General features: G+C 38.4%; 2 protein-coding genes across 4 annotated transcripts; one reads left to right on the top strand and one right to left on the bottom strand.

The window, feature by feature from the left end:
- Positions 1 to 72,050: 72,050 nt before the first annotated feature.
- On the top strand, positions 72,051 to 282,365 carry LOC136347682 (lachesin-like). 3 transcript variants are annotated; one of them, XM_066297903.1, is made up of 10 exons: positions 72,051 to 72,226; positions 84,824 to 84,970; positions 218,477 to 218,601; positions 247,260 to 247,467; positions 264,927 to 265,097; positions 269,321 to 269,449; positions 270,858 to 270,996; positions 274,976 to 275,124; positions 281,924 to 281,977; positions 282,037 to 282,365. In XM_066297903.1, the coding sequence occupies exons 2-10, from the start codon at positions 84,874 to 84,876 to the stop codon at positions 282,141 to 282,143; spliced, it is 1,179 nt and encodes a 392-aa protein (XP_066154000.1). In that variant the 5' UTR covers positions 72,051 to 72,226; positions 84,824 to 84,873; the 3' UTR covers positions 282,144 to 282,365. The 3 variants fall into 3 exon arrangements, with proteins under 3 accessions (XP_066154000.1, XP_066154002.1, XP_066154001.1); XM_066297905.1 differs by lacking the exons at positions 72,051 to 72,226; positions 84,824 to 84,970; positions 218,477 to 218,601 and adding an exon at positions 238,016 to 238,211; XM_066297904.1 differs by lacking the exons at positions 72,051 to 72,226; positions 84,824 to 84,970; positions 218,477 to 218,601 and adding an exon at positions 238,016 to 238,229.
- On the bottom strand, positions 154,004 to 160,074 carry LOC136347681 (carboxylic ester hydrolase-like). Its single transcript, XM_066297902.1, has 11 exons — positions 159,969 to 160,074; positions 159,777 to 159,911; positions 157,624 to 157,788; positions 156,626 to 156,755; positions 156,379 to 156,573; positions 156,108 to 156,319; positions 155,911 to 156,055; positions 155,690 to 155,859; positions 155,502 to 155,631; positions 155,319 to 155,451; positions 154,004 to 154,313 (listed from the first exon to the last, which is right to left on the bottom strand). The coding sequence occupies exons 1-11, from the start codon at positions 160,017 to 160,019 to the stop codon at positions 154,121 to 154,123; spliced, it is 1,659 nt and encodes a 552-aa protein (XP_066153999.1). The 5' UTR covers positions 160,020 to 160,074; the 3' UTR covers positions 154,004 to 154,120.
- Positions 282,366 to 288,358: the final 5,993 nt, after the last annotated feature.

The raw sequence follows: 288,358 nt of genomic DNA, 5'->3' as shown, positions 1-288,358 counted from the left end.
AAATTCTTGTTTCGTGAAGACAACGCACCAGTTCACACTTTCGTCATCGCGATGGCCGATTCGAACTTTCCCTTCATCCACCCTATTTGTCAGATCTAGCCCCCTCAAATTATTTTCAATTTCCAAAACGTGCAAAATTGGCTGGGTGGAAAGGAATTAGCCGATAATGAAGAGGTGGACTCAGGTTGATGCCTATTTTGAAACATTTGAAGTTTCTTACTATAAACGAAGAATCTGAAAAACATCGCTGGGAGAAGTGTGTCAATCTCGGGGGAGATTATGTTGAGAAATAGTATGACATTAATTTTTTTTTATTTAAGTGTTAGCTCGGGTACTTCTGGGATTGCCCTCGTATGTGCGTATACGAGTCGATACTCCCCTATTGCCATTTATTCGAAAAAAGTAATTTTAGTTAACGGTTATTCGCAACAAAAACGCTTCTATCATTGTCGGCGTTCTTCCACTACTTCTTTCTTCAATTGTCCAGTTTATTTTACGACTATTTATGCTCAACCTCGTTCCTCGTCCATCCCCAATAATCAGTTCCAATTTGCGGAACGATTGCTGAGCAGGTTTGTTGGTGACTTGCACGTAACGACACCCCGAATAAAAGACGCTTGTCAGGTACTTCCTGACAGCTGTCAATTTGGACATATGACATAAATCTGCTTTTGTTCAATGACAAGCACAGCTTCTTCGAAATGCTCCATTTCCGCACTTTAAAAAGGACGCCGGTAGCCGCACGGGCATTTTAAAAAACGACGAAAATTAAATTAAAAAATCAAAAATCAAAACGCGACTACGCTACACAAGCCCGCAGCGTAAAACGAGTTACTTCGGCCTCGGTTCATCAAATGAACTTACACGGTCCACTTTTGGAAAGTCCGAGAAGTATCCAAAGTGGAAATTTATGTCCACTCAAGAATGAGAAGATTCAAACCGGTCTAAGGCGCTTATCTAACACTGCAGATAAAAGTTTGAAATAAAACTCCCACTTAATAAATTGGCTCGATGGCTCCTATCGACATAAAAAAAGGCCAGTCAAGGCATTGATGTCGGTTTAAGTGCAGAGCGAACAGTTTTCATCGGAGCAGAAATTTCTGATCGTTGACGGGGATAAAAATTACAAAGTTTTAATGAAATTTTCTGGCCACTGATTTTTCTCGCCCTTAAGCGTATTTTCTCGGGGAGGTTCCCTTAACTTTTAATTATGAGTAAAAGTAATTCCCGACCATGCAATAACGTTCTTTGGGACAAATAACAATATCTGTTTATACGTCTTGGACATTGCAGTGTTATACATCACCCCGATGACACGCTCGTGCATTAGCAAGTTAATTATTACTGAAAGTGACAGGAGCAGATTTGTGAGCTGTCTACAAGATCTAGCTCAAAGATAATGCGACTCTAACTCACTTCACCGATGTCGTATGTCATTTAATTATTACTCGTCGGGGATGTCAACCTCATAGTAGTAATTGCGAGCACTTATTAATGGTTGTCGCCACAGAACTTTACTCAATTTTTTCCGTAACCATTAAGATAACGAACAACGCGTAAACCCCCGAGAAAGTACCGAAACATGCCCCATTCTAACCGAAATTTAGTAACAAAAAACCGAAACTTCTTGAGACGATAATTAGTCATTTTAATTACCACATTACGCCCCCTTTCACTTTGCGCGTGAGGTAGGAATTTATAATCTCCCTCAGGAATGGGGCTTCCTTCCCGAGTAGGCCGATCATTAACATAAGGCTAGAAGGGTTTATGACGTATGGGATGCCTAAATAATATGGAGTCTGCTGCTGTTGCTAAGAAAATTAAAGCGATAGCAGCAAAAACTTAAATTAAGCCTCAGGATTTAAGCAGCCGTTTTGGGGAGTGTTGAAATTTCTTAAGGGGAAAAATGAAGTTGGGAGTAAACTTGCCGGAAGGGGGCAAGTGCGGGGGGTTTTTTGGTTCTCTTGGGACCGTGAAAGATGTTTTGGACAACTTTCGTTAAGCGATTATTAAAGCTGGAAAGGTCGCGACTAACTGCTAATTAATCACGTGCATGTAACGCACGTAGCGGTAACGTTTACAGTCGGAAACGACGCACAGTCTCATAATCATAATAGCGTTAACGGGATGCTAATTTAATCATATCAAAATCTCTCTCTAATATTAAAATCTCACATGGCAGTAACATAAACCATAATTTTTCTTCCTGAATAATTTCTCTTAACGCAATTAAACCCAGTTGCCACCCATTTCTCTCCACAGCTGAAGGGGTTTATTTGGAAAGGAACAAAACTAGACATGTTACAAAGTGAACAAAAACAATGGCTGCTATGTAATTTCGCATTTGCTCTTTCTCGGTTAATTCTGTTCTGTAATCCATAAACCCACATATAGGGTGGCTAATCCCTGAAAGTTGTAAGAGAGGAAAAAAATATCGCGCATATCCCCACTGGAGGAAATCAATGATTTCAATGGCTTCAGGGATTAGAGATGCTCAAGGATTTATTTTTTAAGTTGAGTAGGTGTTTATGTTTGGCGATGGCCGGGTGACCAGTTGGGTGGCATGAATAATTTATTGCACATCGTGTCCAATCATTTGGCTAGCTCACTCGATACCTACGAGAGAGCTTACCGCTTTAGTTCGCGTATTTTATTAGATAGCTTCAATTTAACTCCCTTCAGAGAAATAATATATTAACGCTTGCTGTGTTGAATACGAATAAACAGACACGTCTATTCTGCAACGTTACATCGCTACATAATGTTGAGCGAACGTGAAATGCGCTACGCGATAATTACATAACCATAATAATGAGGCAAAGAGTCAAGTTGAAATCGTATTATTCACTCCCCATTTAGTGCATTTGACTTTCGGGGTAGTTATATGAGCTGATATTTTCCGCTTGGCTACTAAGTTAGCATAACTACAAAAGTCAATTGATTGCAATGTGTGATGGATCAGATTAGAGGCACTTGAAATTTTAGGACTGCGTATTTCACAATTTTCGCATTAGCGATTTGATCGGTACATTATTAAAATGTTTCCATTATTTCCATAATTTACATTATTTACATTATTTACATTATTTACATTATTTACATTATCTACATTATTGACATTATTTACATTATTAACTTAATCATGTTACTTACTTTATTTACGTTAGTCGCATTATTGCCATGTCATTGATACCTTGCTACATTTGAACGGCATACCCAGTTGGCCATTTAGCCTGACAAGTCGGACTACCTCGATGCTAACGCATTGCGTTGAAGAAGTTCCAAACCGGGATTTATTTATCTCGAAGTGGCCCATCACGTGACACCAAACAGATCTCCCTACGTCCACTGCCCGGTGGTGTGGCGGGGGCAGCTTTGAAACTTAAGCGACAACCCCCCTTTTTTTATTACGGATTCGGATCCTACGAGGAAAATTGCGTGGGGTTTATCCGAAACTTTCTTTTCGATCCGATAATCAGAAAAATATCATCCTGATTCCGGAAGAGAGTATCGCATCATTTGTTTTTTTAATGGAAACGTGTTCGTTTTTTTGTGCATTCGACAAAATTTATAGAGTGAAATCCGTCTGTGAAAAATAAACTTAATTTCACTTATGATTAAGTTTACAAATTAACTTTTAAATTAATTTTTTATTTCAATAAACTCAACACATCAAACAATTAATGAACGAAGAAGTGCATATCTAAAATGTCTACCATCTCCATAACTGTATGTAGTTTCTTGAGCGCATCTGTAATGCTCACCGAGTGGATACTGAAACTTCGGGAACGATAGATGTATAAGCATCCCTAATTACTTTTGTCATACTCTCACTCATTGGAGATACCGTTGCATACACTTTTTCTTTGAGATATCGCCATAAAAAAAAGTCGAGTGGAGTAAGATCAGACGATCGTGCTGACCAATGAATAGGTCCACCGCGTCCAATCCGGCGGTGGAATACTCACGACGTAAAGTTTCTCTGGAAGCTAAGGCTCAACGAGCTTGGCAACCATCGCGCTAAGCCCACATCGAAGGATGAGGTTCCAAATTAATGTTTTGTGATAATTAGGGAAGATCTTCATTTAACAAGTTTTGATTCCTTATTTCATTTAATCAACCATCAATGAAATATGGACCAATTATTTCATTGTCAAGCATACCACGCCAAATGTTTTGATTTGTTGTTGATTAGCCACTTACAGTGTACAGTGAGGATTTTCCGTAGATTAGTAGTTCGCATTTCTTAAATTTACTGGTCCATGATTCGTGAAGCTGGCTTCATCCGTAATGAGAACAGATTAAAAAAAGAAGATTTTCGCTCACTTTTTGCAATGCCCATTCTCAAAATTGCATACGAGGGCCATGATCGTATTGGTTCAGTCTTGGTGTAACGAAATGAGGTAAGGACGATGTTGAACATTGCAGAGAATTCTCCATGCATTTGTTCGCCATATCCTTGAATCTAAGGATGAACTTCACTTTTAAACATTCACCGATACAGAACAGCAATTCCGCTGGTTTCATGAATAGCTGCTTTCGAACGGTCTTTTTTGGAGGTTTCAAATTTCAAACCTTTATAACGCAGTCAAATATGGAAGGGGACGGCATTTCTCTATTAATAAGCTGTTCCTCTTAGTTTCGATAGCAGCTTGACAATCCAACGACGCCCTACATGTAAAAATTATATCAAATCTCGCTTCATTAAATAATTCACTCATGGTGAAAATTAATACTCGGTACTTTCTTCCGGAATCAGGATAAAACGTGTTTTTCTGATTACGGCGCCATCTGACGCAGAATCGAAAACAATATGTCAGGCAGCCTCCATGTTGTTTTCGTCGTAGAATCCGAGTCTGCAATAACAAATGAGTTGCTAGGTAAGATGTCACAGTTACCCCCGCTTCACCTCCCAATTTTGAAATCGTCAGTTATGCCGCAACCTCGCGGCATGTCACATGTCGATCTTCCTTGGTGCGCTCGCGCAGAGCCTCGACGTTTTCTTGAGGAACTGCCGCTTTTGGTTCATCTGCCCGTAGATTGTCGGTAAGACTTATCCGTCTAAGTTCGGATTTTCCATACGAACGATGTATTGTCGACTAATGTGGCGCTCTATTGTCGCGAACAGAAACCAACTCGGCGAGGTGTTCTTGTTGAAATAATTCTGTTCAAAATAAAAAAAAATTGCGCGAAAATTGCCTCGGTTTAAGTCCATTGTTTGAACAACTTGTCAAATTTGACAATCGCTGTGTCTACAACACCATACGCACTGCACTGAAGATTTAGGTTGAGGCCGACTAAAGATTGAAGTTAAGTTTTATTAATGACGTTTGAGTAGCGTCGCCATCTATGTCCCTCTAAGCAAAACACAAAAGACAGCCTTCGTGTTGCGTTGAACAGGCCAGAAACTGCTGTAGATGTCTGACTCAGTAGTCGTGTAGGAAGTTACAGGCAGCAGCCTAGTAGCAACGTTTTAGGTGCGTTAAAATCTGGTAATCCTCCACCTGAAAAAGCGTCGTTAATGCGCTTGGAAAATAAAACCTGTTAAGAAATTTTCAGTAAAAAATTTAACTCCACATGTTCCAGGAGAAGATTTAATTAAGAGCACTGTAGACGTATGCCAGCCAGTATAATGATATTCTTCGTTGCGTATCTCTCACAAAACGTTAATTAAAAATCCATCAAATCGGCAACAACAGGCTCCTTTCGCCCTTACGACTCGCAAAACATAATTTGGTAATACGTCACAATATGAACTAATGATAGGGGATAATATGTCTTGCCAAGAACACAGGAGCCATAAAGCGTGTAACACTTATATTTCAGTGCTTGTACGTTTTATGTCTCCCACCAACAAAAAGCCTGTAAACAGCCTAACCGATGCTGAAATTGCTTATAAAGCCTCTTTAACAAAGTTGAATTAAAAAAGTTTGGGCTCTAATCTCCGTTTAATCAGATTATATTGTTTTATTATAGAAGTTGCCTGGCCCTAAAGGGTCTACTTAGGTCGGACGGCCAGACTTCAAAAGTTATTTGCTTATCTTCTTTTCGCATTCTGTATTGTGTTGCGGAAGTTCTGACAGTTGCTAAACTAACGAATTCGAGGGTTGGTATTGTTGAGTTTTGGCCTTCGTTTTAGGACAAGGTAATCAGCAAGCTTGAAAAAATTATTTGAGTTAGTGAATGAATCTCGGCTACTAGCAGAATTACGAAGACGAACTGGAAAAGAGAGAGAAAAACACGGAGAAAACTCTTTTTTGTAAATTTTTTAAGCTCTTTTAAACTCCTAGTTACCCGAACAGGAATAATTCACTCTGGAAAAAAGAGTGTCATGCAGTAATTCGAATCGAAAATTGTGCAATTTTCACGTCGCCAGGTCGTCGGGAGGCGTCGTCCCTCCCACAGCAATTGAAGTTGAGATACCTCGCTGTAGGCGCCGAAAGATGTGTCTCCTCTCTACGGCCATTCGTGCATATAAGTAAACACAAATTTAACCGGATTTATTCTTAAATTCACAGAATGACACCAGTCATCAACAATTCGGAGGACTCTCGCCTTGGAGACGTTGACCTTAATTCGTCGCAAAGCACAGAAAGGTCATCAGCTAAGAGCTTCGCTCGTCTCGCTTAGTAAGTGTGCTGACAAAATTAACGACACATCAACAAAATGAGCAGAATCGCTACAAAATCGATAGTTGAAACTTATCGAGAAAATGTGGACATTTTCGAAGAACGTTCAAGTAAAAAAAAAAAAAAAAAATAGGGCCTTGGACTACTCGACGAGACGTGTTTCTGCCTATTGGTTTCATCCGGAGTGCAGGCGTGACAATTCCAAAACTTACCATGAATATATCCATGGAAGAAAATTTCTGGAATGGTCAGATCTGGAATGTCATTGGGTTAACCACTGCGAGGTTCGTCTTGGCAGCTCGCACAACCGCATTTCAGCTCTACCACCGAATATTTTACAGTGGTTAACAAAGGACCAGAGTTGTCTAAAGTAGAATCTAACTGCCTTTTGATGTTGGATGAACTAAGGCCTTTCGAATAAAAGCATTGAATCACGTATCGACGACTAATTTTCTCCATGCTGACGAGATCGCTGAATTCGTCCACTAAAAACGGCTCCAAAATACGAACAAATCAACGTGCCACCCTCAAACGTTATATATAAGTATTTTAGGGTCAGGTTTTGAAAATATAGGCAATTTTTTAACCAAACAATCGCCATCTACCGGGTGATTCTAGATAAACGGGCCATGCAAATATCTTGAAATCGAGAATATCCGAAAAAAAAAGATTGATAAAATTTTTTTTTTTTTTTTTTTTGGAACTCAATTTTTTATGCTGTCGATTTTTTTCAAAGTCACCTCTACCTGTTTTTTGGTCTCAACTTCGCCTTTTTAGATGGAACACTCAATTTTTTTCGAACCTCGAAACCTTTGTTGACAGTCGAAATGTTTTTACTTGGACCGTTTTTTGCTTTTTGTTGAAAAATGTTTCAAGTAAAAACATTTTCCCTGTTAACACAGGATTCGAATCTCCAAAAAAAGAATTGGTTGTCGCATTCGAAAAAGCGAAGTTGACACCAAAAAACAGGCGGAGGTGACTTTGAAAAAGAAAATTGACAGCACGAAAAATTGTGGCATCGAAAATAGAAAACACTCTTCGACCCTTTTTTTTATCTCGTCGATTTCGAGATATTTGGTGGTCCCATTTGTCTAGAGTCACTCTCTCCATGCCAGATCGTGTGCTTCTGGGACCATCCTCGTGTATCTTTTTGGTCCCCCTTCGAAAACATACAAATCGGTTCAAAGAATTTTTTACATATTTTTTCGTTCCCCAGATATAGTCATCGTAAGTTTTCAAATTGTCATCTTCTATGTGCATACAAAGTATGTGCACACAAATTATGCTACGCATGTCCAACGACATGCACACGATGCTGCTGTGGTCTGGCGAAGATGAAAAAAGAAAGGACAATGGAAACAGGCAGGCAATTTACAGCAGTTGTTCGAAGTTGTCACCCTATTGCTGAACACAAAGTCTCGCTCGACGTATCCAAGTATGCATCACGTGCATTACCTAAGCCCAATTGTTGTCGCAGCGGAGCGATCCAGGGGTGTTAGGTCGGGTGACCGGGGAGGCCACAGGATAGGACTGGCAGTCCATCGATTTCCAACGGCTTCGGTCAGATGCTGGCAAACTAAAGCGTGGGGCTGGACCGTCTTGTGATAAACGCACGCTTAAAGAAATCTGTCCTAAGAGGTCTTGCAAATAATTTTGCAAAAAAAGTCATTATCGGGTTAATCGATTTGGCAGCGTAAAAGGGGCATTTTGCCTCTATCGTTAATCCAACGCAAACTTTTATCGTAAATCGATGCGCGAAATAATTCTTGAATACATGAGGAGAAAAGATAAGAAACATAAATTGATAATTAAATTTTAAACTCTTAAAAGTTAAATTATATGGCTTCGAAGCCCCTTTACGTTAACGTTAAAATGATTCTAAGCTGTTTATTGAGTCAAAATGATCTCATTCACCCTTCGGGCCTCATTATGTGCGGTCACACAATGGCTGGACGATTTTTATATTCCTTCATGTAAATTAGGAGAGCGGGTCGGGAGATAATGACAGAGATTCCTTATTGGCTCTTGTTGATTTGTGCTCTAATGCGGATATTGAAAGACGGCTGTGTCACGCTGTTGATTAATGCGTTGCTCTGTGTCAGACCATTTGAAAGACGACCTCCGCAACTTATCTTTGGCTTTTGAATAGTTTCACCGGAATGTTATCGCGTTCTTAGAGCAACTTCGCCATATAAAAGCATAATATTTACCATCCTTTTCGGATCACAGATTTCTCTATTTGTCATTATCCTGAGAGGAGGTAATTTTCTCCATAATCGGAGCAGGACTAATCGAAAAAATCCAAGAGTGAACCTTTCTTGAGTGTTATTCCTAACGCGTGACGCCATTTTCTTTCCCAATTTTAATCCCGGCTCGCAATTGGCCGGGACCAGCTTCCCGAGGCAAATGGATTTAAAAGTGATAGTATTTTCGGGACCATTAAGCCCAGAATTAGCGCCAAAAATTCCGGATTGCACTTAGCACGAACCAGTAAAGTGATAAAACGAGAACGACTGGAATTAGTTCACGTTTCAGTTTATTTTCAATGATTTTGCATTGTTAGACAGTCGCAAATAACCCGTTCTTTGTTGAAGACCCTCGGAGCTCGGTATGCTCTAAAGTTGGTAATAAGTTTCTCAGTTTCCAGGCATCTAATTCCAGGCATTCGGGTCAGTGAATTGGTTTTGAATCGTCCAGCTTCGTCTATCAAATTCTCTCGATATACTCGAAATATTGAATCCATCCTCTGTATGTTCCAATTTTTCTCTCGAATTTACACTTTGATTTGTTTTATATACGAGCAATTTCTTTTTCCGGTTCATCCCGCTGTACAAAATCAATTTCGGACCTTATTGGGTTTAGTTTCTTTTATTCGATTTGTGCGGTGTTTCTGCATTGCGCGTCGACTTCACTGCTCGTCGGTGCGTCCCTAATTTTTCGATCGAGCTTTTTAAAGTTTGAAAATCTGTGGCAGCAAAAGGCTGCGGTTAAAGTCTCAAGGACCAGTTCATGCATAAATTAGCATTCGTTTGAACAGTCAGATTTAATTTACCATGTTCCATTTCACGACTTCTTGATATCTCCATTTTTCTCCTCTGACTAATAACTGAGCAGCTTCCATCACCGGTATTAACTATTCCGTGTTCATCGACCTATAAGGCGAAGTGCTTGGAGCTGTCACATAACTAAAAGTCGTCGTTGCAGCTTTTGTCGATCGGCAATTAAATTCGATTTGAGGTTGCTCATTCCCGCAGGAGTGTGACTTTCACGAGGGAATGACGCCCGTTATATGTGAGTGCAACGCTACGCCTTGTACGCGGTGAAATATCCCCACTTTCAGTGGGTTAGCTAATCGGGGCCCTTGGAAGGGGAGAATATACTAATTATCGGTTAACCTCGGCGACGTCTGGGTTTAAAATTTCCAACCCCGCTCGTCATGACGAATTGTCGTCTTAGAACATTAATAGCCATTATTCCTTCGCGTAAGCTTTATAGCAATCAGTAGCACGTACCAGGTCACCCCGGATCTCAGTAGTTAAAAGAGATTTTGCAAATCTGTTTGCGTAGGAACATAGAGCGCATCGGGACGACTAATTTCAGCGATTCTTCAAAAGTAATTATTCCACGTGTTCCCGAAATTTTAGCTTTCCAAGCTTGAAAACTGCCCAAAAATGGGTCTCCCGCAATTTAGATATTTTCAGAAAATTTTCCGCATTTTTGATCTACCGCTCTTTGATTTAACGTAGTGACGTGGGCCCCATGTCGACTCTTAGCACCTCGATTGAGGCTCTGGAGCTTGGAAAAATCACTTATAGAGCATATTCATTTTACAGATCTTCAAAACCGCAAACCAAAGGAGATTGCGCAAATCCGTTTGCGCAGCTACTTTTAGCTGAGTATAGCGTGCGATTTCATCGCTGCAATAACCCTTACTGAGGAATGTATACTGTTCCTTTGTTTTTTAATGGAATATCTTACTACTACAGTGGCTGATAGCTTCTTCCCAATGTTGAAAAAATCATGGAAATTTCGACGTCCTCATTAACACGCTTTAGGATGGATTGCCCCACCTTTTCTAGGCGGAACTGGAATTCAGCTTGGTGTTTCACGTATCGAGCCGTAGAAATCCCGCCGGACTTTTGAAGTTCTTCGAATTCCGGCTGCCCTTCATCAAAGAACTTCACGAACACACTCTACCGGATGTAACATACTATCGTGATCAAAAAATAAGGTGAATTTTTCACTTAAATGTTTAACTTTAAACCTTGCGGATACTACAAAACCATCAAATTGCTCTTTTTGTGCGGTTGGAAGCTCTGTCTGTGACACTTATGCAAAGTGTAAATTCAATATGTTCAATTGCTGCGGAGCTCCACGTTTTTTGCAAACATACAAAAGTGAGTTTTTCGATTTTTTTCTACACCTGATTTTTTAGAGAAAAAAAATTTGCGTTAAAATTTGTTTGCGGAATGAATGTTCTGCTGCGGAAACGTTGAGGCATTTTATGATGCCATTGTGTCGCAAAAAGAGACTTATAAGGGACACGAGGGCTTTAAAAGGGGCAGAAACGGAGTTGAAGACGGACAGCGCGCCGGACGGCCGCGAACATCGACCGATGAAAGCCACGTTAAGAAAATCAAAGATTTGTTACTCCGAAATCGGCACAATTCGAGATCTCGCTGATACTACGGGCATTTAATTTGCATCAAGCTTTTTTTGAAAGATGTTTTGACGGAGACGTCAAATTTCGATTCGTTCAAAAAACGCTCAATTTCTTGAAAGACGAGACTCGGATCTGTGCGCACGAGCCGAAAACAACCGACCAATCGCGCGAAAGATGCAAAAAAGTTGGAAAAATTGCGTCAAAGTTGTGCAAAAATCAAGGTCAAATTGACAGTATTCTTCGACAATCGCAGTGTCGTGCGTTAAACATTTCTTCCGCCAGGCGGAGCTGTTAACAAGGAATATTGTTTAAGCGTAATGCATCGTTTGCGTGAAACTATTCGCCTCAAGTGGCCCGAATTACGGGCAGACAGTTCTTGGTTTTTGCACCACGATGATGCACCGACCCATACCGCGGCAGAGAACGTTTTGTCGAAAACTCGATCAATGTCACTGCGTAACCACCGTATTCGCCTGATTTAGCAACGTTGGACTTCTGACTGTTCAACGAGATTAAAAAACCGCTGCAGGGATGTCGTTGCGACTCGACTAAGGGGATAAAGGCCGAATCGAAGGAGGTAATGAAGGCCATTCCGGAATAAGACTTCTCTGACTGTTTTGATGATTGTAAAAAATGATTGGGCACGCGTATTGTGTCGGACGGGGAATAATTTAAAGGCGATGAAATTTATTTGAAAAAAAGAAAAATTCTATTTATAAACAAATTCACCATCTTATTTTATCACAGTGATATATCGTCTAAAAATTAATCAAAGCCCGTAGATTGCCGAGGCAATAACTGCGTTTCATTCAATTAACCTACTTACCTATAAATCCGTTCACCCATCTTCTAACTTACACATACCTAAACCTCCAAATGTCCCCATAGATCTATGTCGAGTAGGTATATCACGGAATATAACATGGGGTAAGTTTCAGATAAATAGCATTAGTTGGCCCCGCTTGCGACCAAATTAAGCTTCCGTGTCGGTCGCAACTTTAACGTTGCCATGGAATTTGGGGAATGTGTCAAGGTTACCATGCCAGATTTACAACTTGTATGAAAACTATTTCCATTGCTACCATAAAACTTGTCCAGACGGCCGCTGGAAGTTCCTTTACAAGAAATTCTAAAGAATCTTAATGTAGCCTTTTCCAACGTTCGATAACAGACTCAGCATGAGCTCATACAAAATCAATAGATTCTTAAAATTTGCCGGCAGGTTAAATATGCGGCCTTTAAACAAGACGGCTTGAAATTTGCTCAATGGGAAATTATCGCGACACCCTGTAGAATGAAACCAAGCAATTTTGCGTGAGGCAAGCTTAACTAGATTGTTCTATTTTTACTCTCTAGCGCCGAAAATACTCTTTTGTCCCTTTTTTTAAGGGCACCTAGTAGAAAAAAAGTAGCAAATCTCATATAGGGTGTTTCAAAACATGTGTGCGCAAATGAAGGGCGTGATTCGTTGCTTATTGAAAGGAAAAAGTTCTTATTAACATGGGTCTGCACAACCACCGTTAGCAAGATACGAGGGTAATAAAAATGAAATTTTTTCAAGCTTTTTGACGACATTCCGGGAACCGTTTGAGGTACACAACTCAGCTTTTGTACACATGCTATTATACAGGATGTTATTGAACAAGTGCCCGATATTTTATAAGGTGATTTTTCAAGCAGTTTTGACTTGGAAAGTCTTGATAAGCTTGAGCCCTGCCTCGATTAGTTTTCGAGATGCCAAGTGTCAAAGTTGAAAAAATAAATCACATGTTCATTGATATCTTTCGATATCTTCCAACTAATTTTGCGAGTTAATGAATTGCACCCTTCCTTTGCGGACACACGTTTCGAAATACCCTATATATTTATTACATGGAAGCTTTAGGCTTCTTTTCATCATTTTCGCTCAACAATTCCTGCAAAACAAACATTTTGTCCATTATTTTGGAAAAAGACACGAATTAAATCTGTATAGAAAGAGAGGATCCGTACTAAATCGGCTCGAAGTTAACCGTTTTACGGATAGTTATCCTGCACATTTGTTATAGTTAAACACGTAGATTAGTATAGGTAGAACACACGGTACATTTGCACCAATGCGTACCTATGCAGCTTCAAAGCAGTGCAAGGTACCATACGGCATCTTGGTGTCACGCTAAAGGTGAGAATCGAATTGCCAATTTTTGACTTGAGCGCGAGAAGCACAGTGGCTCGAATTCAGACCAGTGGCGCGCTTACAAATTCAGTTTTGTAACGAACAACAATTGGCTTTGTTTTCCTTTTATATGTCCAGTTAAAACTAATTGAGATAACCTTCGCTCTTTATTAAGGGCTCGCACGAACGTTGAATAACAAATAACAGCGTGGCCGCTAAAACAGTAATAAATCTGTCAAATAAAGACTTTTCGGAGGCAGAAAGTATTGTTCTTTCTAAAGACTTAAATAAATCTGTCACTTTCAAACATATTTCTAGGCTCGACATCATCTTAGGTATAAAGGGAGTAGCTCTAAGCTGACCAAAGGACCACCAACGGAGAGTTTAGAATTTGATAATAGTTAAGTTTAATTTTTTTTTTTTAATTTTAAGCCAAAATCAAATTGACTTGTCAATAGCCAAATTCTTCGCGTAGAGATAATAATGGTCAAGCCCTTACAGCAGACCAACGTGACGTAATAGCCATAATGGAGTACGTTATCGATGAGCAAAAAACGTCATCTAAATATTGGGAAACAAACTGAATTAAGCTAGGGCCGTACCAAGCTGTTAGAAAAGTAACTTTGTAGCACACCTAAAACACAATAAAACAGTTTCACGAGTGTGTAAAGATACAAATTAACATCTCACAGTATTGAATAATATAGTTTCATGTTTTCCTTTTTTCATATTTTACCAGGCGGACGTTATGCACACTTTCCTAATCCATGTAGTTATGAAAACGTGCGGAACACACGCATGCTTACATGATATGTTGTTGTCGACAGTTTACAATAGCCGATTTCCAGATTATCATACTAGTGCGTTTTTGTTTATTTTGAAGGCAGAAACGGTACAAAGCATTTACTTCAATATAACTAAAGAAATTGCCAGAACTTTTAGGTATTCACAATGTCCCGATATTAGGTGTCCAAGTTTAAACGACGAAATATTCGCAAAGCCATTCATTACCAAAATACCATGTTAAACTATGAGGTTTTCTTCGATTCTCTTTCACAGTCCCTTCAGGTTTTGACACGAAGTTCAAAATTTGCTCGTTACAACTCTTATGATCACGATTCACATTTCTTCGTCAGAAATGGTGGGCAGGTACTTTTTGGCGGTCAAGATTTTTCACAGCGACAGCCGGTTTTCTCAAGCTCCTTTGTCTTGACCGCAACTGCAGACTATACAAGGATGCACATTTTTATGACGCTTTTGTGTTGGACGTAGGAACTTCATATCGGTTGAGTTATCTTCTCGGAAATTTACCAGTGTATTCATGATAATAACTCGTCGGGAACATATCGAAGTTGGAGGAACTTCTGAGTAAACGAGGAAGTGCAGGTGGCTGGCAGTTCAATGCGGTCTCAACTAATGCTATTTAACACAAAGTTCGACCGTTCGACTATGCAAGATCGACTGCTTTCCCACGAGAGATTATGGTCCTATTGTTTCTCGGCGTGTCCACCACTTTCAAGCAGGAAATTAAAAACTAAGCATGTCCGAGCATGTCTAGTCCTGGACCACTTAGCAAGCCAATTTCATTGTAAAACCTGTCATTGTAGTTGGTCCTATAAAATTCCGGATGATCAATAAAAATCTCTCCAAAGATTTTAGAGCAGCAGCAAATGGATTGCACACTTTGACCCATACAGTCGGTTTATCAGCACTAAAAATCGTCACATGCATTTTAGTGCCCTATAAGAGACGAAGCTCAAAGTTAAACGCCCATAAAATCATGGAGCTTAATAGGACTGCAAAACGTTTTAGTGGAGGGTTCACAGTCTGTTGCAGTTGTTGCATACGAATATTTGTTTTTCCAAAACCGGAATTTTGATTATAACACAGGGGAAATTGCGTGCCCCAACAAAAGCCGCTTGATACACAAAAGACGATTTTTTTATAATTTGGCGAAGGCGGGAATAAAAAAGCCAGACGTAGAAACAAAGGATTTAATAAGGGAAAGGTAGATTTGTGCGACAATACCCCATTCTATCTGCTATTTAATTAAAGGCGAGTTGAAGGAAAATCCTTGACTTTCTGGAGGGTTGAAGATTACAGTGCGCCGTCGGGAGTGAGTGGGCAAAAATTCCAATTAGTCGCAAGTCGCCGTCGGTAAGCTACAACCAAATCTATTTACCATAGAGTGCTATTCTTTGCTGCCACTGAAAAATAATTAAAAAGTTACTGCGTAATTAATAAGAATTAAATTAAATTAATAAAAATTAAATTAATAAAAATTAAATTAATAAAAATTAAATTAATTAACAATCAAAACATTTACGCGGTCTAATTCCTAATCTAGTATCGTTATCTTCGCACGACTATGTTACACCTACGTGCATCCCATTGTCTGAATGCGCTGCTGCCTCATTTTCGAACCTTTTGCATAGAGACATGCACATTTAGCAGTGATTTGTTGAGGATAACATCCAGGCTAGCCTGGCCCTCAGGGGCCTTCGGCTCTCGGAACAATATTAAGGGGTTCGGGTTTTACAACATCCAACGTTCTCTAATATTTAGAGCGGTTAAGTGTAAAAATCCACAATTTAACAATTAGTAAAATGGAAAAAATGAAGCGGTTAACAAATGCGACAAACAAACTAAATCGACGTATACGAACAACAGAAGAGATTGCACTAAGGTTAATCACAAAAATAAGACACTCCTTTACGTAATCCACCCGTCCAATTACTATACGAACGCGCGTACATGGCAAAAATAGCCGAGAGACTCCGACAATGTCAGAAGAAACGGGAGAATAATCTTTGCAACTTAACAATACCAAATCCACTTTGCTTAACAAGACAAACAAGAATTTCCAATATCTGTAACCCCAGTACTTATATTTTAATCTTTACGGGGGTGAATCATGAAAAGTTCCGAAAAAGGGTTTTATGGGAGAGAAACTTTAAAATTCGTTGTCGGGCGTACTTCTAAATTTTAAAGAACTTTTCGTGATTTTCAAATTTTCCCCGTGTGATCGAATTTTCTCATAAATGCGAATGAAAAAATCCCACATGTGTATATCGTATGCAGTATGTCCACAGGTAGAGGGCTCAAGAGGACAAATGGAGAAAAAATGTCGTTTTTCGACAAAAAGTCATTCTTGATAAAAGTTTCTGCTTCTCGAAAAAATACGATTTACGAAGATACTTTTGAACTTTTTTATACAGGGTGCCCAAAAACTACGAACACATTAAATACTATCAAGAGTAAACTACCTTTATTTCCCATTTTGGAGCAAAATGGTAAATTAAAAACAGATTTCAAATCCTACCCGAAGTTTACATACAAAATTTTAACCGAGTATTCCATGTTTTATTATAATTTTTTTAATTCAAACAATTTCAAATTTTATCTTTTTCACCTCATTTCGCGTATTTGCAACTAGCACGACAACAAATGTCCCAATATTAATTAATAATCTCGTTATGAAAAATAATTTCGAAATGTTAACTTTTGAGCAAGAAATATTTTTGGTGCAGTGTTATGGAAGTGGCGATAACCCTTACAGATATGCACAAGAAAGATTTGTCGGAAAGTTTCCGGGAGTTTCTGTTTCATTACATGGAATTCGTCATTTAGTCAAGAAATTCAAGGATACTTCAGAATTCCTTCACGTCGCCAATATTTCAAAAAAAAATAACGTTTGGTGTGGAATTTCGTGTTATGGAATAATGGGACCATTTTTTTTTAAGGTACATGCAATAGGAATTCACACTTGGAAATGCTGAAAACTTGTCCTTTGGACAAGTTAAACGAGTCGCCATTACAGTACCGAGGACACTTTCAACAAGACGGGTGCCCGGCACATTGCGCACGCGGATCGGCCGCGTACGGCCCAGTTTTGTGGCATGCAAGAAGTCCTGACCTCACTATTTCTGACACATACCTTTGGTGCCGTTTGAGGCAATTAACGTTTCAGCAACCCATTGTAATAACATCGACATTTTAAAACTGAGAATTTTAGAGTCAGTTCAAATGATTTCACTCGAGGAGATAAGAAGAAGTTATAATCACATTAGGCAGCAGGTGGGAAGTGCGTCGAATACGGGGGAGGTGTGTTTGAATAAGTAATATCTACTAACTTTTATTTTGAATTGCTTATAAACTATTTTGGAATGGTGGAATTTTGTATGTAAACTTCGGGTAGGATTTGAAACCTGTTTTTAATTTACCGTTTTGCTCCAAAATGGGAAATAAAGGTAGTTTGCCCTTGATAGTATTTGATGTGTGCGTAGTTTTTGGGCACCCTGTATAAAAAAATTAAAAAGTATCTTCGTAAATCGTTTTTTTTTTATATGCAGAAACTTTTATTAAGAATGATTTTTTGTTGATGAATTTTGTCCATTTGTCCTCTCGGGCCCTCTATCTGTGGACACACTGTATAAACACGTTTTATCGTGTGTTTTTACTTCTGCACAACGTTGGTACGCGAAAATTACATTTTACGCTGAAGATATTCGCGTCAACTCACCCTTTTTAAATAAGGGCATGGCGTTCTCGCGCCATTTTCGAACACCCTTTTTGTTCCTGAGGGTTCAATAATTTAAGGTTTTTTTCCCTCGACCGGCAACGAATCGAGGTAATTAAGTAGAAACATATTAGTGCAAGATGAAGTAATTGTCACTTGTAACCAATGCCGTTTGTGTCTGGTTAACCGCAACGCCCTTTGCGTTTTGTTAAGCGCAACGCTATTTGCGATTGGTTAAGCGCAATGCCGTGTGTGTATGGTTAAATGCAACAACGTTTGCGTTTGGTTAAGCGTAACGCCCTTTACGTTTGTTTTACAATGATATCTGTATTTGCCTCAACAACAATGATAGTTCGTTAGCTCGGCGTTCGTTACATAAACAAGCATCAGTTATTAAATCTGCAACATATTTTACCGATATATAACAACTGCTGGTTCTAATATAAGCTCTTCTACATTGTTCGGGAAGCGAAAATTCCGCGAAATAGTTCCATAACTTCGCTTCTCCCTTTATTTAAGTTTTGCCACTGCAGTAACGCCTGAGTTTCCTAATTTAGAAGCTCGTAAACAAAGGCGCCAATATTTTGCGAATACACGTATATATCCAGTTTTAATGTGGTCTGGAAAGTTTTTACGATGTCCAATTATTCCTATTTAATACGCCAAATTTTTCCACGTTCCCAGTGGCCCCGTGACGTAGAAGACCTCCTAAATCAGTCGTTCCTCGTTATTCAGTTTGGAGATGAACCCGGGAAGTGCTAAGCCACATTTAACATTCAAGCTTCATACCTCCTGTAAGTCCTCTTAAACACGAAATAAAAAAGCTGAAACCTCGCGGACAATATTTTGCGCAAAAAAACCGTCTTTACACTTTCGAAAGTCTGTGCGAGGCATAAAAACACATATTTCATGCCTCTTTTTAATCTGAGCGAGATCAGATATGTTTCGTCCCGGGGTGGTTTGTATGCACAATCATATCTCGACCCAATATATCTTCCAATCGCAAATTTATGTACTTATTTAAATATACTCGATGTGGTTTAGCGATGCATGTGTTGGGATCTTGAAAACCATAAGAGGTGCAGGAAAGGTTTAGAAGAGGGTTTTATCCATCGAACTGTTTCCGCGCCTCTTGCAGTTTTCAAGGTCCCGAAGCTCACACTGGGTAGTTATTAGGTGTATGCCTATGACTCCGCGTTATTTTAAGCATTTTCAACTGCTTGAAACTGTATAAATTTATTAACAATGTTGTTTATTAAAAATAATTTCCACCGTTAATGACAACATTTTCCCAGAGATTGGGCAGTTTATGGATTCCATCGTGAAAAAAATTCGTCGGTTTCGAAGCGATCCATCCATCAAGCCATTCTTGGACTTCTTGGCGACTCTGGAAGCGCTGCTCTGCCAAACCGTGAGCCATCGAACGGAAAGGAGGAAAAGGTGACAATCCGACGGGGCGATATCTGGCGAGTATGGCGGGTGCGGTAAGACTTCCCATTTGAAATCCTTCAAGGTGTTCATGACTGGTTGAGCGACATGAGGCCTCGCGTTGTCATGAAGCAGTATGACTTTGTCGTGTCGTTCCGCCCATTCTGGCCTTTTTACTGCGAGTTGGTTACGCAACTGCACTAGTGGTTGGACGTAACGATTGGCAGGGACTGTGTCGCCATGTTGGAGAAGCTCGTAATACAGTATGCTGCGCTGGTCCCACCAAGTGCAGAGCAATACCTTCTTCCCGTGGATATTTGGCTTTGCGGTCGAAGTTGTTGGCTCACCCATGATTTTTTCCTCTTTGGATAGTCGAAGTAAAGCCATTTTTCATCTCCGGTCGCGATACGATGTAGAAAAGACTTTCTTTGATAACGTTCAAGCAAGATCTCACACGTCGTTTTTCGTTGCTCTTTGTTCCTTTCCGTCAATTCATAAGGCATCCATTTTCCTTCCATTTAAATTTTTCCCATAGCGCGAAGACGAACCGAAAGCGTTTTCTGCGTGACGTCAAGGGAAGATGCGAGCTGTTCTTGCGTTTGCGCGGCGTCTTCGTCCAACAAAGCCTGCAGTTCTTCGTCTTCAAATTTTTCCGATGGCTTACCATGCTCCTTGTCGTTGAGGTCGAAATCACCTGATTTGAAGCGCTGAAACCATTGTTGGCAAGTTCTTATAGATGCAGCATCATTGCCATAAGCCTCAACGAGCATTTGGCGAGCGGCAGTGGCGTTTTTCTCAAGACGGAAAAGGAAGGGCAAAGCTTCCCGCAAATGATGTTTATTCGGCACAAAATTGGACATATTTAAACGTTAATTGAAAAGTTTTAAAAGGTCATATAGCAATTATCATATATAAATAGAAAGCTGGTAATACGGAGCAAAAAATTAAATAAAATTCTTTAAATAAAAAAAATTTTTTCAAAGAAAATAGAACTAGAAATAGAAGCGCGGAGTCATAGGTATACGCCTAATGCTTACGGGTGTACTTGCTGGGTGATGATGTTAACGATAAGAAAAATATCTGCTTTTGTCGAATTATCGGAAAACTGGGCGTCTCAGCGGTATAATCGAATTTCAATCTGCTTTAACATTCATTTTACAGCAATTATCTTCTAAACTCGATCAGCAGCGAATGGGTTTTATTCGTTAGAAATTTTCGAGTTAGGTAGGCATTTCGCTTTTAGACCTTTTTCTCCCATTTTTAGGGTCGGAAATTTCCACCGTTGTTCGAAACCAAAAGAAACGACAAAACTTTCTCACTTATTCGTGTCTTGTACCTCTCCTAATGGCGCAAATAGGGACGCGGAAGATTCGCTCGAGTATCACACCCTGTAGCACACTTTTATGGCTATTTTTTTTGAAAATCGAGAAATACACATTTGCACGCTACAGTACGTAGTTCACGCAAACAATTTTAAATAAAAGAGGAATAATACTCTTAGTTTCGTAATTTGATAAAAGCCCATGTTATTTTATAGCTTTCAGCCAAAGTAGGACTGATTCGCTGCACCAACATTTTCATATTTTGTACCTCCTGCTTACTTAACTTTTCGCATATCGAAAATCCCCTTCGGAAAATTTTGGTGAGTCAAATGGAAAACGGGATAAAAATAATTGGCTTATTATAAACATACGGCGCGCCCCAAATTGGGTCTGCATCCATAGTTCTTGGTTTTCATCACAGAAGCTATCATGGTCATCATGCAAATCACTTAATTGAACGAAGTTTTGGAGAATTTTCTCAGAAGCTCATTTCGATTTTACGAATTGCTTCAGGTTCTTCCATTCTGCAAAAGAAAAATGAAAATGAAATGTATTGTTAACTTTCCAAACCGAGGCGAAACTGATTTGGAAGAGAAAAGCTTAGTGGGGCGCCTTGTTACGCAGAATGCGATGACGTACAAAAAATATAATCCTATCGTCATTTGTTTCCGCGTTCTGTGTAGGAACTTGGTAAGTTTTTTCGGAGACCCCCTCGAATTTTAGCATTTCCAGAAAGCGCTTAAATAAGCATTTCCAACGATTCACTTGTTGAAGGCATTATTTCACGTTTAAAGTGAAAAATAAATCTTAACAAATTTTCGTCGCGGTAGGCTTTGCACGGTTTTGACCTCCGTCACGCAAAACAAAAGATAGTTGTTTCTGTCGTAAATGTCAAAGATAATTTGCAAGCGGAGTGCAAAACAATTTACATGGTCGAACTCTGTCAAAACAAATAGAAACGCAATCGCGGCAACCGTATATTTGCAGTGTACAGAAAATAAATACATTATGTAATTAATTGTAGTAAATTATGGCGTACATGTTGTGGCTGCTGCAATTGTTTTTCTGATTAATTTGAATGGTTTTATTATGCAAATTATGTGGCACTTCAGTTGCAAATTGACTTTGACATTTAGGACAGAACCCGACTTTTGTTTTGCGTGACAGAAGTCAAAGCCGGTCAAAGCCAGCCATGACAACAGGTGAATTAACGAAAAGATATTTTTAAGCTCTCTGCAAAGCTGAAAAAAGTGCAAATGGTTCAAAAGTCGAACTAAAGGGATGTCCACACGTCAAAATATTAATTCAATGTCTGAAAAACTGTCCTGTAAATTGAAAACTGTTTACTTTCGGACGAGACGAATTTAGGTATTAACCACGGGTATGGTTTATTTGGGACGCGATTTGTGTTAGGGACTTTAAGCTTTTAAGGTTTTTTGTTTGTTGCTGTTGTTAATTTTGGTTTTTGTTATGTTTTGTGTTTTATCCCTTAAGTTACGCCTATGTACGGCGATACTTATTCCGAGAATACCATCTGGGTGCCAGACCACATGGCCCATCAGGCCAAAACTAAGGGTACGTTTCGGCTGGGGAATATGCCACTAGTCAAAGGAAGCTTTCTCGGTCGGGACTATTACCATGACGGGCGATTTGTTGGGCCTGCAACATTCCCAGGAAAGCGACTAGTATGGATGTTCCCCAGATGGCCGCGATTTATGGAATCCGGCGAAGCCATAGCCCGTAAGGGTCCTTGGTGGTGGTGCGCCCCTGGTTGGAATTCCTCGGGTTTAGTACTTAAGGGATAATCGAAGTAATTTTCTCTCTCTTTTTGCTTCTCTTCGTGTGGAAGCTGCGTCGGTGTCGGGATGTGATCGAAATCACAGTGTGTAACCCGCCCAATTAAGCATTCTCCCTCTTCCTGCTCAGACCAAAACTCTTTCATTATTTGATATAAGTGCAAGTTAAGTACAATCCGTTTTATGTAAACCAAATTGGCGTTTTCGTGGTTTCATTTATCGAAGGAACCCCTTAACACTTTGTTTTTGCAGATGATATTCGCGGATGAAGTTCGTCCCACTTGGCAGGTGCCAACCTGTGGGCATATTGTTCTCGTTCACCAGTAAACTGATACTTGTTAATTAATTAACTGTTTACAATCAAGTGTTAACGCATACCGTTTTGTGGCCTTTCGCTGATGGGACCGTTTTGGATCTTAAGGGCGACAGCACCTAACTTACCGGGACACAAATTCGATTTGTCAAATCCTCCACCACCGATCCACCACCGAAATACGAAAATGTAATTTTCTTTGTTCTTGATGGGCATTATTCTGACTCCTGTCCCGGTCCTTCTCTGCAGAAATAAATTTACCTGAAATTTGTTATGGAAAATGCCCCTCACGGTTTATCCCCATGGAGCGTGGGATCCGCAAATAACAAATGGAAATTTACGATGGGTTTGTTCAGTAACTTTGCATTGTTGCACAGTAAACGGGTTGTGTAGGGACGGGATTTCTAAATTTATAGCAATTTCCTTTAAACTAACTTTTTACGTATATGGAAGACGTTGAAAGAGAGACACACAAACGTCGGATCAAATTTGACGATCCCTGCTTAAGGAACGGGTCATTACGTATTCCTTTGGAGACGCTCGATGGACGGAATGGAAAAAACAAAAATAAATTTGGAAGACTTCTACTCCTACTCGTTCAAAACTATTTACTTATTTAATGAGCGCAATGACAAGAGTTGCATATCTGAAGATAATCCTTGGACAACCCCGCTTTGGCAACTTACAAAATAGTCCCCACGTGACGGCCCGAAGTTCATCCCTTCTCAGCCAAGTTCAGTATCAGTTTACCCTCCAATTTAAAAATTGAAACCTAACAAAAAGTAGGTGTCTCTCTTCTTTTGGAAATTTTCAGGAAAATTTCGAAATTCTTGAAGTGCCCTTATTTGACATCGTGGAGTTATGCGTAGAGCACCAAGAGTCCCGTATAAAAGCGTCAAAAACTGAGGAAATTAGTTTTTTTGAAAATGCTGAAACCCTTTGGGTTTATGTAGGACTAGAGAGCGCGTGGAAGAGTTTGATTTGGGATTTTTTTTAAGCAATTGCTCCGTGTGGTCCTGAGATATCATAATTTTAAGTTTTAAAGCTGGTAAAACTAGGTGCCTCCATTCTTTGGAAAAAAGTTGAAATATTTCAGATGTCGTTTTCCGATTTGATGGAGTGATATCGACCCTACGTCGATACTGAGCTTCTCTATTGAGCAATCAAAGTCCGCATCACCCAAACCTAAAAAGGCGTTGTAACTCTATTTATATGGGATGGTGGAACCGAGCAAGACGATTAATTTGAGCTATTTTTTAAAGCGTTTTAATTTGACCGTTTATGTGGGCGCCAACAGAGAGATCTATGTTTACGAGAGATTTCTCATACTTAACGAGAAAATTTATTTTTTTTGTTACTTCGAGGATTTTATCCGAAAACTATCTCCAATGTACTCATTTCGAAGATAAACAGGGCCGAAAAAGAAAATATCCCTTATTCCTTTTAATAAACAGAATTTGCCGAAAAGCTTCCCCGATCCGTAAATAAGGCATGCGGCTTTATTCGGGGTAAACGTTTTAAAGTGATACTAAAAGCAACCGCAGATTATTTTTTATCAAGACCGGAAAAACTCAAAAATTCGCCTTAAGGAGGGCCCATCTTTAACCGCTGACCCTTTCAATTTTCAAAGGATAACCTCGCTTAAAGAGGTTGAATTAAACATGGTTTGCGAAATTTATTTTGAAGATTGTATTCGAGCCGAGAATAATTGAAGATTTCTCGTGCGTTTCACCAAAATAATTAGTACTATACGGAGGGTAACGTGCGTTAATGTTTAAGATCGCGGATTTAATATCTATGTGGAATATTTAGCACGAGATTTCTGAATTTATATTCATAAAGTTGAAAGGATAAAGCTGGAGCCAGCAGCGTAAATTGGCAAATAAGAAGTGGAAAAAAGCCGCGCAAGAAAGTAATAAAAGGACCTCCTAGGCGCTTGAGGGTAGTTTAGGACATTTTTCATTCTTATAAATTGCAGTTGTTATAAAAAAGCGATAACCAGGCACCCGCACTTGCTTTCTTTTGTAGGTAAGTACACCGTATGGCTCTAAATTGTCACCCTCCCCCGTATGCGAGGAGTAAAATTTAAAGCAAAATAATTTTATTTATCTTTTTATTCTTTTTTTTTTTTTTTTTTTTTTTTTTTAACCAAAGGCTGTGCGCGAACACAAAATCGAACCAATTTTCTAGCAACAACCAATTTTTTTTCTCCGTTTTTCGTATTATTTAAGTGAGTTCGTATCGCATTTTTTACCAAATTTACGCCTGCTTTTCTCAAAAACCAATCCATAGATTTTCAATCGCGACACGCCACTAGGATGTAGTGTTGAAAGACCGTTAATTTGAGCAGTCACTTGAGGACCGTTTCAATTTAAACAACCGGCCGTTTTGCACCGCTGGTGACTGAGGCAGCATTCAAAGAAATAAACGTCAAAGGTCCAACACCCCCCCCCCCCCCCCCCCCCCGCCGAAATAATGCCTGGCGGCGGTTCTGGGGGAGGGGGGCATTCAGGGGAAGAGAGGAGGGCTTCAGTGGGTAGGCGTCCCATTCAGGGACGAATCCCATATAACCCGGTCGCTCGAACATCAGACCGGGTACCTTTTGAAGGTTTCCCTCCTCTATAAAAAAAAAAACGTCAAAGATTAGTATTTTTTGTCACATTTAATATCGCTTTTGTATTAAAAAAAATTTTTTTAAAGTTCGTGGAGGGACAATTTAGAGCCGCACGGTATATACGGAGGTAACATCTGCCCCGTAAACGTTTCAGCAAAACTTACTTAAATGATCCCTAAAGTTGGCTTAAACGTTTTTTCCCATGCCACGCCCCATGCTTTTCTCGTGGAAAGGCCGAATTTAAACTAACTTAAATGTTAAGCAGCAGGAGTTACTATCGAAGACGAAGGGATCGTTGAAATTTTCAAGTGAGAACCTGTCAAACCCTGGAACGAACTACTTACATCGATATTTTCCTTATTGTTTCCAGCGTCCAAGAGTGGAACGCGCAGTTTAGTACACACTCGCAAATGCATTTTTTCGAAATGTTCATTTAATGCTCAGCGTCGCCATACAAAGCGGATAATTCTCACGGGATGATAAATGGCATTTTCTGGACTCTTAGTGAAATACGATTAACAAAGACTGCCTATATCGCCTGCTACTCTTTATTAACGAACCGTACGTAAATCGAATTTTGCAGAAAACATCAAATTCGATCAACAATATTGCGCGAAACGCGTACGGACTTTTCATTTTAATTCATTGTCACGTTCACAACACACTGTATAACCAGCCCGAAGCGAAAAGTGCCATTTTTAACACTAGTTATGCAACAGTCTGTTAGCTGAAGAAAATAAACTTTGACGCTTTGAGTGCGATAGGGTAAGAACGAATCTTCCTCCTTCGTTTAAACTAGTGAGGTAAATTAACCTTACTGGATGTTACGTAGAATATTCCTTCTCGCAACAAAATAAGTTTGGTAAAGTGCGCTTTTCCGCGTGCAAATAGAAAATTATCCAGAAAAGCTTACGAGGGAGAAACCGATTTCCATGTGTTTATGCAAATCGAATTTTTCTTTTGTTGCGAAGTACAACTTACTGTTGGTTTTTTTCGCCCTCAACTATATGAATAAACCAAGAAATTGTTCGAAATGTCTAAATCGTGACGATAAAAGAAAAACAAGGACCCTTTGGAGGAGCCTCTTGCCTACATTAGATTTTGTATTTTTCGGGTACTTAAGCAAAGTGCTCCCCTCGGGATAATTCCCAGATATATTTTACACATACGTTTCCCCGAGTTTCCTGATATCTTAGACACTTATAGACTGTGCAACGGGAAATGTGATTTATCCTTTAGCACCTCTTATAAACTGAACCTGTTTGTGTATTAAACGAATGTTAAAGCGAGCAAATAAATGGCTAACAATAAATTGTGAGCCAACGAAAAAATGAAGAGAAAATTTATCGTCCCTGGGTGCATTGTTTCTCGAAACCTTTTCAACAAAAGCCGTCATAAATATCCCACCAAAATTCAATAAACATATATCATAATCTAGACCGTATATCAGAGAAAGGTTTTCTTTTATTTAAATTTCGCTTTCATATCCGCGGAAATTGGATTATTGTTTACCAAAACCCTTTCGGGTTTAGGGCTCCTCGATCCAGCCAATAATTCTTAGATATAATTAAAAATAACATCCCGGAAATTTTCCTTCCTTCCCGCCTGCCTCTTCCATTTATTCTTAAGCCAATATGCATGTAAGTCCTCGTACACGTAAAGCTGCGTTAGCTGAGGCTGGCGCATATACAGGGTGTCCCGAAATTATCCGAATGATTGCCAGCGGAAATTAATCTTATGGAAAGGTTGCTGGTCCTCATTCTCTCACCTCCCACATCTCTAACCGTTTTAAAGATATTTTCAGCCAAAGGCTTGTGATAAATATTTTTTGTTGCCTTTCATTGATAACAAAGGAAACTGGAATACCTTGAGTATACCGGTTAATAGAAATTTTTTGGAGAAAAAAAAATCATGTATTAACGTCAAAATCAATGTAAAGATTTAGTGTAACGAGGTATTCTTCTGATTCTGCTAGAATCGCAACGAATAACCAACTCAAGACGTACGTTCATATCTCCATCTTTATTCAACCCATCTAAGAAGACATGCATATTATATCATAATTGCTAGAAAACGTGCATTTTATATCTCTCTCCTTGTTATTTGAATATTACGTCCCCCTCGCACACCCTAGACACGTGCGAGGTTCCTAGTTCGATACATGCGCCAAGCTGCAAATTATACCTGGAAACCCCCGGTGCATGGGGAGGGGGGGTTGTTGGTTGGCGGGTATATGCAACAATTAACTTGGAGGGTAATAAAAGAGAAATTGTTTTAAAATAATAATGAAATCACTAGTATTTTTCCCGTACTCTCTGGTGTCGTAGTAATTTCCATAACAGAAAACCGAAAAATAAAAATTTCGATGTCGTTGTTGGGCTCGCACGACATGAAAGTTTAACGAAAGGCAAACAATAGTCATTGCATATTATCGACTTTACCTATTTATATTTAAATAAACAATAATCAGTGGTATTGAGAACTCCTGTTTACGTTAATTACCGCAATTATTATACACTGCGCCCAGTGTAGGGGGGACCAATATAGGAATCTCGGCAACGGTAGGAGATAAAGATTTCGTCGAAGGGGAAACATTTTTAGGCTCGTTCGACACCTTATGACTTCAGTTAAGCTTTGCCAAGACGACCCTTGCGTATTTAGACATCTATAAGAAGTACGAACGCCTCATCAATCAATTTCTTATAGGTAACTGTCATACACGGGGGTCCTACCTAATTTAACGTATAAAGGAGTAAAGTGTCTTGATAGGCCAACAAGATGACGTCTAGAACTACGGGGGCCCCAATTTGAACTCCTTGAATCATACCGCTTTTTTCTAACCGAATTTCACTCACGAAGTTTACGTGGAAAAATAATGCTCTTTACCCAAGCTTCGTATGCCTGTAGCCCAAAATCCCCGTGCGCCGTTGATTGGTACAGCGCAACAATAAAATATCGCATAATGTCAAGGCGATCGGCGCAGCGCAACAATAAAATGCCATTTTTGTATAATTGTCATGCGCACAACAGAATATAACACCTTATTATTGCCTTATCAATTTGCTCGAGACTGTCACTGGTTTATGCGAATATAGGGTGCAAGCCTGATATAACATGACACATTTGTTCGAAGTTTGAAAAATAACAGGAAGGTATACTGCATCGATCCTTTTTATTAAGAGTTGACTCGAAACTATATACTCGTGCAGATATAGCATACCCAGGTAGAAGTCATCCTGTGAAAGTATTACTTTTAAGTAGCGTCTTATCCACTTTCCCGTTTTCTTTCCCGAGGGACGCTCCGAGTCCCGGTTCCTCCTTAATAATATAATTTCCCTTCTTAATATTAATTAAATGGCAAAAGTAGGATGGAGATTTAATGTCATACAAATACTCGCCCCCTTATTAAATTCTCAATGTGCTCTTTTAAGGGATAATTCTTTGGTTAAGGGTAGCGGTTACTCGAAATTAAAATATAAACGTAGCAATGACGACCTACTTGTTTTCTTTGAGGCTCTTTTGCGGGAGGGTCAGAAAAGGAACAACACCATTGCAGACCTCCCCCTTGATCAAGTGACCATGATAAATGATCCGGAGAATGAAAGAGTTGCTGTCTAATGCCACTTGACTCTGAGCTGCGCAGAAAAACTTGACCCTACTTGTGAAAATGTTTTTTTTTGCGGTTTGCGTGGCTAGCAGTGTGAAGTGGCCTTTAAGAGGTTTTCTCAAGTGCTTCACTTCAAATTTCTTTATAATGGGCCGGGACTTTGTACATATTTCTGGGCACGAATTCGTGGGGAAAAAACATTTGTTCGCCGGTAGCAGGTCCACGGACTATACAGGGTGAGTCGGGAGGATCGTGCCAAACTTCAGGAGCGTGTTCTACATGAAAAATAAATGTGAAAAAACTCAAATGTTGTTATCCGATTTTCGTTTGTTTACAAGTGTAGGATCCGCTAGTCAGAACGCTTAATTTTCTAAACAATCAATACGGTCTGATCAAGTCGAGATGCACGCAGGGAAAATTTGTGTGTTAGATTAGATAGCATTAGTTAGAGGAGAATAAGAAGAACGGGGGGGAATAAAAGGTGACGTACGTGGGTTCTGCCAGCAACATCCTAGAATTCGGGTCACGGAAAAAACCCAAAAGGCGAACATCTCTTTGTTTGAACCAAGGAATAAGGGCTCAAATAAAGAATGGTTCGTGGTGCTGGCTCGCAGCAGCCAGATGTGGTAACGGTCGCAAGCCTCTACTTCGGGTACGACACTGTTTCATTACCCCCAAGGGGGGGCACTTAAGATTTGGACAAGGAGGCTCTCTCTCTGGTCGGGAACGGGGCCGAGTGAACAGTAAACTAAGTAAGGCGAGTGTTTTCTTTCATCTAATTAAGTTACCATTTAAGCCTTTAATTGTTACCTATCCGAATTGTAAATAAACACCCTAGACAACGAAAAGAAAAGCCTACACAAGTTATAGCGTAAATAATATAAAAACATAAAATTAAAAAAATTTATAAATTTCATAAGAAATTCCATAAATGAACGTTCGGATATCATAGTAAATGTTCAAAAATATCGCCATTAACTTCTAAACATTGTCGGCTTCGTCCATGAAGAGCAATCGTTGCGCTCCTGATTGTTTCATGTCTTCCTTTAATGGCAGCTGCAGCATTTCTAATGCGTTGAATTAGTGCATCTCGAGTGTCCACTTTTACTCTGTACACTTCAGTTTTAAACCAACCCCACCAACAATAGTCTAGCGGTGTGAGGTCTGGAGACCTTGGAGGCCAACTAATAGGGCCACCACGACCAATCCAACGTATTAATTTATGGAATTTTTTATGAAATTTAGAATTTTTTAAAATTTTATGTTTTAATTTTATTTACGCTATAACTTGTGAACAAGCGAAAATCGGATAACAACATTTGAGTTTTTTTACATTTATTTTTCATGTACAACACGCTCCTGAAGTTTGGCACGATCCTCCCGACTCACCCTGTATATAAAAAAAAAAAAATTTAAGTCTATCCGACTGGAGGTTGAATCTCCTCGGAAAATCGTTGTGTATCACCCGGTATATTCCAAGAAACTGCGCCGGGTCCGCTGGATCTGCCGAAACTTTTCTAGTTAGAATTAGTAACGAAAACACCGTCACATTTTTCAGAAACCCGAACAAATTAACTGCATAATTAGTTAAATTTCGCAAGATTCCGAAGTGCCAAACTTTAAAATTTCTTTTCGGTCGACGAAGTTTTTGCGATTTAAGGGAAAAGTTACTTACAGGGCGCGGAAATTATTTTTCATATTTTACTTCGGGAAATTGGAAACTCGGCTCCTAACTCAGCGCATTTTTCGATAAGTTGTTATCTTTTTCGGGTCTTTTTTAATACAAGAGAGAAAGTTTTCGGGGCTGTTTCAATGAACAAAGTTTGGCACATCGACGCCTTTAATATTTAATAACATCTATATTCTTCAAGGCAACACTGACCAGAAGTTTTTCACAGTTTTGTGCGTAATCAGCTTTTTCACTTAGTATCTTTCAGCTTCCCAAGAAACTCTGTGAATAATAAATTGTAATTTGAAATATTCATTCAAACTCTCCTTATTATAAAATTGTGCAGCCTTTTAATTAGGCCGGAAATTCGAAACTTTATGGAAGAAAAACAAAGTCACATCTTCCCAACTCTAGAAATAAGTTATTAGCGGCATAATGAATAGCATTTTTCGGAATATTAAAACTTTTAAATTTAATTTCACTGGCTAAAATTAGCGCAGTTTAAATAAAACTTTTGCAGGAAACTAGGTTGCACGAGTCAAGCACTTTTAATGGGGTTTCGAATGTTTCAAGCTTCTAATGAGCATAAAAAGGATTGAAGTTACTTTCTGCAAAAGATCCCGATATTTTTCCTCACTAGAACACGGTTTCAACTAATAAATTATACGCTTTGTCCAAAACCACAATTAGAAGGAAAAACAAGGTTCAGTTCACCATTTTGTCATGAACTATGAGCAATTTTTCACGTGGAGCGTGCGAATTTACGCACGTATTACATATACGTTGTCTGGTACTGCTTTCAACCTCGTTCCCCAAGCCATTCACAAGGGCCCATGAATGAGAATATATAAATAAGTAATTTCCAGAATAACAGCTCCTTTTCTAGAGGTAAATAAAGTTGACTGAGTGAAAAAGACTTAATTAAAGCTTATTTGTGCCGAAGTGCACTGAAGTGAACGAAACAATATAGAATAAGGGACAACTACCTTATTTACTCTGTTATCAAGAGTATTCTTTCTGCTTCCAATTATACACGGTGTCATCGATATACTCGGCATGAGTTCAAGGGAACATTCGCTTTTGGAAATGGCCTCTTTAAATAAATTATCGTTCGAATTTTCTCGAACCAAACCTGGTGGGTAAAAACACTTTTCGATTGATTGCCTTAAGGGTGGGGACACCAATCTTGAATGCTCACTGACTTTAGGAGTAGACTGAACTAGAGGGAATGAAATCGTGGCGAGTGGGAGTTTTGCGACTTTTTCTTAACAAAAAACATTAGGAAGGGTAATCATGATCCATTTTCGCATATCGCTTTACCCGGAGACCATCCGCGTTATACTTTTCATTTTGAAGCGTTAATTAATTTGCCACGCGCCCGAGAAGTTCGCTTTCCCGGTTTCTTAGTGAATTTTCACGGTTCGCTCGCTCGCTTGAGAAGCTTCGCGGCGTCGTCTACGGCTTGACTTATGGCCCGCGATTGCCACCTTTCCTCAGGATTTTTAGCCAGATATGATAGAAAACCTTCACGGGCGAAATACTTTCTATACTATATCTTGTATAATTTCAATTTTGTGCGAGTATCTGCCTGTAAGGCCCAAAATTAGGGGGCTAAAGTTAAATAGGTAGAATTTGAATTAAAAGTATCACTTGCTTGTTATATAACATGTGTCCTAGAAAGTCTTCGTGTTAGAAATATAGGGTGTTTAAATTTCAGATAAAAAAACTGCACAGCTCTTTCAGTTTTTGAGATATGCAGTTGAAATACTATACATACACGATTCGTGTATGTACTCGAGTACGTGCACGAGTGTTGGACGTATGATGCTCCTCATAACCTGTCTGGATATGATCCACACTTTGTTATCAAACGAAATTGTTACAAGATTTTGTAACCTAACTTAATTTTTTCTATATTTCATGGATTTGGTTATTTAGATTGATATTTCATGCAGAGGGAAAATCATTCTTTTTATTTTCCAAGCACCGGGCCTGACTTAAGTATCATATTTATTGGATTTCGTGCCATCACTAAATGAAAGACTCAGCAAATGCTCTTCTCAGCAGAAATTTGTATTTATCCACACAATTTGGTCTTATGTAGGACATTTAATGGAATGTCTGTAAATCTAGGCATCACCTCTTGGGGTTAATTACGATACCGACCACCCTTCAAGTATCATCGCTCTCAAGACATCCTTATTGACATCGTCGAGATTATTTTCTAGACATTGTACTGTCCAAATCATTATTATCACCTTGTTGAATAAATCAAGTGTAAAGCTCCAAGAATACCATGGGTACGTCCGATTGGGGGCGTGTTAGAATGGGCAGTGCAACTCATAGCGCCAAACTTAACAAATCGCTATGTGAAAAGTGTGCACAAGACGAACAAAAACGGCGCCATGAGGATGTTTGAAAGGAGTGTTTAGTGAAGTTTCGCAGTAGCAAAGCCGGATTTTTGCGTCAATTCGTAATCATGGAGGAAACATGGGACCGCCATTTCGCACCTGAAACGAAATGGCAATTTAACAATGGACTGAAACGGGAGAATTGGCTCCAAAAAAGGCGAAAACCGTTCCCTTTACGCTCAAGGTCATGCCGTCAGTTTCTTTGGGATGCATCTGAAAGAAAAAGAAAGGATCAAAGCAACACACCAGTCCACGCTTCCGTCACCACCATGGTCAAAATCAATCAATTTGGTTTCGAACTTTCCCCTTACCCACCTTATTCGCCGGATTTAGCCCCATCAGATTTTTTCTTATTTCCAAACTTGAAAAAATGGCTCGGTAGGAGGAGATTTGCCAATGATGCGGAGGTGGAGACCGAAGTTGACGCCTATTGTCAGACATTCAAAGCCATGTCATGGACCATCGCCGGGAAATGTATGTTAATGGCAAAGGAGACTATGTTAAGAAGTAGTGAAATATTCTCCATTCTTTCTTTCTTCAAGCGTTAGGTCTGATATTTCTGGGATTAACCTCGTAATTGAAAGCGCAGATATAGACGAAGGAAGCCAGATGTAGCAACTTCGAAAAACGCAAAATTGCTTTATTAAAGAAAAAGTTAATTGGTAGATCTATTGTCATTCGACTTAAACGTGAAAAAGTGCCACTATGAGAAAGACGTTCAATAAATTTTACCGACTGCCGAGTGGGTGAAAAGAGAAAACTCTTTAAGGAACAGCGAAATGTCCTCTCCCCCTCACCTCCGAATTACCATCATTTGTAAAAAGCCGGTATAACTAGCTTTTATTACACTCTGTTGGACTTTCTTTAACTAGATTAGTTTCTATTCTTAAAGAAGAAACTCTTCCCGGGCTTTTTGTTAGCCTAACGGGCCAAGTTTTAAGCAGTTTCTCAACTTCGCCGATATATACCCAACGGACTAACCGGCCCTCTATTTGACTTGCAGTCATTATACAAACTAGCTCAGTTTCGATTTCTTCAGAGAGTTCTTGGGTTTAATAAAACATTTTTCGAGATTAATTGAATTTTATTGTTAAACTCAACCGCATTATGCTCGGCCCATAACAGTTCGACCGAAAGTTCACCTCTAATTAGCCAGGAGCGAATAACGCTGGTTACGTGACTTTTGCTGACCCATTACGCCCAATTTATCGGTGTTTGATGCAATCAGGTTTAATGTCAAATTTCCTCTAACAACCCTTAATCACCTACGTTTTTTTTAATCGTTATTAGATACACGAGACATAAGAGCTCAGAATCTGAATAGTCTTGTTTCTTGGAAATTGAATTACGAATATATATCCCCAGCAATAACAGTCGAAGTAGGTTCTTACAGGAAAGTTCCATCATTAAAGTTTCAATAATAATGGTAAGATTCTACGGTTTGAACTGCAATAAAGCGAAATCTCATCAAACTGCTATAAATTCCCCCATAATGGTGTAACAAGGGGCCGTGAGTTAACTTTGTAGAATCTTCCCTAATTTACAAGTTAAGTTGCAGGTTGAACAAAGTGAAATTTATTACACTTCCAGGTAACTCTAGCTATATAACATTCACGCGATAGGAAGCGGGCTAGTTTAAAGGCAAAAACACCAAGCTAATATAGCGTCACCAAACAAAATGTCTACATGAAATCAAATTTAATCCTTCCTAATCTCGATTTTGGCTTAAGATGGCTCTCCCATCCATGCAATTTGTATTGATTTAGGATGCGGACTTTCGGACTTAATCCCAATAAAGTTGGGTAGAGACATTACACTCGAGAAAAACTATAATGAAGTAAAATTGGAATACTTATAAGGGATAAGTGTTGCTTGGAGGGCATCTGAGACAAAACCTAATTTGTCTAAGCTTTAGCGAGCGAGTTTGCTGAAGAGCTAGATTGCTAGATTTAATGGTTATAGTAAGAGGGAAGCCTCAGCGCTGGCGATTTTCTCCGTCATGCTGTACGCGACACCAGAATGGCAGGACATACTAGAGTATCGGAAGCGTGAGTCGCTACTAGAACGAGTGAACCGCTCACTGGAGATAGGGATAACGAGTACTCATAAGCAGGTGATGACGGAATCTGTGACGGTGCTAGCCCGGATACCGCCAATCGGGCTGGGAACGGAGGAGGGGAGGCTTGCGGGGGACAATGCGAAGGGGAGGAAGGTGCGTATCTCGGAGAAAACCCTCAGGGGATTGGAGAAAATATGGATGCGATGTACCGGATGGAGGAAACTTTTAGTGTCGCACCTGGGCGAAATATACAGAGTAGTTCACGTAAGATGGTCCACTACCTCAACTCAAAAATCTTGAGGTTTAGGTTGACCAGTTAAAAGCAAAAGGTCATTTTACCGGATTATATTTTAATTTTTCGAAACATTTTACACAGGACGTGAGAAAAATCCAAACTTTTCGCATTTTAAAAGCATTAAACTCGATTTGTTTTAATGAGACGCTTTTTTTTTAATTTCCATGAATGTTGATATCGATGGACGATTTGATAAAATCTACTTTTTTTTCACTTTCAAATGATATATATCGACAAGACGGTTTCGGTCAAGGACAAAAGGGGCGGTGGTTTTAGTGGATTGATGGGGTTATCTCAAATTTCACACGGCGATTGTGACCAAGCTATCTGTAGAAGACACCAAACTGCCTCGCTTTATCCTATCTTGAACATGCAATAAAAGGGCTTTGAAATGTTCCAAGGGGCGAAATCCAGACTGAAGTTACATTTGGAAATGGCTTTGAACTAGACTGAGGATCAAAGACGTAAAATTTCGGTATACATAATGACTTTTTTGAGATGTTGAAAACACGGGTTTAGATGGGACTCGCTAAAGAGCTGCTGTGCTGGACTGTTATGCTGAACAAAATGATCATCTATAATGCTCTAGGTTCCCTGAACGTGGATGTTTTCCAAGAAGTGCCTTATCGGGGAACGGTACGAGAACAGGCACAGAAGTACTCGATCTGTCATACAGATGGGGGTTTTTTTGTTAGAAATTTGGAGGAATCTGGTCCTTCGTTAACAACTGTAAAATATTAGGTGACGCAGTGTAAAAGCCCTTGTACAAGCTTCCAAGAGTGGTTGACACTCCAGATCTGGCTATTCCAGAAATTATGGTGAACATTCACAAAACTATACTGGAAAACTGTCGACTAAAATTGCGGGATTTACCCGACATGACAGGCATTTCAAAAAGTACTGTACGTCGCATTTTGACCGAACGACTGAATGTGAGAAAACTGCTCGCAAGATGAACAAAAATGGCACCGTAAAGATGTTTCAATGGAGTGTTTGGCAAAGCTTCGCGGCCATAAAACTGAGTTTTTGCGTCGATTCGTAATCACGGATGAGACGTGGGTCCATAATTACACACCTGAGACGAACGAGCAGTCAAAACAATGGACTCAGTGGAGAGAATCGGCTCCAAAGACGGCGAAAACCATTTCATCTGCAAGAAAGGTGATGGGGTCAGTTTTTTCGGATACATGTGAAAGAGAAAGAAAATCTTGCAGTCAACACTTTCGTCATCGCATTTACCAAAATCAACGAATTTGGTGTAGAATTTTTTTTCTCGTCCGCCTTATTCGCCGGACTTAGCCCCCTCAGATTATTTTCTATTTTCCAAGTTGAAAAGAGATTTTTCAATAATGCTGAGGTGGAGTCCGAGATCGATACCTATTTTGAAATATTCGAAGTTTGTTGTTATACCATGGATCATCGCTAGGAAAATTGTGTCACTCTGAACGAACACCGCCTTGAGAAAGAATGTAATATTTTCTAAATTTATTTATTTATTTTTTTTTTTTTTTAGTGTTAGGTCGGGTCCTTCTGGGACTATCTTCGTAGGCGGCTAGTAAAGATATTCCCACAGGCTTAATTGGCGGATCTGTAAGTGTTTTCTACATTCGACCTCAAACTATTGATTTCTTATTTTCTTAAACTGCTAGTGGAAGCTCGATCCCAGTTTTCCTTAAACATCCACGATAATAATGATGCCGGATCAATTTAAAATTAGTGACTTTCCAAATCGCTTCATTTGATTTCGCTGTTCGTTCGCCATATGGCACCAGTAGGCTTCAGATTTTCTTTACGTTCCTTATTGACATGTATATTTTAATAATTCCATTAAATTAAATTGCCTTATAACATGTAACTTGTTTTAATACGAATATATTTATGGCTGCCGTTGACGGAAATAACGTGTAATCAATAATATCAAAAATCCGTATTCAAGAGCTCGTCTCCGTTTATCGCTGTTAAATTTGAGCAAAAGCTGGAGAGCGTTTACTTAGCATAAAAGTGCTCTGATTTCACGTGTCTTCGCTCTAGACCTACGGTTAAATTTGGAAAATAATTTTCTTCTTAAATAAAAACGTTTTGAGCCTACAGGGAGTCCCCGCTCCAAAACGCAACGGTTCATCTTGGGTCAACAAATAACGCACCAAATATCAGCTATGATAAAGATCGTCAGCCTGAAAGGGCCTCTCCTTCACATTATTCTTCTTTGATATACCATAAAGAAGATTATTATGAGTTTCCCCTTTGTTATATTTTATTGATGGGCGGTGAAAGAGTCTTCACGAAAACATTATTTTCCACTAAATGACTTTCCGTCTACATAGTGCTCAATATATTCAATTCCCCCAACGCCTGGCAGCGAGGATTTCTATTGTCCTCTTAATCTGTGCTGGATTTCAATGTCTAGACTTTTGGATACTCACTTCCTAGGGAAATCTCGTGGAATTGAAATTGACGTTAATATATGATGCTCGATTTAATAAGATTTCACTTTTTAGAATTTTAATAAAGCGGACATGAAAATTCGTTTTCAATTTTAATTCAAAGAGAGCAATTACACGAAATCCTCAATTAACGTCACATCAGGTTCAGAACTTTTTGCTGCTCATCTTAACATTTTCTGGAAAGAGCGTATATCCTCTCTATAATAAAGGAATTAATCTAAAGCCGGTCGACACTTTCCCAATTAATTGTTCAGCTGGTGGCCTAGTAGATGGCCTTGTCCCTGCTCCCTTGTCGGATTTATATTCCAGGAAGTCCAATAATTGATACAATTTCCGACGATAAAGTCGCCTTTCTAATAAACTGGATCCAGCTTAAGAGCATGATCTTAAACGATTTTGATGGCTCAAAACATAATTTAACATTCATCTTACATTTATTTGATCAATAAGCATTAGGTGGGAATGGACGAACGTAGTGGGAAAAACTTAGTCCCGTCAATGGGAATTTTATAATATTACTCGTTTTGACTTTGAGGTTTGACGTTTTGACTTTGACGTTTGACGTTTTGACTTTGACGTTTGACTTTGACGTTTGACTTTGACGTTTGACGTTTTGACTTTGACGTTTGACGTTTTGACTTTGACGTTTGACGTTTTGACTTTGACTTTACTAAGGATATTTTGATATACCTTGTAGCTTCGCACTTTATTTCTGATGTAGTTTATCGATGATTAGGGGACCCAAATTCTTCGACTAATGAATTATTATTTCTTTTGGCGACGTCAACGAATTTATCTTCTGATGGCAAGGGCTATTTAACAAACATTTTCAATTTTGAAAAGTCTTCACCTTATTCTTACAAATACACATCATATTGTTACAGCAATTAAATTATTCTCCCAGAATAATTTTCGGTATTACTGATTAGTTCAAAAATAGAAATTGGGCCAAAACAGGAATCATTTTGGCGACTCGTATATTGCTATCTCATAAGCAACCCCGAGCAACACCCCTCGAAAATCCGTTTCGGCAGCTTCATTATGCTGCTCGAAACTTTCAGTTTATTTGTTCGAGTGTCGGCGAATTTATTTGTGTTTGTCTCGAGTAAACACGATGTTCAAATTTTTAAATTAGAAGGCTTTGCTATGCTTATTTGATTTGCTCCATGTTTCAGCTTTTTTGATACAGTATTTTGACCCACAGTGAAGTTCAAAGTGAACTTTAATATTAAAGCAAACCATTTTTGACAACATGTTTGAAAATCTATAATTTATGCCCCGCTTTAACACTCATATTAGCAACTGATCTTCTTTAATGCACGATGTTATCATAGGCAGCCAAATATCCAAAATCCATAAGCACATTGTAAAATTCACAAGCACGTCCTATTTGATGCCTATATAACAGACAGAGATAGGCTATGAGAGAGCAAGCTCTGTCACATGTCTTGCTATTTTATTTTATGGTTCTGTCACTGTCATCGGAATGGATTTTTTGAAATAGGCAACACTTCTAGCACCACTCCGATTAATGGCGCGTCGCGTTTATGCGCCACTGTTAGATTTTTCGAGAAGCGAAATATCTGCATTAGTTGATGGTAGAAGACCATAACTATGGCCGAATGAGAGATGCGAACTGTGCCCATAGTGATTCATTTTTGATCGATATCCGCTATTGAGGTCATTTTCTCGGAGATTCTCGGCTATTTCATGAGGGACTGTCGTTGACTGCGGTCTTGATCTCGTTTGGAATGAAATTCCAGGCGTACTGAGAATCATCTCATCTCACGCTTGATCGTTGCAAGAGATGACAAAAACCGGAACAAAATTAGATTGTTCGTACTCAGAATTTACTTTCTTACATCATATTGTGCTAAGAACAAGGTGACATTCTGGCCTTGAAGTCTGCATTCGTGCGGTTCTGGTATCCATACGGAACCATATTTAAAAAGGTGTAAAAGGCGTAACTAGCCATCGCCAAGTGGAATGGACCGCGAAGGAACCTGGATGATATTACTGAAGGAACGACTGATAACTGTCAAATCTTTATGTCATCTCTCAACTATCAAATTTGCGTTATGGAACCTTTCAGCTTGCTTTTGACGTCACTTGCAGACCATGATGTTACATTGTTGACGGCGACATATGTGTACTAATGCTCTGGAATTACACTCCATGAAATGAAAGGAGGGAATGGAAGATATAAGGTTGAAATAATATTATTCACGGTGTGTTGGAAAGTCCATAAACTCGTCTAATTTATACTAATCCCGAAACACCTAAAAGGTGAAACTTAAACCGTAAACCAAACACTCGGTTGTTTATGTTCGCAGAGTAATTTTGGTCAACCCAGCCGTCTCAGTCGTTAACTTTAAGATAAATTGAGGGCAAACTAAAGATCTATTACTTCAGAGAAGTTTCCCTTTATGCATTATATCTTGAAGGTGATGTGAGTGTAAGTGTTTAAAATGGATGGAACTCTTTCTGCTTAATATACCCCACGTGCTCTCGAAATATGAATATGTTTTCCCCATCCATTTTAATAGAGACAAACGGATTTGCTTTTGCCGTTCAAAACCAGGGTAATGGACTTGTCTCAACGTCAAACACATTTTTCCGGAAAACCCATTACTCATACCCAACACGTACACGCCTCATACGTTACATTACAAATAAAGCTCTTATTGATATCTCCGCATTTCTCTTTTTCTTAAATTACTACCATGCCACGTTCCGGTTTCCATTTCGCATTATTCAATCTCATGTTACCATATTTAAGGGAAAAAAAATATGCCGGGGGTGTCTGTTGGTAATGGAAATGGTGGAACGTAATACTAATAATTGACAAATGGCAGTAATCAGCGGGGAACGCTCCCAGTAATGCACAAACGATATTTTTAGAATATATACCGGATGCTCCAATAGTGCGCTCGAGCAGAATGTGCGAGCATTGCGTGGATGCACAATATACAGGGTGGCCCGACGAAAACTTTGAATCTGCAAAAATTTGCAAAGACGCGTGGGATTGTCGAGTTTCGATTCAAGAGGGGCAATTTTCTGTTGCGCCTTCAACCCTCCGACTCCCGAACGGAGGTGGCGGTCACCCCTAAAAATTTTAATGGAAAGGGGTATCGCGTGATACCTCGCTCTGAAGGCGGCCAAACCTTGATTATAATCTCGATGTTCGAAGTGACCGCCATTATCCCTGTCGATATGACAGCTTGTCAAGATTTGTGGGGAAAAACGCTTTTAGTTCACAATCGGTTTATCACAGTGAGGGCTGCAGGCTTGAAAATGAAGGTGGGAAAAAGTGAGACGTCACTGAATCGTTGTTGTGAAATATTGTGAAACTAAGATGAAGAAGTTCAAATTGTTGTTATATCTCTCAAGTAATCGTAGCCTTCTAAATCTTCATACTGAATCATTTCAAAAACTGTTAGGGTTAAATAGGGAATATGATTCATATAAATTGCGAACAATCACCCAGGGAATATACGTGGAGAAAAACACTGTTGGCCTCGAGAAAAATGATTGAGAAGTTGCACACATTTTTGAGTCACCCCGTATACGCATCGACAAATGTTTTGCGCCCCTCACTAGCCACTACAAAACATTTTAAAATTGTTACTCAATATGTTTCCTCGACCCCACAGTAAGCGAGAAGTTCTATTTACCCGCTTTGGTGGATCACCCTGTATGCGGGTTTCTTCGCATTATTATAGGTAGATGTAGATATTTCACATTATGCACCAGCAAAGCAGTAGTCAAATTCAGAAAAGCGATTCCTTATTTTAAATTGTACGATAGCGACGGGGTGTAAAGTAAACGCAATAAAACTTTTGGGGAAACTTTAATATAACTTTCTAGGGAGGTCTCCTAAACTCCAAGTGTTTTACTTCTGGAAGTATGTATTGAAATAAATCTTTTGCCGCAGTTTTGTAGGAGTAATGCGAATAAAAGAGTCCGAACTTTGACTTTCCACTCTCCACAAGATAGATTGTTGAATTGTTAAACTAAATTATTTGCATAAAGTTTTACATCGTATTTTAGATAATGAAGGACCAACATTGTATTTATAATTAGGTGCCAGACTTCGAACCTCTAACTGGAACTCGTCTTGCCTGCTTAATATTTTAGAAGATGAGCACAAAATGAGCTACAGAATGAATCTTTCAATTAGGTGGTCCAGTTGGAAATTTCGACCATGGCTTCAACCAACCGACCAAATATTACATGTTGTTGGTAAATATCAGAACGTCACTACTGATTAAAGAAAAAAAATGAAGTAATGAAATTTATCTTCTTGGAGAAATTGCTTGGAGATGCGAGACCGAGGCTTGACCATAACATTCAGTTCAAGACCTGTAATTTGGAAAAGTCTACCTGGTAGAATGCAAAAGTTGATGGACACAATGTACTTCCGATTATACCGGAAATAAACATTATGTATTTTATACAGGGTGGGCCACGAGTAACGCCTCGGAATTTCATGACAAAGCCAAGAGACTTTTAAACTGTTTCTTTTTTGAGTTGTATACAGACTAACTAGAGCTACATTTTAAAATGATTTTCAATGTATACAGAGTGTCCCAAACACATGTAATTGATCAAAGTTGCATTTTTTTAAATGGGATCCCCTGTATATTATATAAATTTTGAACTCAACCATTAAAATAAAATTAAGTTGTATTAAGGTTTATGGTATCTAACTAGCAGTTTTTGAAATTATTCAGTTTTGTAAAGATGCAAGATAATTTTCAACACCCATTCTCTCATCCCATATTTAAGTTTTTAAAACAAAATTTTAATAGGAAGCCATCAAGGGACCAAATTCTATTCTGTAAGTTTCAAAAAGTCGGCGAATTGTACAGGGTGGTCTGTACAAAATTTGGTCCCTTGATGGCTTCCTATTAAAATTTTGTTTTAAAAACTTAAATATGGGATGAGAGATTGGGTGTTGAAAATTATCTTGCATCTTGACAAAAACTGAATTATTTCAAAAACTGCTAGAGTTAGTTACCATAAACCTTAATACAATTTAATTTTACTTTAATGGTTGAGTTCAAAAATTATATAATATACAGGGGATCCCATTTAAAAAAATGCAACTTTGATCAATTACATGTGTTTTGAACACTCTGTATACATTGAAAATAATTTTAAAATGTAGCTCTAGTTAGTCTGCATACACCTCAAAAAAGAAACAGTTAAAAAATCTCTCGGCTTTGTCGTGAAATTCCGAGGCGTTACTCGTGGCCCACCCTGTATAGAACATACTGATATTTTTGCATGTTTAAATTTAACGTAAAATTCCATAAATAACGTCATACAATTTCAAACAATTTGGAACCATCGGTAAAGCCCGGTGAAGGAAGTCTTAGTTTGGGGATGTATGGCGAACAATGGGGTAGCAAATCTGGCCTTTATTGATGGGATAATGATGGCCAGGTATTATATCGACATACTGTGCGGTAATTTAATACCAAGTGCTGTTAAATCAAATATTGAAAATACTTTTTTTTTTACAAGACAACGACCTCCAACATTCAGCCAAGTCCGCGAACGACTGATTATTATACAGTGCGATCCACGTAAGGAGGTCCGCTAGTTGACCTCAAAAGCCGCGGGGTTTAGAAAAAAAAGTTCAACACAAAGGTTATTCAGTTTTTCACGAATGTTCATGTCTTACTATTTTCAAAGTTACAGGATGGTCCAGAAAACCGTGCAGTGACAAAAACGCTTTTGTTCAAATGGAATATCCTATATCTTGTTGCGAATACTAATTCTGAGCGCACTTACAAGTATTTTTTGTTATTGCAAAATCTGATTTTTTTTTGTAATTTGTTAGTTAATCTGATATAAAGTAAAGATCGAACGGAAAACAAGATTCTGAAAATTCCCATTAAATTCTCTAAGTATTAATGGAATCGATTGAAAACTTGTCCAGATAAAAAAAGGGTGTTTCCACGAAGTGTGTCTGTGTATTCAAGAGCATAGTGATAGATGATCCAAATATCCAAAACTGCACATTTTCTTAAATTTCGTTTTTTCAAAGCAGTGGAGGGGGTCACACATTCGTTGATTACGTACAACTATTAGCTCATCTGATCTTTGGAAAATATGCATGGCGCGTTTTCCAAAATTGCTATATAGGGTGGTTTTTTTGGTCTAGAAAAAACCCACGCAATTTTTCGGAGACGGATCTGAATTTTTTGTGGTCTGAACACGTTATTCTACTCATGCCCAGCGGCGTGCTGTTCCACCAGAAAATGAAAAAAGCGAACTGGCATTACAAAATGATAGTCAAAACCCATTTTTCGACAAAATGCAGAGAACTCTCTGTATAATAACAGAAAAAATGCCAACAACTTTTTAATACGCATTCCATATCGTTCTCAGTACTTCCGTTCCATGGTAGAAGAATGTCCAGTCCCTCGTGACTCGCCCTATATTTAGAATAATAAGAATATGCAGTAATGCCTCTTCGACTCAGGTATGTAAACGCGCTGTAGATGGGTGGCTGAGAGTGAAAATGATGAATGGTTGAAGTGGAAGGTACCTTTGGGCACTTTTTAGAATGCGCAGGCGGTCTTATCTGCGAACTTTTATATCCAAGGGAGCACGTAAACAAGGTCTCTTTATTGCTCCTCCTTGAGGTACAGTTTTCTTCCAGCAAAAATTCTTCCTTGGAAGTTGTAAAGGAGTTGTATCGACCGCAGATATCTCGTGAACGAAACCGAGTTGTTGAACATTTTCGAGAATATGAGTACAAAATCGTGCGATATTGATCGATATAATTAATATAATTAACAAACTTTGCCTTCCTAAATTTACAAGAGTAAAACCCCAGTGTTATCTTGCTGTAAAATAATCAGGTCGATGTTCTTTATTCAGGCAAAATTTGTAGTTTTCTATTGTTCGCTTAAAGTTTTGGCTTTCTAACACTAATTAGGACAAGTTTGGCGTCTGGGGAACAGCAGTGTCTACATTAATTAAAACAACTGTTTAAAGACAGCACGTTTGTTATATGTAGCTTTAGCGGACGATGGTGGAATTCGCCTCCTAAAAGAAGTGTTCGAACAATCATCCTTTCAATTCCAAGGGCTTTTCCTCATCGGATACTTACGAGGAAAGTATTAAAATAACTTCCGAGACAAATAAACCTAGAACGTGCATCTAGAATTGGAATTTTATTATAATCTGTTCTTGCTGGAATATAGATTGTTCGCAATGAAGAAAACTTGTCCTCCGAAAAGGTAAAGTTTGAGAACTTATTGTTACACGCTGATTTTAGAGGATTCCCCGCTTTTAGTTTTATGATTATTCCGATTTGATGCAGGCTATTGCCATCGATACCTCGATTGATCCGGCACTGTACCGGGTGGTCCATTTGAGCTGACACATCGGAATGTCTGGAAAATTGCGCGTCGGATCGAAAAACGTCGAAATGAGATTTGGAAAGCGGAGAAATATATTTCTTCCTGATTCGCGAAGAGAATATGGCATTTTTGATTTTTTGAATGGAAATCTCTCCGCTCTCTGGCGCATTCGATAGACTTCAAACAACAGAAATCGTTGCTGGAGGATAAATTTAATTTCACTTATCGTTAAGTTTACAAATAAAATTTTTATACCCATAAACACGACCAATCAAATAATAAACCAACGAAGAAGTACATATTCAAATTATGCACCACCTTCGCCGATACACTTTCCTGAGCACGCCTGTGACGCTGGCTGATCGGACACTAAAACTTCGGGGACAATAGCGGCATAAGCATCCCTAATTCTTTTTGTGAACGTACACTTTTTACATACACTTTTTCTTTGAGACGTCCAATTAAGGAAAAATCGAGTGGGATAAAATCAGGCCATCGCGCTGGCCACTGAATAGATCCACTGCGTCGAATCCATCTATTGGGGTATTCACGATGTAAAATCTCTCGGGAAGCTAAGGCCCAACGAGCTAGGCAACTATCGTGCCGAAACCGTATCGAACGACGGGTTTTCAAATTAATATCTTCCGATAACAAGGGCAAATCTGCATTCAAGAAGTTTTGATAGTTCATTCCATTGAATGATCCATTGATGGAATATTTGACCAATTATTTTATTATCAAGTATCCGACACCAAATATTTATAGACCACGATCGTTAATTAGTCACTTGTAGTGTACAGTGAGGATTTTCCGTAGATTAGTAGTTCGCATTTCTTAAATTTACTGGTCCATGATTCGTGAAGCTGGCATCATCCGTAATGAGAACAGATTAAAAAAAGAAGATTTTCGCTCACTTTTTGCAATGCCCATTCTCAAAATTGCATACGAGGGCCATGATCGTATTGGTTCAGTCTTGGTGTAACGAAATGAGGTAAGGACGATGTTGAACATTGCAGAGAATTCTCCATGCACTTGCCCGCTATATCCTTGAATCTAAGGATGAACTTCACTTTTAAACATTCACCGATACAGAACAGCAATTTCGTTGGCTTCACGAGTAACTGTTTGTGAACGTTGTTTTTTTTGGAGATTTAACACAACCAGTTTCTTTGAAATCATTTACAATGCGTTGAAATACGCAAAGGGGTGACTTTCTCCATTGGAAAGGCGATTCCTAAAATTTCTACTGCAACCTGACAATCCAAAGACAGCCCATGTGCAAAAATCATATCAATTCTTAATTCATTAAGGAATGCACTCATGGTGAAAATTAAAATTCGATATTTTCTTCCGGAATCCGGATAAAACATATTTTTCTGATTACGGCGCCATCAGTTGCGAATCGAACAAGAAGTTTCAGACAAGCCCCATGTAATTTTCGTCGTAAAATCCAAATCTGCAATTAAAAGTGAGGGGTGCCATTGAAGATATTAAAATTAACCCCCACCTCTAGGTGATAGGTTAGGGGATTTGTGCATGGTTTCACGGGGTGGACCCCTTGGAAGCGAACAAGTGTCACCTGGAACTTTTTTCTAATAATTTCCGTTTTGCCAGGTTAGACGGACCACCCGGTATTGTAATAATGATGAAGACGTTGCCTCTTAATTTATGATTTTTCGAGGCGGAAAAAGTCAGTCCTGCTCAACTGCTCTCGGTCAGCTGGACCCGGCCGTTATTTTGAAATAACGAACCTTCTCTGCACCCACGTACATGGACCGCTTTAATTGTGTTAATATTTCAATACTACGTTGATAATAATCTTCCTATCATAAAGAAATGTGCTCTGAAAATGCCTAATACATAACGCTTAAAGCAGAGTTCGAGGAATCAAGAAATCGCATAATACGTGATACGAAAATGCGGAAATATGAGAAATGCCAGGCTTCTCAGCAAGATATTTATTTGTATGATAAGTCGGGAAACGAACGTATTTTTGTGAAGCTATAGCTGGAATGTTTATCGATGGAATTTTCTGCAAACAAGATAAATGATTTTTTTAGGAAAATCCCATCTGCACTTTGATAAATGAATTGGCCAAGAAAATATTTCGTCGAAATACTGCGGAAACGTGTCAGTTTAGGCAACGTTTGGGACCATAACCAGTTGGGGCACGTAATTGAAGCTATTATCGGGATTGGTTCTTGGGGTGCGTTCCCTTGGGTAATGAAAAACGAAATTTTTCAAAACTTTTGTGACGTAATATTTACAGGTTTTGACGTAAATTGGCGCCTTCATCAGTATATTACAACAGCGGGAGCATCGGCTGAAACTCTGGAACCCATAAACCTCCATTTCGAGGTACTCTTAAAATCGCGAAAAATAATATAATTGTTATTCCATATTTCGGGAACAAACAATTCGCCCAGTGCAGGCTAATAGAAGTCATTCGGGCAATTAATTTGATGTGTTTTTAATGCAATTGCTCGTCGGGCCCCCAAAAGAAGGACGCCAAAACATTGAAAAACGATTCAAAATGAAATATCCGGACCCTTCAGTAATTTTCAGGAAAATTTCGAAACTTTTGAGGGGATATTTATTGTCTTCGTCGACAGACTAGGGCATCCTGGATTCTTGCATTGATGCCTTGGAACCTTAAAAATGCAACTTGAAGCACCTTCGTTTCGAGACAGTTTCAGATTCGAGAAAATCAATATCACGGGGATATTCATCCGAATCCATTCTTTTACTTACCAATGTTTCTGACAAACCCTGTATAAAATTCGAACTAGGCCAGACTTTCATAAAGTGGTCGGTCAATATTCTTTCCTTACAGACGCCATTTTCTCTTGACACATTAGCACAGATGTCGAAACGGAAAATGTGCCCAGACGGCATTTTTTGAGCTTGCTGAAGGTTGACGCCACCAGTTGGAGGACTACAGCTTTCTAATCGTTAAATTTTCCAACAAGACAAAAATCCCAAGCGTGCAGCCAAGATTTTCGTGAATAAATTCTATGTAGTATATCCAAGCCGCTCCATTCGCCTCCGCGGTTGCCAGATTTGAATCCCATCGAACTTCTCTGAACCGGGTTGGAGAGAAAAATTAGGAAAATCCATATTGCCAATAAAGATCCGTTGAGAAAGGCATTGAAAATTTTTTGGATGGAAATATCACCATTAGTAATCGAAATTTAGTATTATCAGTGTCAATGAGCCCGCAAGCGGTTTTTGGTGCAAAAGAGGGGCCAAAAAAGTGTTAATTATTTATACAGGTCTGAACCAAACACAGACACAAACGTTGTATATGTGCGCATGTATACATAGACTTTGTGGGGAAGAATTTTTTAATTTTTAACTCTGTTCTGAACTGGAATTCTAGCAAATACTTTTTTTTGTAGCAAATTCTGTAATTTATTACTTTTCAGAAATTTGTTGGGTCTGTGTAAACTTTTATGCCTGACTATGTAGCAACAATCTAGGCACTACATGTGAGGGAGCCTCAAATTTACCATCAGAAAGTGCTTACACCGGACTTTGATAGTGCCCGGGAACGAATTAGAATCGTTTCTACCCAGGAATAGCTCTTCCTTATAGCTTGCATTTCTCTTGGATGCACACAGGGTGTTTGAGAGCAATGGAAAGTTTCATTGGGAGAGAGATGGGGTAATTTTGAATCAATACAACGATATTTATCTTCATACAAAATCTCATCGTTTCTAAAATATAGGCCAGGGGGCGAGAGCAGGGAGGGCAGAGCAGAGGAAAATAATTAATAGCAGTATGGTTTAAGCTAGAACTAGCGATATAAGTTTCAAAGTGATTAACACTTATTTAAATTTAATATCGCTTGTTTTCTTGTTGCGAGTAATATTTCCTTTTAGTTCACTTTTGTGAACTACAATTTTGTCATAATGCCGTATATCGCTTGAAAGAATGTGCTGCAGAGACGTTTTTGAGCCATTTGAATTTTTTTAGCTAGCACTACATTGGAGAAAATTTCGTTCAAAATGGACGAATCAGCGAGAACCAAAGTATTTTAACACATTAATTTGTCTACGTAATTATTTTATTAACAACCGTTTTTATTTGATTATTGCGTTGCTTTGTTAATACGCATACTAGGGATATTAAAAAAATACATTTACGAATGTGAAGTGTACATGTTTAGTACTAAAAAATGAACCCAATTGCATCAACTCAACTATTTCGTCTAAAAATTTGAAAAAGTTCATTTTTCAAAAAATATGGGATTTTGCATGGGGATAAATATGGTTATATGCACTCACCCACAAAAGTCATGGTACGGCAGTTTACTGCATTAAAAAGTCCAAATATTTTCCATATGTGAAATCAAAACTTCAATTTATTTACATAGAAGTAACGTGTAATGTGTCTATACCAATGGCAATGTTATAAATATTTACAAAAACTCAAACTTGTTCTGATAAAAATCAAATGTCGTTTTCTCACAATAAATGGATTCCACAAAAGTCTTGTTACAGGTAAAACACTCGCTATTATTCGTAAAAAAAGAAAAAAAAAATTAATACCGAGTGGAGTACCCTTTTTGTTTAAGGACTTCCCCCAAACGATTTGGCATTGATTGAACCAACTTTCCTGTAACCTCATTGGATATTTGCGACCATTCTTCCAAGATAACCCTTTTTAAATCTTCTTTATTATGAATCATATGTTTTCTAATTTGTTTCTCCAAATAGCCCCACAAATGTTCAATTGGGTTAAGGTCGGGACTTTGTGGAGGTGTTTCTAATAGATGCGGAGTATCGTATATCAACCACTGGCGTACCGTATAAGACTTATGTTTAGGGTCGTTATCTTGCTGGAAGTAAAAATTTTCCGCCAACCCCAATTTTTCCGCACTTCGTTTCAAATTTGCCCTTAAAACGTTGAGGTATACTTGTTGGTTCGTGATCTCATCAATTATTACTAAATTGCCTACATCAAAAGATGACATACAACCCCAGACCATTAGTCCACCTCCTCCATGCTTTACGGTTGGAATTGTATTTTTTGGGTTGAAAGCTTCCCCTGGTTTTCTCCACACTTTCCTTCGTCCGTCTGGTCCAAAAAGATAAAATTTACTCTCGTCTGACCAAATAACTTTTTTCCAAAATTCGCTTTCGATCGCTCTGTATTTTTCGGCAAATTCAACGCGCTTCTTTCTATTTACGGCACTTACATAAGGTCTTTTGCGCGCACTACAGCCCTTACACCCTCTTTTATGAAGCGTTCGGCGAACTGTTTCTTCAGGAACAACAGTTCCAAAATGTTCCCTTAGGTCAGAAGCCAACATCGACGAGCTTTTCTTCGGGCCCTTCTTGATTTCGTTAAGAATGTATCTTGTTTCACGTTCCGTTAATTTTTTTGGGCGCCCAGTTCTTGGTTTGTTATATAATTCTATTGTGATATTTGAAACGATTCACTATTTTCTGAATAGTAGAGCGACTCCTTTTTACAATTTTTGAAATTTCACTGTAAGATTTTCCTTCTTTATTTAAACGAATAACGATTTTTCTTTCACCCTGACTGAGCTCGGTTCCACCTACTTTTTGAACTTTTAACGACTATAACGCAAATGATACTGACTATTTGTCGTATTTCTGCAAAGAAATAAACAAATGCATTCTTACGTTTTTTAAATAAAAATTCGAATATTTTAACTGCACCAAGACTTCTGTAAAATCCATTTATTGTTGGAAAACGACATTTGATTTTTATCAGAATAAGTTTGAGTTTTTGTAAATATTTATAACATTGCCATTGGTATAGACACATTACACGTTACTTCTATGTAAATAAATTGAAGTTTTGATTTCACATATGGAAAATATTAGGAATTTTTGATGCAGCAACGTGCTGTACCGTGACTTTTGCGGGTGAGTGTAGCTTCAACGTGACTCCGTCTATCTTCCACTGAAAACTCCCTATCGCCCCACCGACCACCTTGTATGTGTTAGTAAGTTTCAATGAAAATATGTTGGACGAACGCAAATCTTTCTAAGTAAAAATCCTTTAAAAACCTTTTCTTCCAAAACCTTTTAGCGTTGAAAATCTTTGTCGTATTTTCCTAGCGGTTTAGGTGGTTGTATGACACGATCAACCGCAATATATGAAAAATAATCAAAATCGACAGACGATATCAGTATTCGACATCACTATCACATAAACTGTCCAAAGATGAACCCTTTCTATGCATAAATGTTGCCTTCAAATGCGAGCAAGAAATCCATAATCATGAAATTGGCATTTTGCTAATCAGCATAATGCATTCCTTCGACGAATCCAGTAAAACACTTTTTTTCTAAGGCCCCTTTTTATTAAATCCCATTAAAAAATGAATTGAGCGGTACGTGCGGACTAGATTTATGGCCTGTAAACAAACAAGACATTTTCTTGTACTACACGTATCCATAAAATTAAACGGCTGTTTCTTTAACCGCAAAGTAAATATTCCACGGCTTTTTTTACCCTAATTGGCTTTACTTTGGAGATGTTTTTTCTGTATTTGTATGAGCAACACACAACAAAAAAAAAGGGTTGTTTATGATCCTAATTTAGTTGTCAGAAGATACCAAAACACAGGGTACGTGCAGCCTTCTTTTTACTACCTGGAGTTGGAGAATCCCTTTTTTTTCCAGAAGGCTTTTTATCCAAAAACAATGGTGCTCCATAGATCAATAAGATTTATCATATTAGAAATGATCGCGGAAAACCATGATTACATTGCATTTTTTACTTTGAACATTCTCTACTCGTTCAATACGTCGCGTGCCTCTTTCGAAGTGCGTTTCGGCAATGTGTGACGCCACTGGGAAGCGTTTAGTGGTACAAAATTATAAATTTAATATTGAAACACACAGTAGTGGTCAAAATTGTAGCAACTTTTGAAAATTTCAAATAATTCAGACTTAACGGCCTAAATTCAAAATAGGTTTTGAAATTATGATTCTACAATGCCTGTTGACGATAAAAGATTATAACAATAAAACAATAATAATTCGTATACAAAAATAAAAAAATATATTCATTTCCACCTGGACAAAAATAGAGCAACTTTTCCAAAATAATTATAAAGACTAACAAAACTTCAACAAATTCCAAAAGAATTGTTCAATAATTAATATTTTGTATAACACCCCCGCTGCTGAATAACTTCTGCACGTCTTCGCGGCACTGACTTTATTAAATTATCGATGTAATTGTTATCAATACCCTTCCAGGCTTCTTGAGGTGCCTGAAATAAATCCTGTAAATTGGAACAAGTATTATTCTGAATCCACATATTCCCACAAATTTTCTATGGGATTGAGATCGGGAGATTGCGACGGCCAAGCAAGAACTTCTATCCTTCCCTCTCTAAACCACCCTGAAACAAGTTTCGATTTATGTTTGGGGTCATTATCTCGTTGGAAAATGCTTCTCAGTGGCATGGTTTCATTCAAGATATGGTTGTAAATGATTCCTGAGGATATCTCGGTACGTTGACCGATCCGTGCGACCTTCTATTTCGTGATGCGGACCCATACCAAAACCGGAGAAACAACCCCGAACCATAATCGAACCTCCTCCATGTTTTACGGTTGGTAAAACGAACTTCTTTTGCAACCTCGCGCCTTTGGGTCGTCTGACGTATGATGGGCCATCGCTTTCGAATAAGTTAAATTTGGACTCGTCGCTGAAAATTACTAATTTCCACTGTTCAGATGTCCAGTGTTGGTGATTCTGCGCACACTGAAGTTGTTCTTCTTAGACAGCAATAGTTTTTCCGCTGGTCGCCTGCCAAATAATCCATTTTCCACTAATCTGCATCTTATGGTCTTGGAACTGATATGAACTAGGCCCGTTTCCTCTAAATGTGATTTCATACGAGTGGATGATAGAAATGGATTTTTTTGAATTATCCATTTATCAGTTCTTTTTGTAGTTTTCCTTGTGCGTCCTGAATTTTTTGCAGCTGCTTCACTTCCAGATTGTCTGAATTTGTAAATAATTCGAGTTAAAATTGACTTAGACACGCCCAAACTCTTTGCAATTTCGCTTTGCCGCTCGCCACTTTTACACCGCTCAATGATAATTTTCCTGATCTCTAATCAGATTGTTTTACCTCGACCCATAATGGAAATCTTCTATAAATCAAGTGAAATTTTAAAATTCCAAAAATTGCCATATTTTTGTCCGGTATTGAAAAAATGCATTTTGACAGTTTCTTATAGGAATTGTTGATATTTCATTTGGATGTATTTTATTTAAAATTTTTAAAAGTTGCTATAATTATGACCACTACTGTATATAATTTTTTAAAGCGCCACGACAGCATATGCCTCCGGCCATTTGCAGACAGAAGCTGTTTTAACAGCAAATACTTTAAGAACAGAAAAGAACTGTAGGCTATGTTCAGAAGCAAATGGTGGATTTTTTGAATAATTGCGATAAATTGGGACTTTTCATTGTAATTGCCGTTTGTACGTAATCTATTTAGATAAGTGCATAATTAATATTTTTATTGCTGTATTGCTGAAAAGCGCTTCAAAAGGGGAACACAACGTATTAAACGGATACAGGGTGTTCCATAGAAAAAAAACAAGTTTTGCCTATATCTGAAAACTGATTAGATGAATAAGAAATCTTATATTACCACTTAATTCTGTGTAAAAAAAATCTATGAGAATTCGTCGACAAGACTTAGTGATTTGAAAAATATAATTTTATTTGGTTTTTCTTTCATCAAAATCCGTTCAGAAATAACTGAATTATAGCTTCGCTCGTTTTTTTTTTGGACGAACCCTGTATACCAAAGCAAATAGCAACTCTGATATACTGGTATTAAAGGGGATTTCCATATTAGGTTTGCCATTTCCTTCTTTTCCTATACTTAAAGTGTTGCATTCCAGAAATAAATATTGTTGTGCAGTGCCCTTAAATATTGGATGCAAGCATGGCATTTTTGCGAAGGGGGCCGTGGAAGGCCATGATGACACATGTCATACCGTCATCAAACAGTTGTAAATCGTATACTTGCTGACAATGGCGGCCGAGGTGCAATTTCTGATTTGTACGTGAAAATTGCAGTGGTTTTACGACGATCTTTTAAAGCCAAAATTTGCTTTGTTCCTCAACTTTACATAGGAGTAAGCCCCCAGACAAACAAGAGTGAGACGTTGCACACTATTCTTCGTTAAAACTAAATGAAAATGACAGTTATATTTTATTAAGGATTCGGACATTGAATAAAAGGATGATAATGATAGTAATTATAGTAACACTGGCGTATCACGAAGGGCGAAACAATTTTGGTTTAAGCCTTGGAAATTTGTTAATGTAAATGATCGACACTTCGGACATTTACTTCAGTTAATTATTTATAATTTTCCAAAGGTGCGAAAAAAGTTTATCTCTTAGTTCACCTAAAAATATTATTGATTTCGTTAAGTGAAACAGACGTTTGTTATTACAGAGCAACTCACGATGGCGCCCCCTGTTAACTACCTCGCAAACTATAATTTTCTTAAAATTCAGAAGCAACGTTGAATAGGACGAAAAATGGTATTTTTTCTCTTTTAATTATTGTTTTGAATTTTGTTAATGTTTCTGGAGAGGAAAAAAGGTCGATTTTTTAAATTCAAACACAAATTGAGTGACACCCCAATTTAGAGGTGATTCAAAACTGCATTGAAACTATCGGTCAGTTTTTGAGAATGCGATCTATAAATAGAAAAATATATGTCGTAAAACTGCAATACGAATTCAGTTTAATACTGCATAAACGGTACAAAAACTTGTTTGTTGATACGAAATTGATTTGTTTACGATTTTATGCTAAAAACAGTTTTGTTTACCTTTATGAATTGTCGAGTACTCTTCAAAAGTGTTAATAATTTGTCAGTTAAGCGTGCGATAGAGAAAAAAGTTGAGGCTCTATTTGTTTTCGCTAGAGCTGATAGAAAAAAAAAACAAACAACAAGGTTTTCGTTACACCATGAGAGGATTTAGTAGAACTCGACGTCGAATTGCAGAAGTTTGCAGATGAACGCGCCCACAAACCTTCGAATTTATTGATAGCTCATATTTTTATCATGAGCAAAATAGTATCCATCGCGAACATTTTATTTAGTCCACAAATAAATTCTCTCACTGTTTATATACTATTAAACTGAATATCTATTGCATTTTTCACATTTTTTTTTTTTTTTTAATTTATAGTTTTTTTTCCAAAGCTAATGATAGATTTTAAATCGCGATTCAGTATTAAACGTAACTTTCAAACACCTTTAATTTCAAGTGTCATCCGACCCATGCCTCAATTCGGAAAAATCGGCTTTTTCGCCCCATTAGCGACATAAACAATGTTTAGAGCTAGAAACAAAAGTCAAACGATAATGTTTTTGCGCTGTTTAATGCTGTTTTTGAATTGTAAGGAAATAATGATTTGTTAAAACGTTAACAGGGGGGGATGGCGCAATTTAGATCCGCATCCGCATCGAATATTACGAACTTAATTGCTTTAAATAATGCTAATAATTGAACAGATATTTCATGGATTTTTTTTTCGTTTTGTTCAATGGACGGAGGGTATCACGAAAACAACATTTGCAAAATACTAGAACTACTCGGAATCACTTAATTGATAATATCTCGGTGAGCGTTAGAGGAGCTCACGTGCAGACATAAAGAGCTATTAAGCGCGAAAGTGATTCTAAGCGAAATGGCCGTATTTTTCCCTTTTTCTATACAAAAGAGATGTTTAAAAGATTTCTACATGAGTAGATTCTCCGGTAATTATACCGTAAACGGTTTTTGCTCCGATCGTTCTGATTTTTTAATATGTTATTCTAAAGGTCATTTTGAACAACTTTTCTAAAGGGACAAGGGCGCGCAAATGCCTCTTTCACACTTTTTTTTAGGTTGAACATTTTTCCAAACGGGATCGTGGAGCGATTAGGGGTGCTGGGTGGGGAAAGATAAGGTGAGATAAGGTAAGGTGAGGTAAGGTAAGGTAAGGTAAGGTAAGGTAAGGTGAGGTAAGGTAAGGTGAGGTAAGGTAAAGTAACATATTTCCATTTTTCATCCAAATAATCATTTTTGAATTTATCAATTCGACAACATTGCTTGATTCTCCCAGCATTCACGTCTCACATAAAAACGTTTTGTTTCGATATTTGTTTTGATATTTTGGACTAGTTTGAAGGGAAAGATGGTTTGTAACGGTTGTGAATTATCGTTAAAAGATTTTATCGTAATGTTAAGTGATAGAAGGCAATTCGTGGATTTTTTAATAAATCATGGACTGTTGGTGAAATATAGCTATTGCAAAACTTGTAAAAAACGATTAGAAATTAACATAAATAGTTTATTGTTTACTTGTGGCTGAAAATACAAGAAAAGTAAAAAAGTTAAAAAGTGTGTTTTCAAAAAAAAAAAAATGCAAAAAGAGGAACGTGGTTTCAAATGTCGAAATTATCGAAAATTTCACTGTTTTGTGGTTACGATTAGGATTTCCTCGACAACAATTTATAATGAAAGAGCTTAAATGCAATTCCAATACTGTTGTAAAGTAGTCACCATATTGCAGAGAAATGTGTATTCAGTGGGTACTTAAAAATTCAGAAAAAAATTGGTGGAATTGGAAAAATTGTGGAAATAGATGAAGCAAAGTTTGGGAAGCGAAAATTCAATAGAGGACGCAGGATTCAAGGAAAATGGATCTTTGTTGGAGAGCATATGATGTTTTAAAAAATGAAGAATATCAGCACTTGCAAATTAATCACTCCCTGCAGTATGTTGATTCTAATGATCCGCAAATCCACACTCAGAATGTAGAGCGTATATGGAGAGATGTGGTGGAATTCCCAGATATGGAAGAAAAGAGCCTCATTTTGTTGGATATCTAGCAGAATTTTTGTTTAAACGGCCATTTACTTTATTAAGCGACATTCATTATTTCTCTATTGGAATTGCAAAGTTGCATCCACCCCAGTAAGGAAATTTATTTCATTTAGTTCAGGTTAGTTCGAATCACCTCAGTAAAGGAAATTTATTTCATTTAGTTTCAATTCTTATCAGGCAATATGTTTTTCATTTACCCATTTTGATCAGAATTTATATTTTTTTTCAATTGCGATTGCAATTAAAATAAAATTGTAAAATTTTTGTGTATCTTTCTTGCGCAGGGGCCACGCTAGTGTTTTAGTCGATTAAGTGAAGTGTCTTTCGGGATTCATGGAGTGAATTGGAGTGCTGAGTGAGGTAATTATCAATAACGTTTCAGATCTTTAAAGCGACAACAAAATATTACATACACATAGTGAAGCAGTTTACCCCACCCAGCACCCCTATTCGCTCCACGATCCCGTTTGGAAAAATGTTCAACCTAAAAAAAAGTGTGGAAGAGGCATTTGCGCGCCCTTGTCCCTTTAGAAAAGTTGTTCAAAATGACCTTTAGAATAACATACACTGACTTTCAAAAAAAATGCAACACCAAGAAGAACGCATTGTATGTATTTGAAATTTTTGTATGATTTTAGACTTGTAAAGAGAAAAAAATGATAAAAATTTCAAGTTCGCATTTTAATGCGATATGAAGTTTTTCTTTACTTTTTTTATCTGTGACGATCGTTCTTTCTGCAATTTTTTTTTACAGGCGGAGAGCTATAAAGGTATTATTGTTAGTACCACATTGAATGTGTGGTAGTGCAAAATGCCTCGTGTACGCCAAAATGCAGTTTATCGGCAGTTAACTCCCTTTGAAAGGGGAAGAATTGTTGGAGTGCATGAGGCAGGTTTACCTTGCCGCGAAATTGCACGTAGATTGGATCGAAACGCATCAACAGCGCTAAGAGCTTGGAGAGATTGGTCTAACGAAGGGTCAGTAAATCGTCATCGTGGTAGTGGCCGTCCAGGAATGACGCGAAGACCGGCGACTTCGTCGTTCAGCGACAGGCGCCCCGTTTGAACCAATTCCGCCTCTTGGTGCTGACTGGGTAGCCACCCTAAATCGAAGGGTCTCCCTTAGTACGATTTCGAAGTTTTGGACTAATTTCATATCGTCCTATGCGTCGGCTTCCATTATCACGAAAACGCAGGGTGGCCCGACTGGAGTGGTGTCGTCTGAGAGTGCAATGGGTGGATGAGTGGAGAAGAATCGCGTTCAGTGATGAGAGCCGATTTTGTTCATGGCGATCTGATGGACGGTTACGTGTTAGAAGGCACAGAGAAGGGCGATTAAATTTGGACTTTTTGGAAAGGCGTCATTCTGGTTCAACACCAGGTGTCATGGTTTGGGGTGCCATCCAGTGTGGCAGTCGGTCTCCTCTTGTTTTCATTTATGATAGATTAAATGCTCAGAGGGACATTAACAGTGTCTTAGAACCGGTTCTTGTGCCACACATGCACGACCATCCTGGAAGCACATTTCAACAGGATAATGCGCGACCACATGTAGCCAACGATACTTTGAGGTATTTGGAAGCTGAAAATTTGGATACTTTGCCTTGGCCAGCTCGGTCTCCAGATTTGTCTCCAATAGAGCAAGTAATGGGTCGGAGACTTCAACGTTTAGTTCGCCCTCCGGAGACCATAGATGAACGCCGCGAGCAGGTGCAGATTGCCTGGGATACAATACCACAAGAAGATATTGACGATTTAATTTTAAGCACGCCGCGTCGCTTACAGGAATGTATTAATTTAAGAGGAGATACCACGCATTATTGAATTATTATTAAATTTTTTCACTTGATCACAATAATTTTCTTTTGATGTTTTGATCGTTTTTGTCTATTACCCAACGTGATGCCAGAATTTCAAACGTGTGCGAAGCGTTCTTCTCGGTGTTGCGGTTTTCTTGAAAGTCAGTGTATTAAAATATCAGAACGATGGGAGCGAAAACCGTTTACGGTACTGCTACCGATTCTCCTTCCTAAAATCAAAAAAAGGGAAATAATTAAATTCAGTTTCCACCCTCAGAGTTTGGGGGAGGGCAGTTTGAAAGGGGGGCCCGTTCCGACGCAAGCTTATGCATTTACAGCCGCATTTTTCGTTAGTTTCACGCTTAAGGAGTGTCCCGCATAATACGCAGTAAATCCCGATTTGTTTTAACTTAATTGAATATCCGATTTTATAATTGTTGTAGAATAGCCCCAAAAACATTGAACGTTTTCAGTTGAACGATTGAAAAACGACATTGTCCTCTAAATGCCGTTATACCACATTTAAATTGTTTTCTGGGGACGCGAAAAAATCTGGTGAAATAATGTTAGTGCCGGCCCATAAGCACGCACATCAGTCATTCCATTGTTTCATTTTTGGACGCAACAAATCAAAAATCGCCCGTTTTTACCAACACCGGACAAATTGACAACGGAAGAGCAATCAGCCAGCATCATCTGAAAAATTTCAATTTAAAAAACCGTTTTCAGCTGTTTTTCATTAATTTTTATACTGTTGCGATGCCAAGCTTTCGCAGTTTTTGAATACAAATGCCAATTAATTATATTGACGATTCCATTATCTCTGGACGAATATTTGCGGTTTGATTCATGTAGGCCACGCCAGGTAGACAAAATCAGTCGGACTTTTTGGCAAAATTAGGAAAAAGGTACACGACGATCGAACCGGAGGAGAACATTTTAATTAACGAGTGCGGACCTTTTTGGTTAAATATAATTAAAACCTTATAGCTCTGCGTATTTCCTTTATAAATCGTTATTATTTTTATTAGGGCCAACCTCATAAGAGGGTCGAATAAGCTTTGACCCGAGAGAGAGGAAATTAGTAGGTGTTTTGTAGCCTTTTTACGGGTCAAATACCAGAAACGCCACCTGCTCTGGAACGCTCTCCGAAAATAAAGGAATGCAATAATGGGCTACAAATTTCACCTTTTATTACCGAGCTAGTTCGGAATTTGTTGTTTGTTTCTTCCTTATTATGTTCCTTGGGTAGTTTCACTCGTATATGTAATGGTTGGCTCGTTTTGCGTAAAAAGAGGCTTCTCCATACTTTAATATATTCGCATTCATGTAGTTGCTTCATAATGCACTCGAAGAGGCCTCTCTGCGGCGAAATACTAACCAACCTCTCACACTCAAAAGAAGTAATTTATATTGGTTTTATCGATTTGGCTGCGACGATTTTGGAAAAACTATAAACTGAAGCAAGATTGTTTCTGTTTATTTGCCTCTGATTAGCAAACAAAGGGCGAAAGGCTCGCCTCCCCCCTCCCCCCTCTCTCACTCTCTCTCTTCTCCTCTTTTTATTAACACAACTTGGTAGAGGTGGATTTCAATGTTCGAGAAACAGAGCGACTGTTATCGCAACGAGAATTTTGCAACAAATTTTATTAGTCACTTTCATTTAATTCTAATACTGTGACCGATTTACCAGAGTTGGTAACATGCCAATGTGGACCATACATTTTTTTGGCGATTCATGTACCAAGCTACCGCGAAACGTACTTTCACGTTTGAAAAGAGAATTGGGGGTGGTTGCCACCGGCAGCCAAAAATCCCCGAAGGGGTGAGAAGACTGTGTCCAATTGACAGTTACGGAGCCCGCGGTGTTGCTTCTTTTCTTTAGGGCTAAGTTATTAATGCGCGGTCGTTTTCAACTCGAAGCTCCTTCCTATAGAAAAATTGAAACAAAAACTGGGTGTTGATTGGATTTTTGGTTTTTACGGATACTACCCAGGTGTTACAGTTGCCAACGCACAAGTAGCTCTGCCCTTGAGAAACGAAAAATAAATCGGAATTTATTCCAGATAACAGTCCTACCCTGCACTTGCAGGGTGGCAGTTTAAGCAAGAGGATGTCAGTTACTTGGACATACAGGATGTTATTTAAGAACGCGGCTAAACTTCAAAGGGTGATTGTTTCAGCGATTCTAAGACGAAAAATTTACGTGGACGTAGGTCTGGCAATGCCTCGTTTTCAATATACAGGGTGTCAATTTTTTTTTTAATTTACATATAAAAAAAACTTAATGGTAAGACGCAAACCAATGTGACGTTAAAACTTGGCGGACATTTTTGATGTAGCAGAAGGAATCTTTTAAGCTAAAAATTGTCTCCTTTTACTAGTGCACGGGAGTAGCACCGCAAATTTAAGAAAAATCAAAGAAAAAAAACGCTTTATTAAAATTAAATTTAAACAAACGAAGCGCCATTAAAAAAATATATATAACGAGTAACACGAAACTTACAACAGTTGCTGAAAATGTTTGTTACCGCATTGGCTCGTCCTAACATTGATTACCGAACACTTTGAAATATTCCGGGTGTATGCCTTATCTGATTGTATGAATCCCGCATCCGTTGGATTAATTCTCCTTCATCGTCGACCGGAGTTCCATAAACGAAGGGCTTCACATACCCCAAAGAAAAAAATCTAGAGGGTTTAAGTCCGATTCGCTGGGTGACCACGGCTGTGCTTAGTAGGAAAAAAATACAAAAAGTTTTAAAGAGTCAGTGGCGCATAAATAACAATATTACTTATAAATTTCGATAAATGCGGCTGAAGGATTATTAAGATTGTTACGAAAAAACGATTTTTTAACAAAAGCTTGACACTCTGTATCTCGGAAACGTAAGCATTAGCGGACCTGCATATAACTATTATATGAACATTTCGCCTAAAAATCAGTCAAAGAATCGTTCGCTGAAGTTTGATCACATACTTAAACGACACTATGTGCGATCTATGTGTATTAGTAGCGGGCAACAATATACGGGATGAAGAAAAATTTCGGGACAAAAAGTAACTTAGCTTAAATACTCGTTACGACGAATTGCGATGTTGACACGTTGAGTTGAGTTTCATAAGTTATTTGGCAGAGGCTCTAACAGGGGACTGTTGTTAGCTTCCTAAAATAATCAAATGTGTTTGAAAAACCGTTTTAGTTAAGTTATGGTTACGTCGATAATCGACTTCCACATCGGCAATGAATTTCTTTCTAAATCCCCAAAATCTCAGAACAACTAGCCCGAGCCGAAGGAAAATCACTTGACGAGCGAAAATATCGAGGGAAAGGAGCAATATGTCTTCATTCTCTGGCCAATTCGTCTTAGGTTAACGACTGAGACGGCTCGGTTGACCAAAATTACGATGTGTACGATAAACACCGGGAGTTTGGCCTGGGTTTTGACCTGTTGGGCACTTCGAGGGGGTTGTTTTTAAGTCAGGAAATCTCCGGCTGTTTATTTGGCACTTTGGGAAGTCGATTCCATTTCGCCCCCACTTCGAACAAAGCCGATATCATTATTTGCTGCTTTGTGTGACGCCTACAATTCTGCGGCATCTAATTCAAATAATACCTAAGAAAGTTACAAGAGCAATTTGAGAAGAATAAAAACCATTACGGAACAAGCGGAAACCACTTACTACCCCTGCATTTCGTAACGGCTTGATTCGGGGGTACTTGAAGGAAATATCCCGAACTTAGTAGACGGAAGCAGGGTGTGAGCAACCGCCGTAGCGTATAGAGTTTCATTAAGTAGACTGAAAAGACTAATTTATGTTACGTTGTACGTACAGGAGTAATGCGGTAAGAGGGAAACTTTACTGGAATTCATATTGAGGGAGTGAGAACCACTGGAGGAACTTGCCTATATTGGGCTATTAAATATAATTGGTTTGGCCTTTTAAAATTTAATGCGCTCTTTGAATAGGTAATTTAGGAAAAAGCGCCAAGGTTAGTAGCAGCAAACCTTTTATGTATTATTAGGGGTTTTTAACTAAATCCAGATATACACGGTGTGAGAATATCCCATATCATTCTTGAACTGCTCTAGTAACATCCAGCAGAACCTTAGCGCCTCAGAAGCGAATAAGTTGATGATAGTTTTGGAGAGCCGAAACGTTGTATCTTGAAAAAATAATTTCGCGTTGGTGGCCAGGAACAAGCTCCATAAGGAGGAGATCTCCATTTTGATTACGTTAAGAGAATAAAAAGAAAATAGCAAGCTTCGTTTTCTCTGGAAATAAATGGAATTTCTTGGTTATTAAAAAAGTGAAATACTCCTCTCATAAAGGCACAACTTTGCCCCCATTTAACCAACTCTGTATATCGTGGAATCTGTTTGCGGAATAATCCTTAAGGATAATGATGATTACTAGAAAAGAACTTTTTCTGAAGGCGTGCGCCAGAAATCGAACCCTACTTATGCTTACTTAGATGATTATTTTAAAGGAACGTTCCCATTGGCCTTCATATTAAGTAATTTAAAATGGGGATCAATGGAAGTAATAAAACGAAGTTAGTGCCAGGTTCATATGAGAAATTAGCGTTCGTGTGATACTGGAAAGACGATGCTGGACAGCCCAGCGACGCACGTTCCTACTTATTCGTTTCAGCAGGTGCGCCTGTGCATAAAGTAGCTCTACACACATACTAGGTACATCCGACTGTATTCGGACATGTGAGTGTAGCCTAAGAAGTATTTCTACAACATTAGCGCTTAAAATTTAAATATTTAAAGAACCCCCCCCCCCCCTCCACTCTGGATGTATTAAGCAATTAAAAAAGAATTAAGAAAATATTAAGAATATTAAGAACTTTCTGTTTGATTAAGGTGTTGTCCGTACAAATTGCTAATATTTCTTTCTATATCCAGCTAAAACCTAGCTTAAGATATAAAATAGCAAACTCATTTACAAGAAGTAGCCCCCAACGACAAAGACATTTTTATGTAAATCGGGTGGTTTTCTGTAAGTGAACGTGAGATTCCTGTGTATTTTTCCGGGTGCTCTTCGTCGACAAAACGTGGATTGTGCTCCTTTGTAACTGCCCCGGCGTTTAGCTCCGGCTTGCATTACAAGAGTACCATTACAAAAGATTCTGCTCATTATGGAAAATGGATAGGAACGACTGAAAATGGCAAAGGTATTTTCTTTTCCAGGGCTTGTCAGCGTCGAGCTCCAAGAGCTTGATAATTATGCAGATGACGGTATTGTGTTATTGTTTAATTTCCTACACAGCAAAAAGGAAATTTTTGAATTAACAGTTAACATATCATTGAGCATTCATAACTTCATATATCCGGAACGTAATATATTTTCTTGAGTTGAGGGTTATTTTTTCCTTTGAGTTTTTCCTACATTTCTAATATTAAATATCATTCATTTGAACATAGGAGTTGCACTCGGGGTCAATTTGGGTCCTTGCTTTGAGCTTTTCCGTGCAAACTAAGGCCTTATCCAAGAAAACTGTCAAAGTATCTACAAAGCCAAATTTTCCGCAATTAGATTAAGGGTTTTCGGACAGAGTCTCGATGATGTCCTTCGGAAGCTCATTTCACCACAGAAATTCTCAGGACCTTTCTGAAACGCCCTCAATAGATCAGGAGAGGGTTTGGTTGGCAGTGGAGCATTCATGGATGCTTTGGTAGTTTCTTTAAATGAGGGCTCAATTTGCTAGAAAAAAGTCAAGCCAAGAGCCCGACTTAAAGCTTAACGTAACTCCTACGTTTCACTCAATGAGAGAGAGAGAGAGAGAGAGAGAGAGTGACAAATTCTCAATTTGAGTAAATATTTGTATGTCTAGTTTGTTGTATGTATATTAGTATTTTTATTTTAAAATGTCTCTTGCAGCTGGTTGAAAAAATATTACATAAAATGAACCCATAAAAATTTGGGTTTTTCATTTAGTAGAAAGATAACTACTGAAATGCATTATGCAAAATTAGATTAGCATAAAATCTGACTGGAATTTAATGGAATCGGGCTGCATGAGAAACTCGACTATCTGAATTTAAGCTAAATTGTGTATAACTAAAACGGTGCTCTGGGACCGTGTTATTACCCTGGCTGCATTTCAACAAGCTGGTCAGCTGGGCCACTCGTTTTGATTGCATTTAGGGGCAGTTTTTAAAGACACTTCGAGGTTTGTAGGGTTTACGATTATTGAGTCAGCAATAATTATTTTAAACATACAAAACATACATGTAATACATTTTTAACCTCAATCATCTATCAAATGCTTCAGTCGCATCTTAGCACTCGAAATTAGACACAATGCTTTACAGTTAAAGAAACTACTATTTAATTATAGTATTTTCAGTATTAATTCATCTCTGGAGTCGATGGATTGAAAATACGCTTTTGCTTTTAAATAACTCCCAACGTAAACATCCATAGGTGTCGAGTCTGTGCTGCGCGGAGGCCATTTTTAGAGTGCCGCAACGTTCGATTCACTTCTCTGGATAATTTTCGTTCACATACACAATTACATCGGCTTGAGCAAAAAATTTATACCCGGGATAGAGATGTAGCTGCTTGCCGGCTGGAAAAATACAATTAACTTAAATGGACACGATTGCCCGTTATGAAATAAATAATACGGAGTTAAATGAATTGTGTCAAATAACGTATTAGATAAACATCATGATATGCCAAAAGCAGACTAATTCATAGCAACACAGCAGCCGTTACAACAGTCGCTAGCGCTAAACAAACGGTAAATTTCCTGTTGAGGCGCCAAGCGAACAAGTAAACTTCGTCGTAAAATCGCTATTTTGCACCCTCTCTAGGACGCACAAAGCTGTGTTTTACGCCTGATTGTATAATAGTATTTTAAGGTGCAAGTGTCATAAAGCAGCTCATTATCGCACAAGTGCAAGTGTACGAAACGACGAGCGAAGCAAGGATTTTGCAATTGGGAATGTGCGACAATGAACCTTATAAAATGTGTGTTCTACACTGTTTTTTTTTCTTTAAATTTAGGTGCAAAATTATATCGGTAATGGAAAATCTCGGGATATATGTATATATGAGGAGGCTTAATATGAGGGTGTCCCATAAGTGTTTTATTATGTTTCAGGAGGTGATAGTACGTTGAAATATAGTGTGGCTCTCCATATAAACTATATTCCAATAATGCTTCATTAGGAAGATACGCGATGTTAGTTTTGTTAAAAAATCCAATTTTAATCGATATCTTCAAAACCGCGTGAGATATGTAAATGAAATTTTTCATGTTTTGACATTAAACGTTAATGCAAAAGGGTTATTTTCAATTTCAGTAATGGCGAAGGGACAATTCTCAGCATATTTTTTTCAGAAAAAAATCATCACTATTTTTTTTTCAAAATAAAAATTATTTTTGGATATTTCATTTCATTTAGAAAAATAATGATCGTTTTACTCTTCTTCATCCGATATGTCGTTTGCCTGTAAAAAAAAAAAAACGTCTACAGGGTGTTACAAATTAGTAGGCCAATCCGCTAGCCACAGATTCTTTGAGCGAAAATAAGTCGACTTTCCTTATGCGATTTTTTTCTTTGGCGTTTTATACTCACTATACAGAGTATTAAAGTTATTAAAAAATTAATTTATTTGGTTAAGAACTTCGGTACTTCTTATCGTATTTTAATGAAATTTTGTAGTGATGCACAGTTCGATGAGGCGTTTTTTTCCTATAATTTAGGTAAAAAAAATGTTAACCGGAGAAGGGAATTTGGGGGTCACGGACACGTACCCCCCCCCAAAAAAACTTTTTTTTGCGCGCGCCAATGGTGAACGTGTTTAATTTTTTGAACTAAATATTCTTTTATCTTCATTTTTTCATTCTTGTAAAAATTTGATTTACCGCTTACTTTAGAAAATATTCCAGCATAATGCCTCACAATACATGGTAATGTGGTGGAGCATCATCCAACTGAAACCACATATTTTGACGCACATTTAAGGGCAAATCATCTAGGAAATCTCTAAATAAACTTCTTTAAAAAAATAGAAATTGTTCAGTATTTAATCGCGGAGTCATGAAAACCGGACCTAAGAGAAAATTGTCAACTATTCCTGCCCAGATATTTAAACGAATATGTGGTTTCAGTTAGATGGTGCTCCACCACTGTACCATGTGGTAAATCAAAATTTTACAAGAATGAAAAAATTAAGATAAAAGAATATTTAGTTCAAAAAATTAAATACGTTCACCATTGGCGCGCGCAAAAAATAGTTTGGGGGGGACGTGTCCGTGACCCCCAATTTCCCTTCTCCGGTTTAAATTTTTTTTAACCTAAATATAGGAAACGAACGCCTCATCGAACTGCGCATCCCTAAAAAATTTCATTAAAATACGATAAGAAATACCGAAGTTCTTAACCAAAAAAATGAATTTTTTAACAACTTTAACACTCTGTGTAGTGAGTATAAAACGCCAAAGAAAAAAGTCGCATAAGGAAAGTCGACTTATTTTCGCTCAAAGAATCTGTGGCTAGCGGATTGGCCTACTAATTCGTAACACCCTGTACATGCATGATATTCTCTAAATGGTTTTAATAATATTAAATGTGTTCTAACTATTATTTGTTTGCCGTGGAATTACAGAAATTGTTCAAATTGGTGGTCATTTCGGTCGAGACATAATTGAGCTCGCCTGTTCATTAATGCTCCTACATGTCGAAATATGCCAGGTGTGTTTTGGATTTGTGTGGATGCAGCCATCACTTTTGCTGGCAACTCCCTTTCACTGGCAACAGGTCTTTCCTACGCTAAACGTTTTCCATCAGCGCCTCGAAAAAAACCAGGAGGGTTCGGGTCAGGGGATCGGGCCGGCCAATTTTCTAGTCCTCCTCGGCCAGTCCAGTGATTAGGAAAAAACCTGATTAAGACGTTTTCGAGTGAACAAAGGAATATGCGCAGGCGTCCCCATAGTGTTGGAACAGCATCTTTGTCTAACATTCAGTGACACCTCATTCACAAATACAGTGCGTATCCGCGAATTGGGCTGGCGTAAACCGAGCCGTTTAAATTAATTTATTAACTTCGTTAAATAAAGTAGCATGTTTAACAAAATATTTATTAAAAAATTTTATTTAATGACAATACATTAATTTTTTGGATAGTCATAACAACGCAGATTATGATGCGTCAGGTCGTTGACGGCGTTATCTGGACTTGATTCAATGTTAGCTTTATTATCACTGAAACTTCCGGATCTGCATATCATTAATGCATGTAGACTGTTATTGTTTTTTTTTTTTACCAGAAAACGATACGTCGGCTGAAAAGGGGCCAGATGGGCACTTTTCTTCTGAATGAAAAGAAATGTTGAAAAATAATTTTTTTGCATAAATAAATGGGTCTATGTTAACTGTCAAACGTGCTAAATTTCATTTACGTACTACCTCACGCGGTTTTGAAGATATTAATATGACACCTATGGGACACTCGTATATGGAAAAACTGACCGTAGATTTTTTTTCGCTACGATATTTGCTGTAACGGTAACTTTTTTTCATACGGAAATCCCAGGTACGGTAAATTCTCTGTTAAATATTTGAGTAGAATTTGGATATAATGGCACTTTGGGGATCATATTCATGTAGTGGTGTTGTTTAATATTCAGAGTCATTCCCGGCTATTGCTTGGCAATCCGTGTGTGTGAAGTGCGAATTTCTACAAGTGTCTTATTAAAAGTTGTCCCTGTCAAACTCTTATAAAGCACATCAGAGTTCTTCCTTGACCTGAAAATAGAGCGATTTCCCTTAACCACAGCATGGCACGAATCCGTATTTTCCATTTCCAGGAAAATAGAAAACGTAGGAAAGTTTTTAAGATTCCAACTCCGGGAGTTGGGATTTTTTGAATTGATTTCCACTTGGGCGAGCGTCGGGTTTCGATTCTTCTTCTTTTAACCGTTGCACTTTACTTTAGTGGGTTTAAGTGTCTGGAATTCTTTTTTCTACGATGATGGATATATTAAATTTTTGAATTACACCCACCACATGCGAGTATAATTTTTTACCAGAAGTGCTGATAAATGAAGGTTGGAAATCCTGTCTGCAGTTAGGAAATGCATAGTTTTATGTAACGAATGGGAATCTGCGGAACGAACGAAGCGCGGTCCCGCAATATGACACAAGTTACTTATTATATTATATATCAAGAGACTAAAGTAAATCTTTCGCTCTCGCCGTGACGTAAGTCTTGGAATGCCGCCACCGGATTGAAGCAAATCGCTACGAGATTAAAAGGCACTTTTGCCTTCACAATGCGTTTTGCACTTCGCAATGCACTCATTCCTCTTATTTTCATGTAAATTAGTGTTGACTGCTAAGTGCTGCTCCTTCATCTACATAATTTTTCCAAGCTTCGCGATATACAGGGTGTTAAAGTTCAAATTTTCAATTCTCACTGAAATTTCCATAATTCCTTAGCTTCTCTCGAAAAATTATTCGATCATTCTTGCGTGTGACTGTTGCCCTCCAATGTTAAATTGAATAATTCGCGATGGCAAGATTTTCATCCATGGTCTTGTATTTTTTATGGTCACCGACGTCCTCACGATTGAACGTCAGAAATGGACGCTCCGTATATGGAGGTCAAAATATTTCTGGCCACGTCTCTTGCAGGTGAGATCGGTAAACACGCAGTCATACACGTTTTCAAGTTATTTAAGAGGGATAAATATACATTTCATATAAACGCCCAATTTAACCTATTTGATGTTGCAGCACCGGTACGTATGTACAGTGTGTTATTTAAGAACGTGGCCGAAATTCAAGAGGTGATTATTTGAGTGATCCTAAGACGAAAAGGTTATATTAACATGTGCTCGGCAGTGCTTTGTTGTCAGGATACAGGGTGTCAAACTTTTTTTCCATCGTTAAATATTTAAAAAAACTTAATAATAAGAGGCAAACTAATGTGACGTTGAAATTTGGTGATAGTTTTTAATGTAATACAAAAGAATTTTTTTTTAATAGAAATCGTTTGCTTCCTTTTGCTAGTTCCTTGCACAGGGACCGCTGGAAATTTAAGAAAAATCAAAGAAGAAAAACGCTTTGCTGAAACTACTTTTAAGTGATACGCCATTAACAAAAAATTACAATAAGTAACACGAAACTTGCAATAATTGCTAAAAACGTCCCTCTCCAACTTCAATGGAAACATTAGCTCATCTTAACATCGATTGCCGAGCACGTTGAAATATTCCCGGCGTATATCTTATCTGATCACGTGGCGCCCGTATCCCTTAGATTAATTCTTTTTCAAAGTTGACCGGATTTCTATGAACGAAGGATTTTACATGCCTCCCAAGGAAAGAGTCCAATACATTTAAATCCGTTGACCTGAGTGGCCATGATTGAGCTTAATGCGAAAAAATATAAAAGCTTTTATAAAATCAGTGGCGCACGAATAACAATAATACCTATAAGTAACTTTGTCAAATTTCGACAAAATCTACTAAAGAATTATAAGGACTTCCTCGAAGAATTTTTTTTCTTAAAGTTTGACACCGTGTGTCTTGGGAAGGAAGCATTAACGGACCCATGTTCGTGTAAACTTTTCGTCTCAGGATCAACCAAAGATCACCCCTTGACGTTCGGCCATGTACTTAAATAATATCCTGTATAATCAAAGAGGCATCGGATATTTTCTCTCACCCTGCAATCTTCGTGTTGATGTCGAATATCTCTCCTGAGGAATGCTCAAGGAAGGTCTGAAACAACAGACTCGAGGCCTCCTGGCCTGAGGAGGTCTCAAGGATTCCTTAAGGAGCAACCATGAACTGTGACCTAAGAAGAACTTAATGCAAACATTTTAGTAGTCTAAAGAGACGCGATTGGACTTGTCAGCTGCGCAATCACAGGTCGGACCCCTATGAAGAATGTATAATTAGCATCCAAGAATGCAGCAACCTTCAACTTTGGTCTGGGGAGCGGGGTGTTCTTCGGAAATGACGTCGAAATTACGCGCCTCTCTTAATATTGAACATGCCGACGGTGTTTTTGTAGACCGTTTTGACGTCATGACAAAACGTCAAAATAACGGATGTCTGTTTGCCTTGGGATGCGCTGACGCTGTTTTATTAGGTCATTTTAACGCCATAAAAGTCCGTTGCAATGACGTGTGTCGTGTACAGAATGGGGCCCCAGGTGTATTCAAAATTACGTCGCCCATTTTGCTCACTCTTGTCGCCCGATAGCACGCTAAAGTAAATAAAGTTAATGCAAGCTGCTGCCTGCATTTAGCAAGGTTAACTGTTGCAAGCTTAACCCAATAAGCCGAAATTTTCACAAATTTCCTTGAACCACCGGCAGTTAGAGGTGAGAGTCGGACGCGAAAGTATGAAATGCGTTCGCTGGTGACTGAAAAATTTCAATTTCAGATGGCATAAAGCTCACCACCCAGTCACGTTTTGGTCATTTTTTGGAGTGCTCGTAAGGATAATATATGACTTTTTTAAAAGTAACCAAATAAACCAGACACTACGTTATTACCCTCCCCGTCCCAGAGAGGCAAAAATCCTGGCTAAAACCATCAGATTTAACTAATGGTTCAAAGTTTAAAAATTAAACCGAACTCTCCTCATTACGCCACTTTAACCCTAACGAACATCGAAAACTTCCTCGACGCCATATATATTCGAAAAGTTCTCCATATAATTCTGTCAGTTGCGCCACATAAAACTCGAAAAGTGTTATTGTTGTCTGTTTCAATTGCCAGAAGTAACCAGAAGTTCCCTTAAGCGTGCGAACGGTGAATTTAAAGAAAATCATCCAAATTATCTGACTTGGAGAGTACAAATTTAACAACCAGGTGAATAAAGCGGATACACAAGTGGCGTAATCCCGGAAACAACACGACATCTCAATACACTCAAACTCGAAGCAATCCCATAATAATATCTGAAAATTCAACAGGAGATTTTTCAGCGGCGATAAAGCGCATGAGCTCGAATTTTGAGCCTCCGAAAGCGGTAATAAGGACTCGATTCTGTGCGACAAACGCTCAGTCGTCGCTCCTTTGGTGTGAGTCGTATCGCGAAAATACGATAATTCTGAGAAAATCTCGCGTGCGAGGTAATTTCGATCGCAGTTTCTTTCAAGTTTGAATTTTACCGCGTGAATTTCTTGTGATAGAGTGTTTCTAGTGGTTTGTGATTCGGCGAGAGGGGAACCGGAGAAACGGTAAGTTACCTTTCGGTTTGAACTTACAGCGACAAACTGCCGGACAGGTCGTGGACACGACCGTCTCCAACTTTGGCCCCCGCGATTACCAGATTTGAATAAACGTGCCGTTTTCTCGGCGGGCTCAGTTATTCGACGCCCGTCAAAATTGAGTAACATCTGTCGAACCGCATCAATAACCGATGTGCCGTAATGAAAAATTGCACTCAATTATTGAGTGGGGCGAACTTTGATTTTCCGCCAAGGGTGTATTTGAGTGCGAGGGAGAATGGGAGCCATTTTGAACAGTTTCTTTTTGCCATTAGGTGGTTGTTTTCATGTGAGTTTGTGAAATTATGCAGTGAACGACACGACGAACATCCACCTAGCGATATGGTTTGTGACCCCTCCTCGCAAAAAAAGAGCCTTGATATCAGTTTGGTTTTTTCTATGCGTGCCAAAGTTAAGCGCTGGAAACTCGTCAATTGCGTTGTGGCATGTAGTCCCAGTTTCGAGGTCTTTCTGGGCAGTTTTGACCAGGAATTTTTTGAACACCTGCACGGACGAAAGCATCGAAATATTCTTAAACGATTCATACTTCTAGTTTTAATAGATTCAAGGAATAAACTCCAGAACACATTGTCGTCTTGTTTGAAACGAACGTGGATTTCAAAGTTCATCGGCTTTGGGGCCCGCCATTTTTAATTAATTTGAGGCGAAACTAAATTGACGCCGACAAAAATATGAGAAAGGAAACATTTATTTAAGAACAAATAAACATTAAGCTATTTCATCAATATGAAGTCGGATAACCTTTTGCCCCAAGCACCGCCTGACATCTTCTATGCATTAAATCCACCAAATCTTGGCATTTTTTTCCAGAAATCTCGAACCATTTGTCTTGTATGATTTCCCACAGCTCGTTTTTGCGGCGGAGATTAATTTGCGTTCTGTGTCGTTTTAAATGGTCCCATAACCGTTCGATGGGGTTCGGGTCTGGTGACTGAGACGGCCGCTTTAATACATTAACGCCGTTTTCAAAAAAATAATTTTTCACAAGCCGTGAAGATCGTCATCGTGTTGCTATCGCCAGGTAAGGGTCATTTTCACCTCGGCCCATGGCGATAACCTATTTTTTTAAATATCCAGACAAACGAACCATAACAATTTGTACGAGGGGACCGACTCCCGATCCCGAAAAAACATCCTCGCACCATGATACTGCCGCCACCGTGTTTTACCGTTGGTTTCTGGTATTTAATGTCGAATCTTTGGCCCACTGGCGTTTTAATGTACATTTTCCCGTCTGAATTAAAGATGTTAAACTCGGATTCGTCACTCCAGAGAACTGTAATCCATTTTTGTGAAGATCAAGTCAAATGTTCATTTGCAAATTCAATTCGCGCCTTTCGGTTTTTCTTGGAAATGAGAGGTTTCTTTGCCGGCAGTTTTTCCCATAAGACCAACAGCATGTAATCGACATCTTACAGCGAAAATTGTGATGTTTACACTGTATTTTTCGCATATTCTTACCTAATTCGTCGCGCCGCCCTTCTGGAGTTCGTAAGCGATGAACGTCTAATGCGTTTGCCGATGTTCTGGGTGGTTTTCCTGAGACGTCCAACTTTTCAAGTTTTTACATTGTCCACCAATGGAAATTTTCCGGTTACTTTGGAGGCAGCATCGTCGCTGATTAGTAAGTTTTTTGCAATAATATTTTGCTTTAGACCTTGTCGATTCAATTCCATAAACTTGTTGCACAAGTCCTCTGAGAAATACCTATTCTCACCCGTTTGTGCAGACGTTTAAAGGCGCAAAGTAAGAAAACTGTGGCAGTTCTGGGATCGAAACTACCGGTGTTGCTTATCTTTCCATACTTTTGTCCGAGGTGTAAATAATATTTATAGCAAAAAAGAGGTACGGCTCCTCATAAATATAAACACGTGTAAAAAACGCTGAATCCATAAGAAACGTACAACATAGTAATATAATTGAGTTCTTCTTCAGTGCAACAAATACAATACAAATTAAGAATCTTTCCATGCTTTTGGCCGCAAGTGCAATTCTATTTTCCACTGGGCAATTCTTTTTTTTGTTTTTTTTTTGTTTCTTTTTGTTTTTTTTTGCTTTTTTTTGTTTCTTTTTGTTTTCTTTTGGTTTTTTTTTGTTTTTTTTTGTATTTTATTTTGTTTTTTTTTTTGTTTTTTTTTTCTCCCCGTAACTACCTACAATCTGCTTACATTTGTAAATCGGAAAGCATTCAGAAGATCGGATAAAACACTAAACTTAAATTAATCTGCACTCGTAGCACGGCTCAGTAGTCGCACACGATTTTTAACGATGCGACTTAACGCTCAATTTCGAACATCGCTAGCAAGCGAAAGTAAGAACAAAACAACAAATAAAACAAAATAATTCTATAGGCGATTCTAGAACCTCTCCGGTCGATCCTTCGGTAGGGCCTTCCGAGTCTCCTCTCCCGATTATCACTTAATAAGTCGGCGGCCGGGGGGTTCGGGTGGCCCTCAATCCTACTTTGCTGCTACTCCAACTAACCCCTACCCTACCTGATCTCCCCTTGGACTGTGGAGACGTTCAGATCTCGATGAACTGTCGCGCCCCTGACGAGCCACGGAGCATTTAACATTCGCCTCAGAGTTTTTGACTGGAACCTTTGTAGAATTTCTAGGTTGCTTGTACTGGCTGCTCCCCAGAGCTCGATGCCGCAGGCCCAGATGGGCTTCAACATTCTTTTGCGTGACAGGGCCTTGTTCTCCAAGCTTAACTTGGATTTTTTCCGTTACATTTTCCTGGATTTCACATTAGGCAATTCAGATTAAAGTTGGAAAATCATGAAATTTTAATTCTGACGCTCTCAAAGCCTTCCAGCCTGAGACGGCCGGTCACATAAGGTTCCCCGCAACTAAAGACACCATTAAAAGACTTCAAAAATTTGTTCGTAGCACGTCGAGGCACTACTGAAATAAAGAGCGTTTTCGAATTTTCCTAAGTCAGGTTAAATCGACGTGTTTCGAGGTCTCGAACACGCACCCGTTCTTTGCAGATTGCGTTAGTAATCACCCCTTGTAATCCGACGCAATAAATTAAAAATTAAATTGTGTAAAGCATTATTACGAGACGGTGAGATTTATTCTTGTTTCCAGTGTGCACGTGAAATTATATTGCCACACTAAAACGATCATAAACCTCAATAAAAAAATAATGATATTATTTTTCATTCAAACTGCCCCCATAAAATACGAGGAAATACGACAATCTAGTGGCACGCAATCCACTTCGGCCTGTACCGACACTGTCCGATTAATTTTTAAAATTCAATTTTAAATTGGAAATTGGTACGTGCAACTAAATATGCTAATGCACGCTAAAGCCAATTACGGTATTATAAATACACATATTTCCTATTAGGTTAAATAGCAGTGAACGCATCCGCGAAATGTCCATTGGATCTGTATGCCTGTTTAAACGCGGCTTTTATAAAGCGGACATATTTCTGTACCACAACAGGACTGTAAAATAATGTTTATCCCGTACACCAAATCGTATTATTACAATGATTTGAGCATTAATTTTAATGAAGTCAGTCTGCTACTACTGATAATAATAATTATTATTAGAACTGCATATCTTCCGCTATTTAAATATTCAGTGGCGCTCTCTTTGTCTGTGGTCTTTTATTTTCATTGAAACCATTTTAAGCTCCTAGTTACTGGTAAAATGATAATTCGTTCAGCAAATTTATCGCTTTGCAACGAGGGGAGCTTCTTTAGTTTAACATTGCCAGTTTCGCCTGCGAATGTTCCAAGCAACATGTTCTTGTTACACGCTGCCCAGGGCAACGTATAAAATTACACGCTGTTGTGTACACGCTGTTTACCCGTTGCCCGTGGCGACGTGTACACGATCGGTCCTTACACGTTGCCGCAGGCACGTGAGATAAGAAAACACAATTACTGTGTGCGTACGTATCTCCCACGCCGTTACTTCGAGGTGACGTTTTTTGGTACCGGACCGGTCGTTGGAAAAGTATTGTTTGCAGCTCTTGCCTCAGATTTATTTGAGGGCCTCGATCGATTTTTCCTCAAAAATGTTCTGTTTCATACATCAAAGCTTGTTGTTTCGCCCACTATACAAGGCGATTTATTAACAACGAGAGAACGGGAAGTTCGAAAGCTCGAGGTTCATTGGCGCAAATATGATTTAACCAGAAGTTGAGAGTTTCGAAAATACACGGTCTGGGGAGTTAAAATTTTAATCGCCTATAAACATGTCCGCACGGCGGAATTGAAGTTTTCGCCTCTGACAATCTGAAAACGTGACATTGCCACCCTGCTAGCATACCAAAATGATGATATAAAAAATATGAAATGAAAAGTCTATAAGGCACGATAGAGAATACACCCAGTGGGTCAAACAAGTATTTGCACACTAATGTTTACTTCCAAATCGTATCAACTTATTTTCTGTATGGATTGGATTTTTTGTTTTTTTATATTAAAGTAGCAATGTTATTGATATCTTGGAGAAATTCGTTTAGTTTAAGCTTGATCGGTCGAAAGATGAGGCCGAAAAAAGGTGAAATTGATGTATCCAAACGTACAAGAATAATTTGCCTTCATGAGAGTTATAGAACAATAGCCAACAGTGTTAATGCGTCATTTTCGGTAGTTCGTCATGTAATAAAGAGGTATGAAGAAACGGGAAACATACAAAATAAACCTTGTTCTGGAAGACCGAACAAACTGAACGCGCGAGAAAAGCGGTTTATAATTAGAGAAGTTCAAAAAGATCCATTTGCTGGGGCTCAAACATCGGCAACTGATACCGCAACAACATCAGGAACAAACGTTCATCCCCAAACCATGAGAAACATTCTACATGGAGCAAACGTTGTTGGAAGAGCAGCAAGGAAAAAACCGTTCATCTCCGAGAAGAATCGTCAGAAACGTTTGCAGTTTGCCAAAGACTACATGGACGAGCCTTCGGAGTGGTGGAGAAACGTAATTTTTTCTGACGAAAGTAAGTTTCGTCTTTTCGGTTCAGATGGGAAACGGTTCGTGTGGAGAATACCAAACACAGAGCTGAAGCCAGAAAATTTGAAACCTACGGTGAATCGTGGGGGAGGAAACGTATTAGCTTGGGGATGTATGGGGTAGGAAATCTGGCATTTATTAATGGGATAATGACAGCCAGGACTTACACTGACATATTGCAACATAATTTAAAACCAAGTGCTGCTAAATTAAATCCGGAAAATATATTTTTCTCCCAACAAGATAATGACCCGAGGCATTCAGCCAATTTGACGAAGGGGTGGTTGTTGGACAACGTCCCTCGCAGACTCATTACTCCACCACAGTCTCCTGATGTGAACCCTATTGATAATTTGTGGAATACCCTTGATCTGAAAATTCGAAAATGGCACATTTCGAACGAAGAAAACCTGAAGACAGCTTTGCTCGAAGAGTGGTCCAAAATCCCCTTAGAATACGTTCAAACTCTCATTGATTCAATGCCCAGAAGACTCAGGGCCATTATTGATGCAAACGGAATGCACACTAAATATTAGAGATAACTTTTTACTAAGTTAACGTGTTTTTTTCTAATAGTTTGATAATGTGCAAGTTAGAGTTAGATTTTTTTGTTAAAGTTTTATTTTTGTGTACGTTAAAATCATTAAAATGACTGCAGGTTTTATTTCTCGTTGCATATTGAAAATAATAGGCAAATACTTTTTTGACCCACTGTGTAAAATATCAAAAAGACATTGGCCCGGTAGAAAAATCCGGGACTAAGGCCCGTTTTAGGTTGTGTAAATTCTCATTTGCATGCGTACATGAAAATTGTTCATCTTTTGCACAAGGAATTTAATATTCTAAAACGGACTTAAGACTTTACCGACCGCATGCATTACGGCATTATTTTGTGCAATTTATCTTACGAAGGTCTCGTTAACAAAACACGAACACAAACTTCTTTTACGTGTGTTTTTGTCTGTGTGCATTTCGCATTCCGTTGGAAATTACGGATTGTTATGTTAAATATCTTCGATTTGCAGCTAAAATACATTTTTATGAATCCCTTCGCTTTTTAATAGAATTTATGATTAAGAAATCAGTGGGAAAATCAGTGAAATTCAAATTCAAAATCGGCGCTCAGAGATAGTTGCCCTCGGAGGGTCATTCGCCGGCGAGTAAATTTTTTTCACTCGTTCTTCATTTGACCAGCACTGATTATTTTTAAATTTATGCGATTTATTCTGGAACGCTCGACGAAAAATAAAAACATTTTCAAATGTAACAAGTTTGAGCCCTCATCTGGATCACAATATATTAAAATGTTTTTTCACCCAGAACGAAACGTGAACATTCGTTGTATACTCAGGGGAGACAGATACAAATGGGTTGAACCAAGGACACAAATTTTCTGCATTTACCTTGACAAGAGGCAACCCCGAAAGTTTCACATGCAAAATGAGCATATATTATGCAAAGCACACGTTCTGCTAAAAAATTGAATATAAATCATGGTATCACCAACATTATGACGGTTATGATGTCGGTGCCATGGCCGTTCTGAATCCACAACTGCGCACGGGGTCAGGATTTCATTTTTTAAACGGACCATCGTCCACTACAGGCATCGTTCAACATGTTGAATACGAATTAAGGCTTCGGGGAATATACAGGGTTATTCAGATTCGATGCTCATCATTGAGATCTCAGCAACCATAAGAGATGAGAGGTGGGTCAAATTGGGGCGAAGTTGTGCAGTTTGGAGCTCAATAAGATGCCCTTTCAAAATTTGGAAAATTCCGATTACTTCCGGAGATATCCGTAAAAAACCGAAATTTTGAAAAAGCGTTTCTTTTCTTTCCTGATGTTATATGGAAAGATAATTAAAAACGAATGGCACGTTATAATTGCCACTTTTCATCTTCTACAAAATAGTGAAATCATATTTGAAATTTGACGTTTAGATTTCCGGCAATGTAACATAGTAGGCCCCTTTGTTTACGAATGTAATTTAAATGGAGCTGCCTATTTGACTATTTTACAAAATTACTTGGCGAATTACTTAGGAAATTTGCCACTTGGGCAGCTTCGCACTATTTGGTTTCAACAAGACGGAGCACCTCCCCACAACCTAAAGGGGGTACGGGATTTCCTTAACAACGAATCTCCTGGTCGATGGATTGGAAATCGTGGTGTAACAGAGTGGCCCGCGAGGTCACCTGACCTATTGCCCCTTGATTTTTACTTATGGGGAACGTTAAAAAATAAAATTTACTCCGAACCCACACAAGATTCAGAAGACTTGCGGACAAAAATTATAAATGCATTTGCAACATTAAGACGGCGTGACATCAGTAGTGCTATTAATAATGCTGAACGACGTGTTCGTTCGTGTATTGGACAAGAGGGGGGCATATTTGAACATTTGTTGTGACGTTTTATTTATTTATACGTTTAAGATTATTTTTAAGTTAATAAATTTAAGAAAACATTTATGTTTGATACATAATTTCATTAAAATTTAAAAAAAGTGGCAATTATAACGTGCCATTCGTTTTTAATTCTTTTCAAATAACATCAGAAAAGAAAAGAAACGCTTTTTCAAAATTTCGGTTTTTCACGGATATCTCCGGAAGTAATCGGAATTTTCTAAATTTTGAAAGGGCATCTCATCGAGCTCCAAATTGCACAACTTCGCCCCAATTTAACCCGCCTCGCATCTCTTATAGTTGCTGAGATCTCAATGATGAGCTGAAGAACCCTGTATTGCAACTTTGAGCCCTTTTCCTGAGCTAAATTTATATATTAAAGTTATTGCCACATTTAAAAAAGCTCCGGTGATTTATTGCAAGAAATAAAATGAATCCTCGCTGGCCCAGAAGTAGAAAAAAATTACAATTATATTAAGGATGAAATTTACTTTTGCCGTATCGCCATTATTCATGAATATAGGCAGATTGCAACATGCAAATATTTCAATATAAATTGACATTTTAAGTTTCACATTAATTGCAATTTGAAAGTAGATATTGAGGTTCTACAATATAATTCCGATCATTAGTGTCAGTCGAGTACGCTGCATTGAGATTTCCTAATGACCCGGACTCGCTCTTAATTAAAGTGCCTGCTAACAAGATGGAAATCTGAGTACAATTTTATGGAACTTAATTAAACTCTGATAGATTTCTGAAATTTAAAGTTAGTTAAACAACTCCGTCTATTCGCTGTCGATGTATAAAGTTATTAGGCGAAGAAACGGTTATTAGAAAATGTACAAAATAACTTTTTTTGCCGTTGAGTAAAAATCCAGCAATTTCCCCCCGCGAGTAACATTCCAACGGGGAAAGGTCTGGTAAGTGTGCCGGCCGACTCACGTCCCCACTGCGTGAAATTATGCCGCAGGGATATATTTCAGACAAACAATCAGCCCCTTTTATGGCGTCATGTGGCGTAGCCCCATCTCGTTGGAACTACAGGTTATCCAGGCGACTTAGACGAATGTTGTTATCGACGCAACCCGCAAGTTAAGTTTTTAAAAAGTGCTTCAAGTACTCACGTGAGGTTAAATTGTCTTCGTAAAGGTATGACGAAATGATCGTATCGCCAGGTGAATTTGCATTTGCAGGTGTTCAGCTGTTGCTGTCGCCATATTATAGTGGGTAACTACGAATAAATTTCAGCAATGATGCATTCATTAAAAATTTATTTATAACTGACACGGGCCGGGAAAGGGGTGAACCAAAGCCACGGCCGAGCTTTAACATATAGCGTTGTCGTGCAGCCCTTATGCAAGGAAACACCCTGTGTTTGTATCATTTCCCATTCGTAAAACCTTAATGCAAATCGTGAAATTGAGGTTACCAAAGCCGATAACAACATTTCAGGAGTCGGTGACTTCCGTTTTTACAACAGGCGATTCCACAACTCAAGATGTTACCCCGAAAGGGCGCTTTCGTGATTTAGGCAAATTGGTTTTCGAAGTGGAGGTGAATTTTTGATAACAATTTGCATCAAATGAAGTGATTTCTCGTACACGAGAGGGAAGCAAACAAAGGGTTCCTGAACGTGAGACCACGATTTAAAGCTGTAGATTTTTGCCAACAATAATCGAGCTTTTTTTGACATGTCAAATCAGGTGCTCGAATCGGCCATGGGTTCCGCTGTCACATCGCTAAATTAAGGGAAAAAGTTTATTACCGTATGAAGAAAATCAATATGGAGGGAGTGGATGATACGCCCATGGCATTGTGAACCTGGCACTATGCAACTTCAAACAAGGGCGTACGTTGTAATTAGTATCATAAATCTAGCTATTAATAGAATTCTTGCCCAGATTTTCTCTAGATTAAAAACACGCCAAGTTTTGTGAATAATTAAAAAATTACTGGCTGTTATTAATTCGTTTTAGTTACACCAGACTGGCCGTCTTTAATTTATGTTTATTAAAAGAAATTTTCGGCATTCTTCTTGGAAGCAATTCACGGCCTTGCCCTCCCTGCGTCTTAATTCGCAGAACGGCTTGAATTCGCCCTTGATAAGGAATATTTCGATACTGGTATGGGATATCGTTCAAAATCCCATGGCATGTTGACGGTCATTGAATGACGAGAACGAGATCCGTTTCTGGAGCAATCAGCTCAGATGGGTTCGGATTAGCCCGAATCGGCCTTCGTTCCTCAGAAAAAACGTTACTTTGCGATTATTACGAATTTAATTAGAATTAACGGACCTCTTTCGTTTATCTAACAGGTGGCCATCTTCTTAAGGTTTTCGCTATTTAATCATTTATTACTTCATTTTATTCTACGCGAAACGATAAACATGTACTAGGTGCGCCAAGTAAGTGCGCACCATTGTCAACCTTGTCATTGGCAGGGATAGACTCCAGTTCAAATTGCAGTCTTGTGTTTCCTTGGGCAAGCCGCGGCTGTGATACTAGAAAAACAATTGAACATAGCTTGGTGAACATAATCAAAAAAAAAAATTTTTTTTTAATAGAACGCTGTGTATATTTATTAACGAAATTAGAACTAGTTAAAATTCATACAAAAAACTCGGTACGTTTTTTTCCAAAATGAATACTTTTCATCATGTATTTTATATGACATGTATGTGTGCACGATTCTAACATATCGCATTGTTCTTCGTGTGTAAAGCACATTTTAAAATGTTTTTACTCATTTACTATACATTTGCATATATGATTTAGATTTGATATTTTGTCAAATTAATGCATTATATTTGATACGTTTTACTTTTAGCCACTCAGCGTTGGCCAGATTGAATTAATTTGATTGATTGTCGCTAGCAAAATTAGACATAAAAATTGCCCAATGCGCTAAAAAGTGTTAATTTTCGAAAAGGAAATGACTGAAGTTTTTCGTATAAAATTGAATCCATTTTAATGCAGTTTATAAATATACACAGTGTTTCGCTTAGAAAAAGTGTCGATCAAAAATTGTCTTTTCGACTAAAGGCTCAATTGTTTATTTAATACCACCAACGCAACGTGCCCAACAAAGTACCTCTCTTCGTAATTTAAACTAGGGTTATCCCTGCTACTAACACAAACAAAATGAACAATGGCTCCCTCGTAACTTGGTGCACCCCGTATATTGACCGTACCATCTATGATTTCTGTGCGCATGCCCGTCAATCAGTCTCTGGTGGCACAGTTACTCCCTAGAAATTAATCAGTTTTTGGTTAGTTAGCGATTAGAGCGATGCATGAAATTAATTATCATTACATTTTTGATATTTTTAATTATTTTATTGGAGCCGAATTGATGTTGGTTTATACAAAAGTTTAAGATATTTCGATTGGCACCGATTAATAAATAAAGAGCGTTGCTTGTCATTATCGAACGATTTGAATCATGAGTATTCTAATATACAGGGTGTTTCCTAACATACATAACTTCGGGAGCGTATTCTACAGCTAAAATGAAGGTGATTTTATTACATAAATTATAGCCCAAAAATGCCTCGTTGCGGAAATACAGGGTGTGAAAATTTCTTTAAAAAATTACAATTTTTTAAATATTTCCCAAAGCTGCCCGAGACATTTTAATGAAAGTTTGCAGGGTTGGAGAGTTATTATTTTACGCTGAAAACAGTGGCTGTTGTGTAACCAGTGGCGCGCGGGCAGGACAATTGCTGGATATTTTTAATGAAAAATGCGGTGCTGCATTCGTTCACGAATAGTACTTGTCACATTACGGCTTTTTGTTTATTTACCCGAAAACGGTGCGTCCTGCGAAAAAAAGTCAAGAGACCTTTTTCCTTCCACATCGAACACATAATTAAAAAGGGAACAAGATATTGGAAAAGAACAGTAGCGCACCACGCGAACTAACTCTCAAACCCTGCAAATTTCATTAAAATGTCGCAGGTAGTTTCGAAAATATTTAGAAAATTGTAATTTTTTAAAGAAATTTTCACACCCTGTATGTCCGCAACGAAACAGTTTTGTGATATAGTTTATATAACAAAGTTACCGTTATTTCAGCTGTAGAATGCGCTCCCGGAGTTATATACCGTACTCAGGAAACACCCTGTATATTACCTATTTACGTGAGACTTTAATTTTGCATCTACAAGGCGCTTCTTCGGTTTATAACCTAACACCACTGAAACCATAGCTGTTTTTATATGATCAATTAGTTTCGGAGTGTAATCCGCAGGGGCTTCAAATGCGTCTTCTGTCAAGGGGCTTGCGTGAGCCACTGCTAGAAGGTATTAATTTTGTCTCGTGGTCCATACATGGCAACATGTAGGATATCCCACAGTGTACGTTACGTCAATCTAGTTAATACCGCTCACGCGTTACAAACGAAGAAAATCTTGGTTTTTGAGTCCTGCTCCTATGGTAACAGTTCCCCATATATTCTGCGTTTCTAAAGTTGAACCATTAGAGCGCGAAAAAGTTGCGCAGTTCGAGGTTTAAGAATATAAAAAAAAAACGAAATAATTTTTTTTTTGTTCCAGCAACCCTAGTAAGACAGATCGCTGATCATAGTCCGGCGAAGTTGCTTAGCAATAATATTACAGTAGCCGGGACTGTAATACTTGGTTTACCGGCCGCAGCATCGAGGCTTGGTCTTTGAACGTCAATAAAACTTCCTTGTTTTGCTCGAAGCTTAACATTATATTGTACGCGCAGAACTTAATAGTCATTAACTTTAAGAACTTCATATAAACTTGTTTCGATCAACTTCCAACAAATGGGTAAACTTTTATCAACATAAAAAATAGGAATAGAATCCTGTTGCATTAAACTCAGCAGTCAATTTTAACCTCCTCAGCTGTAGAAACCGAGTTTCTAAGTACAAGAGAATTTATATTAACTTTTTAATGGAAATGATATTAAAGTTTGCTATCGTTGGAAAGTTTATATACCAACAGAGATACGGCCCTGTCCACGACCAAACCAATAAACAAACCCCGGTCGAGGCTGTTAAAAACTTTTTATGAAGTCTGCTTTATTCTTATTTAAACTTTGGAAGTAGCATTAGTATTACAAATATTTTTTTTTTTTTTTTTTGTAAAAGTTGTTTTTCAGCGTGTACTTATTCGATTTCAGGGATGTGGGAGCTTGGACTATGCGAAGAGTACTGCGGAAACTGAAAGACAATGTGGGCCGCGTCATTATTATTTTCAATTGAAGTGAAAATGGAATTCTGTTTATTGTGGTTGGCACTAATAGTAGCAGTTTTGGAGGCCTCCCAAGGTAAGACAATGACAATTTCTGATAATTTCTTATTCACGAAGATGCTAAAATTGAATGGAATAAAAATTAATGCCGTGGAGGTTTATGTAACGACCCCTATGAAGTTTATCTTATAACTTTTGCAATTTATAGAAGAGCCGTAATAAATAATGCTGCAGACTGTAATTGGATCTCGCTTTATAACCCCTGTAATATTCTTTATTACAATTAATGTTTGCCAACCTCGACGTTTAAAATGGTTATTTCGCTATTTTCTATAAACTCTTATGGCGAGTGTACACATAAAAATCAGAGTTTTATTATATGCGCTTTAATTTAACAACATTCAACAATTTACTTTACACTGAAGAGAATGATTAATGGAAATCTCGAGTGTCCCGGAAACTATTCCAATGGCTGTCACGTGACTTCCGGGTCAACAACGGCAGCAACAAATCGAAATTGGGTGAGCGCTTCGAAGGGAATAATTTTTTAGTCTCGTCAACAATCGGAAAGTGCGACTGCGCACCAGGTCTACCGGCATGAAATCAGCGCTATTTCGTGAAAATAAAACACCAATTTTAACGAGGAAAGAAAAAGAAAATTATTCAGCATGTTGACCGTTGCTCTCTGCACATTTCGTTCACCTATCTGGCAATTCATGGATACCACGCCAATAGACATGTGCCTCTTCGGCAATTAGACACCCAATATTCTACTTCTTCGTAGGAATAGAAGTGCTGCTCGGCCAATGCGTGTCCCTTCGATGAAAACAAATGGTGGTCCGAAGGAGCCAAGTCTGGTGAATACGGCGGACGGGGTAGCAACTCCCAGCCAAGTGTTTTGATGGTATCCTGAACCGGTGTTGCTTTGCGTGCCATGGAGCAAAATTTCCTTCCCTTGTCATTCTGATCGTTTTTCGATCAATGCATTGTTTAAATTAATCGACTGCTGTCGGTAGCGAACAGTATTAACGGTTCTACCAGGTTTTAAAAGCTCGTGGTGCACCACACCTTTCTGATCCCACCAAACACACAGCATTGCCCTCTTGCCGAATCGATCAGGCTTTGCAGTCGACGTCGATGGTTGTCCCGAATCAACCCATGGTTTTTTCCATTAAGGATTTTGAAAAAAATCCATTTTTCATCTCCAGTAACAATTCGATGCAAAACTGATTTTCTTTCGTGCCTTTGAAGCAAAATTTCACCGGTGTTTTTCCGGTTCTCCATCTGTCTTTCATTCAGCTCATGCGACACCCATTTTCCACACTTCTAGATCTTCCCCGTAGCTTTTAAACGATCAGAAATTGTTCGTTGTGCAACATTTAGCATTTCTGCCATTTGCTTTTCACTTAAAGTGTCCTCTTCATCCAATATCGATTGCAGTTCGGCGTCTTCGGACTCTTTTGGTGGTCTACCACATTCTTCATTTTGCACATCAAAATTGTTATTTCTGAATCGTTGAAATCATCTTTTGCATGTTGCTTCTGATGAAGCATAATCACCATATGCTTCGACAAGCATTCGATACGACTCTGCAACACATTTCTTCAAAAAAATTAATGCTTTCCGCAAATCATCATTTTGTGGTACAAAATTCGACATTTTTGGCCCAATGAAATAATGTATTGTTATTTGTTCAAGGACTTGATTTGTACTAAATATGGTTGTCAGTTTGCATACCAACCAAGCAAACCAAAAAAATGGTTTGTTTACAACGAATGCCCTATATCGAGACGTTTATATCCTGACGCTCACTTCATGCCAGTATACCTGGTAGACGTAACTACATTCAAAACAAAAATATGAAACACTTTACGGCCACCCTGTATAGTATAAATTGCATTCAGCCAATTCGCCCGGCTCGTGACCTTTGCATTTAAATCGTTGTTTCTTTTCGAGGTTTTAAAATAATAATTTCCGGACCAGAAAACTGGCTTCGGGCCATATGGCTTCGATATACAGAGTGCCCCCAATTGTTGTGGTGTATCGGTAACGTTTCTTGTGCGGGGTGGTTCATTTGCAGCGGCGTACTAGCCAAAATTAGGAGAATAATTTAATTTTTCTAACGCACCTCGTGTAATAGTTACAATTACCGATTTTGCCCTTAATTTTTTTAATTTGTTTTCGACGAAGTTATTTCGGTTAAAGAGTTTTGTGTCCAAGAAGACGTTTGATAATATCAATTGGCCTGCAAGTCGGCTCGCCTGCGGAAGCAGTGAAGAACCTCAGGGTGATGTTCAAAAATTCACAACACATTGGAAAAGAATCCTGACGTAAATTTAAGCCATCATTTTGGACGTTTTCGGCGAAAATGCCCCTCTCGAGCTGCGACCCCAATTGTCAGTCAATGGACCTCATCTGGCTCCACTACTACCAATTACATCCAATGCTTCTCGATTTGCCCTAGTTGTATCAAATGGTATTTTCAATTAATCGATATAATCGTTGCAGAAACGCAGAAAATCTTAAATAATCTCTTCCCAGCTTATTTCCCTAAGACACATGAATATCCTGTCCACAGCCACGACGAGGCTCAAAGATGGATGCGGTTATTCGCTCTCCGGGCCTCTAATCCAGCCACTGTAGTACTTCATTATAATTAAACAAAAAGCAATTAATCCTGACGATAGAATGTGGACTAACCGCACAGCTCCTGGTATATTAGTTTAACTAATACATGGGTTTAATTATGGAGAGCCAGGCCCTAGATCTATGTCGTACGTCTACTTAAACAATAACTAATTGCTATATTACATAATTCAATTCCTGTGGACGAAGCTGAAATTCACGTTTGTGAATGAAGCAATTTAAATTCCATTCTAGGTATTGTCCTTACACGCATTTTCATCAATACCTTTAGATCGTAATTATGACAATGGAGAACACTCTTATGTGGATCGAGGTGTCTTCAAATTCTTTCGTATTATTTATGTGAAAACACCGTTTCTGAACTCTCTTTCCCTTGCACATTTCCAGGGAAACGGGGAATCCACTTAGCATGCCTGAGAACTGAAAAGGCATTAGAATTCATCGTTTTACGTCTATTAAGAGTGGAGTTGAGGAGTTGTTGGCGTCATTAATTATGGCGACAAACATACCTGCCTCGGTAATTATGACAAGAAATCTCTTATTTGTGGAGTCACGTACTCTGGTTAGGATTTATGGTCCTGCATTGAGTTGGATTTCTTCGGATTAATTGCTGGTGGCAAAAAGAACTTCTGCGAGTGCGTAGGGGGGGGTGCAAATCGACTCAAACTAAACCGAAATCCAATAATTCGCGAGGACGGTCCCTGAAGTACCCGACCTAACACTTAAACAAAAAGGAAATCCTTCGAGATTGACAGAGTTTTCCCCGCGATGTTCTGTAGTTCCTATGCCCGGTTCAACAACAAGTACGTACCTTGAACTCCGCCTCTTCGTTACTAGCAAAGCTCTTCGCAGCTAGCCATTTTGTCGATTTCGGACACAGAGAATAATCCAAGAGGGCTAAATCTGGCGAATAAAGTGGACGAGGGAGAAGTTCGAAACCAACCCGACTGATTTTGACCATCGCGACGACGGAAGTGTGGAGAGGTGCCTGGTCGTGACGAAACAAAACTTTCTTTTTTTCATGTGCATTCCAAAAAACTGACGCCATCACCTTTCCTGCAGGCGGAACGGTTTTCACCCCCTTTGTAACCGATTCTCCTCTTTGAGTCCATTGTTTTGACAGCTCTTTCGTCTCAGGTGTGAAATGATGGATTCACGTTTCATCCATGATTATGAGTCAACACGGAAACTCGGCTTTATTGCATTGGATGCACGAAAACGTCCCCACGGCGTTGTTTTTGATCATCTTGCACGGCTTTCTCATGTTGTTCGGCCAAAGTGCGATGTCCAGTACTTTTTGAAGTCCTAATTCGCGCAATCTTAGCCGACGGTCTTTCAGTACAGTTTTGTGGACGTTCACCACGATTTCTGGAGTGGTCAGATCTAAAGTGACATGCAGTGGACCACTGCGGAGTTCGCCCTGGCGGCTTGTGCGACCGCGTTTGAACTCTACCATCGAATATTTTGCAACTGTTAATGAAGGACTAGACTCCCCCAAAATAGAATCTAACTCTACTCTGACGTTGGATGGACTAAGACCTTTTTTCCTATGTTCTCAAAATCTCCAGAACCGTTCATTAGAAACGGTTCCAAAACGGACACGTCAACGTAGCTTCCTCGAACTTCAGACATAAGCTCAAGGTTAAGTTCCCGTCGTATAAGTCAATTTTTGACAACAAACTCGCCATCTATACGTCCGGTTAGGTACTTTTGATATTATCCTCGCGCCATCTTTCTTGCCGTTAACCTACATTCGACCTTATTTTTCCGATGGAGAAAGACAGAGAGATATCTGTTCGTACGCTCAAGTTGGAATGAAAGTCCATTGTGTAAACGCAGCATAAAATGCTTCCACAGTTACCAATTCAAGTACGTATTAAAGTAAAAAGGAAATAAAATAAAATTCTAAAGTTTGCGTGAGTATTTTCACCATCAACAAAACATAATGAAACGTTATTAAAACTTTGAGTACTCTGCTCCTTACGTAAAAAGACGTAATTAGCAGCGAATAATGAAGACTTAAGTTCCTTTCACGGAGGAAAACTTATTTATTCTGCTTTGCTTGAGTTACTTTAAGGAGAAAGCTGCAAAAATTAAATTAAATTATTAACCCCCTTTGCTTTGCTCTCAGACGGGTTTAAATAATGAATTTATCGGGATGTTTTAAAGAAGAAAACGCAATTTGATTCAGCCTGTAAATTGATAGTGTCGCTTAAATGCTTAAGCTTACAATTTTGGGAAACAAGAAAATCCATCCACCTCTACGTATTTCGGAGATGTTGCACCGCTGGGAACGTCCACAAAAAGGCGACGGACAATTAGTAATATCTTTGTAATAGCTCCTGTTAGCGACAAAAATGTCTGGCAAGAAACTCCATTAAAAAAGTAATTATGTTTTTACCTGGAAACACAGTGGATTTGAAGGGAAGTATTTTCCAACGACATGGTTGAATGGATACTTTCAGGTTGAAAGGCCGGTGTGCGCCTTTGAAGGTGAAAAGAAAGCAAAGTAAATGAGCGAAAACCGTTCGCAGTTTTATAACGAATGTATTTCATTATACAAATAAGTCAGTTCGTTGAAATTCTCACATTTTAAAAATTTAAAATACATCTAATTCTGACTGGAACTGGGAAGAGGACAAGTTCACTGAAGACCTTTGAGGTACATTTTTACGAAGGCAAGTCTCCTATAGAAAAAAAAAACGGGCACGTTTCTATGTTTTCGCGTATTCTTGGAGTTTTTCCTGGCATTATCTCAGCAAAATTTTGCGACTTTGTATAAGGCAAAAGTTGCTAAGGATCGGCGCCAACCTACCTTATCCGAAAGTTGATATTACGGGAAATATACAGGATGTTGAAAAGTTTTTTCGCCACTATTCGGAAAAAATTTTGGTGAGAAATGTACAATTTGCGACATTGTAGGTCGTCAGGCGATGAACGAGGTGCATTTTGCACGTACAGGGTAAACATTTGTCACTAAACCTGTCGGTGAAGTGAGTACGTGAAGCGCCCCCTATGACAGGAATGTTTCAACAAAAATTCTTGACCCCTCATTGGGGATTCCCTCGTGACAACCTAAACCAGACACTTTCGAAATAATAGCAAAACGAGCAATTGAAATTTTCACTTGAACACCCTGTATGCCAAACGACGCTAACGTCAATGTTCACCATTTGACGCGCGTATGCTCAGACATTCTACCGTAATTCATTAATTCTCTGTAATCGTTGCTAATCTGATCAAGCAAATAGCAACAATAAAATATAGATGAAAATCAATTAAGTTGAAAATATATTTAATCGAAGTAAGGGAAGAATTTTGTCATGATTATCAATTATTGTGTAGGGGCATGTCACCAGTGCAAAATCTCCACTCAAGGAATATTTCAGGAAAATTGGAATTTTAGGAATTGATTAATGAAAATCATTAATCGATTCCAATAATTTTTTTTTTTATGAAATAAGTCTTACAGGGATGACATTGGCGACCCTTCCAATAACCTTCGTAGGCCCGACAAATACACATCCTCTTTTTCAACGAAATTTTCAGTGAGGTTCATGAAATATCTCTTGGCCGTCACGTGACAGGTTTTGATCCCTGCGAATCTGTTCAGTGAAATGGGCGGCAAGTCAGCTGCAATGTGTTAGTCAATTTTTATTTCCTACACTATACACATAGGTATGTACACGTCTGGTGGGGGATGATTGATTGTTTTTCGACTACTTATCAGCTTTTTAACATTACCGGGTGATTTAGCACCTGCTATTTAAAGTCTCCACAGAATGATAGCCTGGTGTAGACCCTTGAACACAAGATGAAGAATTATTTTTCACCATGATTGCAGTCAATCGAAAATCCATTATTACATTCCATTCCGTTGTTTATAGGAATATATTAGGGAAAGAAGGATTGGCAGTGACGGATTTATCAATTGACCGGCTACATCTCCGGATTTAACCCCTCCGGATTATGGGCTTTGAGGACGGATCAAACAGGATATTTAGCATGAAAAATAAATTTGTTTGATGAATTGACCCGTCACATAATGGCCAACATTAAATAACTCGGTGTGCAACATTCTCGTTCGAGTTAAGAATTGTAGTGAAGTTAATCGCAGGAGTTTTGATTGAAATTTCTGAAAATGACCAGTAGTGTTAATATTTAATTTGACCTTTCCGCTCTGAAATTGAAGTTTTTCAAACTATTTGCAAGTTCGTGGAGAGTTTGCAGCAGGATCGGGACCTGGCTGTGGCAATATGGGATATAGATAAGTGTCTATGACACCTTCATGCCATTGAACATACGTCATTTTCCAAGTGTGCAGAATTATCCGTAGTATTGCCTAAAGGAGGCAGATGATCGTGTAATTTCTTCGATCCGGGTCGTTGCCCTGAATTGTTAGTTTAGGCTTTTGAAGAAAAAATGACAATGAAATATGCGATAAAAAGCGGCAATGAAACAAAATTTCGGGCTGTAAAGTGTTGCTTTTAACGCTTAGGTGGTAAAAATATAATTTAACGTCTCAGATACTAGAAGTGTCTCTTTACAGTGGGGTACGTCAAGCCCATTTTATTTGCAAACCTTTTTCAAAGAGCCAAAGGGTTGTTAAAAAATTTATTCACACTCATCATTAAAGGTGGTGGAAAATAGCACAAGTGAGTTTTCATTATTATTTTTTTTTTTACCGCGAAAAAAAGGAAAAGGATTATGCCTAATGAACGACAAGTGTTCCACGAGACTCTTGCTAAATTTTTTAGATCAAACAGTATAATTTTAGGCCTGACAAGTAGGTAAACGAGAATATTAAATTTTAATGAAAGGGTCGCCCAAAAAGCTTTTTCCTAAATTTTCCTAAAATTGTTTCATGAATATTAAAAAACGTCCATTTACATAACAAATTAATTACGGCGTAACTGAATATATCCGTAATTTATTATGGTGCTTTATTACAACGCCACCAGTCCGAGCAAACGAAATTACATAGGATAACTTGTGCTGTAAAATATTTTTTTTTTTTTTTTTTTTTTTTTTTGTAGTTTCTCAGTTTGTGTCGAGAAGGCCACGTCCCACAGAAAATAAAACACGTCGGGACATGTCGCTGAATATTCTTTTTGCACTTGCTGTGTTCTTCATACGTAGCACGCTAATTCCTGATTGAGTTGCTGGTGCTCTCTTAAAAAGTTCACTTCGCATACATGCAAAGAGCGCCTAATTACTACGTGAGCCTCAGTTTAATTCAATTCAGTTCGCTTTCATGGTAACGTTCTAAAAAATAAATAACTCTCTTTGGGAAATACCCTGCTCATTCAAGTCTTCACACCGACACAACGTTTTAATTAGTCTGAAAGTATCCAAGTTTATGGAACGTGACAGGCAAGAACGCCAAAGAGGGAAATTTTTGTCGGGCGTGATTTTCAAAAGCGATAACGAGCTTATTGTAACGGTTTATGACTTCACTTTCAATTGGACAAATCATATTTTTTGCTCTCAAATGATGGAAAGTATCCCGTGATAAGGTGCGAATAACTCATCAAAATCACGTTGTGGAAGATGTCGATAGGAAGGCGACGCAGTGCGTGAAATCGCCTTTTGCACCCGCTCATATCAATAGACACGTTTATAGTTTATAGTCATTGAAAGTTTCAATAATTCGTTCTTTGGGGTTTCACCTGGGGGTAAAAATTTTCCCCCGCAGGTTCCCCCGGGAAGGATTCTGGGTAAATCCCGGGAGGTGAGGACTCTCCCGGGGGAAACCCGCGAGGCTAAAAATCGTTTAAGTTGAGAAGAAGAATAGTTTAAGAGTTCAGGGGAAGCCCAGGAGATTTCTCTCGGTTGGTAAGAGCACTCCCCGGAGGGTTTCCTTGGGGGGTGAGAGGTAAGGATGGTGAGCGTTAAGGGGTTATTCCGTGAGGAGAATTCTTACTCGCGGAGAGAAGCACTTGAAAGAATTAGTTAAAACTAATAATGAAAGAATTTCGAAAAAAATTGCCCAAAAGCAAATGATTAAAAGTTACACTGGATGTGAACTACAAACGTGCACAGTGATAGAGAGAATCTCGGAAAGGCCTTTTCAGCCTCTCTGTATGCAGCTTCTGCAGTTCTCTCTTTTTTCAGAGGGATCAGTCTCCCTTAACTTTGTCCTCTTTCTGGAGGTTCGGACCCGGTTCTAATTGATCCCCATATTACGACTTTTATTCCACGTCTCAATGGTAGCCGATGATGATTTGTGTGATATCCTGTTTGCGGGTTACGCGTCCTCTTGAGGCCCTGGAGGTAAATTGCCGAACGTGTTTGCTCTAAAGGATGCGGCTGCGAAGGAGAAGTGAAGCGCAGATGCTTCGGGGGTGTGACTTCTCCATTGTTATTTGAGTTTTATATTCCAAGTTAATATCTCAGCTTTACGTATCGAACATGGGCCAGTGCCGATGAGGCTCATGTGCGATAGGCTGGGCACATCTGTCGGGATTGAAACCGGCACTTCCTTCCAATTTCGGCGGATTTCGGGGCACTTCCATTAAACAGGTTTAATCGACTGATATTTTGATGGCTTAATAAAATGTGGTTTCCCAGATGAATAAACTGAGCAACCGCCACAAGAACTCGAGGCAATCTGAGCAAAAACTGTCTTATTACCAACTTTTATAACTGATAGCGGGAAATGTTTACCTAAAATCCTCAATGTCATTACGAAATATTCCCGGTGGCGCTCTGCTTTTATAAAACAGGGAAGTTTCACTTCTTTTTGCAGTACAGTCTCGAAATGAATTCATTAAATTATTCTAGAAGTATAAATTCCTGCATCCCATTTAAATTTATTCAGATTTTCTCCAAGATAGCTTTGAAAACGTATAATAAATTTAATTTTACTGTTAAGAATTTATATTATCCCAATGTTATATGTTTACCTAAGATCACTCGGTATTCTCAGTTTTCATTAGATATTACACTCAAAGATGAGTCTTTCTGTATATACGGGGTCCGTCACATATATGGAATGAGGGCAATAACTTTTTAAATCATTTTTCCACCAGAAACGTTTCAAGTAGAAGCTGCTAATTGTTATTTGATGTTCGGAGCATTTGCCCAAAATGTCCTTCGTCGTTATCCAAACACGGTGCGATTCTTTGCATGAGCGATTTTCTCACCTGAACATACGCATCTTGTCTGATCGATTGCATTTCACCGACAATACGGGCCCTCAAGTTATCTACGTTATTTGGACGATCCCCATAAACTCGATCGTTTAAACGACCTAAAACGAAAAAGTCGCGACGATTCAAATCCGGCGGCCGCGCTGGCCGCTCAATTTCACCGGGCAGAAATTGGTACTGCTTGTCTTTAAATTAAACATTCGAATCTCGGGAATGCTCCTTTATATTAATAAAATAGCTAAGTGGGGTAGAATTCGATGAAATATGCCCATTTTCAAACAGCTATACACAAAAATAACATATTGTTTCCACAGCCGCATAAAAGCTTACACGGAAATCTGAATATTTTAAAAGGAGCTGTTTTGTTCTAATCTTGCAAAAGCCTGGAATGCACTTAATTATATTCTATTGCAGAAGCAATATTACGTTTCGCATTTAAATTATTTGAGTGCGCGGCAAAATAACACAAAACGTCGGCGTTTTGAAAATTAAGCTTAAGGAAGCTCCTGTTGTTTAGAGTGTTGCTAACTTGGATTTTGCTTTTGGGATAACAACGTGTTCGCAAGTTTTCAGCAAGTGACGCGAACGCTGAAGGAAGTGTAAAGATTTTGAGATTTGAGCTTGAAAGTTGAGGAAAAGGATAATAATTAGATTCTGATTATATTTTGATATGGAACTCTGCTAGGAAATTATGACTAAAGTCTTATGTTGAGGATTAGTAAAGTTCGTACATGTAGACGAAAACGCAGCCAGGTTTACTCTACGTTATGCTGAGACATAATGACCCCAAGGCAATTTTTCATGTGACAAGCAAAAAAGACCATTAACCCACCATTAAGGGAAATGTAGATAAGAAATCTTTCTGTGTAAATGTCGATTTAATGAGGAATTTAGAAGTTAGCGTAAGTAATGGTATATGCGATACAGGTAGCAAGAGTTGTAAATTTTAACCCTCCCTTAAACTCTTAAGTTGATGTGGATTTAGAATTTCTAAAACTGAATAATGCCTAGAATTTTCTCTAGTGTCAGAATAATTTATTAACGAATGGAAGATTGTTCCGCTTCCCTCGATTTGTTCTTTTTTCACGTTGTTGGGTTTCTTTTGATGCCACGAAAAATAGAAATTTGATCCGCGTGAGGCGTTTCAATGTCTTGGTTTCCTCTTCAATTCGCCGCTCATGCCTAGCAGTCCGTCACAGATGAAAATTAAGAAAATTACAATTAATAAAAAAATTTGATAAATTAGCCCGAAAAATTCGCAACTGATAAAAAAAATTGTGTCACATTGCTCGATTAATTCGCCAATTTGTCATGTTCCGGGAGATACTGACTATATCTATCATCGAATTTGCGTGCCTCTTCTCCAAGACGCTCGAAAGTCCGAAGGCTGCAGTATTCCAATAACCAAATTGATTCGAAAACATTTTTAACCCGTTAGCTCTTTAGAGACTTGTAAAATGACTCAACTTAATACTTTGTATTTTGAAATGTTTTCAAAGTGTGCACTACTAGTTGAGGAACCAGGTGCTTTTCGAGAGGAAGGCAGGTAGGTTTTGACCGGTAGAAGAACAGAAGCATGAATTATCTTGACCTTTTAGATGTAGCTTTTAGGCAAAAACGTTTCTCAGCAAGTCAATTTGCTTGCAAAATTTTACATCGTGCAGACAGCACTGTGTTGGTAAAGATTAAGAAGGTAAAATGCGCAGCGTGTCACGGATTCGGTTCTGAGCGTCGGACTTGTCTCTTTCAGAGACGTTTCCTTGCAGATGTAGAGTGTTCCAAAGCAAAAACCTTTAACTGATTTACTGTGGAATTGTCAAAAAATATTGGAATTCTGACCGTTATTCCCGTCAATCAATCATAACTAACCCGAGCTTCGAGATTACGTACGTCCACGAAGCACTGGCATTTAACATTAAATATGCAATGGCATTAAAGAATTTTATAGGAGAGCTTTGATACAGGTCACTTTTGGAGTTGCCATGGTGCTGTTTATTGTTTTACTTTTTCGCAATTTTCGAATTTCACATCCCCGAGTTTTGGAGATATCAGTTGATACACGGTCAGCGGATCGCCCTGTAGGTACCGGAAAACCAGATAGAAGACTAACATATTGCCGCGTCCTGCGTTCGCGGAAGATCGCAGCCGTTGCCGTCACAGGACCCATTCTTCTGCCGAGTTATGACGTGAAAACATCTGGGTTCAGTTCATAACCAGTTACAGGCAAAACCGTTTCTGCTACCCGGCCGGGACGAGTACCGTAACTTTTTTTTTTTTTTTTTTTTGTAACTTAGAAAAACATCTTGGCACGTTACGTAACGAGGAAAAATTCATTTTCTATGTAAATGAATTGAACTTCACTTGATCGGCACTTTCTTCAAGCGCTCCAACTCAACTGAAGGACCTCAATAGGTGTTCGTTTGTGCGACCGTCGTTGCCTTTTTTCCTGAAAAAAAAAAAATTTGATATATCGCCGGAGTTTTGCGTGTTCGATATAAGAATGATTTCACGTAGACCATCCTTCCTATTTAATCTCAAAATGGGTGTCGCGCAAACGGTTACTGAAATATTAGCTCTAATCCATCAGGGTTTTGATGCTAAAACGACGTATAAGTTAGGAGGGAAGCAATATTTTTAAAACGTTTTCCTTCAACGCGAGGCCTTTGATGCATCGTGCCAATTGTTGGAATAGGTTCTATTAGTTTTATGTAGCCTGGAAGCACAATTATTGCTAAACACACTCGGTTGCATGTTATCTCTCCAGTCCAATTTCAGAGCTGCATACCTATTAACGTAACATTGCTCGCTAATTCGCGAACGCATCGCACGTCCCATTGAATTTAGAGCACCATGTGCGAAAATAACTCAACTAGGTTGCCACACTGGATTCGCGATGTTCTCTCTAAACAGCTCGTTTTGAGTTAGGCAGTGGAATGTTGAACCGTAATGTAGAGTCTCTGGTGCAAAATTCAAACATCGCCTTTCCTCTATGCATTTAACGCCACTTTATCAAAGTCATTGGCGTAAAAAAATGCCAGAGCCCTCTGTTGTTGCGTGGCGGAAGCACACGCGACATTAGTAGGTTTAAACTTGCCGCACCGCAGCGTTATTTATCTCAAGTTTTTTTCGCACAGACCTAAATCCGGCGGCGATTTTGTGCGAGAGAACCGGATCAGGACGAGGCACCAAATATTGTCGATTTTGCGCCGTTGGTTGCATAATCCCCAAAAAACCTAATGGCGGCATTAACGGAGACCCCGTACGGCAGCTAAAACAGGCGAACGGTCGAACGCATTCGGGGCCTCGAAATAAATCTTTTCAAAATGAGGTGATGCTGGCGACAGTTAGTTGACATCGTTTGACGAGATAAACGGAAAAAATCCACGGGTTGGGATTAAACGCGATTAACCTGTCAAAACACGATGGTAATCTCAATTTAACAACAGCGGCGCATACGGTGTCGTAATCAACATTGTTCCAGTTGAATAATCGTAAACATCTCAATTGATCTGGTTTTTCGAGTCAATCTTGTTTTGTTATTTCCGTGCATATTTAGCTGCCCACAATAAAATCGTGTGCGAAAAGAAAGCTATTCGAAAATCGTGCGTTTATGGAGGCTGTTAACAAACGCTTTTGTGTGCAACGACAGAATCGTGTTAACGATCAGTAGATGGGAAAAAAAAAGGATGTGTAGCGTTAGGCATAAAATAGTTGGGTTTGGCTCCGGATTCCCACTCTAGGCAATCTAGTGAAAATAATCCTTTTGGTATTCCTCTTTATCAAATATTAGCTTCTCTTCCCGGCTACAATCGATAAATATTCAGGAACTGCGCCATATTTTCAATAAATTACTTGATAACTGTCAGCCCAGCTTCTCCAAATTTGAATAATGTCCTTTTTACGTGTTGATTCCCAGTTTTTCACTTTTTGAGTAAAACCGTTTTATTTTTCCATCAATGACATGCTCGTTATGTTTGAGTATTTGTAGCATGGCTATTGGCCGCTTTGAAGGTATGTCCTTTTACCGTTTTAGTGTTTACCCCTCTCCAGCCAGCCAAAAGATTTTTTAACGTGTCTAATTTTTACGAACGCGCTATTTATTCACCCCCCCCCCCTTCCTCCCTTCCCCCCTTCACCACCCCTTGCCGAACTCAAGCCAACGCAAACATCAAATGTACACTCACTTTCACATGAAATGCGCCACCCAGTAATGCTAATAATTAAGTCTTGTAGCTTCGGCAAAATAATGCTTCATAATGGAGTATCAAATGATCAGACTTTCAGCAAAAAGATGCAACGTTTGTTAATTAAAAAATTAATAACGAGCGACATCGCCTCGTACGGCAATGCGAGCACGTGCTCTTCGCGGCATGCTTTGCAACAAATGATCAGTATCCTCCTGGGGTATTTCATTCCGTGCTACCTCAAGATGATGTCGTAGATCGTCCACGTTGTTTGGAGGCTTCGGTAAATTTGCGCTGCGACTCATCATGTTCCAAAGACGTTCGACAGGGGATAGATCCGGCGAGCGTGCCGGCCAAGGCAACATTTCCAATTGCGCTTCTTCCAGGTATTGTCGAATAATGTTCGCACTATGTGGTCTTGCATTATCCTGTTGGAAAATGCCATTTGGTAAAGTTTGCATGAAGGGCACTAATACTGGCCTCGGAACATTGTTAATGTAGCGACGTGCGTTTAGGGTGGTTGGAACGACCACAAGAGAAGATCTTCGACCAACACGTATCGCACCCCAGACCATAACACCAGGTGTTAAAGCTGCGTGGCGCCTTTGACAAAATTGCAAATTTCTCCTTTCACCTCGATATCGTCTGAGTCTTCTACGACCATCATTGATCCATAAACAAAATCGCGACTCGTCACTGAAGACGATATTGTTCCACTCATGACTCCGATCAACCCGTTGTCGACACCAGGCCGATCTGGAAGCTTGGTGTTGGGCGGTTAGTGGCAGTCGTAGATTTGGACGGTATGAATGCAGGCCAAGCGACGAAATTCTTCTTGTAAACGATTGCCATCGACACCCGACGATTTAGAGCTCCCATCCGATCTACTGCAACAGACATTGTTGTTTGAAATCGGTCGCCAACGGCCATCCGTCTAAGAAGTCGATCTTCAAGTGCATTGCTGCTACGGGGAGGACGTCCAGCCGGACGACGTTGCTGAACCCTTTCTTCAGACCATGAAGACCATATTCTCGCAATCGTGGTGCGGTTCCGATTCGTTCTTCGGGCAATCTCACGGAAAGGAAGTCCACCCTCCTTCATGCCGATAATTCGCCCTCCATCGAAATCTGAAACGTGGGAAAAATTTCGACGCTGTCTCACTGGAGACATCTTGAGATGTCTTGTTCCCAGTTCAACAACAAAGTAAACTGATATTTCCATGTAAATATCATTTTATTTATTTACAATTGAATAAAAAATCTAAAAGGTCAATGAGAAAAAAACCACCAGCATTCTTTCTTTTTTACTGAAAGTCTGATCATTTGATACTCCATTAGGAAGCATTATTTTGCCGAAGTTACAGGACTTAATTATCAGTATTACTGGGTGGTGCATTTCACGTGAAAGTGAGTGTATATTACACAACACTGCAGGGCGCATGTCCAGTCTCAGTCGGGCTTGTTTTGAGTTTCCCTCTGGTAAAAACAGAGTGAAAGTCGAAGGTGATGACGCTGAGGGGACCTAGTAGAAACTGTCGTTACATCCGGTCTATTTTTTTATTATTAATTTATTATTTATTATTATTATTAAAAATATTAACAATTTTTTTCATTATTAAAGAAACATAAAAAACGCAAAAATTTATTAACAAAATTAAAAACTGTAACAGGTAAATAACAAAACGTAAATCATTTAATGTAATTTCTAACGTATTTATACGTATTTACGTATTCGTGGTTAAAGCACATTATTTATTCAAATATTTTGCAATTCTTGTTTGTTTTTTGCCAGGTAGGCTAATTTAAATCAATTAAATTATTTTCTCCAGGGATCTGAGTACACTCAAAAGCTTTTTGACCCCGCAGCAATTGCGTGGCGCAAAGCTCTTCGGGGATTTCACAGCCTGTAGAGCTTCTACCATTCGTGGTGGTTTAAAATCTTCACCGCCCTCAGGGTTTTCATCACTTTCATCTTGGATTTCTCGAATGGTGAGCACTTCGTTCGCAATTTGCTCAGATAAAGCACCGTTCGGTCCCAAGCTAAGGTCCATATTTACAAGATCGGTCCACAATCTATTTGACAATGTAAGGTTTTCTCTCATCACAACAGGAGCCACGTCATTTTCTTTTTTGAAATCATTATTTATCCCTCTTGCCACCTCAGCTAAAGGAAGATCGTCCTCCTTTTCAAAGTCGTCGGATACTGGTGCTAGTTCTAAACCTGCATGTCGAAAACAATTTGTGGTTGTTTGGAGTGATACTCTGTTCCATGCTTTAGAAATCATTGATAATGCATCCAAATGATTGATAGCACGCTCTTTGTTTTGCTGATTATTTTCAGTAATATTCATTAGTTGGAGCTTTCTAAAACGAACTTTCATCGATCTTATGATCTTTGGTCGGCCGGCTGCAGCAGACCCGATTCGGTATTAGGTGGGAGATATTGAACGTTAATCATCTAAATTTGATTTTTTTGGGTGCGCTGGACAATTGTCTATCAAGAGATTTTTTTTCTTTTATTCGAAATCTAAGTCTTGCAAATTTTTTATAAATCCACTTGACGTCATCCAAACTTTTCATTAGGCATGTTGAACACAGTTAATGACTTACTGTTCTTAAAAGAGCGAGGGTTTTTTGATTTTTAACTAACAACCGGTCTACGTTTTTCTGATCCTGTCATATTGGTAGCAACAAGAAGAGAAACTCTTGGACGTTTTTCCACCTGCGCGCTTCTTTCCTTTAAATTTCATTCTTTTATCCGGAGTCGTCTTGGAGAAGAGTACTGTTTCATCTGCATTAAATATCTCGTCATTCTGGTAATGGTTTCGAATTCCTGACCGAACAGTTTTAAGCCAGTTTTCTATCACTGCAACTGGTAAACCAGCAGCTTCCTCGTCAATTCTTCCGCACCTGACGTTACGTCTTTGCCGGAACCGTTCGATCCGACTTTCTGAGCATTTACGTTTAAGGTCTTCATTCATTATTTAAACAAACTGTTCCGCTTTTGCTGGTAGTATTGGCCCACTGATTGCTGATCCTTTGCCCCTTTCCTTTTTAAACGACTTTAATAATCTGATCAACATCTCCACGATTGGACGTGCTGGGATTGTACTGCTATTGTCTTCCGATTTATCGTCAGGTGCTGCGACTATGCGGAGCGGACTGTTCTCGACAATAACCGAGATTTTGTTGTTCGTGGGTAATAAAGTTTATGTGGGGAATTCCCGGAACGTGGAACGTGTCTTTGGTGGATTTCGACAAGGCACGATAGTCCAATTCTCGCGTTGCGCTTTCAAGCGGTAGCTACTTTAAGGGTCGACCATTGCTTACCAAAAGAGTGCGTAAATGGGCACCCTGCCGTAAACCTTAGTATTTAAGGATGTGTAAGTTTGTATGCGGGGCCTTTTGTGCACTTTGCTTTTCCACGTAAACATCCTTTGATTTTGCAACTCAGGTCTCTGATTCTTTCGTTAAGTTAGTTGCCACGCATCGATCTGCCGTGTATTATGTCATCGCAATTACTACAGGAAAAGATTTAGTTAGATATTTCCTGAATTCATTGTCCACGGGCAACTTCACTACAACCACGTAAAATTATTGACGAGGGAGGTATTTCGACCAAACAAGGAACGAAACCCCTACAGGATAATTAAGGTTTCTTTGGTAACATATTTTCATTGAAGGCATTCTCAATGTTTTCTCGGTTCTGCCAAACTGTAGAAACAGTCAGAATGCGATAAGTGGAACTCATTTGCAATGCAACTGTGGCTTTCACCTGCTTCAAGTCTGGAAATTACCTTTCTTAAGTTTTTTCCATTTCCATGAAATCGTTTTTAAAACACAACACAATTATTGTACAATAACGCAAACGCTGAATACGTACAATGAAAAAAACCGCTAATTTAGTTCTCGTCCATAATTCAGAAATTTTCCCGATAATCCCTATTCTCTCTTCACTCTTCTATAAAGAATTAATTTCTTTGAATAATTTACCGCCATAAAACATAAATGAAAATATCGACAAATAAAAACTCGGATTCCATGGCTTAAATTAACGAACCCCTTTGTCACAGTATTTAGTTGTTTAGCCTCTGTAAATGACTCAAAGAAATTCATTTTTTGTTTATTTATAATAATTTTAACACAAAGACGACACTGGCAGCGTTAAATTGGAAATTACGCAAAAAGAAACCGAAACTTGTAAAAGAGCGGTGTTTTAGCAGCTTCACGTAGAACAATCACAACCATACATAGGTGCGTGAAGTATGCATTTTAAAAACAAATATTTTGGGATTTGTATATAAGGCCCTAAGGGCACCGCTTTTTAGAAAATGCCGGTCACTCTTCGGATGACTTATCAAACAGCGCCGGCAGTGATGATTTTATACTACAATTACTATACTACTCTATTGCCCGTGGCGTCGTTACATCCGCCTAGCAAACCACCAAAAATGTCTTTTTTCTAAACGTTAAAAGCGACTTTTTTACGATGGGGCAAATGCAAATCCAACCAAACGTTCGAATTTCCGTCGCTATATGCGACTTGTCGTTATAACCGACGTCGTTATTCGCGACTTTCACTGTGGATGTTTATTTGTACTCTGTGCCATGAATCATTTGAGATTCACAAACACTGAATATTACATTTTTTAATAGTAAAACCTGATCTAGGTCCAGCTTCGAAAGATGAAACTTGGGCTAAATGGTGACATATGTTTCACTTGCAGAGAGTGCGGAAAAGCAATCAAAAACATAAACATGAAAAATTTCTCATTTCAACTCATACTTTTTTTTATTTTTTTTTTAAATTTTTTTTTAAATTTTTTTTTTATTTTTTTTTTCTTTTTTTTTCTTTTTTTTCTTTTTCTTTTACTTTTTTCTTTTTTTTTTTTTTTTAAGTGAATTAACCAAATTCATTTTGTTCCTCATTGCTTGATTTTTTAATATTTTTCGTAAAGAAAATGTTTACCTTCCTTCAATCAAAGTCGCGTACCGTTTTTGAGAAAACTGCATTTTATTATCAACACGTACCGTACATGCTAACAATGTGAAATTAATTTAAATGGCAGTTCTTTATGAAAAAAAAAAGGTAAATATTGCAGCTAAACTTATGCAGAGTGTTCAATATGGGCACCTTGGACTGCCGCCCATATTCAGAAGTTTTCTAAACATTTCGCACGCGAAATAACATGTGGTGATCATTCTTAGTGGAGTTAGCAGCCGTGGAAGTACGATTTAACGACTTGCCTTACTTCTTACTTTAAGGGCGAATAACTTGGTAACGAAGTCTGCCGGAAACCTTTTCTGACACGAAGTACTAGCATTATGTTAGTCTTCTGCAGAACTCCAGAATTTGCGATGAGATCTTTCCGGACACCCTGTATATGTGCTTACTTAGCGCTAGTGGTAATAATTTTTTATATACCGAGTGGCCATTGGAAATCTAAGTAACGCTTGTTTTGGACACCCAAGGGTCCAGGACAGTGGACGCGTCGAGTGACACGTGATGATTATTTAGGTTTTTTTTTCAAAAGGCTGCACGGTGGTTGGTTACAAAGTGGAATGGGATTTTTTCATCAACGTAGCACGGCTGAACTAGCGCCTTCATAACTCACGTCTTCCCTCGAATGCATCCTCTCTTCAGTCTTCAGGTTGACCAGGGCAAATTTGAAGTATCTTCCTAGCTCGTCAAGTTGACGTTTAATGACGCACATGAAGCGCGTATGGTAAATTATTCCGCAGTTTGGGGGCCGCCGCGTGTCTTTTGCGTCACCCGGTATAGCAAGCAACGCCAGAAAAGCTGAAATTTAAATGCACAAATATACAGGGTGGTTCAATCACCACGGAGTCATTATTGCTATGTCCGAAGCGACTAGAGCTAGAAGATCAATTGAATGAGATAAAAGTTACAATTTCAAGTCTGTAAAGCGAAAACTGCGGAATTCGTTCTCGATTTACAAAAAAATATATTTTGTAGTCTCTGTAGATGATGAGGAGCAACTTTTTTTATAAGACAAGTTCGGTTGAGCTACTTTGCTTTTTACCCTGTAGCACTGAATATTAATTTGTGTAATTTTTTAGGAAATACCTTATACGAAAAAGCGGTGGGAGCTCCGAAATATTAATCGGGCCACTGTGTATGTTATTTCATTTCTACGTTCGCTCTGTTCCTATTTTCTGTTCAAGATATGGCTCTGAGAAAACCTCTGTTACAACGCGATTTCACTTCGCACAAAGCCGGAATGCTGGAAATTGATTTGGAAAGGTTTACGATTTTGCCCTATGGAAAGTTAATGTAGAAAACGTGAATCTACCTTGTAGAGGATGGCTGAAAATCGATTCTTTTATCGTTAGACAATATACCCGCCAAAAGCTTGCGTTTTGTCAAATAGACCTTCCGGCATATCAAGAAATGCCCTGAAAAGCTATTAAACTTCCTTTAAAACGATATATTATGTTTCTATAACTAAAGAGCCATATTTCAGTAACAAATGCCGTTTTGTGTATTGCTTCTAAACATTGAACTATTTTGGCATTTTTCCGAAGGTGGCTTTGGAACGCCATGACGGTTGAAAACAATTCAATTGTTCAAACAATTGCGAATGTTCGCTTGCGCATTTAATTCTGGGCCAAGTTTAAAATTATGGTCGAACTGCAATTTTCGTACCGAACATAAAAAGGACAGTGGCTCGAATCCCGGGCAGTGGCGTGGGTAACAAATTAAGTTTTACGGCGATGTCATTAGTGCAACATTGTTATGATACAATTTGCTTAATTTTTAATTTGTTCTATTCGGGAACAGGGTGTCATACACAAGCAAAGGCTCTATTGCACGCTATTATCAGTTCAAAAATTAACCGCGAATGACATTCATCCTTTAGTAAGAGGTCAGACGAACATTGAATAATAATCACATCAATGCAGCTGCAAAATCAATAATAAATATGCCCAACAAAAACCTCTCCGAAACTGAAACCCCTGTCATTTCTGAAGCCTTAAAGTACTCCGTTACTGGCGAATATGTTCTTAAGCTTGACCATAGTTTAGCTTTAGAAGAGACAGCTCAAACCGTACCACAGGAATGGGGGCTTTGACATTTGACATAAAGCAAGAGGTTTTGACATTTGACATAAAGCAAGAGGCTTTGACATTTGACATAAAGCAAGAGGCTTTGACATTTGACATGAAGCCAGAGGCTTTTGACATTTGACATAAAGCAAGCGGCTTTGACACATTCGATTATTTCGGCATTTTTATTGAAGGTGGTTCTGGAACGCCATGTTGGGTCGAAACAACTCATTTTTTCGTTTCGTGAATGCTTGCGCGCATTGTGTGAAAAAGATCTCTGGTCCTCGCCGAAAACGGAGGTTGAGCTGCAACTTTTCAATTGGGCGTGAAAAGGACAGTGGCTCGAATCCACGTCAGTGACGCAGGTAACATATTGTAAGTATTACGTTCGTCCGCACGTGTCCACGTCGATACGACGTTTGATAATACAAATTCTCTTCTGTTCAATTTGGTTTTTCTCTCTTTGTAATAACGGAATGAGTCAGGACAGTGCTGTTTCATTCTTGTGCGTGATTTTCACGTTTCCCCAACTGTAGTTTGTACTTTTGCATGCATACGAATTGCATACGTGAAATAAATTCAAGGTCACCATAAAATACGACCAGTGGTGTCTCAAATATTTTCTGTTTCTGGATTAAAATAACTGGACTCGGATTGACAAAAGTCGATGCAACAAAGGCATGTAAAGAACGAGGAGATGAGGACTATTAATTTATGAAGTAAATACTATAAAAATAAAATCAATATAGCAGAAACTGTTTATAGTTATACAGAACACAACGAAATCTTTAACTTGTATTGACATACCTTTGATCGTGCCACAATCGTAGCAAATGACCAAGTTAAAGACATGCGCTCATACCACCATCTTTATTCAACTCGTGTACACTCCCATTATCAATTTCTACCTGTTAATCTGGCTTGTAGGCGACATGCATGTTAGATATCTGTCTTTATTTTTTAAACATTACGTTCCCCTCACACACCTTAGATTCGTACGTGCTGCATTGATTCGTGTTTGTTTTGGAGCCGTATCTGCTGAACCATTTAGAGATTTCGTGGACACGGGCAGAATCGGTCATCGCCATGTCAATTCAATAGTTTTATTTGAAAGGTTTTAGTCCATCCAACATCAAAGCGAATTGAGATTCTGCTCTGGAGGAATGTGGTTCTTCCCTAACAACTGCAAAATATTGTGCGACAAAGTTTAGACGCGATCCGCATGACGAAATCCGCAGTGGTCGACCTAATGACATTCCAAGTCTGACCACTCCAGGAATTGCAGTGATGATCCACAGCCAAAACTGTACTAGATGACCGTCGGTTAAAATTGCGCGAGTTAGTAGATATGACAGAGATTTCAAAAATTGTATTGTATATATTGACCAAACATTATGAGAAAGCTGTGAGCGAGATGAACGGAAAGAACGTCGTGAGGATGTTTCAAGGGAGCTTTTGGCAAAGTTTGACGGCAATAAAGCCGAGTTTTTGCGTCGACTCATAATCGTGGATGAAACATGGGTCCATCATTTCACACCTAAGACGAAAGAGTGGTCAAAACCATGGGCTTAGAAGGGAGAACCTCTCCGAGAGAAACGGAAACCGTTCCATCTACAGGGACGGTGATGGCGTCAGTTTTTTGTAATGCACGTGGGGTGCTTTTTGTCGACTTTTTCCCTGAAGGGACAACATATGGAGAATATTATACAAATTTATTGCAGCGCTTGCGCGAAGAAACTAGGAACAACGACCGTATTTGACGAAAAGAAAGTCTCGTTACACTATGACTAGTCCATACTTCCGTCAACGCAATGGTCAAAATCAATCAACTTGATTTGAAACTATTTCCCCACCCGCACTATTTGCCAGATTTGGTCCTCTCAGACCATTTTGCATTTCCAAACTTGAGAAAATGGCTCTATGGAGAGAGATTTACCAATAACGAAAAGATGGAATACGCGGTTGATGCTTAGTTTGAAAAATTAGAAGTTTGTTATTATACCATGGATCGTCGTGGGGAAATGTGTGGTACGTCAATCTCGATGGGAGACTGTGTTAAGAAATAATGCGATATTTTCTAAACATCTTATTCTTCAATTGTTAAGTCTGGTAACTCTAGGACTATCCCCTTGTATCGAGGTTGTAAAAGCCTAAAAAATGCACATTTCTAGGGACTAAAATTGCCGAAGACAGTTATAGGCCATTTTATCAAAATTTTGACGCATCCCCATCTGAGGCGGCCCACCATCGACCCTGCATTCTTACTCCGTTCCTGCACACGTCCTCCGCCGTACTTCAACTTACCTTGCCAGAACTCCGTACTTACCTCCACATCATGTTAATTTCAAACCAATTACTTTCCTCTCATGACAACTTGACACAAGCCAAACAAACACAAGATATTATTATGCATGTCCCACGTTTGCTTGCTTGAGCACAATACCGGACCCAAGGGAATGCAAATAATTCGATTTAGTTGCATTACGGTTTCCCTTAAAAGCTGCACCCTGTCCGATGCTTTTACATCCCCTCAAATAAGGGAAGAGGTCTTTCGGCTTGGACCGTCGACCAGTTATTTCTGCATTTTAAAAGATTGCTTGTGCTTCTAGTCGGCTAAAGGTTGGTATTTGCGTTTAAAGCGGGTTTATATGTCGACATGAATTTGGCAGGCAACTTCCGGGTTATTTAATATAAAATGATGAGATCAGGCGCTTTGTGTTGCAAATGCAGGTCCGCCCCTTAAAAATATATTTCTGGGCGGGCACTGGACACGCAAATTCTATTAGAGAGACACGGAGGAATACGTTTAGTGATCCACCTTTAACTATTCTAGGCCGTAACTAGAATAAATTGCGAGCGGTATTTTTCGATTCTATTATGTCGGAGGAACCGTTAGAGGTCCTCACTTTGGAACCTGGAAGACACCCGATCGATGTTTAATTTTTTTTTCTAAGGTGTCTTCCGGCACGGGCACGGACCATCAGGAACACTAAGAAGTATGTGCGGTGTGCCGATGAAGATTCTCTGCCCACGTTTGTGGCCTCCTTTAGCGATCCATAACTGTTTTTTTTCTCACCTGGAAAAAACGCTAATTGACTGGCTAATTGCTGGTATTATTAATGCCATGGCTGCGTTGGGATTTTCATATCTCTTCATTATGTAGATAAAAGTCACGAGACACTAAACGACTTTGTAACTTAAATATGGGTAATACAACATTAATGAGAAGCCACTTCCACTCCATTCTACTGTGCAATTAGGGATGTGCTACTTTATGTCTCCTTCGTTTCATTTGTGTATTATTCGTGTATCCAATTATTATTACATTCACAATTCCTATTGATGTAGAATGTTCTAGGTATCGGTTCTCGGGTTACACTTCCTTGTGTAACGAGGAGAGAGATTCCTCAAAATGAACCATAACAACAGCCGCCCTCAAAAAGATGAATTCCATATACCCTCTTGGACATTAGAAAAAATCCAAATAACATAAATATTATTCGATTTCGATCTTACACGGCCTCTCCAGTTTTACATCGATTTTGGTCGTTTTAAAAAAATAAATTGTAGAAGTTTTCATTTGAATCATTGTTGGAGATTAATCTCGGCGAGAGCCAAAATTAATGTCTCATTATACAGGGTGAAACCATGAGGTGTCCTTGGATCTAGATTTCTGAACACCCTGTGGAAGAATCTGAAACCACCATGAGGTATCTTCGTGTGCAGTTGTGGAGCTGTATGTTTCCTTAACATTTCTTATTTTGATCTCAAACAACGCGTCCATTCTGAACACAATTACAATTTTTTTTTTTTTTTTTTTTTTTTTTTTTTTTTTTAATAAGAAGACGCAATTTGCTAAAAAAACAATCAAAACATGTCAAACAAACGAATAATGATAAAACTGACATTTTAATCAGGAAACATTAGTTGTCATCAATTACTGAGATGAAACGGAGATGCGAAGGTTAAATTTGGGGTTGAAGTGGGTTAGTAAGGGTCCTCCTCGCAGGCCTGACCTGAACACAATCGAACATGCATGGGACATGTTAAGGAAACGCATTCTTAACAGACAGCCGGAAACCATTGCAGATCTTCGAGTAGTTGTTCTTGAAGAGCGGGGAACTACTCCGCAAAGACTAATTGCTAATTTCGTTCTAAGCTCACCTTGCCGCATGGCAGCTGGCATTAGAGCACGAGGAAATACCGGATATTAGTGTTATTATATTATTAATTTATGTTATTTATTGTTGTTTGTTCGCTTCGCATGCTTCGATTTTCTATTGGTAAATCGTACGTTTTTTGTTATCGATATTTACGATTTTTTGTTATCGATATTTACGATTTTTTGATATCGATATTTTATGTTAAAAAACTGTAGTTTTTTTCAACGTAGATGCATTATTATGAATGAAAAAAGGAAATGTTAGGGAAACATAGAGCGTTATAAAGGCGTACAAAGATATCTCACAGTATCTTCAGTTTCTTCCACGGGGTGGTCAGGGATCTACAGCGGCGAACAAAAGTATGGAAACATTTTCTATTTTTTAAAGCAATTTTATTCAACACGTAACAATAAATATCCGTCAAGAAAAAGTCCTTTTTTGGAATATCTGCTATGTCTAGAATATGTACATAACTAATAATAAATATATTAATTTGTTTATCAGTTTAAAAAAAAACAATATTGTGAAAAATCTATAAATTGACCGTACATAAGTATGGAAACATTACTTACAAATTGTTGAAAATAAATTATATTATGTACTATTTTATTAAAAGGTTTTTCAAAAGTTTTAATATTTCGTTGGATACCCTTTGGCATCAATTACCGCTTGACATCTTCGTCCCATAGAGTCAACAAGCTTTGTACAGAGGTCCCTGGGAATCGCCTTCCACTCTTCCTCCAATACTGCCCAAAATTCATCGCGATTTTTAACGTTTTCGGATCCGACCTTCTTATCTAAACAGTACCACGGATTTTCAATCGGGTTTATATCAGGCGATTGTGACGGCCATTCCAACGCCCGTATTTTGTTTTCTAAAAACCAATTTTTAGTTAATCGCGAGGTGTGCTTCGGATCATTATCCTGTTGATAAATCCATGCCAACGGTAGATCTTCTTCAAATGTCAGTGGGTGATTTTGTAAGATGTCGCAGTACATCTTGGAGTCCATTTTGCCATTTATTTTCGCTAGTGGTCCAGTACCAGATCGTTTAAAACAACCCCAAACCATCACATGTTTGACGGTGGGAATTAAATATTTTGGGTCATACCTTTGTCCTGGAGGTCTTCGAACGTATCCTGTAGAATCACTGCCGAGCAAATCAAACTTACTTTCATCGCTGAAAACTACTAATGACCATTGGTGTTCGGTCCAATTCTTAAGATCTTGTCTGTGTCGCTTTGCAAGAAGTGGCTTTTTAACTGCACTTCTACCATGAAGATTTTCACTTATAAGTCGACGCCTAATTGTCATATCCGATACATCAACATCTTCAGATTCCTCTTTTAACTCCTTATTTACCGCCACAGCAGATTTTTTTGGATCGACTCTAGCTTTTCTAACGATTGCACTATCCACTCTACGGGGTGTTTTTCGCGGTCTTCCACATTTCATTGCTGGATCTACCGTTCCTCTTTGCAAATACCTCTTAATTATCTTATGAACAGTTCCCCGAGGTATATTTAATGCATTTGCAATATTAATTTGTTTTGTTCCGTTTGTGAACGCGGTCACTATTCTTCGCTTGAACTCAGCACTGTAACATTTACACTTCGGCATTTTCAACAAAATCTTAGAAGCAGAGAACTTAATACGGTCACTTTAATCAACAAATTTTGAGATTTGACTAAAATGAAAAAGATGTTTCGATACTTTTGTTCGCCACTGTAGGTCAAAAACCAACTCTCGGTTTCGCCCTGTATAATGATAAATTAATTACAACTTTTGGCGAAATTAATATACAGTAACGGTTAAAATGAACACGGCTACAATTCGTCAAAAAAAAAACTAAATCAATTAATTAAAATCGATATGAATTTAAAAATGCTACGTAAAAGTGAAATTGAATAATATTTATATTGTCTGGTTGTTTTGTCCATCAGTTTAATAGGGTATATCAATTAATCTTCCTCAACGTATACTGGTTTTTGATAGGCAAACAAGGGATTATTTTTGGGGGAGACGTGCTAGGGGGGGGGGGGGGCATATCTAAGGGAGAGGCACTGTTTAAGTTCCTAGAAAATCCCAAGAATGCACACTTCATTGGACTGAGATGCGATACAGGTCGCAAACATAGATTAATCTCCGCAGCACTTAGAGAACTGAGAAACTTCGGGGATCTACGGCTACAGCAACAGAATGACGCCATTATGTAAATAACTGTTTTCCATGCCCGCGCTGGAAACTGCACATGAATTTCCCCTCCACACTGGATGAGGTTTCGCAGATCGAAGTTAAGGGCGATTTAAAAAAAAATCTCAAGTAAACGGATGAATTCATCTATCATCTGTTGTCTAACAGACTGCAAATGGCAAACAGCAAATGGCTTTAATAACGCGATACGTTTACGTTACGGTAGCCACTGGGAGGTTTTTTTTTTAATGATCACCCGTTAGAAAGTGCGGAAAATTGAGATTTATAAGCACGGAAAATTACGATTATTCGACTTTGCGGCGAACTTGTGACTACAGATATCGATATGCGATTAGCTCCAAAAAACTATTTGGAATTGTTTCCATCGGTTATCAGTCGTATCATATTTCATCGAAATTGCTTTTTTTCTCTATCGCTCAGAAATTGTTTTCATTTCATACCGGAGGAAAATGCCTCTAATTTTATATATACAGGGTGTCCCGAAATTAAAGCACCATATTTAAACAACGTAAATTAGGTCAAAAAATAACACCAAAACTTTAAATAAAACAATGTCGGAAAATGCTTCCTTAATGAGGTATGCCTCTTTAAAGACGTAACTCTGATGATGGTAATTTTGAAATATTTCCAAAACGGTGCAAGATAACTTTATGAAATTTGGTACGATTTTATACCTTATAAGCCTCAATTGACTGATGTGGCTGAATGGAAATTATTTCGTCAGAGGCGTGCTGCACGGGTAGTGTCGGGGTTAAAAAATGCTAGATTTTTTTTATGTGCCCCATTTTTTAGTTGCTGATGCAAAATTATGAAACCATATACGCTTCCAGAAAAAAAAGACACTCTTGGTTCACGATGCTAGGACGCTTCGTTTTCGAATAAAATGAATTTAAACATTACAATGCATGACAAATACAAATGATTTACTTTCTGTGAAAACTTAATAGTAGGCTACGAAATATTAAACAATGTTGACTGTCAATTTGATGTTTATATTTATTCTGTTGGGGAGTTTCTTTGTGTCATTATTAAGCTGTTAGTGAAAAATGGAGAAATTTTCAAGTAGGGAGCTTGCCGATATTCATTTTATTTATGGGTTCTGTAATGGTAATTCGCGAGCCGCCGTAGAAGAGTACAGAAGGAGGTACCCGAGAAGAAGAATACCTTTTCGATCTGTTTTTAGTCGAGTACATAGAAATTTAATCGAATGTGGTTCTTTTCAACGTTCTCGAGGCCAAGGAAGACCTACAGTAGATTACGATTTCGAGGATGTGCTTAATCGAATAGAAGAAAATCCTCAAATTTCTCTAAGAACGCTTGAAAACATTACAAACATACCAAAATCGATCGTAAATACAGTCGTTAAAATAACAACAGATAAACAGTTATTTCGAATATTAATTTTTAGATAGGAAGAATGACTCGGATGCAGGGATTGCATCCCTTTCACTATAAAAGGGTTCAAGACTTACGAGAGGAAGATTTTACAGTTAGGATGAATTTTTGCCAGTGGGTTTTGAATCACCAAAATGTTTTACATAATATCTTGTGGTCTGATGAGGCTAGTTTTACGAGAGACAAAGCATTTAACATCCATAACACACATTATTGGGAGTATGAAAATCCAAAAGTCGTAAGGAGAACACATTTTCAGCATAGGTTTTCTGTCAACATTTGGGCAGGTATCATAGGAAATAGATTAATAGGACCAGTTGTATTTCCAAACCGGTTAACAGCACAACACTATTTACATTTTCTTCAAAATGAGCTGGCAGGCCTATTAGAAGATATACCATTGCATACCCGATTGCAAATGTATTATCAACAAGATGGGGCACCAGCTCACTTTGGAAATAACGTGAAAAATTGGCTTGATGAAAAGTTTCCAGGCAGGTGGATAGGAAGAGGTAGTCCAATAACCTGGCCCCCTCGATCACCTGACCTTAATCCCCTGGATTATTTTTTTTGGGGCTTTATGTGTAGCATAATCTATGCCACAGAAATAAACACGAGGGAAGAACTGTTGGATAGAATCAACTTAGCTGCTAATCAAATAAAAGAAAATACGTTTCAAATTTCCCGTGCCTCCCAGAGCATAAAAAAACGATCTAGACTGTGTATCCAACAAAACGGAAACTTATTTGAAAACTTACTTTGAAAGTGCGTCATTTAAATTTCTTGTTCGTTTTTTATTATTGTTTAATCGTTTTGATGTGTTTAATAAAATATCGCTTTAAGCATCATTTGTATTTGTCATGCATTGTAATGTTTAAATTCATTTTATTCGAAAACGAAGCGTCCTAGCATCGTGAACCAAGAGTGTCTTTTTTTTCTGGAAGCGTATATGGTTTCATAATTTTGCATCAGCAACTAAAAAATGGGGCACATAAAAAAAATCTAGCATTTTTTAACCCCGACACTACCCGTGCAGCACGCCTCTGACGAAATAATTTCCATTCAGCCACATCAGTCAATTGAGGCTTATAAGGTATAAAATCGTACCAAATTTCATAAAGTTATCTTGCACCGTTTTGGAAATATTTCAAAATTACCATCATCAGAGTTACGTCTTTAAAGAGGCATACCTCATTAAGGAAGCATTTTCCGACATTGTTTTATTTAAAGTTTTGGTGTTATTTTTTGACCTAATTTACGTTGTTTAAATATGGTGCTTTAATTTCGGGACACCCTGTATATATATATATATTTTTTTTTTTTTTTTTTAAATGCCCGAGAAACGACGGGTAGCCTGACAACCGGTATCCGGGAATACTCGGATAGTTCATCAGTTGTTGCGGTGGTTTCTCCCAATTTTTATTATTTTCTTTATCTATCTTATTTTCAATTTTGCATTAGCTCGAGTTCTCTGCCGCATGTGGCTGCATCCTATGAGTCCGTGCCGCATTGTGACTGGCAATTTCGCATAATAAGCAGCAAAAAGTTGGACTTCTTTGGTCTGAAGTGTTTTTACCCATACGAGCATTCGTTTGGACTGAAATATTCTAAATAATATGGAACTCCGGGATAATGCGTTTCGGAACCGGAAGTGATCCCACGGCTGCATATAATTTCGAGTTTTCGGTCGAATTTTTACGGATCGACCTCATTAACCGTCATGAACTTTTAATATCGATACGCATTTATTCCGAACGCTTCGATTGCCGGAATCGATTTCGAAGGGGTCATTTCAACAAATCGAACATTTTTCGAACGTCCATTTGAATGAATTTAACACGGGAATGAAAAAAAAAGGGAGAAACTACAGTATTCCACTCTACATCGAGCAAATCGGAATTCAACTTCCCTTTTGTAATTTGCGGCCTGCTAAAAGCTTGTGGACAAGATGCAATTTCTAACCGACCACCTAATTCCATTTAATCGGGTCGTTTTCATTTATCCAAGATACGGAGAATTTTCGTAGCTAACGCTCTAAAACCGAGTTTTACCGTTTCCGCCCAGGGTTTCAGCTCTATATATGAACTCGTATAATATGAAATGTGGGCCGATACTCAGTGTGGAGATATCCAGACACATTGTTAACCCCCCTAAAATCTATTTCACATATCTTGATGTCTGGTCAATTTCAGATCCGAGCAGACCATTTCTGGGACTTTCCGCAAAATCGGTTTAACAATTTGTTACCGCTGTCTAAAAGAGCTGGAGATTCCGCAATAGTGAAATTTTATCTCGACATTTCGAAAAGACGTGCTTTCAAGAATAGATCGGTCCTCGGCATTTGTAACCGTCTTATATGAGGAAGGAGGAGTGGGCTACTGACAATTTAATGCAAGAAAAACTCGGTTTTTGTACCTGATACTGATTTAATGGATTTTTTCTCGTCCCTTGTGCACGAAAGAAAATTTAGGTTTAATCGAATTGTTGACTCCCTTTGGACAGTTCCACTTTGTTGATTGCATGGAGTTTTTTTTTTTTTTTTTTTTCAAATTGGAACCAATGAGCCACAACGTCGGGGAATGGGCTGCGCGACAGTATAATTAATTATTAAAAAAAAAATTATGTTATTATTAATAATTAAATGAAATTTAAATTAAATGTTAGAAAAAGACGAGCCGGAGGGGTTTTCCGAAGCCTATCAGCCCGTTTGGACGGTTGAAATTATGCTCGCAGCATCTCCGCAATCTTGCTCCTTTCGCAGGTAAAAACCAAAACCTTCCTGCACCACTCCCGGAATTCTCAACCAGCATCGAATTACTCCTTTGAAGTAATTTTTGCAGAAATGCCCAGGAGGGCTATTGTGAGGTGGGGGCTTATCTACTCCAGCGAGGCTTCACGTAATTAGGACTAAACTCGGCTTATTTGGCGAGATAATTTACAACGACCGGCACTTCAGCGCCGCACTTTTTCCTCTATTGCAACGTGACGACGTAACACCGGAAGTTAAACGTTTCGACTTTCCCAACCATCCTCAAATTTCTTTTCTTACGGGTCCTACCTTGAAGGTTCGCATTTTCAAATTCAGCACCCATTTTTCTGTCACATCGGTCGTCCACCAAATGCTGCTGCTCACGTCAATTTTCGAGTTTGTTCAGGCGCCGAAGGCCCTCGGTAGGTGTCCGCCAAACGCGTCAGCTCTATATTTGTCTTTCGTCCGTTCCATGATCATCGGCGGTTCTGTGCGGAGCCTGTACAGTCCCCCTTTACGTTTGACCCGTCCCGATATAACTTCGGAGGAGCTGTGTTGATAAAAGACATGGTTCAGTCCCGAGGCGACATTATTATTATGTACTTTCAAATGGTTTTCTGTTGAATATCGACCCGGCAAGGATTTGAACATGTATTCGGGAGGAGCAGAAAGAAAATGGCAAAATGTTTATTTTTCCATGCAGGCCTCAGAGTAAATTCCCGTGAGAACGTAGGAAATTAGATTTTCGAATTAAAATGGAAAAACAGGAAGAATTTCAATTTGTTGCCCTTATTACAACACACAACTTGTAGGAAATAAATATTTTCTCGGTTGGCAGTCGGCCACGACCGACAATTAACGACCACCTGTCCAGTGTGAAGTATTAGCATGTAAAATGAAATCCCGCAAGGCTGCCAACGGAAACAGTGCAAAATTCATTGCAAAATTATTGTGTTCGTATTTGGCATTTTCTACGTGATTACCTGCAAATTTAAGGAACGAAGGTATTTTGATTAGACCCGAATCAATTATGGATTGAAGCCAAGAACTTGAGGGCGTGCAGGTTCGCTTGCGGCATCGCAACTGCAACACAACGTTTCGGTTTTCCGCAACCATCATCGAATCTCACCTTCCTCGTGTCGACTTGGTTGGATTTATTCACTTTTTCCCCGGAGTTGGGGGGGGGGGGGGGGGCCTTAAAAAAGCGCCCTTAAATTATGTTGCAACAACGAAAACGCATCATTTAGATTTTCTCAAAAACTCGAACAGTTAGAACCTTGAGAAACAGAATGTCACCGCTGCGGCACTAATACAGGTCGTCTTAAGAAAACGGGCGGAGCTCTAGCTGAGTTGTTTATGAACGGATTTTAATCAACTGAAAACCAAATAAAATGATATTTTACAGACCATTAAATGGCGCCAAAGCTGTTTTTTTTTTGACTCAACTTCATCCGCTTCGGGTGTCAACTTCAAAATTTCAATTATAACTAGATTTTTTTAAAACCTTTTTCGATGGACAATATTTTTCTGAATTTGATGATGTGCGACAAGTTTACGCTGAAACCATTTTCAACTGAAAAAATATTCAAAATTACCACATTGTGAGTTGTTCGACGATCTGCATCGTCACGAAGTCATCTGCATTTCGGTCCGTCTCATCCCATCGTACCATCCAGTACAAAGCCGGCCGGCGCCATGGACAAGTGGCACCCCTATGACGTCCACTGAAAAGAAGCACGACTGAAACCGCTTCGGTGCCTCAGCAGGGTCTCTCACTCGTGTTTTTGGATTTTCTTCGACACTAAACAATATGTGAAGTTTTACATGTTCACCGAGGTCTTGCAGCGATTTTTTGCCTTTTTCAGCATCGCGAATTGTTTTTTAAACGGTTCATGATTAGGTACTTCTCTCTCGGGAAAATGGGGAGAATGAAGAAGTACTGCTTCACCTGCCGTACGTCGTCAAATTCGGGGAAATGCGTTTCATCAAAGAATTTTTCAAAAAAACGCATTTCTATTTGAAATTCTGAAGTTGACACCCGACGCAGAACAAGTTGAGTTAAAAAAAATTTTGAAGTTACTTAGTGGTCTGAAAAGTATCATTTTATTGGTTTTTTAGTTCATCAAAGCCCATTGATAAGTGAGTGATTTGTAGCTCCGCTCGTTCCTTTGGGGCACCTTCCATAACTGCCCAGAACTACCCCCGTTTGGCCTACTTCATAGCCTCGACAGTTCCAGAAATCCCAAAACATCGGCCACCAATGGGCACACACTGTCTGGCACAAAGGAGTGTTTTTAACCATTACCGGGACCTCACCGAAAATGGGAAATCGCGCCAAAACAAAAGCCATTTCCTTTAGGATCGGGGTCGAAAATCATGAATACTCAATCAAGTCTGTTCCCCTTCAAGATGCAGCCGGAATTTATCATTTTGTAGCTGTTTGCGGTAGTTTAAATTCAGAATGGGGCCAGACAATGAAGGAGAGACACGAAAGCCACCGGGTTGCACAGTTTTGGACGCGCGTCACCCCATACATAAAACAGGGCGACGAATTACGGTGATAGGCCGGTCGTCAAATATTAATGCCCATTTTGCAAGGAATTCACCAAAATTTGCTTAAGGACAGGACCATTTATCATTCAAGTTGAAATCCTGATAATAGCCGGGAATTAGTTTTGAACAATACGTGTTAAAGTTTACACCCGCTTTTGTTTCTGGTGCGAATAAATTATCCCTTGGTAAGATATCCTTCTCCAGGATTTTCACGCCGAAGGAGTGGGTTTAGTAGGAAAACGAATCATAGTCAGCGGTTTAGGAGAGAGCCTCCAAATAAACAGAAAAGGTTCATTTAATTTAAACATCTATTTAAATAAATTTGGCGTATCTGAAAACACCCTTAAGGGCAATTTTAAGTTCATGATTAAAAACTCAGACTCATTTCCAGTTTATAGAAGCGAAATATAGATCCTCCGACGTGTATAATGAACACCAGCATCTTTTGTACAGTTTCAGTCAAAAACATGTTCTACGTTTCCACCCTCCAACGTCCCGTTTTTCGATCGTATCAGGGGTTGCCGGCGGTAAAAATTTGTCGCAACTTGGTTACGTCAAACGGAACGCCCTGTACGTTATATTATTTTCAAGTTCGCTGCGTCTTTTTGATAACTTCTGCTTAACAATTCCCGTGTCGATCTCGAGATTTTCGAAATATTAGTTGATTTTTTTTGTTCGAAATGAAACCTCGAAGAAGCTGACACAACGCAATTCGGATCCACAAAAAACCGAAATCATGGAAATCGTTTCGGCAGGGGCCGCGGATATGCCCACAAGGGGCTGAAAAGTAACGCTTATCTGGCTAGACACTAAGCCTGCCTAAAGTGCATTTTTTAATTAAATACCCTGTATACTCGCAAATGTGCGGAAAGGCTATTAAACTTCCTCTAAATCGATGTATCATGTTCCTGTCCCTCAACCACTCCATTTAACTAATAAATGCTGGTTTGTGTAGTCTCTAAACATTGGATGGTTTTGGCATTTTTACCGAAGGTAGCTTTGGGACGGTATGACGGATGAAAACAAAAGCAAAAAAAATACAGTGGCTCGAATATGCAGCAGTGGCGCAGATAAAAAACTAAGTTTCATGAGCATATTGTTAAACCAACTACGTAATGCATCTATCGTTTTTTTTTTAATTTGCTTGGTTAAACAGGAATAGTTATTAGCAGGAAATATGCCGGCTTTTGCATAACAAATTCTAGCTAGTAAATTTTTTTTTTAAAGATAATATAATAATATACGTTTCTATCCCAATTACACGCTGACAAACTTCTATGTTGCTGTTTGCTTACTAACAGCTTCGGTTCAATATGCTGCCACAACGTCAGATAATGTCTCCAATCACTTGAACTGGTGCGAGAAGTCCTTATCTGAATCCAGCTCTTATCAAAATGAACAATATTACAATAATTTACTTGCCCCCAATAAGTTCGAAAAGTTTGCGAACTCCCGCACAGCTTAACCAGCCAACAGTAGCTTTCCTTGCTTCTAGTCTCAGCTGAATTGTCGGAAGCACTTTTCAAATAAATCTCAGCTTTATCTGGATAATTTTTGACAACATTGTGTCCAAGGCGCTTTTGGAGAAAAATTGAGGTCGTCCAAAAGACCCAGAGCTCTCGAACTTGAAAGAAACTGCCGAGTTAGAAGCGGCAACGTCTCACTTTGAACTTGATCTCCAACTTTTGAACCTGAATTACCCTGAACTTACTTGACGAAAAAGCGTTTCCCAAAAACGTCGTCAAATTTAGCAAAAAAACGTAACTTTTCCTTTACAACATTTTTGGCGATAGTGAACACGAAAATTTAATATTTATACGGGGTCCATTATATACAGTAGTGGTCATAATTATAGCAACTTTTAAAAATTTTAAATAAAATGATTTTATTCGGCTAAACCCAATATACGTTTTTATATTATTTATCTTCCACAACAGTTGATCTTTAAAATGCATTCAAATGAAATATCAACAATTCCCATAACAAACTGTCAAAACATGTTTTTTCAATAACGGACAAAAATATGGAAACTCTTGGAATTATAAAATTTCACTTGATTTACAGACTTGTGTGTTTAAAGACGTTTTATATTCTAAATTAAATCGACGATTTCCATTATGGGTCGAGGTAAAACAATCTGATTAGAGATCAGGAAAATTATCATTGAGCGGTGTAAAAGTGGCGAGCGGCAAAGCGAAATTGCAAAGAGTTTGGGCGTGTCTAAGTCAATTTTAACTCGAATTATTTACAAATTCAGACAATCTGGAAGTGAAGCAGCTGCAAAAAATTCAGGACGCACGAGGAAAACTACAAAAAGAACTGATAAATGGATAATTCAAAAAAATCCATTTCTATCATCCACTCGTATAAAATCACATTTAGAGGAAAAGGGCCTAGTTCATATCAGTTCCAAGACCATAAGATGCAGATTAGTGGAAAATGGATTATCTGGTAGACGACCAGCGGAAAAACCATTGCTGTCTAAGAAGAACAACTTCAGTTTGCGCAGAATCACCAACACTGGACATCTGAACAGTGGAAACTGGTCGTTTTCAGCGACGAGTCCAAATTTAACTTATTCGAAAGCGATGGCCCATCATACGTCAGACGACCCAAAGGCGCGAGGTTGCAAAAGAAGTTCGTTTTACCAACCGTAAAACATGGAGGAGGTTCGATTATGGTTTGGGGTTGTTTCTCCGGTTTTGGTATGGGTCCGCATCACGAAATAGAAGGTCGCACGGATCGGTCAACGTACCGAGATATCCTGAGGAATCATTTACAACCATATCTTGAAGAAACCACGCCACTAAGAAGCATTTTCCAACGAGATAATGACCCGAAACATAAATCGAAACTTGTTTCAGGATGGTTTAGAGAGGAAAGGATAGAAATTCTTGCTTGGCCGTCGCGATCTCCCGATCTCAATCCCATAGAAAATTTGTGGGAATATGTGGATAATAAAATTCGGAATAATACATGTTCCAATTTATAGGATTTATTTCAGGCACGCTGAGAAGCCTGGAAGAGTATCGATAACAATTACATCGACAATTTAATAAATTCAATGCCGCGAAGACGTACAGAAGTTATTCAGCAGCGGGGGCATTATGCAAAATATTAATTATTGAACAATTCTTTTGGAATTTGTTGAAGTTTTGTTACTCTTTATAATTATTTTGGAAAAGTTGCTCTATTTTTGTCCAGGTCGAAATAAATATATTTTTTTATTTTTGTATACGAATTATCGCTGTTTTATTGTTATATACTTCTATCGTCAACAGTCATTGTAGAATCATATTTTCAAAAGCTATTTTGAATTTAGGCCGTTAAGTCTGAATTATTTGATATTAAAAAAAAATTTTTGACCACTACTGTATATATGTGGAATAAGGGTAGTAACTTTTTAAATAATTTTTGCTATCAGAAACATTTCAAGTAAATGTTGCAGAGCTAATTTGTTAACACTTTTAGATGAGACTGAACTTTTTTTCTCGTTCCAGAACAGTCTAACGAAATTCAGCTTTTCTTTTTCGAACGTGACCCTCTCTTTCTGACTTGTTTTATGCAATCTGCCCGCATTTGCGCATACAGACATATCAGATTTTACCGTGGTCGGATAAAAAGGATTTCGAAATAAAATTCCTTATTGTATCAGAAAATGAAATTTAATCCGGAAAGCTAAATAACAAATTACTGCCTAGAAGAATTAATTGTCGTTTAATGTTCACAGTGTTTGCTGAAGAGGTCTTCCGTCGTTATTACAACACTGCACACAGTGCATGAATGATCTTCTCACCTGAACGTACGTGTCTTGTCCGATCGATTGCATTACACCGACAATGCGGGCCTTCAAGTCATCTGCGTTATTTGCCCGATCCTTATAAATTTGATCTTTTATATTGCTCCAAAGGAAAAGTCGCAGGGACATAAATCAATGAGCCCTATTTCAATAAGCCAAATATTTGTACTATTTTTTAAATTAAAAATTGGAATTTCCCGAATGCTATTTGCTGGATGCCCGAATCGCATCCAGCGTGTTTTTGTTATTCGCCGGTTTTACCGAATTCAAATTTTTCGATGAATTACGAAAAATTATTTTTTCCTCAAAATTTTTCCGAGCTACGTCTCACATGATCTATCTTCCATCTTGTATTTCTTATATTGCGAAATTTCGATGTGGCCGTTGGCGCAAATAACTGTGGATTCCACAAAGTAAGTCGGAAATAGAGGGTTGCGTTTCGAAAATGAAAGTTGGACTTCGTAGGGGCTGTTATGGGACAAGAAAAGGTAGGTCAAGGTCATCAAGAAATTAGTCTCGCAACTTTTATTTTAAACATCTTTTGGTGGAAAAACTATGTGAAAAGTTACTGCCGCTAGTCCATATACATGTGCAGGACGGACCCTGTATTATAGGAGGAAATTTCTGTGGCAAGGCATGCTGCAATTAATATGTAAATGGATAATAGTAAAAGGACGTCGGCCATTATGGCATTTGCGTCCAAGTTTGGGACAATTAACTGATGGTCATCTAAATGGCAACATGAGTATTTTAGCTTTGTTTGTACGGTTTCTCACATCCGCCGTAAAATTTGCAGCATGTCGTTATCGGTCTTCCTGTACGCGACCCGGTCATGTACCTTCGAGTGGTTTATTTTCCATGCGGAGCGTCAAGGGCCAGATTAGAAAGTCATAAAAGTACACGATTTTGCACATTCTGCAGTTTGATGGACCGCCGGACTACACCACTCCGATGTCCCAAGGGTAATTCGGAATTTTTGCGGATTCCATATTTTCGGTTTATACCTGCCGAAAACTAGTTCTTGTATTACTATTGATTTAATCAATTCCAGCTTGTGGTCGGAGGTTAGATCCCAAAAAAGTCGCACAACTAGGCGACAGTGGCACGGTTACTGCCTCCAGTGGTCATTCCGCTGCGATTGTTGCACAAAACACCCGACTGGGGACAAACCACGGAACCTAATAAAAGTCGTAACCTCATTTACCGAAATATGCTTAACAAAACTACAACTTAACAGAAGCGAAGCGAAAGGAAATAACAGCGGCACTTCCATGTTTGTCCATGTTTGCCGAGAATACATCAGTAAATCTTACACAAACTATAAATCTCAGCTGCCTCGCTCGATGCTCTTTTGTCCGGGCGGCAGTGCCGGGGGGGGGGGGGGGGTGAATACACTCCACCTTAGGAGGATGGTCTCATAAGGGCCAGAAATTTGAGTTGTTTGTGGTTTGGTGTCCGTGAATTATACTGCAATGTGGTATACCATACTATAAACATAATTTACGTTAAGGCTAAGGGAGCGTGGACGAGATTGGCGGGTTTGTGAGGCGCCCACGCGCCGATCGGCAGACACCCCTAGGGGAGAGTGGCAGACTTCGGGTCCCTGATACAAGTGGACTTCAGAAAGAGTCCTTACGTATTAGATGTGCAAAGTGTCCGAATCAAAACTCACACCCCACGAAACCTCCGATTTGAACGGAAGCTACATCCGTTTTGCAGGCAAACGTCTAGATGACTGTGAGGGAAGCAAAGGCAGTTACACACAAAAAAAAAATCTACTTAACGAACGTAATCAAAATGTCCACCACCAACTTTCATGCAGTGGTACAAGAAGCTTTGAAAAGTTTCTCTAGCGTTATGCAAAAACTTCTGGCGTCATCGAAGGGCACTCTGCGACGACTCGTTCCGGAAGCATTTGCAAAAATGCAGATGCTGCAGCATAAGCCTGAGGCTGTTAATTGCCTCCAGGAACTGGAGCCTGGACGGGCTAAGAATTTCGGACATCGGCGTAGATGACGGTGACCTTTCTCGGTCCGTTCTTGCCCAAAAAAATTGTTTAAAATTTGAACGAAATTGCTACCGGATTGACGATGCTGAAAAGTTCAATGAGCTTGTGACGATTTCGCAGTGCTGAAAAACGAATCGCTCAAACTTAAGAAAAAAGAAATGCTTGCATAGAGGATGGAACCGGCTTATAAATGATGTGCCACTCTTGCCAGTTAGAGTTGTTGAAGGGACGGGTCTGGACGCTGGAGGAATGCGCAAATTACTTCGAAACCCAGATAACATTTTTGGTTTCACCCCCCACCCCCCCAAGTTAAAATTAACATATTTTAGCATTTTTCCCACATTCGGACGAAATCGGAGATTTCAGGGGGTGCAAATTTCGTTTGAGACGTTCTGTATAGAAGCAGTGGGGGTCTGGACGTTTGTTCTAAACGAATAGCGTTGAAACCTCTCTATAATTATTGCATTTGTAAAAGGAATTTATCCTTCAGATTGAGAGCAAAATACTCTTGTTCTGCCCCGGGCAGTTGCTGGTCTCAGGTCTTCTTGAGACTATAATCCGGGGGCTCAGCAGAAAAGACCCACTTCTGCTCCTAGCAATATAATCAACTATTAAGAAGGCTTTCCTGCCCTGCTTTATTTGTCCCGGAAAATGTTACTTTGCTGCGTGCTAGCATGAATAACTATCCAAGAAGCCCATCCTCTTTTGCGCAAAAATTCCCACTAACGAAATAAAATTAAAAATTAAAATTTAAATTTAAAAAATTATTTTGAAAATTGCTTTTTTATGAAATCTAGAGCTTTGAGTGTTGGCATAGTGGCCATTTTCACTTTTCCCGAGATATTTCAGAAGTCTTAAATATTTGCCGTTTAACCAAACTCGTGTCTGCGCTATTAAAAAGCGCTACCCCCTGCATATCCTGTCCGCGAATTAAATTGCTTTCATTAGCCTTTAAATTTGAATTTCCTTCCGTCCATTGTCCTTTGCGACTGTGCAGCTGGACACGTAAAAACTGACAATGTCCCAAGGTTAACAAGATGCACAAGGCAACGTGAAATATACGATGTTTTTCGCTATTTTTTTTTTCTGTTATGACTTCTAAAACAGCAAGTATTTTTTGAAAGCATGTGGTTTTTATCTCATAAGCGCCTGTTTTCCTTTCCTTGGATGCAAAGAAAATAAAAGCGACAGGAAGTTCCATTTTATAAATGCTTGGGCGCCAGAGGCTCCCATTCTCGTCATTACAGTTGATGGAAGCCACGATGCATTATACACTATGGGTAATGAGATCACATCGCAGGATGCAAAATTGCTCTTGTCTCATTAACACTGGGTACTGTAGGGAAACTCATGAAGAGTGGAAGTAAATGTTTATTTTTAAACTCATTTGCCTAGTGGGAAATGAAATGTTTCGGAATTCCTAGCCTAGATTTGCTTGAAATTGCTTGTTGGACAAACGCGCCAGTGACCTAACGCTTTTGCACTACTCAATTTAGTTTTATTCAAGAGCGATTGGCGGCGTATTTAAAGTGAATGATGTTTAGCAATCATAATAAGATCATTCGGATAACCGATAATTGTTAATTAAGCGTGGGATGCGCCCCAATCCGTAAGTCTGCAGGCTATTTAAACGTTTGACATGGACACAGGTCGAAAGACGTTTCGTCCGCTGAATTTTACGCAGAAATAACTATCAAAAACGGTTTTTCCTTCCTTTCCTATATTGACGGTTCAACGTAAATGACTAAGGCAAAGGTTTTTTTTGAGATAATCCAGAAAGCTTCACGCTTTCCTTAGATAAGAAGGTGGGAATGCATTCTGCGTGAAATGCTCTCCATCTTCGTCCATTAAACCGATATCTTTATTAATTAAAGCCCGCACAGCGGTATAAATGATGGCCACCAGTATATCCTATCCACGAGTGTTTCTCATTAGCCATTCAATGTTAATTTCTCTTCCATCCATGGCCCTTTTGAACATATTGCTCCGACACATGATACGTATTAAATTCTTTTTGATCAATCCCCTTTTACGATTCAGAACTCTTTGTGGTACGTAACTGAGCACTCCTTTGATGAACTTTAGGTTCTCTGTTCAATTTATACGTTGTTTTGCCACATGCAGTGTGTTTTTATGTGTGACAATTATTGACTTATTTTAGACAATAATGGGACCCGAATGCTTTGTTTTTTTTTTTTTTTGTTTCAATTTATGCTTCTCTGCGTAAGCTTATTTACCTCGATAGCGAAGAAAGTCCTGCTGTGAAAAAGCACCCTGTGCAAAATATGACTGCATAAACTGGTATTGATTGATGTAGTCGGCGCACTAAATTAATTTAAACAGAGCTTAGGGTTAGATTGATAGAACTCCGAAGAGAAAGATGCGGTTGCGTGACAAACAACAATCTATATATTTAGGTTTTAATTGGCTGATTGACTACCAAAATGAATTTGAGGACAAATGAGCTCGTGAGCCGCAGACGGTCCCGACATTGTAACGAATTTTTTTTTCAACTTCATCCTCCCTCCCACCCCTCTTTCTCCCGCTTCCCCTCCCCCTCGCTTCCTCTTCTGCTATCTCTATGCCAAAATGGTTTTATAAACTTTCATACTGTTTTCAAGCCATCAAAATGGAGGGAAATACATTAAAAAGCAGCCCTCGAAGTCTTTCTTTGAGCCTTTAATTTAAAACAATGCCCATCAGGCGGTTCGCGACAATTCCCCGAAACCCCTTAAATTTATTCCTCAGCTAAACCAATAAATTGCTTTCGTAAATTAAACAGTCGTCTGACTAAATAATGTCGCACGCACAAATTTGGTGGCTAATGGAATGCAGTTTATTAGAATTAAATTATAAGATTAAGTTCCTGGATATTCTCTCCCTTTTTCAACCGCGCCCTGAAAGCCCTGCAGCTTGCAACATTGCTCGAGCAACATCGAAAACATTTCATATATGCGCCCTTCGAAACCAAAGATAATTCGACAGTGAATTAGAGTCATTACCCCAGATTTCGATATTTTTCATAAAAATGCCATTTTCACTGCTACAAACATTACCGTTTGTGGGTAAAGGATTTTTTATTATTTTAACGAAAAAACTCAATTACGTATAATGTACGAGCGCTTTTGTGATCCAGATTGCGTGCACGCCAATTCGTCAAGAGTGATTTTAAATTGCTCCAATAGAAACGCGATTCTTTCCCGATGCAAACGACATTGTCTCTCTACGAGATCCTTTCACTAATCAGCGAAACTCACCCCGAATAGTAGATCTGAATCGCCTCTCAGGTCGTCGGACCTAATTTCCGGCAACAAGTTTAATGCTGAGATAACTCAGCAACCTGATCAAAGATAATCAAAGAGCCTTCCAATAAATTTCTACTTCAGAAAATAATACTTCTTTTGTTGTGAACGAGAGGTAGTGAATTAGCCGAGCCAGTCTAAACGGGGCTGTGATGTGATAAAGAAAGATTAAAGCCCTATTCGTTGCACACGTTTCTCCGGCGACAGCAACACTTTATTTTCAACAAAAAGTTTGTTGTTCTTTGGAACATAAGGAGGATATTTATTACCACAGTCTTTTGTTTGATGATTATAGCTGAAAAATATCACCGGGAAAATTTTCTTCAAGTTTTTCATGCTTGCAATTTAATTTTATTAATTAGTTTCGTTTTTGCGGCCTAAAAACCATAACTGTCCTCCTTTCGTAAGAGAAGCAACTAACTTGGACTAACCGATTGACTTATTTCAAAACTTATGAAATGGGTAGTATTCTCCTAAAAAAGTTAAATAATCAATAAATAACGGAATAACTAGCCTAGACTATCCTCTTTTTGAGAAAACGAAGAAACCTTGGTAGGGGTGCCCCTCTTGATGATTTGGCGACCGAGTTATGTTCTTTTGAGAACTACCTACGAAAACCTCACTGCACCTTTCTCCCCTCTGAAACTGCCATTCAGCATTACTGCAACAACTAAGCAACTTACCTATTATAAAACTTGAAAGACTCTATAGGTACATACATACAATACAGGGAGTTTCCGGATATCTTGTTCATAGGGAAGGAGGTGATTCTTTAGCTAATTTCTTGAAAAAACGTTTGTATAAACGTAGGTCGACAAACGCTTCGTTACGTAAATACTGGACGGTTCAAATTCAGACAAATTTCGGCTTTTTCTTTATTAAAATTTGAAACGTAGTTTACACTGGAGGACTTACATCGTCGGCATGCCAGGTAATTTTAAGAATCTACAGGGTGACACTTTCATCGGGGGGCATGCGCCCATCGCCACCTGACCTGTTTTGCGGTTTGCTGCCGGTGGATTCCGAAATAAAAAATCATTTTTTCATGTCGCTTCAAAAACTCTTTGGTCTCCTGTCGTTTTTTCGTCCCTGCGTCGGTTATCGGTAAAAAAAAAACAAAAAAACGATTTCGTGTAATTCGTCAGATGAAATTAAAATGTATTGCGGAACAGCAATTATTTAATATAGGCAACCCTCTATTTTTAAGCATTTCGAAAATTTATTTGGGACTATCTATTAAAAGCTAAACCCTGGAACACAACTAAAAACTTCTTGAAATTTGAACACCTTATTGATAGGTAGCGAAGCGTTTGCGCACCTAGGTTTCTATGTACTTTCAATTATCAAAGAAACTAAACAGTTTCTCTTTTTCGTCTGCATACGATATTTAAGAACACCCAGTACATATCGTACAAGATGTTAAGAAAATAACTTTCATAAAATTAACCAACGACTAAGAACATCATTTTGAACCAAAAAGTCCCTTACAACAAAGGTCGAAAACTTAATAATAATAAAAAAAAATTATTATCCAGCAGTAACTTTGCTGAAAACGATTTAAAAGTTAATAACTAATAATACAACTTAAGCGGTAAAAGTAAACTTAATCGGCAACGTCGCATGGTTCATCTTTGTTATGACTACTTTTTGCGATTCGTTAATATCCGAAAATTCCTAAAATCTGTTTTTTTATTAGTCCATGAATCCATGCGGACTTGTTAACAGCACCTCCATGAATGTGTATTCTTCGTGCCAGTATTATGACATGATTCTGATTCCTGGAAAGGCGCTACAAGTTCCGGAGACGTTGGGCGTGTGCACGCTAATCGCCGTCCAGAAAGAAAACTTTCTGCTCAACAAACGGACATTTTTATCGCATACGGGAAGAACACTGTCGTGCATGCATGGACTCAAATGGACACTTCGGACACTTCTGATTGTGATGCGAGTGGCGTCGAATGTGTAACGTAACATCTTGTGCTTATAAGAGATGACAATAGTAATTTAAAGGGTGAAGCAGCTTTTTAAAATGTTAAAATATGAATCGAAAAATGTTTAAATGTGGAAAATATCGGACCCAAAACACTCGTGTAAAAATGCACACCTGGTTGACGCGAGTATTTAGGGTATATCGAAATGAAACGAACGCGACGCGACGTTGCCAATCGTCGAAAGATACTTTTCTCGTTTTCTGGGGAAAATGACTGCGCTTACGAGCCCCGTTGTAAGAAGCTTTTTTTGTGCAACACGCCATTCTTAATCATTGGTTAAATTTACGAGTCACTTCCCCGATACCTTGTACGGCACAACAACAAGAAAATTATTCGAAATAATTTTTAACTACTTTCTATATACTGTACATCAACTATTAGCATTTGCATAAACCGCTCCTGCTTGCGTCGTCGGTTTTGTTACAGAGAGATCTTAATTGAGGGCTCCGCCGACGCGAGGCGTCATAAAATGTGATTAATGGCAATTTTCTGGGAATATCGAGAAGTACGCGAATTCCTAAGCCCAATGAGCTTTAAACTGTGAACCACACATCTTTTCGTTATTAATAGGAATGCGAGTCCTCAGATGTTCAGCTTTAATGAAAAAACAAATCCCAGAGAGTTTCCAGACGAGCACGAGTTCCAGCAAGAAAACCGCGAAGAAACAAGAGGAATTTTCCTCCTCGTGAAGGCCTACATTAGAAACGCATCATTTTATCTAAGACGGACTTACATTTACGATTAGATTTGTGTTACGTTCACACTTATAATTACTTAGTAATTACAATACAGGCCTCTTTGCACCTCCCCGCTCCCTCCCCCTTTCTTTCTCTTTCTCGTCTCCTTTCTTCCTAGTTGACTCTTCCTTTATCTCTATAGCAATATTTTTTGTGATTCGCAAGTAATTTATAGCGTTTAGTGAATATTTATACTCAATTTAGTAAATCAACGTAAAAGCAGCGAAAACACTTAATTCGCAATATTCGCAAGTGCCGCAGTATGTTGGTACACATGCTTTTAAGCATGATCGTAAGTTTAGCACGAAATAATGTAGGTATTCGATAATATGGGAAAATTGAAAATTTATATTGTGTAATCACAGTTTAGCGTATTAGGTACTCACGCAAATCCCAAGTAATTTTGTTTAACGAGCAGAAATTTCTCCACATACGCAAAATTTATAATGTTACCCACCGTAGACAAGATCGAAATTCAGCTTTTGTAGATTCATCATTGTTGAGAGCGATTCGCGTTATCGGCCGGGTCACGGTCCGATCAAGATCGGGTCGAATATCGTAACATTGGATGAATATTGTTTATTCGCATTAACGCGTCCGTACAGACAAACAATTGAAAGTAAATGGGACAGGACACGACCCGACCGTGACCCGACCAATGACACGTATCGTTCTTGAATTTGGCAACACCTTCAGTCCATTTAACCGCCGTTACCCTTCTGTCCAACGTAGAAGTCGCAGCTGAACCTGAAAACTGGCGATGATTTGGAAATATTTTTGATACGTTCCGTTACCATGAAAACGTCGCCGGTTTATGAAATTTCCATTTTTCCTTAAAAGACGCTTTTTTCAATTAAGCAGTAAAGAGATGTGAAGCCCGAAGTAAAAATCGTCAACATCAGGGGCGTGCGGAAAGGGTTTACACGATTTAGAAATTAAAATCCGTTCTCGTTGTGCGCCACAACACGCAGCAGCCAGATTTTGGCGAATTCGGGAGCATGTAAAGGAGGATTCGGCAATTTAAATATTTTAAATACGAATTTCGCTCTTTTTTGCTATTTATTTATGAGGCGCTCGCACGCAGTGCACTGCTGTGCAAAAGACCATTGAGTTGTTTTTTATTTCTTCGATTGAAAAACTTATTAACAATTTACATCTTAAACTAAAATTTTACCCCCGGCCAGGCAGGCGTCTTCTGTAAATGTCAGGACGTCCCAGGTCCAGTAGCACGTTAGTATCAAGAATGTAAATCCAGCTCTGTTGGGCCCAACTTATTTTCATTCGCATCTTTTTACATGTCCCTTAAAAAAAATGACATACTTTAATAGAAAATGAGAATTTCACAAAATGGCGATGTTCATGGGACACCGCTCGAAATTTGCCCCTACTGCAGTGAAGGGGAGCTCAAAAAAACTCATTACGCCATTGGGGCACAGATCGAGCATGACCATTTCCAGCTTCGGTGGAAAATATTAATTTTAGGATTTTTCTCGCATTTCTTTTTTTTTTATATAATCGCGCCCTGCATTCGCTAAAAATTCGCGGTTCACGAAAATGATCGCCTGACTGAGCTAAGAGTTAAAAAATAACATTTTATTTGCGTGACGGCTGACATGTCGAGCAGTTAAATGAAGTCCCTCTGGATTAGGCAACAGAATTCATTGCACGAGTGATTGTTAGGGTGTGTGTTAGATAATTGGGTTTCGATGGAGCAGAGGGAATCAGCACAAAACGATGATGGCGGCCAGAAATTAAGGACTTATTGTCCAATTCGGTTTATACACGACGGCTGATTTGGTGCGTTATTCTATCGTATTGTAATAGAGCCACCATCAAATTGGGAGTATTAGTATTTGCAATGTTCTGGTGGGCCCTAACGCTATACGAGGCTTAATACTTTTAGAGCGATCAGGGACAGGAGTAGTCCAATTGCCTATTTCAAATTATCCACAAAACCGATGGAGGAGTGCTTTAGGGTTAATGCTGAAGGTGAAACTGGTTTTAGTTCACAAGTTATGGACCGCCCGCCATTTTGTCCTTCGCGAATGCTGCACCATGCGAGTATGCTGAAAGCCACAAATGAGAGAAAAAATACTTGAAGGTTACGGGGATTTATTGCGAACAGCGAGAATCACCCTCACGAAAAGACCACGATATTTCCATAGAGTTATAAAATTAAGTGAGCAGCTCGTTATCGTCAGCTTACCTCCGCCGAGCTACGCCGTTCAGAGCCTGCGTACGTAGTGACCGGCGCGCGCACGTTTCATTCGATAACGCGCTTGTGGAAAACTGATGATCAAAAAAACCGCAGCAAAAATCCCGATCAATTAAAACTTCGATTAAATAAGGAAATCCGCACGTAGCTTAATAATTAGAAAATCCGGTGTGCGTTTACAAAGCTCTAACTAAGTTCATAGTTTCATTGGGTCCTCAAATAAATGCGATTCTATTCACCTGACGCAATGCATAGTCCCAGTCAATTCCACGTTCGATTTCAATGACCAAACTTTGATCAAACTTGGAAAGTTTGAATGAGAACTGCCTCGGGATCTCATAAAGTCTCGACGAATTACTAGAAACTACATGCTGCCATTGCAGAGGTATCTTTAAAGGTTTTCAGTTTCTCCATTTTGTACGAGAGAATCGCGGGTATTATTAAGACTCTTATGGCTGTAAAGGAGATTTGAACACGTATTTTGCAAATGGCAATTAAATTGCCTGGCCCTATACGGTTTACCTTTAAGCCAGCCCCTAAAGACGTGGTCAATTCTGCGGCCAATTTCAATCAGCAAAGTTTGATTAAATCGATGAAGTTTGGCCAGGTCTAAATTGGGTTTCTGCGAGGAACTAGTAGTTTGGAATAATTTATATTCAACATTAAAATATATTCCAATATCTAAGTAATTTTGCGCCGGGCATTAGGGCGTCCGTTCTAGATTGAAAGGGAATATTGGCCGGAGTGGACCCATGTGAACAGGATTTTTCAAAATCGCATTGAGCCAGATAGAGGATAGGCATTTCAATTAACTTGATAAGCAAATTGGAACGTAAATCGAGTATCTGAATCTGAAAAAAACTTTTAAATTTCACCGTTTGCTTCAGGTTTGGATGGTATCGTGGGCAGATAAAAAATTAATATAAAGTTTGTGTTTCATATTCCGGGCGCATTCATAGAGCACAGGGAAATATATGCTATTTCAAAATTATGTGGCCGCTTTTTTGAATAGGAAAGCGAATAAAATACATAATTTACGAGTGTATGCCTTATTATCAAACACAGCTCGCAACATTAATCCCAATGTTGAACTCGACCTCTATACGTCTTTCCCATGCCCGGAGCGAAGTGGGTCGTTTTACATAAAAAAGCTACAAAAATATAAATCTTGCTAACATCTTAGCAATTCCAAGTTAAACATACGATTTAAATTCAGAACGAAGCTGCGGCAAATATCTTTAAAACATAAATTCACAAAACCTTTTCGATATCGGTGGCACCGTGATACTTACTACTTGTACTTCTTCTACGATATATTTCGCAATAAGGAGTCACTATATCAGGGATTTGAAGTTATAAAATTTTAACAGTGGGGAGCCCGTCATATCGATTCTCCTTTGTGATCTTTCGTAATTTTTGTTGCTTGAAAATTTAGATCGTATTATTAGATTTCCTTCATATCCCGAATTGACGCATTTATTTAGGAATCGTTCGCAGTTCAGAAAATAGTCCGGTCCAATCCATGCAGGAGAGCCAGTCCCTCGTCCGTCCTCCGCCTCTTTTCCCTTCTTCCATCGTTTTTATGGCTGAGTCGACGTGCACTACCATCAGCCCACCGCTTCATAAGCTCGTGCCGTAAATAATTCAGTATCGCGTATCTAATATTATTTTGTCAACACATACATGGGTGACCAAAGGGCCGCATAAATTCGCTAAACATTGACGGAAATATTTTTTACCGAACTGCCGGGACACGTCAAATATTTATTTTTAGTTGCGTATTTTTTGACGTAACAGACGTGCAAGGTTCCTCGTGTGGTGGTTAAATGCACTTTTCCATTCGGTTTATTGGAAAATTTATGCAAGAAAATGGTGAGCATTTGCTACGAAATTTTTGTAATAAAATGCTTTGAAACAAAAATTGCACCTGTTAATAAAATTGCAAATATCTTTTGAACAGTTGGCTTTAGCGACGTTTAACACGTATCCCTTTTTCAAGCAGAAAAGGTAGAGTAAAAGATTTTTCTATTCGAAATTGACATACACTGGGGCAGAAAAAAGTTTTGACGGTTTAAAAGTGTCCTAATGGTCGCTTGTGGTGCCCTCTAGAAGATACATCAAAATCGTTCACAAATTTGAATTTCTCATCCCGAAAAACCGCTGAATACAAAATTTCGTGAAATTAGTTTGAAGAAGTCAAAAGATATTAAAGAAAAACCGATTTCCTTCTTCAACTTCGACACCCTGCAGTTCCGTTATTATCAACTTTTGTACTAAGGCAAATCCAGTTAAATCGACTTATTATGAGTTGTACTATATCTGATAGAGCGTTGTATACGGAGTATCCGGACACCCTGTAGAACCCCATATACAGTAGTGGTCAAAATTATAGCAACTTTTTTAAATTTCAAATAATTCAGACTTAACTGCCTAAATTCAAAATAGCTTTTGAAAATATGATTCTACAATGATTGTTGACGATAGAAGTATATAACAATAAAACAGTGATAATTCGTATACAAAAATAAAAAAATATATTTATTTCGACCTGGACAAAAATAGAGCAATTTTTCCAAAATAATTGTAAAGAGTAACAAAACTTCAACAAATTCCAAAAGAATTGTTCAATAATTAATATTTTGCATAATGCCCCCGCTGCTGAATAACTTCTGTACGTCTTCGCGGCATTGAATTTATTAAATTGTCGATGTAATTGTTATCGATACTCTTCCAGGCTTTTCAGCGTGCCTGAAATAAATCCTATAAATTGGAACATGTATTATTCCGAATTTTATTATCCACATATTCCCACAAATTTTCTATGGGATTGAGATCGGGAGATCGCGACGGCCAAGCAAGAATTTCTATCCTTTCCTCTCTAAACCATCCTGAAACAAGTTTCGATTTATGTTTCGGGTCATTATCTCGTTGGAAAATGCTTCTTAGTGGCGTGGTTTCTTCAAGATATGGTTGTAAATGATTCCTCAGGATATCTCGGTACATTGACCGATCCGTGCGACCTTCTATTTCGTGATGCGGACCCATACCAAAACCGGAGAAACAATCCCAAACCATAATCGAACCTCCTCCATGTTTTACGGTTGGTAAAACGAACTTCTTTTGCAACCTCGCGCCTTTGGGTCGTCTGACGTATGATGGGCCATCGCTTTCGAATAAGTTAAATTTGGACTCGTCGCTGAAAATTACTAATTTCCACTGTTCAGATGTCCAGTATTGGTGATTCTGCGCAAAATGAAGTTGTTCTTCTTAGACAGCAATGGTTTTTCCGCTGGTCGTTTACCAAATAATCCATTTTCCACTAATCTGCATCTTATGGTCTTGGAACTGATATGAACTAGGCCCGTTTCCTCTAAATGTGATTTCATACGAGTGGATGATAGAAATGGATTTTTTTGAATTATCCATTTATCAGCTCTTTTTGTAGTTTTCCTTGTGCGTCCTGAATTTTTTGCAGCTGCGTCACTTCCAGTTTGTCTAAATTTGTAAATAATTCGAGTTAAAATTGACTTAGACACGCCCAAACTCTTTGCAATTTCGCTTTGCCGCTCGCCACTTTTACACCGCTCAATGATAATTTTCCTGATCTCTAATGAGATCATTTTACCTCGACCCATAATGGAAATCGTCGATTTAATTTAGAATATAAAACGTCTTTAAACACACAAGTCTGTAAATCAAGTGAAATTTTATAATTCCAAGAGTTTCCATATTTTTGTCCGGTATTGAAAAAACATGTTTTGACAGTTTGTTATGGGAATTGTTGATATTTCATTTGAATGCATTTTAAACATCAACGGTTTTGGAAGATAAATAATATAAAAACGTATATTGGGTTTAGCCGAATAAAATCATTTTATTTAAAATTTTTAAAAGTTACTATAATTATGACCACTACTGTATATTACGGCCTTTTTAAGTTTTTTAAGAGTTTCTGAATATATGAATTTTATTTAACATACGTATACCTAAATTCAACAGTTTCCAGGAAATTATTACACAAAAAATAGGAATAACTATAGATCTATTAATACGCAAAAAATGACAATATTAACTGATATAATCTAACGTTTGAAGTCTACCCCGTCGACATAATCCTAACCTGAACTAATCTTACGATGGATAAGCCGGAATTTAAATTCATCAAGAATTTTTTTCTTCCTTCGCGGAGGAATTTCTTGAGCTTCTTCGGCAATTTTATTCTTTAACTCTTCCATATTGTCGGATTCATTTAAACACATCTTATTTTCCAGGTAACCCCATGGAAAAGTCCATTGAGATGAGGTCGCGCGATTTAGCAGGCCACTCTAAGGGTCATATTGCTCACGTATTTCAGTAACTGGTGAGTTTAGACATGCGCGTGTTACGTGAAATATATTCAGATTCTCTGGGAAAACTCAAGAACGTCATAATATACACGGGGTTCCGTAAGAAAAAGCTGAAAAAGCGCTTTTTTTATTTACATGGGTGACCCCCATGCAAGTCTGTTAGGTCAAAAAATGCACAACAAAAAACAATATTTCGCCCATTTCAGTGTTTTTATGAAAAAATGTCTTTCAATTTTTAATGAATTTATGCGGTCCTCTATGTATAATTTACTGCAAATATGGAACACCGAAGAGTGGGGCAATGGCTTTTTACGCCATTTTTCATTAGGTCTCTCTGGGATTATCCATATTTTTTTGCCATAAATGTTACATTGTTTTCGAGCAGTTCGTTAAAATCACCCATATGATTTTAACCTAAAAAGTCGATATCGACATTTAGCTAAATCGGATCGATATTCTTCAAAGATTATTTTTCCACTATATAAATAGTGTCCAGGGTCGCGTTTTTTCAAGCACGTCCATTTCATCAAAGCGGAACATTCTGAAACCCTTAACATGCTTTCCCATTACATCACCATAGTAAAAGATCAATAATTCACATTATGGGAAGTCATTGTTTTCATCAACCAATAATGCCCTTGTATGCAAACAACTTACCTATTGTTAACAAAACAAAAACGGGACAATCAAAACAAACATAGCTATTTAATAGCTATTTATGTAATCTATGAATATGTAAGTTAGATAATGCAGCGCTTAGTATAATGAGTGGCATTACGCAGTACGGACGAAACGAGGCTCTGCAATATGGCATGAGCTACGCATGAGTCATGCAGTGAGTTTCATACATATTTCGTTCATGGTGGCGAAAACTTGAACGAATACGTATTTGTTTAGGTTAGTTCGGGTTTCAGGTTCAGATTGAGGTTAATTCAGGTTCAATTTAGCGTAAGAGCCAGGTAACAACTGGTAAGGCCAATGTGATTTGGCCAATAGAATTCCATTTCAAATATACCTTGTTAGAATTCGAAGCTGCTCCCGCGAATCATCTGCATACAGGTAACATTATTTCAAATTTAATCATAAAATATGAGATAACTTCAAATCGATAATAGTAATATAGCTATAGAAATAACTTTTATCATCGGTTTAATATGGCGTGTAATAAACGCAGCTTCGAAATCATGAATACTCAATCAACCGATATCTCGTAGGCGACGCCTCTTGAATAGAGTAAGCTGCTTGCAGCAGTTTGGATGCAGGAAACGAAAGTCAACAAGGCGGAAGCAGAAAAGCTGCAGTCTTAACGCATTTCAAGCCATAAAATACTATCAGGAAATTCCAGAAATAAATTTCGATTAGGTACGTGGAACTTGTTTAAAAATTGATGTTTCAGGCGTCGCGACGCCGAAGGAGACGTCTTTTTCTAAATTAGATTGAATCTTGTAAAGGTCACACTAAATTTGGCAAAAAATGTATATCCGTAGGCGTAACGTACCTGCGAAGCTCCTCACGCCTTATCAGCTGCCGTTTTTCAACTCAGATTTGATGTTCTCAGTAACAGCTCATATTGAATTGTCACTGATAACCTTCAATAGTTTTCATTTTAGGCTGCAATTCACTTTAGAGGTAGAGAATAAACTAGAACCATGCCATTTTTAGGCGCGGTATGCATTAGAGACGATGGTAAATTGGTCTGGTATCACGAATCGAGCTCTTTGTACAGATTTGTTCCCGATTTATAGAATTCGGGAAGTTGCTTTGACCCCTTTAAAATGAAAATCATCGACATTTTCATGAGGCTTACTCGGCCAAATCGCCCTATTTTTTTTACATCGTTCGTGCTCGGTATCTATTCGCATCGTTATTCCCGGACCCCCCTGAGCATAATAAAGGAACCTTTCTCATGATTGATTTTTTGATATGCAAATGATTGCACATTAAGAGTTACGTGTACCTTGATCCGAGGCGAACCAATGAAAAACCACATTATAACCTGCCTTGTATGTACCTAATTTTTTATTTGTGTTAGTTCGTCACGCTTCTGTTAATATTTCCCAGAGAGCAGACATGGACGTTATCGTACTATGCACCTCTAAATTTTAATTTTGAATGATCATACGCCGTCGCATGTAGTCTGTCAAAAACACCTTCAATTTGCAGGCAAGCAACATTAAAAAAGAAAAAAAAACAAACGTCCAAAGATGGTATCTTTTGCCCTCTTTAATGTTGTTTAAAAAAAATGTTAAGAAATAACGGGGTGGAAAGGAAGGAAAGAAGGATGGGGTGGGGGGGGGAGGGGGACGGTTTAGAGCCGCTCGGTATTGTACGTCGAAAAAGTCTAAGGATATCTTTATAAACGGATTAAAGTTTGTCTGAATTAATTATAAAATAAAGTTATGCATTTATAGTGTTAGGAAGTGTTTAATGTAAAACAAAACCAAACTTTTGCAGAAAGATTTTTACATTATATTGATTTATTCATAAGTCTTTTAAGTCTTTCTTGCAACTTAACAAAACATTATTAGCAACCAAAAAAAAAATTAAGTCTAATACAAAGTATAGCCCCCACAATTGTTAAATCGCACCCCTAATTCTGTCGTCCATACTCAAAATGACATTGTTGATTTCCACTTGTGGTATCCTCGACCGCGCATGGGAAAACCCTTCTTTGAAGCATGTCCCGGACATGGTCAATTGGGTTCAGGTCTGGCGAGTGCGCTGGCCATGGCAATGCGACGATTCCTTGGACGGTCAACCGGTCTTTTACAATACTGGCGGCACGTGGACGATCATTGCCACGCACGAGGCGAAAATTTTGGCCAGCAGCGCCCGGCAAATCGTCGGACTGTTGGGTCAAGAATGATATCGATGTACTGTCGGGCTTTTAGAAATCGATTTGGACGAACGAGGTCGGTTCTGCCGTCAATCATTAGTCCGGCCCATATCATTATTGCACCACCTCAATATAAATAGGATTCCCGGGCACGTCGTGAACCTTCAACATTTCCAGGCCGTCTCCGCGCTCTCATTCGATAAGAATCTGAGTAAATCCAAATCTGGATCGGCCAGTGAATAACACTGGAGCCCAATCAATTTCATTCCAATTCCCACTCTTGACGCCACTCCAATCATGCCGTTTACTTCTGGAACGACGAAGACGTCCCAGTGGTCTTCGACTATGGAGACTAGCTCCATGTAGACGATTTCTGGTAGTGTCTAGGCCTTTGGTGAGGCCCATTGTAAATCTGCAATCAATTCAGGTGCCCTAATTGCAGGTTGCCTTCCAGCTGTTAAAACTAAAAATCGATGTTGAGCTGCAGTCACAACGCGTCCACGTCCTGGGTGTTGTTGGGCCGAAGTTAAAGCTTCCCTAAAGCCCCGCCATGATCGCCTGATAATACTTTGGGAAACACCCATGCGTTCGGCTACTTCAGTTTGTCTCAAACCGGCTTGAAGAAGACCCAGCGTTCGGCCCGTCTAATTCAGAGCTGAATTTTGTCGTTCCATGGCAAAGCACGGTATTATCAAACCATCTGGTAAACACCAGCTGGCGTCGATGGAATAAGGTTGAATCGACTTGGCAGCTTAGCAGAGCAAAAAATTCAAACTTTTTCACATCCGCAAGAAAATCGTTTGTTTTTTTTGTCGATTTTGCCGATCATTTGGGATGTGTTCGCGGAGTTGAGGCTCGCACCGATGTTAAATTCATTAAAGAACAACAATACAATGTGAAAAGAAATAAAATTTTTTGTGAGGTTTCAAAAATATCCTCGGACTTTGCCGTTGTGTGCATTGTGCTTTTAGGGGCCCTGTCGATGGCTTAAAACACAGAAGCCGAAAAGTCGACGGAGTGGCCAACGCAGTTCCGGTCCGTGGGATTTCTTCCCTGAGTGTTTTAAGTCTGGAAGCGCCGCATTACATCGAAATTTAAGGCCCGTACATGATGAAAATGCGAATCTGCGGCTTAAAAATGAACAACAAAACTATCTGCGACATAATTTATGACAAACACCACACGCCTCCGGATTTTATGTTCCTAACCCTTCGACCAAAACACGGTCCCGGTGGTTTTATTTTGCGTCCCGTGGGAAAGCTCTTCACTCGCCGCACCTGCAGAGCTTTTCATAGAAAAATTACATGCAGTTTTCATACTACGGGTGCGAAATGGAGCGGAAAGAATGAGAGATAGTAGATCTTAATTTGCTAGACATTTAAGCCGTTTAGGTCGCTTTTAGTGAAAATGACATGGAATTAAATAAAGCCTCCAAAAAACACACACGCATTAGCGAACGCTGGCAGAGAGTTGAGCCATCAAATATTAATACGTTTCAGTAAATTACTGTCCTGGTAAAAAGTTTGTCTCATGAAGCTCCCATTATGGCACTTTATGAGGGTGAAACGACCGGTGAAAGTTTTTATGAGCACAATTTATTACAAGCGGTGCCATATTGTTAAAGTTGTGCCGAAAAACGTCGCAAAAAGTAGTTCGCCCAAACCAAAATGTCGGAGTCGTTGCTACGTGATTACGAGCCAAGAAATATGTTTTTGATTTACTTTCGATGCCCTCCCTGAACTTGGTTTCCTGTAAACAGATCTCATCAGCAGAAGAGAAGAACGGACGAAAAAGAGGGGGAGGTAGAGGCATAGAGGGAGCGAGAGAAACAGAGAGACGCATAAGGCGAGAAAGGCGGAGAGAACGCGAGGAACAAATGTCTATAATTTAAACAAAATTTAAACAGATGAGGCCAATATCGGTTGTGTGATTTTCCGATTGCATCTTTCGAAATAAGAAAGTTATTTGATGTCGCTTGCGAGGAAAGTGGCGACAAGGGCGCAATTTTGTACAGGTTTATACATGTAACTTTATACAATGTATACGTATGTTCCACTTTTAAAGGCATTTTTATGCTAAGGTCGTTGGAGAACACTTTGTTTAAATCGAATTTCCTTCCAAGTTCGTATAGTTAGATATTCTATGTGGGGTATAAGGGAGAAATTGCAAATAGCAAAAAACATTGCCTGTTATTTAGCAAGGAAAGTTATGAATTATTCGTCCCACTTCTCGTTTGGGAAATTTTTATTAGTTTACAAACCCAAAAGGCCAGTTTAGTTTACACGAATTTACCGCACGAGCGTGAATTTTTTATGCTAATTCGGTTGCCGAGCCGCTCCTGAAATTCCATTAATACACAATGGTGAGTAATACCTCAGAAGCAAATATGTGCGCAAACGAATTTTGAGTGCCGCGATGAGATGCGACATGATGCACGTCCGAACGAGGTACTTGCAGGACACCGGGAGTCCCGATCAATGACTGTAAGTAGCTGCTGGCAAAGCGCTAGTGCGCGCGATCGCTTGCGATTACCTCACGAGGGCGGTAATAGAAGTTTGGTGTGCGCGCGAGAAACAATGTCCAGTGCCAAAACAGTACTGAAAGTGTCAGAAATGTGGGTTTCCCGTTTATCGTGACCGGAGAGTTCGATGATCTTCCTCGTAGTACCGAAGTGAGGTGGTTCCGGTTTGAAGTAGCAAAGCTGATGTATTTCGAAATCCACGAATCTACAGACGAACACCGACTTGATAATCACGGGAGGATCAGTCTGAATTGGCAGCCTCAGGGACACTGTTCTGCGCAAAAATAACCTTTTTAACTAATTTCATTGGAAATCTTAATGATTTTCGTGCGAAACAACATCGATAAAACGGTCAATAACGAGATAGAGCAGGCGATTCGCCACTTCACCAACACTACCCCGCAGGGGGTGTTGTCCCCTTATCGGCAGACATGACAAAACACGGTTACGGTGGACATCGACTTGGATGATGTAAGAAGCGGCTCCTAACAGGACCGAAAACAAAGCGAACCAGTTGAAACGGGTCGCAGGTCTGGACCGTATAAAACTGACGGCGTGGACGAATCAAGAAAATAAGGAAGACGCTGACGAACGAAATAAACTAAGGAAACAAGAAACAACTCCCCTAAGGAAAGAGCCCTAAAAATGGGATGAGCAAGGGGCGAAGTTTTCCCTGAATTAAATAAAAACTCAAGGGATAATAATCTCGCCTTCTTGAAACCTCTGCACGCCAAAGCTGCGTCCTTTGGACTACGAAGAGCATGCCTATGACACAAACAAACTGCCAAATCAACCGAACAATAAACAAGCGAAACTGCACAACAAGAAACCGGACAGTCACTGACCCAGACAGCGCTAGCTAATAAGCTGACAGGAAAATAGACACTGCTATAGCCGTGATAGGTACTTGAACTCGAATTTTTTGGCAGCTACTATTACTGTTTGAACACGTTGTGGCTGCCTTGCTGGTTTAAATAACATTTCATTCACTAAACAAATAAAAACCTGAACGATGCAACAAAAATTCGGCATCAACAATATTGCAAAAATTAATGCAAACAAATGGGGACCCGCTACGGTCCCACAGATGGAGGTGGACTTTCAGTCGTGATTTTACTCAATATACCTTTCAGAGAGCTTAATAGTGCATAACCTCCTGTTTTAAAGAGGGAACGGAATTGGAATGGGTGTTCTTGATATACAGGGTGTCGCATTCAAGATGAAGACTCTCCCACATTTTTGCTGTTTCATAGGAGTACAGATTTGAGTTTTTCCGCAGTTGTACAGGTTGATGAGTAACATTTTTTATGATACTCATCTCCCACGTTAACTGAGACTTCAGTCTAGTACCAATTCGCAGACGAGGTTAATTCTCGATATTTTGCTTCGCGTCAGGAATATCGAAAAAATTGCTAGGAAAAGTTGTTTAGAATATCATTTGTACCCCATACACCGAGTTTCATGATAAACTTCGCTTTTTTACCTTTTTAAACGTTTCGATCGTATACAAAATTATTACAAGTTTAATTTTTAGTTTAATAACAAAAGTGCCATGGAAAGTGATAATGCGACACAGGCGTTACATATCAGTTAGATTAAAACTAGAGTTTGTTGTGTTAAGTTCTAGTTAGGGACCATGGACCTGAAATGCCATGGACTTTAAGTGGGAAAATTGAAATAATCCGGTTGTTTGGTCGTCGTGTTCGTTGCAGCAGAGAAGCTGCTGCGCAGTGTAATTTCAGACATCCTTAACATGCTCCCATTCCCCACGGGGAAACAATCTCTGTAACTGCTCTATTCAATGAAACTGTTAGATATATAAATTAATTCTCGGCCCTTAGATAAAATTGGTTAAAACACCTCTCTGAAGTTGCAATTTTTTCTAACTATATAGTCCGTTTTGAAGCGCCATCTGTGAGCTATGGAACCACTTAACTTGATTAAGCTAACCACGAAGAACGTTACAAATGTCGTCTGACAAGCGGCGCTTAAGGCACTCTCGTCTTTTCACTTTTCAACTTAAAAAAGATGCTGCAGAAGCGCAAGACACGATTTGTTCAGCCTTGGGAGAGAATGCTGTATCTTATAACACGTGTAAAAAGTTGTTTCAAAAGTTTCGGTATGGAAATTTTGATCATTTTGAAGATGAAATACGCTCCGGTCAACCAAAAGAGGTTGAAGATGAAGAGTTGGAGAACTTACTCAATAAAAATCCCTGCCAAACACAAAAAGAGCTTGCTGATGCACTCGGAATGACTCAACTAGCCATTTCGATACGTTTGAAAAAATTAGGAAGGATACAAAAGGAAGGTCACTGGATACCTCATGATCTTGGCTCAGAAAACAAAAATCGGCGCTGCGAAGTTGCAATGTGTCTACTGACGCGATTCAGGAAAAAAGACTTTTTAAGTAAACTTCTTACTGGAGATGAAAAATGGATCATGACAAATTCTAAGAGAAAAAAATCGCGTGTTTATCCGGGAGAACCGTCAGCAAGTGCTGCAAAACCAAACATCCACGGAAAAAAATTGTTATTGAGTATTTGGTGGGATTCCAAAGGTGTAATTTATTATAAGACACTTAAACGAAGAGAAACTATTACTGCTAACCGTTATCAAGGCCAATTAATAAAATTGAGGGATGCTATTGAGGAAAAAAGAACTTTTAATGGTAGTGGAACAAGGCGAGTCATTGTGTTGCACGACCACGCGCGACCACACACGGCAAAAGACACCATTGACATTATCTCCGCGTTGGGCTGGGAAGTTCCCCCTCATGCGGCGTATTCACCAGATCTTGCACCTTCTGATTATCACCTTTTTCGAGCATTACAACATTACCTGGTTGATACACACTTTCGATGTCTCGAAGAAGTCCACCGAACAATGGAAGATTTTATCCAATCAAAATCACCATCTGTCTTCCGAGACGGGATTCGAAAATTACCTGATAAATGGCAGAAATGCATTGAAAGTGAGGGCAATTACTTTGATGGTTAAATTGTAATTATTTTTTTTTATAAATAAAAATCTAAATTGTTAAAAAAAGGCCGTGAATTCATTTATACACCTGATAGCAATGTTATAAAAATTATTATTACTAAAGCGATGGAAAAAGTTCTTAAAAGCGAATTTTGTCACGAAACGCACTATACGGAATTAAAACAATATTCCGAACAACTTTTTCTAATAATTTTTTTTCGATATCTCTAACACGAAGCAGAATATCGAGAATTAACCCGGTTTGTGAATTTGTAGTAGGATGAGTGGACAATTCAGATGTCTGATGAGCATCTTAAAAAATGTAGTTCATCAACCTATATGACCGTGGAAGGCTTCCTTCGAGCAGCAAAAATATGGGAGCGTCTTCGCCTTAAATGGCCAATAAATAAAATAATATAATTGAACGCATAGTATTGGCCCTCAAAGGGTTTTTAAGGTCAAACGATTTTCCAACCATTTCTGTTCACGTTTGGATGGTTTACACAACAAGCAAAATAAAATGGGTTTTGTCTACATGCAGAACACGCTTTGACCCCCTGAAAAGTCCTGTTCCGGATCTAGAATTTACGCACCATTAAACGCCCTGAAATCTATTGGCATCTGCGGGGCCTACAAATTAGTAAGTAAATCTACATTCGCCATCATAAATACAGGGTTTGTAAAAAGTATTGCGGCACGTTTGTAACTCTCATAAATCCGAAAAAAAAAACTTAAACACGCATAATTTTATGTTGAAAAAGGTGGTTAATATGTTATTTTCTACAATATGATCAAATTTTTCACCTCTATCCGACTACATTTAACGAATTTTTATTTTGAAAGGAAAAGCTATGCATTGTGATATGAAAAATGGAAGGTGATTCAACAAGGAACACAACGGTGTAGCTTGAACTAAAGTTGGATCTACAGTTTCCTTAAAAAAAGAACGAAGTCCGTATGCTAAAAATATTAAAAGTTTAAATCTTTACTTCATAGACCGACAAATCGTTCTTACTTCGCTTCGAAAACGAACGAAGAAATGACAATGAGACGTGAAAATGTCAAACCGTCTTCAATATGAAGGATTTTGTAGATGCAAAATATTTTCGTATTTATAAAATTGGGGAAAATGGGGAACAAGTAATCAAAAATATTTTATTCCAACAAGACGGTGCACCATAACATTATGCGATGGCTGTGAGAGAGCATCTCGATGAAATTCTCCCCAGGAGATGAACTGATGGAAAAAGTTCAATGGAACGGCCGCCACGATCTCCAGATCTTGCGCCCTTCGATTTTTTACTTAAAAGGTTCCGTTTACAAAAATACACCGCAAAATTTAGTGGATTTACGTCTTAGAGTTGAAACTGAATTGAAATTAATGACAGAAGCAACACTGGAGAATTGCATAAAAGAGTTCGAGGAATGATTAAGTCGTTGCCGAATTGTGACTGGAACCCAATTTGAGCATTTATTTTAGGAATTTCAATTTTGTTTGATGTAACAGTGAATTACTTCATTCAGTATCGCATACTTTTATTTTTTAAGGAAACTATATATCCAGTTTTAGTTCTAAGTATACCAACGTATCCCTTATGGTATCACATTACGTTTGATATACTACAGTGGGTACCTTTCCATTCGAAAATAAAGCTTGCAGGGGTCGCCAGATAGAGGGAAATGCCTTTTTTTTTTTAATAAAATTGCGGTGTTGAAGCATTTCTCTTAATATCGAGCTTACTAAAGTTACAAGCACGTTGCGATGCTTCTCATAAGGGCAGTATACCTTTTAACTCCAAGTTAAATAATTCGATCACCGAAAAGTGAAACGAAACGTCGCGAAAATCAAATTTAATAAACATGCAGATTTTTCCCATTATTGTGGTTGAACTGCAAACATGGAATTTACATTTTGACCCGTCTAGTTAAAATTGATGGAATGCTTGTTATGTAGTTTTCATCCCAATTTGAGTCAATAGGAAAACAATGTGAACCGACTAAGCGATGACTATTATTTCCTAATTTTGTATAGGTAGTACACAATGATATTTTAGCCAAACTATTCGTGTAATCGTAACAATTAATCACTTTGATGAGGAATTTCGGTTCGGAACTTCGTTGCGAAAATGTGTCCAACATTGCACCATTATTTTAACAGACTTTTAAGCTTCAGCTGGAACTGATATTATAATTTTAACCAAACTAAAACGAAATACAGCTAAACTTTGCTTATAGCAGTTATATGGACCTCGCCTCATTTGTCATATTACCATCATTGCTCCTTTTACAACATGACAAAAATGTTCAACTTTTTATGATACATCATTTCTCTACACATGCTGAAAATCGATCACCTCCGTAATATTCTGTCCGAATAGCATGAAACTAAATTTTTTTTCTGAGAACAATAAGTGCACCGTCTTTTTGCCGACCCTGTAGTACGTTGCCCCACACGTTGTGGCCCGAATTGGGCGTATTTCGGGGAACCGCAAGGGACATAAAAATGGACGAATTTGAAATTCCGAAAAATTTTTTTGGACACGACAATCTATGGTGATTCTCGAAAACGCAAGTGTTTGGTTTTTACAAAATATCGTAAACTGAAAAACGAAAAAATTCAAAATGGTTTCCAAAATTTCACCAAAACGGTCATTTAATTACTTTTGATTTAGCTGTTTTTCGAGCTCTTATAGCTTTCAAGACATCCATACACCTAGCCCCAATTTGGGCCGCATCGCTTATGGAACTTCGAGAACCGATCTGAACGCGTTTCGATTTCGGAAATCAGATGAGCTTGTTTAGGGGAAAACAAGTTGACCTTAAATTTTATTTTAACGTTCCAAACGTTGCTTATTTTAATTGTTTACATAAAAAGTGCGAAAAACCCTACTTTACCGCATGCTGATTGCATTTAAATGAACGATGCAAAGCAGAATTCGGCCGGCAATCAAGGGAGGTAATGACATTTTGGCACGTGTTAAGCCACGTTCCCGCCGGCTAATCTCGCTGAATCATTTTTACTGATTCAATTAGGCCGAAAACGACAATGAATGATTTTTATTCCCTCTTGTAAATTTTTGATTGGTCAGTTATATAAATTTAATCACTTTAAAAATGTGCCTGCAGTCAATTAATTTCCCGTGATTATCTATGAATATGTCGGTTTGTCCCCCACGCCACTTAAAAATCGTGTGTTGTGCGCGTTTGCCACGTAAGCAGTTAATAATGAGTTAATTATCATTTCCTTTCCGTAAACGTTCCGTAAATTATTAAAACGAGAAATTGACCTGTAGGTACCCGTGAATAAAGCATCTAGTTGCGTGCGTGAAACGGACGAATAATTTATACGAAACGGATAAATGTGTGTCATGCACATATGCGTGATTCACATCTGACCGTCTACATAGTTCCAGTTCTATCAGTTGTGTAGTCTCAAATTGCATGGAATGTGTCCGGAACGGATATACAATGGAGGCGTGATGTTGAGTGAAAGATTTAATATTTCGTTAAAAATTAACGAACGGTGCCACAACAAGAGCACAATATTAAATTAAAAAAAAAATTAATTTAAAAAAATTAAAAAAAAAATTTAATTAAAAAAAAAATGTATTTAAAATAATTTTTAAAAAAATCTAAAAAAACTGAAATTATCATTTAACTATAAAGTTGATATGTCAAAATTACAGTTGTCGAAGAAAGTGTGGAATAATTTCAACAAAAATGTTTTTTTGTTGATCTTTCACGCTTTTGCCCTCAAAATTTATGGATAAAGTAAGGTAGATATGATTGAATTTATCATACGGTATTTGCCATAGGAATGTTGTTTCCAAAAATATTATTAAATCAATTTTTTTGTTGGCCAAAAGCCTCGAAATCAATCTACTTTCGTTACCTGTAGGGGCTTTATTAGTTAGTCCGCTTGATTGCGTAGTGAATTTTGCACCAGCTATCGCAAAGAAAAGGTATTTTTCCGAAGATTGTCCAAATGTAATTGTTTAAACGTCCCGACGGGGTTGCAACCAAAGAGAAATTGCAAAGATTTTGAAAGTAAGTTCAAGGACCTGTTTCGAAAATCCTTAGGAAATTAAGACGTTCGGAGATCTAAAAAATTATTAAAAACCCGGACGTCCAAAGACAACAAACGTTACTAATGATGAACGGACAAAAAAATATCAACTGGAAATCCTCCAAAGCCATCGGGGGTATTCACAAGGAAATTTGTAAAAACACCGCTGTAAGCGGTCAAACTGTAAGACGTCGGTTGTGTAAAACGGGCTTGGGAGGAAGAATTGCACTAAAGAAACCATTGATTTCTTAGAAGAACAGGAAGACAAGAATAAAATTTTCTGGGTAACATTCCTTATTGATCTCCTTCAAAGTGAGGTTCTGTTTTTTGTGTGCTAAAATTGAAATTAAAATTTTTTAGTCGGAGAGGAAAATTTATGCTCAGCGGCCGGCAGAGGCAAAGCTAAAGCTTTTTATTATTCTGGATAAATCCAGAATATTAAAAAACAACAACTAAACATGGTGATGGTAGTATAATGGTGTGGGGATGGTTTTCACGATCCGGCGTTGGACTATTGGACTATTACGGATCTGTTCCTACATAAAAACACTTACTAGCAACATGTGCTACCATTTGCAGGCGAGAAAATTCCTTATGATATGGCGTTCTCGGCACGAAAACTACCCAGAACGTGAATTCCGCCTAGTTAAAAATTGGCTGACAGAACATCGAATTACTGCCTCAGAGTGGCCGCCGTAATCGCCAGATTTAAATCCGATTGAACATATCTGGGAACACCTAAATCGAAAAATTAGAGACAAGAATGTGTCCAATCGAGATGAATTGTGGAAAGTCCTGCACAGATAGGGGCTGAAAATGCACTTTTCTCTCAGGAAATATCTGGTCGACTCAGTACAACGTCGATGTCCGGTTGTAACTTCACCAGGACGTGCCACTAAATATTAATTTATTTAATGTTCTGATTCCTTTTTAATAGAATCTGCACAGTATTTCATTCTTTTGCACATATTGATTCATTATTTTTTATTTTTTCATGTGCGTAGAAATAAATTCAATATTTTTCGTTGATAATGTTATTGATAATGGATTTGGGTTTTTATATAACACGTTTATTTTTTAATAATGCGTATTTTGACGTGAAATTATGATACGTTTAGGATATTCCATACTTTTGGCCACCACTGTATTTACAAACTACGTATCTGATGAACACTCTCCTCGGCTTTGCCGACGCATTAGTATTTTTTTGACAAAATTTTCAATTACTTTTTGGTATAAATGCGGCTGGATTTCAGTGATACAGTGCCCAATCTCTTGTTTCAAAGTTCGGGTAATCGTGGATTGTCCGCACAATTTTATACTACAAAAAAACCGAGTGAAAAAGAGTCCAAAAGCGTTAAATGGTTAAAAATTACTGTTCACTTTTTGTTGTTCAGTGACCCAATTGAGAAACTTTCTTCCTGTACACGATCCGTAAATTTATTCTCGAGTAAGTTGGACTTTACAGGCAGGAAGACGCAAATCTTCAGCGAGAGTACGCTGCACGTTACTTCTTGCCAGCCGAACCTCCACTATTTTCGATATAATTTTTAATACTCAAAATACGTAATTATGAACGTTGTTGTGTCGATATTTGTCTATTTTTAAAAATTTGGGAGAGGAAAAACGACGCCAAATTTTAATCCGGACTAAACTCACTGTAAAGCCCACTCGTCTAAAATAAAACACCAGTTTTATTCGGCCTGGAGGGCTCTTCATAGGTGATCAATACATCTGTTACACGTGGGAAGTATATGTAGAATATTTTTTTCTATTACCGTGCTTAATTGACATTTTCCCACACGCATTTGCGTGCGACAAATAGTATTTTCCTGCACTGAGACTGGGAGGCGGAATAGATGGGCGATCGATTGGCGCAAACTCCGCGTCGTCTAATGGCAGTTGACCCGTCATGGCTGCTCGCATGTCAACGTCAACTGTCTGATTGTCTATAAGCACTTTTGACACTGACACATAACACCGCGTTTTTGCAGCAATTTTATTCTATTTCACAATTAAAATTACCATTTTCCGAACTGCGTGTTCCTCTGAGGGACGTTTTTTTTTCTAAACCGTAAGAAAATGGGAATTTGTCTCCTAAAGGCGTTCGGGAATGGAACGTTGTTCCTTAACAGCTTAAAATGATATTGCACCGGTTTTGAAGGCGTTTTTTGATACAAAAACTGTTGATAATGCCACTGTAATTTTAGCCAAAACTGTTTGTATAGACGCAGGTATACTACAACGTTCAATTTAATTAAATCAATAAATTAATTAATCACAAAATGTTTAATTAAATCTTGTTTAAAACACAAAACAGTTGCATAAATTTTTATTTACATAAAGGTACATATAAATATTTTTTATTGCAAATTATTACAAAAACTAATATTTTGATTATTATGTTATTTTTGTGAATTTTGGTTTTATTTTAGCGTTGCAGCCGAACTCATAGACATCAAACCGCTAAATGAAGTTGCATAAAAGTGCAATTTAATTATTGTAAAACCGGGTTTCCCGAGTTTAATACCTCGACTATAAAGCATTTACTCATCAGTGCTTAATTTAGTTTTGTAGTTTATTTGGCTGTAAAATACTAATCAAACGCTATCGGCAGTTTTAAATACGTATCGAGAACGTAAAAGCTTTTATTTCCCTCCATTGTAAATGTACAGACCGAGGCATTCTGAATTTTATTCCTTTTTTTGTTACGTCAAAAGTTATTCGATATTTAATTCGAATGTATTTAATTCTGCGGCTGCACGAACCATTTAGGCAAAATGTAATTCTGTTTTCTACAAGTAATTAGAAACTGTTAGCGTTAGTGAGGCCTCAATGCTGCCGAATCTGAACTTAGTACAGATTGGGTCCATAACATCATCTGTCTGGGTTGAGCTTCTGACCCAGCAACTCCCTGCTGGTACGTCTGGCGTGATTTCCAAAAATTAAAAACAGAACGAAATTGAATCGTTCAATAAATCTTCCCAAACTACTCCTAAACTCTTTCGAATTTTCTGACTTAATTTACATTGGTAATTTCATTTCTTTTCAGGTGCATAAGGAAATTGCATGTCTTACTTGTGCCATGGCGAACAAGACTGTACGCTTGTGTACCGTGTGAATAATTTGTTGTTAATTTGACACATTTAGCAGGACCGTCGATGCAAGATTTGGTTGAAAGCACCAGAAAGGGGGCGGCTGGTGGCGCCGGTAGAAAGCTCTCCTGTAAGCTCGACATACTTCCCGTTGAAGTTGCCCATTTCTGCCTACGCTCAATCAACTCGAGGTGAGACGAATTGACAAGATTCAACAGAATCGAAACTGGTCTCCAGGGTGCTCGAGTTAGAGGCGAGGCCGGAATGAGGCATAAAGTCGTCTTAATCTACTCAGATTTTTCTCGCGAATATTTTGCAATTCGTCGTCGTGGCATCCGTTCCTTCAAACCGGAAATCGTTCTGAATTTGTTCACGAAGTTTATGTTCCTAACACTGGTTAGTGAATCGTAATATTATCGTCCGCCTGAACGGTTTCAGAATGTTCATTTCCCCCCCATTTAAACTGCACGGAATTTTTTTCATAAACTTGAACTTTCAGCAAAAGTTCTTCTCTGTGCTATTAGGGAATCATCAGAGGGACCTAAATTAACTCAAAATAGAAACTAAATTGTGAAGTTCGGTAAGGTCGCGAAATTATGTTTGGAAACAATATCGGTCTGGATCCCGCGCAGATATTTCGAGTTAATTCCTTGTTTCCAGTTTTAAAATTTGCATTTTAACGAGAAAATTATTTACATAAAGGCTGGGTTAGATTAAATTGCCTTTAGATTGGATTATGTTCAAAATTACCTTGACGGATGGAATTAAATTATAGGTAGTGAAGTATATGCACAAGGACGAAGTTGACCAGCTTCTTCCCGTTCTCAGTTAACTGCACCTTTTTGGATCGATTCGAACCACTCGACCCTCGATCCAATCAGATATGATGCTATTTGACTTTTAGTATAAATTTAACTTTGAAAGCTATTTCACGTTATTATTGTATAATTATCACGACTTAACTATTAGCCAACGTTAGATCTGTGCGCCAGGGGCTTCTCGGTTGGGCCCGAAGGGCCGAGGTCCCCCATGTGACGTGGGCCCTAGGAGATACCCTATCAGACATGGACATTTAGACACTTCTGGAAGATATTCTATAACGCTAAGACGCTTTAATGCAATCACCTGAATCGAAATTCGATAATACGACAAAGAATATTAATTTTTGTTGAAATTCACTATAACAGATGTCTGCTGGCAAATACGCTCAATACGTGTTATAAGGATGGAAGGAATAATCCTCCCAAAGCGAGTCCCAAAATGCCGTAGTCTCAGCCTCTCTATGATACTTCAGCTCCAAGTTTTCTCCTATATCAAGATATTGCAAGTTATCTTTATCCAACGGCTCCCATATTACGTTTTGCAGCAACTCAGCGGAATCATCACCAGGCGTAGGATTTCTAAAATTATACAGTGTGTAAAAATATGACCACCATTAATCATACAGGATGTCCATTTTGAGAGCTCCACGATGAGGATCCCGGCAGCCGTAGGATATACAAAGTCCGTTAAACTGGAACAATTTCGCTCAACTTCGCCTGAATTTAACCGACCTCGTATCTTTTATAATTATGGACACCGCCATAGTTGAGCTCCAGAAACGGGCATATATTTATACAAGATATTCCTTAATGTCGTGCTAATATTTCAGGGTGTGAGTCCTCAGGTCGGTTCATGAAGGAAAGTTCATATGACCGTATACCCGCAACGGCACGAGCTTTTAGCTCCAGGATGTTCAAATTTTTCCTTTTCAAATCGTTACTTATATATTTGTCAGAAAGCACTCAGATGCCACTTTCAGATCTCGTGCACGTTAATAGGATATAAAACCTCGTATTTAATGAGAAAAGTAATTCTATTGCTCAACCAGTAGTGTCCCTGCATGCATGTGCTCCAATCAAACAGGTGGTACGCCATTGACATTTTAAAGAATAAAAACAATAAAAATCGTCTTAATTTGCTTATTTTAAGGGTTTACTATAAGTTGTTATTCGATATTAAATATTGTTTATTTTATAGTTTATTAAAAGAGACCCTTCCCATGTGGCACCGATCCAGCTAATCAGGAAAAATATTCCCACGAAAAAATGACAGTGGCGTACCACTTTTTTCGCAAATAATAACGGAAGACGTGCGTGTAAGGATGCATCTGGTTGAGCATTAGATTATTCTGTTATTAGAATATGGGGTTCTATGTCCTGCTGACATGCGCCAAAATTGAAAGCGACATCCAAAATGCTTTCTGAGAAATTTAAAAATAACGATTTGATAAGAGAAAATTTAAAGATTGTGCAGCTAAAAGTTTAGGTCATTGTGGACGTATGTTCGTATGAACTTTCCTTCATGAAATGACCAGAGATATCCCGCTCTGAGATGACATTAATGAACACTCCGTATGTATTTACTTGGTCTTAGCAAAATTCGTCCATAGTTTAACCAGCCTGCTCCTAGTAAGATAGTCAGCTTCGGTTTCAATGGGTTTCGTGGAAATATTGAATAGGTACCCCACTTCATCGGCATGACCTACTTCCCCGCATCCTACAATAAAACTTTTTTTTTTAATTATTTTCAAAAATCAACGATTTTACCAGGGATTTTGAGTCTTTCGGCACTGCGCGTTCCCACAAACGAGAATTCGTAAAAGTAAACGTTGCTGCGCTCAGATTGGAGAACTGCGTGCTTAAGTGCAGCTCGCACAAATGTACTGTCGCTAAGTAGCTACAATTTTTACTTATTAATAAACTGCACGAGTTAATAAAACCCCTCTTTCCGTTACTCTAATCAAAGAACCAGGATCATGTTGAAAAGTGTCGTTTTCAGCATAGGCTTCTTTTATCAATTTCGTCACTGTGTCATTCGAAACGTCGTCTTTTAGATTCATGTTAGGTAACAAAAGAATTGGATTGGCATCGTAATATTGGGCCAAATTATCAACATCCTCCATAGCTAAAAGAGTAACGGTCAATTGCCTTGACCCATTTTTACCCTGCAACTTACTCTTTACCGCAGTCAATTGCTCTTCTGAGTTGGTCCCTATGATAATGGGCACATTCGTCACATTTCCAATCGCAATTTCCTCATACAAAGGCCGACTTATGAACGGAGTTGGGTTGTGCTCTTCTACTTCAATAATCGGAATGAACTGAAATGGAGATGGGGTGACTTAAAGTTAAAAGAGCTAGCACTTGACATACGGGGGCTGTATAGGAGTGCATTGCCAAGCTAACATTAATCAGTAGCTGAGCATCAGCTACCTGCAAGACTTCCTTAATTGTTTCTGAAGAACTTTCGTCCGTGATTGTCGGATCTACTTGCCTCGCTACTTCTAGTGCAATAGCTCGAGGGTTCGCTTGCTGGTAATTCACCAAAGCGGTACCACTTTGCATTATGGCGCCCTGAAACAGGTCTGAAACATTAAGTCCAGTTTAGGTCATCTGGCGAGTCTGTCGGTAGTAGTGACAATACTTCTAGACATTGGGCTGATAATGTGATAGCCAACAGATATGGCCCCAGCACTTTCGCCGAAAATTGTAACGTCCATAGGGTCTCCACCGAAGAAGGCTATATTCTCTTTAGTCCATATCAAGGCAGCCCGTTGGTCCTTCAGTGCAGCATTTCCGGGCACGACGCTGTCTTCGGTTGATAGGAACCCAAATATATCTGAGACAAGTAGTGATTTATGAAAGAGAATAGAGCGTGATGTAAAGCTTACCGAGTCTGTAGTTGAATGTTACCACTATGACGTTTTCCTCTAGTAGGGCGGTGGGGTCGGTGAACGAGAAGTCTCCAGTTCCAACTATGAAGCCTCCACCATAGATCCAGAACATGACGGGAAGTCTGGCCTAGAATAGATAAAACCGGGTATCTTTAAGGCATAATGCGTTACTTTTCCCTACAATTTTAGCGGGTATTTTTCATATACAAACTCTTTCACTTATAATCTGTGTCCCTTTAGCGAGTGGCAGAAAATCACATGTTACCAAAAACACATACTGCTTTAAGTTTCAGAATTTTTTTTTTGTTTTTTTTTTCAGAAAAGCACGTCCAGTTCTCAGAATATTTAGTTGAAAATAAAAGCTCACATTTGCTATGTGAGTCCGCATTAATTGGTCAATTTAAAAACATTCGGAATGATATTTCCGACAACAGTTCCATTTCGCGACCCCAACTTTCTGTGATAGACGTGCACTCACCGAAATGTTTGTTCCTTGATGAATTGAGAAATTTTTTCCTCTCATACATTTTTCTGCATCTATCACAGGTGTTGCAGTGGTTTGTGCAAGTCTCAGAAAAAAAGCTCGATTTACCATAATTCTCGAGTAAATAATCGAAATGACGAGTATTGCATAATCTTGAGGGCAAGCGAACAGAGGAATGAGCAGACCTCTGATGAAGGGGGTTCATGGTAATGAAGACCTATTCGCATTTTCTCACGACCAGCTCATGTATTCAGCAGTCGCAATTACAGAAACTGTCACGCGTTGGATACCGAAATTGTCAAAGTTGTCAAAAATTTTGAAAATTCGTTTCCGAATAAATTCATTAAACATTATCCAAATTTTTTCAAAAAATCCAACAATATGGTCTTTTATCGAAATTATGTAAACAATTGATACTAAATAACACTGTTTTGCACTTATCCACTGAATGTCACGGGAAGATTAAGTGGGCACTTCACAATTTTCTTTATAATTTTCCTTATTTACTTACACTTGAATTTGCTGGAATTGGAGAGTATACATTAATGTACAAACAATCTTCGCTATATCCGTACGTTGGAATAGGATCACCTTCATATGATCCAACAAAAAGGCACGCCGGAGAATCTTTAGATCCATCCAGAATGTCGGTCCAGGAATCGGGTTTAACTGGTGGCTGAGCAGAACAATATATTATAAGTGAAGAACAAAGCCTTTGTATACAGGGTGTTTCATAAACATATGGACAAACTTTCAGGACATGTAAAGCTCACAAAAACCAATATTTAGATCAGAGAAAATTCAGTTCGAAATCACTTTGTTTCCAAGACACGGGGTGTTTAATCTCTGATTATTTTTTTTTTATATCTCAAAAATGGTTTCGGATGAGGACGTGAAATTAAGCCCTCGCTATGCCCGGATAAATGTGGATATTCTTGAGTTGGCATATACACAGTGGCAGCGGTACGGGGATCCAACAATTTTAGGTGCATTAATGGCTCGGAATTTATCGAAATCATTCTTTGGAAGAAGAGCGTTCTCTCGCGATAAGTCATGTTTTACACGTGTTTATCATCATATCCACCATTTCTAATAAAAGAAAATTAGATTGATTGATCGTAAAGAATTTAAACAAATTGACCTTGAAAATCTATTACGGTTTTTTGATAGGAACAAAAATGAGAAATTATGTTTTATCTTGAAAACGACTACTTGAAGAACGAAACACTACGAGGCCTTTGTATTAAGACGTAATGGAATATCAAAAATATATATTCGTATTTGTCGAATTTCGAACATTCGAATAGCCGCAGGGACACTACTGGTGCAGGTGTAAATGTTCGGCCTACTCCAGAACGTGCACATTAATTTGACCACAACGTGTCCCTAATTCCATGCCCTTATCCCGAACCGTCGTTGAAATATTAACAAGAAAATTAAATATATATACAGGGCATTTCAAATTCACTCCTCACCATTAGGACCTCGGAAACTGGAGGAGGTACGAAAGAGTTCAAATGGGAGCAAAATTTCGTAACTCAGCACTTAACTAAGTTCCGTTTTCAAGCCTTGACTTGGCGAGTGTTTCCGAAGATATCCGAACAAAACGAAAAATCGGAGATTTTGATTTTATATCTTTAGCGTTATTGAACAAGAAAGCCAAAACCAGAAGCACATTTCCATTGCCACCTTATCTCAGCTGCACAGAAGCTTTCAGATTCGCCATCCGACGTTACGTTTTTCAGCTACCGTCATCAACTTTATTTCTTCCTATGGGCGCGACACTGGATTTTTCAACAGAAAAATAGTCGGATGGCAAACCCGAAGACGTCATCGTGTAGCTGAGAAAAAGCGGCAAGAAAATGTGCTTGCGGTTTTGAACATTTTTGTCAAATAGCATTTAAAAAAATAAAAACGAAATCTCTAATTTTTAGTATTTTCCGGATATTTTCCCGAGTAATCCTAACATTCAAATTTTGAAAAAAGTATTGGGTCAAGCCCTAAATTACGCAATTTTGCCCCGATTTGATACAAATGCCTCTTCGTATCTCCTCTAGTTCCCGAGTGGAAGAGGGTCTAATTTGAAACGCCCTGTATGTAAGAAATTAAACACTGCATCTTGGAAACGAAGCGATTTCGGACCTAACTTTGTTCAATGTAAACATTTGTTTTTATGAGCTCTTCATCTCCAAGCTCATTGTCGGTGTCTTTCCGAAACACTCTGTATAAGGGCTTTACAAGCCCTGACACTCCAATATTGTTATCTAAATGAATTAACCTGAACTAACATGAAGTAATAGACGTTTTTAGACATTAAGGGATGTTATGAATGTGGCACGGTATATAGACGTGCCGATACTGAAGTGTATATAATATTTTTTTCCTAGGAACCACGGATGAATCGTAATGATCGCTTTATGCGCGCTAGGCATAAAACGTCGATTATGATCCATGCTCACGAAAATCGGTTTGTTTATTTATCAGATCGAAGTGAAAACAGTCTTGTTTATCAACTTTTCAGCGTGCCTATAACGGCCCTTCTGATGCATATATTATGAGCATTAGGGAGAAAATGTTAGGAAGATTCAATTCCGGCAGGTCTAAACGCTATGAAAAATTCATAAGACACATACAATATTATTACTGTACTTCCAATATAAGTACCTGAAACCGGAGATCCCCAAAAGGTGGCTTAGCGTAGGGAATGTGTCTCCAGGTGTAAAATTCTCTTCCATTTGGAGAGGTGAAAGTAGTACCTTGCACCTTTCCACCTTGGGTCTCCACTATAAGATCATCTGCCTACAATTGTAGTGCTGTCTCAAGATTAAGGCCAACAAGCGAAATGTAGCAACTTACTGCAAAGCTTGGCGATAGAAGCCCAAAGAGAAGAACCACAGTCCATGACATGGTGACACTTTCAATCTGTTTTTAATATGTTTCGGGCAATAATGTGAATATTATGGCATCATGATTTATATTCGGTCTATCATCTGATAAAGAACAGATAAGAAGTGATAATAATAGCTGTTTTAATGGTAACTTAAAGAGACTCCAATAATACATCATCTAAGAGCTTTGAAGTATTTTAGCATTTCGATTTATTTTTTATTACTTGTACTTGTAAGTATGCGGTAATGATATTCCCGAATATGTACTCACAATGTGTTCTCTACATAATAATCAATTTATTAGTCAAATTTAATTATGAAAAAATTGCTGATGAAGTAAGCGACCTTACTCAATTTCATTCTGTATTTATTTAAACATTCATTTTATTATTAATCAGCTGCAATCAATAAAACAGGCGCAAAGGGCTTGTAAATTTTGATTTCCTCCAAATTCGCATTTATCGCGCCAGTTTATGCAGAAGCGACAAAAAAACTCGAAATATTTCTCCTAGGAAGTAAATATTCTGTTCAATTAATTTTTGTTTATACAGGATGTCCCAAAAACAAGCTATACGACTCCTTTAAGACGTAATTAAGGAGAAGACAAACAAAAACAAGCGCTCCGTGGGCTAATGCCCCTACTGGCATTAAACTGCAGGGTGTCCCAAACAAAGCAAGTTTCATTGAGATTATGGAAAGAGTAGAAGATGCAGGCTGGTATAAAGTTTAAAGCATGTACGGAGCCCATCGGAACATGATCTCCTCACTCGAAACTTTCTCTGACAACCGCGTGTCGGATGATATTCTGTGAATTTTTTCCGAACTTGCAGATATCCAGCAACCATCCCCATTTAACTCAGTTTATTCATAACGCCCTGTATACAGTTATTCGTTATTACTTTTCAAAGAAATAATTCGTGTGCAAGAACTTCCCCTAGCTGCAATAAATACCAGTGTTACACAGGGTGTCCCACGAATGCGGACCTGTATCTGTTTGTTTAAAACTGTGAATAATAAAAGGCCGGAATTTAGGTGTAATACTAAAGTAGAGGTGATTTGTTGATTGAAAATATTTTCTCGAAAATACCACTTTCAGTTACAACGGAAATGAATTTCGATTCGCTTATTTTAAATTGAACCCCTCTCCATTATATTACATTTCGCTCCTGCGGAACATTACGAGTATTTTTTATGTGCAATGTTCCATACATAAATTTTGTGGTTTTCAATATTTAGAATTTTCTAAAAAAAAAAATGACCGTCGGCACTCGCGAGAGTATTGTTGGGCGCATGCCAGTAGCATATATCAAAAATTCATATTCGATAACGGCCACTCCACCATGACGTAAAACAAAATGACAGGTGACAAGTGAGTGTTCTATAACACACCTGCATCTGTCAAATAACAGGCGCTCTCGAAGGAAAAGCTTAAAATATCCGTGCGCATGTTCATGTTGGAACTTCAAATCTGACGTGTCGAGACACTGACAAGTTTACAACGAAAAAAAGCCGAAATTAGCCAAAACTAAGTGGGGTGTTTTTGTCGAGTTGTAAATTTTATATGTTACAAGTTTTGCCGAATCGCGATGTATCTGCAGAAATAGTATGAAGGTAAAATTTGTACCGCTAGGTGGAGGCACCTTGATGAGGTACCTACTTGTTAAACCACACACTACGATTAATTCCTCATCTCACGTGTTGAACCTAACAATAGCACGCAATGTTTCATTAAGTGTTACGTTGTAGTCATCTAAATTTCAACATTCGGCCTGATCCACAATAATCCGGCAATGTCCGAATTACATTTCAATCGCATCATCAAAGGGAGGCAATATACAACTAGGCAACTAAGCAATATCCTTTCTTTACCGTTAAACTCAATTTCTTCCAACAAACACTTTCGAGAGTAACACTTGGCCTTTGGGTTACGAACCCATAATCGTGCAATTAAGCCCTAAAAATTCCAGGAAAAATACTCCTTCCATGATTCAACTTCTTGAAGCCTGCACTTAAATGCAGACAAACACTCAACGCCGAGGATAACAAAGACAGGGCGCTATTAAAAAAAAGAGAAACCCTGCATCTGCTGTGAAGTTTAAGTGCAAATTAAATTAACATTTCTAAGTTGGGTCAACTTCGTCTTCGAGATAATCATTTTTAATCGCATTAAGGGCTTAAATCCCGGCGAAGTTTCGTTAACGTTCACTTTCGGGGTTAAAAGGGGACATGTCGTACATGAGGAAACCTTATATGGAAAGTTGCAGGGATTGAAAGTTGCAGCGTAGACACTGGTGGTAACTGCCGACCAGAAAATAGAAAGACAGGAATTTCTGGATAAACAGATCTAGGTCCGGTTAGAAGTCAGAAGGCTTAAACGGAAGTTAAGATTAGGCATAAATTTATGCTGTCGGTCCGTTTAAACTTGCTCTAAGTGTCCGGAACTCAGCCTTTCGCCTCCGAAGAATTAGGTTTAATGATATTATTCTTCCTTAAACATATTATTGACGTCCCAAATAGCATTTTCACGTCGGAGCGACGTGGCTTCTGCCGACGTCGGCGGGCAACGTTGTCACGACCAGGTGCCGGCTTTCTTCTACTAAATAAAGAATCGAATTTCTAGTCCGGCCGACGTCAGATCCTGACTTTACCTTAGGCAGACTGGGTTCCAGTAATTATACATTTATGGATTTTGTCTTGATTGATGAACGCTTGAGGATTTTTGTAAATATGTTACAATCAGGACAATCTAGGTGGGACAAGTTTCAAATGCACATCTTATATAACTGATTTATTAATAAACGCCATTTTCTTTCAAGTATAAACGCAACGTTTAATAAAATTTTAAGAGCGCATCTCGCTTCAGCTCATTTCGGCTCAGGATCGCGCCTTACAGAGGTTAATAATGGTACATACATATATGGTTCATTAGACAGAATAGGACAAGTAGGACAGGTGGCCGAGTATAACCACCATCCTGAGATTTTAAATTATTTATTTACATAACTAGTTGGGAAATGCATTGTGTTTGTCGCACCGCACATAATCGCAAAGTAGCTTTTCCTAATAAATTTCAATTCTGATTTTTTCTAATCTTGCTGTAAAGTAGAGAAGAAAGCGCAAATTTGATCTTATTCAAGTTGTGTCCTGAGCCTGTAGAACTACAGCACCTGTTGCTGTTACTGGTACCATTTTTAACCCAATTGCGAAATGGGAGTATTTGGATCCATTGCGTAACCAGTGACAAAGTGAAACTCGTTTATTCGCTTTATTTGTGGACATTTTAAAAAATGTATTATTTTTACTTAATTAACGTTTAAACTATTCGTTAATTTCATTTAGATCATTCAAGTCATTCCGGCCTCATTAAAAGCTCCTTTCTCATAATAGGCTTTCTTGCAAAGATACTCGAGTTCACTCGCTCTATCCACAATACCCGAGAGATGTTCGATTGATGATAGGTCTGGAGATCGGGGAGGCTAAAATAGCAAATTCATTTTATTTCATCGGCAGAAATCCATAGTAACTGGAGCCACATGTGGTCGTGTATTATGTTGCTCAAAAACTGGATTGCGCATTGGTTTGAGACAGGGCAAAAAATGTTGCTCTATGACTTCTTGGATGTACTCTTGAGCGGTCATATTAGCTTTTCGTGAAAACCAAGGATGACCTGCTTTTATGAGCTATTTCACACATCGTTAGTCCTACAGTCTGCCGGACATGTCTCTGGACTGAAAATTGAGTATAAAAACAAACTAAGTTTAGCAGTTTGTAGCGTTTATACAGAAGTATGCACAGCGAACATGAAATAGGTAACAAAATTGCTTAATTTGCAAGTAAAGCTGCTCTGCGATCATTCCACTTAACTACACAGTTTGCTTCGAAGATGCTGAAGTGTTTTGCCTATCTTTGAATACAATCAATTAAATAACTACAAAGCCGATTTGCTTGCAAATTACCATTCAGTAATTTTTGTATTCCGCAATTTATTACATTTACCAGCTATTATTTATCCTAGATTATTATTAAATACCTAAATGACGTAAATTGTTAATTGATATACATAGTTCCCTGTTTATGGTTAAAAATTAAACGCTATGTACAGATCCGTAATAGAAATGTTCTTAATCGAAGTCAAAGGAAAAGACTAAAACGCAGTTAAATCATAAAGTGTTTACATCGTTGAATTTAGACTAAATAGAAGTTTCAGAATCTGATATCAGAACATCCGAGTCTTATTTAAAAAAATGAAGTCGACGATGGTTCCGCAAAGACGAAGCTTCGGATTGAAAAACTGGCAATGCCACGTTAAAGGACGAGTTAATTACGAGTTAATTACGAGTTGCTCTGGAGAAGAGTGATCGGTTTTGGTCTAGGTGCCAGAAACGCGCCAGAAAAGAATGTAAAATCGAAAAATCTTTTTTTTTTTAAATATCTTAAAAACCAAAAGTGTTTTGGAAATTTCTAAACGCCATTTTCTTAGACCGTTAATTACACAACTTTTCTCCCATTTAACCAAACCTGTATCTCTTACTACAGCCAAGATTCCCGCAGTGGCCCTCCCTGCGCCGGTCACAGTGTATGCCGAAGGATCTAACTCTATACTCAGCTTCACATGTCTTCAGATAGAATATCGTGCATTTTCACTGACTATGACCCACCCTTTGTTTAAACTCCTGCCCTTTCCGTCCCCATTCCCTCTATGTTTTGCCAACTGCCTCGAAATATGCTCTATGCCCATAAACATGCCTCATCTCTGGCACGACATTTATTGAAATAAATACGTCATAAAAATTAAAAATGGAATAAGACTCGTACATTATTTTTAATTCTCTCTGAATTATTTACTAGCGAATTGCAATTAAAACAGCATGTAACATAAACAAATTACGGAAAGCAAAGTAGGAAAACCAATTAAGTGTTGTGGACCAGTGTAGCTTTTAACGTAAGCTCGAAAGTTTTGTAATTAAAATCCGAATGGACGCTATTTAGATTGGAATTCACCTAGATTTTGTTGTCCTTTTAATTCATCAATTTAATAGAACCTCTTCCTTGTATCAAGTTCTTTCATTTAGAGCATTTGATGGAGGATTGGAGAGCAGGTGCTTTTTGCATATCAACTACGCCGGCACTGATTAAAAGGGTTAACTTTAATAGCCCTTATTCCCGCATTAAAAAAAGGCGAATCCCGTAACTAAATCGGAGAGACATTAAACTTTTCCTTTTTACATTGAATTTTATTATGAAGTTGCTTAATGACTGGAAAGTTGAAGCTTTAAAAAGTCGTCGTAAATTATTTCGCATGAATTTTAATAGACCATTTAAAAGAAATTATTCGGGGAGCCCCACAATGATCCGGCCTTTGGCGCATGCCCGAGCGGATCTTCGCCACGTCCAATCCCCGCCCTCCATAAAATTTTCAAATATTAATTATGGAGAAATGGATTAAAACCCAGCTGGAAGAAAATCATTTAGTCGAACGGTTTTTGAGTCGGTAAGGGAACAAATGATGTAATAATAGGCAGTTCGTGCGTCGATTTGATATTCATTTCCCCCAAAAAGAAACATTAAGGGAAAAGATTAATGTTTCGAACAACGCTTCGTTCTGGAGCTTAACTGTTTTTTGCATGATAATCAGAATTAATTAATCCAGCTGTCCATTACGTAAAGGACATTAAATAACTCGAAATTCCTCACCTTCGACTCGCCTAAAAATTGAATTCTCGACGTTTACGTTATAAAAAGGTGTTCCTAATTATTTTTCGAGGAATATAGTGGAAGACCATAAAGCGTAATAACCAACATTACAAAGACTTAAGCATTATGAATCCGCGCCTAACAAGCCATTTAAAATCGAAATTAGGCCAGTAATTTCCCCTTAGGAATATAAATGGTATTTTTGCGCAACAAGCGGCTATAAAAGCTTCGAGTTGCGAATAAAACCGAAACTACGGAAGTCAAAAATTGGTGTTATAATTTTGCAAAGGACGATAAGTAATTCATTTACTAAGTGTTACACTGGAGTATTTAAGTTAACGTAATACGCAAACTTGGCCCGGACACAACACGCCGCGTCCTTTCCCCGGTTTGGGCAATTCAGTTTATGCACCAAAGCTCAAGCTTCAGTTGTCCCCCGTTTTCAGCGAACGCATTTAGAAGTTTTGTAAACATCGAAAAAGAAGTGGTCGCAGATGGGTGATTCGATGGTTCTATTTAAAAGGACTTGGTCCATCCAATTTTTGTCAAAGCCGAGTTAGATTCTATCCCGAGGGAGTCCGGTCCTCCGCTAACAACTGTAAAATGACGTGTGACAGAGTTTAAATGCGGTCGTACAAGCTGCCAAGACGAACTCCGCACTGGTCGGCCCCACAACACTCCAGATCTGACCGCTCTAGAAATTTTGGTGAACATCCTTAAAACTATACCGGAAGACGGTCGGCCGAGACTGCGTGATTTAGCAGACATGACAGGCATTTCCGAAAATTTTTGGACATAGCACTTTTATCGAGCAAATCGACATGAGAAAGCTATCGCGAGGTGAACAAAACCAGCGCCGTTAGGATGTTCCAAAGGAGTGTTTGGCAAAGTTTGGTAATGATAAAGTCAAGTTTTTGCATTGACTCCTAATCGTGGATGAAACGCATCACTTCACACTTGAGACGAAAGAGCAGTCGAAACCGTGGACTCAAAGGGGAGAATCGGCGCCAAAGGAAGAAGAATTCGTTTCATCTGCAAGAACGGCGATGACGTCAGTTTTCTGAGAAGCACGTGATGAAAAAAGCAAGTCTTGTTTCACCAACCAATCCTCGCTTCCGTCATCGCTATTGGCCAAATTTAGCCCCCTCATATTATTTCCTATTTCCAAACTTGAAAAAATGGCTCGGTGGAAAGAGATTTTCCGATAATGACGAAGTGAGGTTGGTTGCCTACTTTGAAACATTCGAAGGTTCTTACTACAAACAAGAGACATACGCCATAGAAGACCGCTGGGAAGAGTGTGTTAATCTCAGAGGGTTGAGAAATGATATAATATTTTCCATTTCCTTTTTGTTGTCGTGTTAGGTCGGGCCCTTCTGGTACTATCCTCGAACCTCCTCACAAAACACCTGGCAATACACTTATGTCCATCCGCTTTCGCCTTATGTCTGCCCTCACTGATGACCACATCATCCCCCGTGATTTTAATGGTCACTTCTTCACGCTTAACCTGCTGCACGATTAGGGTCCTGGGCAATTGCAGTTGCCCTCCAATTCCCGAGGTATTGCGCAAGAGTGGTGATGATAAGGCGGCTGTTGAAGTGAGAAGGCTACAGGAGGTCATCCATAGTCCGGCGTTTTGGCTCAGAAATCTGAATGGGCGACAGGTGGAGTAAACGAGTTTCCAGGAAATATCGCAACAGCGTCAGGTGTGTTCACCGTTCAGTCGAGCCAAATGAAACATGATTTTGCTATGTTCTATAGTAGGAAATACAACTGGAGAATTTCATTTAAAAAGTACTTTTTAAATTTTTTCAGGAAACGTTATTGGGTTTCAGGGGAAAATCCACCAGCGATGGTGGGACGGATCTGCGTGTTATTTTAAATTTATTTTACCAGCGCTAAATCTCGCTTATCTCTGAGCCACGTCATGGCGATGGCGCTCATATCTGAATAAGCACAAAAACTTTTTTTGCGAATTAGAACAATTATTCATCCAGAAAGAAGAAAATTAGAGTTTACTCACTCCTTCAAATCAGTTTTTCCATGCCCTCCTTTACTATACATTTACAGGATTCACAATTTTGTGTGCATTCTGTGGGCTATTTCATTTCATGAAAAACGTGTATGGAATTACTCATTCCTCGAAATCAATTTTTTCATGCTCTCCTTTACTACATTTACAGAATTTACAATGTTGTGTGCATTCCGCGAGGTATTTCATTTCATGAAAAATGTATGTGGAATTTATAACACGATTTAAGTTACGGGTCCGTACGTAAGCGGGGCCGTATACATTAAGCGTATTATGGCGTCAATATTCTAGTCAACGTCAATTACGATCCTGCCTGGTGCTACCCAAGGAACTATATGAATGTAGAACATACACGCAACGATTTATTGCGGCCGTTATATTACGGCACCGCTTTCCTGAGAAACCGTAGATTTAATGCGAAAAGGAGTAAATGAACAGCACTCAATGATTGGTTGCTAGTGCTTCCGTTGCCCATTGCAGGTAGCGAGTCGAATCAGCGAAGGAGCAAAAATCCTGCAATAAATGATATTTGGACCAAACAGGTCCATGTCAGTATACAGAGTGTTTCCTCGTAGTACGCTCCGTAACTTCGCGACACAGTTCCTTCTAGTATTTAAAGAAAAAAAGTTTCGATATGCACGTAGTGGGAAACGGTTAGATTCCGAGATACAGGGTGTTGAAATAAAAAAATATATATATTTGAAATAAGTTTGTAACAGTCAATGCTGGATTTTTAAAGTTTTGCACTTTTTATATCTTCATAAAGAGATGCATTTTTAGTATAAAGTCAATTTTGATCTGCCCCCAATGACGTATGTAACCAATGTAGGATACCTACGGATGTTTTAAAATTTTTATTATTTTCAGACTCCTCTAATGTTTTATAACAAAATTGGCGTTCAATACGTTATGACGAAAACATCGAGCGATTCCCGCCAAACTACGCCCCTGGCAATGCATAAAAATTGACTTTATATCAATGTATAACTCAAAAATTTTAAATATATAGTGTTAACTGTTTCAAATTGATTTCAAATAATAAGCTTTTTTATTTTTATTTATTGATTATGTAATTACTGTTTATGTCTTGAACATGTATGTCGAACAGCGATTGTTGTTAAATTTTGAAAGGAGTAGACTGAACTGGAATCAATTTTTATAATAAAAACATTTTGTTTACGTGCAAATTTAGTTTTAATTTCAATTTGTTCTCAAATAAAGAGCTCCATAAATAATTTTTAGATGGCAAAAAATTGTGAATAATGTATGGTGTTTAAAATGATGCCTTATTGGAAGCCATGGGCATAGAAGCAAACAAGGGGGGGGGGGGGTACTTTAGCCCCCTTTTATTAGCCGTCAATAAATATTAGATTTCTTTTTTATATAATATGAGACTTCTTAAGCTAAAAATGTTGACAAATATAGAATTAATTCTTCGAGAAATTTATTTTTGACTTATTATAAATAAAAAACATTTTGAAAGTTACAACTTTGATACCCTGTATAACGAACGTGGGGCTCCAAAATGGAAAATGGGATTATAAAAGCCCCATTATTTTTCCGCAGAAAATTTGTGGTTGACAAATTGGTATACTTTTTTGTAATACCCTGTATATATTATTTCAACACCCTTCCTCTCAGAATCCATATGTTTCCAGCCACATGTTCACAGGAACCTTTTGCTTTAAAAACCACAAAGAATTGTGTCTTAAAATTACCGACCGTACTTAGAAAACACCCTGTATATGTCCCCCGTTCAGAGATTTGCGTTAGTGTCTGTTTGACGATTTCTCTCCTTCCATATAATTTGAGGGGTGCGGGGCAATTCATGATTCTAAATATTTCTTTCGCGCATATCTTTCTTAAAATTGTAATGTTTAATTTAAAAACAATAATTTAGAATTAGTTTCGGCTTCAAAAGTACTAAAGGACAAATGCCCAAGTTACCCCCGAAACGGAGGGTGATTGTGAGATAAATTAATGTGGGAGCGCCACTCACTGTAATTTATGCCCTTTTAAGATGCTGAACAGAGGTACTCGAGGGATGTATGGAGTACTGGCAAATGCGGGAAACCAACGAAACAATTAACCTCACTAGGATCAAGACAAACGCACTTATGGTTCCAAACCGGTTCCAATCTGCGTATTTCTACAAGGATTGTTGTGTAAATTAATTAAAATTGCCCATTGGAAACTTTGAATTAGTATTATAATTAACAAATTGTTGCTGCATTTGTCAAAAAAAAAATTACGTCATTTGTTGGTACCATCACGCTGCACGAGGTAGTTTCTAAAGTATCTTCAGGTCGATATGGGGGATCACAGGATTAGGGACGCAGTAGCAGCATATTGAGACAACATAGAGCGTAGGGTAGATCCAGAGCGGTAGAGTGAAATAATTAAATTATCAGGAGAAAAAAAATTTGAAAACTTTTATGTCCGAGAAGCCATAAGCATACCCGGAAAGCTGAAATTTAAGTAAGCTGTTAAAGCCCCAATTATCACTAAGGAGGAGATGAAGCAACTCATCATCCCTCCGAGGACGTATGGTTATTTTTATCCCCCTGTTCATTGTTTTTTTTTTAGAAAAAACTTTTTTACCAACTGTATAGATGTTTTTCTCGAAAACTAATCGACAGATTTGGGATCGAAATACATCATTGAATGTAGTTTTTGAATACCTTTAATTTAAGGTGTCACTTGACCCAAGTCTCAATTTAAACAAATCGGCCATTTTGCGTTGCTGATGACGTAAGCAACTTAAAAAAAAAATGACAAACGGCAAAGGAAATGTTTTGTACCGTTTAATGCTGCTTTTGAACTTCTAAAAGTGTATCATTTGCGAAGAAGGTAGGGAGAGACAATTTAGAGCCGCACCGTATAGTTTTATAGCATGGTTAATCTGAGCCCTGGAATACGTTATCGACTCCTGTCTAGCCCTACCCTCAACTTGATATGTGAGTCACACGGTATACTTGGGATGGCCGATATTTATCGAGCGCAGCCTAAATGAATGGCAGCCCTGATGGAGCGCTTCTGACATTTTCTTACACCACATGTACAAGAAATCGGAATTTATAGTGGGAAAACTTGCACGTGACTTATTTTTTCAAGTAGGTTCTAAATCAAATTTTGCCATGTTTTGCTGCCCTAGACGGTCCAAGATAAACAAAGGGCGTTATAGGATCTATTGTCTTTTTCTGAAAGGCTCTGCAAAATATTTTAGCGCAGGGAGACAAAAAAATACTTTAGGCTCGCACGGTCACACTCCGCAGGAAGGATATTATAGGGAGGCATGATAAACTAATGCGGCAAAAAAGAAGTGTTTTATACTCCTTTTATTCGGTCGCCTTATATAATTTACAAGGCCCTTCGAGCGTGATGTCCCAGTCGAAAACACCCGACGTGACAGGAGTTGTTGATGACCGCCCCTTTGTCCGTTTTCATGCCGGGAGGCCGGCGAAGAATTTAGCTTCTTTAATAGAGTCAAAGAAGTGGGCAGATTACTCAATTTACCCTTCAATGGCCTGGCTGCAATGACTCCAAAACTTAAAAAAACAAAAAAAAAAAAAAAAGAAGTTTTTTTGTTCCTAGTTCCAGTGAAAGTTATATGCGCTGCAGAATCAGTGCCAAACACGTATCGCGAGCACAAAAGAAGACCCCGAACGCATTTGAAATTTCCAGTTGACATTCTGTTTTCATCATATACAAAAGATCTTCTGAGTGTTCCACAGTTGCATATATTCTACGTGACTGACATTACAGATTGAGGATTTTCTCTGGTGGCGTGTTTTATGGAGGCCACGTTATTATTTGTCTTGGGGTGATTTCGTCACCTTTATCTGAAATATCACACACCAGCTTTTCCTTTGTGTGCCGTCCCATCCGACGCGAATAAAAACGTATCCAGAGCTTTTTTTTATGACAGAAAATAGCATTTCGCCCGTTAAAATTTTAACCTCGTTTGGGATGAGACCTATTAGAATCGCGGCGTTGATGGGGAAGGTGGCCGGGGCGAGTTTCAATTTGGGTTAGTTCAGGTTAGTCGCCGGAACGGAAACTTATCCAAGCTGCTCAAGGGAAATCTAAGCTACTTAAGTAATTTCCTCTGCCTCTTCTGTGTATAAATGATAATTACAGTCGCGCTCTTCGCATTGGTCGTAAAACGCACTTCGGGGAACGCATCTACTGGAGAACTCAATCTCTCCCCGTCCGTGTGTTTTTGTCGCCATCGCGGAGGAGAGGGACGAAAAACGTACCAATCGATAACTGGTATTTTTCCAACAAGTGCGGAACGAAAAATGCTTTTTCGTTATGTGTAAAAAGCTAAATTAATCAATTTCTCCTTGAAGTGTTTGCAACGGTGCAGTGGGAAACTATTTTTCGCTTTTCGTTATTCTACGTAACAACTTCGGTGGATGCAGCTGAGTTCGGGTTAGCCGGTAACGCATCGCTTTCCGCACTCGTTAGGTAAATTACTACGTTCTACGTGCGGAACGTTAACACGTAGCGAGAGATAACGATTCTCCTTCATGGATCATAATTAATCATATTGGTGCCTGAACAACAGTTCCAAGACCGAAAAACAGACACCGCACTGCAACTAAACTTAATCCAATTTGTTCTGGGCTTAATTTTTATTCTTTGTCTACCGGCGTAATGAATTTTAATTTTTAATTTTGCCGGGCCCTATTTTTCCAACAGTCTCTTGAAAAATTCGAACCGTAGAATTCTTTTTAAAATTTAAATAGATGCTGTAACTTTTAATTTGGATTTAGATTACGCGTGAATTTTATTATTTTTTCAGTGAACTTATTCCCATGTTGTGTATATAGGCGCACATTAATACAAGAACTTCAGTATCGGACTGAGAAAGTTCGTCCGCCCTTTTTAAATTTACTGGCTCGCAAGTAATAAATCAGTTTATGTCATGCTAAACCCAGCGATAAATCAATGTGTTATAATTTACTGACCCAGAAGGATAAAAAGTTTTACTTTCTATATATTATGATCTATCTCTATACATGGTTTCCGGCCTTCCATATAACATAAACCTTCCTACATAAAGTACTATTCGTATGGCATTTTTTGATATGTTCTACTTCGTCTGGATTTCGTTCTGTCAGATTCTCACGTGGCGTGTATTAATGGGGTACAGTTTGTGCGCTATACATTTTTTTGCATATGCATGAGTAATATATAGCATATTACATGCCGGCAGACCATGCCCGTGAAGTTGCGCGCAGATTGGCAGAATTCGGAACCTTTCCGCGGTTCGGTCGGGTTTCCACGGGTCGGCGCGTGGAATGGCGAGGTGACTTCCAGCTCTGACTGGGAAATCGTTGAAAACGCCTTTTGGAAAAGGCGGGGCAATCCGTCCTACGGCGTGTCGATGGATACGAAAAAACGTTTAAATCCCCATAATTTTTTTAATATTGGCCGGAGGCTAACTATCGCCGTAACAATCGTTAAATAAGATATTTCATTATAAAGGGACAATGTACATTCCTCAGTAAGGGCTGGTGCGTGCATTTACGCGCTATTTCCAGTTAAAAATAGCTGCACAAACATATTTACAAAATCTCCTTTAGTTTCTGGAATGCAGTGTCGGATTAATATCAAAGTTGTGCAATTGTGAATATCTGTCAAGCGATGGTCTCTAGAAATTGCTTTTCCAAGCACTTCAATCCAGAACAAATATACAGGGTGTCCTCGAATTACGTGGCCAAAATAGAAGAAACAACTAAATCGTTAATAAATTTGAATTTCGTATCCTAAAACACCCTCAAATATGAAATTTCGTGAAATTAACTCAAAGAAATCGAAAGATATTAAAGAAAATGTGATTTTTTTTTCAACTTTAACACCCTGTAGCTCCATAATTATCAACTTTTGGACTGAGGGAAGTTTAGTTAAATCGACTTATTTTCACTCAAATAATCTGCGGTATTATTTTGGCCACGTAATTCGAGGACACCCTGTATAATTCACATCACTCTGTGAAACCAAAAAACGGTACGTCGAAAATGTCGAAATTGTTTAAACAGGGGGAAATACCTATTTTTGAATGCACTCCTACACCTGTCAAATTGTGACATTTATTGACGTAACTGGTATTTTTTTAATGACACATCCTGTATATTTTTTCATTTTGATATTCTAGGGAAAACTGCAAATATATTTTATATAGCACTCAGCGTGTCTATCTCTTAGCAAAGACATAGTATGCCAATTCAAAAGTTAAAAATAGTTTATGCATTATGCAGGTGGCCTTTAATTTAAATGGTTTTTAATTAAAACTACAATTAAGTTTTAATTTCAAATTAAAATTAAAATTTAACGATGTTGGATTTTTTTCTTTTGGCCATATATGAAAAATATAATTTACGAAACTCCATGCAGTGACATTCAAGAATTATTAAAAATCAGGAATAACAAGCGTTGTCCATGGATTAAGACAAAAATCAGAAGTCCTCATCGATGCTCTGAGACATACCATCAAAATTTATCAAAAATACGTTGGGCAACAGGGTGGTCACATTTACCATTTCTTCCAACAACACACTAATTGTTAATCATTTTTTAATTTTCATTACTTATATAAAAGATGCGCAATAAAAGAATAAGTTTGAGGTATTGTAAAGAAAAATTATTGCAGGACCGTGTTTAATATTATTGCTCTTATTTACGAAAGGCGAAACCTTAACTCTAATAAGGCCGTTTGAGGTAGATGCCCTTTTATATGACAACTATTGTCAATTTTTAAATTGGCATACTAAGCTAGCGCCAAGACATAGACCTCCTAAGTGTTACACATATAATATGTTTAAAATGTTCCTTACAACACGAAAACGAGAAAATATACGGGGTGTTCCCTTTCAAAAAATGCAAGTTACGCCGATAAATGTCGAAATTGGGGAGTTACGGGAATTCATTTTAAATTTGCAAAAAACTTGCGGAGGAGCCCTAGAAAACAGCCTTTGGCGCTTACCGATATCTTTAAAAACAAAAAATTTATTGCAAATGCAATGTTATCAGGATAAAGTGATTACGCCGTACATAGAGCACCGGCGAAATGTATGGAAACTTCTTATTTCTTAAGCTATATGACAACAGCGCTATTACTTTAAACCTCTTAATATTTTATATATTATGGACAAACGAGCTATTTCTTAGAAATATTCGTTTGTTGTTGGTTATTTAGGTTTTTTTTGGGTATAAGACCAAAATTTGCCCAACAAAAAGTATGGAAACTAAAAGCAAAACGGGTTGTATTTTCTTTTACTTTGACTTGAATAGACCCATCTGTGGTGAATACCTTAGAGTGTTACAGGAAATAAAAAGCATTTTTCATCAGACTTAAGAAGTTAAATAATAGAGCTTAACAAGGCAAGAGTGATATGGGCATTTTGGCATTATCACGAACTTTCAGACGATTTCTAAACGCCCAGGAATTATTTGGAAGACTTTCAGTAAAAAACCTTTTAATTTTAAAAAATAATGAAAAAGCACGATTTCAATTTGCACGTGAACATCTTCCCCGGTCAGCGACCAAATGGAATACTCTCCTTTTCAGTGATGATGGTAAGTTCCAGGTATCTGGAAGCGATAGCAAAAAATTTGGGAGAAAATCAAAAATGTAAAAGATATGTCCATTGTGAAACACGGAGAGGCTAGCGCGATGGTGTGGGACAGTCCTTATGGATCTGGTACTGGGCTGCTAATTCAAATTAAAGTATTGTGGATGGGTTAGTCTGTCGAGAGGCTCGTTGAAAAATAGTATGTCGCCTTGTGCTGAAGAAAAAATGTCGTTACTATGGGATTTTCAGCAAGATTAATGACCACAAGCGCAAATCCCACTTAGTTAAAAATTGATTAAATGAAAATAATAACCCACTAACGAATAGGCCGTCGCAGTCACCAGATCTAAACCCCAGAGTGAGTCTCTGGGAGCATTTATACCGATGAGTTAACAAGATTATCGGCGTTAATGAATTTAATGAATAAAGAATGAAAAAAGATCTCTACGAAACATTTTACTCCTCCGGTCGATTCTCTGCCACGACGACATGCAGCCGTCATTAAGGCAAAGGGTTGTGCAACAAAGTACTGAATGTTCGACGAAAGTTATTTAAAAAAAAAAGAGTCTAATTATTCTAATTTTCATACTTTTCCCCACAACTGTATGTCCCTGTGTGGACCACATAGAGCATGTACAGGGGGTTTGGTTTGCCGATACGCATCCGAAAGAGGGTGGTAGGGAAAATGATCGTGAACGTATTTGACCATATATACTATTATACAAAGTGTCCCGCATTTCCAAATATTGCCGTTTTTCCAAATTTTACCAAATGCGCTGTTTACTTCCGCGTAAGCTACAACAAAACTTTAATAGAACACTTGTTGTGACTCTATCGGTTTTCGCATAAACTTGAATATGTATTTTGTCGATGGCAAACATGCAGTAGTATCTGCATATGAAAAAGAAAATGTGATGCTTTAAAATTCCAAAAATGAATTTCTCTAATATCAAACCTCGACTTTGTAAGTAAATAAAGAGAAAGACGCAAACGGAAGAGTCGTTCGAGTATCTTTAAAAACTTCTTCGATCATTGAAAATCGCATTTCAAAACGACGGATGTCCGGTCCATTATCAGAGAACAATAAAAGAGTTTTTGAATAATCAATTTCCTGAAAGATGGACGGGACGAAATGGACCGATATTATGGCCTGCCAGATCTCCAGATCTCGCCCCAGTTGACTATCATATCTGGGGACGAATGAAAGAACTGGTGTACAATGAGGAAATTCATGGTCGAGACCATCTCATTCAAAGAATTAATGGAGCAGCAAAATTAATGGAGGCTGAAATGAGGCTAGGCGTAACCACCGCAGAGATAAGACGAAGATGTCGATGTTGTAGCAGAATAGGGTGGTTCCCATTTTGAGAATAATAATTAGTTATAAGTAAATAGTATAATTTACATAAATAATTATTACTTATTGAGTTTTTGTTCAATTTGTTGAATTGCCCTTTGCTCTTTTTCTGACTTTTTTTCTTTTTTAATTAAACACCTTATGAAGCATCCAGGCTGCTCCTTTCAATACGTCATTCGAAAGAGCAATGGTCAAAGCGGTTTTTAAAGATATTTGAGCGACCCTTCCATTTGCATCTTTCTCTTTATTTACCATACCTACAGAGTCGAGGTTTGATATTAGAGAAATTTGGAACTTTAAAGCATCGCATTTTTTCTTCTTATGCAGATACCACTACACGTTTGATATCGAGAAAATACATGCTCAAGTTTATGCGAAAACCGATGGAGTCACAACGGACGTTCCATTAAATTTTTATTGTAACTTGCACGGAAGTAAACAGCGAATTTGGCAAAATTCGGGAAAATGTCGATATCTGGAAATGCGTGGCACCTCATATTGGGTTGTTCGATAATTAATGTCGTATTTTTTAATGTTTTTTCAGAGTGAACATTTTTGTGTTAATAACAAATATTAATCAACGGTGTGGCGGCCATCTTGATGGACGACCTTTAGCCATCTTTCGGATGTGTGTCGGTAAACCAAACACCCTGTTTAAAAAAATGAAAAGTTCGACACAGTGGACCGTCGCGACCCTGAGGGCACAAGTTTCGACCGACCCTGTATAAGAATAATTACATGTGTGTATTATTAACAATGCCAACAACAAAGCAGCAATCTTGTTTCTCTCAATTTAGATGCGGTTTATTTAACCCGATCTACCACTGAAGCAAACAGTTAGCATGATTGTGGCCATAGGATGGTTTACGGTCCACTGGCTCTCTCTATTATTCGATAAATAAGCAAACGTGCACCGATTCGAATTTACATATTTTAGGGATTCTGTTTGAACTCACCTCCACAATAACAACAGTTCGTATTATAGTTTAAATATTAGTGCGCACGGATATTCCTAATCAAGGGAAATAATTAAGCGGCTTTATAAACTGGACTTAGTTTGAACCAATGAAATCCTGCAACGCGCTTCATAACTGCCCTGCGTTGTGCATAAGTAAATATGGTCGAGCTGAAAGTTGCATCCTGAAAGAATTATTAACGTTTGTCCCGTGTTAAATTTCACGCCACATAATTGTGTTTCGGTGATTTGTTGCTTTTAGCCGAAAATGGCTTTCGAAATAATTATGAAAGTCGTATATTATCCCTCGGGCTGTAGTTACGCGACCTCAAATAACGCAGTATTACATTAATATATTATTTGAGAAGAGAAAAATGTGCTCGGTTCCCAGCTAACGATTTATATGTTAATTCAATCGAAAATACCATTTACTCGGCCGTATCTCCTGACCGAACAACACCCAAATACTCTCTAGTCTTTTCGGGATTCGACGGTGAACAATTTATAAAATCCCTCCAAATGAAGCTTATTTCCTGGGCTTTCGGATACAGTTATTCCGGGCTTCATCCGAAAACCCTCCATTGAGCTTTCGCACTGCTCCGGCATTCATACCAGCGATATATGTATTGGGATCGGGGCAAAACAAAAATAAGTTCGACGACATGGGTCTATGTACGCTGACTTTAAAAAAAAAACCGCAACACCAAGAAGAACTCATGGTACACGTGTGAAATTCTGGCATTCGGGTCGGGTAATAGACAAAAACGATCAAAATACCAAAAGAAAATTATTGTGAACAAGTAAAAAAATGTAATAACAATTCAATAATGGATGGTATCTCCCCTTAAATTAATACATTCCTGTAAGCGACGCGGCGTGCTTGAAATTAAATTGTCAATATTGTTAAGACTTGAGGGGCCAAAACTTGATACATTGGTAGTTGATGTAAACCCCAAAGCTACGCCCCTGCACATCTCGTATTTGCTCGCTTCCCAGATGTCACGACCCATCATAGTTGACACAAATGGTTTATTCGTCAAAAGTCCTCGGCTTTGTGTTTTTCCAAAGAAACTATATTGCGAGGTAATCAAGTTATAAATGTGCATCGGACGTGGTTCTTGGGGAACTCCCCATCGTTACCTTAGGCGGTGGGCGAAATTGGGGGTACCGTCGCGTTTCGTTCGGAACGACGGCAATATTCCGGTCACGGGGCAACCTGCTCATTGGCCGTCGTTCTGGGCACAACGGGCCTTCTTCAAGGGAAAGTCATCCCGAGCAATAGTACTCCTATGTCGGCCGGCCATCATCTCCCAGTACTTAAGGACTGGGAGAGGATGGGATTTATCATCATTCATTTCTTCTCGTTGTCATAGTCACTACTCTGACCAGTGTCGCTGACGGTTCAACACCTCGAATGCCCCACAAAATCACAACTCGTGCTAACACTCGGCCTCGCAATCAATCAATCTCGTGTTTGCCTCAATTAAGCTTAGTAACAACTATTTACGAATCAGTTAATAAATAATTTGACGGGTTGTCCTAATTTCATGGTTGTCGGGAGATTCCACGCGTTTGCCTAGCCAATAGGCCTCCGGTTGATCTTCATACGTCGCAATCAAGAGAATAGCATCGGTTCATCGAACCGATAAATCTCAAAGGTTGTGCTCGCGTATAAGCACTCTCGTACAATAACTCGCGGGCGGTATCTCCAACCTCAAGGAAAGAACCCCTGCATATCGTTCAACAAATATCTTCTTGTGGTATTGTATCCCAGGCAATCTGCACCTGCTCGCGGAGTTCATCTATGGTCTCCGGAGGGCGAGCTAAACGTTGAAGTCTCCGACCCATTACATGCTCTATTGGAGACAAATCTGGAGACCGAGCTGGCCAAGGCAAAGTATCCAAATTTTCAGCTTCCAAATACCTCAAAGTATCGTTGGCTACATGTGGTCGCGCATTATCCTGTTGAAATGTGCTTCCAGGATGGTCGTGTATGTATGGTACAAGAACCAGTTCTAAGACACTATTAATGTACCTCTGAGCATTTAATCTATCATAAATGAAAACTAGAGGAGACCGACTGCCATACTGGATGGCACCCCAAACCATGACACCTGGTGTTAAACCAGAATGGCGCCTTTCCAAAAAATCCAAATTTAGTCGCTCTCCTCTGCGCCTTCTAACACGTAACCGTCCATCAGATCGCCATGAACAAAATCGGCTCTCATAACTGAACGCGATTCTTCTCCACTCATCCACCTCTCAGACGACACCACTCCAGTCGGGCCACCCTGTGTTTTCGTGATAATGGAAGCCGACGCATAGGACGATATGAAATTAGTCCAAAACTTCGAAATTGTACTAAGGGAGACCCTTCGATTTAGGGTGGCTACCCAGTTAGCACCAAGAGACGGAATTGGTTCAAACGGGGCGCCTGTCGCTGAACGACGAAGTCGCCGGTCTTCACGTCATTCCCGGACGGCCACTACCACGATGACGATTTACTGACCCTTCGTTAGACCACTCTCTCCAAGCTCTTAGCACTGTTGATGCCCAGAGAGCCTAAAACTAGGCGGCCCTCTCAAGAGGATATACAAGGAGTGTCGAGTCCATGCCAAATTTAAGGCGGCATTGCGGTGAACACTTTTCGCCGCGAACACCCAGCAAAAAGGACCCGGAAGCCATGTTTGCTCCAAAGACTTCGACATTAAACTTAAGCGATGAGAATAAAAACGAAAAAAAATTTTTTTTTTGATCTCCTGATGCAAGTTCATCAGTTACGTTCTTAAACTCAATGTTGTTGAAAATTGATGTTCCTCGTAATCGCAGCAAATAGAGTGCTTCACATTCGTTTCGTTGGGCACAATTTTTTCCCTGTTTGTCCCGTGAAAATGGTTCCGTTTACGTTTGAAGAGTGCGCAAATCTGCACCTGATTTGTGACGAAACTAGATGCAACGCTAGAGAACCCGAGCGCCTTTACGCTGAGTGATTTCCGAACCTTTAGGGTATACGGGATAGAAGGTGGTTCTAACTGAACAGTGCACCTGCCCGTGCGTTGCCGGCACCGTGCAGGTTTATCTGAGCCAAGATTTTGATGGGCGACGGATTGGAACAGACGGGCTTACCAAGTGGCCAGCGCGAAGTCCCGATTTAAGCCTGTTGAACTTTTTTCCCTGGAGTTGTATCAAGTCGTTGGTGCATCAAACTTTTGTAGTAACCCAAGATGACCCAATTGTTTAGAAAAGTGATGGCAGCCTCCCTTTTTGCACATCAAGACCCGCACCTCTTACGACGGATGCGCGATTCAATGATTCAGGGAACAAATTTATGTAACCAGATTGGGTTTGAATCTGTATTATATTTTTTTACATCATCTTTAATAAAATCAATTAAATATCGCAAGCTTTTGGTGTCAGCAAGGTAACATTATGCTTTTAAAAGGAAGTAACTTTGGAGTAAAAACTGTCCATTTTTGACTAGGGACCTCTGTGCGCAAAATATTCTCGGCAACGACCCCTACAATCTCCTTAAATTTGACGCAACCCTTTTGCAACACCCTGTACAGGGTGTGGTAATAATTAGAACAGTCGGGTATCCTTGTTAGAATTAACGCACGAAAGTCAGTACGAAGTCGCAAAATGATTACTATGTTTCATTTAATGATTAATTATGAATTGAATATATTTTGTATGGGAAATTTTCAAGTCGATCTTATTTTTGTCATTTTTGCAAACATAAAATGAGCAGTTTTCTCCCAAATCCAGAGAGTTCACGTTATAACTATTAAAAAAATATATTTAATTGATATTGCGGGAACTGTTAGTTACAAGTGCGCAAGACGAATGAGCGTTCAACTAACGCTCAAAGAAGGACGCTGGGCAGCACACTGACCTGTTGCTCCTTGCCGGCTACTTCAATCATATCTGCGCAAAAAGTAAGTAGACACACACGATGATGACGATACCCGGAGATCAGCACACGCGAGCGTAGCGCGAAAATGTTCAGATATAGCGACTGAAAGAATGCTAAGCAACCCAGCGATACGTGTTTCTGCTTAGTGGCTTCACAAGGTATGCCTGCGTACAAGGTAATGCGCACCCGTGAGGCCGTCCAGGCTTATGCACGGGCACGTGTGGCCTGGAAAGGATGAAAAGGAAGGGGAAAGGGGTCTTTTGTGGTCAGCCTTTGGGCGGATACCCGAAACTTCTCCCATCAGCCGTGAAGGATAATTTTAAGAAGTTTGGCTGCAAATTTCCGTAAAACTATTCGAGCTTTTACATAAGATTAAGCACGTAATACTTTTTCAATCGTAGCCCCTCAAAAATCAAAACCAAACGCCAAATGTTACCCAAACATTGAATTTCAATATTCTACGAATTGTATAATACTACAGGTAAATTGAATCGAAACAACAAATCTTCCTAAATTTCAACATTCGCTTAAGTACATATTTATTCAGTCCGGAAGCCGGATACACCAAAAATTCAAGGCCCTAGTTTGAAATATGAATACATAAAGTAATCCCGTTTTTGTTTGTGTTATTTTTGAGGATTTATTGCGAGTTTTATTCTGCCTTTCCTTGGTGATACATCAGCACGATTGTAAATTTTACTTTAAATTCCGATTTTTAAATGCCTCGTTTATACATTTCATTTACGCGTTACGAATGTGACCCTTTCTGGCGGTTTCCGTTTATACATATATTTTTTAATCGTTCTGTTATTTTGTATAAATCATCCAGACCGGTTCGAAATGATCGGTAGAAAGTCTAAAAGATGGCACTTCCCTTCGAAATGTCATTTCCACGTCGTATCGACGTCGATTCGTCAATCTGACGTCAGGGCGCAACGTTGGCGCGACTATTTACCGACTCTCTTGCGCAATCAATTGGAGAATCCAATTTCTAGTTATGTCGACGTTAGACTGCGGCTATGTTTCAGGTCGAGCTAGTTCTAATAATTATACATTTCTCGACGTTGTTTCAGTCGCATTTGTGCAACTGAAACACGTCGTGCTTTTCAGGTGCAAATAATTTCCCTTTTGATTTCCAGAAATTTCACGATTTTGTTTTCTCATGCTGGACGACTCCACGTCGCAGTATTTCTTGTAACGTATATTTTGCCTCGAACGTGGCAGTTTACATATACACCACGTGAACATAGAACGCGGAACACCCCGTAAAAATGGTTTTATTTAAATCATTTTTGGTGCGCATGTTTCTTACGCTAAAACGAATACCTCTTTAAAAAATTGAGCAAATTTAATTACTAAAAATCAAAACAGATTAATAATTTGTCGGTCCGCTGCCATGTCTTATACATTCCTGTACATGTCTAGGCTTGGATCTAACGAGGTGACTGATGTCCTCTTGGGGGATCCCATTCCATGCTAACTTGATAGCATGACATAGGACCGCTATGGTGTGGGGGGTGGGGTAAATTACGCAACCGTCTACCTACAATATTCCACACGTGTTCAATCGGTGAGAGGTCTGAAGATCGAAGCAGCCAAGGTAGCAAATTGATAGCATTTTGTCGAAAAAAGTCACTCTAGCCACGTTGGTCACGTGTTATCTTACTGGAAAGCTGAATTAACAAGAGTTCCCGGATGAGGTACGAGATGAGGTTTCAGGTCTTCTTGGATGTATCGTTGAGCCGTCATACTATCTTTAATGAAAAGAAAAGGTGACTTACTACCATATGCAATAGCGCCCCAAACTTACCCCAATAATCTGAGGAACATGCTTTTGTATTTTAAACTTCCGTCTTTCACCCTGTCTTCTTCTTACTCTAGCCCGACCGTCGTACCTGCCCAAACAGAATCTGGATTCCTCAGTAAACACGATATTATCTCATTCCAGATTTCGACGTATCCGTTCTCTGTACCGCTGCATTCGATTTTGACGATGATTTAAGGTTAGGGGTCAAACATGATGGGGACAGTAGGAAATCAGTCCAAAACTTCTTATCCGGCGCTGAAGGGCTCGAATCCCAATGGGCCTTCCACACTCAGCTAACCACTGATTCATCAGCGTCCTCGACGAGACGAACCTATTTCTTAAGGCCCTAATTCGAAGGCGGCAATCTTGACCCTCTGTAGTTCGTCGAGATCGCCCAGTACCTCTCGCTCTGCCTGTTTGGTGTTCTTGGAACCGTGCCTGACAACATCTCACTGTGGTGGTTACACTAGTGGCGATTTCCCTAAATGACCGGCCAGGCTCTCGTAGGCCCACCATTCGCCCCGTCTCACACTCACTCAAATGATGAAAATTTCGTTGCATTCTACGTCTGGGCACCAATAAATGATATTTTGCAGTCGCATCATTGACATTTTACTGCAATTTTTATAATAAAAAGAAAACCTGAAATTTCTGACAACTCGTAAACACATCGATAAATATAGCTGAAAATTTAATCGTTTTTTGTTCCCATATGCAAACATTCATATCAAAAATTATTTGAATAAAACCACTTTTACGGGGTGTTCTCTTTTCTGTGTCAAGCAGCATATTTTACATAATAAAAATCGCAACACCTAGAATTAATATATATCAAATGCAATCAAAAATGGTATACGCATTTAATTGTAGCGGTCGCACAATTGATCAGATTTTACATATAACGCCGGGCGTCACATACAGGAAGTGTTAGAACCGATAGCTGTACCATACACTTAACGTATTATAAAAGGGTTTTTCCGGTAAAATAATGCACACATTACTCGTATGACTATTGCCCCTTTATAACGTCACAATGTTAATGCGCCTCCTTGGCCTCCGCGCCCTCCTGATTTTTACCCCATAGACTACGTATCGGACATAACAGGAACTACACTGGAGAATCCATAACGTGCCTTAGCAGAGTTGCGAACTGTAGTTCGAGTTGTCTGAGATACACTATCTCAAGAGGAAATCGACCATTTGCTTAAAAGCACGCTCAGACGAGTCTCTGCGGGCGTGACTTCATAAATCGGTTATTTGTACATATTATTCGAATTTTAAAGACTCTCTGGTCTTCGGTGCACTTGCAAGCTACATAGTTTGTTGCGTATAGTGTTGTCAATATATTTACAAGTTTTACTAAAGCACGCGCATTACTTGTAGATGTTGCAATTTCCATGGCAAGTAGCGCGTAAATGATGACCTACATTTCTGGAAATTGATACATCTGACTGCGAGGGATAATCCTCCTAAATTTCACTCGTGTTTTTTCCGGTATGTATCATAATGAAATCGTGCCTCTGTAACTTCGCAGGTAATCTTAGAATAACACAGGTCTATCTTTAGTGCTTCAGCACGGCAAATCGTCTCTCCTAAATTGAATTTTCAATTTTGTGGCGAACAAAGACAGGTCGTCATGAATTATATCAAGCGGTTGATAGAGCAAATGTGGGTTATTGCTTATTTAATGGGTTTCTGTCATGTAATTGCGGCCGGTCGTAGTTCAGGATTTATCTGGAAGCCTGAATTAGAATAATTGTTCGGCCAATCAGACCGACAAACATTAACGTGTATAAATTAAATACACGTCACTACGTAATGTTGATATTTAATTTTCACCTGCGGGGCGATGTCTAGCACGTTCGAACACGTGTCTGTTACTACTAGTAATTAATTTAGAAGTTACATGGACAAATATGACGGGGAAATTTACCACAGATTTTCAGATTCGATGGCACCACTTAAGTTTAAGGAAGTTATCAACTCCGGTTGTGGCCAATCACGGAAACCGGAGTATTTTATTTAGAGAGTTCCTGAGAGGTGCTCGCCCTCGTAACGTTACAGAGCCGTTCAAGCAGACGAAATTGAATTTTCTTTCTGGTGGTACCGTTCTCATCTCGGTTGCTCAAATGTTCGTGCTTCTTATATCTCATTTCTGCAGGATGATTCATAACCGTGGGATCAAACTTCTGGAGATCGCTCCAGTACAACACTAGAAGACATTCGAGTATAATGTCCGGAAACGTCTCTCTAAGACGCCACAGCCTTGCGATGCCTTAAGGCAGTTGCGTGTATAAATGTGTTTTACTTGAGTTATTTTACTTATTTTCGAACCAGAACTTCTTCAAAACGGCCCATTAATCGATCGTACGATAGCAAATGTGGCTGCAACCCGATGGTGCGGCTTGACACTCTTCTCTTCAAGCCCGTCAGTAGTTGGATCGTCAATTCAGACAACATCGGATCGGCAGAGGTGGCCCAGTTCGGTGGCCGCCCGATCTGACACCGTTTGATTTCTTTGCGCGGGGAAACTTAAAGTCTCTGGTTGATGAAACGCCAGTGGAAACAGAGCAAGATCGAATTCCAAGAGTTACTGCTACGTTCGAAACCGGTATCCAAAAATTTTAGCCGAAGCCCCGGAAATCCAAGCACAAATGAGGCCGTAATGCCTTCTGAATATGGGATTTAATGCTCAAATATATTCCATCGTCGTAATGTATGATCATCAGAAAGGTGATTCCATAGTTCTGAAACACCCTGTATAAGGAAAGCTCGCGGCTGGGGTATTCCGGGTCGATCGGGCTGTAGCACTTAGAGGAACTTTCGAGGAGCGATGTAATATGTATTTTTTAAAGATAAAATAACAGAAATTTCTCAACAATTCATCACTGAGGTACAACTGAGTTGTCGAATTTTTAATGATTAAATTTTAGTTGAGTTCCTGATGCGTTAGGAGCGCCCATCGCGCTTGTGCGACGTATGCTGCATGCGATTTCAGCATTATGAAATTTAGGCTTAGCGTTATTGTCAATGAATTTTTTTAATTTCAGGTGAACGTATCACCACTCGCTCTATACACTTAAAATTAATAAATGTCGACCAGTACGTATCTTCATAAGAGGAAAGTTTCACTTTCAAATCAAAGTGGGAAAGTGCTAATTATCCATGAATTCGGTAAATTTTTAAAGATGGCTGGAAAAAGTTCTTACAAGTTTGTTGCGCACCTTTAATAATTATGGACAATGCCTCTTGCCATTCTGGGCCTCTGGAAATTCGAGGCAGGGGCTAAAATGAAACGAATTTTCCAGCGGAAAATTTTGAAATTTTAACCTATTGCCGAGATACAGGATGTCGAAACCGTCAATCGGTTTGATTATTATTTCGCATTTAAGTGTAAATGTGAAGAGGGGAGTAACTCAAGCGTATAAATAAAGAGAATAGACCCGATCAATGGGACAACCAGGAGGATTATTTCCCTTTTACTTATTTACGATTTATTACAAACGGCCTCATTCTTTCGTGTTAAATCCACTGAATAATAATGGCCGGCAAAGAAATCCGAGCAAAATATTTCATGTAAAAAATTAGATCGGTTATCTACATAGTTGCAAATCATGAAGTAATTTAGTATTTCTCCGCTAATGCTTCAAAATGTTTAAACAGCCCATATCTTTAAACCATTTATCACTGTTGAGTTAAATAAATGAATATGTATATAAGCCATTTTCCTGCCGGTCAGTGTTTGTACAAGTACACGTGAAACCGGGGAGGTCTAAAGATTTCAAGAACACCATTGTCACGTTCAAGGCTCCTAAAGGATATACTTTTGAAATCAAAATAAAAAGCCTCATCCGGGCAAAAAAATAATATATAGAGCGTCTTATATTAAAAAACACAAGTTTCCGCTACGTCCTGAAAAATTGGATTATCCATTTTTTATTGCCATAATATTCTTAAGAAAATTCCACGCATCTTTTGTATTTTATATCTATTTGTGTGTTTTTTAAACCTTTAAATTAAAAAAAGCTAAGAGAAGTACACGTTCTGGCGTAAAGACCCTGTATATACTACGAGGAACATCGCCACCGAAAGCTCTCATAATTATGATGCATTCGTCCGTCTAGGCACTTAGGCCTATTGGACGCAAGTAAACAATGAGCCGCACGGACATTATACGTTTGACCGAAGTAAAACCGGGATAAAGATCAATAGAACGAAATTAAAGATAAGTTCGTCAACTTCGCGGATACAATCATGGAAGAGGTGCCCTGCATTAAAAACCATACATGCCGTGTCCACGCTTAGTATGCCACCAACCATCTTCGGACCATCGTCAGAAATTCGTGACGAGCAAAGAAAGAACTAAACTCACGAACAAATAAACTTTGAAAAAAGACCACACCCCAGGAACCAACCCCTATAATATAATAAAGGCTTAACAGCGCTGTAACGTTTCAAGGTAACTAAAATATGTGTAGAGCAGCTACCCTAAATTTCAAATTCCTATCTTGAAGGATTAGAAAAATAAAGGGGAGGGGGCTTTTATTTACAAACGCGCTGTACGAATATTTGGTTTTTCCCTAAACTCAACTCATAAATGGTTTAACTAGCTCTTACGGAGGAGGAAACTCTATTTTTAAACAAACTGCTCCACAAAAGTTCAAGATGTTGGAATACGTTTGATGTTGTTTACAGCCGGCAACAGGAATTTTTATTCGTAATCCCTTTCAAAAATAAGTTAAAAAAATATTGTTGATGAAATTTTTTAATTCATTAAAAAAAAAAAACAAAAAAATAGAGAATTTTCGCAAAACCGAAAATAACACAAAAATTATATCTCGAAAATTCGGCATGTCGCATAGTCTCCCCTAGGTGTATAACTCGTTCACACGGTCTTGGCATATTTTCCAAGGAAATGGTTTTTCATGTCTTGGAGTAAATTTTCCCATAACTGTGGAAAAACAGGTATCGAAGCTGCGGCCTATTTCGGGAGCGCGGCCGAGGTCTTCAAGCTTCTTCGCAAGATGTCCGACTCACGTTCAATAGGGTCAAGGTCAGGCGATCTTGGCTGAAGCACGTTCGATGCCTACATTTTCAATTGCATCCATAACGATTGCTGCACGATGTGGTCGGGCATTATCGTCCAACAATCGAAAATTCTTTCCTTCTGCAACGGGTTGAAAGTTTGACATGATGTCGCTGATGATGTCATATTTATAGATTTGCGTTTCATTTAGTCGGCATAAACACGTTTCTTTCACACACGTACAACTCACTTATTTCCACCATAGTAAATTCCGTCCCAGACCATTATTGTGCTCCCCTTAAAAGGGTGCGCTTCTCGTACAGTTCTTAAATTTCTTGCGTATTCCGGGGTTTGTTCAGATACGAACCCGCCGACCATCAAAGTAACGGCCAAATCTGCACTCGTCCGTGAAAAATGCAGAAAGCCACTATTTACCCCAATTGATGTTCCCTCTTTCCCACTCTAGTCTTGTATATTTATTTTCTTGGGTAAGGAAAACTCTTCTTAAAAGGCGCCTCGAAGCTGAGCTTACCGCTTTAAGCCTGCTATGAATCGTTTCAGTAGAAATTGAAACTGCCGACCAGATGCTTGCACGGCAACAGGGCGCAGTCCCTTCGCGCAGAAATCGTAACGACTTCATCTCGCGCAGCCGTGGTTTCCTTCGGCCGCCCTCTGCGCCATCTCTCTGCGACGCTTCCAGTTTGTTGAAACCCCGTTAACGGTGTGGATATGGACACTTCGAGATAGGCGGAGCAATTGAGCGACGTTCTTTTGATTTGATCCAGCCGGCAACATGCCTCCAGCTCTGTTTTGTTCTGTTGAACTTGGCTTGCTCCAAACCGTTAGAAAAATGTTCGCACACCTTTGCCAAACCAAGTGAAGCAACAGGAACCATCCGAGTAGTATGGCGTCCGATATCAACGTTTTGATTAGATTTATAGAGAAAATGCGAAGTAAACGATAAAAACTTAATTTTTTTTTATCCATGTCATTTGTTATTTCCTTAAAAGTGTTGCGAAAAAATTGATTTACTAACATGTTATTTGTTGTTTGTCAAGATTTGACCGCATCCCCGACCTTTGTGGAGCAGTTTATTGCAAGCGCCCATCGAAATTACCCCACCAGCTTGCCACATTCGCGCCGGAAATATAGGGAGGACTTGTTTGTTGCCTGTTTATGAATTATTTATGCCCACTAACAAACGAGGCTAAATAATACAGCAACGTTTAGACTTCGTACAGTTAAAAATCCATGGTGCTAGTTTATGTCCCTTTTTGTTTGGCATGGCGGTTTCCAGCGCAAGGGAGAATAAATCTCCTTTTATTTCGAACTGCCAATAAAAGGATTTAGTCTCTCGCAAACACAATCTAAAAGGAAAACCCTTATATTTTTACAAGCAAAACAAAACGAAAAAATTTGAATGTCACGCAGATCATAAAGCTGAGAAATACCGTTTCAGTCGATAGCTATCAGGGGTGGATCTCTTTGAGAAATAAAATATTAAATCTTATTTGTTTTCCGAGGGGCGCTATAACGGCTACGAACAACCCCCTCTGATTAATTGTCTCCATGGAAATAATACATTTATATTTATAACCAATATTGGTTTCAAAGTGACGAAAATTGAGCTATTTCATATCGAAGTGCCTCGAGTAGAGTTGGAAATACATTATGAATCAACCGGGAGGCTCATTACCTTTTGTTGGAACCCTCTATTATGCTTTATTGGGGCAAAAGATAAACCTGAACAAAAAAGAGTGCCAATCATATCTTGGTAAATTGAGCGAACTTTAGAAGACGTACAAAAAATGAGCGTTGATGCCAACAGTTTATTGTGGACTGGGATGTGTTATTGGCAATGTTACGAGCCATTTAACGGCTTAGTTTAACGTACAGGACACAATGTGCTGATATTGTGTACATTTGAAAACGACCGAGATAAAGTACAAGCAGTTTCGGAAGTTATTTATGGACTTATAAATATATATTTGATTTCTTTATTATTTGCACAGTTGGAGGCTTCAACTGACCGGTATTGACCCATTTTTCGCCTAAGGATGTAGAAATCTTCGAAAAAGTCCTTAGTAGATGTCCGGTGCCAACGGACAGAGAGTGCGAGTTTTAGAATGACTCCATTTCCCCACAAAAAATACTCCCCCCCCTTCTTGTCCCTGACCCGCAGTTGCCCTGCCGACATTACTTCGATACATAACATTCGCACTCTCATCTATCTTCTCTTCCTACTCACTTCCCTTCTCTTTTCATCACATAACCTCCTCCATTGTAATTTTGAACGCCACCCAAATCATCTCGCACTTTCTGACTCTTTTCCCACCGTTTCGCGCCCCAGTTTCAAGTCACTCGCTCTCACTCCCTCCCGCCTCATTTTCCATTCGGAGCTCAGCAGCGGTACATACTCTAGGGTACTGTCCTGACAGAACCGCCAGTGGCTGACACTTTTTTAATTCTGCGCAGATTTTACCGAAGAGTCCCTGTCTTGTACGTTTGGGCGTCAGTGCATAATTGATCTGCGTCCGTTCTGTTCCGCCCATTTATTCTGTCTTGACAGTAAAATTTTGTCTTTTTTTTCCCCGTTATATCACTCCAATATTTTTCCCTTCAGCATTTCCTCCCTAGTTAGGTCTTACTCCCCTCCCCGTTTCCCCACACAATTGTCCTCAAATCCAGCCTGATTAGTGGGATTTCGGTTTGCGCCAGCACGAGATCATTAGCGACCGTCCTACAAGCATTTGTTTTTAGTAGGGCCTCACAGTTTTTGTTCTCTAGTACTTCCTACAACACTGATGCCGCAGACAGCAGGGCAGGGACAGCCACCAGCACTGAGACTCTCGTCTTATCATGATCGATTTCACTCGGCGTGGTCTCGCCCGACCACTTTGCCCTCATTCTCCGTAGCCTCGGCTATATGTTCAGGAGCCTGAATTTACATGTATTTAAATTTTTTCACGAACGGTATGCTACTTGGTAAGTCCAAAGAGGCGGCGGAGCAACATACCTCCTCCCTCTTCCACCGTGCAGTTGCGAGTGATCCGAAATGACCACCTCCGACTTTTTTTCATTCACCTGCTTTCTCCATCTTCCCAGAAGAGTTCTAGATGTTTTATTATTTCTCCAGAGATCTTCAGCATTATTGCAGATCCTTCGTAGCTCCTAAGTTTCTAATTCTTTTGAGAAGCTATTATCGCGCACTGACGGTTCTCTTCTCTTCCTGCGCCTCTTCTCAGCGCCTTTCTCCCAGTGGTTGCGGTCAGAGAAGTACCCAGGCGTTCCCCCATCTTTCCTCGTTAATATTGCAGCACTGCTCTGCGACTCGCAACGAGGCCCGCCTCCTCACCTCCTCCGTCACCTCTTGAGGTTCCGAATGCCCCTGGCACGGTGGAGTTGCCAGTTTTTTGGATTTCCGGTTGTAGTATTTGAGACCTTTTCCGCTGGTTTTGGGCCGCCTTGAGTCTTCGCGATAAAGTTGAAAACCGAATGGTCCCTGTTGGCCACCTGGGGCACACCAGGACTCCAGGCAAGAAAAAAATTGTGCCGCCTGGACTGATCCGAAAGAGCTTTTGGAGGTCTTTCGCAGTCGCGTAAATCGATACGATTGTCGGTCAGTATCTCGGGAACTGAACGAGGCAAAGCAATCGGCTTACTGCACGCTGTTCGCAAAAAAACGCGTGTGAATGACAATTTAAATGTTTCTTTTCGCAATCGTCGATAATTTTCGAGATGTTTAACGTTGGGTGAGTGGCGACTTTTGCACTTCCCTAATATCACAGGAATCTAAAAAGCTTCCTTAAAGCTGAACGCGAAAGTAAATTCTGCACAAGATTCTGCCCAACCTTGACCATTGCATGGCGCTTCCGTGCGCTTTTTAATAAAAGATTTGGCCATAAAAATAAATATACATAGAGCAAATCAATCACTTTTATCGATACCCAACACACAGTTTAATTAAAGTTTGATATATTCAGTTATTCTCTACATCAAGTACGAAGAGCTTTGAATTACATTTCTAAAACGAGCACTTTAATAGTATGAGTAGTTTTGTTGTCTCCTTGCGTGGAGGGCAATAAATTCGACACACTCAGCCCATAATGCACCCTGTCAAGGTTTAACACCACAATATATTGTGTCAGCAAATTTATGATCTATACCCCTGACCGTTTGCGGAATCTTGAATGGCCCCACGTAGGTCCTCTTCATCAAACACCATGTTTATGCCAGGGCCTCAGCCCTGTGTGTGACAAGTCAATAGAATAAACTTTCAATTCACATTTGTTTTATTTTATCAGAACTTGTAAATTACGCGCAAATTTTCGCTTGAAAATCAATTTATTATTTACAAATTTCCACTGCTGCTTCCTATCTAAAATTCAGTTTAATATGTCACTCGTAAAATTTATTGTTGCCTAAAATGACACTTTTGTGAAGCTTGTTCTATGCATTTTTATTGTATAAATAATGATTGTCGTATCGGAAATCCGGATTTGCATTTGTTACAATGATATGAACGGTCGGAGTTTCCTCGCTATTGTTTACACATGATTTATTTCCGGCCGGGGTTGTTGCTTTTGTCATTGTGCATATCTGGAAACTGTTTGTATAGCCTGTTCCGCAGGTGTTGCTTTTCTTAAAAATATATCTGATACATTGTCATTCGTGCCATTTTTGACGTCCTCTACAGGGTGCGCCTTCGTTAGCCGGCACAATCCGCGTCTGGTCAATTACGAGTTTGCAGTTTTGCGTGTGAAAAAACATTGACATTGTAAAAAAACAAAACAAACAATCAAAATGGGCGACAAGCGAAGTGGTGGTGTAAAGGTGCGCTGATCTATCTATTATCGACGTAGTATAAAGCACTTAATCGTTTTTTCGATTTAGTCAAAAAGTTTTAATTTTCAATACTTACGGTATATATCGTACTTGTAATTTCTTTCCACAAATTTAATGATGCAAAAACAACTCCAGGATACTATTTGAGGACGTGTTTTTAAATTAGAATGTCTAAATTTCAGTCATTTTTTCCAAAAGCTTTTTCAAATATTTTTCTCAATTCTGTAATAATTTATCAAAATTTCTGAATTTTCCAGTAATTTTAAATGTATTTGATCATTTAATTCCAAATACCTAACCGAGCCATAAATCGACTTTTATATTGAATAGACAAGTGTCAAGAAAATCGTAAATATTAAAATATGTCAAGAATCAGCACTATGTTGCATTATGAAACTTATGTCTATTTACGACAAAAAAAAACATTTCCATTAGAAAAACTGCCATCTTCCATTAAAAAGCACGAAGTAAGGGTCAGTTTCCGGTTTGACCGGAAGCCATGTGAGGTTGGAAATACTTATGCAATGTCAGATTTTTTCCACAAAATAAAAAAGTACATTGTATTTGTAATTTTCGCCGTACGAATTGTGTCGGCTTCTAAAGGCGAACCCTGTATTGTGAAAACTTTGCAACCAGGCAAGTTAGTTAAGTAATGGAATCGCCATCGTCACGCGTTTGTGATAGAGACACGTGAAAAACGCCTTTGGCCGCAGCACATTTTCTCGGGTTCACTGTGTTTTTCGGGTTGCACTTTAGGTCAGGCAGCTCGCCCTAAAAAAAAAAAAAACATTTTTCTGGTTTTGCATCGGAAATTACTGTTTCTGTCGAGTTACGCATCGTGTTTTTTACGACTAGCTGTGGCTGATAATTTATTCGTTTCCAAAGTAACAAAAGATGTAAAAAGTTTAAAAGCTGTATTTCACGGACAGGGATCAAAAAACAAAATGGAAAATCATAAAAGGTATTGTTGGAAAAACGTCGCTTTGATGTCGAAAAATTGAACTAAAAGAGCTTATTTTCAGACCGATCGTAAGGTAAATCTTTTTCTGAGGGGATAATGATCATTGTATGCGAGTACAATACTATAGTTCGTTCACAGCTTAACAATTATGCTGCGAGAAGCCATTTTATCCTGCGTTTCAACATCAAATCTCACGAAACAAACGGGCCATAATTAAAAACTTTGCTTAAGAACACAATATCTGAAAAATTGTCAAATCGATTCATTTATATCAAAGTTACCACCTGATTTAAATACTTCCTCGAAACTCTGACAAATTTATATTGCCGGATTGAACACTTCTCGTCGAAAGCACTTTCTTTGAAGATAAATTAATGATCTCTTCGAGATTTCTCAATATTATTCAGCTTTGCAATGGCGAAAACCTCCTTTTATGTTCTATGGAGATTTTTATTTCAAAGAAACGGAACTAGTTTTCAGAACTGAGACCATAATATTCCGTTATAATCACCATACTTGCACATAGAATCTTTAGATTGAACTTGATTCTAAGGTCACATGCTATACACATATCTCTCAGATATTATACAGATAACGCCAGAGTGTTACAATAAGTCGAAAGTGACCCATCTCAAATGACTATTAAAATCGCAATAACAGTCACACAAGATCCAAGCCGTTTAACGACGCAGTTCTACTGCGCACCATAGGTCCTTAAATAAAGTGACATAAACGTTTACGGGGCAGTATTTATGAACCTTTTTAACGCTAGCATTAAAAGTGCTATATAAGAGCTTTATAAAGATTTCTCTGAGTTTTTTCACAAATAAAAAGCTCTTCAATATTTTCAGAAATCCTTGTATTACAGGCTAATAGAGAGCAAATTCTCAATGAAAACTTTTATGGAACATTAAGCCGTTTTAAACACCTCCAAAGTTCCAAGAAAACCACTTTTTTTTAGGTTGCAGAAACACCGTTTAATTGCTAAATAAAAAATGTGCTTCATTACAAAAAAAGGGGAAAGCGATTAAGTTTCTATAGTAGTAATACAGTTCTGCGTTTTTTATTAATTAGAATCGGCATCGAAGACAACCAGAGACTTGCCCTTTTTTAACTCTTTGGTTTGAACTACTTTGAATAGGATTTTATCTAGATAAAACCGAAAATGATCAAACTCGTTTTATTTGCCTTTCTTCAAAATGTTAACTTAATTTATCTAGAGAACCTTTTTTACAGTTAAAATTGATGCCATATGATACAAAACATTTTTATTCAAAATTTTCTATTTTGAGACACAGGAGTTTTTTAAAAACTCTAGTGCATAAAAGTCGACAGTACACTTAATTCGGCAGTCGTTTTTGCATTCACATCATGTTTTCTTTGCCTCTATAAACAAAGTTGTCCCAATCCTTATTATAAAGGGGACGCCATAACTTTGTCGGTGTCGCCGCCGGAGAGAAGACCATTTCCACTTTCACGAAGTGGAAGGGTAAATAAAAATTCTATAACCATTTGAAGACCTGAAAAAACGAGAGATAAAACGAAAATATAACTAGCTCTGTATATGTAAAAGTCAAAATCAAATTGCCACGGTTCCAAAAATAAGAATAATTACATTGTCTACAACCTACACTCAACGTCAAGTTTGATGCTTTTGTTCAAGAATGAACACGTTGAACGCACGCTACGACTGCGAGTCGCTGGGTGCCATCTGGGAAATGACGCATGAAATATGTACTGTCAAATCCTAACGTTTACTTGTCAAATAACCGTCGGCCTTCGCCTGTGACATGTAGGTAAACGTTTTCATGTTCAGGACTGTATTGAAATATTTTTGTTGAAATAATTGGTGATATGGCTCAAAACTTACCTGATTGAAAAGTCGAGCCCCGTTTGAAAATTATTTATAATCGCCAAGTTGTATTTTGTGTTTCTAAAAAGCATTCTCGTTAAATCAGCGCATAGAACTGCATATTTTGAAAGGAACATGGCATAGTCCGAGTTGTATTTCGAGCAATGAAGCGTACATGTAACACATGAGCTTTCGATATTTTGGCTCAAGCAACAAATTTTGTGGGTTCAACAAATAATATTACAGACAAAACACCAGAAACTAAAGACATTTTATCTTTCTCTCACGCTCCAAGCCTTTATTACGTGAAACTTCTCGCCGAAAGGCGACACAACACCCAATACTTCAAGATTTTCAAGTTTTTTTCGCTTTAGGGCCAGACATCTTGGTCGGGTAGAGGGCGAGAAGCGGATAAATATAAAAATAAAATCAAACTGACACTGACACCTAATGACACATAAAGTGATGCATGAACGAAAATATTCGAATATTTTCGAAATGAACAGCGATGAACTCACCGAACTCAGAAATCTCTCAGAAACGTTACGATTCAATTCTGGCATAAACTCTGATGATAGATAGTCAATTTTCCGGCACAAAAGCTTCCGGAACCTCTTGCGGAAAGTGGTCCTTTCCAAGTAAAGCGAGCCGTGTAAATGCAAAAATTTCGCAATGTTTGGGAGCTTTTCACGTTTCCCCTGTTGGACTGATTTCAAAGCCCAGCAATAGGTTTTTGTAGGCCCCCGGGGTCCCTCGACCCTCCGAGTTTCGACTCGAATTTTCCATGTTCAAATACCCCACGTCACTTCTACGCCCTCCCCCCGTCATCAAGTAGACTTTACACAAGACTTCCGATTCTTGTTCGAATGAGCCCCCGCAACTTCTGGTGTCCCAGAGAGAATAGAAATTATGGCCGATAATTGAGTAAAAAACATGTAAATTTCTATTCACATCTTCGGTTCAAGATCGAACAACGGGCGGTTATAACTAAAAAGTTTTGCCTTGCAAACGGGAAACTCGGTATATTGAGGGCGCACTGGTGCGGGCGGTCGAATTCGCCATCAGTCCTCTATATTATCCCTTAATTTAGTAGTATGCGGTGGCAATATGTAAAATTGCGATGACCTATTTAGAGTAAATTTAAAAACGAATCGACTGTATGGAGGTGAACCGTTAAATTTTCATTTAAATACCAGCAAGACAAGTAGCCTCCACTATTGTGATTTAGGGGTAACAGTTTTCGATAAAAAAAAAATAAAAAAAAAAAAAACGTAATTCTGAAATCCACTCGAAATCATTTACGTCGAAATCAATTAACAAAGCACTATAATAATGGAACACATTTGAAAATCTCTGGGCCGGTCACTCCTATAATTCGACGGAATGTATTTACGTACCGGTATTCCATATATGTCCCAAAATTTTAAAAGCGATTTGATTTATCTGGAAAATAGGCGCGTACTTTCACAAACAAGCCGTATTTAATTTAAAAACAAAAACCATTAACGCGATTCATTAGCATTTAAATAAAAATTATTGCGTTTATAGGAGCCTCACTCCTATTAAACTATAAATAAATTTCATTTTAGAGCAATCTCAATCACTCTTTATTCACTTAAATGGTTAGGATCATCGAAATTGTGGGAAGCCTGCATCTTGAATTCAATATCATTTAATTTTCAACATTGAACTGCGCATGAGTGCTACAATGCACATACTAATGAAACTGCAATTTTCATGCTCCCTACGTGCGCTTATAAATATTACAATGGTGGAAAACTAGATAGTTTTCCACTATTATTCTTTGTTTTTAATATTGCATACGCCCGCCATTAGCGTCCTCAGTAAATCGAGCCCTCTTGCCGTTGCTGACGCCGTTTTTTAAGTTTTGCGCACGTTCGCCGCGCCTGTCTCTGTTAAAAAAAGCATTTATCTCATGCGAAACCAATACCGTAATTGAAAATTAACTGAATTCGCTCACACAAACACCCACATTACTTAATACGCCTAAAACCGCCATTGAAGCCCTATTTTCGTGAACACCCAGTATATTTATTTCTAAGCGTCAAAATCAAATCCCCGCAGCACGCCGGCCTCGACACTTACTGTTCATGGCGAATAATCCAAAGAGCACCAACGAGCCATCTCGCGAACGATGCATGAAGCATGAATTGCTAAGACATGTCACGTCGTTTAGTCGTCAAACTGCATGACTTGTCGTTTACTTGTCAAACGGGAATCAGTTGGTCTTATGTCCTTATCTATCACACATGATCGTAGTCGTTGTTGGTTGTGAAGTTTTATTGAAATAAATGAGAAAATAGCTCAAAAGTTACTGGAATTCGTCGAAAAATTATTGCGTCGATGAGGGTCTCATTTCTATTGAGCTGTAAATAGCCACAGCAGATCTCTCGCAATTACTCTTAATTCACTTAAATGGCTAGAATCATCGAAATTGCAGCAAGCTTGCATCTTGAGGAAAGTCTATTTTGTAAGGATCGTAAATTCGGTCCCTGTTATCAGCACACACGTGAAATGTCCAATTCCGTCATCAAAAAAGCTACCCCGACATGCCATTTTCAAAGCACAGGAATATCTGCATACCTTGCACTAAAGCCACTGAGGTCCTAATTACTAAATTACAGCAATTTTCCCTTTGCCCGTCTGCCTTTGCTTGTTCTGTCGCTCACTGGGTTAAAAGATTAAAAGTATTAAAAGTTCTTTGTTTCCGGCTGCAAAAAGGGCATGCCCGGAATTCATTGCAATCAAGGAATGAAAAATAGGATGTAGAAAAAGGCTCTTGTCCGTTTCGTTATTAGCAGTCAGATTGAGATTCAAAGAAAAAGAAGACGTAATTTGAAATGCATTTCTATAGTATCGGTTAAATGGGTTTTAGATGGGAACAAAAGGGATGAAAACTAAAAGGCTTACGTGTTAAAATAGGAAAAAAGTAATAATTTAACTAACGCTCTTTAATAACGATGTTCATAATGAGTCTGAATGGGCCCTTTCTAGCCTCAACGAGGAGGGTCACTCTTTTGGACGCGGTCAGTCGGATTTAACCGAATTTGCTCCTCTGCTGCGCAGCTGGTCCATCATGGTCAGACGTGGTGAGCGAGGGTCTGCCGGTCGGACCCGGACAACCGACGTCTCCTTCTCGGCTCTGGATGGGCAGAGTCTCCCTTTCAGACCCGAACGGCCGGAGTGCTGAAGTCGGACCAGAACGACCGGTGTCCACGTATTGAATTTGGACGGTCGGGGTCCACCTTTCGAACTTGGATGTCCGGGGTGCCAGAGTCCAATCGCGTTCTCCTTCCTTCGTCATTTTAACTACCTACAACATAACTGCTATTTTGGAAACCTCTCAGAGTTTTATTTGTGACTGAATAATTTAAAATTGTAAAATTGCATTAATGAACGATCAACTGCGTCACTCAATAAATAATCTACCGTTCGTTCACTAAATACACACCAAATCAAAACCTGACGTTCCTTATGAGGACCATATTTTAGAAGAACGTGCTTTTCCGCCTTTTAAGATATTATAAAGGTCAGAAAGGCGTGTCGTCATTAATTTGCGTTTCTACAGTCAAACGTCATGATTATTATGTCAGAGGGCGACCGCTTATCAGTGAGAAGTGGAACGCGGAAATGATAATATTTTCGCATTAATCTTCCTCATTGTGTAATTTAACAATTACTTGATAGAATAAGGGATGCACGGGTGATATTCCAGGAGCAGGTAAAAATTGGCTGAAACTCGCACGAATCTAACGTTGATAACGCGGACAACCTCTGGTCGTACTACAGAGAAATCCTGAATGCTACACAAAAACTGTAACGGCCCACACACAAGTTGGGAAGTTAAGACTGCAAGAAACCTGTTCTAGAAAGCTAATTTATTTTCAATTCCGAAAAAATCCTGCGCTAGTGGTTTACGATGTTACCCTCGTAAACCCGAAACGCTAAATGTAAGTGGAAAACATAAGAGGATCTCCGTAGCTCCCAATCTGCAATCACAAATTGGGCATGTAAACGTGCCTTCAGGTTTTATTTAAAAGTTAACGTAAATTATTTCAGCGGAATAATTTGTTATGTCATTTTAGGATTATGGCGGAAACCACCTTGTGCCTGAACTAAACTTCCAGAATTTCGAATAAAAACTATCTATCACGCCGATTTCCTGGAGGACGGACGGTGTCCCCACTCGGAACACCGGCGGCCGGCCCGTTCTCCAGACTTGACGTCCATAGATTGTTTTTTTTTTTGGCGCCCATCGAAAGTCGCATTCGTCACCATTTAACCAAGTCTTCGCCCGTTCGGACTGGACCTTATCTCGGCATGCCTTTGTAAATCACTTACTAAGAGATGCAAAATTATGCGCCCTCCACGGTCGAAAAAGGCTTCGCCATGCCCTGTATTCTAAGCGGGCTGACTTGAACTAAAACATACATTCTCGTCTTTTCCTTTTCGTAATTTAAAGACTACTATAAACTATGTCGATAAATAAAACCCAAATTCTCCCCAGTACCTACGCACCATAATAAATGTATAAGACCCAAAAGGGACAAATCATGAATCAGCCATTATTGTCAGGGCAGACTATCTGTCCGGAATCTTTATTAGCTATTAAAGGTTCGATGTTTCAGTCTCAGTTGGTTTAAACTGGAACCTTAAGGTATACGTGCCTGTATCGCAGAGAATTTTACGACCATATTTAAGCTCTCGAAGGCGCAATTCTTTGCCCTCGAAAAAATTGCTCAAACCCGATGCCTTCGGAGCATGTTAGAAAAATTGCATTTAGTTAAGAACAATGTGGATGTTATTTTTTATTCGGAGCTTCTTCTTAACTCCATTAATGTTCCGACGTGCTTAAGACTCGCTTTAGTTGGAAAGTGAGGAAGTTCTCTAACGGATTACTTTGTCGCTAATTAGCGAAGGTAACTGAATTTTTTCCTCTTAATATAGCATTTTCTAAACTTCTTGCAAAATACGGCAAGAACGCTGAATTAGTTCCCAAGCGTTTAAAATATGGCCAAAGTTTACTCAGGGTAATCTTTGAAGTCCGTAATAAGTTCTTCCAGTAGTGCTCTTCAGTCACTTTTGAGAATATTAACTAATTCTCTGTTTCAAGGTTTTCCCCCGATGGATGTCAGCTCCGCCCGTTTCATCGTCAAATATTAACAATTTTAAACCATCGCAATTAAATGGATTTATTTGTTTTTGAATGGTTATTGAAATATTAACAATTTGAATATTTCCGAATATACAGAATACTCGCATGTCAAAAAAGCTTATAGCGATTAAAACGTCCATAAAACAAATTATTTATAACTAGCTGCAGCTTCAAAGCAAACATTAATTTTGCGTCGCCTGATATTCCATAACAATTTGTTGTTTAGTGAACAAATTCAGTTGCGACATATGAGACGATAATTTATCATTACAGACGCAGAAAGATAAACGCAACATAAACACGACGGAGATCGATAAATTTCGCGCTAGTGATACAAAGCAATAGGCCGAAATTGGGGTCTATTAAACTATCAAAACGTTATTTCAAAGCTTTCAACTTGTGTTTAAAAACCAAGTCTTAATTAACACGTAAATGTTGGCAGCATCGCATGCCGGTAATAGACGGCACATCATCGCTCCAAGTTTTAACAAGAATAAAACAAAACTCCCCTCGGGAATAGACCAGAAGTTTCGTTCCCACATTAACCCCATTACCGTCCTGAAAAGTTTAAAGGGTTTTCGTATTTCTGGTCTCTTTCTTATGCTGCTTTGTAAACTAGACTACTTTTTTTTAGTATTGAAAGGAAGTATAATGCATAAGCTCAGGTCAGGAAACACTTGCCCCATCCTACTTCGGCTTTCCAGCAATGCTATTAATTTCCATTATTTTTCCATTATCCTTCCTTTCCATTATTTCCTTACCATTATTCTTGTTCTTCCCGCTTTTTATGGCAAGTAACAAGATGCGAAATTCGTAGTTCAAAAATCGTTCCCTTTGCGCGGCGGAAGACGCTAACCGTCCTAACTTAAACTAACCTTCGGTTACCTGAATATGGTGCTCCGCCCCACAACGCCGGGATAGCAGCTGATTGTTTATCTGGAATATTGCCCGGTTGCGATTTGAAGCAGAGGAGATCTACGTCGTTGGCCTGAGCGTTCGCCAGATCCAGCCCCGTTGGAGTATTATTCACGGGGAGCTAGCAGAGGCCCTCGCGTCTAAGACCAACGGAGTTGCACTCGCGGGGGTAAAGGGAGCACCATTTGACCATTTTCTTCATTTAGTTGTTTCAAATTTTGCCATTTCCAAAGCGCTGTTTGCAAATGCAGGATTTTTGACATTTTTATCTGATTGTATTTCGTCACGTAGTGTGCAACACTTCAATTTCGATAATTAAAGGTTTTTCTAACTAAAACAAATGCACAACATGTGCTTTCAAACATACGGAAAACCCTGTTATGTAGATTGATTGAATAATGTTCATTCCAATGACCTCTGTAATTCAACAAAACTAGGCGATATATTCTAATTACTACCAAGCTATGATTGATATACTAATTATGATGATTTGTTGCTGGCACAAATGTCCATATTGTTCATTATTAACTGCACTCATATACTCAAGCATATCTCGCAATATTGATTTTGTTATAATGGATAATTAACAGTACAACTCAATCCGTATTATCACTGATTAGCAATTCTCTGGTCTGCATTTTTTGACGACCGTTACTGCCCCGAATCTCGAAAATGTAAATTTTGATTTTAAATGTTCAGTTTAATTTGGAAAAGTGATCCTGAAATTATCCGACTTCGTCTCTGGTCCCGAGTCCCTATCTGATTCTGATAGACTATTACCTTCATTAGCTTTATTAAAATGAGAGTAAGCGTTTAGTTAACTCACAAAAGCATTGAGTTAGCAACAATTTTACGGATAAGTTGGAAAACGTATTTTTCATTACACGACGCTGAAACCTAGTATTTTCCAGTTGGAGATGTAAAGTTACTACACACGGTTCAAACTAGCACAATAATATTCCTGTTTATTCATCGGAGAACGTAATTCAATTAAACTTTCTGCTTTATAGACTCGATTACTGTTATAAATATAAACAGCACGATAAACCAAAGCTGCAGGTATTTTTCACAAAGTTGTTTATCCATGGAAAATTTCAACTCCTGCATTAGAGTAACTCGATTGCAATTACTGCTTATGGTTTTCAGTCTAATAATAATAATAATAAGAATCCTTCATTACCCGTCCAGAATGCATTTTTCCGAACTTGTATGAAACTACCGCGCAAGCGAGGGAATATACCATTTTCCAGACTCGTAATGAAATATATTGTTGTGTTGTAGGTGGTTTCGCAGAGATTTCATTTCACTTGCAAACCATTTTCTGTTCCCTCCTCGATATTTTTATGAGATTTATGCCTGAACTCAAGTAAGAGCGTTTATTCACACGCATTAGGAACTTCGAGAGGAATCCCAAAATGCAGAAATATATAGGGTTTTAGAAGGGCGACTTTTTTTAATTTTTTTATTCGAATTCTTTAAATCAAGATTTGGAAAATGATAATCGATGAAAATCGAAGAGGTTAAGAGAGGTGCTTAAAAAACAAAAAAAGACGGTTAGAATTAAAAAAAAAAAAAAAAAAAAAATCAGTTAAGTGGAATTAGTCCCTTGGACGCACAAATTTATGTCTGTTACCGTTTACGAAACACTATGCTAGTCGTCCTTATCTCGGACACTGTATATTACGCTCGTACGTTGCGCATTATTTTCTCCCCTTGTTGTTTGATATTCTATTCAAGCCACGCCCTTCGGGAACTTGTTGTTTGATCTTCATGTTGTTCATACTACTCTAATGCCGTATAAATTCCCCATTTGGCCAATGAAGCAAATATAATTTACGACATATCTAACCACGCAGTAAACAATACACATATTCCTCTACAACATAACTGCTGTTTTCTGATTGTTCTTGGCGAGATTTCAATAGCAAGTCCGATAATTTATTACTGAACATAAATGGACACGCTGATTATTGTTAGTGCTAAATCGGCAGGTAGTGGATATAATCACGCATTATGCTGTTTGTGACGTATGATGATAATTGGAATACCCCTTGCACGAAAAGGATTAATTATCTAAAGCCAAAGCACGTCCATATTGTAGATATGAGCAAACGCGATATAAAGAGCAAGAGCTGTTTGACACAAAGTAGGAGGCAATCCGAATGGACTTTGCGAAAGCAAAGTCCATTCGGATTATGGCGGTTAACTGTTTCAATAGGGATTTCATCTCTGTATTACTGTTTATCCAGAAAAGAATTATTTCGCTTCGGCTTTCAATGCAATAAAGTGGAATAACATGTACCGAAACAGGTCGTAAGGACATCGACGGAAAGGAAATGCAGCCCGCAGAAAGACAGTGGCAGGCAGACGAGGAATTCCACGAAGGTGAAGAGAAACGACCGAAAAAATCAAAATTGTCATGCTCGCGCAACGGTGTGACGTCACAAGGCGGGCCACCTCAACTTTAACTAGGCAGCTTAACATTCAGTAAATAGCTCAAATTTGCAATTTTTAGCGCGTACGCAAGATATGCGTATGTAATACATATACGGACTGTCTCAAATGCCATAGAATATCATTGCTATCTCCTAAACTGTGCCAGCTACAAGGTCGGCTAAATCGGAAAGAATGTGTCAAACTTCGGGCTTACCTAATATTTGAAAACGGTGTTGTCAACTCTTTCTTATTTTCCTAGATATTGGGAAAAATCTAAAAAATGCCAAAATTTGAGTTTCGTAATAAATCAAAGACCAAAATTTTTTTTTTTCAAAGTAACGGTTCCGTTAATATTTCCAAAAAAACTCTGATGACGGTTTCTTTTCATCTAGAACGTTAGGAAGTGTTAGCGAGTGACACAACGTTGAAACGCCCATAATAACCACTTTTAAAATATGCCAAAATTCATCGAGGACCTTATTAAAAAAACAAAGTTGAGGTCATTATGTCGAAAACTGGACTATAACATTTAGAATATCGCACAAGTCAAGAGTGCGCTAAAATGTAAAGTTTTTGCACGAAACATTTTTTCGAAAAATCTTCGGTTTCGATTTATTATGCAACATAAATTTTGCTATTATTCAGATTTTCTCCAATATCTCGGAAAATAAGACAAAGTCGACAACACTGTTTTCGAATATTAACTAAGCCCCAAATTTGACGCATTTTCTCCAATTGAACCGACCCAGGAGCTTCCACCTTTTAGGAGTTAGCAATCGTATTCCGTGGCGCTTGGGACACCTTGTATATATTTATAAAGGAGTCACGGCGCCCACTTCTGCGTTTATGCTGTCTTATTTTTGCCTAGAAGAAGCGCATTTTCATGGTTGCAAATAATTGGGATCATATAGAATATTCGAATTTAGAATTGTTTCTAAATGCTTGATTTGTGTTTTCGAGATTATTGCCCAATTTTCTTGCGGCCTCTCAATTTGGTCCCTTTTGCCCGCTCTGTCACCTTGTGGCTCCAGACTTCGGCCTCAAATTACTTCATCAAGATGATTCTTCGAAGATTAGAAATATGAAAATTTAACGCGGGGGCAGAGGAAGAATTTCGAATTTTCCGTAAGTCATTTCCGTTTTCAATACCGATTTGCACTATTTTTACTGGGACACCCTGCGTACACATCCAGTGTTTTACCTGTAAGAATGACTACATCCCGACTTAATCGATAAAGCGAAAGAAGTCTGCAATCCCCCAGTAAGCTGCAGCCCGAACGAACTCAGAACGATTTTTAATCCATTTAAATCCTAGAAGCTGTAAGACAATATTTCCTTAGTGTCGACTAGGCTATCTATTTCCGCATTCTGGAATAGGTCTCAACTAAGGCAGTGAAATTAATGAAACTGTTACGCGACACCGAACACTCGATATCGAGTCAAATAAGACGATTTATCAATTGAATCCCTAGCGAAGGTCGACACTGACTTCGACATTGGTTGGAATAGTTTAAAAAAGTGTTTTCCTCGAAAGGAGGATTTATGGACAATATTTCCGATATGTAACAATTCGCTTGGAAAAACGGCGAATAGCGAATTGAATAAGCTACCAGTATCGTAAATTGTGCAACTGAACCCGCATCTCGGATTAAGCAAACACATATACAAACCAAATAGCTCTCAATTACTAGCTATTCGTTTGAAGGTTTAAAGCCCATTCGATTTCACTTATATCCGTTAATATTTATCCTTTAAAATTCTTCGGAAAATTTACTGAGATATTAAATGTCTAACTGCCGTTTTCTTTACCTTCCCCTCGGTTGATAATCATCCCCGTGGGTTAGGCAGTGCGCTATAGCGATTACGGCGATTTTCTTCATCTGTTTACATTTTCTCCAGAAAGTATTATTTGTGAATATTTAACGTGGAAAAAATACAGTGTCACATCCTCCAGAGCCGGCAAAAAGTGTCCTGTCTAAGACGAAGACAAATTAGTTTCGCCTCTTGTCTGCAGACGCTTTTTATATTAAATTTTGTTTTAGGTCGGTAATGCTATTTTTTTGACAGGGCAAGGGATATTAAATTCCCTTAAAGACATAAATAAGAAAAATATTTATGCCGGCAGAGATTTTCGATGTTCGGCTTTATTTGTACCAGCGGCATCTCCGGCTCTGACACATTGAAACTTCCACAACCACCAACTTGTAATGCGTACTATTGTATTTAAATTGAAGTAATTTGAAATTAATTACACCCTTCATAACGAATTATATGGATTTCAACTTGGAAACATTTAAATTGCCGGTTGTTCGCGGATTTCACATTATGTAATACATGACGCAGCAATCGGAAGATTGTTGTATTTTTGGCGTTTGCTTCGTGGCCCTTAGAGCCAAATATCCTAAAATGTGCGGACTGCGAAAATCGAGAGGAGGGCCGAGATGGTGTCCGGGACGCAAGACGTATGTGTGATTTTCAGAAAATTCTTAAAGCAGAATTTACAACACAACCAGAAACTAACGCCGAATCGACAGGATGTTCGCAGCCCTTGCTACGTGACGAAGAAATCTAAAATTTGCACATTTAAAACTCGATTTTTACCTGATACCTATATTCAGTCCGCTTATGCAATCTCAACAGATTCTCTTGGAATTTGTGCCTTTTGCGAGCAGCCTGCAGATTTATACGCAGTGTGAATGAGAAAAGCGCTCATTCTACAAAAAGCAATTGTGTAAACTTAAAAGATGAATTAGTGTTTTCACGAAAAAATTGATCATTTCAAGGACCCTAAACCGTAACATGGGGACGTAGCTATATACAGGATGGCGCCACAAAACGGTAATTTTTTTAAAATGATATGGAGAAACATTTTCTGTATCACTGTAAACGGACTTTTTTTTAACGGGAGATAGGCAGAAATTTTTGGTAATAGAGTAATGCATCAGCTGAAGCACACACCAATATACGTGTAATAAGAATATTTGCTTTGGTCATACTTACCTAAACGGGGGCTACTACCCAAGCTTATGATTAATGGAAAAAATGTATATTCAAGAAATTCGTGATTAAAACAGTAGAGAATAATAGCATATTTCCGAGTTTAAGAAACTATCCAGGAATGAAAGGAAAACATTACGCCCCGTCCTTCACCCACCTTAAGAATTTCTACTTAATAACATCCGCAGTTACCATAACTCCGCAATGGCCTAATTGGCAAATTAGGCATTTGTCATGTGTATCATAATGCAATACCAGTGGGGTAGCATACCCAATTTGATTTATAAATTAGATAAATAATTTAAATTTCACTTAAAAATCCTTTCAAATTTCGCAAGCTAAACTTATAATGCTGCACTGACGCAGTAGTACTGGCACTATAAATTTCACTTTATATGTAGGAATAGTAATTACTTCCCTAAACCTCCGATTTTCCAGGATTCGGCATAAGTTGCACAGTTCGCTTCGTCATTTGTGCTTCGAGAAAATATAAATGTATGTGAGGTTTACACTATCAGTTTAGGGGATGTGATGGTTTAAACATTGGAAATTTACTATTCTAAGACTCAATATTCCATGTACACAAGAAATGTCCTAAGCGGAATGTAGTCCTTTACTTACTAGAAACCTTAAACTCTTGTCGCGACTTACCTTCACATACAAGGTGATCACGACTTGAAAAACATATAATTTTTCGATTTCTTCAATCATACTCCCCCCTCCCCCTCCCTCCCTATTCCTCTTCAATCATTCCTCAATTCATCAAATGACACTTCTTTATATCGCTATAGTGTGTTTAAATTCAACTTTTGTGCACGCCCTATACCTAACTGTAATATTTACGAAACACCTGAGAAAAACTGAATATTGAACGACTGCAAACCGGTCTTACCATTAGAAAAACTTTGAATCTCAATATTTTTGTACATATACCAATATAAATATACACAATATACACATACTATATATGTTTATACGGAAACATACAATATACAATAATATAAGCGTTAGTCCCGGTCGGCAATTTGCAATTCTTGAACAGTTTAGAATGACAATATTTCGCTATTTTATGAGTGAAATGTTAAACCAACAATGGTAGATTTTCATCATTTAAACCATTTCTTAAACTACCAGCATAAATCCCGCATATGGCGCAAAGCATTGAGCAAGAGCTAGCTAAAAATTTTAAAATGTATTGGGTGACCCATGGAAAAAATTAACTTTATGTGGTCACCTTGTATTTAATTAAGCCACGTAACCGAAAATAACATAAAACTTCTTCCACAATTGACATTTATCTTTGACCTCAATCACGTTTTGATGTCTTTTTGCATTTAGTAGCAACAATCCGGCTACGTGTTGGTGACAGACCGGGTATTCACAGTGTGCTTTGAGAGCTATAAGAGTTTGAGAAAGAGTAAAATGGGAAAAGTTTGTAGAGATTTAATATCCTCGTCAATGAGTTTCCACGAGGTTTTTGTTTTTGATTCGTTTCAAAATGTCGTTCCGAAAAGTGCTGCAATAATTCGAATTTGAAATATTTTTCAAAACTTTAAATTTGTTAAGAAAATTTTTTTTACGAGTTATCGACCTTTTGCACTCCTTTTTCAGTTAGGGAATTTAGAGCATGAGTTACCAGCATCGACTTGGTTCTTTTTAGAGAATTTTATCACTGAGGCAAAGAGCAACGCCTTACTTAGAGAACACAACTCTCTAAATAAACTGGTTCATTTGGCAATAATTTGTGAAACTCAAACACATATTTAATGAGTTTAGAGGCCACACATTATTTGCGGCAATTAGAGTAGGTGGTTTGTTTAAAGTAATAATCACGAAATTTAATAAATTACCTCACAGTTTATTTGATTTTATTGAACAAATATCACAGTAATAATATGCTCTATTTAGTTCAGGTATCCAATTTAACGAAACTTAATGCATAAAAACTCTGCCAAGTGTAAATAAGCTGATTTACTAGAACTGGTAATTGAAATGTAGGGTTTATTCAAAATAAACAAATCATCTAATGATTCTTCATTGTTCGGAATAATTCGCAAATACTCGGCCATTTCCGACTGAAGGGGGGGGGGGTGCTTTGCGACTGCGCTCTCCGTTTATTTTCATTTTATTTCATTTTCAATTGTAACAGTTTACGTCACGATGTAACGCTGTATTGATATACCGATGTCTTGATAGATTTTCGAACGGCGAATTTTGACCTGAATGAGCGTATTTCTTAATGATTTAGCGAAAATAACGCGATAACTACTAGCTACTCCATATTTGCCCAGTTGATATAATGGTCCTGTGGCCAGGTGAAAATGGATTTTTCACTATCGCTCCTAAGATCGTCGTCGTTCAATATACTTAATATCATCAATACATGTCCCAGAGAAAACTACAGAAAAGAGTATCAGGTGCTAGAGGGTAAATGATCAGAGCGATTCAGCTAAACTTGTCTTGTATTGAAGTTTTCATTTTTCAGCGTGTCGGAGTAGCTTTAGAGTAATTTAAATAAAGAACAAAATGGAGTAAATAAAATAAATTTGAGTAACTTTAGAGTTAATTCCCTATTTTGGAAAAAATAATTAAATTTCCGTTAAAAGGATATATCATGTTCCGAATAAATTTTGTTTTGTGTACTGTATAATGGAAGGTAAATGTTGTTTCATTTTAAAAGGTTTATTTAAAATTAGTTTTGACCTAATTCTAAGCTCTAGCTGGTGTTCCTCTTGTTAGGTTTGACCTGTCTCCTCTATAGATAACGTAGAGTCCAGCTTGCCAACGTATTTGGGAGGCAAAGTAATTTAAATCTTTAGAAAGAACTAAAGTATCCGTTTCAGAGAGGTTTTTGTTTGGACAGATTTATTACGGTCTCTCCATCTGCATTGTTATTATTATCATTTAATGTTGATCCAAGCCCTCCGTAAACGATTAATATTATTTTTAGTTAGTTTTAACCGGGAATAGGCCGCATTTCCGCTTTTACTTGTGCGTGAGGCCTTAATTTCAAATATAATTAAAAAAAAAAACAAAGCAAATTGTTTAATAACAGTGTTGGATAACACATTTGTCGTTAAACCTCGTCGTAAAACAACATGTTATATCCGCCACCGATTTGGACTCGAGCCACTGTAGATTTCATTCATGAATTGGGATATAGTAACTCGACGATCGTTTCCAGTTTCGTCCGGAACCGCTTGGTGCCGCGCGCAGTTGTTACATGACGTAATGACGTGTGTCGTCATGACTTGCCACAGGCATTTTCGACAAAAATTCCGAAATAATTCAAGGTATGCGCCCGGCGAGAAGATCTTCGGGGCGACGCGCATACGAATATTCAATTGTTTTTGACCATCATGGCGTTCCAAAGCTATCTTCGGCAAAAATTCACAAAATAATTCAATGTTCAGAGCCGATACGTGAAAGGGCATTTCTTGGGAACTACGGTTAACTGGTCCAATATAGCAATTTTTTGTTAATGTATATTCCAGCTCAGTGGTTCCTTGAACCCAATAAAAATCCCTCCCCCCTCCCCCCCCCCCCTCTCTCGGCAGGTTTATCTAACATCTCTCTATCTTTTGGCAGGTGTTTTTCCTGAATCGAATCTGAATATTGCATGTCTCTGTGAAAAATTCCAATAAGGACTAAAAAAAGTCTAACCACTGTTACTCACGTAAACATGTTACTTATTAAAGACTTATGCATTATTAACAAAATTGCCCCTGTAACGAACTTAGGAAAACAGGTCATGTTATTCAAAAACCGGAATTAATTCTCGACATTATTTTCTTGACATCATATTTATAACACGGATAACGGAATCGATAACACGAGCAGCCTTATAGTGTTGTTTCGTGTTGGACAGGATGACTGGGCTATTTGTCCTTCATGCATGCAATGCTGATGTTTCCAAGCGGATAACTCTGATAGATATGATCTCACATTCAGCATTACCAAGTCCAGTGAAAAAAAATGTCAAACTTCAATATTTGCCTCTCGTGATTTAGCTCCATGAGAATATAGAAGTCGCATGAGTATCCTGGGTGATTCCCGTTTAATTTGCCAAACTTCATCTTCATATGCAAAATATATGTGCTTTCCGCAGGAATATTGCCATGTGGCTTAATTCGCTTTAGGCAAAGTTGTTGGTGCGCAGGGTGTCAAAGTTCCACCAATTCTTTCCCAGTTTTGCTCTGAGACTTTTTGAAATATTTGAATCGAATTTGGGCACGAGGGTATTCATTTAAATTTACTTCGCTCGTTGGATCCCTTCTCAAAAACAGCCGGAGTTGTTTTTTTTTTCGAATATACAAGGTGTTCCGACGTTAAAAGCTAATACTATGAAACGTTAGATTTTTGCTTTAGAAAATTCAGTTGAATATAAATTCGCAAACGCATCGCATGTCTTGAACCGCAGGATGTTGATATTTAACATTTTTCGGGCCATCAGGCCAGGTCATTTCGTACGAAAACAGCATGTTAGATTATTTGATATATTAGCCGACATCTCGAAAACCGTTAAAGATATCTATTAAATATTAGAGAACTTGAAAACTTGTAATTAGATAATGAATTAAAATTCTTAAAATTATTCCCACACTAGTGGGACGTTGGAGAGCTTTAAGAAAGCTTGAGGCCAGAAAAGCAACACCTAGTGGAAGCAAGGAATTGTTACACGGCACAGTGTATTGTAATTTTTTTCCATCTTCTCCATTTCACTGTATCGCTGACCATCTTTGTCGACTTATTTGAAAAAATGTGGCACGAACCACCGTGTGTTTACCATAATGCTTGAGGGACAGTTACCAAAGCACAACGAGTAGTAATAAATTTATACATTCTCGATAAAAAAATAGCATGCACTCAAGCTATAAGTGAGGATGCCACATGAGGAAAAAAATTTAATTTCGCCACCCTGTATGTCGAGGACGGAGTCGTTTTAACCATGGATCTATAGCATTTTTTTATTGCTTTGCGAAGTATTGTCAGTCCCTGAAATGTTCCCATTATGATATGTCACGCCCTTCTGTATGTTATTATTTTATTTACTTACTCTCACTGATCCGTTAGATTTGATTAGAATGGCTGGTGTGAAGATCGTAAATATCATCATTGCTATTGTCGTTGCTGGCTTGGATAATAAGAGGCTCTATTATCGTAGGTATGAAATTATCCACGTCCACAGTCGTTTATCTTCTTTTAACACACGTTGCATTGTATTTGGTGGTGATAAAGGTGCAAACTGGTGCTGCGGTAGTAAGGAGCACACAATTCAGACATAATCGGAAACTTATTAGGAGTTGGAATTAATTCGTAGCGTTTTTTTTTTAAGAAAAAAATTTATTGATTTTAAGTGAAAACAAAAAAATACATTAATTAAAGTATTGCCCATCGCTTTCTACTACTTTTGACCATCTTTCGGGCAGGGCACGAATACCGCGTCGGAAGAACGCGTTGTCCTTATATGCAATCTATGAATCGACCCATTTTTGACAATCTTCGTAAGAAGTGAACTTCTGCTCAGACAGACTATGAGCCATCGAACGAAACAAATAATAATCAGATGGAGCAACATCTGGGGAATACGGCGGGTGGGGCAGGATTTCCCATTTAAGTCTTTCCAGGTATGTTTGTACCGGTTTTGCGACGTGCGGACGAGCATTGCCGCGCAGCAAAATGACTTTGTCGTGTCTTTTGGAGTATTCCGGCCGTTTTTCTTCCAATTCACGGCTCAATCGCATCAGTTGTAGTCGGTAGCGGTCTCCAGTTATGGTTTCAACAGTTCATAATAAATCACACCCCTCTGATCCCACCAAATACAGAGCAGAAGCTTAGACCCATGGATATTCGGCTTTGCCACTGATGTTGACCGGGCTTAACCCATGACTTCCTGCTCTTCAGATTGTCGTAATGGATCCATTTTTCGTGACCAGTGACAATCCGACGCAAAAAACCTTTTCTTTTTTCCCGTTGAAGCAGCAGTTCGCACGTCAAAAAACGCCTCTCTACGTCCCTTGGTTTCAATTCGTATGGAACCCAATGTCCTTCCTTTTGGATCATACCCAAAGTTTTAAGACGTTTCCCTACCGTTGATAAGTTAACTCCCAATGATGTAGACAATTCTTGAAGTGTTTGACATGGGTCTTCGCTGAGCAACGCCTCCAAAGCATCGTCTTCAAATTTTTTTGGCTGACCAGGTCGCTCCTTGTCAACCAAGTCGAAATCACCAGCTTTAAAACGTGCAAACCACTTCCGACACGTTTGTTCAGCTAGAGCATGTTTATCGCATACTTCCACCAAAATACGATGAGCTTCAGCAGCACTTTTGTTCATATTAAAGCAGTGAAGTAAAATTCCCCGCAAAAACCCTTTATTCGGCACAAATTGTGACATATTCAATAAATTATAAAATGTCGTTATTTATTATTCAAAAAGTGGATACGCAAAGCAAATGACCTCTAATGACCGCTGTTTCACGATAAGCATATTATTGTAGATAACAACGAAGTACCGTACTATCTATCTCTTGTAAAACGCTACGGATTAATTCCAACTCCTAATAGAATTGATGATATTTCAACATTTTCAATATATGGGACCACCCGCTGGTTCACCAGGTGGCTCGACACTTCGCCGAATTTTTTCGTGTGGCTTGCACCAATGGCTGACTTCTTCAACTATTTAGGTGACCCAGATGGTGGTCCCTTGCTGGCGCCAGAGGTTGCACATGGACAAATGCGTGGCCCTTTCCTTAACGTGGATCAGACATGTGTGTCGCGCGAAAAATGAAATTATAAATCACCAGTAAACTCGGACATAATTAAAAGGTTATAGCCGTGGCAATAACCACCGAACAACCGACAAAACCTAGCCTGATAATATAATTTCATTACCGCAATGAAATTTTATATTTCCTTAACTCCGACCCTTCTTCCTCTATCTACTTTATGAAATATAAAAGCGGAAAATATGCTTTTTACTTGAACATAATAAAACTGTTCCGAAAGAAGCAGCCCGAGTGGCGTATCATATTCATTTTGTTTCTGATGGGCTAAAAGGTTGTAGTGCCGGTTTTAGTAGATACCTCAAAAGCAACGGCAAAACGGTACAGGAGTGCTCTCGCTAGTTCCGGATGTTCAACAAGGAGGGAAATAACCCTTTAAACCTCGCGCAATTTTTCCTTCTTGAGTAAATGGAGCCTCTTAAGGACAGGTCAGTAGAGCTTAATGTGTGGTACGAAAAGTAAAATTGATTATCTACTTTCGGGGACGCGGGAGATTTAAAACGTTTGGAATTCTCTATGATCTTCGACTGCGGCAGCGTTAGCGAGCGAACACGCGATTCGCGCAATTTGTAAATTGAGTCATAAAGGGAATTTCGGGCCCTTCCTAATGATCTCGAGCATCACTACGATATTCCAGAGATCATGCACCGACATCGATATTACCGTTCGTGACGTAATTCTATAAAACGGGCGATATAATTGTCGCCAAAATGGTGTTTTAATTCAGTTCCTGATTAACTTACAGGCCAAAACCATCAATCAGATGTCGCACACAAAATAAAACATCGCTTACCCATTCGAACAAATCCGATGCGTGATAGTTGAAATTGTATATCAATTACAATCCAAGCGAGTTCCACAAATCAAAGCGAGATCGACTTGCATTTCGCCTACTCTGCATATAAATCGCCTATTCCAGGCTTAATTACTATCCTAGATAAAGGGAAAATATATTTCCAGGTGCATCTCGCCTGGAGTGCTTTTTGTTATCGCGGTTGCCACCGTTAGTAACACGCGGCCGTTAGATTCCAGAATTCCGGCTCAGCTTTCGAAACTGGAAAACATTTTTCGATTCCGAATAAAATTTCCAAACTCCGGATCCGATTCAATTTAGACAATGAGAAATTTTAATTTGTCATAATTTTGTATTCTTGGAACATGGAACTGAGGATATTTTATTAACCCTGTAGCATATTCGATTTATAGTGCAGACTGCCCAGGAGGTTATTTCCTAAGTAAATATAATATAGAGGAGCATGTACTCGCATGTGCGGTAATATTTTCTTAGCGCTGCCATATCATGGGAAAGGTTATTGCAGAGTGGCGACCAAGTTTGGTTTCATAAGGCACGTGAATATAAGAGGTTAAATATTGATATGATGACACGAAAATTGGCGGGGTCTCGGCAGGCTTAAAGATTTATGGCCATTTAACTCATTAGCTACTTTTCCTCGCCATTGCGAGCTTTGCTCTCGCTACGACGCGACGACAACGTATTTGAAATCCGACGTTTCGATTTTCCACAACCGTCATTAGCCTTGTTTCAGCCCATGGGCGCCGCTTTGGATTCTCACGTTTTCCAAATGAGTTTTCCGCGATTGCCATTTTTGCACGCAGCACTCTCGAATTAGCAAAATAAGCAGAAACGCTCGACGAATCCTCCTCTTCCGAACGTAACTCGATGCATCTTCTTAAATTCTGTATTGATCTCAAAGCGTCTCTACAGATTTATGAATAAAGCCTTTCATAGTTCCCCATAAATAATAGTCTAATGGGGAAAGATCTGGTGAACGTGCCGGCCAACGTATGTCTCAATTGTTTTAAATGGCTCTAACGAGGAAACGTTTCAAACTTGGAGGAAATTAATTTTAACGTTTATGTTTTTTCGAAACTCCCCACTCTGCCTGATGGAATACGTCGATTTGATCTGCTGCAGCCTTATCGAAGTAAAAAAATTCTCACTAATATAATAGAGAATTCGATTCATTACCGTTTATGATTTTTGAGGCAGTTTTACTCACGGATTACCCTCATCCTGTATATAGTAATTGACGTTTCAAAACTTAAAACAGTACAGTGGCGAAATAATCGTGCCACCACATGTAAAATTATACGAAAGTCAAAGGGAAGTAGTACCGTGTCAAGGTTGCAAAATAAGCATGAAGACGAGTTGGTAATGGATGAGTGCAGCAATGACCCATGACACGTGCACCTTGAACATCTGACATTTCCGAACACCATGCATTAATTTGGCATTTTAGTTGCACACTTCAACGGTAGCTAACATAACTGAGGAAGAAGTAGTCATTGCAATAAGGTACTATACGATGTGATCATTCTGTTAGCTGTGCCGTTAGCTGTGCTGTTAGCCTTTCCGAATTAGAAAAATTCGTGCGGATATCAACATTTAGGATGTTCCATTAGAAAAATTATATTTTTCGGCATGTTACACTGAATCGCCCTGTAAGCCCAAAAAATCATTTTGGGTTATTCGCATTTAGTTACCCTACAATTTTTACATTCAACTTTTTCCTGTGGTACTGAAAGGTAATATGATACCTGCTTTAAAACTTTAAATGACCACCCTGTATGTGTACTCAATAATTTACTGTTGCCCAATGTGACTTGTAAATTTTGTGCCAAAGTTTCATGCTCAAAGGGGAAATTGGGAGGGGAGAAGTTAAGATTCTATAACCTATCCTTTTCCAAACAAAAAAATGATTTCCATGTTCCGTACTATTCGCATGGAGAATGGAGACTGAGTTTAGTGGTCTAGTTTCTATTGTTTTTCCACGTGGGGCGTCAAACCAATTTATTTATGACAATGAGAATTAAAAGCAATTAGGAAACACACGGTCATTAGGATCCTCATTATAGGTTAGAAAATACATATCATATTACGTACTTTTACTTCCCGCCCTCATTTTCCGCCCCCAGTGTCTAACGTATTTTAATTAATTTCTAACATTAGTTCGAATAACCTATCATTACCCAAAACGTTTACGGTTTCTTTTGTTTGCTTTGTCGTCCAAAAATACGTCATTATAGCATATTCAGGGCTCAATTGTATTGTGGCTATAAATAAATTCGTGTCCAAATCGCAGGTGAAAGTGTCTTTATCGTTTCTAGATTATCGCTAATGGAGCAAGACAGTCGTCTTTCCTGCGCGCATTTGAGTGTGAAAAGTCACACTATCTTTTTCTAGTGTAGGAAAGTAAGAAAGAGGATCAAATGTCATTTTCCGCGTAAGTGACATTTGAAGGTGACATGTGTGAAAAGTCACACTATCTTTTCCTAGTGCAGGAAAGTAAGAAAGAGGATCAAATGTCATTTTCCGCGTAAGTGACATTTGAAGGTGACATGTGTGAAAAGTGACATTTGTTCTTGAAACAGATTACCTAAATTCACGATACGCTCCTGCAAAACTGGTGTTCTATTATTTAAATATCTAAGAAGGCTTTTAAAGCACATGCAAAACTTTTAAAGCGTGATGCGCGACAGAGTGGTTTGGAAGGCGCAGGGGTTTTACAGGGTGGAGCATATCATCGTGGAGATATTTCTTGGAGCTTTAGTACATTGCAACATAATAAAAAATGCTAATAATCCCACGGTCAAAGATGCGCAATTTTCGATTAACACACTGACAAAGATTCATATTTGTTAAAGGATATTTTTAACAGTTTTTATAATTTTGTTCCAGCTCAGATTTATTTCTACTTAATTCTCTAATAATCTAATTTATTTTCTTCTTAAAGAATTTTGACTAAACGCTACGAGTTTCTTCAAACTGTTGATAACTGAGCTGAAAGATTATTTCCCCTTACTTCCTTTATATGCTCAATTTGCATCGATAGATGTCTTTTCATATATGTTTTTTACATGGTTCATCACTTCAGCCACCAAATTCATATAATATACATACTTACTTCTTCTGAAAAAAAAAACTCGTCGCTAATGCATTTTCCCACAAAACCCTCAAAAAGCGCAGAGAGTTTTAAGTAAAATTTTAAAATAATTTGTGGACATCCGCTCGCATCTGGCCCATAAAGGCCCCTTTAATATTTCATCAGCTGTTTACTTAGGCAATAAGCTAAAACGGTTTAATCTATATAAAATTGCTAATATCCATTTATTTTTCAGAGGAATGGTCCACGGTACACCTTCTGGAAGAGCCAGAATTTGCTGCTCCTATAAATAATTTAACAGTTCCAGTAGGAAGGGAGGCCATTTTGTCCTGCACAGTCAATCATCTGGGGAAATATAAGGTAAAAGTTTCGGGATATGTATCATCATCGTATTCTAGCCCACTTCAACAGTATAGGATTTAAGATGTAATATTTAAGAGAAATTTAGTGGCCAAGAGGGCAATAAATAAGGCAGCTGACGTAGGGGGGATAATTTGATGCCTAAAAATACTTACTAAAATAGTCCCTAAGTTGTTCGGGCTCTCCAACTTTAGACAATAAGCACCCAGATTTATATAAAACATTAAAGCAATTTGCAGACCCTCATTCAAAAAGTTGCTCGAGTCATCCCAGAACCCTTTTAGTCTTTTACCGTTAGCATTAGTTACCCTAAAACAACCCTGTTTTATCTAAACTTGGTGTGTCGTTAGTAATTGTAATGTAAACACATATTTTCTAGAGGGTCTCGGGTTATAGGAACTCCTAGATCCCATCATATTAGAGGATCGATTTGAAATTACATGCGGTGGGGCATAAAAAGGAAATTTAAGCCCCCCTATCGAAAATTCTTCCTTCTCTTTAGGATAATGCGTTCAATACAAAAACCGAAATCTTGGAGCGTTGTTTCTCCCTCGGGAATGGAAAAATCGCTGTTCGATACCGCTTTTTAGGCTATCGAAATTGTTTGCTTTGACTGGTGAATCGGGAATGTAGTCGGAACACTGTATATCTCCCCAAATCAGGAAATATACTACATGACGAAAGGGAAATTTATACAAAACATAATGTGAACATAAATGCACGCAGGGCATAGAGTTCTGAGGAGTTTTGGTAATGGAATCATAATAAATCTACGTCGTGGTATCCAAAAAGTAATATCGTACGAAGAATTTATAGGCGTGCAATTGTCATATTTTTGAGCATTTTGGATATTTCGGCCGTTCCTCTTAAAAAAAAAAAAAAATGAGTTTATAAGAACTTTCATGTGATGAACTACTGAAGGGAGAAATACACTCTTCCGTAACGGATCGCGCACATGGATGTGTCTACTAGCGCAAGCAACTAAAACAATTTTTTTTTTTTGTTCTCAAGGAGGTGGAAATCTTCAAAAGACACCCGGCCTAACAAAGCCGGGTAGTGTGGGACTCGAGCTTGCGACCGCCTACCCTCTGAAACCACCCCCTCTCTTCTTATAGCACCGGTATCGCCAGATCGGCATCCCTTCGTGGCGCCCAGTCGCAATGTCTGCACTCTACACTTCCACTCTCCTCCTCATACGGTGTCTCTCAGTCTTCCTGCACATAATCCTATTTACCATGCGTTCGAACCCCTTCCACTTCCCCTCGCCCTACGTATCTTTTGAACTTACTCATTCCTCTCTCCGTTACGATCCACCACTTAGTCCCTTTGTCATCTTTTCTTCTCAGAGTCTCGCGTCCACCCCCCAATGATGCTGTAGGTGATGAACTTATGTCCACTCCCGCTCGACCTGCCACTTATCCACCATACGCGCCACAACAGCACCTGCCGTAGTCACGTCTCCCGTTCTTGTTTCCGAACGTCCACTCCTTCCCGTTGTTGAGTGACGTCAACTCCCTCGACCCCCACAAACTCCTCCAACATTCTTCCGTAGGCGTTCGTGATGTCAGAACCGAACATAGCGCATTTAGCATTCAGGTCCGCAGCTATGAGGACCCCCCTGCCGTTTCGGCCAGCGACGAAACTGTTCAACCTATTTATTATTGCTTCAAACTCACCATTGTTCTCATTCGGCGAAAAGTATACCGAGACCTCCTTCGTCCTGCCAACCGCCAGCCGGGCAATTTCTTCCCTCAGCCTTCCGTTTTCTTCCTCCAGCTTTTTGATTTCTAGCTTCCTGGCGTCTAGCTCTTTTTCTTCTGCTCCTAGCACCATGCTCCTCGTAGTGCTTTTCAGCTTCGCCACGGCATCAACCAGCTCCTGTTTGGGGTGAATTCCCTCTCTTTCTCTCTTTACCCTGACAATCCCTCTTCGAGCCACGTGAGCATTACTTCAGGAGGGAGGTGAAAAAAGACCATGGGTCAATGCGGTTTTGGAAACTTCCATATAATTCTTCTCCCATTTACTCCTCCTTGTTCTTGCTCTCCTTCATTTCTTCAATCATTTTTACTGACGATGCTCAACATTTTTTATTATTTAATAAAACCTCCTCGGATATTATTCTTTGCCAGTCGGATGTGGCGGTTCAATTCTGCCGGCGTTCTTTTCTCCGCAAACTTTGAAGATACAAAATCTACATGTTCAGGGTTATCCACTTCTTCTCAATATTAACTTTCTTTAGGTGATGTCTTGTGAGGGTTCCATATCCCCAGATTACCGTTGTAACATAGAAATTCACCGAGCCAAAGCCTCTACTGATTCACTTCATCACATCAGGAGGACATTTTTTTGCAAATCCTTCATGCGATTCGCATCTGCCCTATTATTTTTGCTATAATGGCTTGAATGGTCTTGAATTTTTGCCGCTTTCGTCAATTTTAGAGGGCCTCCATCTGACCTAAACTCCAAACACGCCAATTTTAACGTCCTCCATAAAGCCTCTTATCGAATTCCGGTCAAATTTGATTGCTTTCTTGTTTTTCCTAATTGAAATCTCAGCAGTATTTACGTTTTTTTCTTAATGTTTTTATAATTTCCATAACTCTCATGAGGGACTTTGAAAACATCGCAGAAACACTCAATTCACTGACCTGAACTAACCTGAATTAACCTGTTATTCAACAATTTTAGAAAAAAGCCAGGAAACGCACTTTACAGTCATTCATCACGCCCTATAATAATGGTTTTGAAGCTCGAAGTAGAATATAGAAATTTATACTCTTCAGTCAATATTCAGTCTTTGTCGGTTCCACAATAAACTGTACCTCCATTGCCTCGTTTCATTAATAAAACATACATTACATCGATTAAATTAGATCTGGGGCCAAAACACATCCACCGAAGTATCGAACAATCAGATATCCAGGGGGATGTTCGAAGTTAGTGTTGAATTGTGGAATCCATCCCTCATCACCATCCAGATAACCCAACTTAAAAACGGATAAGTTTCCAGGTTTTTGTGTTTGACTCTAATTCGAAAATGGATCAACCGATTTCATCTCTCTTCATATGGCTGAATCACGATTTTCAACAATTGGTATGTTTTTGGTCCAGACCTGCTTTTCTTTGGGGAAAGAAATAATGGCTCCTCTTGAAATGAAAATATTGTATGTTACCCGCTTTATTCCAATAGGACGGAAACTTCTCCTCCTTTCTTGTACCAGGACCGTAATGAATCAATTTGTGAGACATGCATTGCATTGTCGAGGCCAAATGCAAGTTTTTGTTGAATGCACTTTATCATAGTATCTCCTCTTCTGATTAATGATTGATTGATTTGATTTTTGCCCTTTACCCTCCTTCCTCTAGCCGAGCGAATAGGGTTTGTTTCTATTCACGCTACTCTCTAAAATCGATTATTGCCTTTATTGTAATAAGCTGTGTTGGGTTGTTTTCCGCACATAATCTAGTCTTATCTAGATTGCCCATAAATTCGAAGAGGCTATAAAGCAGCCCTAACGGTTTCAATAAACAAAATATTATAATCCTAAAATTTGGCCACAAGACCCATCTGGCACGAAGTTAGTTCAGCCGGTTAAAATAATTTCAAGCCATAAAGTCTCACTAAAGGCCATTAAACTAACGTTTTGAATATACATAAGAGACTACGGATTAGGCAATTATAAAGCTCTCTAGGGTCTTCTTAGGCACTTAGCCTGACCCGTTAAGGGCGCTAAACTAACTTCTCTCTTCTCAAATGGCGGTGAGATCATAACTCTTCTTATTTCAGGCTTCAATGGCTGATTGTAAAACGTTAGGCGTATTGTTGGTTGCCTAGTTCGCAAGTCCCCATAATCGCGAATTTTCACTTTTCCCTTGTGAACTTGATTAAAGTAGAAGTACCCCAGTGACTTACTTTGCGGCTGAATCTCTTTAAAACTAATTATATTTTTATTACCTTTGTGAAACTAATAATCGTAAAACGCAAAAATGGACCAGAAATTGTTTTTATAGCCTGTTAAAGGGTTTAACAGTGGGCTTGTAATAAGAATATACCGCACATTTAGTGCTGGAAGCTCGGAATATAGCCCTATAATATTTTAATAACCTCGCTGGATTGGGACGGAAATGTTGGTTAATGGATGCAGAGATTTCGTTTTGCAGAAAAAAAAATCTTTATTAACGATGCGACACGACAATCTAACCGTCGACTTATACAAGGTGGCCCGAGAATTTGCCTGCAAACCACACGTTCAATATCCCCAGTGGGGGTTACCATAAACCACTGCTTTTGCTGAACCACTGACCTATATACATACGTATATGCATATATGCATGTATGTATGTACAGTGGTGGCCATAAGTATGGGATATTTTTTGAAGCTTTATTTAGCCAAAGGGCCTTTACTTTTTTCTTCCATTCTGGTATATTTGAATTGGGATAGGTCAATTCTACATTTTAAACCATAGAGCATTTATAGAATGTTCCAATCGAAAATTCCACCGATAAACAAATTTTTTCAGATGGACAAAAGTATGGAATATCACAGATTTAAATTTATTTTGCATTTAGTATTCAGTATCGAGTGTTACAGTTCGATAAAATTTGAAGCCGAAATGCTTAAAAAAATATATCTTTCGGAAGACCTTCGGTCACGAATAGTCCCAATGACGGAGCCAATCAGAAGGACATCGCAAAGGCATTTAATGTGAGCCAGGGGTGTGTATCGGAAATTTTGAGGAAGTTTAGGGTATTCAACGCCGTAAAAAACCGTCCGAGAACAGGGCGTCCCAGGAAAACTACAGCCCGTACAGACCAACGTGTTAAAATTATATCCTCCAAAGATCCCGAAAAATCATCGCGCTTAATAAAGGAAGAAATTACAACTAATAGTGGCACTGAAATTAGTGATCGTACTGTGAGGCGCCGTCTATGTGATACTGGATTGTTTGGACGATGGGCAGTGAAGAAACCATTAATTTCCAAAAAATACCGGAAGACCAGAATTAAGTTTGCACCCTCACATCTGTTTTGGACACCCGAAAAATGGAATTCCGTCCTTTTCAGTGACGAAACCAAAATCAGACTGTTCGGTTCGGATGGACAAACTTAAGTTCGGCGACCAACAGGGAAGAGCTTTGATCCCAAGTACCAACAGCCCACTGTTAAACATGGCGGTCAGAGGTTAATGGTGTGGGGATCTTTTTCAAGATCTAAGAGTTGGCCTATTAGTCAAAATTGATGGAATAATGGATCGGTTTTTATACAAAAACATCCTAGAACAGCACATGCTTCCGTTTGCCGAGGAAGAAATGCCACTGGTATGGCGGTTCCAACAGGACAATGATCCTAAATATTATTCGCGGTCGATTAAAAATTGGTTTATTGAAAAGCAGATAGATGTTATAGAATGGCCTTCACAATCTCCCGATTTAAATCCCATCGAACATCCGTGGGACCATCTGAAACGAAAAATTAGACAAAGACACGTGTCAAATACTGAAGAATTGTGGAGAATCATACAAGAAGACTGGAAAAACATTCCTCAACGTGCCAGAATCTAATTGATTCGATGCAGCGTCGATGTCAGGCCGTCCTAGATGCTAAGGGGTATGCCAGAAAATATTGAGTTTACTTAAGATGGCAACTCTCCACACCATGATATAAAAAATATTCCATACTCTCGTCCAAGGGTAATTTTTCATTTTTATTTTTCTAAAAAGTTTTTCAATTAGAAATCTTAATTTTGTGTTATAATTATAGGAAATTAAATAAAGTCCTTCAAGCATTTGTGCAATTTTTGTTTAATACTTTTTAATAAACATTTTATCAAATTAAAATAATATTCCATACTTATGGCCACCACTGTATGTACAGGGTGTAACCACCGTTAAGTAACAATGCACCTCAAGCAAGTTTGCAAAAATGAAGAAACTCGGTTAACGAAGGGCGCCTCAACGCTACAATTCGGCCAATTGGAGTTTTTACGTTTTACTGAGTTCTTAAGTACTAAAACCGTAGGCTAAGGGGCAATTATCGGCTAATTTACTATCAAATCTTTAAACCGTAAGACTTGGATGAATAGCAAAGTTGGTCCTTTATCGGAAGGTTACAGTTATACCGATTTAACAAAACTTTAAAAAGGACTTATTTGGGATAATTGGTAGTTATGTAATGTACTCTTATGTTCCGCCTATGTACTTCACTACTTTCTGGTAACATACCGGCGTGGCTAGATTTTAGTATCTATTATTATCAAAAAGGGCTTGCCCTGTGTAACTTTCACCCTTTTTCTAAGATCAAAAGTTTAAGTACATCCATGTTTCATTAAATCAGTATAACTTCAACACTCCGATAAAAGATCAAAATTGCTATTTGTCTACGTAAGTGTTACGCTTTAAAGATATAGGTAATAAATTAGCCGATAATTGCCTCTTAACTGTAGTACGCCCATGAGTATTGTCTCTGGGTTTGAGTACTTAAGAACTTTACAAAACTTGCAAACTCTCTCTTGGTCGAATTGTCGTGTTGACACGTATTTTGTTACCGGAGTTCTTCATTTTCGTAAACTTGATTGAGGTGCATTATTTCACAGTGAAATAAATTACTTCGTAAGTTCTCCATGAGTTTGTTGTTCCAAGGCCCATTAGACTGAAATCTAGTAATGCCGGGTGTATTACCTAAAAAGTGGAGATGTTCATGGTCGTAACATAATGAGGGTACATTACATTGGAAACGAGACGAAAAAAACTTTGCATTATATGGCCATCGGAAGAATGTCGTGGCGTCATGCTTTACACTTTATATCGCATAAAAATGGCCATAAAAATGATTAAGTAAGAACGAACCAGAAAATTTCAATTTTTTAGAATTCGAAAGAGTTACGGCTTCATTACGTATAATATGTCATTTCGCCTCCCCCCCTTCCTGCGTCCACTAGCTTTAATAGACATCATTACGGTATGTGTTAAAATGTTATGAATTGAAGCTTTTACCCAGCTCGCACTAACAAATTTATATTTTTTTTAACTCTCAAGAGTCATAATGAAACTATCCATGAGTTCCTAATTATCTGCTACCCATTCTGTACGAACTGCATTATGATTTAATGCCTGGCAACCAGAATATTCAACATGTATGATTTTAATAGAAAGTTTTTCGTTTGTTTAGTCCTAATTTTATTTTCATTAAAAATGAAATTACTATTTATTATATTCGTGCATCGTGTTGTTTTGTTCTTTCGTTACCACACCGATGATTTGCCCGCCATGGTAATCATGGAGAAGAAATTGAAAAACAACAAACGGTGCATCCCGTATCATACCGCAACACACCACATTGCACTTTAGTTGTGAAATGTATTTCACATTTAATTTAATTTCTATTGCAATTATTTAATGATTTTTTTACGAACGTAAATGGTACAAAAGCAGCATGATCCTACACCACGGTAATGAACTGCGAATAAGCTTCAGGCTTTAGTGCGCCTGAGAATTTGCCCTCGAATCTTATGTTTAGGACACAAACAGAGCTACATTCCATACATTCTATGATTAAATGCTCCAGCGCCAAGGGACACTTATTTAGGTCAGTGGATTACCCGAAGCAAGTTAAAGTACGAAAATGTTGAAACAACAACCGGACAAAGACGCCAACATACGTAATACACGACTGACACTTCACGCATCTATCCTTGTCTTAAGTCGCAGATCGCACGACCTAGAGAAAGACGGGACGAAAACATTCAAAGCTTCCTTTCCTAGATGTTTCTCTCATTTGTTTCAAATAACCTCAAAAATGTTTGTGTTGATTTTAACTCAAAGATTGTTATTATTGCGTTATTTATAACTGGCATGTAATTAAAGACATTGTAAATTATATTTAGGGGGTAATAATTATGTTCCTAAGGTAGTAACGTGTCATTAATCCTTCTTGAGCCCCTCCCCCCCCCCCCCTCTGACCAGCACCAGAATAGTGTACAAGTTTAGATTTATGTCATATTACAGTTATGTGTCTCCATGTGTAAGGGGGGGTCAGAGTAGTCCGTTTTCGAATTTATTCCTAATATGATTCACAGCGTGTCTAAGAAACTATCCTTTTGACCTGTGAGCAGTGTCAAAAGTATATATTTAGAACCTGTCAAATTCCTTGAAATATATTTACCATTACATGATGAACATGAAGAAACCGAAACGGTTCCGCAATGGCCATGGTGGCATGCACTCGTGGAGGTGAATGTCTACACTGAGTGCATCTACCACCCACCACATGCCCACGGTGTGGGCCTTACATTACATCTGTTCTTGTATCGATAGTGAACTGTATTTTTTGACCCTAAATTCTTCTAAATATAATTTTTATCTCCGGAATTGTTGATTACACCGATCCTGGTTTGTATGGATTTGGCCCCAGTGCTGTGAGTGTTACCCCTTACGTTGATCCAAATTAGATTTTTTTTCATCACTGCTCGATTTCCTAAACGATGGTGATTGATTTGGTGCTGTGCCACAGCAGTTACTTTTCAGGTGTCCCCATGTACATTCATCGTCGGCCTCACACGACATATATCATGTGTCATATCCTTATCTCAAACTCCCTACCAGCCAACTGGTTCTGGAAATGCTCGGGGGCTGAGGAGTATGTTAGCTGAGTCAGTCTGTCTATGTCTGCCTAGAATCATTTTAGATATTCGCCTCATTTTTGCTGTCTCATTTTCAACTGAGCCTGGAATATTGTTTCATTTCCGAATCGTGCCGCTTTTTCTTTTATGTCGTTTTCCAACTATTGCTCTCTAACCTCGAAACTTGTCTTTCTTGTTATCGTATTTCCTGTCATTCTTCCTGCTGGGGCGCGTCCTTCCTATTCTTCCTTCTGCTCTTGCATAAGGTTCATCGGCGTGGAAAGTGTCATTCAATTATTCTTTATTTCACTTCTTCCATTGCTTTATGCGGACTTCTAGTCACTTGCATTATACGAGCAATTTCCAGTAAATAAGCATTCACTTACAAGCAGGTCCGCAAATGGCCCACTGCAATCCCGCTTCTGACACCGATTGTTGCGATTTCCAGGGTTCGAATTGCTCCAGTATAGTGACTTTCGCGTAGGCACTACTTGTTAATTCGACAAATAATCACAACTACAGTTCGGCCAATAATGATTCACTAATATTTCACTATTAAACGCTTGAATACCGGTCATTGCAATCGCTGCGTTTTTGTACCTGTGCCCGTTTTTGAATCGCTCACTCTCAACAAGGGTCTCCTCATGTACATAGCTGAAGATTCTACGACTAAAACATTCCGCAATTTTCTTACAAACGTGCAAACCTTCATATAAGGAAATATATGAGAATATTCGACATACGAAGAAGAAATAAATCACTTGTCGAGCGCCAACGATCAACCCCTTTTTGTCGCTGTTTGTTACCTGTCGTTGGTTAAGCGCAACAATACCATTATTGCTGAGACTCAAAATTGATTAAACGACATTTAGGAATTGCGAAACAATGCAATTTCTTTGAAAATCTTTTTTGCTTTTTTTTTTAATTCATATCCATTTCTGACGTGTGTAAATTGCCTCCAATGTACACAATGCTTACTCAATAAGTTTGTTTTCGAAACACAAATAGAAATGTTCTACCTCGTCGCATGCACTCACAATGTTTCTCGAAAATCGGGTGCATAATGCAAAACTCGGTTACATTTTCGAACTATTTTTACCATTTTGTGTGGGTCTGAAAAGACGGTGTGAAACGAAAGGGCGATATAACTCAACCGTTCAGGTGGGGAATGTTCTTAACAGGAAAATACCTCAAAACGAATGGGTTTTTATTTCAGAAATTTATTACCGTAGTAAAGTTTTCGGCACGAGTTTGAACTGGTGTGGAAGTGTTAATTTAAAGTTATAATGATAGAAAACCTGTTCTTTAGGAAATTATATTGGTATAAGGCGCCCTTTGGCTTCGCAGAATGACAATGGACGTTTTAAAAATTTGACCCAAATTCCGCAGTTGCCGAAAAAACCTCTAGCTTTTTATCTGTTTCAGTCATTAATCTGTGAACTAGAGCCATGGGCACCATAAGTCCTAAGAACCGACTTTTTCCCGAGAATCTCAAACGGGGGCCCAACTTCGACCAATTTTTAACGTATTTTCCAGTCGCTACTTTGTTTGACCGTAAATTCTTCGAGATGATCACTCTTCGAGGTATTTGGGCTCGGCGCGCTCACAACTTTAACAAATATTGATTTATAGCTAAAAGTATTTTTATTTGATTTTTTGAAAGAGGCAGGAGGCAAGCGCTTGCTGCCTCAAATAATAAAAACCAAACTTGAGCTCACCTAGAGTTCTCTGAAGAAAATACAATTATTCTACCGCATATTTTGCCCAGTGAAACATGCTTCTGTATACATAAACTTTGTGGAATGTAATTCAAGGGTGAAATTCTTTATTTCCTCGTAAAGCCGGTGTATCGCCGTAATATTACTGTCGCATATGCCTAAGTCGAGATCTTTATGGTCCCAATAAAACCCATGTAGAAATTTTTATTTTATGTTCGCAAAATTCCTTTAGATATTTCGCCATATATTTTGACGCCTTTTTAAGCATGGATAGCGTGAACTGAAATATATGATTTTTTCCTCAAGTTTCTCCCTCCAACGTTTGAGTCACTCAATCCCGTCCTTATTCGATCATGCGTCATCTTCGCGTTCTTGCGTCGCTCCGAAGCAAGAGAAAATTCAAAGACCAAAACTAACGAAACGAACTGATAGGTACCTACACCCTAACATGTAAATAGACAGGATTTGCCAATAACGATGGATTTGTAAAGTTTCATATGTTCGTGTATGCAATAAAGAATTTTTGTATATTTTGCAGGCACACGCCAATGCTTGTACCCTGTAAATGTAATTTGAAATTCGAGTGCCCTATTGCTGACTATTGAAAAGGTCTAGCTATATTAGTTCCATATTGCGTTACAGATATTGGGAAAAGCTACGTTTATAAGCTGATAAATAAGTGGCCATTTTATATTACGTAGGAACCTGAGTTTATAGCTCGACATGGGAACGCTGAGCCTTTCATAACAGACCCTTTGAATATTGGCTTTTCACTGTTTGATGTTTCGTTGCTTACACATACATATATATCCTTTCACATGAAACAAAAAGGATTTTAATTATTTGTTTTTCCAGACGACGGAAATGTGGCAAATTTTTATTGCTTTTTCGAAGTTATTTGGGAACATAAAGCCTCCCGGTAACGCCCCAGTGCTTTTAAATCAGACGAAAGTCGAGATAGAATGGTTTTCAAAATTATTTAAACAGGATATGCTCGATGGGGAACTTCTTAAGCGAGGCTAATTTATATAGTTGATTCTCCCGAAATTTACTTCATCCGAAACTTTATCTCTTCCCAAATTGAGCCAGAAGAGTTCCGCTATGCAAATAATTCCCTTATCCTGCAAAAATCACAAGAGGTTCCATTTTCCTGTCCGTTTTTTCATTTAAACCTTATTTAGGAAAAACGAGGATATTCATGCTACTCGACGACAAATCATTTCCCAAGGGGAGCATGAAAATTGCATTCAATTATATTATCTTTTCGTGTGGTGTGTTGGTTGTTCCGGGCCACATTGTTATTTCGGGAAAAGTGATGACCACCACGCTGGAATCATCAGCAACTGCGGGACGCTCGAAGGGTTCGCCGTCATTAAGGGCAGGTACCCCGCCATCAGACCAACTGGGTCTGCCAAACGTAAACAACGCCCATTGCTTGAATCGAAAGGAAAAACGAAACCTACGTGCCGCAAATTGCTGATGGAAACAATGTTTAATTGAATTCCTCTGAAGTCCCCAAAAATATTTATTAATGAAATATTTTATTAAAATGGGGTGGTAAAAGCACCAAGATTATGAAAAACCAAACAATTTAATAAAATCGATCATCCACCCTACCAGAAACTAAAGTTCTGTTAAACTTTTGGCAATTTAAAATATTTATGGTTCGTATAAGAATTTAATAACGGTTCTTGCTGCTCGGAAACTTCGCAAAACCATTCGAAAAGCAGTGATACCTTCCTAAAAATAATGGTTAAATAAAATTGTTAAATGCAACAACAAATTCTATGCGGGTCCTGAAAATAAGAAGGAAAATACAAATAAAATAAAATTATCTGATGGAGCGGTATCAGGTTAGTTCGGGGTCCCTTTTCGTCGCCTAATTTTCGGACTCGCCTAGTAGGTCGAACGAAGCCATGTTTCTTGAAAATGTCGTGAACGTTATTTCGGCCTGCATTTGTCACTTGTCATTTGTCATTATGAAAATGTCGTGAACGTTATTTCGGCGTGCATTTGTCACTTGTCATTTGTCATTATGAAAATGTCGTGAACGTTATTTCGGCCTGCATTTGTCACTTGTCATTTGTCATTATGAAAATGTCGTGAACGTTATTTCGGCGTGCATTTGTCACTTGTCATTTGTCATTATGAAAATGTCATTTAGCAGGTAATCGTAAGGAATTCTGTAACCGAATAGGACAACTGTGTGACAATACCGAAAAGCACAAAATCAAATATTTAAATTGCATTTTACAGAAAGCTTGTGCTGCGCTTATGGTATGTCGTACCAATCTATAAATGCAGCTCTCGAAGCAGTTTTAATCTAGAAATTACACTTACTGCAGTGTCCTGATCTTCTCGTTCGAAAAGGAATTTTGCTTGAAAAAGCACACTATTTTATCTTTCTCACAAAACTCCTGACAAACCAGGAAAACACCAATGGAGAGAACGGTATATTCCCCGGATACCCATGTGCTCTTCTAGACGGATAAGAGAATAGAAAAAGAGACAGAATAATTCGAAAGTGTTGTCGCATTTACCCCAGGCAAATGATTTGTCGCCGGACTAGGCGAGAGTTTTCGGTTTTTCATGGGAATCGCGATTCAAATGAAATATCGACTGGCAGGAAAATTAGGTTTTTCATCGAAGAGGTAATTTATATCGTGATATTAGTTCCTCTGGAGGTAATTAGAATTTTAATCCAATTTTGACGGCAAGCGGTTTCGCATTTAGATGAATTGGATCCATGCGCCTCGCTCCTTTTATTTTAATTTCAAAGATTAGAAAATTATAAACTCTTTTAGATATTCTGAGTGTTGAAGTAACCCGAGTCAACCTAATTATTATAGATTAATGAGACGTTCGTCCGCTTTTGTAATGTGTTAAAGTTTTACATTAATGAAGCAACATAGATTTTGATGAGGCCTCAACGATCGAGTCTGACTTTTCAAACGGCGGTCCTGTCAACAATGGCAGAAAACTTGCCACCCAAGAATACCGAAGGCGGCCCTTGCGCTGGGCGGTTGTCCCTTACTTAACGGACGATCGCATAAAATGAGTTCGGCTGGCGAACGGTATGCGCTTGCTAACTGAAATTGATACGTTTTGTGGTGGTTTAACACCGCGAGTACTGGGGTACTGAACGCCTACCATGCTGCCTACCTACACTTACCAATAGTATTTCGAAAGTTCAGTTCGGTAATTGCATCCCGAGAGTTGCGGACACCAGTCAATCTTACCTCACCTGGGCACAATTGATAGCTAAGTGTGAGACAAATGACACATTTTCCTTTAGCTCGTCAAAATCGTTTCGAATAAATTATATTTAAATGCAATTAATCGATTAAAAGCAACTCCTATGTTATGTATTGTACGATCTGCGCCCCGCCTCACCAAATCACGCAATAATGTTGCGGCTCGAAGTTCGATAATACTTTATACGGGTATCCCATCGTTGATTTTGAATGGCTCCGCGGGGAGAATCGAGAGGTGTCGGATCCGGTGAATCTGGTGGCCATTCCATGGCACTTCGCGTAGCAGTCCATTTGCCGGAAAGTAATGGGCAGAGTTAATGAGTAGCGGTACAGTCACATGTCCGATGATCGAAAGTGGGCAATCTAAACGTTAGGTGACGCGATGGTAAATCCTGCGATGAACTGAATGTTAGCTGGTTTGTACTTCAAGTAACGGATTAAAAATTGAAAAACTATTTAACTTAGCTGCATAATCAAACTTTTCTTCTGGTCATCCCAACTTAGTTACGAGACTAATCCGATGTTATAAAGAACTATTTAAACTCGAACCACTTAATCACAGTCAACTTTTCACTACATTACATTGAAAAACATCATAAACTTCGAAAAGTGAGTTTAAACCTGCTCCAAAGTTTGCGGCACGTATTTGATTTATGAACGTCGGTAAAAGTCTGGGTTCCTTAAGATCTTGTTTACCAGCGAGAATTAATTGTTTAAATTACTTTTAATGGCTTCATTATGCTTTGCAGCCGGTTTTTCATTGTTGTTTGATTTATTGAAAGTTTCCGGACGTTAAGAAAGAACAATTATGCCGACTTAGGATTTCCGCCTGCGGAAATCTCAAGTGAGAATTAGAGAAGTTTTTCTGTGGAAATCGACAGTTTATCTCGACGTAGAAGCGGGAAACTAATTCGAGATAAAAACAAGGCTAATCTACCAAAGTCTGGATACGCAATCAATTTCTAATGGTAAACAAGAAATTGCCAGCGCGTGACCTAGCACGAGGAACCATAAATCAAACACTTCAGAAAGGCTAAATCTGGGGCTAAATTATTATTATATTGTGCATGCAAGTCCGAAAGCCATTGAAAATTCTGAAAGGCTTTCTGTGTACATGTTACCGATGAAGGAGCTGTTTTGGAGCCACAGAAAATTTTACTTATATCCGAAGGTCTTTTATATCAATTCAACGACAATATCTCAACTAAAAAAGGTCTGTCATCCGAAAACAAAAATTATACGTGTCGACTTAAGGGTACTAATAAATTTGATTCATAAATCCTCAATGTCGAGATTAAGCGGGGAATTATTCATGGGCAGCAAATAAAATCTCGCCCTTTTGCATAATCTTCTCGCAAATATTTCCTGGTTCTTAACTAACTCAAATGTTTAATCGAATTTAGGGGGCTTTTACCCTGAAATAAATGTTCTTGATTTTAATTTGTAATTCGGTCTGAATTAGTTTCCTAAATATTTCAGGCGCTATTTGTTTCACGTAGCTTCAAGACCTCTGAAGGTCGTAAGCCGTAAGCTTCGAGAATTAAATGAAAATCAGCTATTACAGCTGCTTTCCATCTACCTCGGTGCCTACTTTATCCTTGACGTTCGCCAAAATTATTTGCTGATATACGGGATGTTTTCGGAAAGTTCACAGTTTCTTATAACTTCCCCCGCGGAACGCCACTGCCGATTTTAATAAAACATATAATTTCGATCTCGAGGTTCTTTGATTGCAACGTCAGTTGTATTTTCGGTTGCTGCGTATCAAACAATTATGAAAACTGTGCAAAAATTTTGCGTGAAATTCGGACTGAGCGGCCCCGTGGGCACGCCCTTGGAATTCCTGGATCAATTCTGATATGTCTTAAGAAACCCACTTCGCAATTTTTTTTTTGAGAAGAGTTCTGTTCAGATACATTTTTTTTGATCAATTTAAACTGCATTTCAACTTGCATTAACAGCATGTCCACCTTTTTTTTTCACCGAAACTTCCCCTTCTTTACTTCAAAATAAAGCAATAGAAATCGAATTTGGCTTTGAGCACTTTGGACGCAACGATTTTAACAGATATAAATGATAGCTAACTCAACCACGCCGTAGAAAAAAGCCCATTGAAAGATATGATGATTGATTTTTCGCTGATGAAATATCGGTAATCACATATTCGTGATGCACCGGCACAATGCAAACTCAATGCGTTTGGTCATCAGTTTTGGTTAAGATCAGTTTTTTGGCCAAAAAGTACTTTGTTGACACGATTTGCGAAAAAGTACTTTTTCCATGACTTTCTCGACACTGCCTTGACAACGACTTAAAAATGACACTGAAAACTCTCTATGTACGGCGATCGGCAGAAAGTACGCATCATATGGATTTTTTTTTTAATTTGAATTTATAAGAACATTTTATTCCTAGTAAAAGTTTGTGCATTCATACAAACTCAAAATGCAGTTGACAAACTTTTCATATCCCATTTCACATGAGGAAAATCGAAAATCACGAAAACGGCTCATGAGTAAAGCACCTTTATGTGTATTTAATTTTAGAGGAAACACGCATTACGAAAAGTTGCTGAGAATTGAAAGATGAGCCCGGCAACGAAGTTCCAACTTCCGATTCCGTAAACCACTTTATCGGCATTTTTTGTGATTGTACCTCGTAGGGAAAATAGAGCAAATTTATTTAATATGCCAGCTTCGTTTCGGAGAGGTGTAAAAAATACAAATAATTTTATTTGTATTTTTGTAACACAGAAATGCACAAACTTTCACCTAGAATAAAACTTTCTGATAAATTCAAAGTTAAAAAAATTTCATACCATGCGTACTTTCCGTCCTTCGTTGTATATGTAGGTTCATTACCTATGAACTGCGCGCGCAGCGATAAGAGAATATGCTGATTTTTCACGGTTTCGTCCAGGTATCCACAATAATCAGACGAAATGAACTAATGGCAATCGCTAGGTACTTATTTTCGCATTAGGTAAACTCAAATTAAATAAAAAAGGTAGGTCAGCCCCGGGAACTACGATGATCCACCTTCTGTCTCATTTCTCGCACCACGGTGGCATTTTTATTAAAAATAAATTAGACGTATAATTAGATTAGAATCCGCCATGTCATAATTCATCATGACTTATTACTCACTGAGCATACTGCAGCATTGCAGGGTTTTCATGTTCGTTCAATAATCCCCACAAATAGCACAATTTTCCCAAGTTCCGATAACCTGTTAACTCCCACTAAATTCCCTTTCAGGAGTTTTATTAACTTTTAATAAAATAGAAGAGCGAATTCAAATCGCTTCTCCCCTTTCTGGTGAGCATCCCATTCAGGATCACATCCGCGAATTAGGCCTGAATTTGCCCCGGTGGATGTTAGGTTATAAGGCAATTTTAGGGGTGTATGAAATGTTGAGTATCGTTTTAAAAGCTCTTTGATGTTTGTTCTTTTAAATTTATTTTACCGATCAGCTAGGAAATTGGTAAATCGATCACAGGACAGGAAGGGGAACGATTAATTTGCTGGAAGAACGTTGAACGTAAAAAATATTCCTGATTTCATTGACAATACGGGAATGCACCGAGGAGAAGCCGGAAAATGAGGTGCATGAGCCGCGTGGAAACGTAAAATGTTCCGCAACTAATGACGCACTTTCCATATTCCGAAACGCATAAATATGACACGACTTGATTCCTACCGATCAGCGATGACGTTTCATTCGAGATTAGTTTCCATGGCGATTGTAAGTAAAACAACAATTAGACGGTTTGTGGCGATTTATTTACTTTTTTTTTTAATGCGACCCTCTGTATGCAACATTTTTTTTTTAATAGAAAATTACCATTTTCGCACTAGTGAAAAAATCAGATTGGTCATATTTTGTCGCGATAACCAATAGCTCAAAGCCGGAACATTCACCGGTCAGTTTTAGAAATACGCGCTCTAATAACGATTTGTTACTTTCTAACAATTCCGAAGCGGAATAGAGTTCCCGGCCAATGGAGCCTTTATTTTGTTTGTTTTTATGAGCTAAAACTTCGAACATTTTCCATTAGAGAAGTTAATGCAATATCGTTCCGTTGACAATATGTGCAAGCGCGAACTCAATGGCCCGGGGCGACAAAACCCGTAACGTGATTATACAGTGGCGCGCGTTCACGAGTTAAATTTAACTTCGTCCCCGGTTCGTTAATAAGTTAGGTTGTTTTGCTATTAGACAGGACGTTTGGTAACTGCAAAAACGGAAAATCCTTTTCTGAGATAATGAATTGCCATCTTCTTGAATGTGAAAAATGTTAAAAGCTTTGACCTCCGCATCGTTTCTCTTCGAGGAAAGCCGAAAAACTCAATTCCATCCATCAACGGAATTCGCACGTCAGGGTGAATCTGTGTCCATCCGGACGTACCCCAAACCAGGTCCGTGATTTGCCGAACGAACGATATATTTTGTCGACCCCAGATTTTTCTTATTTCAACGCAGAACTTATCTCTGCGTCAACAGGGAGATAATGCTTTTTGTCGGCTCGTGAAAAAGGCTCATTTTGCTCTCCTAATGGTTTCGACGTGTCTATTGATTGATTTTTTCGACGTACGTTCAAATCAAGGACCTCGTGACAGCACAAATATGATTGGCACTGCTTTTGGTACATTCAGGAACAATCTGACAAATTGTTATCACTCAATATGATCAACGGACAATGGCGGCTCGAGCAGCGGGTAACAAAATAAAATAGGGGGGCGTTCGTTCCTGGAGCTCGACCATGGGGATCTTGGGTCCGTTTGTGCAGAGGATGCCTTCGAAATAACAAGAAATGTCGCAAATGAGTTAAGAAAATTATAAGGGGTGCTCGAAGGGGTCAGCCTCCACTTTCAAGCCTAACTCTATGCGTCTCGTTAAATTCTATGTTGGTCTCCGAACGTCACTCCTTATTTTAGTCCTAAAAATTGTGATGATCTTCCTTCGCAGCTCATTAATATCGATGAGTTCAGATTTATTAGTGAGGCGTTTTATAGATGCTCATCAATAATAATCTAATGGGGATAGATTTGTTGAACGTGCCGGCCAACGTGAGGGGATAGTCCCAAAAGCATCCGACCTACTACTTGAAGAAAAAAAATTGTAATATTACATTATTTCTCGATATAGTTTCCTTTGAAATTGGCCCAATTTTTTCAAGCGATATCCTGCGGCTTCTTTAGTATGTCGAGGGCATGAAGCTTGGAGTACTTCAAAGTAGGTATCACCGTCGGATTCCACCGTTTCATTATTGGCGAATCTCCTTCCGCCGAGCCACTTTTTCAAGTTTGAAAGTAGAAAATAATCTGAGGAGGCCAAATCCGGCGAGTAGGGGGGCGTCAGCTCGGGCATTTCTGGGACTAGCCCCGTATGTCTCCGTCATTTCAAGTGACTACCGGAAAATATTTAAGAGGATTAATTAGCTATTCTCTTAGTACCATGTGGTGCAGCACCATCCCATTGAAACAAAACGTTCAAACGGATGAATGTGACTGGACTTCTGTTAAAAAATAGTCATATTGTGTGTTATTTTTTCCAGTTTGTAATACCCGCATTAAACCACAAAAACGTATTACTTTTTTTTCTTGAACAAAAACGTGTCAAAGAATGCATTATTATGAGATGGGCTTTTACTAAAATATAACGGGTGTAAATGAATTAATGATTCTGTCTCGGAAATAATGTATGTATAATGATATAAACGACGTTCATTAGTTGAAAAGTACAATAGAAGTGTGTATTCTCCTTGTTCTCGGTCACGCGAAAACTATCACCTCGAACATTAGTTAGAGTTGCGGTTGCTTTAGTCTTTAAGGCATGAGGTTGTCAGAAAAATGTGCTTTTCTCAGCTTTAAAATGTTGGTAGCGGAAAGGTATATTTTTCCGAAAAGCTCATGACTTGAAGACTAAAATTAACTAAAGGCCTGCAGGATGATAGTCACTTCGAGCCTTTGAGGTACCGCACGTTCATGGAAATAGATGGCGCCCATCCCAACGTAATGGTGAGATATTATTTGCAGGTAAAACAACTAAAAATGAAAGTTGCATTCCCTGCGCTTAAGATTTAGGTTACTTATCAACATTCCTGTATCTTTTTATCGTAGCTATAATACAACAATGCTTAAGCCGGAATTTCACCGACAATTAATTCATGAATTTCTTCAGAAAGTTTGTTAGTTTGCGCGGATCTGAATATTCGTGAACTGGGATGGGAAATTTCTGATTATTGCCGCTTCCACCAACTACCGTTAAAATAAACAAACATTCTCGCCGTTACATCAAAACTTTTTTATGTTATCAGTCGCGAATTCACGGAAAAATAACTTCGTGAATTTCTTCGTGAATTAATTCATAGTAAAGGTAATGTAAAACCCCTTTTACACCGACAAGTAAAAGGGATTTTACATACGTGAATTAATTCACGAACCGACTCCGCGGATAAATCCGTGAATTAATTGTCAGTGTAATACCTGCTTTAAATTAGGAAAGTTGCAGAGAATTTTAGCACGAATTTAATTCTGGCCCAAAATTCGTATTGAGATAAATAAGAGAAAATATGGTAAACCTGTAGATAAAAAAAAATACGGCGGTGGTGCAGTCTTAACATGATTTAAAAAAAAAAAAAAAGCAAGTCATATCTAAAATTCCAGCTTAATTTGCTTTGGAGATTCACCTACAACAGCTAAATTTAATACAGATGCCGTACTTCATTTTTGGAAAAAGCCCATCAATACTTTCCCAGTTATTTATCGACCCGTGCGTCCATCTTTTCAATATTACAGCTTCCTTTCAGCTCTAAAGATGGACATTGCGATTCGGATCTCATTGGCTTGTGCTAGATCGCTATAGTGTAACGAAAATGAACTTTGCATCGTTGATCGGTCACCTAGTGATGCACTCAGAGCTCTTTTCTTTCGTTCTCTTACAGGTGAGTCAACTACTATCACGAACAAGGTTTAATCATCACAGATGTTTATTTTAACTCCAACTAGAGTACCCAAGACTGTACAGTATTTGTATAGGCTCGTGTATTGTGTATTATGAGAAGGGTAATTTCCAAAGTGGCACTACCTTTACAAGACATATTTTAGATTGTTTGTGGTCAATTTAATGGTCTAAGCTTATTTGCATAGAGCCCTGTATAAAGCAAATAAGTTTAATGACAAACCAAAATTCTTACAAAGTAAATTGAGTACGTCACTGGGCTCCATGTAAGAAGTCAACAACGAATTGTTTTAAGTTTTGCGTTAAATTACGTGATAGTCCAGTTGCAATTATGAATTGAAAGCTGTTAGTTTTCAAAATCCTCCGTGTATCGAGAACACATAAAGATAGTCCGATTCTCTCTAAACCATTTAATTAAAGGTCTTTAGTCTCGATTTATGGCAACAACTTTAGACCCTTACGATATATTTCATTTACCACTTTACCACCATCAAAATTCTAGAACATGTTAATAACAGGTGGTTTTTAGGAAACAGTATTTTTCACCAATAAAATCACCAAGCATGCGCATTGGCAAATAGCTGCATTAAAACCTATTTATTGCCTTCTCCCTGCGTATGGAATACGGCGTTAAATAATGACTAGCAGACAATAAATTATTAATTGGGAATCAATTTTTAACTTTCGAATCGAAATAAATGAGTTTTAACATAATTATTTTCTAGTGCGCGTGCTCGGTAGTTCCATTATTGAATATTACCGTCACTTGAAAAGATTTTTCGTGACTCGCGGTTTGATTATTATGTCAAAAACTGTTGCATGTGGGCACGGGATGTGATTTCTTGCTGCGTTAATGTTTTACCTGAAGAAATCGGTGTTGCCATTAAGAATTTTTTTGTTCAAAACCTAAGCCCCATTTTTTTATTTGTCCAATTGGACGAAACGGCGTCCTTTAGATGTAACGACTTTGACTATTAACGCCGAGCCTATAAAGGAACCATTTCACTGCCTAGACATTAAAATTCACATTCTATAACCTAATGTTTTATGTCGTTGTTGATTTTTGACTCGATCGCTCAATTTCTTAACCGTGAAAAGGCGGAATAACCGGTACGAATCGAAAAAAACGAATTTTGTTCATTCCTTGGCGAAAAAGGGAAATTTACTGCCTCACCTTCCTTTATGGCCTCGTAGCAGCGAACATCGTTGCAGCAACAACTTCGGTCTCTTTGTGCTAGTTTTACGTAAAATAAATAACTATTAATGTATGCATCGCTGTGTGTAACAGTAACGTATGGAATAGCCGGACCTTAGCTTAATTTAGAACTTCAAATGGGTCTCAGCGAGACATGTAGACCCCTTCAAGTGGCTTTATTTTGAAAAAAAAACTGAACGTCATTATACGATACCAAAATCAATCGGGAAATATCAAAGCTCAGGGGCGTAGTTGAAAGCATTGATAAATTGGAAAAATGATTGTACCCACTTCATTTCGAATTTCAAGTATTTTCTATTATTAGCGCATCGCCTAAAATCTCAATCTTCGGACAGGACAATTATTGAGCATTTGCACACACGACAAACGCAATTTGAACGGCATTTTACAACTCATGGACGTCCCTGAAAGATAATGAAAATACTAAAATAGTGCACCTTATCGCTGTTCCAGCATTCTAACTGCAAAACGAGTGCGAATGTCATTGATTGCAAATTTGCATCTTAACGAAATTTACATATGCAGAAATTAATATATCGTAGCTGCCCTAATGAGAGAATTTGATGGAATCTGAGAAGTAACCTTTCTTATCGAAATTTTCAGGACAAGTAGGTTCTCTTATGTGTCATCATATGTGATTTACCAATGGGTGCTTCGCGGTGGATGCAGGCATGTAGCGTTCCATTTGATGCCATACGCGTAGACGGGTGCAGTGAAAAATCCTTCCACCCCTATAGTTCGGGAGTAGGTCCCCCGGGCTCCCTTTGGATTTGGAAAGAGTTGTGATATCACTTGAAATTTCTGCCCAAGTATTAGGTCGTGTAGTATGAAATGAGTAGAATTGAATTGAAACTTTAGTCATTTTTTTTCCATATGGAATGTTTTTATTGTCAATCGAAATATGCACCACCCTTATCAATACACTTCTGCCATTTAACGGGAAGTTCATTGATTCCCCTGCTGTAAAAGCCCGCAGGCCGGGAGTCGATAAACTCGTGGAAGACAGCTTTGACAGCCTCGTCGGAGTTGAATATTTTCCCTACCAAGAAGTTATCCAAATTTTGAAAGAAGTGGTAATCAGTGGGTGCTAAGTCGGGCGAATACGGTGGATGACGAAGAGTTTCCAATTCCAACTTCTGTAGCTTGGCCAAGGTGACTTGTGCGGTCTGTGGCCGAATGCAACAATAGCGGTGCGCTTCGATTGACTAATCTTGACTGCTTAACCGTCAGTTGCCTCATCGTTTCGGTCAGTTGTCGGCAGTAGACATCAGCCGTAGTCGATTCACCAGGTTTCATGAAGCTGCGATGGATGACACCTGCGTTGGACCACCAAACGGACACCATAAGCTTCTTTTGATGAAGATTTTTTTCGCACAATGTTTTGGTAGTTGATCTTGATCCAACCACTGCGATGAACGTCTGGTATTGTCATGTAGGATCCATTTCTCATCACAAGCAACAATCCGATTCAAAAATGGATCGTTATTATACCGGCACAACAAAGAAACACAAGCTTCGAGACGTCGTCCTTTCCGTATGTCGCTCAACTCATGCGGTACCCACTTGTCCAGCTCTTTCACCTCACCAATTTCAGCCAAATGAGTCAACATTGTTTTTTTGGTTACACTGAATATTAACGAAAATTCGAACAGACTTTGACGTGGATTCGCTTCCACCACGGCTTTCAGATGATCGTTATCCACTTGAGTTTCAGGTCGTCCACGTGGTTCATTTGTTAGGTCAAAATTGCCAGAACGAAATTTCATGAACCAACGAGATACTGTTTGCTGTGAAGTGACTTCAGCACCAAACACATCATTAATATTGCGAGCCGTCCGAGCTGTTGTGGTTCCACGGTGGAACTCATATCTCATTAACGCACGAATTTCACTATTTTGCATGGCTGCACAAAAATTTTTATAAAAATAAAAGTTTTAAATAATTCTTAACGCTTTAAACTCCGATCGAAAGAGGAAGAATGTGTCTTTTCCACATAAAAAAGTCAAGTCCAAATATACAGGGTGAGTCGGGAGGATCGTGCCAAACTTCAGGAGCGTGTTGTACATGAAAAATAAATGTAAAAAAATTCAAATGTTGTTATCCGATTTTCGTTTGTTTACAAGTTATAGCGTAAATAAAATTTTTTAACTAGGATTCTATTTACCATAAACGTACCTTTCCTGGACGTTGGATTGGTCGTGGTGGCCCTATTAGTTGGCCTCCAAGGTCTCCAGACCTCACACCGCTAGACTATTGTTTGTGGGGTTGGTTTAAAACTGAACTGTACAGAATAAAAGTGGACACTCAAGATGCACTAATTCAACGCATTAGAAATGCTGCAGCTGCCATTAAAGGAAGACATGAAACAATCAGGAGCGCAACGAATGCTCTTCATAGACGAAGCCGAAAATGTTTAGAAGTTAATGGCAATATTGTTGAACATTTACTATGATATCCAAACGTTCATTTATGGAATTTCTTATGAAATTTATAAATTTTTTTAATTTTATGTTTTAATTTTATTTACGCTATAACTTATAAACAAACGAAAATCGGATAACAACATTTGAGTTTTTTTACATTTATTTTTCATGTGCAACACGCTCCTGAAGTTTGGCACGATCCTCCCGACTCACCCTGTAGATTTAGAGTGAAGTTGTTCGCAGTTGAACGTGGCATTTCGAGATTCTACTCATTTCATACTACACGACCTAGTATATGACAGGGCATGCGCTTTATAACTTGGAGTTGCCAAATTTTGTCAGTTGTTGATAGGGCAGATTCCGACCCTTTTCCATATGATGTGCAATATATTAATGTACTAATCACTTAAATACCATACACAAAGTTGAATCATAGCGATACAAAGCAAAACCGTTGCGTGTCATGATCGCTTGCTCAGCCCTCGCATTACACCCGTTGATTGATTAACCTGTGCGTTATTAAGTTACATAATAGCCGAAAATGCACTTTTCATTAATTCCAGATATGAAAATAGCTGTGAACCATACAATGCCACTATTAAGCTTTAATCGGCCGTACGGTAATTGGGTGAAACTATATACAAAGGTTATAATATGTTGGGGTAATTAGTGTTACGTGCCTCATGGGGGAAATTACCAAAAATATTTTAGCCACGGGATAAATTATGCCTGTACACTTAGGTCCTAATGGGAATCTTTCACTAAAAGTAACTACCACAAAACGTTTTCCCGTTGCAAAATTTATTTCTGCACACCTTTCCAGGCTAAAATATTTATCTACTGCTGATTTATCCAGAAACAAAAAGAACGCAGTCTTGAAACAAATTGCGCCAATTTTCACAATAAAACCCAGAATGAATTGATGGATCGCGAACAAGGTCCCTTTCTTGTTTCGGGCTGTTATGTTTTCAATTTTTCTTTTGCTTGTACATAAAGAGGTGAAAAAGGCCCGTTATAAGATTAATGGTATCGCCGATATTGTGTTTTGGCCCGATTTTGCTGTGATTAGGAAATATATTGTTCTCGATATTTATCGCGATCCCAAACCTGCCGCCGAAGAAAAATTATAAATTGTTGCTACGATTGCCAGAGCGGAAAAAGTTTTCCTCGTGTCTGGAGTTTCTATTTAACAGCCGTTTCCTGCCTTGTTTACTCATGGTGTAGAAATTGACCCGGACTCTGCAGGCAATACTCTTAATACAATATTTGATTTATTAATGAAGTTGTAAAGCGGATGCATAAAGGGTTCATGTCCATTACTGTTAATCTGCTTAATTATCAGTTAGAGCTCCTACTAACTCAACAAAGGTATAATCTGTTCTCATCTATTATCATCACATTAATTGCGTTCGATCCTGCCCAAACATTAGTAGTAGGTCATTAGTATAATACTTATTTGTCCTGGAAGTATATATGTAATCTCAGGTCTTATCGGAGAGCTCGGTTTATGGTACCCAAGAACCTATTAAATACAAAGGAAACTTACGAAGATTTTTACAGGAACCTCACAGGAATTATTTGAGCTTCCTGTTCATTGTTATTCGAATACGAGCAGGTGGAAGTTTTTATTGGCCTGATTTAAACGTTAAATTTTTCCAAAACATATAAAAGGTTTATTAAAACATTTAAAGAAGATGAGGTTTAATAAAATTTTCTCTAATAGCTTTAACACCAACGAGAAATACGTGTTCTGGTTGATATAATAGGATTATAAATGCACCTACTTTATCAAGCTAGAACTGTACCGTCTCACTTTATGGCTGCATAACTGTGTCATAAAAAGCACTTTGTAATCAAATCAGACGAGAGTGTTTTTATGGAAAAAAAAATTTAATATTTTATTCAACAGAATTAGTGCTATAACAAATATTTCTCCATGGCAAGTAAGATACTGGGTATGCCAGATAACCACGTAATCTCTACATAATTTTTACGTGCTACGAAAGCCTTAACCTACGCAAGTAAGAACATGTACAACGTCATCTCATCAATTATATATACAGGGTGAGTCGGGAGGATCATGCCAAACTTCAGGAGCGTGTTGTACATGAAAAATAAACGTTAAAAAACTCAAATGTTGTTATCCGATTTTCGTTTGTTTACAAGTCATAGCGTAAATAAAATAATAACATAAAATTTAAAAAATTTATAAATTTCATAAGAAATTCCATAAATTAACGTTTGGATATCATAGTAAATGTTCAACAATATTGCGATTAACTTCTAAACATTTTCGGCTTCGTCTATGAAGAGCATTCGTTGCGCTCCTGATTATTTCATGTCTTCCTTTAATGGCAGCTGCAGCATTTCTAATGCGTTGAATTAGTGCATCTCGAGTGTCCACTTTTACTCTGTACACTTCAGTTTTAAACCAACCCCACAAACAATAGTCTAGTGGTGTGAGGTCTGGAGACCTTGGAGGCCAACTAATAGGGCCACCACGACCAATCCAACTTCCAGGAAAGGTACGTTTATGGTAAATAGAATCCTAGTTAAAAATTTTTATTTACGCTATAACTTGTAAACAAACGAAAATCGGATAACAACATTTGAGTTTTTTTACATTTATTTTCCATGTACAACACGCTCCTGAAGTTTGGCACGATCCTCCCGACTCACCCTGTATATATATATATATATATATATATATATATATGACTCATTATGCGCAGAGTTTATTTGAAGAGGGCTGAAGAATTAGTGATGAACTAAACTCACCTAAATTAAAATTCTATAAAAAAAATGTCGAATTTGAAAAAAAAAAGAAAAATATGTTATTTTAGCGTAAAATTTTGTTAATGGAACATCCTGTATATTCATCAATAATCGTAAACATATTTTTCTCGTTTGGTAACCGTTCTAACAGCCGCTTAGTCAACGTTTCTGCCTTTTGAATTAATTAGGCCGTTAAAGTTGATATAGTAAAATGGCAGTCCAAATCGAATCGATACGTCAAGAATCTGGCTTCAGATCCGATGTTTGCTCTAATCTGATACTAAATACACATTTAGAATATATGTGGAATAACTGGAAATTAATGTTTGTTTATCCTCGAATCCTCTCGCAACACATCAGGTGTACGCGATCCCACATTTCATTAAGATAATGGCTCCTTACTCCCTAATTTTATTTCATTATTTGAAATAAAATACCCAGAACGACGCCTTTTCATCTCACTTTTCATTACATGTAGACAACTCGTCAATGTGTATTAGTTAAAAAAATGTAACACGTTACAATGATTTGGTAACAATGAAAGTAGCATTATTTTTTGCAGTTTTACCGTTTCAAAGCGAAAATCTGACGGGGTGACGTCACCATCACATCTTACGACTCACATGTGCAACGATTGCGACGGCGCACCATGCATGTCTAACGACGAAATGACGTAATAAGGGTATCGCTGCCTGTTTCCCAGGCAATTAGTCGCGCCGGCGCGAATGGCGCATCTCTGATGAAAAAGTGACGTCATTAGGACATTAATGCCCATTTTATATGTAATTACCTTAAGGAAAGAATAGCTGAAGGGTACTTAAGTTTTAAGGCAACACTGTGGAAAATTTGCATACCTCCCGACATGTAAACAAAGATACTTATTTAAACATGAAATGCACTTGGTGATGTCGCATATTTTGAAATTTTAGGTCCATTTTCCGAGTTCCTTATCGCTAGTATTGCATAGAATCGTTTGACTCTTCTTATATTTTATTTAGCTTAATGTTTACAAAAGTGAACAATGAAGAGGAAAGCAGGGAAGCACTGGCCCTCATTTATACGTGCCGGGAAAAGTAAGTACGTACAGGTCACAATAATGTTGGTTCGATATACCGTGGAAATTCAATGTTTTACCTACAAATAATTTATGCCTTGGTCGACTAATTGCGTAAGAAGGTACTGTATGGGCTTTCAGAACGCGTTAATTGTGGACTGCTGAGAGTGACGACAATATAGCCCAAACTTAACTGACGAGTGAGTGCTTCAGAAAAGGCGAAGCAGTCTTGTTCTAAATTATACATAGCGCGCCTTTAAAATTTAATTAAGGCGAAATGACATAATCTTGGGTTGTATGACACACCTCTTCTTTCCCTAAGCTCTGTAAACCGGGATTATCCTGTTTTTCGATCTTCTAACTTCATTTGGATTGCTTATCCATTTTCCTGCAGAAAATTTAGTCTGATAAGAACAATTATGAGAAGGGGTAAAATCCAATATTGTTTAGGCGTTTAACGAAAACGATCAGATATCGCGTATACTTACATTTTCCTCAATTAACCAAACTTCCTATGACTTCTGAGATTCCGACACAGGCCCTGCTTTCACTTAACACAACCCTTAAGCGGTACTTACTTACTATTACCCTCACGGAACGTAGTTTTTGATGCAGGTTGAGATTCTACTTATTTCAGGTCGCCTGGGTACGTGCAGAAGACCAAACCGTTCTTAGCCTTCATTCAAAAGTAGTGACACACAATAGTCGAATAGCTGTCACTCATGACAACCTCAGCACTTGGCAGCTTCGCATCCGACAACTCAAAGAAACAGATCGTGGATGTTATATGTGTCAAATAAACACCCCAGTGATGAAAATTGCTGCAGGGTGCTTGGACGTATTCGGTAAGTTTATTCGAGCATTATTGATGATTTTCCCGTTGCTATCACATCTGTGAAGTGCGGTTTCACAACATGTTGGAGACATTAACTTGTACACCGTGTCTCTCTTCACAGGGGTCTAAATCGACGGATAGCTACTGTTAATTAATTAATTAACTAATTGTTAATTAGAGGTTTTATAAGAAATTCGTTAAAGTTCCCCAATCTACGAGAGCCGAAAGCACAGAATCTAACAACAGTTGTTACGATTTTCTGAAATAATAAAAATTTAAAATTGTATTTTCTAATTTTTGTATAATTTTCGAACCGTTCCTGGTAGTGTTCTAATGTTCATAGTACGTTTTACAGGATTTTAAAATTATCATAAAATTTTAAATAAATGCGCATGGTGTCTTCTTTTGGGGCTTAATTATGAAAATTTCGGCAGTCATAGGAGATTCGGGCCAATCAGATTAGAGTAGAGTTGTGTCGTTTAGAGTTCAAGAATATGCTCAAGGTAGTCACCATAGAACTTGGGTGGCCGGGGTTGTCCGACTGAACCTAGACACCCAGGTTGATTCAGGCTCAGGCGCCTGCACAAGAGGGTCCAACGCTGTGTTTCAAGTCGAGAAGAACGGAACATGCTAGAATTGGATGATTACGTTTCGCATTTATATGTGCAAGTTATCTCGGAAGTCTAAAAGACGTGTCATGAGCCAAACGGGAATTAAGTGGAACTTTTACAGGCTGCAAGTAAAATGTTAAATCCAGCTGAAAAGTAATAAAGGGCCATGAATTGGGTTTTGGTCTAGCGAAGTAATTTCAATGAATGGACGCATACGTCGGCTGGCACGTCCACCAGATTTGACCCCATTATATTATTCTTTATGGGTGGCTAAAAAAGACCTCTTTTATAAACCTGTGGCCATTGATATTAATAAGGAGCAAAGGAGGATCGTTATAGCTTTAAGAGACGATGTAAAATCAATGCAGAATTTAAGAATATGCATAAAGCTGCGCTCGAGAGTGAAGAGTGAACCCTTCGAGCACCTCTTGGAATTTTCTTTATTTGGCGAGCTATCCTAATTATGACGTGTAAAGTTCTCGATTCAAAATTGGGACGGAACAACCTTACATCCTAGGTTAATGTCCTCACCCCTCATATAAATGCCTTTCGGGTAATTTTGGCTCTATTTTAGCTTCCTAAAAGTTTTAAGCCAACCTACACATACACTTACTATGACCTTAAACTCAGTTAATGCACGGGCAGATAAACATTTTGTCTGCTCTCTGATGCCCGTCGGGAGGGATTTAAATTAGGACAGAATGGCTTTATTCCAACACCAGTAAATAAGTTTAAGCTTATTGTTATAGTGTTTTGTTTTGTGAGTGCCCTGACTTAGAAATCAACAAAGGCGCACTAAAAACAACTTTGAAAAGCAATTTCCCAAAGACAGAAACTAGTTCCAATCACGCACCAACTAGGAAATATTCACGTCTTGGGGAACTGCGCCATCTGGACTAACAACTTCCCATGGAGCTGGCAAGAAACGCAATAGTTTGAAAGTTTTCAATCGCCATATTTTGACCTAAACTTCTTTACTGGATTATGGACTTTATGTTTTATGCAGGAGAAGTAGCAGGGTTTGGTCAAACGGCAATTTATCGGCGCTATTTTCGGGGTCAAGCCTCAGATTGTTCTTGCGACGTTGGACTAATGTGACGCGTGTGTCGCGTTCCTTTCGTCGCCGCTTACCAGATATCCTGGGAGTATTTAGAACTTTCCATATGGCAAAAGGAAACAATCACGGGTAAATTAACAAGGCATCACCTACCAGCTTCCAGTTATCGTATTTTCGATTGCAGTCGTAAATCTCCCGAGGTATTATCGTAAATGTGTCTTCCATTCACGTTCTACTTCCCTTTTGATATATAAAAGAGGGGCATCATTTACGTAAATAACGGGAATTTTTCATACACAACTCGCTGTGAATCTGTCGCACCTGCTGAATGCCCACTATAAATTATTATGAAAACGGTATTGGCAAACCGTTTAATAACTTTCGCATGCCGTAAACAGTAAGTTATGAGATTTAATAGGAGAACACTTTCATACGTCCATTGACGCCGAAAGAATTAATTCGAATTTCCAGTTACAGAGGAACTGGGAAATGTTAGGGCATGTCGCATCATAATATTTCCAAAGACTAGCAACCCTTTTGGCCTATAATATTAAACATTTTCATAATTTACTTGCTAAAGACACCGCGTCTCGGCTCACTAATGCGCGAAAATATACGATTCAGTTTTATGAAACACGGCCCCTGCCAACATAATTTTAAATTAACATTAACCCGGCTAGACACAAAGGGGAGTCTGTACGGGTTTGGTATTACTTACCTAGTCCGTACGAAGTACAGCTGTTTGAATGGAAAATTGAAAATTAGGAGTTATGTAGAAAATGAGAGAGCGAGAAAATATGATTGAAGCATTTGGGATTATTTCCCTCGTACGGAAATAGATGATGCTCCGTTAACGTGAACCAAACAGAAATGTTCTCGCTGAGACGCCAAAAGCATGAAACTTCAATTTAATTTTAATGTTCCTCACAAAATGGCGAAGGAGCGGCCGCTGCTTAAAAAGGGAGAGACTAATCCGAAACAAATCTGGACGAGATGATGAAGTGTGGAATGGTGTTAAACGGGGAAATTCGGGATGTGGTGTTTCATTACCCACACGCCCAGATTTTAGGATTCCCGTTATTGTCGCGAATTGCGAAAACACGATTAGCTGGCAATGAAAAAGTCCGCCAGTGGCCTTATTAAAACTGCTTTATTCCGTTCATTTTTCTAATGAGGCCAAGCAATTATGCTAAAGTGAATACTCTTACAGACGCAATTAAATTGATAATGCTGGAAATTGATGACGCAATGGATGGCAGGAAATATCGAAAGGGACAAAAAGTTTGTTTGAACTGAAAGACCAATTGGAGTTATTCATAAATCACATCAATTTTTTAATTTTTTACGATTACAATACCTTAACCAACACGTCTATTAATGACCGCGATTAACAATCAGGACTGAAAGTGCAAGCGGCTTTGTTCTATTTTAATCCGTTAACGAAATACAGGTCATGACGGTGTGCAAATAATGAGATTTTCTGCTCCATTATCTCAAAAATACTTTTCCCTCTAAAAATTTCTGTTTGTTGATTTTTTAGAATATCACAACATATCGATCTACCTACCGAATGTAAACCATAACTCACTTCGGTACACTATTAATCGACATAATATATCAGATCCGATTCAATGCAAAACGTGCCCCATTCATCGCTGGTTCTCGATCTGGGCACGTCGAAGTAATTTTTCAACCATTGTTTTATTATCATGGTTTTAATGGTACTGTTGGAATTCCCCTGTGAACAATTATGGAAATGTTTTCAAAGGTTGACAATAAACTTCCACACGGGAATTGGGTATGTGCTGAACTGGGCAGATATGGGCGTGTTTTGTTTAGGTTTGACTCTATTGAAGGGCTCTATGGTATTTTTTGAAGAATATAAAAAACTGCCGTTAAGTGCAGTGGTGGAAAGAATTTGGAACACATTCTAAGTTTCATTTCTGAATTGCTGCTTTAAATGTTCGTTAGTTCATATGCGCCAAATACGTACTGTTCCGATTTAAACCTCTATCGTTGTCATGATTTTTTCGTTTATTGAAATTTTTCGCCTGAAAAAAAATGAAATATTCTGATCGTTTTGATTTATGAGGTTTCACTTCGCTTCTGGTCTTAACAGGTTGCTATAACTTAATTTTATTAGGAATCGAACGCGGCTAAACACGTGTATTTGTCAATTAAGTTCAGTCAAAAAGTAGTCGAGCTTCGTCAATGTGGTCGAACGCAATGTGACGTGGCAAGAGCTTTAAATGTTGGTGCTGTTTCCAAGATTTCGAACAAATCTCGTAGCCAGGGAGGTGTTCAGGATAGTCGTAAGTCAGGAGGACGCAGGAAAGCTACGTTCAAGATACGCAGACGAATTTTTCTCAAATACTCCCAGAAGACATTGAAGGAAATCACTGACGTCACATTTTTTGGGGTCACTCTGTACACTAAAAAATAATATCTGGGAATACACTTTTGTGCGCTGTGTAATCCTGCAGAAAAAAACAATTGTTAACTTTAGGTATAGGAACTAAGGAAGTGCGACGCATTATTACAGCACCCTGTATAACACATGAAAAATGCCTATTGTTTGTCCAGCATATTTAAGGGGTATATAAATCATCAGACACTCGACACATAAATGTTAATCTCCCCTTTTTCAATTACCGCTACGTCAATTTTCAGGCTTTTGCTACTGCAGGGTGTTGCAGTGGTAGGCTACGGTTTCTTCAGTTTATATCCGAATTTGTCATCAACGAAATATAATAATAAAAAAAAAAAAATTGGTGGGAACACGGGGGATTTCTGGAAATTTTGGTGAGGAATTTGAGCTGCGATGGGCCATATTGTCTCCCTCCACGTCTCCACCAGCTATAGATGAGTAAACTAGACGACACAGCCCAATCCAACCTGCAGAAAGAAGTGCAACAATTTCATTAACGCTTAGCGACTGCTAAAGTATCCCCAAACTTCGATACCTACAGGAACTTGGAAATGTCCCGTTTTGTATATAGTTCGTGTTATTTGATAAATTCGGAAATTCCCTCGGAACATTTCCGATTTTTACTAAGAAATTTATAAAGTATAAAGAGCATTTTCTACAACAAACAAATACAGTTATTGATAATCAAACCGCGTTTTCATTATGCCAGGGATTCTGACAACTCACGCCCTTATCCCTTATCAACGCCCTTATTTGCGCTTCCGAACACGGTTAAATTAATTTCAGCGAATTACCTGTCCCATTCAAAGTAAGTTTCTATGCTCCGAAAAGTATATGACAGTCCCTTTGTTTGACAGATATTTAGGACACTTCTCCTTTCTAACAAAATTTACATAAGAAAGCCGACATTTTGCGCGAAAAGTTAGAATTCCCGTACAAGTTTCAAAGACATCCGCTGGGGCCGTTTGAGTTTTTTGGTCTCCAGGCTGGACAATTTGAAGCGTCATTAAGTCATTAAAGCGCGTTTTTTCTGTATAAAATAGCATAGAAGGGCTGTAATGATATCTTCTCCGATGGAGGCAGATTTACATGGCATATCATGTGATGATTAACCGATAACGGGTATGGCAAAGCCCTATAATTTCGAACAAGTTTCGAAGTTGCATTCCTCAGTGCATTCAGTAGGGCACTAATTAACATATTTATCTTAACATCGTGGAATTGTTCGATACCGCAATTCGAAGCTAGTTCATGGTTTAGAAGCTCAAGCCGTAATTAAGCCGATTTCCTGTTTCATGCTGATCTGACGTTAATGCTAGATAAAACTTAATCCAACAAGATAGGACGATAAACTTGATTGATGTTTTACTTGCAAAATTATAGTTTTCAGACGTCTGGAACATTGTAGCTTCATTAAGCTCTCTGCCATCGATGCTATACAGGGGTTACTTTTTCTGATTGCAGCACCACTGACAAGACAACACCCCTCAGGGTGCGCTCGAACGTCAGGCCGCAGATGACGCGGCACGAGCAGAAGTCAAATTTGTGTTTCGGCTTTTTAATTTGCTTATTTTTATTACTCTTCATTCATGTTTTGTTTATTTTCATTAATATTTTTATTAATTTTTATTTTTATATTTTTTGTTTATTTTTTATATGCTTATCGTTCTATTTCATTTTTCTATCAATTTTATATTAAAAGTTTATTCATTATTTTTAAAAAACGAATAATTTTTTTGTTTGTTTTCGTCTACAAAAAAAAAGAGATTTGTTTTAATAATAATGGGCAACAGTGAGTGTTAAAAATGAGAGCATTATGGTAACTCATTAGCAAAGGATACGGTTTTGTGTAACTAGTGGAATTCAGCGGAACGAGCGAATGTCGTGCAATATAAATGAGATTCATACATCATATTTTGTGAACAATTTTGCTGTACGCCGAAGAGACCAGGATACCAAAAAATTTACCAAAACTTAAAGTTATTCCGTATGCTGTGTTGTTACTTGCACAAGTATATACAGGGAGTATTAGAAACATACCAACAAACTTTCAGGGAATTTGTGAAAATTTAGATCAAACAAGGTAAGGTCCGAAATCACTTCGTTTCCAAGACACAGTTTGATTTTTCCTTTTTTTAAACTTATTAAATATTTCAAAAACAGTTTGGAATAGGGACGTGACATTAAAGACGCACTGTGGCAGGATATATCTACATATTCTGGAGGAGGCAGAATGCTGCCATCTTCACTAGTGACGTCCTTGCAGCTATCCAACGTTTCTTCTATACGTGTAAATAGCTCAGAATTTAACAGAACCATACTTTGGAAACAGGGTATTATTTTGGGATGAGGCATGTTTGACACATGTTTGTCTTCAATCTCTACAAAAAAAAGTATTAATTCTCCTCACAAAAATTTAAAAAGTCTCTTGGAACCCTATCAGCTTTTGGTAGGCATAAGAATGGAAGATTATTTTTTATCGTGAGCACGACTTCTTGAGCAACAAAACAACAAGAGCTCTTTTTTCTTAAGGATTAATGGAATTTAAAAAAATATAAATTTACATTAAAAAAAGTCAGTGGTTTGTAATTTGTTTCATTAAAACCGTTCCATTAAATGTCTGCACGGACACCACTGGGGCAGGTGAAAATATTCTGCCTACCCCACAACATGCACATTTATTCCCGCATAACGCATTCTCAATTTTACGTCCTTATCCTAAACCAAAATTTATGATTTTTTCTTATATTAAAAAAAAAAGAATGTAAACATTCGATATCTTGGAAACGGAGCGAGTTCAGATGTAACTTTACTTGATCTAAATATTTATTTTTATGAGTTCTACATTCTCCGGAAGTTTGTCGGCATGTTTATGAAACACCCTATATATTATGCAATGAAAAAGCATCTGCCTACATTTCATGATCAACCATAGGACGAACCCCACCGCGCTGTGCATCCGGTTACAAAAATTAAAATTTATTTTTTAAGATCAGAAAATCGCTTTTTACGTAACTGGTTAGGAAATGCATTGATTCGTGAGACGAGTGTAAGATGGCATTTAATGATGAGCTTTTTGTAAGGTTCTATTTTAATTTCAAAAAGGGAAAAAGTCTGAAGAAAGATTTGAACTTGTTCAAGCTCCGCCCGGCATTAGCGGCCGTTATTGTTGGTTACGTTATTTGTTAACGATAATGACGACACCTGCTTTCAAGTCATAGCTAGTTGCGAAACTCCACCGTTGTTTTAACAAACACTATGCCTTTACTGTCGGCAAAATTACCGAAGAATATCGTGTGCATGAAAATGCGATGACTCTAAATCCTGCGAATGAGTAATTGGTGAAACTCTAAATGGAAGCTCAAAGCCGTCAAAAGCAAACCATTCAAACGAACTAACCTTTACTGTTCGCAAGAAGCCACATTGCGGCAAAAAATCCACAGATATTTAACGTTGTTAGTCCCAATTCTATTTTTTTTTCCATTTAATGCTTGCAGAGACATTTCGGAGGGGTACACTCCTCTAAGGCGATCCTTAATCCTGTATCGCTTAGATAATCGCACTAATTGGTTTTTACGATAAGCAAGAAAAGTTTTTTGCTTGGAAGGGTTAATAAGGGTTTCCGGATAGGGTCATCGTCTCCTAGCTTTTTGGACCATTCGTTGCCCTTCGAAAGTGTTAACTTTAATAAAGAATCACAAAATAATAATTTGCCTGTTCCAAAGAACATTCAATTGAAAGTGGTACGCAAATGGATTGAAGGATCAAAGGAATTTATAGTCATTGAATATCCAATGTGAGCGCTTTAAACTCGCAGCAAATTGCTCATTAACTGGCTTATTTAGATAATGCGGATTAAGCCAGACTCGCCGGACCGCAAATGCAACCCAAGACCAACGCTGAGGGGATAATTAGTCCAGTTATCTCTGTCGTTCTCTTTGCATACCGGATAATATTAAATCCATAGGGACCAGCTCTTCCTCGAACATTTATTAGGTAGGAAAACACTTTAGTTTACTTGGTAAGTGTTGGAGAGCCATGTCGTTTCTAGTATGTGATTTTCCAACAGTGGGGCCTAAAACGAGATATTTAAGGCCCTGAGAGCACCTTAAATGCCAGGCAAAGAAGAAAGCAAAAAAATCCAATAAACTTCTCGTCTTTGTTGAAAAACGTGTTATTCCTTTCAAAGTGGTGATTTCAAATTGTGAGAAAAACGACTTTACAAGAAAGCTCCTATAAGCGATGTCTCTAGTTTGCATGCATAGCAGAAACTCTCTGAAACAGTGTATTGCATTTAACATTATTTTTTTAAGCACAAATGGATCGAAACTGTTTGTTTACATCGTAATTTCCATGGCGGAAACAATGAGTTTCCGGCCAGCGGGTGTGTTCTATTTTTATGGACCGTCCCCGGCAAGGGACTACAAAGTTTCTGTAACACCCGGCGCCCTCGGCGACGGGCCGCAAAGTAACAATAACGCCTGTTAATTTTTTTAAACAAATAGCTGGGTACCAGGGTAGTCTCAGAAGTTTCCGACCTGCCATAGATGGCGTTTTTCCAAATGGCAACTTTGTATTTTTTTACAGATCCCTGTAGACCTCCAAAAAATGAACATCTTTCATTTGAACAATTTTTTATTAGATGTTTTGCCCCAGAGTTATACTGGATTTCTGTCGAACTTTCAAAATAGTCGGAAAAATTGCATTTTTTTTCCAGAAAAGTTTTGCAACGCATATTTTATTTAAAACTCACAACAATCCTTCAATCTACCAAAAAAATATTCTTTCTATAAAAAAGTATATATATTTGTGTAATTTAACAAATTAATTTAAAATCCTGATTTGAGAAACTTGTGGAGGCAAATTTTCAAAAATTTGCTCCAGGCGGGAGGTTCCAAACGTCTCAACTCGTATTCGAAAAGAATTGTTTACTCCGCGCAACATCTTCACATTTACCAATTGGCACGCACTTTCAATTCACCTTTTCATGTCGTCTGCAGTTATTGGTATTTCTGCAAAAACGTTGTCCCGTAAAAAACCCCGGAGAAAAAAATCTGCTGAGGTCAAATCAGGCGACTTGGGAGGCCAGTTCGGGGGACCGCCCCGTTCGATCCATCGATCTGGATACATTTCATTCAGAACCTCACGAGATATTCTACAAAAATGGGCTGGACACCCGTTTGATCGGAAGTGGAACGTTTTCTAACAATTTTATTTACCCTTCAAAATTCTTTGGACACTTGTCTTTGATATTCCTGAGTCGGCAGCAATTTGACGACAACCTACGTGGGGATCGAAGGCAACAGCTGCAAGAACTGCAATTTGATTGCATTCATGTGTTACACTTCGGGAACGATTGCATTCTTTTGTTTCTAACATTTTCGTTTCTTTGAAATTTTTAATGACACTGTTAAAAGTCGTCCAACAGGAAACTCTTTCATCCGGAAATCTTTCAACATCAACTTTTACTGCTCGACTAGCATTTCTTCCAGCATCTCCATGAATAAAACCATTTCTAATTATCCATTCAAACTGCAGCGATCCTTCTCAATTGTTGAGTTTTGAAATCAAAAGAATAATTTCGTTTTTGAGGAATCTTCAATCGGAGCTTTAAATGGGACACCCTCTATATATAGAGAGACACGTTACCTAAGCTTAGTTATGACTTGCATCTAGAAGATCAAGTAAACTCGTACATTCTTGAACGAATTAAGCTAAAACTTCGACCGGGGACGTAATGATCTTTTTCCAGCAGTGTACCAAGTGTAAACAACAATTGCTAAATCACCTTTTAACATTAATCATAATTCATTTACTCGTTTGCGGAAAGCTATTTTTGGTATACAAATTAGTAAAGGTTCGTTTTGAAATCAGCAAAAGGTTTGCCAGAGGAGGGGTGCGCTCCCATGCCGCGAAGCATACCGCACTGCATGTCGGTGCAACGCGGCACCGAACCATAGGCCAGTTTCGTACTTGTTAACACTCATCAGAGGTAGTTGCCTCGTATACGTCTTTGCTGAAAAAACATGCTAGCGTTGAACTATAAGGTGGCTAATTCCACAGGTTTTACGGGGTGTGTTAATTAACACAGAAGCTACAGTTTATGTAATTCCGTGATCGATTTTTTTTACGCGAGAATAAGAGTGGTAAAAAAACATTTTGTCTTCATCGATACAGGATGGTTTCCAAAGGTTTGCATTTTCTTGGGGTCCCCTTGTTAAGGTGTTTGTCTAACATGGTACCGAGGAAGTTAAAAGGAATCCTGATAGAGTTTTTGCCTTAAAATGCTTATTCATATGCAGGATATTAAAATTTTCAATTTAAAAGGTAATAATTATAGTTAATTGCTCCTGAATTGCAATTTACCTTAATTAAACGTAAATTAAATCCAAATGACAAAAAAAGCGACACTCCTTAACCCCTGACATTAATGGTGACGCTATACTTGGTGTTCGTTTCCATAACATTTACGCATAAACCAATAATAGACGTGATGAAGACACTGTAGCAGATTCGCTCACTGGTTACATAATGAACTAATTACGTGTCAGTATTAACCTATTATTCAACGGCTAAAGAAACTATAAGAAAACGGTAATTCTGCACATAACATTTATGAACTAGTTGAGGCGCTCAGTTTTACTTTCTAAAAAGTTCATTGTTGCACTAGTTATTTGTTTTATAAAGCGACAAAGTAACGTATTTACTGCCGCAGAGATATTCGTGGCTCAATCGGAGACGAGGCCAAAAAGGGACACCTGGCAAGGTGAGGCGAGGGCAATCTAAGGGCCGAGTCTCTGACTGACCTATGGAATAAGCATTTTTTCCCCAATATTTGATGACTAATCCGTGCTTCCTGGATTCAGCTTTTTTGATCGAAACTGGCACATGATGCATGCTCACATTCTTTTCCCAATTATAAAGGTTTTAAATTTATTACCTAATTACTTCCCATTTTAATTTGTTCTTAAACTTCAAGTACCTATACGTCTTTACCCTCAATCCAATATTAATACCGAGAAGCTTCTTATAACGGCTTCTCAAATTATCTGCTGTTTTATTAATTTCAAAGCTTCCAAAAAGGGCCTGTTATCCGCTTTGAGAAATATACACGCCTCCTAAAAATCCCTTCGGAATTAATAAATTATTTTTAAGGGTGTTTTCCTAAGACCCGAGTTTAAAACGGGACCCTATTAGGGCTTTACATTATGAAGTATTGGTGCCAATTCGTTTTGGACATGCAGGTACTTGTCGGGTGTGATTAAAGGCGCTTTCCTTAATCAGTCGTTAAGGGGTTAGCTATGGTATCAATCAAAGCGGGTTAGTTCAGGTTAGGTTGTCACAATGTCACATAAAATATTTACTAAAGCACAAAATTGTCATCGAAAGGCTGGTCAAACCGAGTGTTCTACCCACAAACTTTTCGATTTGCATAAAGCTGTGGCTTTCGTTCAAATGGCCCGATGTGAATGACGCGCTTCACTTTCGCCCAAAAACAAGTGGCAGCCTGTTTGGAATTTATGCCTCACTTTGTCCCTTTTTTTTGACATGGGTCTAAGGGGGTAGTCTAGTATCAACGGCTAAAAATAAGCACGTTTTCAACATTTTTTTTTCCAAAAAGTGCTGCATGTAATTGGGCCCTTTTTCCCTCCCTAATCTAAAAGATATGATTTAGGACAGTAGAATGATTTTCTTTTATAATCTAGAATATCCATTTGTTAGTGAAGCTTCTTCCATATCGATAAAGAAATGTCAGTTCTGCTGGCACAGGTAATTTCGATCCTTCTAGAGGTTTGGAACAGGAAATCTAAAGATATCCTTAATCCGTATCACCGTCGCTACTGCCCGTACCAAATTTTTTAAGTTTCACTGTAAACTAAGAAAATAGTGACATTTTTTGCAAAAGTCAGAAAAAAACGTTTTCTCGCGCTACACATGAGGGAAAATTGTTCGTTTAAATCAATCTTTTGCCAATTTTGAGATTCGATCGATGGCCATAAATACGTTGAACATTGGGCTAGATTTTGAGACCGAGACGTTCAGTCGTTTCCGCGTAACCAGCTGCGCCAAGTGTAAAATTGTCGTTTTGAGAAAAACGCGTTTAGAGTTTTCAAATGAAAAATCCATAAGAAAACTTACCCTTGTGACTAATCAGCAATGTCAAAACTATACAAAAGTCTCTCCTCTGTATCATTAAAGTCATCTTCAGCTCCTCACGTCTCTTACCCGGCGATGTGAGGTTCTTTCGAGGCATCGCAACCGCGCTGGTCTGCTCGGTGATGTCGTACCCACAGACAAAATGGACGCTGTCCGGACCAAGGTTGCGTCCCATTGTCTCGGAAGTTTTTAAAATGGGTGCGTGGCCATCGTCAAATATACATGTACCAGAACGAGTGGCAATTTTCCATAATTTCATGCCTCAAAATGTGTTTTTAAGTGCCAAAGGAAAGAGTTGAAACTTTCGCCGTTGTTTCACGTGATGGAATCTAAACACCTCTCGAGAAAATCGTGTTGACTTAAATCTTCATATATTGACATTAAAACCTGTTGAATTTCTTCATCGAAAGCAGGTGGATGAGAGCACGTAGCTCTGTCCTTTATGCCGTTGCTACTTGCACCATGAGTCTCCACCTTCAGGACAAAGATGACGCTGAAGCTTTTCGTCCGTAAAAATGTTATGATGATAAGCACCCCATATTGCTCTGCGCATGTTCGCCACTAAATCGGAATATCGTTCAATCGCTAATCTGCGATGTAACGAGAAATCTTGCTGTTCTTCATTGGTCAAAGTCGCAATTTTCGGTTCAGATTTTGTTTAAATGCCACTGTTTGCTCGAAATTCAAGCGACATTCGTCTGCGACTGCATTTACACAAATAGTTAAAAAATTTATCGTTTTACTCGATCATACTGCGAAAGAATATTCAAATAAACATATGCAGGAAAAACTACAATGTACACCCCATCCATCTACTCCAAATCCCTAGTGCGCGCTCTTCGCGTATCTGCGTTGAAATATTGCTATTAGTCAAAAAAGGATGACTCGCCTGAAACGACTATTGACTATTAACTCTATAACCATACATTATCGAAAAGCTAAAAATATATATATATATACATATTGAGTCGTCACACTTGACCACCCCCTTAAACTTCAAATATCTTAAGGACGAATGCCTGTAAGGACCTTGTACCAAGATACCCGTTTTCCATAAAGCACGTAGGAAAACACAAATTTAAGAATAAATAAATCTTATACGGCGTGATAAAAAATGAGTTATGCTCCTTTAAAGAAAGTTCACCTAGCGCTCACAGCGCCCTCTACAGTGTGTATCGAAACTGTAAACGGATTCTGGTTAGTTCAGGTTAGTTCGTCTGGAAAAACTGCCTGATGAGACATTTTTCTCAAATAGTAGCATTGCAAACCAAGTAAATATTTTTTTCCCTTTTTTAATCTTCACTTTGACGTCCTGAATTTGCTTAAAACCGCCCACTTTTGGACTAAGAGGTAACTAAAGCTAATTCATTACGTTTTTATCTTAGAAATCTATATTGCAATCATTTACAGACCTCTTAGAGACACCCTGTACAAACGTATTTTCTAAGATGGGCCGTTTGCGAGATACGAGATGTTAAAGATTAGGAAAAATTAAATATTTTCCTTCGTACTTTCAAAGCGGCGCAAGATATTTTATTGGCACTCAGCATGCCTACACAGCAATCCAAAGAGCATATTTCCCTTCTATTTAAAGAAAAATGCTGTAGAGTTTGACGTGCGCAGTGGTTCCCATATTAATTCTTATAGGCGTATGGGAGGTGCGCCACTGGTATTATCCAATCGGATAGAATCAAGGGATTTTACCTAATTTTACTGTATAATATTAATTCTATGGCCATAAACTATCGAAAAACGTAAAAAAAAAAAAAAACACTTTTTCGGTCCATAGGCACTAGAGCACCCTCTTAACGATAAGAGGGGGGCGAAACTTTAAGGATATGTACCAGGACAATGCTATTCCCACTTGAAAGCGAATTGATCTCAAAACCCTTTATCACAAACAGAACTTCAAGTTTAAGCCAATTAAAGTATTTACCTAAGCAGCAAGGGAGCGAGGGTCAACTGCCTAAACCACAATCCGCAAATATGCCCCCAAGGTCTATGTGAGGGTGTAATTAGAGCTTATCCACTATCCCTTTCCAGCAGTCCTGCTTTATCTCTCTCGGACTGTTTGTAAACTAACAATTGACACCAGATAAAGTTGATCCCTTGTGGCCGCATCGTGTCAACATGTATCATCATCTAAAATGGGCCATAACGGTATCCGCACCTAATGAACTTCATTTTTGTATAAATCGAAAAAAATCTGCTGCGCAACTCCTGTTAGCAGTTTTGCTGCGCTGCATTAGCCACAATAGCACTTGGGCGGTTAAGAGTGTATCGGGGAGTAATAAGACCATTATACCAACTTACGGTGAGCCCGATGTTGCAGCCCCGCATCGAAAGAATGCATTACAGCTCTCAGGGCAAGTCGTTAAACTGGGGATGCGATAAATTCCACCCGAGGTAATTTTAGTTTAACTGCAAAGTGCAGACAATAGAAAAAGCTTTGCCAAAATATTTGCATGCCGACGAGTAGAACGACCAACCCACGCTAAAGAGGTGAGATTATAATCCTTGGACGCAAAACAGGGAAACGCGTTCACGTCATTTTAGTACGTGATTATGTCAAGGCGCGTCGCTTTAATTCATCTCTGCCACTCTAATAAATTGTAGGTTTTGAGGGAAAAGGAAATCCGGATAATAAGTGGGCACGGAAATGCTGTTAAAATAGCTTGCGTATGTCGATATGAGCGATGCTTGATGAGGAGCATGAGATTTGAGGATGAAGGCACAGATTACTCCTGCCAGATGCAGAATCTCCTGAAGCGATTTCGGCCGGCGATTGTCAAATTGGTATATTCTTTCTTCGTTCTGCGCGTGGGGTTAAATGAGGATAAACGTGCCAATCTGGGGTACCAAATGTATACCACTCGTTACCCGAAATCACCTTTAATGATTTTCGCATTTCCAGTTTTCGAGCCTGGCTGCGGAGACAGAAATTGTCATCATTCAATTGGAATTTTAAAAGGGAATTATAAAGTTGGCACGTTGAACTTCGATCCTTCTCCAATGTTTGATATGCCGGGGCACCTGTTGGCTACCAACTATTCTTCAATTATGAAGGAGGGTCAGGAATGTGAATTTTCCTGCAAAAACGGCATCGTGAAGTAATTTACTAAAATTAACTATGACATTTTTTCTAAAACCAATTAAAAAAAACTGGTTTCGACGACAGCTTTGCTCACACCCGAAAGATGGAAAAGTAGCCCGGAGCTTCAAAGGCAGCCGCAAGTCGCAACAATACGTCTTCGCACCCGCCACGCAACAAAATTAGTCCTGGACGCGCTATGCCTGTTATAATCTTGATGGAACCTAAAAATTATATCTTGGACTTATCGAATATAATCACAAAAGATGATCATGGAAACCCTTAAATTAATAGATGAAGTTACCCAAAACATGACCCTTCAATACTGCCTGGGTGTTTTTGTTTTTATGGTCACCCCTCCTAATGCGCACCTCTTGTTTTGAAAATCAAAAGGATTCAAATCAAGGAACTGAAATGTGGATCTTTGAATTTAATGTTTTAAATTAATTAATTAACATGGGCCATTATTTCAGCGCAACAGCCGTTTCAAAATTTATTAATTTAAGTCGTTCAGGTTTTGATGGTTTAATTATATGCCGAAGCTGTTTTGATTGATTTGGTGTTTGCGGTTGAACAAAGATTCAACAGCGATTGGTTGTGCCTGGCGATATTGAAGAATAGTTGTTTGTTTATGTACAGAATAGTTCATGAAGTGCGCTATTCAATTTAGACAAATGAAAAACTATCTATAGTGATTTATGAAACTACTTTCGCGCAACTAGTTTGTTAGACCCTGCGCAAGCGCACTGAGAGGAGAAAATGTAACCCAATCATTATAGAAGAATCATATTAAGTAAAAAAAATATTAAATAGTATAGGGAACCTTAAAAAATCTTCACAACATGTAGTCTTTGACACGGTACCATTCCATCATACGTTACAAGGCTTAAGCCACCGGCTAGGTCTTGTACCGGATGTGGCAATATCTCAAATTCAGTATCTCGAAAAATATACAATTTGTTAAAAACACCTTATATAAAAATTGAAGGAATTTAAAAGTCTGCCATTCTGCGGTATTCGTAAATATACAAGGTGCGTCAAAAAATAGCAGCAATTTGAAGTTATGTTTTTTCTTACGGGTTGGCAAACTTTGTATAACATTTTCTGAGTCTCCCGAGCATTCTGGACACATTTCATGTAACATGTCCTGTGGCTAACTTCGGCGGTTCGGAAGCTATTGTAAAATTTAAAAAACAAGAAAAAAAAGGAAATTGTTCTTAGGTAAATGAATTTATTTTCATTAAAGGAACCATTTAAAATGTGCCTCCTAAACTGCTTGATCATGAGCTAAATTGTAACAAAAGTTTTCAATAACGTGTTCCGGCCCTTCAAAAATAATGAGACGGTATTCGTCAGTAATCCTTATTCTTAACTCATTTAAATCTGCCGGTTTCGTGACATACACCTTACTTTTTAAGTAGCTCCATAAAAAATAGTCAAGGTGCGTCGAGTCCGGTGATCTAGGGGGCCGATTTATTTGACCTTCTATCCAAACTTGCATAATAGACAACCCATTATCACCTTTATTAATGACACTTATAATAGCCGTTTACATCATCAAATTTGTCGCATCTGCATATTTTGCATACTTAACCTAATAAAAATTAGCTCGTTTGGTTTTCTTTATAACTGCAATTTCTGGTCAACCGCTAGAGCTAGCCATAGGACATGTTACATGAAATGGGTTCAGAATGTCAGGGACAATCAGAAAACGCCATAAAAAGTTTGCCATTCTATAAGAAAAGCATAACGTCAATTCACTACTACTTTGTAACGCACCTTGTACATTTCTGAATACCGCAGAATGGTAGATTTGTTAAACTTCTTCAGTTTTTATATAAGGTACTTCTTAATCAATCGTGTATGTTTTGAGACACTTCAGGATTGCCGGAGTTCGTGCACAGTGTATAATAGTTGGACACCTCCGAAGAAATTGGGAATTCAGAAAAAAAAACGCCTTAATATCCCAAAACTTCGAAATGGCCCGAGGCGCAACTGACTACCTCACTTCTTAGCGAAATTAATGCGTAAACTTCTTGTCACTAGAAATGTAACCCAAACATTACGCCACTCTACTGGTAATGGTACTCGAAACATCAAACATTCCTCTCTCTCTCTGTTGTAGTGCCACCGGATATCATAAACAACGACACAAGTGGGGACGTGTCGGTCTCAGAGGGTGACAATGCCACCCTTTGGTGCAAAGCCACCGGCCATCCCACCCCCAGAATAGTGTGGAAACGAGAGGATGGCCAATCGATTATACTTAGGAAGAGCTCAAGAGAATTAACTAAAGGTAATAGCGTGTCGCTTTTGCTAATTTGTAAATGTGATTGCCCCTGTATACACGCCACCAATGCTATTTATAGCTAGAATTTGCGGATTTTTATGTGTTGGAGGAGTGTCTGGGCGAAGACTATTAATTGGGGATGCACTTTGATTAGATGTGACAGTTTTACATAGTGATAGGTGTAAACAGGGTTAAATCTAAGAGAAATTGCGATTTGGGGGAGTTTCCCCCTGCGGCGGGTTATAAAATTAATTTCGTTTTTCAGTTGTTACGGAAAAAAAACCGTTTTTTCTTAAATTTTTTCCAGTTTGCAGCAAGGGATAGATAGGAACTAAGACCACTTTTCCATTGCAGTTTTCAATAAGCTTCAATACGACAGCTTAGCGTCATATTACGACATTTCGTTTTTCACCGATGCTTATCAACTTTTTTCCCTAAATACGGCTCTGGTAAGTTTTTGGTCGAATTTAAGACGATTTTCCGTTGGAAAATCGTTGATCTATTTGAATGTAACACAATTTGCGACATATTTCTCCAAAAGAAAAAATGAATATTGTGCTGTCCGGCGAGGGGCGTCAAAAGCATTAATTCCCCAAGAGCAATTTTCCACCATTTTTTCGCCGGGGACCAAATTACTCTAATTTATAAAATATGTCCCTTTCTCCCAGTCTGAACGGCCTTAAACGGGCGGCCATCGGCTATCGGAAAAAGAACTCTGGTCGTTAACATCCAGGGATAAAATTGTAGAACGTTTTCAGGTCCACTGTCGCAAATCCAGGGATATAAATCTACATGAGATTGCGAAAAGGAGTTGCTAACATGGAAATTTGGTCAGTTGCGTTAGATTGTTACCGAAAATGGGTTTTAAGGACCTTTCTAGCAAAAAGACATTCGGGTTGTTGCTCGAAAATCAGCTGCCTCAGTGATTTCAAGGATTTAAAGCCAAATTGAATTAAAACTTACAACTCAAAATTGATGTTATTATAAGGATATGTTATTTTTAATTAAACGGTAGAGACCGTTTCAAAACATGGCAGAGATGAAAAATAAACTTTATGTGAGCATTATTAAATTGAGGTATAAATTCCACGTGGGCTAGGTATAACATAACCGCTGTGCATTTCACGCTGTTTCGGTTTAAATTTATTATTAAGTTACGAGTTTTTGTCCTGCATCCACTAAATTACCAGTTTAGAGAAACAGCAATTTGCCATCTTAGAGGGAAAACTCAGAATTAAAACTTCTGGTTAATTTTGCGGCGAGCGTTTATTTGTGCTTTATATCCCGAAACAATTTTTTATTGCCCTTTCTCAAGATGAAAAGCTCTTAAATGGGCAATTCACATTTCCAGCATGGAACTACGAGAAAAACTAAGCCAGAGATGTATTTAATTAAAAATCCCATTTTCTTCCATTAGAACCGTGTACATTGTCGGCGTTTCCTTTTGTTTTGGATGGGAGCAGCAATAGAAAAATTCCAACTAGATCTACGAAATTTAATTAAACTCTGGCGAATTGTATACGCTTCGTTTGTATCCAGAACAAGTATTAAATGTATCTGTTTTCAGGTTCTTTTCAACTCGTATACTACGAATCTTTTTAACGTGGAAACTCTCTCCTCCATTAACGGTTTATCGCACGTTTTTCTGTCGGCCCCTTAAAGTAAAGAGCTATAACTGCCACTATTCATGGGAAACATAATTATTTGCAACACAGAGCTGAAACTCTCCATTGCAATTGAAATGTATGTACAGCGGGTTTCCTTACTTTTGGACCAGTTCTCGTGAAGTCGAACGTGATTTATTGCCTGCGAGGCGCTTAAAAGTTTGCGCAAAGACCGATTTGGGGTCATTAAAATCCTCCAGTGTTAATGTCTTAGCGTTAAAAAACATACTAACAGCGATAGTGCCTTAGATCGTCTGCATTTTCTCACTCAACTCACATAAATATTTCAAATTTTACGTAATGAAAAACCTGACATACCAAAACAGCATTAACATTCATTAATATTTCAATAAGTATCTTTCCATTATTTATGACGTCCATTACCTAATGATTTGACCTAAAATTGGCATTTGTTGTTGGTCAGAGAGTTAGGAGCGCTGACTAATTATTTATTTGCCAATATACTGCCAGCAACAATTATGATTAATAATGGATATAATATGCTGAATATAAACTCCAATTTGTGATTTCAAACAGTTCATAAACCTCTTATTAATATTTTAATGTAGTTCGTATGAATCATGATTTATAAATAAATGATATATGCACTACTGTGATCAAAAAATAGGTCGAAATTATTTATAATGCGAAACGTGTCCCGGGAGCGGTCTCTTCAGTTTGTTGAGTTAGGAGTCAAACGGCGCCGTATCGGGAGAATTCGGTGGTTCTGGAGTGATACGAGTTGAGTTTTTGGCAAAGCGTTCTCAAAAAACCGACGCAGCCTCGTCGTGGTGCGAAAAACCGAGAATTATCCGCTCATAATTGTGACCTCTCAAGGACAATAACGACACATAATCACCGCGATGATCGGAGAAAACTTTCAACTTGGCCTTGATTTTTGAGCGACTTTGACGTGGTTTTTACCGTCTTCGTTCACCCTTTGCGCAATATTCGCTCGATTGGTCGGGCAAATCCAGATTTAACGCCTTTGCGGCACATCTCTTAAAAAGGGCTGATCCAAATAAGACGCTCGCAGCACCAGCAAGGTCTTCAACTATCGCTCGACGATTTTGAAGAACTACTTTCGTGATTCCCTTGACATAGCTTTCATCGGTAGATGTTGCTGGTCACCCGAGGCGTTGTTCCTCTCGAGCTTTTTTAAAGTCTTTGCACCGCTGGTACGAGCGTTCTTGCCGTGTCACCAAAGGCCTCAGCGTTTCCGCGGCGGAATATTCATCCCGCAAACAAGACTTGAAGCAAATTCTTTGCTCAACAAAACACGGTAAAAGTCGGAAAACTAACTTTCGCATGTTCAGGAAAGCACGTGCTGCGCAGCACGATGCGAAACTTTTCGTAGACGTCACAAACAGTGCTACCGACGAAAAAAAAATTCATAGTTTTATAGAGCCCGCGGGGTTTAGACGAAAAATTCGCCTTATTTTTCGATCGGAGTAGTCCACTACATCCGGCAGACCATGCCCGTGAAGTGCGTCCGAGATGGGCAGGCTGAATTTGGAAATTTTCAGAAGTTCAGTCGGATTCCCACGGCTCGGCGCTCGGAATGGCGCGCTACCTTCCGGTTCTCACTAGGAAATGACGAAAAACGAGATTTGAAAAAGGCGGAAAAGGTGGGGCAATCCATCCTAAACTCCTTAACGAAAGATCCCCCCCATTTCTCTTGTCGTAGCAGTATGCATTTTCATTCCATGTTGGAACCTTAAGAGAGCGCTGGATTTATCGTTTCTTCAACGCGAGCCGCACGACGTCCGCGCAAACGATTTACAGGGCGTTCTACAATGGCATGTCACAAATTCGACGGTGAATGAAACATTTAACCCGGGAGAGTACCAACGACGACGACCAATATTCGGAAAATAGTAACTCGCGAACGTAGCGGACGCCTTAATGGAAGCCGAGATTATCAATAGTTATAATTATAAAATTAATGAGCTAAAAAAAAACAATAAAACGGGAAACATTTCAGCTGAGACGTTGCTCGACTTACCCCCCTCCAATCCGCGTTTGCCCCGTGGTCGGACTTAGAGGCTCTTAATGTCAAAAATAAAAGCATGTATTAAAGGGGCGTATTAACGCTCAGTGGACGGCAGTGACGTATTAAATATCATGTTCTAACTGGAATGATGTTTTCCAAATGGGATTTTAACCCGTAGGAACGTATTTAGTTATTTAATACGCGAATAGAACTGTTTATAGAACAGAAACATGTATCTGTTACAACGGAACAATTAATCTGACATGGAAATAGTGGCGCAAATTAAATTATCGATTTAGAATTGTTCGAGTCACGACCAACAGAACACAATAATTAATATGGCTTAATATTGTAGAGCCATCGCCAACTGTCTGGAATCCTTTTTGTCGGTGGTTACCATGGTCGTAATTCAGCTGCATGTGATGGTCAGTACTACGTAATTCCCATCGTTTTTGCACAGCGTTAAATTGAACAGCATACCTCTTGTTAGCCATAAAACTCTTCTCATTAAAGATATAATTTAAGCGGTAAGTGTGAATTAATAAGTATTCAAGGCTGCTGTTTCATTACAGAAGACACGTATAACGGAACGAGCTTACACTTTTGGAGGTTAGAGAGGAGGCAGATGGGCGCATACCTGTGTATTGCCAGCAACGATGTACCTCCAGCTGTTAGTAAAAGGATAGCTCTCAATGTGAATTGTAAGTAAGCTGCTGGGAATCACATTATACTGGGTGTCCCAGACACAGTGGTGCGAATGAGTATGACGCGCCGGTAATAGAGCGGTTCAGCGAAGCGCGCCTTTTAGAAAAGTTGCCTATTTTTGATGTGCAGCAAGTGAAAGGCATTTTTTGACGCAGCTCTGATGCCGTGTACGGGGTGTCCCAGGACGGGGGGTCAGCGCTTAACCACATACTCCTTGGTCAAAAATATATCGATTCATGGTGATATACACGAAATTGTCTCCTTCTGGAGATACAAGCTCTTAAAGTCTCACTTTTTTCTTTAAGTTTTGCAGACGATGGCTAGATGGATTGTTACGAAATTTGGTGTGTAATCTTTCTGTCACCCGGGGCACATTCGACGGGGCCTATTATGGTAAAACCACCAGGGGCAGTGGTCAATTGCCACAAGGTCGAGTGTTAGATGCACCAGAACTTTTTTATTCGTTCATGCAGACGGTTGTTTTTTTTTTTTTAATGAAATTCCCGGTCAGCTACGCAACTTTTTTTTAAATCTCATATTGAATTTTGAGTTGGAGCCTCCATTAGACGAAAAAAAATGTTTATTGTTGATAATGTCAGTCAATGCACACCCTTCGGAAGGGAATAGAAGCGTGCATTTCAATAAACAATTAATTTAATAAGTGCTCGACGTGACCACCCCGTTCACAAATGCAGAGATTCAGGCGTCGAAGAAAATTAAATTTTAATCTTCCCAACATCATTGGATCGTTGCTCATTCCATCAGCTGCTTGCAAAATTCTATTTTTCTATTCTATTATTTATTTCACATGCATTCATTGACATTATCAACAATTACCGGCGTTCTTGTCGATTACACAACAGAGGCGTCGCATTCGTCGTAACTTGTTTTCCTGGAGTCGAAAAAGAGGAAAAAAATTTCTACAGGGTGACCGAAAGAGTTCTACGTTTCTACAACGAGATGAAATTATAGAATGAAGTTCGCAAACTTGTCTTGTCTCCTGATGCATTGGCCATTCATCCAAAACACGTCTGCAGTCCATTGGGGATGCCCAACAATAAATTGGGGGCATACTTTTCAGTTACTACTTCCCATAATTCTAAAACCGCTACCGCTAATTGAATTTTAGTACGAGGCGCTTTTCGCTCGACCCCAATTTTCATTAGTCCCCGTATGTTTCCTATCGCACTTAAGTCCGTAGAGAAAAAAAATAAATAAATATTTATGTTAAAATGTTTCTGGCGTTTTGGCCTATTTTACGAATAGCTTTTCCTTACGCAAATTAAATTACGTTCCAATCAACCGAATCCGGCTACGATGGAGTTTCTCGTAGACAACTTAACGTTGTGAAATAAGAAAATCTAATGGAATTAAAATCGAATAATAAGAAATTATTATTTTCAGTTGCCCCAATGATTAAAGTGCCAAGTCAACTGTTGGGAGCCCCCCTGAATACCGACGTCCAGCTAGAATGCCAAGTGGAAGCCTTCCCCAATACCATCAACTACTGGGTCAAAAATAGGGGGGAGATGCTTTTGAACGGGTAAATAAAACACACTTGTATTTATTATTTTAATGTAAAATTTTAATGACAATAGAACGCACGATGAAGCAAACGTTGGTTGTTAAAGTGCATTTCCCGGCCTCGCTTTGAATTTTGCTTTGCGACCAAGGGTGTCATGAAATTACGTTATTTGTTTTTCTTGTTCGTCTTCGTTGACCCTCGAAACATTAATTTTATTTGCTAAGGGCGTGAAACTGCATTTAACGCCTCGTCACGCTAAATGGTTTTTTGTGCCTTTGGCGCAAAATGCAGCATTTACTCTCGCAGCTGAAAATTTGAACATTTTTACTCTGCCGAACTAAAATAATTAAAAGTTAAATTAAATGCATTTTTGACGATTTTTATGCACTCCACCGTGAAAGGGCCTTTTCACTTCAATTTTCGGATCATAGGCAACCGGGTACCATAGAGATTTAGCCCCCATATCGACATATTTCAATGGTATTGAACAATTTTTAAAATGAGCAGCCTTTTCGTGAGCACTTTAAATCCGGATTTATAAATAATCCAACAGAAATTATAAAAGTAACTAACCTGGCCAGACCGCCGAACATGTGATTAGCAATAATTTAATTGGGGGGCAGTAGGCTAGAATCCTAAGAAGAAAATAAAGCCTGAATGGATTATACAAGTTGGACAAAAATATCAAAATTTTATGATAACTGCCGCTTTAGAGTCTTTTTGTCTATTTTTCAATGAAACTTTCATTAACGACAAAACGGTGCGAGATTGTTTGTGCTCCAATTTATGGGGTCCAGCCAAACCAAGCTAATTAGGTAATGGTAAAACGGTCACATCTAACCTTATTTGCACATATTAGAGTCAGTTTCGCTCAAAATACACGCTACAGTAAATCAAATAACACATTCTAAAGTAGGCAACTTAATTCAAACTTAATCTAACTTCCAGACTCGTACTAAAAGCAAATAGCTCGGAAGCTACTTTCGCCCTTGTAGAGGTTAGACAAACTTATATTATTTAACAATTATTGAGGGATTACCCAGGCTGAAGTTATAATCTCCTTAAGCATCTCTAACTATTTATCTTACGTATAATTATTCAGCAGGTGCGCGCCCTCCAGTGTTTATCTCTATCTCGTTCTGGATGATGATGATTCTGCTCAACAAATACGGGTCGACTCTAGTGAACTTTGGCTTAATTTTCATGTGAAAATCAGTCTGTGGTTTATGAGAGAGGATTTACATATACAGCAGGCGCTCAATAACGTAAACACGCGATAATGAAAATATTGCGTTAATGTAAACACGAAATTCATGCTACGGGGTGTCCCAAATGCCACGGGATATCAGTGGTATCTCCTAAACGGTAAGAACTACGAGGCCGGTTAAATTAGGGGAAATGTGTGAAAGTCGGGGCCTAGTTAATATTCGAAAACAGGGTTGCCGACTTTTTCTTATTTTCCGAGATATTGGGAAAAATCTAAAAAATGTCAAAATTTCAGTTTCATAACAAATCGAAAACCAAAAATTAAAAAAAAAGTGGTTTCATACAAAAGTTTTACATTTTTCTGGGCTCTTGACGTGTGTAACTGTTTAAATTTTATAATTGGCTTAGTTTTCAAGATAATTGTCCCACATTTGGTTCTTTTAACATGGACCTAGATCAATTTTGGCATATTTTGAGAACGTTCATTAAGAGCTTTTCGACGATGTACCACGCGATAACATTTTCAAGCGTTTTTGTTTAAAAGAGATCACGGTTTTTCTTGTAAATGTGAACCGAATTTTATTACAAATATGAAAATTTACAAGTAAATAATAAATGTAAAAACTTGAGGTGCTTATAAGTTTTAAAATATTAATGTTGAACGTAACCACCATTGTTCGTGTTACGTATGTAAAACAGGAACTAAAAACATGCATGGCGTTTTCTCTATTTCCATTTAACTCGGTGTAAATCTCTTGCCGTTTTCGAGATCTCCACATCCTTATTTTCGATGCACTGTGTAATAAACTTGCCTCGAAATAGAAACTGGTAGTAAAATTTTTATAAGTGAATATATCATACTGACTCAAATTTATGACGCGCTAGATAAATCTTTAACTTTGTATGAAAATTCCATAAAAGTCAGAAACCATAATCGATTTTCAGCATTATTTAATCTATTAAAAGGTTTTTGAAATGGCCCCAGATTAAACATTATTAGCAAAAAAAAGGAAGTGTGGAGGGCTCTTGGCAAACATCAATGGGGTATCAACCCAAATAATGAAGAGCGTACATTTTGTTGGTATGAAGTTGACCAATCAAAACACTCCAAAATCAGCATTTGTGAAGTGACTACAAAAAAAATAGGAACTTTTTAAACAGGCACGAAATATATTCCTTTAACTATCAAACCTTTTTGGGAGCTAATGTGAAATTAAATAGGGAGAATAGCTTCGTTAACTGGATTTTCGTTGACTATACAAGAAATTACTATATAACAAATAAGCCCTCACACGCGAGTATTAAAACTAACTGAGGATAGCATCCATCCTTTAATAAGGGCTCGGATGAACATTGAATAATAATAATAACAACGTAGCTACAAACACCGTAATAAATCTATCCAACAAAGGCCTTTCTGAGACTGAAACTCTTGTTCTTTCTAAGGGCTTAAATTACTCTGTCGCTCCTAAATATACTCCTAAGCTCGACTTTATTTTACCTATAGGAGGAGCAGCTCAAACCTGACCTGAGAAACGCCAAAAATAACTTATAGTTAATTATCAAAACTAACTTTAAATAAACTTTTTAAAATCAAACACGATTTGACCCCCATCGAACCGGAGATTAGGTCGAATTATGGGGCTCGTGAAAGAAGCCCCCAGTATAGATACAAATCTCTTATTTTATTTTCTCCTCTTTGTTATTTGCTTCTGCAAATCCCTATTTGCCGAAGAGAATAACTTTTTCAGTCAGAATCAGACTCAGAAAGGCAGGAGGCAGGTTGGCGAAATAGCGTACATATTTTAATTTAAACACTTTTAGTATTTGTTCATTTAATGCTGAATAGACTAGACTGATGGATGAACAAAGCACTAATGGAGGTATTTTTATTAACGCTATATAAACAATCAGCAAAAAAAACTTCGTATTTACCGCCAATGTAGCGGTGAAATTTTCGAATAAATGCAGGCGTTGATCATAAAGGGAACACATATATATATATTTTTTTGTGGAGCCCCTGGAAACTATGGGAAACAGGTATTTTCCTCCCTCCATCAAAATATGACGCAAAAACGTCAAGATGTGACCGAAAAGTGAAAGCGTTCCGCGTCGGTGTCAGTTGCGTATCAATGGTGTCGGTCGTTTCTCACATTGACCAGCGCATACGCACGCGCAGCAGCAACAGCAGTGTGCGCCGTACCTATCTCGCACTCTATGTTTCGGGAGACATAGAGACGCCTTTAAATTTCAATTTCCCAGATATTTGGCCCCAACATACTAGCAGCGTCAAGACCTTTTCGTCTCGTCCATCAAAGTAGGGTTTCGCCCATTAAGTACAAACATAAATTTTATAACTTTCGCAAATATGAAAACTTCTCTGTTCATAAATTCCAAGAGCACAGTTATGTTTGGTTCTTATTCAATGATCTCGTTCTAAATTACGTAAATACTATTTAACTTTCCTGCGCAGAAAACTCTGTATTTTAAAAGAGCGTTTTTAAGATTATTGCTCTATAAATTTATGTTCACAGTACAGCTCGTATACGAAGATAATTTCATTTTAACCTCAATATAGCAGAGCAGTTTTATAAAATACGGACATAAATATTAATATTTCAGGAGAGCATTTTTATAGGGCCTTCATTGTTTGTTCATGGTGTCACCATTTAATATCCCATTAAAAACTATATTTTTTTATACAACATGCGGGGCATAACAGAGAGTTATGCAAATGTACGTTTTTACCATTACTTGCAGGCAATTTTACGGTAAAGTATTATTTTTGCAGGAGCAAGTATCAAATTCAAGAAAGTAGAAGCGGATACAAAGTGGTCATGTGGCTTGTCATTCGGTCATTCGCAGAGGCTGACGTGGGGACCTATAATTGCGTCTCAACGAATTCCTTAGGGAAAGCAGAGGGAACCTTAAGACTTTACAGTAAGTGGTAAAATAACATTTTCCCATTGCACAAGTACAGGTACAGGACACACTCTTCGACCCTTTTGTCGGAATTTCCCTTATTAGTTAAAAAGTGGTTTTCAAACTGTGCTGCAGATTTCTCACTGGCTTCCGAGATTTAGAGCGAAACTGGAACGATGCGTTTTCCGGGCGCTTTCTATATTTCAGTTACCTCACACAGCTCGCGCTCTTCATGGTTAGTGAAGGAATCTTGGGAACTATCAGAGTTACAAAGTCGCTTGAATGGGAAAACAGTTTTAGGAGACCAGTTTAGAGCGTCATATTTGAAAAAAGACGGCTTTTCCGAAGCTTTAAAATGACCCTCATAGTTAATGTGCGCAGCATAACGTACGGAAAAGTTTGCATATAACCGACCCAAGTACACTATGACGCCCTCCTTACGGCGAAGGGTTCAGGTGCCGGAATATACCTGGATTATTGGATAACCTCTAGACAATGATGAAATCCTAGGTTGGGGGAATAGCGTGAAAACCATAGGGAGGCAAACAATGGATTTATTACGGAACTAAATAATTAGAAACAAGAACAGAATAAATAAACATTACGAATAAAGGTTTTACAGAATAAACATACAAATACAATGGGCAAATGGGGTAGTGCGCTACGGAGATTAATTTATTTGTCTGGTTAGTTGCAAAGGAATATCAAGACGGAAACGGTTTTACTTTAATAAGACAGAACGTTATTAATATTAAATAATGAGCCAAGGACGGTACGAACGGATAATTAGCGGACGAAGTGTAAGCAGTTACTTACAATTTATATGGTTCATAGTTTTCAATCGAAAGCAAATTACGTATGAATTGAACTCGTTACTTAACGAAAGCGATTAGAATATCTGGAATCTTCAACGCGGAGATTTAATCTGCCGTATGCCGTATGAAAACCCGCCTAAAGAGGGATGTTTACCACTGAACGGAATTTTTCTCTAGTGTAATAAGCGACCTAAAAATGACACCGCAGGAACGTTATTATTTTACGTTTCAATAAGCTAAATAACCCACTGGGGAACGCTCGCTGCAACGAGAAGCCCGCCTTTGAAAAAACGTTAATATTTAATTAATTGCAATTTCTAAAATACACACCATGGAAACTAACCGTGGGCCATACGTTTCTTTTACTTAAACTCGAAAAAACATCACGGGAGCTTTATTTAAATTAACAAACGGCGAAAACACGTAGCTCGCTCTTGGCTCTGTCTTAATATGGAAACGCAACGGAAAACTAGTTGGAAAGCCAATTAAGGAGGAGATGTCCTCGCTCGGTTGAGAAGCCTATTGATATATTAATTAGATTTTCACTGAGAGCGAGCTACGATGATACCGTGGCGCCATCTATGCGTGCCCCAACTCTCTGCAGTATTGGGCATTTGCAGACAACACGAAATATGCTGATCCAGTGGCGCCGTCTATACCACGTATCGTCAGAGTATCGTTCAACATTTTTCGTTACACCACTTATTTCAAACCGTGACCTCTGCAGATACATCATACTGAAGACGTGGTTAGGGATTTTCCGTACGAACCATCTTCGCGTTTTCCTTCCAATAACGAATGGTACCGCACCAACATATACGATGGTATGCAGTTACGGACCACCGGCGCCTTCGCCACATGACATGATTGTGAGGAGAACGTACGTTGAGGAAATCAGGGCAATTGGTAGAGGAAACACTGTCGCAACTAAATTAGCAATTATCACCCTTTGCTTGTTAACCTCCAGGGCGTTGTCAGCATAAAGGGTGCATATTTTGTTTGCACAAGTTGCATTCGCCATGCCATCAAGATTCATTTTGCGTACGCCGCAGGCAGCACGACATAAACATTATTAAGTTTGTGACTTGCCCATGACCTACTCTAATATAATCCCAATTAGAATGTTTCAGTTTCGACCCAATATTTGCTTCTCCATCAACTTGTTTGACAGTCAGTTTAAACATATTTCCAAAGACAGTCATTCCAGACATACCCATTATATCTTGATCAGCCTTACTCAATTGAAACTGTAACACCCTGAAAGGGTGGAAAACATTTACAGGTTTCCTATGCATATCGTCAAACAACGAACGGTATTTCAGCCAGCACCACATTCAAAGGTATACAGCCACGGGCCACTAACGCCTTCACCATTTGTCGTGGGCATGAGGCGGGTAAGGGTATAGTTTCTAGTAACAGGCCAATCTTGTCCTGGAGGAGAGATGCCCAGGACTGTACCGGCAATCATCCCCATTAGAGGGTGGAAATACCAAAGGGGGGGTGGTGTGAGCTACGTGACCGTCGAGGTAGCGTGCAGAATGGCTGGTTTATTACATCTTTACTACATCTTCCAAGAGCTAAGGGGATAACTGGCTGTGGCACGGTCGACGAGAAAGGGTTTCGGCCGTGTATTTATGCTTGTACCGTATTGGTTTATTAAATATAATGCTACAATATACTCCATTGGCTTTCGAAACAATCCGCTTCGTTTCGTATTTCGTAATATGTCACGCATGGTCTAGATACCATCTCACACACTTAAAATGTAATATACCGTTGTCGTAGAAACCATGGGAACCTCTCGTCGTAATAACCTTTCCTTGCCATAATATCCCATACTTCGTATAAAAACATCCATCTATAAAAGAAAATCTAATTCTCGCTCCGAAAAGAGGCCTCACTTAATCACCCGGCAGCACTTGGAGGTATGAGCCAATTTTACTTCCCATTAGGTAATCGGAGATTTTTCTCGTGCCGGATAAAAATAGGGCGAAATACCATTAGAGGCACCTTTATCAATACCTTACTAAGACGCTTTTGAACCTGCCTTATCCCCCTGACAGAACTTATCATCCTGTTAATATATCCGCCCTAACACTAGTTAGACGACAAAGTGGATACACTAAACCCAGACAAATATCTCGCAAGACACTTTTTAACAAAAGAAAAGTTTGTTAGAAAACTCGCTTTAAACCTTTCCGCTAGCGCTAACTCAGTGTTAGCTGACCGGATGCTACGAAAAGTTAGCGGCAAATGCAGAAGTTGAGTAAAGTGCCATCATATTAGCTACTAAAACTTTATGTAGAGTTATTTCCCCTGGAGGTTTCGTGCCGTTACTTCGCGATCTCAGAAAATTGATTTAAGTCGGATCCATAGTAGTTAAATTACTACTAAAGGAAATGGTCCGTATTGAGATGAATTAGAGGTTGAAGTTCTCTCAACTAATGTGCTGCAATAGCAAAACACAAATGGAACTGATAGCTGTTGGAGGTTTTTTTGTTATGTTTCGTGCGCAATTTTTTTTTTCATTTTTCTGTATTTTGCTCGATAAATTTTGTTTTCGTCCAGTTAGCCAGTGACGATATATCAGGCCGATTGAAACAGTCTTCGAATTTATAATGCTTCGACGTTTTGGTTTATACTACGCTCTTCTTTGCCTACTGCTAGTTTCGCGGGCGTTCCTACTGCTAAAAAGTGCTGATCCCTTCGTCTTTACACGTCAGCGATCTAAAGCGTTTTGTCCTCTTGGCAATTTGTATTCTCAAAATTTGAGCGTGTTTAGTGAACTTCTTGTTACCACACTCCCGGAATAAATTTACCCATAGCTGTTCTTACAAATGAAACTAGTGAAACAATTCCGGAGAACGTCATAAAGAAAATTAATAACTGGTGGCATGGCCCAAGGGCCTTGTCCAGTTTCCTACGTTTAAACTCTTCAACAAGTTAAGAACCCAGGCACGGTAATTTGGATAAGTTTCAATCTGTTTCTAATGAGATCGATGTTAAGCAAACATTGTTTTGTCGAAAAGTTTTACGTGAGCGAGACAGAGAAGATTAATTAACGAGCATTAGGCACAACTCTACTCTATATCCCCTTATTGGAGGTCTCAATATCGCTACGTCTCTATTGAAGTTCAATTACCGTTCCACTTACAGGTTTCGAATAAGAAAGATTCCGGTGTAAGACCGGCCGTTATGTTATGGCCCTATGCATTTCAGCTGATACTTAAAACTTCCACTAATCTTATGCAAATCTCTTAGTTAAAGAGGTTTCAGGCATGCCAGACACATCAGATTAGCCCCGGCCACTCTTCTAATCTTTATAGGAAAAGACGAAACAAAGGAAGCTTCAGAAGTATGCAAATTCCGGAAAAAACTGGTAATGCACAAGGACACGAAATCTTAAGAGATACCTAACGCAGTTAGATATTGAATTTCTGGCAGGACAGACGCAGCGTGGGTCAAACGAGGATAAATGGCCTTCTTGAATTTTATAAGGAGAGACCTTAATACGAAATTTCAGTCATACAACTAAATTTCACAAAAGGTTTCTAGAGGTTACGACAGAAATCAGACTTAATTTTGATGACATGGGTCAGACATGCGGCCATACAGATATGATGAATCGTTTGTCGCCCTTTGGCGTGGCGCTTATTGAGGAATTTTAAAAGGGCTTTGTCGAGGTTAATGTGTCTAGAGTGACCACTTTATACGTAACCATCATTAGTTATCTGTAACTAGAGCAATATTAATATGCACAACCCTACCCCGCAGTGCCGTAAAACAAAGACATGAAATCTGGACCCTAAACGTCACCCTAATGATTAATACGGCGTTGGAAATGGGTTTTCTGGAAATCGCTTTTCCAGTATTTGTTTATGGTAGACATATTCGATGTTATCTAGCGTGGCCTGAAATGTTATGACTGCCTTATCTAGGTCTCGAATCAGAGCGAAGGGTGGATGAAAAAGATCACACGGTGTTAGTGTCATTTATACAGCAAAATAAAATGGTTATCAAAAGTTATACGTTGGAGTTGGTTTCAGCATTACCAAATCCAAAATCTGTACGGTTCGTATAGGATGAGCGTCATAATTATTCTACATGGTATCTCAACAAGGACTGTACTAAATTCTATCACCGATTTCAGAGGTGAAAACGTGACGATTTAACTCAAATTTCTTCACTGCAAAAGAGGACGGTTTTCAAAATAGAGGACTTCAGAGTGAAGATTAAAAATGGTAACAAAATTTATTACTTGATTTGCAATTCCACTATTTGAAGAAAATGACGCATTGGGGGATTCTTCGGAGCGGCAAATCAGACTCCCATTACATTTTCGATGCACATTGTAGAGGACGCTGTTACCGCCAGGTGAACTCTCTTTAAAGGGACATAACCTTTTTATCGCCCGGTATAAAATTTATCCCTGACTAGATTTATGCTTTCCTACACGTTTTGCGAAAAAAAAAGATGTCCCAGTACAAGTCCCTACGGACTTTTCTTGTTGAGATATTTGAAGTTTAAAGTTCGCCGCATGTCTTGAAAAATAACTTCAAGGTATATATTACACAGTTGAAAGGAAAAAAATCAAAGCATTCAATTAATCTTCAATCCTTATGATTTTTTAATCTACATGTATTTATTCCACTATACCACTTCTTGAATAACTTATTCTACTACGCTCTATAAACAAATATGTACTTTAAAGTTATTTTTTAAGACGCGCAGCGAACTTTAAACTTTAAATATATTTCAAGAAGGAATACCCATAGGGACTTGTACTAAAATACATTTTCTTCATAAACCATGTAGAAAAACACAAATTTAGACAGAAACAAATTTTATACCGAGTGATACACAAGTTATGTGCCTTTAAGGAGAGTTCACCGAGCGTTGACAGCGCCCTCTACATTGTGCATCGAAAATGCAAACGAATTCTGATTTCTCGCTCCGAAAGACTCTCCGATGCGACATTTTATTCAGATAATAGCATTAGAAAGTAAATAATATTTTTTTTCCTCTTTTTTAATCTTCACTTTAACGCCTTATATTTTCAAACAATGCACTTTTGGACCAAGGTAAATCAGGTTCAAATGTGAGGTTTTCCTCTCAAAAATTAGTGGTACAATTTTATCCGGGTCTTTCAGAGACACCCTGTAGATGTAATATACACCATAAGCTTCTCCAAGTGTTAATATTGTCGGCTATACTTGTTTAACAAACAAGTGTGGTAGTGACACATTAATACATCAGATAGTAACACGAGCCCATAACTCGCAAAATCATGTCCAGAAGAAATCCAAGAGGGTTGCTGCCCCTCTTCCATGTCCGAAAAATTAAATTAACACGGAAAAGAAAATAAACAAAGTTCTGAAAAAATATATTACACGTCACGACAGTTCAAAATTTAATTTATTCTTAATAAATGGTATTTGAGCTCTGTTAAACAACGATACGACGTGCTAGCTTTGTTTTTGGTCTTTGAGCGTGGCATGTCTTGCTCCCCAATCAATTTGCAATATACCGGGAGTTTGATAATATGTTTTCAAAAATCCTAGGGGTGAATATATGGCTGATTTTAAGAAAAAAAGTTCATTTGAAAAAGGTTTTTTTTACTTCCCGTCTGATATACCGGGTGATCATTTTTTTTAGTAAGTCCGTTCCTACATAAAATGTTTTAATGAAAATTAAGGGGATTCAAATGAGTGAAAAGACATATGTTTCAACAGGAAAACAAGGTCTTCCGAAACCACCTTAAGTTGTGTGTGCAATTCAACATCTATCGATTAGTTGTTCAGAAAAGCAGTTATAAATTTCATAAAAAAGGCAATACAAACTCGGTTAAATAGTACGTAAACATGAATATTAAAAAAACTTGTTTGTTGATAGATCATTAGTTTATGTGAATTGTTAAAAAAAATAAACTAATGAATAAAGAGCCATTTAGAGCTGTACGGTATATCTTAATCTAACTTCTTATTCTCCTCTTTTATTTTCAGAAATTAAAGTGGGCCCTAATGGCAATCCAAATGAAACTATAGGAATGATAGACGGTAAGTTAGCATAATTGAAAAACTGTTACGTATACTTACTTCAGAATTAATTGCATTAGTTTATGCTGAACCGGCCAAATACCCAAAAGAACTCTCAGGTGGTACTTCCACGGCTCCGTCGTTCGTCCTAGTGATCATTTGCTTAATGAGATACTTCATGAGGTGATTTTAGACGACCCAGCACGGACATGACAAGTGAAACTGAACTGATGATTATTCACTAGGTAGACACATAATATCATTGTAAATTGTACATAATAATATCATGGTGGTGTTTAATTATTGTATCGAATATGTATAATGTGAAGGCCAGAACGTCGCAAGAGGAACGTATCGATATCTGCTAGTATTAAGAATTTATGATATATCATAAAATATAGTTGTAAAATTTTATTTTTATTGAAGAGTGAGTGAACATAACATGAAAATTCTAAAATATTTAGAGTACTTAATGGAAATTCACGATCATTCTTGTCCGGGAGCAATTGTATGTAGACTTTCGAGCCTAACTAAAACTGATTTTTTCAAAATTTAATAAATAAATAGTAAAAAATAAAATATTTAATACAAAATGTTATTAGGTTTATCAGGCTTACACACTGGTCTTAATACATCTGTTTGGTGTTTAGTTTCAGAGAAATTGGCCCTAATTTCATTTTTCTAAAATACGTATCTGAATTTGAATCGTTTATGTTGGATGTACTGTTCATTCCCAATTCGATGACTTATCACACGATTGAATGTCTCAATGTTCCATTTGGTAAAAAGCCACCACATCAGACTTTTTTAAGAAAAATTTTTGACTGGAAAAAAATTAATTTTTGAAAAAGCTCTTCTTATTGGTACGTTCCAAACGTATCTTCGGAATATATATTTTTAATAATATGGTGTGTTGGTGTAACGTAGCAAGTCATTTTAGAGCCATATGGAGAATCCGGCTCAAATTGTCATAAAAATGTCCGATGGTGACTTTATTTGAAAGAAACCTGGGAACCTGTAATCTTAAGGTCATCGCTGAATTAGGGATAAAAGGCGTTTCCAAATTACCAGCAAAAAAGCGAGTCTATAGATAAAAAAAAAATCCAAAAGATACAGAAACTAAATATCAAGAAGCAAATTCGTTGATATTAGTGTAGGGGCCTAAAAAAACTAATAAAATTTCGCATTCAATTTTTTTTCGTAAACTTACACGTTTCGGCTTTAGCTCAAAGCAACCGTTTTGACACATTTTAGTTTTTCCCAATCTTTCATAAACCAAATGACATTTGGCAACGCTGTGTTCAAACCTTCCCTTGCCCTTCAATTCGGCAAATTTTGTCAGATTTAAGTGACTTCCTAAAGAGGTGCGGTGAGGTGCAATGCTCGTTGACACTTTACAATTATTGAAAATTTAGCGGGTAAAAAAATGTGCGAGAGCGTTTTTGATGCCGGCGAAAGAAGAATTAAAAGAGAAATGTTGCGATATCAAAGTCCAATGGTTGATTAGTTCTTGAAAGGGGTCGGTGCAAATAGTCATTAAAGCAAATATCATTGGCAGAAAACTTGGTTAATTGGGACGAGTATCGCACTAGAGTTAAATTTTAATAATTCCATTGATAGTGTTGGTGACATTAACGCAAGTCTTATCTGCAGTTCGGCCACGGAGATAACAACTTTTTCTTTATCTATTGGTGTAGAAAAAAAAACGGTCTTTCTGAAGAAGTTATTTTTATACAGATAATACAAAAAACTACATTTTTAATGGCTTTTTATTGACATACAGTGGTGGCCATAAAAATAGGACCACTTCAAAAATTTCAATTTTTTATTTTTATCAGTAAAGAGATAAAAAATTAGAACAAAATAAAACTAGAATACATTTAATAATAAAGAAAACAATATACAAAAATATAATTTAACAAAAAATAAATAAAAGTCTTCAATAAAACAATAAAAACAAAATAAATATGTGGTCATAAAAATAGGACCGGTAAAACATTATCAAAAAAAAAAAGGAAAAAAAAAACGCAATTAGCAATTGAATATGGCCTAATGTTTAATATTTCGTTGCTTCTCCCTTTTGGGCAACCACTGCCTTTAATCTGTTAGGCATTGATCTTATTAAACGCTGGCAGAGCTCAACAAGAATAGCTTCCCATTCCCGTTGAACTACGGACCACAGTTCTTCTTTATTTTTAACCTGATGACTCCTCACAGCAGCCTTAAGGTGTACCCAAAGATTTTCGATGGGATTCAAATCCGGCGATTGTGAAGGCCATGACACAACAGAAATTGCTTCATTTTGAAAAAATTGTTTCACTCGCCTAGCCGTATGTTTCGGATCATTATCTTGTTGATATTTTCAAATTAATGGCATTTCTTCCGAAGCATATGATAGCATAACATTTTTCATTATTTTAAGGTATTCCTCTTGGTTCGGGATTCCTTTTATCCAATAAATAGGACCAACACCGAACCAAGAGAAGCAACCCCACAATTTTATATCACCACCTCCATGTTTAAGGGTTTTTAGAGTATGTTTTGGAAGCAATTCCTGTTTTGGTGGCCGCCTCACGTACCGTCGACCATCCGAACCAAACAAATAAATTTTTGTTTCATCCGAAAAAAAAAACATTTTTCCACAATTTTATGTTATCATCTTCGTTTTCAAAGCGAAGATGATTTTTCGCACATTTTATTCTTTTTAATTTGTTTGTTTTTGATAACAACGGTACCTTTCGAGCCACTCGGTCATGTAAATGAACTTCCTGCAATCGTCTTCGGATAGTTCTGGAACTTATTTCCAATTTTAGGTCCTTTTGAAGTTCTTTGGAACTTAAAAAAGGGTTTTTTTGGGATTCTCGCTTTATTCGGCGGTCGGTCAAAATGGTTGTTTTCCTCTAACGACCGCGATTTTCTTGTTGTTCTTCGTGTTTGAGAGCATTTATTATTAACGTTTTCGATCTTCCTAGTTTTTGAGAAATTTGACGCAGGGAATTGCCCTCATCTCTAAGTGTCTGTATTCTAATTCTTTCAGTTAAAGAACAGTGGTTTCTACGCCCCATCTGTTTGTGTATTAATTATTAAAATGCATCAAAATGCTTCGAAATAATTAATTAGACTTACCTTTCAATTGCTATTCTAATGAATGAGGAATTATGAAAGTTATTAAAAAAATAACGAGCTTTTAATACACTGGTCCTATTATTATAACCACCTTAGTTTTGACTGTCTGAACGAAACAGGGGAAGTACAATTCTAGTATAAGGTAATTCCCCTGGTTTCTATTGACACACATAATTACCAACCTTGTAGAAATTTAGAACCCTATTTCGAACGAGATAGAATAACTTTCAATAAACGTTTCTCCATATTTAAAATTGAACCAGTAGTGGTCCTATTTCTATGGCCACCACTGTATATAAGTATGTTTTTAACGAACATACCGGCCGTTTTTATGGAGAATGGGCTTATTCTTCGGAATCCGCAAAGAAAAAACAAAAATGTAAACATTTTGCAAATACAAAAAACCCACGTGAATTCCATCCGTGGATGTATTGTCGAGACGCGTGTTTTCACCTGATCGCAAATCGGTTTCGGGCGTGATCCGACATGAGTACGTTGGATAACTGAAAGATTACTCCACCAATTAATTCAGGTTGGCTCGAATTGTTATGTTGGCACATCTCAATGTTAAAAAAAAAAACAAAACAAAATAAAATATTATTTAAAATTGAATAACTTTTCCCTGAACACTTAAATTCAACCTGTATAACCTGAGAATTTATGCGGAACACTGAAGGTGTTCGCAGCGAATTCAGTCTCCACATGTCACCAGTAACTTAATTCTCCATTAGTATAATTGTTGAGCCGTTGACTCCATAGGAATAATTAGTATTTTCAGAAAGTCAGAGCGTAAAACTTTCTCTGTAAGTGAAAGTTTAGTTATCATATTACAGAAACCCGAAATGGAATGACAGTGAAACCCATTATGTGTTTGCTTCCAGTTTTGTTTCAGTGAATTCTTAATTATTGAAATGTGAGTCTTGAGAGAAATTACCTTTTGAGAAAGTCGTACTTCGAGGGGCTTTGTTGGTTGGCTGTTGTAGCAAGGTCTTCGATATTTTGTGCCAATTAGTGTAGCATTTGGAGCTGTAGAGCAGGCAGTAATATCCCTATTGTAATTACTGTCAATATTTTGTGTATTCTATGTATTTTAATTACCCAGCTTTATCGATGCTTAATTTATTCTTTAGAAACCTTATTAGCAATAATTTATGCGTTCAATACATTTATATTTTCCAAACGGGTTAACGCTTTCCAGCTCATCTAGTAATATCTGCATAATTCCCACATAGATAATTTGCGATTCAATATGCTCATTGGGGCAGATTTATAAAGACAAGCTGCATGGTTAATGCAAGAACATCTCTATTATCGACTGTACAGGGTGAGTTTTTTGCGATGTTAAATTAAGGGGGCGAAAGGGATCTCGGAAACTAGCAGAAAGCCGGAAAGCTTGACAGGGGAAAGAATTGTAGTTCCAGGGAACCAATTTAAATCTACTTTTTTTTTAATGGGAAGTATAGTAGATTAAGGCTTCTCTTGAAGATCACTTTCTGAGCTTTAAAATGATCGAAGAAGCAACTTAGGTGTTTTTCAAAACGCCGGAGCTACAGCCATTTAATGGCAAACTTTGATGTAGCCCTGGTGTCAAGCAGCTCCGCTTCGTTCGAGACCACGATTGGAAGGCTTCATGAAGCTGAAAATTTGTTGTGCATCCATTGTTCCTCAAAAACACTTAAATACTTTACACTGACTGTAAAATATATTTTTTTGAAAACAATCTGTTTTTATTGCAAAAAGTCATTCATAAATTTTTTTAAATGTGTTCACAAAAAAATCCAAATGTTTAGCTTACAAAAGCATTTCGGGAAGTGTTTTCCGGGAAAACAATTCAATCTGCGTAATTCCACTGCGTTAAAATGTGGTATTAATTCTAAAAAATGGCTATAAATTCACCATTTTAAATATATCATTACTGATGCCGGTTTAAAGCGTATAAATTGACTTTTGTAATGGTGTCACGATCTATTACGTTTCCAATTAAAGAAGTAAGTTTATGTGAGATCCCACGAACGATAGAAAAAAATCTGATAGTCTGACAAATCGGATAAGTAAGAAACTTAAACTTACTCCTTTCAGATCACAGTACTTTCTCCTATCCATCAAAATTACACTAAGAAACTTTGTGTTGGTCCTTAACACCCCACTTAAGCGAGTTTGTAACTCTTCTGGTTTCTGAGATCAATTCATCCAGCAAAGAAAAAAACTCAACCTTTGTATTATTAAGGAGAAAACAATTTTTTATATAGGGTATCCCAAAGTGAATAAGTTACTCAGGAAAGCCAGACCGTTAAAGATACAAGGGCAAAGCATGATATTTGTATAACTGAATAGTGGTACTGGAGTGAGTACCCACATTTATGCCATGCGGATCGTTCATCTAACAGTGAGTTTAAACAGCAGAACTCGTTGAAACTTACATTACTACCTATACTCAAGCCTTCGCTCTATTTGTCCGAAAGGACATATTTCACATCTTCATAAAGCCAAAAGTCATTTTTCTCACCTGCCCACAAGCCCAAGTTGTTCGATCGTGACTAAAGTTTCTTGCATTATTATCATTTCTATCACCGATTTAGTGCGAACGTGCAGTAAGGTTCCTTTACCGCACGCGTTTGCGAGCTGAAAGCAGCACTGTCTCCTAAAGCTACTCAAAGCGAGCTGTTTTATATGTAGTTGTACAGATATAAATAAAATGCTTCTTTATCAAAATTGTGTAGCTCGGTGCTGATTTAAACCCACTAGATGCCAAATACCTAAATTTGTAACAAATTTATCATATTATACTGTAGAGTCAATGTACTGTTTAATACATACCTATAATTTAATATCAGTAGATACTGTTGTCGTGTAAAGTGAAAATTGATAATTTCCAAAATTGTATTAATAAGTAGATCTGTGATATTAATTGTAAATTTATAGCTTGCTTAGATTTCCTGCCCTTGCTCAACTGCAAAGTAGATTATAGCTGCGTGTTGTTCAATTGTTGATGAGGTATTTACTTGTTTATATTTTTTACTTCATTATTAATCTTTTTTTCGTACATTCTATGCCCAAGCATCAGAAATTAATTAATAATGCGAATTAAATGTATATCTCTGCCCAAGATTTTCCCCATTGTAGTAAACACAACGAAAATTTTTACTTGAAGTGATTACCTAACAGTTGCGCCACCCAAGTTCCATATTTCCCATAATTGATCCGTTCAATTATGAGTCAAAATTGAACTTAGCGTGTTATGGAATTGTTCATATTAATTTACTATCGTACGAGATC

Source organism: Euwallacea fornicatus, chromosome 29, assembly GCF_040115645.1.
Source record: "Euwallacea fornicatus isolate EFF26 chromosome 29, ASM4011564v1, whole genome shotgun sequence".
Taxonomy (NCBI): domain Eukaryota; kingdom Metazoa; phylum Arthropoda; class Insecta; order Coleoptera; family Curculionidae; genus Euwallacea; species Euwallacea fornicatus.
Note: the sequence above shows the minus strand (reverse complement) of the source record. Positions and strands in the feature narration are given on the sequence as shown.

Coding starts and splice junctions, on each gene's coding strand:
- LOC136347682 (XM_066297903.1), top strand. CDS start 84,874: ATGTGGGCCGCGTCATTATTATTTTCAATTGAAGTGAAAATGGAATTC. Junction 247,468..264,926: donor AGGGTGCTTGGACGTATTCG/GTAAGTTTATTC, acceptor TCTCTGTTGTAG/TGCCACCGGATATCATAAAC. Junction 281,978..282,036: donor AACTATAGGAATGATAGACG/GTAAGTTAGCAT, acceptor TAATTGCATTAG/TTTATGCTGAACCGGCCAAA.
- LOC136347681 (XM_066297902.1), bottom strand. CDS start 160,019: ATGTCATGGACTGTGGTTCTTCTCTTTGGGCTTCTATCGCCAAGCTTT. Junction 155,632..155,689: donor ATCCTGGTTCTTTGATTAGA/GTAACGGAAAGA, acceptor TAAAAATTGTAG/CTACTTAGCGACAGTACATT. Junction 154,314..155,318: donor ACGAATTTTGCTAAGACCAA/GTAAATACATAC, acceptor GTATAATTTTAG/AAATCCTACGCCTGGTGATG.